Source organism: Pelmatolapia mariae, linkage group LG20 (genome assembly GCF_036321145.2).
Source record: "Pelmatolapia mariae isolate MD_Pm_ZW linkage group LG20, Pm_UMD_F_2, whole genome shotgun sequence".
In the NCBI taxonomy this organism is placed as follows: Eukaryota; Metazoa; Chordata; class Actinopteri; order Cichliformes; family Cichlidae; genus Pelmatolapia; species Pelmatolapia mariae.
In genome coordinates this window covers 16,208,853-16,497,210 of record NC_086244.1, presented here as the reverse complement: position 1 = coordinate 16,497,210, position 288,358 = coordinate 16,208,853, and the positions used below count along the sequence as shown (strand labels likewise).

General features: G+C 41.7%; 10 protein-coding genes, 4 non-coding genes and 1 pseudogene across 23 annotated transcripts in view; 9 read left to right on the top strand and 6 right to left on the bottom strand.

The window, feature by feature from the left end:
* The first annotated feature begins 33,321 nt into the window (after positions 1-33,321).
* LOC134619211 (protein asteroid homolog 1-like) lies at positions 33,322-35,173 on the top strand. Its single transcript, XM_065469660.1, has 4 exons — positions 33,322-34,015; positions 34,433-34,482; positions 34,589-34,787; positions 35,001-35,173. The coding sequence occupies exons 1-4, from the start codon at positions 33,322-33,324 to the stop codon at positions 35,171-35,173; spliced, it is 1,116 nt and encodes a 371-aa protein (XP_065325732.1).
* A 38,556-nt stretch (positions 35,174-73,729) lies between these two features.
* On the top strand, positions 73,730-78,779 carry LOC134619210 (protein asteroid homolog 1-like; annotated as a pseudogene).
* Positions 78,780-79,433: 654 nt separating this feature from the next.
* LOC134619209 (uncharacterized) lies at positions 79,434-82,514 on the bottom strand. The gene is made up of 7 exons (XM_063464981.1): positions 82,372-82,514; positions 81,885-82,031; positions 81,148-81,308; positions 80,378-80,514; positions 80,115-80,208; positions 79,585-79,767; positions 79,434-79,448 (listed from the first exon to the last, which is right to left on the bottom strand). The coding sequence occupies exons 1-7, from the start codon at positions 82,454-82,456 to the stop codon at positions 79,434-79,436; spliced, it is 822 nt and encodes a 273-aa protein (XP_063321051.1). The 5' UTR covers positions 82,457-82,514.
* Positions 82,515-94,104: 11,590 nt separating this feature from the next.
* slc25a46 (solute carrier family 25 member 46) lies at positions 94,105-99,749 on the bottom strand. Its single transcript, XM_063465191.1, has 8 exons — positions 99,160-99,749; positions 98,420-98,462; positions 97,918-97,975; positions 97,663-97,740; positions 96,955-97,055; positions 96,786-96,842; positions 95,673-95,730; positions 94,105-95,202 (listed from the first exon to the last, which is right to left on the bottom strand). The coding sequence occupies exons 1-8, from the start codon at positions 99,422-99,424 to the stop codon at positions 94,606-94,608; spliced, it is 1,257 nt and encodes a 418-aa protein (XP_063321261.1). The 5' UTR covers positions 99,425-99,749; the 3' UTR covers positions 94,105-94,605.
* A 27,168-nt stretch (positions 99,750-126,917) lies between these two features.
* LOC134619622 (U6 spliceosomal RNA) lies at positions 126,918-127,023 on the top strand. The gene has a single exon (XR_010092027.1). It is a non-coding gene; the product is annotated as a U6 spliceosomal RNA (small nuclear RNA).
* A 2,468-nt stretch (positions 127,024-129,491) lies between these two features.
* Positions 129,492-129,597, top strand: LOC134619620 (U6 spliceosomal RNA). Its single transcript, XR_010092026.1, has one exon. It is a non-coding gene; the product is annotated as a U6 spliceosomal RNA (small nuclear RNA).
* A 2,680-nt stretch (positions 129,598-132,277) lies between these two features.
* LOC134619619 (U6 spliceosomal RNA) lies at positions 132,278-132,383 on the top strand. The gene has a single exon (XR_010092025.1). It is a non-coding gene; the product is annotated as a U6 spliceosomal RNA (small nuclear RNA).
* A 1,687-nt stretch (positions 132,384-134,070) lies between these two features.
* On the top strand, positions 134,071-134,176 carry LOC134619618 (U6 spliceosomal RNA). Its single transcript, XR_010092024.1, has one exon. It is a non-coding gene; the product is annotated as a U6 spliceosomal RNA (small nuclear RNA).
* Positions 134,177-143,576: 9,400 nt separating this feature from the next.
* On the top strand, positions 143,577-150,137 carry smyd1a (SET and MYND domain containing 1a). Of its 2 annotated transcripts, XM_063464532.1 has the most exons (10): positions 143,577-143,713; positions 145,098-145,274; positions 146,057-146,270; positions 146,363-146,493; positions 146,774-146,812; positions 148,082-148,268; positions 148,345-148,437; positions 148,548-148,711; positions 149,713-149,881; positions 149,962-150,137. In XM_063464532.1, the coding sequence occupies exons 1-10, from the start codon at positions 143,577-143,579 to the stop codon at positions 150,052-150,054; spliced, it is 1,404 nt and encodes a 467-aa protein (XP_063320602.1). In that variant the 3' UTR covers positions 150,055-150,137. The 2 variants fall into 2 exon arrangements, with proteins under 2 accessions (XP_063320602.1, XP_063320603.1); XM_063464533.1 differs by lacking the exon at positions 146,774-146,812.
* Positions 150,138-150,497: 360 nt separating this feature from the next.
* On the bottom strand, positions 150,498-161,183 carry dqx1 (DEAQ box RNA-dependent ATPase 1). The gene is made up of 12 exons (XM_063464838.1): positions 160,703-161,183; positions 158,467-158,832; positions 156,785-156,978; positions 155,486-155,939; positions 153,843-154,118; positions 153,618-153,717; positions 152,902-153,060; positions 152,534-152,725; positions 152,303-152,428; positions 151,829-152,019; positions 151,548-151,738; positions 150,498-151,279 (listed from the first exon to the last, which is right to left on the bottom strand). Exons 2-12 carry the CDS (start codon positions 158,800-158,802, stop codon positions 151,069-151,071), a joined length of 2,430 nt encoding a protein of 809 aa, XP_063320908.1. The 5' UTR covers positions 158,803-158,832; positions 160,703-161,183; the 3' UTR covers positions 150,498-151,068.
* A 2,004-nt stretch (positions 161,184-163,187) lies between these two features.
* Positions 163,188-168,652, bottom strand: thnsl2 (threonine synthase-like 2). The gene is made up of 9 exons (XM_063464170.1): positions 168,428-168,652; positions 166,510-166,741; positions 166,233-166,427; positions 165,997-166,149; positions 165,679-165,918; positions 164,479-164,627; positions 164,074-164,199; positions 163,843-163,997; positions 163,188-163,627 (listed from the first exon to the last, which is right to left on the bottom strand). The coding sequence occupies exons 2-9, from the start codon at positions 166,730-166,732 to the stop codon at positions 163,402-163,404; spliced, it is 1,467 nt and encodes a 488-aa protein (XP_063320240.1). The 5' UTR covers positions 166,733-166,741; positions 168,428-168,652; the 3' UTR covers positions 163,188-163,401.
* Positions 168,653-169,698: 1,046 nt separating this feature from the next.
* On the bottom strand, positions 169,699-183,641 carry tbc1d13 (TBC1 domain family, member 13). 2 transcript variants are annotated; one of them, XR_010091997.1, is made up of 13 exons: positions 183,535-183,641; positions 181,818-181,891; positions 181,684-181,724; positions 181,050-181,111; positions 180,032-180,131; positions 179,056-179,138; positions 178,819-178,978; positions 177,299-177,509; positions 177,017-177,180; positions 175,496-175,656; positions 174,870-174,927; positions 174,311-174,786; positions 169,699-172,848 (listed from the first exon to the last, which is right to left on the bottom strand). XR_010091997.1 is itself a non-coding variant. In XM_063465369.1 (12 exons), the coding sequence occupies exons 1-12, from the start codon at positions 183,555-183,557 to the stop codon at positions 174,721-174,723; spliced, it is 1,203 nt and encodes a 400-aa protein (XP_063321439.1). In that variant the 5' UTR covers positions 183,558-183,641; the 3' UTR covers positions 169,699-174,720. The 2 variants fall into 2 exon arrangements, 1 of the variants encoding a protein (XP_063321439.1); XM_063465369.1 differs by having other exon boundaries at positions 169,699-174,786.
* Positions 183,642-185,291: 1,650 nt separating this feature from the next.
* On the top strand, positions 185,292-205,544 carry zer1 (zyg-11 related, cell cycle regulator). The gene is made up of 16 exons (XM_063464171.1): positions 185,292-185,413; positions 187,241-187,457; positions 187,543-187,693; positions 189,500-189,954; positions 193,119-193,292; positions 193,381-193,495; positions 193,620-193,766; positions 193,862-194,035; positions 194,395-194,610; positions 195,190-195,231; positions 195,892-196,011; positions 196,606-196,721; positions 196,834-197,022; positions 197,118-197,215; positions 200,037-200,139; positions 200,659-205,544. Exons 2-16 carry the CDS (start codon positions 187,291-187,293, stop codon positions 200,744-200,746), a joined length of 2,355 nt encoding a protein of 784 aa, XP_063320241.1. The 5' UTR covers positions 185,292-185,413; positions 187,241-187,290; the 3' UTR covers positions 200,747-205,544.
* Positions 205,545-206,738: 1,194 nt separating this feature from the next.
* On the top strand, positions 206,739-243,616 carry LOC134618215 (endophilin-B2-like). Of its 8 annotated transcripts, XM_063463488.1 has the most exons (13): positions 206,740-206,955; positions 210,483-210,624; positions 211,394-211,405; positions 212,993-213,121; positions 213,398-213,531; positions 215,578-215,670; positions 217,466-217,528; positions 220,348-220,410; positions 223,117-223,140; positions 223,237-223,326; positions 224,823-224,923; positions 227,667-227,916; positions 243,444-243,616. In XM_063463488.1, exons 1-13 carry the CDS (start codon positions 206,893-206,895, stop codon positions 243,549-243,551), a joined length of 1,272 nt encoding a protein of 423 aa, XP_063319558.1. In that variant the 5' UTR covers positions 206,740-206,892; the 3' UTR covers positions 243,552-243,616. The 8 variants fall into 8 exon arrangements, with proteins under 8 accessions (XP_063319559.1, XP_063319558.1, XP_063319560.1 ...); XM_063463489.1 differs by lacking the exon at positions 211,394-211,405 and having other exon boundaries at positions 206,739-206,955; XM_063463482.1 differs by lacking the exon at positions 220,348-220,410 and having other exon boundaries at positions 206,758-206,955.
* A 43,322-nt stretch (positions 243,617-286,938) lies between these two features.
* The window catches only part of LOC134618831 (uncharacterized), a 3,237-nt gene continuing 1,817 nt past the window's right edge, over positions 286,939-288,358 (bottom strand). The window contains exon 4 of the mRNA XM_063464412.1: positions 286,939-288,332. Within this exon, the coding sequence (XP_063320482.1) occupies positions 287,947-288,332 (386 nt within the window). The 3' untranslated portion in view covers positions 286,939-287,946. The remainder of the gene's footprint in view (positions 288,333-288,358) is intronic.

Below are 288,358 nucleotides of genomic sequence, written 5' to 3'. Positions count from 1 at the left end.
CCACCAAGTGTGGTACATTTTTTTAACCTAAAACCCCCCAAATTATTGTCTAAAATATACAGAACGCTTTCTAAAATAGATGAATCAATATCCCTTCCTATTGCAAAATGGGAAGCAGATTTATCAATCAGCTTAGACCAAAACCTTTGGTCTCAGATATGCTTAAAAACCTTTCAATGGATCAGAAATCCCAGTTTGCAATTAATACAATACAAAATATTACATAGAGTGCACTATACTGGTCATAGGATGTTCAAGATGGGCTTTACATCTTCCAACAACTGCTCACACTGTCAAGGCAATACACCAGACAATTACATCCACGCTCTTTGGTTCTGTCCACCAGTGCAGAAGTTTTGGCGTGAGATATGTGAAGACTTATCAAAGTGTCTGAAATGTAACATTCCAGCCTCCCCTTCAGTATGCTTGCTGAGCAACTTGGATGAGGTCACTGCAGAAATAAACACAGCCCACATTGTTTTTACAGCCCTATGCATTGCCAAGAAAAAGGTCCTCCTTAACTGGAAAAATAAAAATAATCTTAATTCTAACAATATAAAAACCATCTAATAGATCACATTAGTCTTGATACAGCCTCTTCCACCACATTTGATCAATCCCTTTGGGCTCCTTTGATCGGCTTCATCACCTAGTGGGGGTGGGGGGTCATGGTTTGGTCCTGCCTTCGCTATTGTGGTTGATATGGGGGTAGGGACGGCCTTAGGGCATCTGGGGAGTCCCTAGGGACGTTTTCCCTGGAGGGCCTAACCCGGGGGATGTGGCCATGACCTGGTTAGGGGCTCTGATGGCTCCTAGATGGTGTTTTCCTTGTGGCTGCGTACAGCGGAGATGGGGGAGGGTCTGTACTGGTGGACGTTGGTTACTGGCCTGGTGGCCTGGTTGCCCCCGGGTGGGTCCGGGACGGGCGTGGAGGCTTGGGGGTCTGGGGGTGCTCCGCCCCCGGTCTGGGGTGCTGGCAGGGCCTTGGGGGCTTGGGTCCTAGCTGTTGTGTCGCCAGGGCTGTGGGCGGGTGGGTGCAGGGGGGCTCAGCCCCAGTGCAGGGGACCTCTGGTGCATCAGCCCAACTAGGGGGCTCTCTAACTGGTGGGGAGGCTGTTATATCTTTGCAGGCGGTCTCCTCTCTACAGGAGCTCACTTTGCAGGTGGGGTAGAGATATAGGAGAGGTAGAGAATGAACTCAACCTGGGTGTCTATTGTCTTGTGTAGTTTGGGAGATGAGTGGATGATGGGGTGGGTGCAGTTTTCTCTGCGGTGGAGTCGGGTGGGCTGCCCCGGACTCTGTAGGGCTGGGCAGTGCTGCTGCTGTGGGCCCCGGTCCGGATGGGCCTGGGCCCCCTTGCCCTGGTGGGTTCCAGAGTTGGGGGTGCCTACTGGGGTCAGCGGGGGAGCTGGCCCCAGGGAGGGGCCGCTTGACCCTCCCTTTCTTCCCTCCCCATCCTCAGCTGCCTCCCTCTTCCCGCTCTACCACACCCACCCACACACGCAGGGCTTGGGGTGCAGATATGTCACCAGGGTGCAGGGGAGGCACTCCCCCTCTGTCCCCTTCTGGCCACCTGTGCCTCAATTTTATTCTGCAACCTAGACATCCACATTACTCACACTCTCACATAACACATACATATAGGGCCTTGGGGGTGGGCACGTTTTACAGCATCCAGAGGATGGTCGGTGTATTCCAACCCACCTCTGGCGCTGGTGCCCTACCCTCAATTTTAATGCATATAGACACTGAGGGTTTTCGGGAGGAGCCGTGCTGCTCTCTGGCAGGATGCACCATGCCCTCCTGTGTTTTAAATGCACTTTAGAACAGCACACAGCAACACTACATATGAGCGGGCGGAGGGAGGTTTGGGGTCTTCACTCACCCCGGTTCTATTAGCCGTCAGGGCTGGGGGGCTGGGAGGAGGTGCTGGCCGTCAGATTGGGGTCTGTGATGCGGGGCCTCCCTACTACTGCAGATAAGGAGGCGGTCCGCTTGCCTCCACCCCAGAGAGAAGGGTTACACCTCCTGGGTCTAGGTGCGGCTTGCCCCTCTGGGGGCGGGGGTACCTGGACCTGGGATATAGAGTACGTTTGGGGAGTGTGATTGTCTGTGCAGTGTCTATTTGTGTCTGTCTACACGTTGGGTAAGTGCCGAGTATTTGGTTGTGTATATGGGGGTGGGAATACACGTTTGAGTCTGCGTGCGCCTGTTCGTCTGTGTCTATATGTCAGGTTGGGTCTTAGACTCCACCTCTCTGGGAACATCTCAGGCCCTCCAAAGTACGGAGGCCTATCTCCCCTCACCACACTCCCTGCCGGTGGCTGATGCCCTCAGACGCTGGTGTGCTGGTGGTTCTTGTCGACTGGGGCTGGGCACTCATGTATGTACCGGCTCACTCCTGGTGGCCGATTGGCGGGGCCTGGCGCCTGTGGCCCAGCTGGGCCCCTTCCGGGGGGTGGGGTGTCCTCAGGCCTCTGGGCCTGAAGCTCGGTCTTCTCTGGCGCAGCTGGCTGCCGGCAGAGCCCGCGGGCACGCCACTGCAACCCCCTCTGGCCTCTGCTCTGTGGCTGCTGGGTGACCTCTCGTTTGGGGCTCTACTCAGCTCTTCCCAGGAAGGTGGCACGGTTCCCCCCCTTTGGTGGTCCTCCTTGGGTCCTCGTACTCTGGGGCCTCTGGATGTCTGGGGCCTGGATCTCCTCCATACCTGATTCATGCCCTGGGGGACGGGGCTATGGCTCCCCACACTCCCTAGCAGATCGTTACATGGAGAAACCTTTGGAATACAAGCATGCTTATCCACACAGGTGTACACACGGGTGTTCACAGACACAAACTACACCTTTCTTGGCTGCTACCTCAAAGCACATTGTGCGCTGTCTATCTTGCGTGCTTCACAATAACATTTATTTAATATTTAGTATCTACTGTTATCTACTGCTAGCTAGTTTATTGTGATGGTGCTGTATTTATTATGTTGCTGTTTTTTGTTTGTTTGTTTTCTCTTCTGTTTTTTTTTCTCCATACAGGTGATCCAGGTGTTTTGTTTGTTTTCTCTTTCTTTCTTCTCCCCTTTCTCACCATCTCTTCTCCCCTCTATTTTTCTTTCTCTCCCTCTTTCTTTCATTCTTTCTCCCTGTCCTATCCCCCAGTCATGTCTGTCCCGACTGTAACAACCGAAAATAAAATAAATACATAATTATAATAAAGGTCAATCAAATGGACCAATATGGCAAGGCCATGATGATCCACTTGGTAAAGTAAATCCGCTTGGCATCTCTCTTGGCCTTAAGACAACAGTTCTGATGGCTAAAGATCCAAACGGGACAGGGGGAAAAAAAAAAAAAATATATATATATATATATATATATATATATATATATATATATATATATATATATATATATCAATACCAGATTCGCCTCTCTATTTTGAAGTCAAATATCCAAAAAAAAAAAAAAAAGAAGAAGAAAAATAAATAAATAAATAAATAAAGGTGACACTGGCGACCCGAGTGTTGAAACAAATGGTTTGCACAAGACAGACAAGAAGCGATCACTGAGTGATCAGAGCTTATTTACCACACATAAAAAATCAAGGCAGAGTAGAAGCAGATGGATAGATTTTTAATGAATTTTAAAATCATGCATTTGTTTTCCCTTTTTATATACTACTTATGTGCTTTTTTTCTTATTTATGTCTATATTGTTTTGTTAAACGGATGAGGGTTTTTTGGGTTTTTTTTATTTACTACTTTGAATTGTGTTTTTTTACTTATGTGTATATTGTTAAATGGATGACAGTTTCCTTTTTTACTTATGTGTATATTGTTAAATTGATGACAGTTTCCCTTTTTTTATTTACTACTTTGAATTGTGTTTTTTACTTGTGCGTATATTGTTAAACAGATGCCAGTTTACCATTTTTTACTAGTTTTTAAACTCTATGCTGATGTTTAAAGATTGTATTACTAAATAATGTTTTTTAACAATTACGTGAAAATAAATATCAGACGAAACGAATATTCTCTTCTGTTATCTTTTATTATTTGTTACTTGAATCAGTATCCACACTGCACACAGTCAAAGTTATTTTTAAAACATACAGAAACAGGTCTTATTTTGTTAACAAAATGACATACCATTGCATCGTTACAAACAAGGTTATCACTGTACATATTAATTAGTCTTGAATAAGACACCCCTTTTTGGACATGATATAGAAAAAGCACACAGTGTTGTCCGCAGGTTACCGAAAAGTCATTCTGAACCTGTCTCCCAGAATACAATATCCGAGCGGTGTTTTTTAAAAGAAAAAGTTTTATCTCGGGTGAAAACTTATCAGGTGAGTTGCCGAAGCTGTCAAAAAAGTACCCTTGCTTGTCTTTTGTGATATAGAATGCCAACCAGTGCTTCCCAGGTAAGTCTGATGGATCTGTATTCACAATGCCCATGCATGGATATCTGATGGTCTTTGTCGGCAGCTGGTCACATGCTAAGACTCCTAGAAGATGAGCCCTGTTACTAATCCTTTTAACAATGCTGGTTAGTTCTATTGTATTCATCTTGAATCTTTAGTAGTAGTCCAGCAGCACTTGTCTCATATTAGATATTTCGATGACTGAATCAAATACAGAGTAACACACCAGGTTCATTGTTCGGGGTAGCGGATTTCTGAAACGGGTTTCCAGCCTCACGTTCCCTGTTTTAACTAACAATACATTCCCTGAATTTCCTTCATCAGCTTCCAGATTGAAACAGAATAATGTGTAGCCATTACCAAAGTCCTCACGATTTATTGCCAACGCTCTATCCTTTAAATGTCTTCCAGTGGTTTGTATCAGCTGATAGAATTCTCTGGTATAGTGTTTTCTCTGAAAATTTGGTTGGAATGGTTTGGCCGGATACGACTGCCCATCAGCGTATAAACACATGAATTCTATATCACAGTTCTCGAAATTAAACGGATTACGTGTGAATGAGCCAGTATAAGCTTCATTATCGACGAATGCAATGATGACAAATTTAGGCAACCTGCCCATAAATAAATTGTCATTAGTTGATATTCTTGCCCCGGCGGGTATGGAGAAGGTCTTTAAAGAAACTCTGTCTACAGCGTATTTTGCATTTGCATGATGCAGTGCCTTGCCATGTGCCAGCCTGACACTTGGTGAGATACTCACCTTTTTTACAAACAAACTAGCAGATACAATTTTAACTTTATACGCTGTGTTACCTCCAGTCATGAGAGCAAATTCGTCTTTAGACCGCACAAATTTCAGCGACAGATCAATTCCATTAAGTAATAATTTTTCTTAAAAAAAAACAGGTCTGCGTGTACCGGAGCAATCAATTCAACAATACTGCTATTCGCTGTGTAACTACCTCTGGTGACCAGGCCTTGGTTCTCCCCTTCTATAGATGTATCATTCATGTGCGAGGCTGTGTCTTTGCAGAATAAAGCGGTCCTGAACTGTGTATCCAAAGTCTCCTTATTATAATTGATAAGACAGTCTATTATGCCTCTGTACGGATACGTGTTGGATGATTGGCTAATCAAGCGATCCCCCAAATTTACATCTACCTGACTAAATAAGGTGCAACCTGGATAATTAATAAATCCCACGTTTGCATCTCTGCCTAAGTTTGTGCGATCGGCATTTGTGATTCTTACTCGCGTGTAGATATAGGAATCGTTTAGATCCAGGTAATCCTCTCCGGAAGATGAGATGTAAAACTCGATCGGACCTCCGTCTGTGATTGCAGAAACTGGCGGAATTTCAATAAACATTGTTTTCTCTATGGACGTTTGTGTGTATGGGACGGTAAAAAGATCGAGCTCTGTTTTTAGACATTCTCCTGATTGGTTGTGTAACAGAGCCATTTAGAATATGTCAAATGCTGTAGTTTTTGAGCGACTGGTTCTGGGTCTTTTCACTCCGCGCGGTTGTCTCCGTTTGGTAGCTTTCCTGGCAGACTTTGTCGTTTTACGCTTTTTAGACGGCGGTGTATCACACATGCGTGCAGTGGGAGGGGTCTTAGAAGGTTTGGGTGTATACGCATACAAGCCGTTGCCATCCTGCTTAGTAGATGCTGGCTTGGTTATGTTGGATATGACATCCAATCTATGCCTGATGCTGCTGTTTTTAGGTGGGGTTTGACTATGCTGACTCCTTTTTTAAACAAGGGTACAGCAAATCTAAACATGCTGCGGAACAAACCCCCCAGACCTGCGCCATATTGTGTGCTAGTCCCGATATAACCATTCAATTCGCCACCAGCCTAATTTAAATAGTATCTTACATATTTTGTTTCATCTGTGTTGTAGCCAGACATCCTTATTTTTAAAAATGGTGTCTTATGGGTCGGAAGTGGAGCTTGACAAACACCTTCCCGTATAAAAAGGGTATGTGTCGATTTTGGTCGTCTTTCAAATCAATTTATATGTCATCGATTAAGGATTTTGAGACAGGTGTGTAGTGTGGGCTGTCAAATTGAAGAATGGCTACCCGACGGTCATCGTCTGTTATATTTATTGCTCTTAATAGCCGCGCATGGGCGTCGCCCACAAGCTGGTAATCAACCAAATCTGCATAAATAAAAATGTTATATTTTCCGCCGTATATGTCTGCAGGATTTGGTGCGTATGTGTTTTTATAATGAAGTACAAATGGTTCTTCTGATTTGAATCCTAAGATTTCTGCCAGTCTCCCTCTAAATGTAAGAACTGTGCCCCTAGGGCCCATAACACTAATGTAGTTACTAACTTCGCTGTATTGTGTTTTAATGTCGCTAGTGGATTGATGTTGCTGACAGTTAAAATTTAATTCTTTTATTATCTGCGGCACAGATGTATAATGCCCCACAGACAGTTCAATCATGGTTATGGACAATGCTCCATCTTTGACTGGGTCATAAATTTCCACTCGCGAATCTGATTGTGGAAAAGACAACCATAGTCTTGGGTATTGAAATTCTATAACACCGACCTCATACGGTTCATTTAAAACAATAGGTTTTGCTAGCTTTGTTCTAAAATTAGATATCTTATTGCCTGGATAAACATGTGCTGAAGCATTCGAGAAGAGGCTCACATAAAAGCCTGCGTTGTTGTTGTTTGTTTTATCCATTCCCTCCTTCCTCAGTCTTTGACTAATGCAGAATGAAAGTATGCAGAGGTGTGGCGTCTCTGTTAATCACACTTCAATGATGTCTTCATGAATTAAATTGAGAAGGCCAACCGAGCCATTTGACCAGCGCTAACTTTTTCCAGCCCTCTTTTCTTTGCACACCTCGGAGGGGGTCATTTTGATAGAGCTGTGATAAGACATGTTATAGGCGTGCACAAGATCTTGGATCACATTAACATATCTTTGCGAGTTAACTGATGTTAAGTATTTCCACATTTTCCCCTTTAAGGTGCGGTTAAAACGCTCTACCACACATGATTTCATTTCACTAAAGGTTGAAAAATGTGTGATGTTATACTGCTCCATTAGTTTTTTTAAAATGTTTATTATAAAATTCCTTCCCTAAATCTGTTTGGAGTTTTTCAGGCACATGGCCCTCTCTCAGAATATCACCAAAAGCCTCAGCAACAGCCTGTCCTGTCTTGGTTTCAAGGCACCTAACCCATGCATACTTAGAAAACACATCTATGCATGTCAATAAGTACCTAACATTATCATTGTCAGCAGAATATTCACGCATGTCAACCAAATCAGCTTGAAACTGTTTGTCAATCCCGTTAACCAAAACTCTATTTCTGGGGAAATGTATCCTTGCAGGTTTATGAAGAGTATATGTATCATCTCCTTTTAAAAAACGCTCCACATCAGGTAATGATGGCTTTAAGCCTGTTGCCTCACTGACAGCAATACGGAGCTTCTTTACACTTCCTAAACCCCCTGGGTGTGCAGGGTTGTGATATATTTTTCTCAGCGTGTTTTCCATAATCACTCTGACCAAACACAAATACAAATGACCAGAAAAAGTGTTAACATACGTTTTTATTTAATTTTCTGTGTAGTGCACAGTAAGGTTTTTTATAACAGATGTACATTAAATCTTGTGTCTCCCAGACCAGTAGTTTCCAATCATGTGGAGCAGCGCTGATTTAACACCGCGGGTGTGATGATTGGTGTTTAGCAGGTATCCGACATTCTCATCAATGGTGCATACAATGTGCGGCACTGATCTCAGTTCACACAGAAGACGCTCTGCAGTGCTGATAATTTGTTCTTTAGTCTCGCAGACGCTGTATGAGGATACAAACAGACGGATGGCTGGGATGAATCGGGGTGTCCGGAGCTTTTCCATCACTTCATCATAGTAGGTCTCGAAGAAAAACACAGGCAATTCAAACAAGCAACTGTGCTGTAGCTGGCTGAGGTGACCGGATTGGCATCCATAACATATCTCCTGCACATACTCATTCAGGGCCATCGACAGCAGGTGGAAGGTCACGAGTTTAATGTTGATTTCCGTTTCCTCAAACGGGTGTGATCCTGCAGAGTCCTGTGAGCATCCTGGAGAGGGGGGAGGAGTCAGAGGGGTCTGGATTAACAGTGCTGGAGGGGGAGACTCTGAGCGGTCCACAATACGGCATATGTTGTCTGTAAAAGAGATCCATACATTGCATTTTTTTAAAATATCGGGTATAATACCAATGGCTCTCACACATAGACGACCTGCAATTTGTTTTTTTGTTTTTTTTTGTTTTTTCTTTTTTTCAGTCCTCAGGGTTTTTGATGATTTTTGGCCTGAACATGGCAGAAGGTAAACCAATCTTCGGGCCATGTGCGAGCTGATCGTATACAAGACGCTTCCTAATATTCTCATAAGAAGAGTTGACCTTGTCTCTCTTGATAGTCTTATCGACCTCATTAAACACCCGCTGCAGTGCTCTCCAGTCTGACCACTGAATAAAAAACAAATCCTTAAACCATGATAAACGTTCTTCAAGGGTGAGGGGGTATGGGTTCAACCTCCAGTTTTCAAGGCCCCGGTCCGCAATTACACCCTCCCTGTCTTCACACACACTAAGAAAAATGAAGTCGTCGCCAGGACGATTGAAACGGTCCGCTTCTACACGGTAGAGTTCAGTACCTGTTGGACTGACCCATTGTGAAACATAAAGCATCTCCGGGAACCCCGGCTGATCCAGGTCTGGGCAGACAACTGAGCGAAACAGTTTCCAGTTTTTGATAGACATAGAGTGTGTCCCGCTAACTCCCCAAATCTCCCCCTCACCAGAATCTACACACAGGGTCACTTTTCCATCACTATATTTAATTGAATAAACATACCGGCACACACCTCTAAACGCAAAATTAAAATCAGTCTCTGTAGACCAGGGGTGTCCAAACTTTTTTCGCTGAGGGCCACATACATAAAAATATAGGAGGGTCTGGGCCACTTACTAGAAATTAGGTATATAACCTTAACTTTACTGTATTTAAAATCACTTAAAAGTGGTCAAATGTGTTATATTGTTGAATATAATTAAAGACAAAACTGCCTTCATCACAGCTTTCCATCAATGGATCTTTATTGATTTATTCAAAAAAAGCTTTGGTGGCTCATTCTCAGAACAGCAGCCTCAGATTTCTTCTTAGACAGAAGATTTACAGCACAGAGAAAAACAATAAAGGGGAAAATAGGACGGGTACATTTCAAGTTTGTTATTTACGTTATTAGGCTTAGCAACACACCTATTAACGTTCGTTTGAAACGATTATCAACATTAACAGACTGAACTGGACTTAATAACAGGAGTCCATATAATTTTAGTAAATTATTCTAAAATTAGTATCAGCTGCGCTGGGTATGTAAATCGGGCCATCCAGCCGCGGTGCTGATCGTACGCCACTCGTGCCAAAAATTCAGTCAAATGTCACTTGATCAAGGAGCAGATCTGCATCAGAGGAGATCAGCTGACTTTGCGTGTGCGTGCGCTGTGCACAGCGGTGTGTACTCTGTGTGTTAACAAGAAAAACGCATATAAGAAAGTGGTGCGCAAAAGCAGGGTAGTGACAGAATTGATGCGCATCATTGATATTTGAAGCATGTGTACCTGCACATTAACACACGGGTACTGTGGAATACATTTTTTTACTCACCTAAAGTGCTCGTGCTCTCGTCCACTCCCCGCAAAAAAAATAGCAGCTGTGCGGTGTCTGTGGCATCGGTGCTCTCATCGCATGCGATGGAGTAAAAATCAAATCACAGCTTTATCAGACAGTTGCAGTTTAATGTTGGCTGACGAGTCTTCAATGCGTCGCACAACTGTATTTCTGGACATGCTGACGTTGTTGAAGTCCTGCACTGTTTCCGGGCACATTATTTCGGTGACTTTAACGAGGCCGTGTTTTATGAGGTCTCCATCTGAAAAAGGCTTGCCATGTCTTGCGATGAGTTGGGCGACCTAGCTGCTATTGGAGCCTTTTCCTGGACAATTTGAGCACGAAAAAAATACTGTTGCTGACCCCGCAGGAGAGCTAGCATTTTTCTGCTCTCGCTCAGCACCAGTGTAGGATGCATAGGCCTGATGTTTGGTTTCATAATGACGTCGTACATTATACTCTTTCATAACTGCCACAGTTTCAGTGCAGATCAAACAGACACACTTCCCCTTGAATTCTTTGAAGAAATATTCACTCTCCCACCGTGTCTGAAATTTTCTGCACTCACTTTCTACCTTTCGCTTCTTTGGTTCTGCCATGTTTGGTAACTTGGGGTAAATTTCTTCTGTGATTGTCCTTTTTGGTGGAGCAACTGCCTTGATCAACAGCAGCTCCCCCTGGTGTTAAAACTAAAAAGTGCAATAAACTCAAGCAAAAGTTGAAGTGCGGGCCATTTTCTATTCTATTTATAAAATTACTTGCGGGCCAATTAAAACTGGCGGCCCACGGGCCAGACTTTGGACATGCCTGCTGTAGACTCTTGATGGAGTGCTGAAGATCGGATATCTGCAGACATACCTAGAGGGTCAGAGGCAGCTCGGATGTCTGATGTGAAGGCCATAGTTGGAGGTGGAAATTCTTGCTGAAAGTGCGGAGGGTATCCCATGAAAAACACTATAAAACCCTAACCCTTTTTGCTCCAATATATAGCTATTTTCTTTAAAACACGCCCAGTAGGAGGAGACAGAGCATGCGCAGTGGACCACAGGAAGTGCCCCTTTTCAGAAGAGTGAAAGCGCGAGCATGAGAGTGCATGCGCGCGTGCTCGTACGTGCACAAGATGTCAGTTTTTTAAGCTCGGCAAAGGGGGTGTGGGGGGCAATCCCCCCAGGCAAAACCCCCACCCCTCCCCTGACCCCCTGACCCCTCACCCCCCCCCCCCCCCCCCCCCACCCCTCATTGACCTTCTGTGTTGTAAGTTATAATGGCTGCACAGCCATTAAGGATCAAATCAGCTTCTAAATAATTTTCTGTTTTTTCTCCCTCTGCTTGCTTCTTCTTCTGGTTTATGGCTTTGGACTCACAACAAAACTTGTTTTTAAAAACATTTTTTAACAAAACAAATACTATTGTTATTATTATTATTCAAAATGTAATTAAACAGAAAAGTCTGTAAATATAAAAGCAGTTTGCTTATGTTGTTAAAGAAAGGCTAGATTTGTCATTAGTAGATGCCACAGATGTTCAAAAGCTGCCACAAAGCATTAAAATAAATACAGGAGTTAAGAATTACAGTTCATATGTTATAAAGGTTCATATGGATTGAAAGCAAGCCCCCTTAACCCCAAAAGCTGTGGGGTTAATTTTAAGTAACATCCATGTGCAGAGCAGGGCGGCCATTTTGTGCGTGTAGGGGATAAGTTGTGAGATCATTTGTGTACTCCAGTTTCCAGGGAGAGCTGAGACATTGCTGTGAAATGTAAGTGTTTATAAAATAATGCATGTAACATTTCAGCAGGTTTTATTTCTCTGGTGCATTTTTGTTTTATTTATTTTTTTCTGTTAATTTGCCACATTTCATCTTTTGCTGCCAACGTCCATATTCTTGTTTTTAGACAGAAGTAAAAGTGACACTTTTGTATTTTCAGGCTTACTTGCAATAAAAGACTTCACATTAAGAACCCCAGAAATTGTGTCCTGGGAGGTGACGGATTTCCCAGGCTACATTAATACTCTTATCAACCCCAAAATCAACTGTTCAAATTCCAATAACAACTCCAGCATCTGGCATTCAATAGAAATAATAAACCAATATGTGAACTCTTAGGACTTGGCAATAATTATAAGAATAAATAATTCCACATCTATGGCATTATGACTTTATATAATTTTCATGACCATCAAATTACTTCATGTACCATTTCAATCCCCACACATACTGCACTGTGTATTGTTAATGCAATGGACTCATTTTAATCATATTTTATTTCTCTGTTCATCTCTCCTTACAGGTCTTGTTTACCTCACAATAAAACAAAAGAAGCATGGAGAGGTGTGTAAAGAGAATCAAAATGTAGGACAACAATGCAACAATGTGAAGTATCTTTATTTGGCGAAAGAAAAACATCCAAACCCAAAGTACAAAAGGAAACAAAAGCTGGAGACCAGAAACACACAGAAATACACACCAGGAGCTGAATTTCAACTGGAAAAAACTCAAGAGCAGAAAAACTGGACAACACTACTGGGGAACTAAACAGACATAAAGACAGGAAGGTGCTGAGAGCTATAGAGCTATACAGAGGACTGATTGAAGATGAGATGGAAGTGAGAACATTCAACAACAGATAAAAATAATTAACAGCAGAATAAAGTAATGAGGCCAGGGCAGACGCTCACGCAGGCTGAAGTAAAACCACACACAGAAAAAAGAAAAGCAGCTGCTAACATAAACATTAAGTGAAACAAGAAGACAATAAAACATAAAAAAAACAAATAGTAAACACAGAAGAACTGCAGAGGGAAACCAAACAGTGAAACTCTGAGAAGACAAATGATAATGGCTGAAGACTGGAGCAAAAAACAGAAAATCATCACAAAAGTGGAAGTCATCATAAAAATGATCAAGTTAAACAAGAACCAAAAACTAAAAATGCTCAAAACACAACAAGTGTGTGATTAAATCTGTGAGAATTCAGCTTTCCCCACCAGCACTGATCTGCAATATTTTATATTTATGTTTGTTCATAAATAATATTCATGAGCCTGAACTTTGCTTCACTCGGTGATCTGAGTCAGATGCAGCAGTAAGAAACAGAAATGATCTGCGATCATTCATTTTCTTAAATTTGCTCCCTGGTTAAAGGTCACCAAGCCGCAGTGTGTCACACCTCAGTTAAACTCAGTTTTATTTAAATAACACCAAATCACAACAACAGTCTCAAGGCTTTTTATATTAAAAGATGAAGACTACAGTAATTGTCAAGCTGTTTGTTGTGTTTTCCTTCACTTTCTGTCTCAGTGGCAGTTGTTGTGAAATGTGCCACAAAAAATGTGATTGGTGAATTTTCCATCTATGAAAAAACTGATTTACTGAGTATGTGAGGTGGAGTAAATGTAACTGTATTCAAAGCAGCATTATTTCAGATTCAGCATTGTTTGAGTCTTGAGTAAAAAATGTTTGGATCAGGGTTCGCCAGTCCCATCCTGCTTCTCTACATCAGTTTCCTGCTCATTTCATTTATATGATCCATGACTCAGATCCTCAGCTGAGAGTTGTAAAATCTGGCCTTTACCATCAAGACCCTTCGACTTTATCATATGATATCATGTTGAACACTGAACGTGGAAATGCTAACATGATGGCAGAGAGTTAGTGGATGTTTTGCATCACACAGTATCCACTGGAAGTAACATGTTGTACAACAGCAGGTTAGCAAGTTGTCTTTAATGACAACAATTTTCTGTGAAGCAGTACTATACTACTACAATATAAATAAAGTTACTAAGTTAGTTTATAATCATTATCATTATTAATATTATTATTATTGTTGTTGTTGTTGTTGTTGGAAAACATCATGCAGCATGAATGAGTGAAAGAAAAGAGCCCTTGCATACTTCTCTTCATCATGAGTTTATGACTCTTATAAATGTATCCTGAACTCAGATCATGTTGCCTGCTCCTGCTTCAAGACTGCAGTGTCTAAGGCCATCCACAAGAGGGCAAAGCACCGCTACACCTGATCTTAGGGTTCCTCCACCTACCAAATCCCACTTTAACCCCTGCTGATAAATTATCTCAAGTTATTATGTCCATACAAAATCAAGAATTTAAGAACCTGAGTGCAGAAACAAAGTAAAGAATAATATGATGTGTACTATATGATGTATATGTTTTATTTACAAAATCAGCCACTATGTTAGTCCATTATGTTCCTTGCTCACTGTGTATTAATGAAAGGTAGTGGACACTTGAAGACACTATGCAGATGTTGTAGACAAATGCAGTACAATTACAGAAACACGTGTCAAACAAGTAATTATTAAAGTAATTAATGATGCCAAATGAAAGGAAAAAATAAGTTAACCAAACAGGAAGTGATGTGGTTGTGAAGACAGATGTCATTAGATAGAAAGAGACCAGAATGATGACTGATCTTCATCTAATGATGGATTTCATATTGAACTGTAGCAGCAACCAATAATGTTGGTCTGCAGTTGGTATCAAATAGTGACCATTGGTGACTGGTTAGCTTTAACAGCATAAAAATAATTTGCTTTCTCTCCAGTCTGATGTTTATCAGTTTGCTTAAATACAGTACTGTACAGAATTTTTGAGTCACCCCTCATTTCTTTATAGTTCACTTCAAGCAATTCAAAGGTCAAAGTTCTTCTGTGGACATCGGCTGCTTTTTCACTCATTTTCAATCCAGTCCTTTTCGCTCACCATTTTCGTAAAACACTGACCTGTGAATAATTCAAGCATAAAAAAGCTCCAAACACAAGGAATGAACCAATGTTGTGTTAGGCTCCATGGTTCTGTGTTAGAAGTAAAAGTGTTGTACCGACCGATAATAATCTTTTTTATTATTGATGCATTTATGTGTCCACAGCACCACTCAGCTAAATTGAAAGTGGGCTATGTCAGGCTGCATTTGTATTTGCATTATGGATCAATAATTGATCTGATTTTATTTTTTTGCAAGATTTTTTCAGAATGTTTGATGTTGGTTTGTTGTTTTTTCTCATCTGTCCTGACAGAAATGGTAAATGTAGTGGTGCAGTTTTTTCCTTATTTGTGCACTCAAAGAATTTTATTACTGCAAGCCTTATTCATCATCATCAGGATGTGTTCAGTCTGTTTGCTGCATTAGCTGATTTTCTCTGAGAAACATAGAAGGATTATTGAGATGGGTGGGGGAGGAGGTGAGGCTTTGTGTCATGTGATTTCACAGAAACTTTGGCACTGACCGTGAAACTGGTACAAGTAATTTCATCTTTTCATATTTGAATTCTCAAAGGCTTCCACAGATCAGGGTGAACAGGTTGAAGCTGGTTGACCAGGATATGTCCTTCAATGCACAAATTAAACCAATTTGCTTTCTACCATTTGTGCAATCTCTCTAAAATTAGAAACATCCTGTCCTAGAGTGTAAAAACAAACAGAAAAGCCTTCAGTTAATCCAAAATGCTGCAGCAAGAGTACTGACAGGGACTAGAAAGAGAGAGCATATTTCTCCTGTTTTGGCTTCCCTTCATTGGCTCCCTGTTAAATCCAGAATTCAAAATCTTGCTCCTCACATACAAGGTCTTAAATAATCAGGCCCCATCTTATCTTAATGACCTTGTAGTACCATATCACCCTATTAGAGCACTTTGCTCTCACACTGCAGGCTTACTTGTTGTTCTTAGAGTATTTAAAGTAGAATGGGAAGGAGAGCCTTCAGTTTTCAGGCCCCTCTTCTGTGGAACCAGCTTCCAGTTTGGATTCGGGAGACAGACACCATGTCTACTTTTAAGATTAGGCTAAAAAAGTTCCTTTTGCTAAAGCAAATACCGTATTTTTCTGAACATAAGGTGCACCAGATTATAAGATGCATTAAGCAAAACAAAACAGTCAGATAAGTCAAACTTTACTCAACTCATTCTTCTTGCTTCCTCCACTTCTCTACCATCGATTCATTACTGTTGAATTCTCTCACAGCTGCTCTTTTCCCATGTTGTTGCAGTATATTAATGACTAACCTCTATTGTGGATGGATTATCTCAGTTGTTCTCCTGACTGAAGTTCGGTCCGTTTACAGCATCCTGCCAGGCGATTACATTTGTCCCCAACCATCGGGAACCCTCACCTTAACTTTTATCGAATGGAAAAAAGCCTTCATCCTCCAGCTTCACTGTGTTTATGTTATGCTAACATAGCTGTGTCACGTAGCACATCATTATATACCAGCTAGTCCAATTTCAGTAACCCTACAGAGGTCATTGCCGTTTAGTTTTCTGTCTTCATTTATGTTGGAAGTGATAGCAGAGTTGTACCAGGCACCAGGCTGCTACTCACTCACAGACACCCACACAAAGCCGATGTTGCACTGGAATATTTTTGAATCTCACTTGTTTTTGTACTTTCTTTTTCATTTTTTCAGAAATCTCTCAGTCAGAATCTCTCAGTCAGAAATCTCTCAGTCAGAACATGGCATATTATGTTTAGGTGGAAACTAGCGAGCTAACTTCCTTCTAACTTCTAACTCTGTTAAATGTAATAAATTCTGTTTGCAAGGATGCCTGGACATCCTAATTGTTACACCTGGTAAAGCAGCAACGCTGATCATTTTATTAAAGATGAAAGAATTTAGACAGTTTTTAACTTTCAGTGATTCATACATAAGGCGCACTGTCGATTTTTGAGAAAATTAAAGGATTTAAGTGCACCTTATAGCCCAAAAAATACATTAGTTAGGGCTGGATCAGGTGAACCTGAATCCTCTCTTAGTTATGCTGCAATACGGTCTTTAAGTGATGACGTATGAACCCTGCTCCCAGGCCCAAACTCTCCTGTGTTTAATATGGCGCAATGCTGTGTTCCTCGTTGTTTTAACCGATCTGGTTCAAAACAACACTCTAATCTGTCATTTTACCAGTTTCCTTGTGAAAAGAAAGAAAAGGAGGTGGGTGCAGTTGATAAGGTACCTTACAATGAATAAATGAATGAATAAACTTGTAAGATAAGAGCAAGTGGGTTCTTACTTTAGTTAGCTAATATAGCTAGCGATAAACAACTAAAACCCGCTAGTAAAAGACACACCGACTTTTACAAGTAATTTTACTTATATAGACTATGGATTTTATTGTATTTTCGCACTGAAAGACATCGCCGCATGTTTGATGGCATTTTTATTTCTCCAAGCAAAGATTGAAAGCTAAGGGTCACTTTGCTATATATAAACCTTAGCTAGCTTTCAACACTCAGAGGAATAAAAATTACATCCAAAAAGCGTTGTCTATGTAAGAAAATACATTAAAATCCATAGCTTGTGAGTTAATGACCAAAACACATCTAACCAACAAATAGCTTGCAAAATTTGCCAGTACTCATCTTTTTGTTAAGATTAAAAACCAAATAGTACAACGATGTGTAAGATTTGAATAATTATGGTCACTGTCTGTGAAGGTTCTCAGTCATCCAGGTCATTGTAATCTAAGGAGCATGGAAAGAAAACCGTCTGGACTTCTTTAAGTTTCTTGAAGACATTTCACCTCTCATCCGGATGAGAGAAGCTTCAAGAAACTTAAAGAAGTCCAGACGGTTTTCTTTCCATGCTCCTTAGATTACTGTCACTATTAAACATAACTAATGGAGGGCTACTGTAGGATCAGAAATTTCTCTCTCCCTTTTTAAACACGTCCACAGATGTGAAAACTTCACCCCAAACTGCAACTCAAGAGTCTGCAGTTGGCACTTCCCTCAAGGAAACAAGATTTGCATGGAACGACGGGAAGTCTTTCCAGTTCCCAGATGACCACAAACCTGTTAGAAAAAAGAAAAAAAGAAGAGGACCCAGCTAGACCCACACTAAAGACTCTAATTGGTGTGGCTCCTAATGGTGTAATAACCTTTGTAAGCAACTTGTATGGTGGAAGTGCCTCAGATAACGCCATAACAGCTGACTGTGGAGCACTGCAACATTTACAACCAGGTGACATGGTCATTGCAGATAAGGGCTTTACAATTTGAGACATCCTTCTAGAGGGGGTCACGCTGAACATTCCGTCTTTCTTTACCAACGGACAGTTCATGCAGGAGGAAGTGAACAACAACAACAGGAAGATTTCCTGCACAAGAATACATGTAGAGCGTTCCGTTCAAAGACTGAAACTTTTCTCAATTTTGTATCACATCCTACATCACTTCAGAAAAAATATTAATAAGATCTTGAAAGCATGTGTATGTCTTACAAATTTATGAAAACCTATTCTGTCAGGGCTCTGTGCGCAGGCAGGCGGAGATGAGGATCCAAACGCAGGACTCGGACACTGAATTGCAACTCAAAAAACCTCAGCTTTATTGCTGGCCAAAAAAACAAAATATTAACTGAGCAATGATACTGAACACAGAAACACACAGGCAAGTCTGAGGGTACAACGCGACACTGAGCAAGGGCAAACGCAGGGCTAATATACACAGGGAGGTAATCAGGAAATGGAAGACAGGAGGGAGACAGCTGGGAGAGATTAGGGCTAACGAGACAGGGGGGAGTGAAGCTGGACGCACTGACATAAGACACAACCTTTCAAAATAAAACAGGAAACAATACACAAAGACGCAGACTAAGAAACAGACTTTACACGAGCAGAACTAAACCTAAACCAGAATGAGCTGGAACATACTAAATAATACTAATAATCATCATCATCATCATACAATAGATCAAGAAAATAACCAAAAATACAAAATACAACCAGAACATTAACCTCCTAGGACCTGGCGTCCACATATGTGGACACCACATTTTTGGTTATTTAGACCCAAATACTCAATTTTGCTCTACAAGGGCCTGATATCCACTTACGAGGACATTATACTGCAACTGTTCTATCGAAATTTTAAAGGAATATCCTCATTTGTGGCTCTCATTTTTCTTAGAATCAAAAACTGGGTAAAAAAAAAAAAAAAAAATCTGGTAATTCTTTGTTTTTACATTCATCGGGCCCCAATCAGAGAAATTAAAAATGCATGCTCTGGAAGAGTTCGGGTCTTAGGAGGTTAATCATAATACAGAAATATACCAGAATAACTGAAACATAGATTTATCATAATAATCAACAAAGCACCAGTGAAACAGAAAACAATCAATCATTCAAAAATAAACCAAAACATAAGAATTTCAAAATGCTGGATCAAAATGACCCAGAACCGTGACATATTCTCCGTGAAATTGAATGAATTATACCAGTGAGAGTGCAGAGGTAAAAGTACATGGTGTCATTAACAGCCCAAGTTTGTTCTCTATTGACAGGCAAGATTACAAAGTCACATGGAGTCCAAATAATAAAGTGAGAGCTTTTCGCCCCCATGAGATATAGGTTGCCCTGGATCTGATGACAGTAGTTGTGATTCTTTTTTAATACCAGGGAACCACTTGTCTCGTCCAGCTGTAAGAAAAAGTCCTTACTTTCTGCTGCCTGCAAAACAGTTTTGGTTCTGGCTGACTATGGTGCATTTCACCTCAATGATGCATTCATTAGAGACTGTCCCATCTGGAGAACCACCAAGCAGGCCACTGTTGGATAAAAACAGTCCCCTCTCCTTGATAGCTGCACCAGTACAGTCAGTGTACAGCTGCTTGGCCTTTGGCTCATGAAGGATCCCCCAATCACATGCCTTTGGGGATGAAAATACCACTTAGTCATAAATGAATTCTTAGATGCACAGACCCTTTTCACTAACAACTTACTTTAGATCCTTCTGTCAGGTTGTACTGGCCAAGCAGAGTCTTAAATAAGGAAGGAGGGTATGAGCGCCGCTGGACTGCACCCAGGAACAAACCAAAGTTGCTGGCTGTGATTCTCTTCTTGCGATATGCTGACCTTTTATAAATAAATAAAAATTAAGAGACACAGTTCACTAAAATTTCTTGCTTAACACCTAACAGATTTAATTTCAAACCAATTTCTTACCACAATGCATTCTTTGTTTGCCCAACTGCTGCTTCCTCGATCTGTGTCTTCTCTTCCTCAGACACAGCCAGTGATGCCAGTAGATAACTAACCTTGTCTTCTGCTTGGGCATAACCCAGGTTACTCAGCACTCCATTAAATGTCTTGGATGGTAGAGTCTAGATTTAAAGCAAAAGGATTTTAAAGGTTTTACTGGGACCAAGCAATTTTGACCACAGAGTAGACAAAGTCATAAAATTAAAGTTGGGACAGTGGAGGCAAACAATCTGATGTCTCTAGTTTACAAGAGTTTACATGTATAATTTATACCACGTGTTAAAGTAAAATTACCTGAGGGCATTCTGGACTCTAAATCCACCCCATCCCAGTAAAATGCTGAAATTTCAATAGAGATGCCAGTACCCATTCTTTGTCCTCCTGGGTGACAGGTCTTTTGACTCCAGCTGCAAAATAAAAAAATGAAAATAAAACAAAACATACTTTTAGTGCTCTAAATAAATAATAATTTTAAGCTCAGATACCATCAAGCATTTTATATAGGACTATTCACTTAAAGCACATTTAAAATATTTTGATGTATGCTACGTGTGTGTCTCAATATAAAACACAATGCTTTTTAAAAAGTTAAGAGAATCATTAATACAAAGAGCAAATTTTAAATAACTGACCTTGTGTTGTTGATGGTGTCATCTCAGACACACTCTTGGCAGCAATTTCTTCTGTTTTGGATGATTTCACCCTCTTCCACACACATTCCACGTCAGTGCGAGACACATTCTTCTCCACCAAAATCAACAATGCAGCCATATGATGGCACTTATCTTTGCCAATCGGGCACTCACAGGGGCTGAACCTCACTGACTGTCCCTCAACATGCACCTACATTGAAAGAAAGGTAATGCTTACCCCAAACACTTGCAGTGCTGCTGTATGTACTGGTACCAATATAGCTAGCCACCCGGCAGGTAGATAATGTCAACTAGGCTAACATAACTAACTCTCCAAAACGTCCCTGTTATGTAGATTTGCACCTTCATTTACTTCCACTGTTATAGCAGTGCTGTACATGTGTGTGCTTTATGAAATACATGAGCCAGTACAGAATACCTCATGTTTAATCGTCAGCCAGCTAGATTACTCCTAACTCAACTCAACCTTGTATCTTCTTTTTTATGGATGCCTGGACACCACCCTTTATAATGCCTCCTGGGAGAACGGTTACACTGACCACTTTACTAGAGTTGAAGGAATTAAGACCCTTTTTAACCCTAATTGGTACTTCGCTGAAGAAGGAGGCTGCTTTAGGATTCCCACGATGCATTGAATATTTCTTCTTTTCTCACCTCTCTCCATTTAATCAGTAGTTATTATTAATCTCTGGCTCTCTTCCACAGCATGTCTTACCGAGATGGTCCCCAACCGGCCAACTGTTGTTGTAATTTGGTGCTATGTGAATGTATGTGTAGTGAGTAAAAGCCACCGAGTATTCGCTAAGGGCCTCTATACTACTCGGGCAAACTTTCAGGCCCAAAGCTCTTACAGGAACGAGCCCAGAATAAATGGGACAAGAGGGTCAATATCAGTCAGATACGTTAAAATTTATTATTTTAAAAGAAAACACAAAGGGTTTGCAATTGGCCTAAAACATCAAAATAGAAAAAGTCACTAACGACCACAATATAGTTTTATTGGTGCAACCTGCCAGCAATGCAACTATCACCTGAGGGCTTGCTCTACCCCGGTGGTCCCAGATGCTCGTTACTTTAAAAGAAACAAATCCACCCCAAATAAATACGAGCCCAACAGAACACTTATCGCATGCACTAAGTGTTTTAGTCCAGGCAATAATTGGTGGCACTAAAATCACTCTTAATAAAACTTGTTCACTGCAAATCCACACGGAGCACCTCTAAAAGACCTAATTCCCCTAAGGTAAGAGCCCAACTCAGGGATTGCACGTTGCCCAACTAATATTGCACCAGCCCGTTGAAAATAAAAACAAACCCAGCATAAAAAAAACAAGCAGTTTTAAAAGGTGACCCTACTCTAAAACCAACTTGGGAGAGAAACACAACGAAAAAGAAGGAGGAAAAACAGTGACAAATTCACATGTGCAGCCTGTCCTGCAGGAGGCAATACAATATAAATTAGATTGTAGTGCATAAATACACTTTTTTTAATGTCAAATATATTAAGTTAATACATACCTCCAGCAGACACTGTTTGCTGCACACCTGGCTTGTCTTCTAAAATCACTACTAAAAACATAAAATACAATAAACATCAAATACGTCTTGATGCATTCTCAATCATCCAGGAAAGTAAATCTCCAAAAGTTGAATCTGTTCATCTGGACGTAGCGTTTTGTGGGAGAAACGTTTCGTCACTCATCCAAGTGACTTCTTCAGTCTCAGCTGACTGCAGGATTCCCCAAACCTTATAAACAGTACATTTGCATAATGACTGAAACCAGCCCACTGAAGGAACAATGGGCTGTGAGGTCAGTTCCTTAATCATAATTATGCAAATTCCCATGACCATTGATCAACAATCACTGACCAAAACCCACTGATCAAAGAACACTGATCAATGGCCATGAGTACCATTCAAAGAGAGTTGGGGAATGGCTGCAATCACAGCATTGTAAGATGGCGAAAGATGTACTCTTAGACCCCCTCCTCGATTCAGAGATGGTCTTTCCCTTTTCACGTAAATGGCCTCCTTGACTCCGCGCTCAAACCAGCGTTCTTCCCTGTCCAGGATGTGTACATCCTCATCATTGAAAGAGTGTCCACTGGCCTGTAGGTGTGAATAGACTGCAGAGTCCTGGCCTGACGAGGTGGCTCTTCTGTGTTGTGCCATCCGCTTCGCTAGAGGTTGTTTGGTTTCCCCGATGTATAAATCCTGGCAATCCTCCTGGCACTTAACAGCGTACACTATGTTACTCTGTTTGTGTCGGGGGACCCGATCCTTGGGGTGGACCAGTTTTTGGCGAGCGTATTTTGGGGTTTAAAAGCCACAGAGACCCGATGTTTAGAAAAAATGCGTCTCAACTGCTCCGATACTCCTGACTGTTTTTAAGGTTTGGGGAATCCTGCAGTCAGCTGAGACTGAAGAAGTCACTTGGATGAGTGACGAAACGTTTCTCCCACAAAACGCTACGTCCAGATGAACAGATTCAACTTTTGGAAACATCAAATACATTTCAACGAATTAAAAAAAAAAAAAAAAAAAAAGCACTAAAAGAAAAACAGCCTGTACCTCGAACCTCTGCTGTAGAGGTTTAAAACAACCGTTTGTGTAGAAGACAATTAAAACTTCTTAGGCTCTTCACCTACTCACACAACCATTGTTCACAGCCGCTCGTCAGTGCAAATGAGAGAAGAAGAGCACCTGCTGCTACTTCCTCTTTTATACCCTCCCCTGGGTCCTAAAGCCTTCCCCATTACAATTGCCCCCGTTTTGAAAGGTCACCGTCCCGGTGACCACTTACTGCCAGGGCCTAAATACATTTTGGGGCAAAACATTATGGACAAGAGAGCTCTGTGAATTGCTAGTGAGAACAGCAGCAGTCTGATTTACTGACCGTGGGAGATTAAAGGGGTTAGAATGCTTTCCTGCTGTACTTCTTTTAGGCCGCCCCTGAACTCTTCCTGAGTCCTGCGCTAAAACATTCTCCCTATTATCAATCCCACTTTCCTCTGCCTGTTCTGGAACTATGGATACAGGGTTCAAGTTGCTCGAGCCTATGCTCCTAGTTTCACTAACAGGCTCTGGAACAGATACCGAGGGGGGCTGATCTTGGGGTGGGTTTGGAACAAGGGCGAGTACAACTCCATCAGCCTCACTGTCATCATCTGGTGTATCTGATGTTGACTGCCGGGGTGACTCAACTACCAGCCCTGGGTCAGAGAGAGGATATTCGTCTGGAGCAGGTGCTACAATACCTGAGGGTATTACTCTCAACTCTGCCCGATTTAAGTTCTTGTCTGGACCTGAACAATCTCTAGGGCGTATTTTGTAAACCCTGCCTTCTTTGTCCATACTCTGCACAACAACATATACCACAGGATCCCAGGCATCATGGATCTTATGGCGGCCTAAAGGATGACTTTTCCGATAAACCAGAGTACCTGGGGAGAGAAGGGAAGTAACTGTTGGCTGAAAATGTTTATTTCTCCTCTCTGCAGCTTGTTGGAGTTGTTCTTTCACATGCACATAAACTGAACTTAGACGTTCTTGATGCTCCTCAACCCATTCTTGTGCAGATCTAGACACAGGTTCCGACTGGGAGGCCCCCAATAAGAAGTCAACGGGCAACTGGGGCTTCTGACCAAACATAAGCTCGTAACGTGAAAAGCTGGTGGACTGATGTTCTGTGGTATTGTAAGCATACAATACCTACGGCAAGTATTGCGGCCACTTTCTTTTCTTATCAGGAGGGAGGGTGCGCAACAAATCATGGAGTGTTCTGTTAAATCTCTCGCATTGTCTATTGCCCTCAGGATGATATGGTGTGGTCCTGCTTTTGTCTATGCCATACAGATGGCACAGACGTTTCAGCAAGTCTCCCTCAAAGCTATTTCCCTGATCACTATGGATACGCTTAGGGACCCTATAGATATAAAACCATTTTTCAGTTAGTACCCGTGACACTGTACTTGCCCATTGATCTACTGTAGGGTATGCTTGAGAGAACTTTGAAAATATGTCGGTGACCACAAGTACATTCTCACGCCCATCACTAGACTTGTCCAAAACACTGAAATCAATAGCAATGACTTCCAGGGGTTTAGAAGCCACCAGTCCCCCACTGAATGTGCGAACTTTTGGTTTCACAGCCTTTGCCAAGACACAACAATCGCACTCCTGACAATATTTCTCAATGTCACGTGCCATAAAAGGCCAAAAACACCTTTCTCTCACCAGGCTGGTAGTGCGTCCAATGCCTTGATGCCCATGATCATCATGTAAACTTCCCAGGACCTCTGTTTGCAAGCACTGGGGTAGCAACAGTTGAAACAAAACTTGGCCATCACCAGGTGTCTGAACTTGACGATACAAGACACCTTCCTTCAACTTGATTCTGGGCCACTGTTGCACCAACTTTCTCACCCCCTTACTTACATTACCCATTTCCTGTGTGGTAGGCAGCCTCCCTCTTTCCCAATACTGTGAAAAAGGGCCAATTACCGGGTCAGCAGCTTGAAGGGATATTAGATCAGCTTTAGGTCGGGATGGAAATGCAGCTATGGCTCTACACGTAGCGGCAACAGCATTTCCCAGTTGACCTACATCTGTCTGATTTTGCACTTCCTGTGGAACCTTCAACCCTGGAAGCAGGCCAGATGGACTCTGTGGATGCAGTTGCTGTGACAATGCATCAGCGTTGCGATTGCTGGGACCTGGCCTATATTTAATCTCAAAGTTGAACACAGCTAGTTCTGAGGCCCATCGCTGCTCTACGGCTCCCAATTTAGCAGTCTGCAAATAGCTAAGGGGATTGTTGTCCGTGAACACAACAAACTTATTTCCCAACAAATATTCACGGAATTTTTGAGTGACAGCCCATTTTAGTGCCAAGAATTCCAACTTTCTAGAGCTATAATTGGACATATTCCTTTCACTAGGTCGCAGGCCCCGGCTAGCAAAAGCAACTGGCCGTCTCTTTCCTTCTTGCTCCTGAGATAAAACTGCCCCTAAACCTGCCTGGCTAGCATCTATCTCAAGGACAAAAGGTTTAGCAAAATCTGCATATGCCAATACTGGGGCACTTACCAGCAGCCTTTTTAGTGTTTGGAATGCATTCTCACATTCCTCACTCCAAAGGTGACACATTGCCCCACTGGCACCACTTCTACGTTTCTTCTTGGTACCTCCCAACTCGCCCACCAACCGGTGGAGCGGGGCAGCATACTTGGCAAAACCTTTAACAAAACGCCGATAGTATGAGGCAAATCCCAAAAATGACTGTAACTCTGTACAAGTAGTTGGTCGTGCCCACTCAGCCACTGCACTAATCTTAGAAGGGTCAGTCGCCACCCCAGAAGCAGATATCACATGCCTGAGGTATTGAACCTCCGGCTGGAAAAAGTGACATTTCTCCAGCTTCAACTTTAGATTGTGCTCTTTGAGCCGCATTAAGACCAAGTCAAGACGCTCCAGATGCTGCTCAAAGGAGGATGAAAACACAACAATATCATCCAGGTACAATAAAAGGGACTGGAAACTTTGATCCCCAAAAATCCGCTCCATTAGCCTCTGAAAGGTGCTAGGGGCATTACAGAGCCCAAATGGCATTCGATTGAATTCGAAAAGACCAAAAGGGGTACAGAAAGCAGTCTTGGCTTTGTCCTTCTCGTCCACTGGTACTTGATTATACCCACTTGCAAGGTCCAATGTAGAGAACCACTGTGCACCTGTCAAGGCATCCAATGACTCCTCAATACGGGGTAATGGATAAGCATCTTTCCTTGTCTTGGCATTAAGCAAACGGTAATCGACACACAGCCTAATCTCTCCATTTTTCTTGAAAACCACCACAATCAGAGAAGAATAAGGGCTACTGCTTGGACGCACTACCCCCCGATCCAACAAATGTTTAATATGGGCTTTCACTTGTTCATACTGAGAGGGTGGAAGTCGGCGATACCGCTGTCGCACTGGGGCATCATCCATTAAAGGGATTTCATGTTCCACCAACGTGGTACATCCTAAATCTCCCTCCCCATGGCTGAAAACTGAGCAATGCTTCCGCAAAAGTGACACTCCCTGTTGTGACTGTTCATTGGACAAGTTAGGCCATGAGAGCTCGGAAAAATCAAGGGGCGGATGCGCCTGTACAGTCACTTTGTGCATCATTATCTGCATCGTGGGATCATCAGACTCTTCAGTAATGACAGAGTCCCCAGATGATGGAGGGTCAACCACATGCAATTCACCTAGTTGTGTACAGGGCGGTAACCAAACATCCTCAATTCCCACATTAACCACCGGAATGTCAACAACACCCTGTTCAACAGAAAGGAGGGCTGGGGAAACCAAGATGCCCCCTGGAAGGGGATTACCTGTCGCTATGGGCTCCAGGAGCACTGATGGAAGGTTAATGTTAGCAGCAGAGAGGCAGCTAGTACGCATCCATTTCAATGAACCAGCAGGGACACAAACAGCTCGACCGTGGACTTTTGCTTTACCTAAATACCCGGATGTATTCAAAGCCTCAATGCGCTGACACTTATGAAGTGTCTCTTTCCACATCTTACTGGCATTTTCAAGGGCAGGAGATTCAAACAGACGAGGGCCAAACTGCTCAAAGAGTAGGTGGTAACAACGGCTAATGATATTCATCCCCAAGAGGCCAGGCACACTCTGTGGCTGCTGAACGCTCCCATCTGGAGGGTCCTCCACCAATAACACGCCCATTTTTGTCAGGGTGCCACCAAAAACAGTCACATCAAGCTCCATGTAGCCTATATAGGGGATTTTCAACCCATTAGCTGCCCTGAGGCGTAACCATTGGCATTTCTTTAAATGCCCCACCCCCTGTGACCTGAAGTGCTTCTCAAAGAAACTCTCTCGAATAGTGGTGACCATGGATCCAGTATCCAAAAGACAGGGAACTATAACACCCCCCATTTCTATTTCCACCACTGGACAATTCCCAATTAATCGAGAGGGATCTTCCATAACAACTTCAGTTGAGCCTGTAAACCCTGTTCCTGATGCCTGGCTCTCTGCACCAGAGGGACCTAGTTTCCCGATGGCTGAGACTCAGGGCCTTGTTCCACAACCTGACTTTGTACATGTGCATCAACATGAGACCCACCACTATTCTTTATAGCTGGATGTTTTACCCTACAGAACCTGGCAATATGACCAGCTTTACCACACCGATGGCAAATTGGCTTTCCATCTGCCTGGAAACAAAAAGGCCTAGTTGTGGGAGGGGTCCGGGTTAGTCCAGTCTGAGAGGGCTGTGAAAAATGGACAGACATTTGCTTCATGAGCATATCCAACTGAACCTGTTGTTTACGAAGGCAGTCTTTTATCTGTAGAATGTCATCATTAGGCCTAGCGGTGACTGCATGCATCTCTGCATTAACTCCTACTACCTGACAGTTCGTATCACAAGAATAGGCTCGGGACCTAGTTTTCCCTCCCTGCCTACCTACATCAGCCCACTTAAGGCCAATACTACGTAGGGCAAGAAAGGACATGTCTGGTGTTTGAAGGACCCGCTGTTTCAACTCTCTGCGCAGCATATCATCATGGACATGTTCAGTAAACTGGTCCCTTAGCAATATATCAGAATTTGGAATACCACCTGGTGTCTTACAGATTACAGTGTCCATTAAATATTTAAGGGCATGAGAGCAATCTCGCAGAGATTCCCCTTCTCGCTGGGTGCGCTGGAAGAACCGTAGCTGGGCAGCTACATATGACTGAGTGCAGCTATAGTTCTCGACTAAAATATCAAAAATCTTGTCAGGAGTGTCTCTACTGGTACTCGAGTGAAAACAGACCTCAGATTTGGCACTGCCATCAAGATGGTCCATCACAAACATCACTTGTGCTGCTCTTGACATAGGACGAAATCTCCAGGCATCTACGTACTTCTTCAACCCACTGGTCAACAGTTAACAAGTCCACTGACAATTTACCAGTAAACCTTGGGCATTTATGCTCCCGAGGTGCATAAAGGTAACACACATTTGTAGCTTCATTTATTGGGTTCATATTTGATGGCACAGTAGATGGACCCGGAACTGGATCTGGCACTGGACCAGTCACAGGAGAACGTTCCTGCAATTGGTCTCTCAACTGTTCATTTGCTGCTTTTAGCTGCTGCAGCTGCTCCAAGAGGGCCTGTACGTCATCCATAGGGTCGGCGAAGGAGGTTTATTATCCCAGCGGGCAGCCCAACCGTTGGCTTCCCCTCCGTAGAAGATGTCACTGCTTTTCCTCCTCTCCTCTAACACGCTTACTAAAATAAACAGGGCCACACTAAAATAAAAACAAAACACCGTAAGTGATATGACCTGGACCCTGTCGACAACGCCAAATAATGTAGTGAGTAAAAGCCACCGAGTATTCGCTAAGGGCCTCTATACTACTCGGGCAAACTTTCAGGCCCAAAGCTCTTACAGGAACGAGCCCAGAATAAACGGGACAAGAGGGTCAATATCAGTCAGATACGTTAAAATTTATTATTTTAAAAGAAAACACAAAGGGTTTGCAATTGGCCTAAAACATCAAAATAGAAAAAGTCACTAACGACCACAATATAGTTTTATTGGTGCAACCTGCCAGCAATGCAACTATCACCTGAGGGCTTGCTCTACCCCGGTGGTCCCAGATGCTCGTTACTTTAAAAGAAACAAATCCACCCCAAATAAATACGAGCCCAACAGAACACTTATCGCATGCACTAAGTGTTTTAGTCCAGGCAATAATTGGTGGCACTAAAATCACTCTTAATAAAACTTGTTCACTGCAAATCCACACGGAGCACCTCTAAAAGACCTAATTCCCCTAAGGTAAGAGCCCAACTCAGGGATTGCACGTTGCCCAACTAATATTGCACCAACCCGTTGAAAATAAAAACAAACCCAGCATAAAAAAAACAAGCAGTTTTAAAAGGTGACCCTACTCTAAAACCAACTTGGGAGAGTAACACAACGAAAAAGAAGGAGGAAAAACAGTGACAAATACACATGTGCAGCCTGTCCTGCAGGAGGCAATACAATATAAATTAGATTGTAGTGCATAAATACACTTTTTTTAATGTCAAATATATTAAGTTAATACATACCTCCAGCAGACACTGTTTGCTGCACACCTGGCTTGTCTTCTAAAATCACTACTAAAAACATAAAATACAATAAACATCAAATACGTCTTGATGCATTCTCAATCATCCAGGAAAGTAAATCTCCAAAAGTTGAATCTGTTCATCTGGACGTAGCGTTTTGTGGGAGAAACGTTTCGTCACTCATCCAAGTGACTTCTTCAGTCTCAGCTGACTGCAGGATTCCCCAAACCTTATAAACAGTACATTTGCATAATGACTGAAACCAGCCCACTGAAGGAACAATGGGCTGTGAGGTCAGTTCCTTAATCATAATTATGCAAATTCCCATGACCATTGATCAACAATCACTGACCAAAACCCACTGATCAAAGAACACTGATCAATGGCCATGAGTACCATTCAAAGAGAGTTGGGGAATGGCTGCAATCACAGCATTGTAAGATGGCGAAAGATGTACTCTTAGACCCCCTCCTCGATTCAGAGATGGTCTTTCCCTTTTCACGTAAATGGCCTCCTTGACTCCGCGCTCAAACCAGCGTTCTTCCCTGTCCAGGATGTGTACATCCTCATCATTGAAAGAGTGTCCACTGGCCTGTAGGTGTGAATAGACTGCAGAGTCCTGGCCTGACGAGGTGGCTCTTCTGTGTTGTGCCATCCGCTTCGCTAGAGGTTGTTTGGTTTCCCCGATGTATAAATCCTGGCAATCCTCCTGGCACTTAACAGCGTACACTATGTTACTCTGTTTGTGTCGGGGGACCCGATCCTTGGGGTGGACCAGTTTTTGGCGAGCGTATTTTGGGGTTTAAAAGCCACAGAGACCCGATGTTTAGAAAAAATGCGTCTCAACTGCTCCGATACTCCTGACTGTTTTTAAGGTTTGGGGAATCCTGCAGTCAGCTGAGACTGAAGAAGTCACTTGGATGAGTGACGAAACGTTTCTCCCACAAAACGCTACGTCCAGATGAACAGATTCAACTTTTGGAAACATCAAATACATTTCAACGAATTAAAAAAAAAAAAAAAAAAAAAAAGCACTAAAAGAAAAACAGCCTGTACCTCGAACCTCTGCTGTAGAGGTTTAAAACAACCGTTTGTGTAGAAGACAATTAAAACTTCTTAGGCTCTTCACCTACTCACACAACCATTGTTCACAGCCGCTCGTCAGTGCAAATGAGAGAAGAAGAGCACCTGCTGCTACTTCCTCTTTTATACCCTCCCCTGGGTCCCCTGGGTCCTAAAGCCTTCCCCATTACATATGTAACATAATTGAATTGAACTGATAAAATAGGACAACACACAACAGTGCACAATGGTTGAGAACAACCTGTTGGTTCTTTAACCTGTCCCCTTTTACTTCACTACTGTCACCATTTAATCTAAGTATTGGATAACATATCTCTGTGGATAGATTTTCTGTGTTTGGATGTTAACAGAGCTGTGGGGAAAATGAAATACATTTGGATTTGCTCTACAGTATGTGTAAAGATTACTATAGAGATGTAAAGATGGCAGACACAGCGATGCAAAATATGGCAACAATGAAGCAGGAATTTTAGTAATCATGATAATCTGTAGAGATAAAAAAAAAAATCAATATAGTTTCACCTGTCCCTGCTGGTTGGGGCTGAAACACTCTCTGCCTTGACTGTTCTAATACTATCATATGTCACTGTGATGAAGGTGGTAAAGATGGTAACTATAAAGAAGTACAATGATTTGACTGTTTTGGGTTTTGTTTTGTTGTTGTTGCTTTTTACAATTTTCCTTTTTGTTACGTCCCCACGAAGAAGGTCTAGGGGTGTGTGTGGGGAATGGTAACAAATGGGTCCAGAACAGAATGAAAGGAGAACAGACAGGTGTTTAGTAAATAAAATAGTTTTTATTATAGAGAACCTTAACATAAAGAGCCAGAACAAACAGGTTTCTTCCTGTTAAAAGGGAGTTTTTCCTTCCCACTGTTGCCAAAGTTCTTGCTCATAGGGGGTCATATGATTTTTGGGTTCTTTCCCTTGTATTATTTTAGGGTCTACCTTACAATATAAAGCGCCTTGAGGCGACTGTTTTGTGATTTGGTGCTATACGAATAAAATTGAATTGAATTGAACTGTGTGAGGAAGCATGTGTAACTGAACAAGACAGTGTCACAAATGAACTGATTGTGCAGGTTTGTGCTGTTGAAATAGTTTTGTTTTCATTTCTATCAGAGATGTGCTGTAAAAGAAACAAGAAGAAAAACAGAGGAATAGACACACAGGACAACAATACTACTTTTTGTTACTATAGAAAATATTATTGGAAGAAAATACCATTTTCATTTTTAAATATAAGCTGGCAAAGGACATATTTAGTTGTTACACAGCATCTTTGATTTGAGTAAAAATAAGACTGTATCTATGCATCCATCCTTTTATTGACAATTACACATTTCAGAGTCATTGGGGGGCTGTCATTGGGTGAGAGGTGGGGGTTAGGACAGGTCACCAGTCTGCCACTGATTAAAATAATTTTTTTTAGTTTTCACAGTTATCACTGGAGCTGTGAAAGCAAGAGATTAAAACAAAAGATGTTTAGCGCAGTGACAGGTAATTGACAAATTGACACTTCCATATCAGAGAGCATTACTTCTTTTACAGAATATTCTTTGTCATTTATTGCTTTTACTTTGGTTGTAAAATCTGAATTTAAAATGTTTCAAACACTTACAGCAAAAATGTAATCAGAAAAATCGAAATCTTTAGGAAAGATTTAGGAAAGCAAGTGGATTTATATTAGGTTGTATGCTTATTTGCATTATGTGTCGGTAATTAATGAGATTAATTTTTTTTTTTTTTGGTTTAATTGTTTCTTTGTTTGTTCTTTGTGCTGCTTTGACCACTCCAAAAATAGTTTCATGTGTGTGTTTTGTCCTATTTAAACACTCAGTTGTATCATCTGCTCAAACTTAAACTTTTCTCCAAAACACATTTCGCTCATCCATGTGAGCAGCTGCAAATTTCAGTCGAGCTTCAAGAAGTCGATTATGGAGCAGTTGCTTCTTCCTTAGTCAGCACGCTCTCAGTCCATGGTTATATAACACTGTCTTCACTGTGGACGGTGACACTGGTGTTGCAGCAGTTTCCAGTTCATGGCAGGGTTGAGCCTTTGTGATGGACACTAAGTACCTTTGCTTCACACAGAGCTGGAAAGCTAATGAAACCCATTTGATTTTGCTCCACGGAGTGAAATGAAACAGAAAATCGCAACATGAAGATGAAAGAAATGAAACCAAAGAGTAACATAGGTATGCTAGATTAGTCAGAAAAGTTGTGACTGGTTCTGTCAGTGTGGGTGTGTACCTGTACGATGTTCTAGGAGGTGTATAAATATCTGCATACACAGAGGCATTAGCACAATAATCATCGCTCACCTTCATCTACACTTTAAGGAATCATGGAGGTTTCAAAGTTAAAGAAAATGATAGATGATTTGTGTCTCTGTGAAGAGGTTAACATAGAAAAAACAGGTCTCATCATTGATGGTGCAGCTCTGTACTACTCTTTGTATTATAACTCTGATCCAAAGCTGGACCAGCGCTGTGGAGGAGATTATCCTGGATTCAAAGATGAGGTCTGTAACTTCTTTAAGACTCTGCAGGTCTGTGAAGTCACTCCGTATGTCTTCCTGGATGGAGGCTCAGATCCTGACAAGCACAAAACACTTGTGTATCGTCGAAAAGACACAGAGGAAAAAGCAAAGACAATAGCGACAACAAAGCCTGAGGATGCTGTACCAAAACGATGTAACGTCTTACCACCTCTGGTCAAAGATGTCTTCATAGAAATCTTGAAGGAGAAAGGCATAGAGTTTAAACAGTGTTTAGGAGAGGCAGACCCTGTAATTGTTTCTGCTGCAAATCAGAAACAATGTCCTGTGCTGTCCATTGACAAGGATTTTTACATCTTTGATGTGCACAAAGGTTTCCTTCATCTTGACAATTTTGAGTGGAAAAGCAAAAAGGATGACAAAATTCCTGCTAAGCTCTACACACGTTCAAAGTTTTATCAGCATTTCAAATTAGACCCTGCTCTCATGCCAGTCTTTGCTTCAATAGCAGGAAATGATTATTCAAGATTACAAGATAAAGGTAGGTTTGCAAGAGAATCATCTTCACCTGGTGAGTACAGCATTAAAAGACTGGATGGTATGCTCAGCTTTTTAAGTAAAGTGAATCTGGATGGTTTGAACAACTCACAGAAGAGAGAACGTGCTCTGACTAAAGCTTTAAATCATGTTGGTAAAAAAGAGAACAAAACATTCAAACTCTCCATTCAAAAATATGTTGAACCAGAAAAAACAAGTTCTAAGTTGCCATCATGGGTGCGTAAAAAAGTTGAGACTGGAAAACTCACCACTTTCGTCATAAGTGTCGTGGATCAGAAGTCAATGATGCTGCCTGTACTTGTGGAGGACTTTTCACAGCGCAGTAGTTACACAGCTGCTAACCCCATATCACAGTACTTCTATGGACTGTTAACTAAAGATGTACAAGCTCTCCTGCCAGATTTGAGCAGTGATGAACAGAAGAAGCTGCAACTACAGTGTCTGCATAAGGTACTGATGTTAATCATGAAATATGTGTTTAATTACTCTGACAGGCCATAAACGTGTTTCTGTGGTACATGTGAGCATCTTGTCTGTGTGGTACCTCTCTGTGCAGGCGCCTGAAGATTTGCGTCGCAGGGTGTTTCAAGAAGCTCTGCAGGTTCAGACTTTAGACTTAGAAAACATCCCCGACCAGCTGAAGCTGCCAGTCTGTGTGACTGTTTTCTGGTTTAACAACTTAAAGCTTGGCCAAAAAGCTGAAACTGTCCTCCACGCCCTCCTGCTGTGGTTTGTGTGTGACCCCAATAGCCCAGGTTGGTCTCAACTTCTACAGTTTCAGAATAAATCTGATTATTCTGTTTATTATTCACAGTCACCTTTCAGCAGGTTAGTCTCTCTGAAAGCAGTAGACAGACTTTGTGCGACAGCAGCAGCACTGATGCTTCCACATCAGCCTGAACAAGAAGACAAACTGCTGCTGGTCTCTGGTTCTGTGTCACTGAAACTTTGTCTTATCTTGTCTGTAGAGGACGAGTTTGAGAGGAAGACGAAAACTTTAAAGGATGAAGGTGTAAATAACTGGCAGCCCCAGCCTCATGTTGCTAAAGCTTTCATCCAATGGCAGTGCTGCATGAGGCAGAGCCTCCACCTGAACCAGCTGCTGTGTTCCCCTCTACCAGAACCTCAGTGTGCCCGGTAAACACCAGACCAATGATGTGCTCCACAGATGTTTAACACACTTCATCAACTTTAACTGTGATTTTCTGCTTTGTCAGGCTTTACTGTGGACCTCTCCTTCATCGGCTGGCAGATGAAGACATGATTGAAGAACTACAGAAAACACTGACAGGAGAAAAGAAGGAATTATATGAGAACCTAACAACTGTTTGTAATCCATCTTCTGGAGAGGGATCCTCCCAGTCCTCTAGGGTTGAGGTTCCCTCTACTGAGATGGAGTCCTCTAGTGGGGAGTGGGAGACAAAAAAGAGAAAAAAAAAGAGGGGGGGAAGAAGAACAAATCGCAGAAAAAGAAGTGATTATTGAAATTGAAGGATGTTGCTACTCCTGGCAGGAACAAAAGAGCTGCTGGTCGAAGGAGGACACAGTTCTTATTCTTTGCTTTGTCTTTATGATTAAACTCAATTTTTCAGGTAGAGGGTTGGTCAAATGTGATTCATTCTTCATGTAGGTAAAAATGTTTAGCAGTATGGGCTAAATATGTTTGATCCAGTTCAATAAACCCGGAAAATGATTTATAATTTTTTTGTTTGGGACTTCAGTAACCTGATTATCATTGTGTTGTTCACCGTTTGTAACAAATAGTCATAAGTGGCAAAAGTACAGACATTCTTTACATAAGTAGAAGTACAGATACCTGTATATAAACAAAATATATACAGGTAAAAGCTGAATTGCTGAAGCAACTTCTTTACTCAAGTAAAAGTGAAAAAGTAGCACTGCAATATACTCAGAGTAATGAAGTAAAAAGTAGCCTATTGAAGGACATTCTACTAGGATTTTTGTACAAAGGTAATTAAAGCTTGTATTATATTAATATAATAATAAAAATATTATTACATGACAATAAAATGTTGTTCCAGTCTAAGTTTGAATTCTAATGAATGTACTCAGCTTTATTCTGTTATGTAGGACACAAGCATTGCTATAGAATTTAAATAAATAACACCTACCTCTTGGTGAGGTGTTGTTTGGGAGAGGATGACTTTGCCTCCAAACCTACACACTAAAATGAGAACAGTCAAGGGTTACAGTTGGATTCAGCAGCTGGGGGAACACAAATATCTGTGTAGTGGCTCAGCAATGGGAAAAAAATACAATTCACAATATTTTTTCCTACACAAGCACAAGTGAGCTTCAGTAGATTTTCTTTGTGTGTATGATGTGATCAGCTGACCTGCTCCTCTTTGTGGATTTACATAACTGAATTCAACAAGATGTACACAGTTTGAAACTATCATGTCTGATGTCCCCTACACTGACAGTATACTGTTTATACTGTCTTTGTATTAGACGGTATAAAGTTGGAATTCAGTGAATGAATCTAAACATCAGCTTGAATGCAAATTCACCTCTCTTACACTCAGAAAAATAAAGGTGCCAACTGGAACCAAAACTGGTTCTTTAGACTGATGCCATAGAAGAACCTTTTTAGTGCCACAAAGAACCTTTCAAACAATGGTTCTTTGAAGAACTATTTATTTCAGTGGTTCATTAAAGAACCTTTAAGAAATGGTTCTTTGGGGCACCTTAAATGGTTCTTCAAAGAAACTTCTTTGAAGAACCATTGTAAAAAAAGGTCTTTAAAGAACCATTTTAAAGAACCTTTTTTGAGTGGTTCTTTAAAGAACCACTATAAATCTTTCAAAATACAATGTATCATAAATTTAATTTGAGTAGGGTAAAATAAATACAGGCACATAGACATATGTTAATGGTTTATTGCCATTTCGTAGTATACCAAAAAAAAAACAAAAAGGCATTTTAACCCTCAGCACAACATCACTACTAATACATGTCACATATTAGTCATTTCAACAGTAATAATTAAATATTTCTACTACACTATAAATAAATACATATTAAACTATACTAGAATAACACAACAATCAATACATGTATTGTTTAATTAATAAAACATCAGAAAGTGATAAAAACACATTAGAAATAGCAATAGATTCATAACAGACCAATAAATCAACACATTTTCATTAGCAGATGTTTGCATGTTCAGTAAAAATATTTCAACAACTATTTTTTGATTAAAATTATCAACGAACTTCAGCCTTACGTTATGTAAGGTAAGTTTCATGTTGGACTCATGGTCCTTTGTTAGTCCAGTTTAGGACAATGTCTCTGACATATGTGTCATATCAAAACAACCCCACAAGGAGCTGAGAGAGAGAAAAGAGTCAATTAAAAAGAAGAGAGAAAAGTGAAACCCTCCTCAGAAGGTCTGACTGGCATACCTGCAGTCGACCTGTGATGGACTCCAGTTTGGCGTTCATCTCATCCCAGCGGCTGCCGCACTCCCTCCCTGCCATCAGTCGAGCCTGCATGGTGCCCTGGAAGAGCCGAGTTAATGTCCCGGTTGATCGCTTGATAACGTGGAGGTATTTGGAAAACTTTTTTGGCCACCTGCCTGCGATTGTTGTCTTCCAGAAAGAAGGACTGGAACCCAAGTCAAATCTATGCGAAATACATTCAATTCACAAGAACACATTATAAAACAAAGTCCCGTTCTTGCCTGACTTGAAATTAATTCTGCATCAAAACAGGGTGACAGAATTACAACGAGAGTTTGCAGCAAATGTGAGCACAATCCTCACTTCTTACAAGCCTGCTATAAAAGTTCTCCTGTATGCAGACGACTTTCCTGTTTTCAGGGCACAACTTGGATCAATGGCTGACATGGGTTTTATCACAAGGGTGATAAATATATAACATAAGGTCTTAAGACTAAAACTATAATACAGATCTTAGTCTGTCTTAGAGATTTGATGCAGATGCACTATACGTTCTTGCTCTGTGGTTTTCCCCTCTGTCAGTGCGCCCCAGGGCAGCTGTGGCTACAATGTAGCTTACCATCACCAGTGTGTGAATGTGTGTGTGAATGGGTGAATGACTGAATGTAGTGTAAAGCGCTTTGGGGTCCTTAGGGACTAAGTAAAGCATTATACAAATGCAGGCCATTTACCATTTACCATTTTTCCACATCACTATTTAATACAGGAAGTAGGTGAACTAGGTCATCTTTTTTGTGAGAAGACCATATTAATGAAAGAAAACCTCAATGACATCATAGAGATCCCTAAAGACGCTCCTGCTGCTTCTCTTCCTCCTCATTCTAAGCTTCCTTCTCCTTGTCCTCGACTTCCATCCAATTCTAATTCAATCTAATTGTGTTTTTCCCCCTCCTCTTCCCCATTTTGTTGGAGCTGTGAACAGAATTAGTGTGAACCTGAATTAATTTGTGCAAAAAAGAAAAATCTACAGCTTTTCAGTCAGAGGTAGTCTTGTGATTTAACCCGGCAGCACGAATAGATTTATGTGTTGATGCTGCCTGCTTCAGCTCTACGACTCTTCTTAGCTTAATGTATTATGGTGGATTAATGAAATATACAAAGAAAATTTAACTATATTACAAAAGGACATCTATCTTGGTAACTTCAAATTCAAATTTGTCAACTAGTCTGAAAATAAGTTATACAGCAACAGTCAAAGACACACCTTCTCACATGTCACATTTTTAACAATAGTATAAATTTTAATATCTGTCTAGCTGACATTAGTTTATGTACTCAGCACACACTTGAACCACATATTTTAGAAGCCTAAGGTTCAAATTAGTAGGGAGTACCTTCACTTAATTATAACAGTGGTTTTGTTAGGAAAACAGTTCTGTATACCGATACTAAATTGCGTTAACGTCAGCGGCTAACGTACCTAGCATAGCTAATCATTATTGTTAGCACAACATTAAAGCTACAATGCCAAGTAACAAAAACAAAACCGTAAAAATGTTGTAATGAAAATGTTTTACCTTTTCCAACAGTCCCAGAATCCAGAGCTTCGCTGTCACCGTCCGTGAGAAACTGTTTTTTTCCCTTAGAAAGTTCAAGGCCCGCCGCTCGCACATTCTAACGTCACTCCCTCTCTCTCCCTGTCATTTGGCTCGAAACACATATTAACAAATTGCTCAGTGACGAACAAGTATTCAGATCATTTACCTAAGCAGTGTGCTTTGTCAAAACTAAACATTCTACATACAAAATGTTACATTATTATAAGTATTGAATGAACATATGCATAAGTGTGTTCATTACATTGACATTTTGCAATTGTTATTTACTTATTTTATTTTATAATTTGACTTTACATACTGCTGGGTGGTTTGTAAAGTTCACAATAACTAGTATTATCATTATGCTATATTTTCTAATATATGTATATAATATTTTCAAAAGTAATGCCTTGAAGCAGAAAATAGTAATAATTAATTAAAATTGAAAACTTTGAATGTGTCTAATTTCCCCTGAATGGTTGTTAATTTAAAATGGCCTGTATTTGTATTGCACTTTTGTCACAGTCCTGGGTCGTATGACCCAGCGCCTTGTGCTTTCTTGTATTTTGATATTCATTGTTTATAGTTAGTCCTTTTGGCATTAGGTCCTAGGTTCCTTAGTTGTAGTTATTATTCATTGTTTAGTAGGCCTCCTTTGGGTCATCTTCCCATGTCTTAAAGTTCCCATTGTTGTTTATTGTGTCTTATGTGTCATGTTTCTGGTCTGCCTGGTTAATGCTGTCATGCCTGTCTTGTCAAGTCCAGTTTTCATGTCGTTGTGTTTTAGTTTACATTTCCTGTGCATCATTATGTTCATCTTAGTCAGCTGTTTCCTCATGTGTCTCCACTTCCCCTGATCGCCTCATGTGTGTATGACATCATTGTCAGGACGTCTGCCAATTTTCCTCATGCCATCTAGTCACAGTCATAGTTCCTGTCACAGTCATAGTTTCGCATAGTTATGCTTGGTGTTTCATATTTTCAGCCGAAATAAAGGCTTGACTTCTGTTTGCAAACCAGCTCCTTGCCTCCAGTGTCTGCTTTTGGGGCCGCTCTAACAAACACACCGGCACCGTGACAACTTTACTTAGTCCCTATGGACCCCAAAGCGCTTTACACTACATTCAGTCATCCACCCATTCACACACTGGTGATGGCAAGCTACATTGTAGCCACAGCTGCCCTGGGGCGCACTGACAGAGGCGAGGCTGCCGGACACTGGCGCCACCACCAGTAGGCAAAGGGTGAAGTGTCTTGCCCAAGAACACAACGACCGAGACTGTCGGAGCCGGGGCTTCCGATTACAAGACGAACTGCCAACTCTTGAGCCACGAATTTATTCACTTACCATATTCATAAACGTCTCAATAATAAATTCAATATTCTATTACCATATCATTTGTGATCAGTGGGTTTGCAGGGTTGGGGTTTGTTTGTGTGTGTGTGTGTGTGGGGGGGTGTCTTTAGAACTTAGATAGCTAAGGATAAGGAACCTTTTATTCTTTAAAGAACCATTTGTAATAGCTGAAGAACCAGCCACAAAATAAAAAGGTCCTTTGACACATGATGGTTGTTTTAAGAATGATAAAGACATCTGAAGAACCATTTAAGAACCATGATTTTTCTGAGAGTACACTTGATGAATAATTGCAAGGTTGGTGGTTCGATCCCCCATCTGCCCAGGTCTGCATGCCAGATATACTTGGGTAAAATATTAACCCCATATTGCTCGTTGATGCATCCATCAGAGTATGAATGTTTGTGAACGTCAGTTAGAGTCACGGGTAGGGAGAGGACTCAGATAGCCATGGAGTAATCATCTGAGCAATTAGAGCCAGGTGCGTGTGCCAAAGGCAGGAGCTCGCAGTGAGCTCCGCTCAGGCAGAGTGACAAGGGGGAGAGAAAACAACCATAACAAATGTAGCCTCGGTGAGCCAGCTGGGCAGACACAGGGACCATGACAGTTAGAAAGCACTTACATAGGATGAAAAAGTGCTTGTATGAATGAATCCATTTACCATGTAACCTAAATCTGACCACGAGTACAGCAGCTGGACCTTTATCTAGTAGCACACTGTGCGACAAACTGCACACAAACAGTTTGTGTGTTTGCCTGCACTATTTCAGATACCTGGAAATTCTACTTAACTGCAGTAACAAAGTATTTGTTTCTTCCCACCACTTTAAATAGTTTCCTGTTCCTAGAACCTAAATGTTTTGTTAGCAAAACATTCATGTTCAGAGTGATGATGTGACCTTTTTATTATTTACACAGTACCATAAATATTGAATGTGGTAATAAAGAAGCAGTAAAAGATGAAGTGGCCATGTCTGTGATATAGGTCCTCATCAGTTACTGAGACCAGTCACCCTGCAAGGTCTCAATTTTCCTCACAAGCACTGATCTACGATGTTTTATATTCATATTTTTTTTCGTTATAAAAATTGTTAAAATGAGCTTAAGCTTTATTCACTGACTGATGGTGCTCTTAGTCAGATACAGCAGTAAGAAACAGAACAGGGAAAGTCAAATAGACTTTGTTCATATTCATGAATTTGACCATGTAAGCATCAGCATATTTTCACAAAGGGTCTTCTTATGGCCTCTGACAGCGGAGTTATCTCTGTGTTTGTGAGGTCCTGCTAGACCCTAACGCAGCCTTTGATACTGTTAAGGGGTGACTGTAGCTGAGGAGGTAGAATAGGTCATCAGAAGGTTGGTGGTTGCTCGGGTCTGCATGCCAAATATCCTTGGGCAAGATACTAAACCCAAGTTGCTTGTCGATGCATCAATCAGAATAGGAATCTGTGTGAATGTCTGTGAAGGTTCTGAGCCTTCCAGGTCATGGTAGTCTAAGAAGCTTTGAAAGAAAAAGCATCTGGACTTCTTTAAGATTCTTGAAGACATTTTACCTCTCATCCGAGAAGCTTCTTCAGTGCTTCGGGACTGTTCTTCATGGTGGAGAGTCCCACATTTTTAAGTCTGGGACCAATTTTTAAAACTCCCAAACACAAACTAAACAACATAGTGTATGCTGTGCAGTGCAGCAAGGAATCGTCAGACCTCTAGATTAGAGAGACCAAACATACCATACCAACATAGAAGAGCCACCTCGACACGACAAGACTAAGCTGTGCATCTACATCTAAAGGACACTCATTAGATCCTGCAGAAGTTCTCTGATGACTCTGCTATAGTCGGCCTCATCACTGATGGGGACGACAAGGAGTACAGAGGACTGATTCAGGACTTTGTGGACTGGTGCCAGCTGAACTACCTCCAGATCAATGCCAGTAAAACCAAGGAGCTGGTGGTAGACTTCCGCAGGCACAAACATCCTCCACTGCAACCACTGAACATCCAAGGTATGGACATTGAGGCTGTGGACAGCTACAGGTACCTTGGTGTTCATCTGAACAGCAAACTGGACTGGACTCATAACTCAGACGCCCTCTACAGTTCTGTACTGTATTTATTCTTATTTTATTTTATTCTAATTTTTGCTTCATAACTTTTGCACTGTCCACTTCCTGCTGTGACAAAACAAATTTCCCACGTGTGGGACTAATAAAGGTTATCTTATCTTATCTTATCTTATCTTATCTTATCTTATTAGATGTAGATTGAGGACCGAAGCGATGAAGCTTGCACCTTTGTTTTATTTTTATAAACTCAGATATCATTTTATTGTCAGTAATTGATCTTTTTATTATGTTCTCTGTCACACAATAGACACAGGAATTGACATGTTGTACAACAGCCAGTTAGACTCCAGAATTCAGTATGTCTGCATGCCCACAGAACTGGTCTCACTATAAAGTTCAGGATGAGGCTGATCATCACTTTATTAGTGTGGATGCTGATTAAGCATCCACACTAATAAAGTGTTGCAACTTTTCATCTTCCGTACATTTTTTGCCGTCTATCTCCTTCAACACCGTTCAACTTAGAAAAACCATTCAACCACAATAACCCACATAGCAAGGAGGTCTGGCCCGGATCTGGTATCAAGTCGGCACTGCTGGCTGACTTCTGGCATGATAAGACGTATGTCATCCAGATAGGGGCCAGGCATGGCATAGATGGCACTGTCTATGTGATGGCATGCCACATCTGGCAAACCAGATCTGGGCCACCAAAGGGCCATGATTCTTTGTGGTTTGTGGGCCATGTGTAAGCACATTGTGTGGGCCAGATCCGGGCCATACCAATTTTGCTATGTGGGAAGATTCCTCTTCTTTTGGAGATGACTGCTTGTATTTTTCTAATTTTTAACTTTTATATTTTTTAAATTATTCAACTTTATTCGACAAAAATTTACAATGTATTTTAATGGGAGAATCTTCAAATTCTCATTCAACTTACTCCTCTTTCAACTCTAACTACTTCCACATACGTTGACATACAGCCACCATTCAAACTTTAAAATGAAGCCAAGACATTGAACTATTCAGCTCATATTTATCTTTTCAATATCTTTTATACTTTTTCTTCAGTTCCTGTTAAAGTTTCATGCTTTTTTTCACTCGTTTCATAGTTTACAATGGGTGTCTATGGGACGGAATGTTGACGGTTAGAGTGAGAAAAGTCAACTGCTAGAGTGGGAGCAAGCAAAATATTCATCTTAAAATCTTCTCTTTCAACTGCTACTGTGTCCACAGCATTTGGTCTACAGCCATCATTTCACCCTCAAAACGTAGCCGTCATTGCCCTCTTTCATCTAATGCTAGCAGCAGGGCTGGACTGGGACAAAAAATCGGCCCGGGCATTTTGACTAGAGACCGGCCCACCAGGTATTATAGGAAAAGCTATAAAGCCTTTGAATGAAAACGAAGGCTGCTGTAACAGTGATGTACACTGTCTTGTTGGTATATGTATGATGTCTATAGATTTTATATCAGATAAAAACTTTGGTTGTAAGATTCAGATAATTACTTATTAAAAGCTAGACATTTTAAATGAGAATAAGAAAGAAAAGTATTTCTTTGTGCCCCCCTTTCCCTGTTAATGCCCTACCTGGCCTCCTGGCAAAACTTTGCTAGACCCGCCCCTGCACAGTTACCATCTGTAAGCTACGTAGAAAAGGATCCTGGTGTTATTTGTCTCTCAGAAACAGTTCATAACTTCCCTTCAACTCATTCATGTCACCTAAAAGGTAAACCTGTTTCTCCATCACCTGTTCAGCTCTGATGATTCAGTAAGGACATCTCCTGGTTTCATCTTCATGTTTCCCTCTCACCACATATCCAAACCAATATCATGACCAGCAGCTTTTACAGCTGTGGCTCCAGCAAACATCAGCTGATACTAGAAATTAATATTAAATAAATTCTAACAACAGCTGATCAAGCTTAAACGTGCTGCTGTTGTTTAGCGCGACCTCCGCTGGTTTCTTCTTTCTGGCGCAAAGTGGGAGATAAACAAACAAGAGAGACGGGACTTGCGACAGAAAAGCCGATCAGCTGATCATTGATCAGTTTCATGATTGAAGTAGCAACAGGAGAGGGAGGGGGAGAGAATGAGAGGAGAAGAGGCAGCTGTGCAGCTTAACGACAGAATAACTCCAGCTTTGTGTCTTTTTCCATTCTAGCTGAAGTCTGGGACAAACTGTGTTCTTTTACAGCTCAATACGAAACGCGTAATATTTTCTCTGAATGCGGGACAATTCCGTTTTTTACGGGACGGTTGGCAACTCTACTAACTAACCTTATGAATAAAATAAAGTTCTCTATCAGTAACATCATAGCACCCACCCAGCTGTATAGAAACTTCGTCATGCTAGCTAGCACGCAGTACGAGTTATTGTAACTGACTGTAAAAAGTCAGCACAACGAAAATAAACTCCACCTAAACTTGGTTTATATCTGACCCAGATAGACTGCAGGTCATAACTTCTTACCTGAAGTTCAGTTCACCTGACACTCGGACCGGCGGCCGCCTCGGGTCTCTCCTCCTCTCTCCTTGCCGTCATCCACCTGCTGGCCTCTGTGAAAGCTCCGCCATAGAAACCACCACCAAACAACTGAGTTATTTTTACACATAGCCAATCCACCAGCTTTCATTGTTTATACCTTTACAACAAAACAAAAACAAAAAAAAAGACCCATCGGCCCATAAAAACGAAAAATCACCATCGGCCCACCGGGCAAATGCCCGGTATGCCCGATGGCCAGTCCAGCTCTGGCTAGCAGTATTGTAATATATAGCTGTGTCCCAAAACGTAGGCTGCATCCTTCGGAGGACCCGGCCCACGTAGACCGTGAAGGCCGGGTTCTTCAAAGACCGAGAAGGCCGGAAGTGCGAGGCTTGTGAAATGGGACGGTCTAGCCTTCACATTTGCATCACCAACCGTTCCCACCCTTTTCCACTTCTCCCCGCCCTTAGTGCTTTCTCCCCCTCGGTGAAATGATGGATGCTGTTGAAACTCTCGCTATTTTTATCTGCTTTTTGTTAATTGAAGAGTTACAACAAATCATGTCTTCAGTTTTTTCCCCCATCGTTGATGTCTGTATTTGAAATCTGTTTACTAGGTAAATAAAACTCTGATGTAGACGGGATTTTAGTCGCTCTTTTACAGTGAACCAGTGCATTTTACTTAAGTATAATAATCAAAATAATGTTTTGACACATAAAACGTTTTTTTTTAAAGAAGAACAACAGCAATTCATTCATAATAATGACATGAATAAAACAATTTCTGTTGTTTTCCATATTTTTCTTCACCAGACGAGACCACAGTACTGCAGGATTAACCTGAGTGTCCCAGTCCTGGACAGGTTTTTTAAAATGAGGACACTAGGCCTGATTTCCATCTGAGCAGGGAGTTTCTGAAAGTGCTACTGAATCTCCTTAACCAGGATCGGACACGTGGTTGGGGCGCCTCAATTGAGGTCCTTGTGTTTCTTTTCTGGCTGGCAAGTGAAGCATCCTACAGAGTCGTTTCCAGGGTGTTTGCAATATCTCGTTCCACTGTTCACTGCATCGTCCACAGGGTCACAGAGGCGGTGGTGGCTATTCACCATTAGGTCATCCACCTCCCTCGGACTCCTGAAGACCTAGATGTCATGTCTCGCTTGCAAGGCTGGCAAGACACAGAGCCTTTTTAAAGGCTGCTGGTGAAATTTTAAAGGCTGCTGGAGGCATCAAGCCTCCCAGCAGCCCTGATGGTCAGTGCTACAGGAACAGGAAATTGTTCCTGTCCATAATCCTGCAGGAGGTTTCTGACCATCAGGGCCATTTCATCGACACATATGTGGGCTGGCCTGGGTCAGTGCATCACTCCTGGGTGCTACACAACACAGATGGAAAGTATCCATGTCTCCAACATCCACTCCCCCTCATCACTCCATACAAGAGGCCAGTTCAAGGTGTGGGAGCCCAGCGCTTCAACTCTCATCATTCCAGGGTAGGGCTGCCGCAAACGATTATTTTGATAGTCGACTAGAATTTGGACACAGCTACGTTACCGGACACTACTTCTTCTTCTTCAAGGTTTAACGGCAGCTGGCATCCTTGTACGTGCAGTGCTGCCATCTTCTGTTTCAGTCCGTTATTACACTCTTAAATCCTACTACCTGCGTCTTGTGGGATCTTACAAAGCTTCAAACGACGCATCGACTATTAAATTAGTCGTCAACGATTTTAATAGTCGACGTAATCGTAACTAGTCGACTAATCGTGGCAACCCTATTCCAGGGCACGTTATATTTGGAGGCAGTCAGTGGTGCTCTCTGGCGGGACCAGCTATCTGCTGAAGTGTCTGCCCTGGAGGAGCTACCCCAGGACCACGATTACTTTTAACAGGCAAGTATTCTGTTAGTAGTGCATTTTTAAATATTACTTTTTATATCTTTATTAACAGGATTGTTTGCACCACTTTGTTTTGCATCTTTCTGAATACATTTTAGTGACATGGCAGCCGTCAGTTACATCAGCTATGCAAACCCAAGTGACAGATGATGCGGTGGACAGTGGAAGCGAGAATCCCTAGACCTTCTGGAGATCACCCTGTATGATGCTCCACTTACTAGCTGGAAATACAAATCAAGGTCTCACTTGTGGCACCTCCTTCATCTCTCTGGTCCTGGTCCAGCACATTCAGCAGCAATGCCCGAGACTTCCTGCTCAGCCAAAGATCAGGCCTGGTTAAAAGTACCTGTGCTTATTGGGACATTCAGGTTAATCCTGGACTGTAATAATAATTCTTAAGAATTCCATTTTTCTGTTGTTTTTTCTATTGCTACTGTAGAATTAAAGAAATTAGTTTACTGCTGAACTGTATATAACCACCATCCTTATCATTACATTAATTATCATTTTATCAAAGCATTTATTGAAGCTGTTGGCATTATGTTATAATTTGTATTACAGGGGTTATCATAATCAAATATTAACATGTTTATGACAGGTGCAGTTATAACCACTTTGAATCGTTGAGGTAAATCTATCATCTTAAAAGCTTATAGTTACAGGTGACACAAGGAGGACAAGTCCATGGAGACCTCAAAGGCCTGAGATCATCACCATATTTTGATGGATGCCAGAAAAGGGGAACTTCTGTGTCTGCAGTTATCTCTTAAAATACATGAATGTTCTGTACATGCAAATTATGTGCTTGTAAACGCATGAGGGGGCGTCATAATACCCTGATGTTATAAAAGCAATCTAGAGTGTATTTTGGGTAGAGATGTACAACTGATGTTTTGCAGTTTACACCTCTCCACGCTGCGTGCATTCATTAAAATCAATTGTTTGACCGACCTCTTCTGGACCATCATTGTTTTACTCTCGTCCTCAATTTTGAACCCGTAACATTTGGTGCATTGGCCGAGGGTTGAGGGGGAGAAAGTTGGAGATTGAGACCGAGAGGGTCTGAGGTGCTCAAACGGGCAGACACGAGTCAGTGGTCGAAGTGAGTGGACATAAGCCGGCTTATCTAAAGGTAAGGCACTACCTGTTGAATTATTTCCAAACTGTGCCAGATTGACGATTACAAAATTGAAAGTCTACTCACTGACATTACTGGTAAAGGTCTGTTTTGATTTTGGTGAAAATCTCATGAGAATTGAAGTTGAACTAATGATAATGTAAGGTTAAGTGACAGTACTGATTAAAGGAAAAGCAGTTGGACTGCTACAAGGATTTAAATGCAGTTGGACTGCTAAGGAAAGAGAATTTAAAGTAGTTGGACTACTGAATTTAGGATTATAGGTAATTTGGAAACTGTGTATGATAATACAGTCATAATTGAATATAAAGCTGGGCTTGGACATCAATAAAGTCGGTTTGGTGGTTTCATAGGATGTCTTTAAAAACATAATTAAATTTATGTAGAACGGAACTGTGGGATGTTCTAAGAAGCGCATAGCCCGGACGTTGCGATCCCTCCTCGATGTGGACGCACATTGTTGACCTATCGGCGAATAGGGTTAGCTCGGTTTGGCTTGACCGTGGGGTACAGGGCATCCTGAGATAAGCTAGTGGTTGGACCACTTTACCGTTTGGAACGGTACTTGCGCTTTTTTGGGTAGCAAAGGTTGGACCTTGGGCGTTGGACGCTTTTAAATTGACTTAGGAACTTTAGCAATTAGACCAGACACAGGTTGGACCTGATACTGGGTTATTGACAATAAAAAACTTGGAGTTTGTCCCTTGGAGGGTTAATTTAAAATTTTGTTTAAATTCTGTAGGATATTTAGGGATTAGAGCAGATACAGTTTGGAACTGAGACTGTCATTGACGATCAAAAACTTGGAGTTTATCCCTTGGAGGGTTAATCTAAATTTTGTCTAAATTCTGTAGGTTGTGCAATCTAAGGCCTTGTAAATATTTGATGTATGAGACGTCTCTGTATTATAATTTGACTGTTTGTATATAGATTGTGTCTGCCACGGTTGCCACGGGCACTGCAGCAGGCTGGTTATTTTGAGAGTGTGTCTGTGTCTATGTAAATGAGATGCCTGTGACTTATTTAGAGTGACATTTCCTGTTTACTAATGAGTGGCTAATGACTGACTGCAGAGCCTGGGTTAAGGACGACTTATTGGTGTTTTAAGGGAAGAATTGCTTTTATTTCTACTTTGTTGGCATTACGGTTGTTAAATACGAGGACTACTTTACGATACATGTAGAATTGGAGTATGGGTTTTGCTTTACACGTGCTTGAACGACGTAATACTTGTTGAAAGTAACAGGACTTGTGTTTTATTGACTCTTTGTACTGACACCGTGTTTTTTGACTAACATTTTATAACAGTTTGTGTAAATACACATGTTGGATTCAGGGTATTGTGTAGTTGAATATACATGGACAGGAGATGTTTATGATGTAACCTGTCAATGTCACGCTGTGGTTTCAGATACTCATTACGGCTTTTTAGTAACTTCAGTAATAAGGCGATCAGAAGAAGCATTATTAGATTTTGCATGTAGTAGTATTGTTATATTTCGGGCCCTGGAATTATACTGTAGGCAGGATAGAAATCTAAATCCCACTGACGCTGATTGAAAACACATAAGTATATGCACTTAGTACACCCACTCAAGAAATGATTGTGTGACTGATGCTACAAAACTGACCTAAAGAATGGTGATGTGTGTGGAGAAGTGTTAGTTGTCCTGATGTGTGAAAGAGCGCTATTAAAATGTGTGTGAGTGAAATGAAGGCATATTGCTTTTAAATAAAGATTTAGTAGAATTACTGATTATTTGTAGACTGTGAAATCAAAAAGAAGTCTCTGCAGAAGCTGTAGAAACAGGAAACCGTGTGTGTGTCTGGGACAGGAAATGCATGCCCATAAAAGGGAAGCTCACGGTGACAAGTGTGCACCCAGAGTCGAGAGAGAGAGTTAACTGTGGGCAGATGAAGCAAAAGGGAGGTTTTAAGATAAACAATGAATATGATACTAATTATATGCTTTAGTGTGTTAATACAGGTGAATGTCTCTAAACCTGGAACCCTTGAGCACAGCAGCAAAAGCATAGATTAAAAGATTGGGAAAAACAGGCCACTCTTTGGCTTAAAATTATAGCTTAACCTGGCACTTTGTCTTTGACTCTGAGAAGAAGCTCAAAGGCCAGCTAATCTCCTGATGAAGACCGACAGAACATCGTGGATCAACAGCAGACAAAAGGAACCGAACTATTAACACTGACGACGCCAGCAGCAGCATGTATGCAACATGTACTGTGAATTACAGGCTGGGCAGTTGAACAGTGGGATAAAGAACTGTGGAAAAGCATTGGGCACTGAGTTTCATGTTTGCCATGCTTGAAAGAGAAGACTGAAAGATGGCTGGAGAAGAACAAGAGAGTAAATGAAAATAAGATTGACTGACGACTCCAGAAGCAGAATGGAGGAAACCCCATGATAAAATATGCAGGGGGAACTGGAGGCTGGTCAAGAACAGTGTCAAATGACTGGGGGGCACTGAGGCGAAGGAACTGAATGTGGTATTTTGCCAGACTGGAACTTAACGTAAAAGAAGAAGACGGAAAGATCAAGACAGAGAAGAAACAGACTGTGTTTGCTTTGAAGGCCGAACAGGACAGTGGGAAGAGAGGGACCAAGGTCAGGTGAACCAGGACAAGTTTGACTGCGAGCATATAGGATATGATTGGGTTGAAGTTGAACGCTGGACTCTTGAGGTTTTAGGGATATCCACCACATCACAACAAAGAGGTAAACAATACAAAAGGTAAAGATAATCAAAATAACTGACAATTATATTAATGAATAGAAAACACACATATACAAACTGTTACATGTGAGATTATTTTCGAAACGAATCAGAAGTGAGATAGTTTGAATGTAGAGCTCAGTGAAAAGATGCATAAATTAAATATGAATACATAAGGATGCAATGAAGAAGCAGCTTACACTCATGCAATGAAGAAACTGCTTACACTTAATTAAGATGACCACCTGGCATGCAATGAAGAAAACAGCTTACAAAATTTGGGTTAGTGATTGGGGGATGGACAAAACTGACTCTTTAACTGGAGAATGGGAAAGTGTCTGTGAGACTGTGAAGCCATATATGCAAAATAGCACACACAAACATACGCAATGAAGATCGGCTTGCTACTTGTATGAGTGATAGAATGGTGTGAATGTTTAATAAAGTGCTTGAAGTAGTTTAAAAAGGGTGACTTAGGAGCGCTGTTGCACTGATTGATAAAAATAAGTGATTAGTATAGAAAGAAAATGAAAATAATTGAATAATGTGATAAGGTTTAAACATGTATTTATGTTGTGACTGAGTATGAAAATTAGTTGGAGAGCTAATGTGAGTGATGACAGAGGAGCTTGCTGTGTGTGTGTGATTGAGGCCTTGAGGAAAGGAAGCAATGTAGACAGTTGAGAGGTGTAAAGTTGATTAAGAGGTTTATAAATTAGTGTTGACAAATTGTTATAACGTGTTTATATGTTAGGTTGAATGTGAGTTTGGTAAAGTGCTTAAAGGGGGATATTGTGTACGAAACGGTGTAGCTTTTTACGTTTTGGGTGTGTTCTATGGCTGAAATTTAAGATTGTCGAAGATTTTGGAGGTTGTTGTTTTATTTTTAAAGAGGGAGTTTTAATAAACATGGACATGTTTAAGGGGTTTTGTAACAGTGCACTTATAAAGAAAAAACCTGTCAGGTGATTTTGTTTTGTACTTTGATGAGCTAATACTCAGCTCTCTTTTTTTTCTCATTTTTGTTCTAAGCAGGCCTGCAAAAGACAACAATGAATAACGGCGCCGACAATAGTCTCAGGAAAATAAAAAGTAAGGTGACCTTTTCCGAATTACAATGGGTCAGATTGTGGGTCCCTGTCTAAGAGGATTGCAGCGAGCCAATCCAGTCCAAAAGTATAAAGAACTATTTTCCTAGAAACGAGTAAAAAGAAAATAAATGATTATATAAATAAACTGAGTTTGCTGAAGGTGGTAAATCTGATTATTTGTGTGGAAGTCTACCAACACCCGATGTTAATGCGTGTGAGTGAATGTGTGGGAATGGACAGGTGGATGGACGACCAGGCAGACCATAGGTTGGACCGACTGGACACTGACAAAAGACTGGACTAAGGTTGGACACATGACTGATAACTGTTCTGTTTTAAGTTTTGTTTTATAACACAGGTTGGATCATAAGTGGGAGAAACTGAGTATGAAATGTGAAGTTTTGGTTAACACACAGGTTTTTGTTTCTAGGACGTTTCAAGGATGCAGGCTGTGGATGGAGCCAAGAAAAGATTTGACATGGTGATTAATTTGATTTCATTCCTTAAACACAGGTTTGAAGGCCCGGAGCATCTATACCTAATATGATATGATTAACCTTTTCTTTTAATTCCCTAACCTGAGTGAAGGATTTTGAGTTTGTAACACATGAGATGTGTCACAAAAAAGGGGGGTGTTAATATATGCAATTAGCTACATGAAATGTGCTCTTTTAGGGTTACTAAGCAAATGTCTATGTGACCTTTACCTAACAACCTTTGTGATGATAAACTTGTTTACCGACTTGCTCTCTTGTAGAACATACAGACTTAGGAAAGGGGAACCTCAGCTCTGAGTTTTGAGAATAACTCTGTTAAGTTGACAGGAAACACGTCGGAATAGCCATATAGGGCAAATGTATTAGAGCTTGTAATTAAATGTGGGACTTGAAAAGAGGAAGCAAATTTGGTACAGGACGTACTTGAGATGATCAGATGAGAGAAGGAGAAGGTCAGGAATAGTTTAAAGTAAGATTGAGAAATTAAATGGGGTAAAAGGGGGTGTAGCTTCAGGGCAGTTCACAGCCCGGCGTAAACGCAAGGTGCTGTCACACAGCTTAAGTTATTTGGTTGATTTATTTTATGACAAAATAATAAGGAAATATTAAAAATATACAACACGTTGAGAAGATCTCTTTTGTTATATTTTAGTGTTTAACATGAAAGATGCCTCTCTGGAGCTTCTCTCCTGATGCTACTCTCGCCAAAGACCCTTATCCATAGAGACCATGTCAGCTCCCAAACAGACAACAACAAACCAAGACTAGCAATAAACAATCTAAACATAAATAATAACAAATAAAGAACAATACAGAATAAAAATTTGAACCGAAGAATAAAATAGTGAAATGTGGATTATTAAATATTAGGTCTCTCTGTTAAAAGAAGTCTCTGTTAGCTGACGCCAAGCGGTCGCAGCAGATGGCTGCCCGTACCTGAGCATGGTTCGGCCGGAGGTTTCTTCCTGTTAAAAGGGAGTTTTTCCTTCACACTGTTCTCAAAGTGCTTGCTCAATAGGGGGTCACAAGATTGGTGGGTTTTTCTCTGTATATATGAAGCACCTTGAGGCAATTTTTGTTGTGATTTGGCGCTATATAAATAAAATTAAATGGGAATGTATTGAAGTAAACTTAAATGTCATAAACTAGGAATTAGTTCATTTCTCAGGGGAGAAATGAAAAAACGGGGACTGGTGTTAGGAATAAAAGCTATATTTTTAATATGAATCTGCTCATTATCTTGTTTTATGTACTTTAATAATGAAGGCTGGCTTGTAGAGCAAGGCCACCTTTTACTCACAAACAAGTGCTCAGCCAGACTAAAAAACAGGAAGTTTTAGTGCACAAGGCATATTAATAAATATAGACACAAAAAGAGGAACTCCCCATATAAACAACATTCAAAATGTGTGAAGTATAAAGCACCGAAATAACACTATATAAGTCACAGCTGATGATTCTAATGTTAGAGAGCTCTTGCAACTGGCGTCTGTGCAGAGGTCGCTCTTAAGACAGGTACTTATGTAGGTTAACATAAGGTTGAGTCCAACAGAAGCAAGGCACCCTAAATGCGCACAGCATGCAGCAGGGGTTGCCAAAATAATATAGGAAACAGCACATGTAGGGAGAGAACACTCACTAAAAGTTCTGACTACACATAGTGTGGTGGCTTATGTGAACTTGCAGGCGTTCACTATGACATCATTAGCACAACAGAGACTGAGTAAAGTTTTAGATGCTCGAAATCTGACACTTACACATGAAGGAATCAATATGGCAGATTTAATGGGATTAGGAGGACCTAATTATTGTACTAAGACAGCAGAACTTGAAGGGAGAGCCAGGGAAGATTTAAAAGCAGGACCTGTTGGGATTGGGGATTTAGAGATTTTTTATTGCTACCATATAATCTGCCTTATGATGACTGCATTAATAACATGTTGTATAGTATTATTTTAATAGTATTGAATATGTTTGTGATAACAGTGATGTCTCTATTTACAGGTTGAGTTAATTTCAGACACAATCCATAACTGTGCTTGTTTAGAGTTGATGTTCCGTCCAAAAGGGTTTTAAGCTTCACTGGTGAGAGTGTCCAGGTGATACATGTTGAGGGAAGATGAGAACATAGCAGGTTAATTGCATGCACGCTTACAAACACACATGATTTAAATATAGGCCAGGCCGAAGGCCTGGACTTTATGTAGCTTTTAAATTTACAGCTCCTAACTTGCAGGAATGGCGTGGAGTGTAATGAATGAATGGAAAACATGCTTACAGACACAAACATGAAATGGATTTATTTTACAGGGTAAAGGTGGAACACATGTTGCTTTGTTTCTGCTTAGCAACTGCTGAGGTAAAAGGTGTTAAAGATAAATATGCAATAAGTGAACAGGAAATGTGTGAGGGTGAGCCGGGTGAAACAAAATGTTGTAGATAATAGAAACTTGTCTAACTGGTATGAACAGTAACTTTTGCATGTTATGTATATGCTTGAAGCAAAAAGAGGCGTAAATGATGATAGAAAATTTTGAAGTGTGTTTTCTAGCGGAGATTTAGGCTGACATAGGGATGGTGTATATTTTACCCGGGGTGTTTTTAATAGAACTAAAAGCGTTGCTCACACACATAAAGAGTATTGAGATTAAGTAAAGTTAATATAATGGATAGAGCCCAGAACATGATATTGTCAACCAACTTTGAATAATTCAAGGAACCTTAGATGAACAAAGTAGGTTAGTAAGGTGTAGCAGAGAAAGGCTGTTTGTTTTTTATCCCTTACAGGAGAAGATTTTCACTAGAGAGGGACCCAGAAAAGGAGCAGAGACCACTTAAGCATGAAGTGTTTTCAAGTGGGAGCTGGTGTTTTATTACTGGACCACCTAGAGGACATGAGGTGGTTGTCTGATTTGCTGAGTCAGAGCACGGCTAGAGAGGGTCAGAGCGAAGGCAGTGGACCTGGGAATGGTGGTTTCGGGGCCCATGATGCCATTAATGGATGTAGAGGTGACAGAGTGGGTCGAGGAGTGACACAAGGAAATGGTGTGGTGATGTCTCTGGAGAGACATCAAGAGAGGGAATTGTAGAATTAAAGAAATTAGTTTACTGCTGAACTGTATATAACCACCATCCTTATCATTACATTAATTATCATTTTATCAAAGCATTTATTGAAGCTGTTGGCATTATGTTATAATTTGTATTACAGGGGTTATCATAATCAAATATTAACATGTTTATGACAGGTGCAGTTATAACCACTTTGAATCGTTGAGGTAAATCTATCATCTTAAAAGCTTATAGTTACAGGTGACACAAGGAGGACAAGTCCATGGAGACCTCAAAGGCCTGAGATCATCACCATATTTTGATGGATGCCAGAAAAGGGGAACTTCTGTGTCTGCAGTTATCTCTTAAAATACATGAATGTTCTGTACATGCAAATTAGGTGCTTGTAAACGCATGAGGGGGCGTCATAATACCCTGATGTTATAAAAGCAATCTAGAGTGTATTTTGGGTAGAGATGTACAACTGATGTTTTGCAGTTTACACCTCTCCACGCTGCGTGCATTCATTAAAATCAATTGTTTGACCGACCTCTTCTGGACCATCATTGTTTTACTCTCGTCCTCAATTTCGAACCCGTAACACTACTCTTTTCAGACATAAATTTTCTTAACACAATTAATTAATGTTGTACATAGTTTGGTAAAAAAAAGAAAAACAAAGAAAAACCCAATGCAAACTAGAAAAATTTGCATTTCCTGCGAAAATGCAGTGTGGATGCTTTAAAGCTGAAGCTGTCTGCTGAAACTAGCTGAAAAAGCTGAAAAGTTGCAGAAATTTGTAATAACTTTGTAGAAGCATAAGAACCTAGCAAAAATGTAATTACTTAGCAGAACTGCAATAACATAAAGAAAACATAATACTTGGCAGAAATACAATAACATAGTAGAACTTAGCAGAAATATTGTAACTTAGCAGAAACATGATAACTTCTCAGAAATACAGGAATTTAGCAAACATGGTACAAGATTACAGAGATACTTTATTTAACCAAAAATACCTAAACTTTGCAGAAATACTGTGATTTAGGACAAATACTACAACATAGCAGAAAAGCTGTGATTCAGCAAAATACTATGCTATGGCACAAATAGAATGAATATGCTCAAACACTATGATTTGTTCAAATACTTTGATTTAGCAATAATACTAAGATTTGGCAGAAATACTATGCTTTGGCACAAATACTATACTTAATTACAAGTATAATAACATAGCAGAACGATCAAGATTTGGCAGAAATACTATGTTTTAGCAGTAATACTATGATTTGGTAGAAATACTATAATTACGCAGAAATACTATATTTACCACAAATCCTATAAAACAGTAGAAATAGTGTGATTTAGCAGAAATACTGTATTTGAGCACAAATACCGAAAAGTAGCAGAAATACTATATTTACCACAAATCCTATAAAACAGTAGAAATAGTGTGATTTAGCAGAAATACTGTATTTGAGCACAAATACCGAAAAGTAGCAGAAATACTATAATTTAGCAGAATAGTAAAAACGTACAAATATGGACATATATTGAAACACAAATGCACAGAGGGACACACACACACACACAGGATCTAATCCAGTCAACCAGTCTAACTATATTCAATTTAAATCCTACAATGATATGCTGCCAAAAAAGGGTAGGATTCTCTCCCTGTCACTAAACACACACACACACACACACACACACACACACACACATGCAGCAGCAGCAGCAAGTGAACAAACAGGGGCTGTACATACAGTGTTTCCTGTATGTTTCTAGGTCGGTCAAAAAGCCTGGAGCTGCTAAATTTGAATCCACCAATAAGAGAGGCTGTGTATTTTTCCCGCCAAAACAGGTGCACCCTTACACACACACAGGAACAGAGAGAGAGAGACCGGTTTTTGCTTTCTATTTCTCATATTGAGGATAAATACTATATTTACCTCAAATCCTATAAAATAGCAGAAATAGTATGATTTAGCAGAAATACTGTATTTAGCACAAGTACCGAAAAGTAGCAGAAATACTATGATTTAGCAGAATAGTAATAACTTACAAAATTACAAATATGGACGCATATTGAAACACAAATGCACAGAGGGACACACAAACACAGGCTCTAATCCAGTCAACCAGTCTAACTATATCTCTCACTAAATATACACACACACACACACACACACACACACAGAGGGAGAGAGAGGAAACTTTCTAGGTTAGTCAAGCAGCCTGGGAGCTGCTAAATTTGAATCCACCAATCAGAGAGGCTGTGTACTTTTTCCCGCCAAAACAGGTGCAGCCGTTTTTACACACATGCAGCAGAGAGACAGGATTTTTGCAGTCTATTTCTCATAGTGAGGATTCCCCTCGAACAAATGACCATAATTTCCTAACCGTAGGGGCTAGAACGGTCATTCTTACACCGTTTTGTTCAGAAGAGATGGGGGAATCTTCAAGTGTTGACAATTTATCATTCAAATATGAATTAATAAAGATATTTGACTTCTAATGCACCATAACTAAGTAGAGGCAAGCGAAAACTGCCTTGACTTGCCCTCAAACAACGCTTTCTAACTCTAAATCTATTTGGAGTATCGATATCATTCTTTCACCGTAAGAGACAGCAGGCTTTGGTGAACAGTCATGGAAATTTTCAGGTCTCTGTGGAAATCCATCAAAAAGATATGACGAGAGAAAAAAGTGGTTCATTTCCAGAGTTTGAAATCTGAAGAAATCTGAGCGAAGGACGAATTTCCTACCCTCAAAGAAGTGTAACTCATCTCAGAACGGTAATAGGTGAGAAAGAAATTCTTGAATTGTGAGCGTCAGGAGTGTCTGAAGATATATTGGGACAAGCCTTATGTCTTAACTTCACTTCGTTAAGGAGATATGGCGATTCGAAAATGCCTCTCATTACAGAAATCAAGCGGTGATTTTGAACAAACTCTCCATTGACTTTCTATGGAGAGTTTTCAGACTTTGTGTTGGTCTGAGGAGATTTGCCAAAATTCTATAAATTCCACAACAATGATAGTGACATTTTCTGAAAGCCAGCAAAAATACCTACGTTTTGATGTATAATTTGTGGAAGTTGAGTGAAAATTGAGCAAGTAGCAAGAAGTTGTTCGGACATGAAGAGAAGACTGCGAAAGTTACAGTGGCACACTGAAAGCCAAGTGCATAGCAACCAAAACAACGCATGTATTTTCTGAAAAATCACAAAGCTGCAACTAAAAACTTAAAGAGGGATAAGATGAAAACGGTAACAGATATGAAAAAGCTGAATCATACATGAATAGCTCAATAATTTGTGAACATTTTAAAGTTTGAATGGAGTTTCTACGTGAAAGTATGAGGAAGTAGTTAAGTTTCAAAAACAAGCAAGTTTTAGCAGAATTTTTGAAGTTTTCCATTCATTTCAATGGGACAAAAAATTGCATAAAAAGCTTAATATTTTAAAAAGTATAATAGTAATAAATACCAAAAGTCATAGCCGGAATTAGCAGAAATAGCAGAATAGTTTAAAATTTGAACAGTGAAAATCGGACAAAAATTGTGGAAGTAGTTAAGGTGCAAAACGTACGGAAGCAACTTGAAGAATAAAGAATAAAGAATAAAAAGAAACAGGAACTCAATAGTGTGGATGCCTTAAAGCATCCACACAATAAAGGTGAAGCATTTACAAACGTCAGAGCACTTTTTTTAAATATGCGATGTCTTGATAAACCAAGTAGATATTTGAAGTTTACACAGCCACATTCTCACCTGAAAATATGTTAAAAGTTTATTTTGTGACCCAGAAAGAGTAATATTAACTAACCCTTATGTAAAAAAAGAGCGGGACTGTACATCTACGTGACTGATGTTCATGAATTTATGTCGTAAGTTTAACAACTCTAAAAATTACTTCCATTTAACTGCCTTATTAACTTTACCTTAACATCTTTAACATCTTAACATTTGTATCGGTACTTCAAAAACAACTTACATTTAAAAATGTAGGTGTCCTCGGCCGCCTTTTCTACCGCCTCTGTAGCTGCCGCCATTGCTGGAAACTGGAATAGGCTGAGCCGCGCTATGAATTCTGGGATATGGTGGGCCACGAAGGATACACCCGGCCCATCCTTAAAATGTGGGGAAAAGGAGGACGCATTTGTCGGCCGGATTCGGAGGAGTCTACGAATAGAGATCGACAGACCACATGACGCGCATTGCATTGTGGGTACGAGTGGCAACAAAATCAAAACACTTCATCAAGCGCTGGCATTTCCAGCACCGATAATCATTAATTCTGCAGTTTTAATCCCTACTTGCATTTTATTTGCCCCAAAAACAGTTATGTACAAAATGAAGGAGAACACGGCAGGTCCGTACAAAGACAGACTTGACGAAAAGGCAAAAATAAGGTATGAGGAAAAAATCAAAGGATCTATACGAGCATACAGAGTGGACTAAAGACGTTAGCGTGGCCCAACTTTCATCACGCTAGTATTTATAATTATATGCTCCTAAGTGTGAGTGCATACACTCACGAAATGTTTAGTAACTTCAGATCACTGCAACAAGCCCTGGTCCAGTTTACTTTGGTGTATCTATTTTCTGATTTGGACTGTTTCATTTCACAGCTGTCGTTAAATTTTTTTCTTTATCTCCTGTACAGGCCAACACAATCTATTTGTCTTTTCAGGTTGTAGCATTACGCAACATTTCCAGTTCCAATAGAAATAAAATACGTGTTTCATAATTCATTCAATGTATTGTCTTTTATTATGACTGGCATTATTGTTTCATGTTATACAAAAAAGAGGCAAAATTGTATTCCATTGTGCTTTATTAGCTGCTTCGGTGAAAAACAAATTAACACTGCAAAAAAAAAAAACCCATTTCAAAACAACATACTGGAAAACAGTTATTCATCACTTGATTGCTTCAATACAAACACTTGGGCACATATGTGTAGGCCTTTTCGTTAGTGATGTGTCGGTCGCGAACGAAACAGCTCTTAGAGCCGGATCTTTGACATGAACGACGCGAGCTGTCTCCTTATTGGGAGTGGTGGGGTTTTTTTTTTTTCTTTCTCTCACCCTTTCTCTCGCACTTTTTTTCGCTTCACTCCGCACGCGAGCCTTGTGCTTTGCGCTGGGAAGAGGGGGGAGGGGCGGTAGTTACACTCGCAGTAGCTCAGGAACAGAGCGGGAGGGAGAGAGAGAGAAAGAGAGCCAGGGACAACAACGTCACATTAGAAAGGTATAGTAATCATCCACAACTATTTTCAGTTGCGGATGATAAAGGATTCAGAAAGTTTTTTCATGCAGGCCCGTATGACAGAGAATGTGCATGTTCTTTTTGTTTTCATATTTTAATTTATATTTTATTGTGTTGTGGTTTGCAGTGTTTTGTGTTGTTTCACTTTAAATTTGTTTAAAAGGAAAAAGCTGAAAATTTAAATAGTTAAAAGTTGAAATGTGAATAGTTGGTTTTTGTATTATATGATTTATTTATTACATTTTATGTGGAGTGAATAAATAAAAGTATATTTACAGTGGCCCCTAGAGACAAAGCACGTACAAACTCCAAAACACGTAAAAACTCCAAAACACGTACAAAACACAACAGAAGTGCTCCAGGATGCTAGGCGCAGTGTTGAGCTTTTGTTACCTAGTGGCTACACAAGCCAGGAAGTACCAACGACCGGATTTGGTGTGTGGTAGTAACAGGTAAATGAACATTTTTTTTTTAATTATTTGAATATATATGAGTGTCTGTGTATAAATACACAAACAATACACATATGCTTTCAATTGTGTAATTTAAGTGATCTAGGTAGCTCTGTTTTGGAAGTTCAGTTAACGCTAGAAATGTGTTTTGGAGTTTGTACGTGCTTTGTCTCAAGGGGCCACCGCATATATTTATATATAAACATATATAAATAAAACCATGTTTTTTTTACATTAGTAATTCCTTTTGTGGATAATTTTATATTATTGTTAATAATAAATTAATTAAAGCAACAAAACAACCTGAAGAGGCGGTTGGGAGCTGAAAGAGCCGGCTCTTTTTAGTGAGCCGAGCCGAAAGAGCCCGTTCTCTAAAAAGAGCCAGAAATCCCATCACTACTTTTCTTGGCTGTTTTGATCTCGCTCTCCCTCTTAACCAATCAAATCCTGCTGTGGTAGCAGCTTTAAACTCGGTATGACCAGAGATAACGCGTTACTGTAATCTGATTACTATTGCAAAAAAAGGTAATTAGCACGCTGCGTTACTGCGTTACTAAAACCGTGATTTTTTTGCGAGAGTGTCTCATGACAGTGACGTAAGCGAGTGCGATGTTCGTGGCAACAGCTGTGTGCAGATCAACAATGGATAATATATCGAGTGTGGGAGAGAGTATGAGCGTGCAGCGTTTAAAGCGTGGAAGACCTGACCTTACTTTGAGTTTGATTCCGTAAAAAGTGACAAAAACATTAGCGTCACTGTTCACTGCGTGGGAAGAAAACTTCTTTTTACAGCAAAAAAACCCCGTAACTTACGAGCAAGCACCGAGTATGCTGCCGCTGGAATGGAAAATTCACAGACAAACTCGCGGATTCTTCAACTGACCGCTGCGGCACACCTGCACCAGGGCAACTTGACCAACACTGGGTATGACCCAGGTTGATAGAGGGTGCCCAGTCTGGATCGCATTCCAGCATTTTGTAGGCTGCTTTGCCTACAAAAAACAACAAATATTAGCCCGCAAAGCCACAGTAAACAAAGCAGCATAGCACAACGAATTCAGTTCAAATCAATATAAGACTTATTTGTAACCTACATCAACAATTACCGTTGCTTGCAAAAGTATTCGGCCCCCTTGAACTTTCCCACATTTTGTCACATTACAGCCACAAACATGAATCAGTTTTATTGGAATTCCACGTGAAAGACCAATACAAAGTGGTGTACACTTGAGAAGTGGAACGAAAATCATACATGATTCCAAACATTTTTTACAAATAAATAACTGCAAAGTGGGGTGTGCGTAATTATTCAGCCCTCTTTGGTCTGAGTGCAGTCAGTTGCCCAAGGATAAAAAACAATCTCTTTACCCGTCGGCTTCCCGTGTCTGTCATGCGACCGGTTAATACCACAGCTTCTGGCCATTATTTGTGTCTCTGTTTATCTCTGTGTGACTGTTGTCTTGTAATAGCCCATGCGCGCTAGTACCACTTGCACCTACAATCCCGGAAATGACGTCACATTTTCGATCTCTATTGGGACAGCTTTTGTCGCATCGCTGTGACGTAATCGGTCTACAAATGAGGCCTCCAAAGGATGCAGCCTACGTTTTGGGACACAGCTTATTTTATGGTTCTTTCATTAATGTCACCAATCCACAGCCACCTGCCTGCATCTCCTCCATAGAGTAGGGTGACCAACCATCCTCTTTTTCCCGGACATGTCCTCTTTTCACGTTCTGTCCGGGGTGTCTGGGGGATTTTCGTGATTGAAAAAAGTGTCCAGGTTTTCCTATATTCCGACAGAGGACCCACATGTGTGACGTCATCCCCGAACTGCTGCTTTGTGAGCACTTGTTCTGCGCTCACAGATGGGACAGACAGCGTGCAGCAACGCACCTAATGATGTTTAAAAGATCCTGAAGCACGAGTCCATTTTCAGACGAACTGCAAAAGAAATTTCCCTCGTACCAACCCAGTGCTGGTAATTTTTCTTACCCATATGGAAAAGAAATAGAAAAAACTTATAAAAGAAGCTGGGGGAGGACTATCCTCCACCTGTGAGCGCTTTGGCACGGGTGAGGTGCCCACAGCAGCACCCGCTTCTTGTTGAGAGTAAGAGAGATACGCGTTTTCACGACAAAAAGTCATCATAAATTAGTCTCCAATAACACCAGAAAAAGTCGCCAGATTTGTCGCTAGTTGCTTTTTAGAAAAAAAGTCGCTAAGGTGGTCTGAAAACTCGCTAAATATAGCGACAAAGTCGCTAAGTTGGCAACACTGCCCCTGAGTATGTCAGGAGTATGTCAGTAGTTAGACATCCAACTGGATTGAGCATTCTGATTAGCCCATGAAAGTCAGGCTTCCATTCGATTGGTGGATTTTTCTTCAGCACACAAGTGGTTCAGATCTGGGCGTTTGGAGTCAGTTGATGACTTTTAGAATCATCTTTTCTGACTCTATGATTAAAACTTAAAGCATTTACCTGTCTGTAATGGATTCTCCCACATTTCAGTGATTTGTGATTAAAAGAATATAAACGTAATATTCATTCAGATGTTTTGTGATTCAAAATTTTCTTTTGTCATTACTCAGCTTTTGTACATTTTAAGGATGTTCAGCTACTTTTCAACCTTTCAACTTCTTCTGTGTGAACTTTAGATTTCATCAGTTCTACACTTCAGGTGAATGATTCGGCGTATTTCAGCTCATTCAACATTCTTAACTTAACATTTAGCAATTATTTCATTTCAGCTCAAAACATTCAGCTATCAGCATTCACACTGCATTTTCTTCAGAAAATGCATTTTCTAGTTTATATTATAATCTGTATAGCATTTTAGCAGCACACCTTTTACTTTATTAAAAGTACGTTATCTTGCACTTTATTTAGCATCGCACTTTAAGCAAGGATTTGCATATGAAGAACATTTGCACACAAGATGTTTAATTATTTATTGAATATTTATTGTGTATCTAAAAATCAGTTGGAATGTGGTTGCTGTCTGAGTGGAATAATTGTTTAGTCTTTGACAGCTGAAGGTATTTAAGGCTGCCAGATGTCATTAGGCAATGATTGTTGTGCTGTGAAGAAGCTTGACGAGTGAATTATTTGTGAGAAGAGTTGCATAAAAAAAATACTTGTTGTTGCACTATGATTGTCTTGGTCTGCCTCACTGTAAATCTAGCCGCTAAGGGCCGCCCTGTTACAAGCTTCAATGCTTTCTTTGTTTCCTGCTTTAGGAAGTCCCAGGAAGCCCGATGGGTGTGATGCCTCTGTAATGAAACCACACCTTTTATTCTTGTTTCTTAAAAGGGGAACAAACACATCAGTTGAGTACGTGTGGCAGGTTCCTGTCAGCGTGTGCCTGTATGTTATTTTAGTACGTGTATAGATTACCATAGAGAGATAGAGATGCCAGAGACAGCAATGCACAATATGGCAACAATGACGCAGGAGCTGTCCTCTTCATGACGATCTTCAGGGGTACACAAGGCTAAGGAAGATATTACTCACCTGTATGACTAACTATGCTGTCCTTGGTGTTCTGGAGTCAAAAGAGCACCCTGTCCCTGCCGGGGGCTGGGGCTGAAACAGTGCCTACCCTCACTGATCTATCATATATAATCATGATGGAGGTGCTGGTGTAACTATAACTATATGATATAATGATATCATATAATGATTTGATTGTTTTTAAATCATTTTCCTTTTCTTAGTCTATCCTTCATTGGTAAGATACTGTGGGACAGGTAGGTGTACACATACACACAGTAAACAAACTCTTTCTGACAGGGTTTTTCCACAGAGCAGAAAAGCATCCACAGCAGTGTAATCCCCAGCTCCCCGATGCAACATTCCAAATACAAAAACACTCCATCCACAGCTTCTCCCAAACTATTTACAAAGAGCCTCTCCTTTACAAAAAGGAAAGCACAGGTAGGTAGCCTTCACACAAGAAGACTGTCTTAACTTATGAGTCAGAGTTACACTCACTGTTTGTCATACAATGATCCAGCATCAACTGAAGTTCTAATGCCGCACAAAGATGAGAACAACAGAATACACTGGTAATGCAAAGAAAGCCTGACTTTGTTGAACTCACTTTATAGTTTACCCCTCAGGGCAGCAGCATTTGTTTAAATTCAGCATTAAAAATAGCTTAATACAGTCGAAAAAGCATTTCTCCAGATCTTGCAAAACTATTGTGGGATCTGACAAAAGTACATTGTTTTGTTTTTTTTTATTTTCTCCAGTGTTCCTTCCAACCAGGTTTAAAGTCAGTGAAAGCAGCTGTCTGCTCCACAGGAGACGAACACAAACCACAGACACAAATGAAGCCGAGTGAAAAAACCACCTGAACCACAAACTGACCTTCATGAAAATATTACAAACCAAGCTCCGAGCGCACTCACATAAAAGGAGGTGTTTCATTTGACTTCTTCAGGAACAGGTGACAGAGATCAATAAAGCAGACATGGAAATCAATTTGGTTCGTCACCAGACCAAATTTATTTATTTTTTTATTTTTTTATTTTTTTCCTTTCACCTGTCCCGTTTCGTTCTTTTGCCATCAGAATTATTGTCTAAAGGCGAAGAAAGATGCCCAACGGATTTACATTACCAAATGGACCATCCCAGCCTTGCCGTAATGGTCCATTTGATTCACCTTTTATTGTTTATTTTATTTTCACTTGCTGAATACGGGACAGACTTGACTGGTGGAAAGAAAGGGGAGAAAGAAAGAGGGAAAGAAAAAAAACTGAGAAGAGGGACGGGGAAAAAGGGCAAAAAACAAAAACCAACAGAATAAGCAGACAAAAAATACATATATCGATCACCTGGATCACCTGTTGAGAAAGAAAAAAGAAAGCAAGCAGAAGAAAACGAGTAATAAACAACATCACAATGATATATGAGAATATGACAGTAAATACTAAATATTAAACATTATTGTGCAGCACGTGAGATCGACAGCGCACAGTGTGCTTTGAGGTAGGAGCCAAAAAGGGTGTAGTTTGTTTGTGTGATCACCTGTGTGTACACCTGTGAGCATGGACGCGCTTGTTTTTTTTTTTAAAAGGTTCCTTCATGTAATGACCTGCTAGAGGGTGTGGGGGGCCACTGCCCCGTCCTCCAGGGCATGAAGCAGGTATGGAGGAGATCAAAAACTCCAGACATCCAGAGGCCCCCAGAACACAAGAGACCAAGGAAGACCAACAGAGGGGCAGCCGCGCCACTATCCCAGAAAGAGCTGAGGAGAGTCCCAGATGAGGGGTCACTCAGCAGTCGCGGAGCAGAAGCCAGGGGGGGTTGCAGTGACGTGCCTGTGAGCTCCGCCGGCAGCCAGCTGCGCCTGAGTGACTGAGCCCCGGGCCGAGAGGCCGAGGGCAACCCATCTCCGAAGTGGCCCGAGCGAGCCCCAGGCTCCAGGCCCCGATAAACAGCCGCCAAGGAGTGAGCCGGTGGGTACCTGGGCGCCCACCCCCGGACACAAAGAACCACCAACGCACCGATGTCTGAGGGCGTCCGCCACCGGCAGGGGAAGTGGTGGGGGGAGATAGGCCTCCAAACCTTGGAGGGCCTGAGATGTCCCCAGAGAGGTGGCGTCTGATACCCAACCTGACATATGGACACAGACATACAGGCACACACAAATACAAACATCCATTCCCACCCTCATGCTCTCATATACAATTACTCAACACTCACCCAACGTGGAGACAGACATAGAGAGACACTGTACACACAATCACACTCCCCAAGCGTACTCTAAGCCCCGGGTCTAGGTACCCTTGCCCCTGGAGGGGGAAACTGCGCCCAGACCCAGGTGGTGTTACCCTTTTCCCTGCGGTGGGGAGAAGCAGACCGCCCCCACTCCTGCATGTGTGGGTGATTGTGGTGGAGCGGGAAGAGGGAGGCGGCTGGAGATGGGGAGGGAAGGAAGGGAGGGGCAAGTGACCCCTCCCTGGGGCCAGCTCCCCCGCTGACCCCAGTAGGCACCCCCATACTCTGCGACCTGCCAGGGAAAGGGGGCCCAGGCCCGTCCGGACCGGGGCCCAGTGCAGCAGTGCCGCCCGGCCCCACAGAGCCCGGGACAGTCCACCCGACCCCACCACGGAGAAAACTGCACCCACCCCATCATCCACTCATCTTCCAGACTACACAAGACAATAGACGCCCAGGCTGAGATCTTCCTCCACCTCTCCTGTATCTCCCCCTCCTGCAGAGAGAGTTCCTGAAGAGAGGAAAGCTCCTGCAAGATGTGACAACCTCCCCCACCAGTTGAAGAGCCCCCCAAGTGGCTCGATGCACCGGCGGCACCCTGCGCCAGGGCCGGGCCCCCATACACCCACCCGCCCACAACCTCGGCAACACACCAACCAGGAGCCAAGCCCCTGAGGCCCGGCCAGGGCCCCAGCCCAGAGACGGAGCGCCCCCAGAACCTCACGCCCGTCCCGGACCCACCCAGGGGCAGCCAGGCTACCAGGTCAGTAACCCACGTCCGTCAGCACAGACCCTCCCCTAGCCCCGCTGCACGCAGCCACGAGGAAACCGTCACCTAAGAGCCAACAGAGCCCCTAATTGGCCATGACCGCTACCCCGGGTTGAGCCCCCCAAGGAAGATGCTCCTGGGGAACCCCCCGACGCCCTAAGCCTGTCCCTACCACCACACCAATCACAACAGTGAAGGTGGGACCAAACTATGACCCCCCACCCCCACTAGGTGATGGAGCTGATCAAAGGAGCCCAGAGCAATTGATCTGATGTGGTGGCAGAGGCTGTATCAAGACTAATGTAATCTAATAGATAATTTCTATATTGGTTAGAATTGAGATTATTTTTATTTTTCCAGTTCATGAGGACTGTTTTCTTGGCTATGCATAGGGCAGTGAAAACCATATGGGCTATATTCTTTTCCGTAGTGACATTATCTAAGCTGCCCAACAAACATACTAAAGGCGAAGTTGGAATGTTACATTTCAGACACTTTGATAAGTCTTCACATATCTCACGCCAAAACTTCTGAACTGGTGGACAGAACCAAAGAGCGTGGATATAATTGTCCGGTGAATTGGTTTGGCAGTGTGAGCAGTTGTTGGTAGACGTAAAGCCCATCTTGAACATCCGATGACCTGTATAGTGCACTCTATGTAATATTTTGTATTGAATTAATTGAAGACTGGGATTTCTAATTAGATGAAAGGTTTTTAAGCAAATCTGAGACCAGAAGTTTTGGTCTAAGTTAACTGATAAATCCGCTTCCCATTTTGCAATAGGAAGTGATATTGATTCATCTGTTTTAGAAAGCATTCTGTATATTTTGGATAGTAATTTGGGGGTTTTAAGAGTAAGAAATTGAACCACACTTGGTGGTGTTTGTAGTTCAACTTGACCCGGTTTAAATCTCTTTTTTACTATGGATTTAATTTGTTGATATTCTAAAAATCTTTTCTTGTTGATCCCATATTGTGTAACTAGTCTGTCAAATGAAATAAATTCTGTTCCTTCTAGTATATGTTCTAAATATTTGATTCCTTTACCACTCCAATCTGAAAAGTTTATCATATTATTGTTTTGTAATATGTCAGGGTTGTTCCAGATAGGTGTACGTTTGCATGGGATTAATGAAGACTCTGTCAACTTCAGAAACTCCCACCATGCTGTCAGAGAGGAGCTGATGTTGATGCTTTTGAAGCATTCATGTCGTTGGATGTTTGAGCTGATAAATGGTAGATCTGAAATCTCTAGATTATTGCAAAGTGCTTGTTCTACATCTAGCCAAGGTTCATCTAAGAGGGTATGTTTTTGCCATCCTGAGATAAACTGAAGCCTGTTGGCTAAGAAGTTGGCTAAGAAGTAGTGCTGAAAGTTAGGTAGTTCTAATCCTCCTTTATCCTTTATCCGTGGGGGCTTATTTTTCCAAAGGAATTTGGACATATATGAATCTAGAGATCTGAACCAATCTTGCGGCGGTTTAGTTGGGATCATTGAGAATAAATAATTTATTTTTGGTAATACCATCATTTTTATAGCGGCAACCCTTCCCATGAGTGATATGGGTAGACATTTCCACCTAGTCAGATCACCTTCTACTTTCTTTAAAAGTGGAATATGGTTTAATTTAGTTAGATCTGCAAGCCTGGGAGAAACATTAATACCTAAATATTTTATATTTCCCGATTGCAGTGGAGTAGAAGAGGAATTATGGAAGGAGCAATTAATCGGAAGGACTGTAGATTTTGACTAGTTAATTGAGTAATCTGATATTCTTGCAAAAGATTTTATCAGTTCAATCACCCCAGAGATATTGGTTTGTGAATTTTGGAGAAAGAGTAACACATCATCCGCATAAAGGCTGATTTTATGTTCCACGTTCTTGCATTTTATGCCCTTAATTACTGAATTCTGTCTAATTGCTGCTGCTAGTGGTTCGATAAATATTGCAAACAGTGAAGGGGAGAGTGGGCATCCCTGCCTGGTGCCCCTCAGGAGACAGAAGCTGGAGGATGTCTGGTCATTTGTTCTGACAGAAGCTGTTGGGGAATTATATAATATTTTTAACCAGTTGATGAAAGAAGATCCAAAACCAAATTTGTGTAAAGTTGCAAATAGAAATTTCCAGTTAACCCTGTCAAACGCTTTTTCTGCATCTAAAGAAAATATTGTAGTTTCAAGGTTTTTACTGTATGAGTAGTCTATCAAATTAAGTAATCTACGTGTATTAGTTGATGAGTGCCTACCTTTTATGAAACCAGTTTGGTCAGGATGAATTAAGAGGGGGGTTATTTTCTCTAGTCTCTTTGAGAGAGCTTTGCAGATTATTTTGAGGTCTACATTTATAAGGGATATTGGACGATAGCTTGAGGGATATACAGGGTCTTTGCCTGGTTTTAGCAGGAGATTAATGTTTGCAGAATTCATATTTGATGGGAGTCTGCCCTTTTCTTTGATTTCCAACAACGTTCTGTAAAAAACCGGTGCTAGAATCGTCCAGAATTCTTTGTAGAATTCTGCAGGAAAGCCGTCTGGACCTGGAGCCTTATTATTGGGCATACTTATCAGCGCTTCCTGGAGTTCACCTGATGTCAGTGGCGAATCCAGTGCCATTGCTTGAGTGTCTAATAATTTTGGGAGAGTTATGTTGTCTAAAAACCGATCAATTTCCTTTTTAGATGGGTTTATTTGTGGTGAATACAACGTTTTATAGAAATCCCTGAAAATGTTGTTTATTTGTTTCAGTTCATATATTGTGTTCCCAGATGAATCTTGAACAGCCCATATAGTTGTTTTTTCTTTATTTATTTTTAGCTGGTTTGCTAGAAATTGACCGGATTTATTACTATGTTCATAATTTTGTAAGCGTAGTCTTTGTACTAAGAATTTTGTTTTTTTATCAATTATCTCATTTAATTCTAGTCTTGTTTTGCGTATTTTGTTCAATGTTTCCTGATCTTGGTGGGACGCGTAGGCTTCTTCTAGTGATTTGATGTTTTTTTCTAATTCCTGAATATTTTTGTTTTCTTTTTTCTTTTTATGTGATGAGAAAGAAATGATTTTACCTCTCATCACAGCTTTCCCTGCTTCCCATAAAACAGAAGCTGATGTTCCGGGAGTGTCATTAAAGTCTAAATATGAAGTCCACTCTTTTTTAAAATATTTAATAAAGTCTTCATCTTTAAGCAGTGATGTATTAAATCTCCAGTTTTTACTTGGCGTAGTATTATTCTTGTGCATTAGTGTTAAAGATACAGGAGCATGATCGCTGACAGCTATAGGGTGAATCTCAGTGTCTGAAATGTCCCTCAGCAGTGAGCTGCTGACCAAAAAATAATCCAGACGAGAGTAGGAGTGATGAACATGTGAGAAAAAAGTATATTCCTTACTGGTGGGGTGAAGGGAGCGCCATGCATCACAAAGACCAAAGTCGCTCATATACTGTTTGATTATATTTGTGGACTGCCAATTACGCTGAGTTCCTGCTGTATTGAGCCTATCCATTTCTTCATTTAGTCCAAGGTTGAGGTCGCCTCCAAGAACAAGTGTGCCATCTAAGTGTTCAGAGAGTGCACTGAAAAAACTGTGAAAGAATGAGGGATCATCAACATTTGGACCATATACACTTACAATACATAGCTTTTTATCAAGTATCGATAGTTTAATGATTAAGAATCTACCCTCTGGATCTATAACTGTATCGAGTACTGTGAAATTAATATTTTTATGTATTAAAATTGCTACTCCCCTTTGTCTAGAATTATAACAAGCTGAGAACACATTAGGAAACTCAGGTGTTTTAAGTTCATTCGAACCTCTAAGAGGTCTGTGGGTCTCTTGTAAAAGGACAACATCTGCCTGTAGTTTTTTGAGTTGGTTAAATATTTTTAACCTCTTTTCTCTGGAGCCAGCTCCATTTACATTCCATGTAACGAATCTTAGTGCACCCATAGATGTCTGTGTATAACTAGGGGTGTGCGCTGTGTGTGTTGCTTAGGCAGGTGGAGAGAGTACATCACTTGTTCATAAATAAAGAGAGGGAGAGAGAGAAAAAATGTGTGGCGAGATGCTCCCTGAGTCTGACTATGTGTGTGCATATTTACTAATATGAGTACGCTTGGCTTAAGTGTGTGTATCCTATACGAAGATCAAATTTATTGACTGAACATCCCAAATGATGAATGTCCTACAAACTGATCAGTGTTCTGTTAGCTGTAATTAAACAGTGTAAAATAAACTTTAGGACCAAACATCACAAAAATGATGTGAATGTACCCGCATTAATGTGACAATGCAATGCACAGTAACTTCACAGCTGGGCTTCATCTGGTGGTTCTACTAAGTTACAGTTTGACATGTGTTAAAAACTCCTTCAGCAGAGACTCTCACACTGAAAACAGACTTTAAATGTATGAAAGAAAGCAGTGAAAATGTGGAGCTTCCAGCTGATTTTAAACTGTATTTATTTTAAACCAGGTGTTCCAGCTGGTCTGTCATGTATAGACATGAGGTTTTCAGATCTTTCAGGTTGAAGCTGTTCTATGGAGTACAGAGTCACCTGGATTCCTGACCTAACTGTTTATTTGTTTATTTTTGTTTTGTTTTTTTTATATTTTAAATCATCTTGCAAAACAAGCTAACTATACTCATTTAATTATACCAACTGTATACAGTCTGGTATAAAGACAATACATGTCTTTATACTATATATAAAGGTGAAGACTGCAATAAGTGTGGGCTCTTGGGGGATTCCCATGATGCATTGAATATTTCTTCTTCAGTCACCTTCCTCACTCAACATGTGTTAACAGACCTCTCTGCACTGAATCATACTTGTTATTAATCTCTGGCTCTCTTCCACAGCATGTCTTTTCTCCTTTCTTCCTTTTTTCACCCCTACCGGTTGCCACAAATGGCCGCCCCTTCCTGAGTCTGGTTCTCCTGGAGGTTTCTTCCTGTTAAAAGGGAGTTTTTCCTTCCCACTGTTGCCAAAGATTTAAGCCCTATGGGAGTGTCACCAGGAGGGTCATGGACCCCGTATTGATCCTCTACCTTATCACACGAGCTAAGGTCTGAAAACAGGTGTAGCTCACAATCAGCCAAGGTTTCGGGTGAACTCAGGGTGGGGCTAGGTTTCACAATATCATGTGATTTCCTGAGGTCAAATGGCCCAGGATGTGAATGGGCTTTAAGGCTTCTGGGAGAGATCTCAAAACTGGATTAAAGATGGCAGACAGTTGGTGTCGGAAGCCACCGCCTCTGTTAAAAGATGGTCATTCACAGTGTACATAGATGGCTTCTTCCAAACTCCCAAACACAAACTTAACAACACAGTGTGTGCTGTGGAGTGCAGCAAGGAGTGCTCAGACCTCTACATTGGAGAGACCAAACAGCCACTTCACAAACGCATGGCACAGCATAGAAGAGCCACCTCGACGGGACAAGACTCGGCTGTTCATCTGCATCTAAAGGATAACGGTCACTCCTTTGAGGATGCCAGTGTTCACATTTTGGACAGAGAAGACAGATGGTTTAAAAGAAGAGCGAAAGAAGCCATCTATGTCCACTGTCTGACCCCCTTTGAACAGAGGGGGTGGCTTACGTCCAGATACTTTTCTTTCCATGCTTCTGTGACAACAGATCTTAGTGTTCTCCCACTTGGCGAATCTCACTTTAACCCCCGTGTTGGGCTCTCCTCAGCTTTTTTCTAGGTAGGTGGTGCGATTGCCCCTGGGGTGGTCCTCCTTGGGCCCTTCTAAATACAAGCATGTTCACGCACAGAGGTGTACAAACAGGTTTGCACACGGGTGTTCACAGACACACATCTTCCTTGGCTGCTGCCTCTAAACATATTGTGCATTGTTGATCTTGTGTGCTGCTCAGTAGCATTCAACATTTATTATGTACTGTTACTTATGCTTATTTAGGTTGTTGCTGTGGTTTTAACCACACAATAAAATAGAAATAAAACCAACAGAGTAACAGAGGTATGTTAGATGCATCAGAGCAGGTGTGACAGCTTCTGTCAGTGTGGGTGTGTACCTGTATGTTATTTTAATAGGTATATAAATATCTACAGAGACAGAGGCAAAACCACGATAACCACGGCTCACCTTCATGCTCTTCAAGGAATCATGGGGATTTCAAAGTTACAGAGAATGATAGATGATTTGTGTCTCTGTGAAGAGGTTAAAGTAGAAAAAACGAGTCTCATCATTGATGGTGCAGCACTTTACTATTTTTTGTATTATAATTCTTATCCAAAGCTGGACCAGCGCTGTGGAGGAGATTATCCTGGATTTCAAGACGATGTCTGTAAGTTCTTTAAAGCTTTGCAGGACTGTGAAGTCACTCCATACGTCATCTTGGATGGAGCTTCAGGATCAGAGAAGCAGAAAATTCTTCATTCGCGTCTAAAGCGTAGACTAAAAAATGCAAAGACAATAGCAGAGACTGGATCTGACGGCGTACAAAAAACATGTAACGTCTTACCACCTCTGGTCAAAGATGTCTTCATAGAAATCTTGAAGGAGAAAGGCATAGAGTTTAAACAGTGTTTAGGAGAGGCAGACCCTGAAGTTGTTTCTGATGCAAATCAGAAACAATGTTCTGTGCTGTCTATTGACGCAGATTTCTGCATCTATGATGTGCACAAAGGTTTCCTTCATGTCAAAGACTTTGAGTGGAAAAGAAAGAAGGATGACAAAATTCCTGCTAAGCTCTACACACGTTCAAAGTTTTGTGAGCATTTCAAATTGGACCCTGCTCTCATGCCAGTCTTTGCTTCAATAGCAGGAAATGATTATTCAAGATTAGGTAAGGAAATATTTACAAATGACTCTTATACACTTTTAATGACTCACAGATTCTCCGACTGCACAATATGCTTAACTTTTTAAGTAAAGTGAATCTGGACGGCTTGAATGACTCACAGAAGAGAGAACGTGCTTTGAGTGAAGCTTTAAGTCATGTTGGTAAAGAAGAGGATGAAACTTTCAAACTCTCCATTCAAAAATATGTTCAACCAGAAAAACCAAGTTCTACGTTGCCATCATGGGTGCGTAATAAAGTTGAGCGTGGAGAACTCACCACTTTTGTCATAAGTGTTGTGGATCAGAAGACTATGATGCTGCCTGCTCTTGTGGAGGACTTTTCACAGCGCAGTAGTTACACAGCAGCTTACTGCATCAGACAGTACTTCTATGGAATGTTAATTGGAGATAAGATGTGCACTGAATATGACAGGGATGGAGAAGAAATCAAAGACAAGCGAGTCCCATCAATACTTCTCAGCAGTGATGAACTGAAACAACTGGAACTACAGCATCTGCATGAGGTACTGAGGTTAATCAATAAATATGTGTTTAATTACTCTGACAGGTCATAAACGTGTCTCTGTGGTACATGTGAGCATCTTGTCTGTGTGGTACCTCTCTGTTCAGGCTCCTGAGGGTTTGCGTCACAGGGTGTTTGAAGAAGCTCTGCAGGTTCAGACTTCAGACTTAGAAAACATCCCCGACCAGCTGAAGCTGCCAGTCTGTGTGACTGTTTTCTGGTTCAAGAGGCTACAACACCACCCAAAACCTGAAACTGTCCACTGCCTCCACGCCCTCCTGCTGGGGTTTGTGTATCACTATGACGGTCCAGGTAAGTCTCTGAGCTCACTGAGCAACATGGCTGATATTTTACTAGCAAATACATGGCAAATATGTGTAAATCAGTATTTTCACTCATTACTTTATTAGTAACACTTGTGATACCCCTGCTATTGTTTTCACTCCTAATTACTGTTGTTGTTTATTTTGTTCTCTTTGTGTCTGTCATTGAAGTGGACTAATTATTAGGAACATTTAAATGTGATTCAGCCCAAAAAGCATCAAAAATAATATAAAAGTGTGAAATAAGATGAGGTGCATGTTTCAGTTTAAGTGAGACACAGTTTAAGTTTCAGTTTAATCATAATTATGATTAAGGAACTGACCTCACAGCCCTTTGTTCCTTCAGTGGGCTGGTTTCAGTCATTATGCAAATGTACTGTTTATAAGATTGGGGAAACCTGCAGTCAGCTGAGACTGAAGAAGTCACTTGGATGATTGACGAAATGTTTCTCCCACAAAACGCTACGTCCAGATGAACAGATTCAACATTTGGAGCAATGTGCCCTCTAATTTTTCATGTGTCTGAGTGAACACACAAACTCCCTGAGCGAACCCTTGGACCACTGTGAGCGACATCAGACGTGTGCACTGTGGTCACGCCAGCATCGAATCCATCCAAGTTACATGGTTTATTAAAATAATAAAATTACAGCATTTACATTTATGTTAGACTACTTTTAATTAACTGCTTTAGCCCACTTATAAATGAAAATTTAAAAAATCTTGTTCATGACCTGTGTAGTATGTTAACACTATTGGAAGTAAAAATAACTTGAACTCCGATTTTGAAAACACAACTTTCTTTTTTTCTTTTTTTTATAAAGCTCTGACTTGTATTATGAGTCTGTGGTCTGGGAGAGAGTCCTGTAACTCTCTATCTGAAAAATACAGTATATAATGACCAATGTTGGGCAATTAATTATATAGTTACTTCTTCAAAAACGTTACTGAGTTTTGCAAACAACAAAGTTTTTTGCAGCTATTTTTTTAATGCAGCCAAGGCGTTTTTAAATAAACATATCATTATCATCATCATCATCATCATCGTTTATTTATATAGCACTTTAAAAACACACAAGGCTGACCAAAGTGCTGAACAATAGAAACATAATAGATACCATAAGAATAATAAATACGATAAAATAATAAACATAGCTAAATCAATAAAATATAAGTAAATACAAGTCAGTCAACCACTGAGTCAAAAGCTAGTGAATAAAAATGCGTTTCAAACTATTTCAAACTATTTACAGAACAATCAGCTGTTCTGCATCAAATCTGATGCCACACAAATTATTTGTGCCACTCCAAAAAATAATTTCTGTCCACTATGAGATAAAGGAGAACAACAGCCTGATACCTGCAGGCCTGACAGCAGGAGATGTATCACCCCTGTAACACATGTAACATTCAGCAGTCGCCTCATTGTTCTGACACACACAACAAAACTATTGACTACACTACACACTAACTACACAAGATTTGTGCTAAACGTCGCAAATCTCTCACATCTCAAAACACCGCTGTCACTCCTAAAACTTCCCCCCGTTTCTTAACAACTAGATGCCACATTGCCATATCATTTTTTGATTGGTCGACATGGTACTTTTTTCGACCAATAGGAAAGGGTCGGGGGGGGGGGGTGTTTTTGCTCACAGGCGGAGAGTGCTTTCCTTATAAAACGCCGTTTTTACCGTTTCTTCCCGCAGTAAATATAAACAACGACAGTATTCAGGAAGAAAACCAAACATTGTATATATTTTTATCATAACTCTGGTTTTACGTGGCCTATCAACACAATTTAAAAACTGGTATAAAGTCCACACGTTTCCCTTTTTCAATTGTTCCATCTGACCTGCTCACCTCTCCAATGGTTGTACACGTTGTCATTAACGTGGCTTCACTCCACATCAGCCACACCGCTTTGCCAGCTAAAACACCGGTGTCGGCACATAAGGACGCTGTCATAGCCTGTCAACGACGTTGATTGGCTGCGTATATACGAATGTGAATCGCATCATTGGCTGGACTATGGGATAAGGTGGCATCGTTCTAATCCCATACGGGAGCAGCCGGTCACTTACTGACTAACACTGCAAAACAGAAGTGTTAAAGTTTTAATTTTAATTTCAATTCAGGTTAGATTTTTTTTTTGTGCGCAACACAGATTTTCTTTGCGCAGAGACCGTGCCAGCAGTGCGCAATTGCGCACGTGCGCAGCTTAGAGGGAACATTGATTTGGAGATTTACTTTCCTGGATGATTGAGAATGCATCAAGACATATAAGGCAAAACACAGAGCCTGTATCTTTGAAATGGGAAAATCAAGAGATATCAACCAAAACACCAGGAAAAGAATTGTGGCTCAATTTTGAATACAATTTTTGCCATTTACAATTAAGAAATACAGATAGTTTCTCTCTTTACTCTTAAATTTAACAAATATGTTTTTTATATTTATCAACCTAAAAAATTAAACATTTAGTCTGATTTGATGTTTCAATTAGAAAAGTGTTTGTGTTTTTATCTGAAGAGTATGTAAATATCTGGTTTACACTGTGCATTTGATGATGTTGGTGTTTGGCTTAATTGTCAGTACAAAGAGGCAGAGAGAAGAACAGAGAGAGGAGATGGAGAATGAGGACAGAACAGAGATGGAACAAGAGCCAGGTGAGACACACATGTTAGTCAAATGGTTGTTTACCAAAAGTATCACCGTATCATACACAGCAAAATTGTAAGTGTAAATTTAACTCTCTTAGTGTTAATTTTAACACTATCCCGGTGTTTATATAATCCTCACCGGTCCAGTGTTAAAATTACTCTTTCAATAGTGTTAATATTTTAACTCTTTTGTAGTGTTAATTGTCTAACACTCACAGTGTTATTTTGTTACACTTTATAGTGTAACAAAATAACTTTTGTAGTGTTAATTGTCTAACACTCACAGTGTTATTTTGTTACACTTTATAGTGTAACAAAATAACTTTTGTAGTGTTAATTGTCTAACACTCACAGTGTTATTTTGTTACACTTTTAAGTGTAAAACAAAACACTGTGAGTGTTAACGTGGTTAAACAAAATAACACTGTGAGTGTTTTTTTTGTTACACTTAAAAGTGTAACAAAATAACACTGAGTGTTTTATATATATCATTTCAACAGAAAAATAAATGTAATTAATCTCTACCAAGCTTGAATGTGCTTGATTTAAAGGCTCAAGAAAAAAGATGCATAAACAAATTAAACAATAAACATTTTATTCCAAAGGAAGTGTTCCAAGCACCAATACAAACTGGCCACCAATTTGCTGCCTTAATACAACTACAAATAAAATAAAGGAACAACATATAAACAGTCAACACCAGTATGTGCATGTTGCAGGTCAAAGGGTTTGTAAATGATAAGATTGTCTGCTTTTATAACATCCTTTTCATCAGTCTCAAACACTCTGTAGGCATGAAAATGCTCATTGAAGTTATCAACCAGAAGTTTGTCCACAAGGAAGAACGTAGTACTGTCAGCTAAGAGGATCGTTGTTATTCTACCAAATACAGGCATTTCATTTTCAACATTAATGCAAATGATTAGTCCTTTTCTGTACTCTGTTCCAGAAAATTTGATCCAGCTAGAAGAAAATAAGTCTCTCGGTGCAGCGTGCAGTGCTCTTGCAAACATCTGTGTATTGTCCTCACGGTCCAAATTAAATGATTTTAAGGGTCCATATTCGATGTGGTTTAAAGGTGACAAATGAAGGAGGAGCAGCAGAGAAGCCATATCACTGTCCCAGTCTTTAGGCAGGGAAAGACAAGGAAAAAACAAGACATATGGACTATTACAATTCAAAAATAAAAAAGCTTTAGCTGGCTGGAATACAAACCAAGAGAGAGAGTAGCCTTACTGGTTTCATCATTTGTTGCAAGTTTCTCAGCAGCTTTCAGAAGTTGGTGCACCTCAGCTGATCGAGTCAGATGTCGGGCCTCATCAATAATCTTGGGTTTAAACGCTATTTCCCACTTCTCAAGGAGCTTAGATGCGGTTTCAGCCCCAAACAACAGTTGGAAGTCTTGGTTTAGCTATTAATCATAAATACATAAAAATACTTTAAGTAAAATGCCATTGTAAATTGCCAACATTTGGCCCGATAAGAAAAAACAGCAGTAAAAATAAAAACACCACTCACTAGTCCCTTGATGTCTAAAAATCGTGGGAAGGTTTTGAGGACATCTGTCGTTCTCTGTGGATCATGCACGAGGTTCTGCCGATGTTGAAAGGTCATCTTCATCTTTTCAAAGATGACTGTCTCATCATTACAGTGAAGAAGAAACGATACAGCCTCCCTGCAGGCATCTCCATCAAGCTGTTGAGGCACTGTCACTGTTGATCTTCTGCGGTTTGGTCCTTGCGCTTGAGGAGATGTGGCTACCTTCTCTGGCCTCCGATCTCTACTCCTGGACATGGTTTTGAGGCGCCATGCTAAATATCCTGTGCCTTTTTCTCCATCATAGAAGTGCTCCTGTCAATGTATTTTCAAAAATGTGGAAAAATAAGTAAATCACTAAGTGATCTTAGAATTGCAGTTGTAATTTTATAACCTAAAAAATTACATTTTTATCTATAGGGTTGTAGTTTGATAGATAGATGTTTTCAACAATTGTTATGCATTTTATGATAAATTCCTACTGTCAGCAAAGATTTTAATAATCAATTACATTTTTAGATAAGCAACTAAGAAAAAAATGTACTAAAAGTTTTTGTTTTTCAATTTTTTAACTGATGAATTATATGTCAAACAAACATTGAAAAGTTACAGTCTATAAAGCTAAATTCTCTTCAGGTATGAAGTTTGTTTTTTTTACTTACATAGCCTTTTGGAGAAAAAGGATCCTTCAGCGAAGGAAAAAGTGTAATGATTCCCAAGGCATACTTCTCTTTCTGCTTACGTGAAGGAATCCTCCTTTACAGCAAAGAAAACAAATACAAACAGAAAAATCAAAATAAACCCTGCCACTTTAATAATAATGTGGTTTCCTAAACATAATTCAGTGTTACACGTCTTGAAAACAAAGCAGTCCTAGATCACCTCTTTTGATCTGAATTAGTTTTGTTTCTTCAAAACCACTTACCCATGCATCTCAGTCATGTGACTAGCTAGTATGTTAACAAGCTGCCTGCGCGTGCGATGCTGCAGTGATTTCTCAGACTTGTACTCCTCCAAGACATCCTCACCTCCAGGTTTTATGCGCAATGCATTTTCTACCATCTTCAACAAAAGAATTGTCAATTACCACATGTATGTTATTAAATAAATCTAACCCACCATTACAGATTCATACAAAAAACTAACATTAATAGGGTACAGAGCAACCCCACTCCCACACACCGAAATCCCATCAGCAATGCATTAAGTTATCTTCCATCCAATTCATTCGCTTCCACTTATCCTTTCCAGGGTTGCGGCTGGAGCCTATCCCAGCTGTCATAGGGTGAGAGGCGGGGTACACCCTGGACAGGTCGCCAGTCTGTCACAGGGCTAACACACAGGGACAGACATCCATTCGCACTCACATTCACTCCCACGGGCAATTTGGATTTTTCAATTAACCTAACCGGGTACACCGGCTTCCTCACCACAGGGAGGAAGCCGGTGTACCCGGAGAGAACCTACGCAAACACGGGGAGAACATGCAAACTCCACACAGAAAGACCCGGCCTGATGGTGGAATTGAACTCAGGACCTTCTTGCTGTGCGGCAGCAGTGCTAACCACCGTGCCACCGTGCTTATCTTACCTTGCAAAAATTTTATAAGTTTAAATGAAACCATATTTATATTGTGACAAGCTAAACTTACAATAATAATTAGCTAATTACATTTTTAAAATGCATCTAAAGTACCTCTTTTGCAGCCTCTGACTCTGAAACTTCTGTGGTAGGCTTGTTCTTGGCCCCAGTGCTCAGTCTACTTCCAGTAACGGGGATCCCCAAATCTCTGTGAAGATCACTGTCACTTGAGGACAGAGACATGGTATCCGTGAGGGACGATGATGTTGAATGAGCTATAGAAAAAAAAAAACAAGCTTAAAAACATGAAAAAGAAAGACAAAACTAATGGATGACTGACCTAGAAGAGGGGTGCAACTCTGGGGTATCATACTACCATATAACATAACTACATACAACTTAAAATAATCAGAATGACAATATGGCAGAGTCATTTAAGTTCTTTATTTTTATTTATATTCCAAATTCAACTAAAAAGAAAATAGCTTTTTTGCAGGAAGGGGGATGGAGTGTATAAATGAGTGTGATAAGGGTATAAGTGTTTCTGAGTGCATGTGTACCATAGCTTTTATTCATGTATTTTGGATCAATTAACATGTGTAAAGTTTTTTCATCAGTTTTAATTATGTAAAGCAATTTGTTTTTATGCTTTCATGAAAAGAGTGTGCTTAATATGTAAAATACAATAATGTATCAATTGTAGTTTGAAATGTTTGCTAATTGTATGCTCAGTTTTGTCTTAATACATTTTAATATCCAAATTGCCACAGCCAAATAGTGTAAAAAAATGTGCAGCTGCAAATCCCTGAACACTCGTTAAAACAAGACTTAACAATGAAATGAAACCTTACCATCTCCTGCTGCACTGTCACATACAGTCAGGCATATGTCAGGATTGGCCTCTATAAGTTCAAGAAAGATGTCTTCCTCCACCGCTGTGTCAGTCTCATCAAAAATGTGCAGTTCAGTAACATCAGGAAGTCCAAACTTGTTTTTCACTAAAGGAAGATGATAACATGTGACGTAAACATATCTGAAACAGAATTGAATTCGAATGGAACAAAGGCTGTATCTCCAAAGCTAATGTGAAATTCCACATTGCTTTTATTTAAAAGCAGTTTAGCAATGTGACATTTCAGTCACTAACTTGTGTGTTTGCAAAACCAATTTGAGTAATTTATGTGTGCTAACTCAACACTGTTAGTCCCACAAGCAGTCAATCTGGCCAGTTCACACTGTGCATTTTTCGGCTATCTCCAAGGTCTGCTTCATGCCAAAATATCAAAAATATTTTTTCTTGTCCTGCTTGTTATAAAGATTTACAAGATTGCAACCCACCTTCACTGATGAACTCCAAGTATGTGAAACCTGGCTGTAACCGTATGTACTTCTTGGAACTTTGGTACTTGACTTTCAGCAACATGATGACATCTTAGAAGAAATCCAAAAAGAGGAAAAGTAGGTGTTAGGGCTTGACGTGTGTAAAATGTATGTAAATATTGCAAAAATAATAAAAAGTCATATCAGATAACTCAACCAAGCCTATTAAAATATACATCTTCAAAGGAATGGTTAAATTCTTTGGTGAGCGCACAGGAGAAGGCAGATTAATGTAGCGTTATGTTAATTAGCTCCCAAAGCAATAAACGGGTTCCGCGTTGGGTTCGTAGCCAGTAACTAGCTTTACTGTCAGCAAACACAGTGTACAGTCGAGTCTTAACAGCTTACTTACCGCTGGGCTCATCAACCACTCTTTTTGGCTGCAGTGGTTATTATTATATTTACATGCTTTCATTTAGCGTTTCTCGAGGGTAGCAACTCCTAAGTTTCTCCCTCCCACACAGAACGGGAGGGGGAGTCCCACACGTTCTCCCTGCAGCACCGACTACACTGCCTACAAGGGCCTGTAGCACTCTGCACATATTGCCTTCACATTAAATCATTTATGAATAATGAAAAAAATCACTTCAAGGGCTAAATCGCATTTTGTTTCTTCACCTAAATATACAGGCTGCATGTAGGAGTGACGTGGATTGCAAGTGGCCCCGCCTGACCTAAGGCTTTGGCAAGTTTGATTCGAAATTAAATAAAGGGCGTTTAATAAACACTGAGATATATATTAACAAGTTGTAGTTGTTATATTCTCCCAACAGCCAGAATATGCTAAATGAATATTAGGAAAGTAAGTGGTACTTTGGTGGAGTTCTAGCTAGCAGTAGACCAGCTTAATAAAAAAAACAGTTAAAATTCAAATATGACACTTAAAGATCATGCATTTTGATAGAAATGCTATTTTCTTACTAGTTATCGTGTTACTTGTACTAATATCAATCTAAAACTTAATATTTAACCGAATAAAACTTACCGCAGCAGCAAGAAAAGATGGCGACCGAAGAAGATTCTGAAATGCACTGCTCCACAGGAAATGAGGGTGTGGTCTAATTTAAAACTCATAGTGTTAAAATGCAGTAACAACTAAAATCCACACTAACACTTTTCAGGAATCCACTCCCGATGTGGTATTTTAACTCGATTAAGTGTTGATCAGACTCCGAACTCTGTTGAATTCAACTAACACTGAAAAATCAACACTGGCATTTTTGCTGTGTAGGTACTCATGTATCTCGTCTAGTGTTTCTTTTTACGTTTGTTATTTTTCAAATTCTATATTTATGAAGTTATGCAGGGTTGTTTGCACAACAAGGCTAAATAATTATATAAACTTTTCTGAATCTAAATAGTGTACTTTGGTAGAATTAAGATAAGATAAGATGACCTTTATTAGTCCCACACGTGGGAAATTTGTTTTGTCACAGCAGGAAGTGGACAGTGCAAAAGTTATGAAGCAAAAATTAGAATAAAATAAAATAAGAATAAATACAGTATACAACTGTACAGAATAGAATAAAATAAAATACTATATACAGTAGAATAAAATAGAATAAAATATGCAATAAGATAAAAATAGAATACAAGTGCTATATACAACTCAGTAAAAATACAACGATGCCAAAAAAGATTATTGCACATTAGTGTTATTGCACATGTGTGAATGTGTGTGTTGATCAGTTGGAGTCTTTGTTGTGCAGTCTGACAGCAGTGGGGAGGAAAGACCTGCGAAATCTCTCCGTCCCACACCGTGGGTGCCGCAGTCTCCCACTGAAGGAGCTGCTCAGTGCTGTCACAGTCTCATGCATGGGGTGGGAGATGTTGTCCAACAGGGATGACAGCTTAGCCACCATTCTCCTGTCACTCACCACCTCCACTGGGTCCAGAGGGCATCCTAGAACAGAGCTGGCCCTGCGGATCAGCCTGTTCAGTCTCTTCCTGTCCCCAGAAGAGATGCTGCCGCCCCAGCAGACCACACCATAAAAGATGGCTGAGGCCACCACAGAGTCATAGAAGGTCTTCAGGAGTGGGCCCTCCACTCCAAACGACCTGAGTCTCCGCAGCAGGTACAGCCTGCTCTGCCCTTTCCTGTAGAGGGCGTCTGAGTTATGAGTCCAGTCCAGTTTGTTGTTCAGATGAACACCAAGGTACCTGTAGCTGTCCACAGCCTCAATGTCCATACCTTGGATGTTCAGTGGTTGCAGTGGAGGATGTTTGTGCCTGCGGAAGTCTACCACCAGCTCCTTTGTTTTACTGGCATTGATCTGGAGGTAGTTCAGCTGGCACCAGTCCACAAAGTCCTGAGTCAGTCCTCTGTACTCCTTGTCGTCCCCATCAGTGATGAGGCCGACTATAGCAGAGTCATCAGAGAACTTCTGCAGGAAGCACTGGGTGGAGTTGTGGGAGAAGTCTGCAGTGTAGATGGTGAAGAGGAACGGAGCCAGAACCGTTCCCTGTGGGGCCCCCGTACTGCAGACGACCCTGTCCGACACACAGCCCTGAGTCCTCACATACTGTGGTCGGTCGGTGAGGTAGTCCAAAATCCAGGTAGTGAGGTGATGGTCCACTCCAGAGTTCTCCAGCTTGTCCTTCAGAACCGAGGGAAGAATAGTGTTGAAAGCACTGGAGAAATCAAAGAACATGATTCTCACAGTGCTTCCAGTGGTCTCCAGGTGAGTGAGGGAACGATGTAGGAGGTGAATGACGGCATCATCCGCTCCAATGCCAGGCTGGTAGGCAAACTGAAGTGGATCCAGTGATGAGCTCACAAGGCGCCGAAGCTGAGCCAGGACCAGCCGCTCCAGGGTCTTCATCAGGTGGGATGTCAGAGCCACCGGCCTGTAGCTGTTGAGGTCCTTGGGGCGTGAAGTCTTTGGCACTGGTACAACGCAGGAGGTTTTCCAGAGCTGTGGGACTCTTCCCAGCCTCAGGCTCAGGTTGAAGAGGTGCTCCATCACACCACACAGTTGGTCCGCGCAGGACCTGACGACCCTCGAGCTGATGCCATCTGGACCCGCTGCCTTCTTGGCTTTAATCCTCCTCAGTTCCCTCCTAACCTGGGTGGTTGAGAGAGACAGGCTGGAGCCTTGTGTTGAGTGTGTATTGGATGCTGTTGTTGGGGGTGGGGAGGAGTGAGCAGGGTGAATAGAGGAGGTGTGAAGTGTCTGAGGTGTCAGAGGTGGAACAGCAGCAGTGGGGGTGGGTGAGTCTGCAGCCGATGTTGAAGACTGCCTCATGGCTGAATCAAATCTGTTGAAGAAATGATTCAGTTCATTTGCCCACCTCACATCCCTCCCAGGCAGAGAGTTCTGATGTTTGTGGCCTGAGATGGTTCTGAGGCCTCTCCAGACTTCACCAACGTTATTTTGCTGAAGCTGGTTCTCCATCTTCTGCCTGTAGCTGTCCTTCCCATTCCTTATCAGTCCCCTCAGCTCTCTCTGCACCCTTTTCAACTCCTCTTTGTCTTTGGATTTGAAGGCCCTCCTCTTCTGCTTCAGGACGGCTTTAATTTCTGGGGTAATCCAAGGTTTGTTGTTGGAGAAACACCGTACAGTCCTGGTAGGTACGGTGTTATCCACACAGAAATTAATATAGTCAGTAATACATGTAGTAAGGCTGTCGATGTCCTCTCCGTGGTCGTCACAGATCACCTCCCACACAGTCGACTCAAAACAGTCCTTAAGAGCCTCCTCGCTCTCCTCCGACCATCTCTGCACTGTGCGGGTGGCTGGTGGCTCCCTGCGCACTAAGGGCTCATACACAGGGACAAGGTGCACCAGGTTGTGATCAGATCTGCCCAGGGGAGGGAGAGGTGATGAACTGTATGCCTCTTCAGCATTGGCATACAGTAAGTCCAGTGTTTTATTGTCTCTGGTTGGGCAGGTCACATACTGGGTGAAGGTGGGCAGTGTGGAGTCCAGTGAGGCATGATTGAAGTCCCCTGATATTATGAGGAGGGCTCTCGGAGATTGTGTTTGCAGTCTGCTGACCACTGAGTGGAAAGTGTCACAGGCTGCATCCGCGTTGGCCGAGGGGGGGACATACGCTGTTATCGCGATAACATGCGAGAATTCCCGGGGCAGGTAGTACGGACGCATGCTAACGGCTAACAGCTCAATGTCTCTGCTACAGAGTTGTTCTTTCACAGTGATGTGCCCAGGGTTACACCATCTGTCATTCACAAACACTGCCAGTCCCCCTCCTTTCCTCTTACCGCTCTCTCTCGTCCTGTCCGCTCGCAGCATCTGGAATCCCGGTAGTGTCACGCTCGTGTCCGGAGTTAGCGGTGTTAGCCACGACTCCGTTAGCATCATGATGCTACATTGCCGGTACTCCCTCTGTGACCAGGTTAGCGACGTGAGCTCATCCAATTTATTGTGCAAAGAACGTACATTTCCAATAATTACAGAAGGAAGAGATGGTCGATAACGTCTCCTTCTCGGGCGACGGCGCTCCTTCCCAGCACGACACCCCCGTCTTTTCCTCCTCAGCTCGCTGGGAATGTCAGGTCTGTCCGCCGGCAGTACCGCTGCGGGACGCAGCGCTAACAGCTGATCCTTACTGTAAACAAAGGATCCCTGCTCTGGGTCCCCAGACACGGGTGAAAAAAGTAGAAAAAAACTAAGAAAAACGACCAGAACTAGCACAAAACGGTAGAACATGGTTGCAGAGTCTAATTACTAATACGTTAGTTATAAAAAATTACGAGAGAAAAGATAAGAAAGAAATAAACTCAGAATGAGCAGAGCTGCTGTAACAGGCTGCCGCACACGGGGGGCGCCGGAAGTAGAACATTAGTAAGTGTAGTGCAGGTCTATGATGATTTTCAGTGCTACTATCATCTAGTTCTGATTCTGGTTCTGTCTTGGTTAAGTCCTAAGTAGTCCTGATTTTGAACTGTTGTAGTCCTGTTTTAATTCCGGATCAGTTCTGGGTCTGGTTGAATTGGGGTTTAGTCCTCGTGTCTTGATACAGTCCTGATTTTGTTCTGCCTTGCTGCTTAATTAAAAAACTAGTCTAAGGTGTCCTGCATATGTTATATATATTTTTCCCTATATGAAGTCATTCTTTTTTGATGAAGTCATTCTTTTTAATAGGCTCTCAAAACAGAGCCTATTAATCTTTCAGTCATTTCTAACCCCGCCCCCCACCATCCCACATGCATACTACCCTTTAGGGCTAAGCCCCGGGTGTATCAAATGTCTGCCTCTGCCTCTGATCCCATAGTGGGGAAATTTGTGCATTACCTCAGCTCAGGTACGGATAGCAGAAGAAAAGTAGAAAAAAATACAAATAAAATATAAACAAATACAAAATAAATAAGATAATACGCTATATACAACGTTTGCATACGCAGTATGTGATTATGGATAGAGGGTTTTGGAAATATGCAAGTTTATGCTAATTTAACTATTCTACCACTACTATTACTATGTAAGTAATAGTATCATCGAATGAGGAGGAAAATACATTATATTTATACATTATATTTCATAGATGTTGCTAATAAAGTAGACATCTACATCACATCATAACCTGAGCAGAGTTAGATTAGGCTTAGTTTGTCTCTCAGACTGGAGAGATGGTTTTAGAGACAGCTGAATGAAGGTCAGAGGTCTGCAAGCATCACAGTGTTTTCAAGCCAACATTTCCCACTGCTGATTAAAAGAAAAAAAAGGAAATCAGCGTTCATTATTTGAAGTTTGATCTGAAGGATGCATGGAGACTGATGCTGCTGTAACTCTGTGAAACATCATTTATTTTATTAGCTTTATTTCTTGTAAATTGGCATTTTGTTACAGTTTCACAAACACCATTAGGTCTGAACATTTAAATTTTCACAGTTATCTACATAATTACATTCTTTATGGTTAAGGAAGTGGGTCCACATAGACTGTTTATACAGAGGATATTTCCCTGCATGTTACAGCAGGTCATAGTCTCTTTGAAAGCAGTCAGCAGATGGACTGTAGTCAGAGTTCCTGTAGTCAGAGTTCCTGATGCTTCCACATCAGCCTAAACAAGAAGAAAAACTGCTGCTGTTCTCTGTTTGTGTAATCAGAGTTCCAGTAATCAGATTTCCTGTAGTCAGAGTTCCTGATGCTTCCACATCAGCCTAAACAAGAAGACAAACTGCTGCTGTTCTCTGTTTGTGTAATCAGAGTTCCAGTAATCAGATTTCCTGTAGTCAGAGTTCCTGTAGTCAGAGTTTGTGTGACAGCAGCAGCACTGATGCTTCCGCATCAGCTTGAACAAGAAGACAAACTGCTGCTGGTCTCTGGTTCTGTGTCACGGAAACTTATTTTGTTTGTAGAGGACGAGCTTGAGAGGAAGATGAAAGCTTTAAAGGATGAAGGTGTGAGTAACTGGCAGCCCCGTGTGGCTCATGCTTTCAGCCAATGGCAGTGCTGCATGAGGCAGAGCCTCCACCTGAACCAGCTGCTGTGCTCTCCTCTACCAGAACCTCAGTGTGCCCGGTAAACACCAGACCAATGATGTGCTCCACAGATGTTTAACACACTTCGTCAACTTTAACTGAGATTTTCTGCTTTGTCAGGCTTTACTGTGGACCTCTCCTTCATCACCTGGCAGATGAAGACACGATTGAAGAACTACAGAAAACACTGAGAGGAGAAAAGAAGGAATTATATCAGGATTTAAAGAGCATTTTTCATCTACTCGTACGGAAAAAAAATCTGGTTATCGGCGACTCTGTTCTTAAAGATGTGGACCCAGAGGTTCCAGCAACTACACTCACATACAGATCAGGGGCCACAGCAGGCGACATTGAGGCTAAACTGAAACTCCTGGCTCAGGATGAACATAGATTTGATAAAATTGTAATTCATGTCAGCAATAACGACATCCAGATTAATCAACTGGAGGTCATAAAACCTAAAATTGAGTCAGTGTGTAACTTTGCAAAAACGATGTCGGACTCTGTAGGTTTCTCTGGTCCCCTCCCTAATCGAACCAATGCTCACATCATTAGAAGCCTGTCATCGTTTAACTGCTGGCTGTCTGAGTGGTGTCCAGAAAACGATGTGGGCTTCATAAATAACTCAAAAACGTTCAGGTTAAAACCTGGTCTCATTGAGAGCAGCCACATCTATCCTACTCGCAAGGGTGCAGATCTCATTTCTAGAAACCCGGCCAAATTTATTCTGAGTTAAAAACAGAAAGCTGAGGTGTTTTCAGTGTTATATTATTATATTAGATAGTCGACTCACCTGGTGACGTTCTCAGTGTAATGAACGCTTTAAAGAAACAGCAGATGTTTTCCATTCAACGCAGATGCTCTTTGACAGTGAAAGTTAAGAACACAGAGAAATGCAGTGACGCAGGTTTGGGACCGACGGCTTCCTCACCTCCTCCCTGCTTTTGTCTTTTGGATAAACATGATGACATTTTAAAAACTGAAAGTAATGCATGAATAAAACATGATCCTACCTCTAAATTAAATACAGGAAGTAGAAAAGAAAAAGTAAACTAGTGCAATATAGACGCAGGCTATCAGTTTGGTTTGTTTTATAACTGAACTGAATGAAAGTGGGCTGATGAAGAGGAGTCTTTGAGCAGCCGGAAGCTGTAGAAAGCAGGACGATGTGTTTAGAGGAAGCGGAGGAACACATCAATGTTTTATCAGAGTCTGTATATTATTTGTTCTTATTTAGCAGGTATTGTCTAACAACACATGATTAGCACAGGAAGTTAATTCAATGCAGTTTCATTTATATAGCCCCAAATCACAACAGTCAGCTCAAGGAGCTTATTTTAAGATAAAGGAAACACTTCGATGTTCACAAAAGGATGAAGATATTTAATGTGTTTGTTATAACAGCTTTATTATCATTTGTGCCTACAGTCTGACCATGCAGTGATCCACAAATCTGGAATAATTTTCAAATCACTTCAAAAACATTAACATCTTTCTCTTCAAATGCAACACAACAGTTGCAACAATTTTTTTTAAATATAATTGTATATATATGTGTGTGTGTGTGTGTGTAAATATTATATTTTCTTATATAATGCAAATTATGAATACTTTAAAATATGTTTGATTTTGAAAGGATTTTTCTTGTGATAGACTACTATTATTTCTGTCTAAATATATTGGATTTTTATCATTATTGTGTTTTTCTGGTGCATTTAATCAGAATCAGAATACTTTATTAATCCCGAAGGAAATTAGGGTTACAGCAGGCAGCACGCTAATGGTGCATGCGCACTTAAAAAGGAACCCTCTGACCAAACTTACACAAACAACACATTGGGAAGACATGTCAGAGAGGTAGGCTGATAGGAAAATAACAACAAAAATACATAACATGAGGTGAAAGGAGGAGAAAAAACTCCACTCAGACTGAGCTCCTACTGGGAGAACAGTTTGAGAACAGAAAAAAACACCTCAGCACAAAAAGCACGTGACTATCAATACACCATAGAAACACAAGACAAGCAACAGGGGTGGGTAAAGGGTAAGAGAGAGCCGGTGTAGACAGCGCATCTGGTCCTGCAGCATGTCTGCGCTGGTCCAGTCGACCGCCATCTTCCCCGGGAGGGGACAAGCATCGAAGGCATTTGGAAAGGGAGGGGGGATGAGTGTGTATCAGTGTATGTGTGTGTGTGTGTCCAGAGTTCAGCTGAGACAGTGTCCTTCGCCCTGCTAGGCTAAGTAAACAGTCTTCCAGCCAACCCAGGTGGCCTTGCGTAGGATAGGAAGAACAGTCTAAACACAGTCTGTTATCAGGGTGTTTTTGTTCAGCTCCAGCCTTGAGATCACAGCTGGCGCCAAAGTGGTAGCCGCATGAAGTGATGGTGGTTTTTACTTTAGTGCGAACAACCCATGTGAATTTCAAAGCTGTTCTAACAGTCCGACACTGGTCTCTCAATCTCCTGTTGGAGAGCCGTGAGCTTCTCCATGATGTTATCAAACTTACGCTCCGTGATGTTGTCCTTCTTGTGCTCAAAGAGCAGATTCTGAGAACTCACGACCGCAGTTTTCGCTCAGAGGTCTTATTCTGAGTGTTCACGGCAGCCGTAAGCTTCTCCAAGATCTTATCCGTGCTGCGCTCAATGAGCCCATTTTGAGAACTCAACACTCGTCCCATCGATTCAATCCCAGCGGGCAGCCTTGTTTAGTGATTTAGCTTAGTGTTATAATTTACATATTTAAAAATATAGATTTATTTTTCTGTATATTATCTGAAATTTTGGGCCAAATAACTATTACAACCAAATAACTCTACAAATAACTATCTTATATGTTATGATCTTGGAATTCGTATTTTATTTGTGAATAAACAGAAACTGTTTCTCAGAGACTTTTCCTTGAATCTTTGAATTTATTGTTAGGTTTTTGCTCGTATGTCGCAGCACTCTGTAAATTACTTTTGAATAAAGTTACACAGATCAATAATGAGTTTGTTCCTGTTCCATGTGAACTATCCAGATAAAGCTGGAGGTTAAGAATAAAGCAGTGTGTGATGATGTTTCCTCTCATCTCCTTTGTCCTGTTTAGAAATAAAGAGAATCTCAGACAGACGCTCATTTTCACCCCAGTTAAAGTCTCTGTATTAAAAGTTAATCCACATGTTTTCTCTATATTACTGTAAAGTCTTTACACTTTAATATAAAGCGCTTTTAGGAGACTTATATAAATATAATCACATTGAACTAAGGACTCTACAGGGAAATGTTTTATCTAGTGATGTGCGATACCACTGATTTCCTTTCCGATCTGATACCAAGTAATATTCAGGGTGGTATTGACGATACTGATCCGATACCGATACTTTGTACAAAAACTTATTTTATTTATTGTATCTCAAATTATAGCGTCATAATGATTACAGGACATCATGTTACTTGTTCTTATCACTTAATAATGCAGAGTTCATCATATAGAAATAAAAAAACTGAAGTTGTGCGCTATTTGAACACCTTGCCTGCCTGCAGCACTAAAGGACTCCGTGAGAGACGTCTGTCTCGCCCTAGCAGCACCTGTCCCTGTCCTCCTCTTCAGTTCGTCTCAACATACGCTCGTCATATTCTGTGATATGATTTACTCTGAGGTGTTTGACAAGATTAGTGATGTTGCCACAACCATACATGCCAACCCTCCCGGAGCCACCATTCTCCCGAATTTCTCCCAATTTTCCACCCGGACAACAAAATTGAAAAACCATATCGCAGAATTCATAGTGCGGCCCAGCCAATTCCAGTTTCCAACAATGGCGGCAGCTACTTAGTTTTAATATTACTTTTATTTCTCTTTCTGGGTCGCAAAAATTCTTTTAACATATTTTCAGGTGAGAATGTAGCTGTGTAAACTTCAAATATCTGAGCTGATCGATCGTTTTCAAACCCCCGCAGTCTTTCGCTACTCAGGTTAAACATGATATATAAGTCACTTTGATCACTGAAAAATGTTATTGTTTGGCCTTTTCAGTGTTTTATTTGTTCGCGAGTAAATCGGTTTGGCTGAAATTAAAGTTATTAGATTAGATTAAATTAAATTTAACTTTATTAATCCCTCGGGAGGATTCCTCCGGGGTTTTCACACAGCTGAATAAACATCAAACAGAAAACTAATTAAAGAAAGTGTGAGACGGTCGAGAGTTTACGCCAGCGCCCGGTTATATTTTATATAGCAAGGAGCAGACGGCAGAGTTTCACTCCACCGAGGGAGCCTGTGACGTACTACCCGGCTTTCTTTAGACCGCGAAGGCCGGGTCCTCAGGTGGAAGCAGCCTCTGAATTTGGACACCCCCGCTGTTTCCGGGCCGGCCAATAATAATAACGGTGACATTTAACGTATTTTATCAGATAAATAAACACTGTAAAATGTATTTATCATCACCCCCCAACAGCCCTTTTGAATGTCTCCCTAATTCTAAGGTCTCAAGGTTGGCAAGTATGGCCACAACACCTCACTTTTTTGCCACATGTATCGCAAACCACGTCTCAGCTGTTTGTGGAGGTAAAATACGTCGGCACAATTACGCTCAGCCATTGTTGTGAGTGCGCACGCCAAGGGGCTGCGAGACATTTATACAGCCGTATTTCGCACAGGACTATGAAAGAGGAAGTAGTTCCTTTGAATGTAGACAATCCGAATGTTATAGTTTCTTTCCACTGTGTTCCTGTTAATGATAAACTGCAAATTTACCCTAAATTACTAAAATATCGATATTTTAATGTGAGAATCGATTCTAAAACATAAATGACTGGTATCGGAGGAATCGATATTTCAGGATCGATCTGCACATCACTAGTTTTATCTTTACTGTAAACAGCTTCACCTTGTGGAAGAACACAGTTATTACAACCAGTAAGAGACGCAGTCTCCACCAGTCAGGTTATTATCTGCAGCTGAAGGCTTTAGCAAGTCCTCCTGCTATCTGTGACACGTACAGGATCCTCTGTGATGGTTTTTCTCACATCTCTAATGTCTGAGCAAGAAACCATTGTCATGCTGAGGGAGATCTCTGCTCCTGACATAAGGAGAGAGGAGGCTGCAGGACTTTTTACCTTCACAGTGCTGTGACACAGATGCGGTCACATTTAAAAAACTTTCAAAATAAGTCAGAAAAGTTTGAAAGTTTGAAACTTAAAAAGCTGAATTTCAAAATAATCCAAATTAATCAATTTAAAAAAGTTTCAGAAAAAAGAAAAATGTCAAATTAACATTGATTTATTTCACATTTAAACATTTACAGACACCATTACACCTTACACCAGCTTAAACAGACACTTATTTTGAAAAGCCAGGCTCATCTCATCTCATCCAAGTATCGATTTAGAGATGAATCGATCAGAAATAATTTAGTCTAAATCTACACTGAACTTTTTTTATTTTTTACAACTTTATACAAAAACATCTGTTTACATGTTTGTTTGTATATCAGTAGTGGGCGACCAATCAGCTGTCAGAGCTGAACAAAAACACAGGAAGTGATGCTCAGTTTACGTGAAGGCAAACAACTGCCACCACAGCTTGTCCAAACATAAGCAGGAAGTGACATCATTGGGGAGGAGGTGACACAATCTGGTGATTCTTAGTGGTTGCTAGGTAACAGGACTCAAGTGCTGATGTCATCACATGAGCAGGTCTTTTTTGTCTCATTTACAAGATGAGAAATGTCCTGTTGTCATGACAACAGTCTCTGTAGTAACAACCTAGCTGGCCTTGGTATCCAGCAGCAGCACCCTCATCAGCGTCCTGGCGGCGGCCAGCAGCGCTCCGTGCAAAGCATACTGGGCCACCAACACGCCGAAGCCTCGGTAGAAGCCAGCCCCGCCTTCCTTGCGGCTGATGGCGTGCAGGCAGTCGGAGAAGCCATCATACTGCGTGTTTACGGGCACTACCAGCGGGCTCCCGCCATTTCCCACCGCGACCACTCCATCGGTGGCATCGATGATGGTGCGCGTACCCTGCAGAGCCAGGCGATGTAGCACCGTCTCAAGAGGAAACAACACCACGTCAGCCACCAGAGAACCCGCCCAAGATGCCGCCAGCTCGGGGAAGTAGGCATCCAGTGGATTGGATGGTTCTGCCCGCTGCTTCTTGCTACGCTGGTGCAGCCACAGCACCACCCGCTGGATGGAGGTGGCCACGGCATAGCGCAGGATGGCATGCAGCGCAGCGGGAAGCAGCAGGCATCTGAGAGGAAGCAGGCGACGACTGTGAGGTGCGCCGACACCCAGCAGTCGAGCGACACCCTCACGGACGCAGTCCAGCAGGCCAGAGGACGACTCATCCCGCACAATCTCGCTCTGAAGATGGAGAGAGGAACACACGTCCGATCACATGATCAATTTTAAAAAAAAAAAAGAACCACATCCAGCTAATCACTGCTCTAAATGACTGAACAGCAGGTCATCTAACAGCTGCTCATCAGTTTCCTGTTTGTGTGACATCATCATGCCCTCGCTGTTTCAAACAGGAACCACGTGGCTGATAGCGTCATCAATCTCACACAACTCTGGTAAGGTGATGGAGAGATTATGCACCACCTTATATGACCTCATGGCAGTGAAGGCATAAATCAACATCAATAGGCCGCAACAACACCTCACTCTCATTGGTTGCTCTGTGTGTGATGTCATGAACAGAGAAAGAGGTTCTGATCTAGAGCAGTAGTTAGTAAACCTCGTCATGTGATAAAAGGAAAGCTACTGAGCTGCTGCTAACTGACTGCTGTCATAAGAGAGGCATCGCTAATCAATAAACAATAATCAGTTACCTGCACGGTCTCGATGAGGCTGGCACAGTAAAATGGAAGAGCGACGACTGCCGTTAATCTGCAGGAGAGAGAGAGAGAGAGAGAGAGAGAGAGAGGAGGCGGCGGGGTAAGTTTGTATCCCTCTCTGTTTAACCCTTTAAAACCGGTTGGAGTGGGCACGCTCCGTTTTGCGTAACTATTTTTAAATCCCTGTAGAACCGGAACCACGTAAGCTAGCGCAATAATTTTTTTTGCATATGAAACCGGAGGAGTTGTACTTACATGTTATGCCATCAGCTTGTCCTAGGTCACGGTTTCCTTCCACATATAGCTTTGCAAAAATTGCATAAAAACCACTTGCAGCAACAAAAACATAATATTCCAGAAACAGGCTTTGCTGATCCGATCCGCTGTTCGTAACACTTCCTACGTTGGAATACACGTCGACGCGAACTATCGCCATTACCTGCCCGAAACCGGAAGTGACGTCACTTTCGCGGAAAATGTAGTTTTTTACTTATAGGCCTTATAAGCCTATACTGGTGTTTTTAAAAGTCATGTTTGTCTTCATGCTTTTCTGTATAGTTTCTGGGATGCTTAGAACTCAAATTGCACTGCTTTAAATAGTTTATTTTGATGCACATGCTGTTTTCTTTGCAAATTTGCATTATAGGATTTATTTTCGTTTTTTCTGCAGTATATAAAAATTTGTGTATCTCAAAAATAAAACTATGAAGACACTCAAAATAAATTTCCTGTTGTTGTAAACTATTTTTTGCAACTTTTTTGTATTTAAAGTTTTGAGGAATAAACCTCTTAAATTTCTCTAACTAGAAATATATGTAAAAAAAACAAAAACGATTTTCAATTTTTTTTGTAGTTTATTGCACTTTTTTGCAATTTATGTAGTTACTATGGACTTAATGCATACATATTATTCAAATTTGGGCTATAACAGTTGTATTGATGTATAGCAACTTGGAATGCTCCCAAAAATGGCACTACAGCATGTAAAATAAGAAAGTAAGCTCTGGCGGACTTGGTTCTATGGTAGGTCTTAAAGGGTTAACAGCAAAAAAAAAAGAACTGACAGATAAAAGAAATAGAAGAAGAAGAAGAGGAGGAAAAACTGACCCTTTAAGCAGCAAATGCCCAGCCACCTGTTTCCAGCTGCACCTGTGAGGAAGCTCCCTTCACACACACACACACACACACACACACACACACACACACACACACACAAAGATGTCAGAGTGACGTTGTACAGTACTGTATCCATGTGCTAGTGGGAGCAGGTGGTTACCGTGGCAGTGGCGTGAACTCGCTGATGATGCCCTCGGCTCCAAGCGTAACACCATGAACGATGAATGTGCTGCCCATCCCCTTCCACAGAGCCTTCATACCCTGATTAACACAACATATTAATCACCGACAACATAATAACACAATTTATATCCTGAAGTATAAATGCGTGTGGACAGGCCGACTCAGGGTAGTCGGAGGAAGCCGGAGTAGATCAGTAGTAGTCCTCCTTCCTGTGAGGCGACATCACAGTGCCCCCTCCATCATCAATAATTAAGTCTCTATTTTTATTCTTTTAATATTTATCAACGAGTTTTCATATTGTATTTATAATAAATACATTATACTGTATTATTATTTATTTAGATTATTTCTGATAAGTTGTTAAACCTCCATATTGTATCTGCATTTACTATTTTGCAATATTTAAATTTTTTAAACTTATTTGTAAATAATGTTAAAATACTTTCATTTTCCATTTTAATTTTTTCAATATATTTAACTTTGTATTAATAAAAGAAATATTCTAAATGTCATTATGTCCAAATACATTCATATTTTCATATTTGATTAATATTTGATTAATATTTTTAAACTGCTTTTTATACAAATATAATTATCATAATTTATAAGAAACAATCAAACATATTTAAAATGATCTTTAAACAAATATTTTTATTCATCTTTGGGTTTTAGTGTGTCCCGTTACCTGAGCTTTGGTGATGCTGTACATGACAGCGACAGCGCTGAATGGAGTCAGGTGATAACACCGGGCGTGGTAGTTCACCTGATGTAAACAGCCAATCAGAGTGCAGCAACAGAAAGAGGAAAAAAAAAACATTTAATGTCTCAAAACGCACAAAAATAAAATAATTTTTTTTCTCCCACAGTGTTAATAAAAGTATTTTAATCCATAGCCATCATTAGTTATTGATCATTTATTGATAAGAAGGTTAGGTCATACCTGGCACTGTCTGCGGAACACGATGCAGGGGTGAGAGAGGACGTTCTCTGTGAACAGACTGAGTGCGCACACACAGACACACACACACACACACACACACACGTTTTAGTTAGAAACCCCCTGACTTCTCCAAACTCTCACTTCAGCCTGTTTTCGGGATGAAAGTGTCAAAAAGTAAAACATCTCGCTTTTTGGTTCTCACTAATGGCGAGCACTGACTCAGTCTCGTCCTTTTTTTGCTCTCATTTTTCCCTGTGATTAGAACCAAAATCACCACCAGCATCTTTGACTCGACAGTGGAGACTTTTGTTGCAGTGAGTCGCTGAAACTAAATGAAGCTTCAGTGGAAACACTGAGAACAGAAAGATGTGTGATTGTTTCCAACCATGGAGTCCAAACAGTTCAGACTGAATAAACTCATTCAAACTGAATATTGGTCCACACGCAGTGACTCGGTCCGAGCCTCTGCTCATCTTGAAACCATGAGAAACGATTTCCTCACCTGACGAATCCAACCCCGAAGCCGGCGAATCGATTCAGCTGCTCTGCAACAAAAAAAGCAAACACGATAAGCTCGCACAGAGCAGGACGTCCATAAATAAAATCAATAACGGTGATCAGAGAGCTTTATTCACATAAGCTACCAAACAGTCTGCTGTCTAGTTCATTCATCACTGATGATGATTCCACTATTTTAATAACTTTTAACTCAAATAAAGTTAGTTAATAAGTAGTAAACTAAACATAACACAACAAACACAAATTACAGAAAGCTGCCTTTGAGAGTTCAGGCCGTGCTGCAGAATAAAGCTGCTCATACCAAATAATTACTGTCAAGCTCGTTGGAGTTAGACTCTGTTTTGCGTTACTGACTGTATTTCCAGGTATGTTTGCATGTTTTAAAACATCTTTGCATTTTGCGTTTCCCATTTTTCTTGCAAAATTTGAGGAAATGATGGGCGAGTCGAGATTTTACTATATTACTGTATTTACTATTTGTGCATTTTTTTTTAGCTTACTGGTTAATATAATTAGCCTTCTGGTTAACTAGCCGCTAGCACAGTCCGTTTATTACATAATTACTGTGAGCTTGATTAGCTTGTGCGCTAGCTTCCGGTTAGCATGCATGCTGACAGGTCATCAGCGCCTATCAGACCATTATCTCTGTAGTTGGCCAGCTCTGGCTCCATCCTGTCATTAGCCAGCTAGGCTAGGTGACTCCGAACCTGCACAACGACCTACCAGCGGGGGGCATGCCGGGATTTGGAGCTTCCCAGCCGCTTGCAGAACCTGCGATCTCTCCCGGGGCGTCATCGAACAGAGGTGTCCGCTCTCCGGGGTGCAGGTTGCGGCTGCCGGGGATGTCCGGCGGCGTGGTGACCCAGTGGTGGAGCTGCGGTTCGGCGGGGGCTCCGGCGCTCCGAACCGGGTAGCCCGCTCCGTACAGCGGGTCATCCCGGCCACGGTACCCGAGCCCGTCGAAGCTGTCCGGCCGCCTGGAGGCCATGTCAGGGTCGGAGCGAGTGAGGGGGGGCGACACTGATATCCGGCTAGCAGAGCTCAGGGGAGCGCATCAAAGTGTGCACGGACAGAAGACACGGTTTAATGGAGAACCTGTAACGACCTAATCAACCTGACCCACACCAAAACATCCACCTGCCACCCGGAAACACTTCTTTTTCTATACTTCCGGCTGACTGCTCGTGCTGCCTCCTACAGGCCATCAGAGAGTGGTGAACCCTAGCTGGGTTATGTCTTTATGCATGCTCAAACGTTTGTGCTGGTCTGTGCTGCAAAAACTTTCGTTTGTGCTGCTATCATGTAAAAATATTAATAAAAGAATGACTTGATGCGTGTTCAATCATCCAGGTAAGGAAATCCCTAAAAGTTGAGTCTGTTCATCGAAACGTGGCATTTTCAGTGGGAGAAACATTTCATCACTCATTCAAGTGACTTCTTTAGTCTCAGCTGACTGCAGGTTTCCACAACCTTATGGAACTGACCTCACAGCCCATTGTTCATTTAGTAGGCTAGTTTCACTAATTGTGCAAAGGTACTGTATCATGGAAATTATTTCACTTGTAGCGCATAAGCACAGTGTGTATAAGGATGGTGAATAGATGGTGCACAAAGCTGCATCTGGTCGGAAGAAAAAAAACGCAAACACACAACAAGAGTTGAGCAGATTTGTGCAAATGTGAAATACCTGCAATGGTGTCAAAATAGAACCTGAAGTTTTCCCTTTTGAAAAAAAATTATTTAATCCTCAGAGAGCTGCAGGAGCTGTACCGTTGCTGCTGGCATGTCTCATATCTCAGGCTGACATATTGTCATATCCAGGTAAAATAGTTTGATTAATCTATAAGTTTTTAGCTATTTTTATGGTTAATTTCAGGAACTGAATCATTGGTGATCAAATATACACATTTATTATAGCAATAAAAACTAAATATATCTTTCAAATTTAAAATAGAGCATTTTCTAAATATTCAGTTGATCTTCTTGTCTGCGTGGAAAAATGTCACAAAGCTGAAAACAGACTCTTTAATGTTTGAGTTCACAACAAACCTGATTTGCACAGGTAAGGCGTACAACAGTGGAGTCTTTTTTTGTGCATTAGTATGTTTAATTAAGTGTAAAAATCTGAATGCTTTGATCTCTGAAGATAGCCCATATCGTACCTTAATAGTAAAACTGTTAAGTTGTTCTTTAGCTTTTCCTTAACCAGAGCAGACCTCTGTACTGCAGTGTCCCAGTGCTGGACAGTGTCTTTAACCAGGAGGACACCAAGCCTGTTTTTCAGCTGAGCTGGTAGTTTCTGGCAGTGCTGCTTAATCCACTGAACCAGAATCGGAAACATGGATGGGGTGCCCCAATTGAGACTTTTTCTTTGCTAGTTGGCAAGTGAAGCATCCCACAGGCTGCTCTCAGGCGTTAGGGATGCCTCATTCTACAGTCTTCTACAGTCCACAGACTCACCGAGTAGGTTGTGGACACCAGGTCTTCCAGCTCCCCAAGACCCTCAAAGACATGGAGGTAGTGTCCCGTAGGTTTGCAGGGCCAGTATGCCTCAGAGTTTTTCTGAAAGCAGCTGGTGCAATCGATTGCTGCCACATCTACATCAAGCCTCTGCGGGCCCATCATCTTAGAGGCAGCTTGTGACCATCAGGGCTTTATTGACATGTACGTGACCAGTCTCAGGTCGGTGTACGAGTCCAGACTGCTCCACCACAGCCCACTGTGCCCTCCTCAAGGGCATTTTATCTTGGCAGATGGAGTGTACCCATGACTCCAATGTCCATTACCCCTCATCACTCCCTACAAAAGGCAAGTACAAGCTGTGGGAGCCCAGTGCTTCAACAGCCAATATTCCAGGGCACATTCTGTTATGAAGACCAGATTCTGAGCCATCTTCCTGCAAGCGCTGGAGGTCATAACAGCATATGCTTCTTCTGCTTCCGTGCTGGTGACATCATGGCCCCGCAGAATGAGCCTGAGAAATATGCAGGAGTGGTTGAGAGGACGACCGGTTTGGAGGCAGTCAGGGGTTCTCTCTGTCAGAGCAAACTCTCTGCTGTCCTGGAGGAGGTACCACCAGAACACGACTACTTTTAACAGGCAAGTTAAAAATTTTAAGTCTAGGTTCCTGTTATGGGTTTTTTTTTTTTGTTTGTTTGTTTTTTAGTGCTTTGTTAACCTGTTTTGTCTGTTGAAGAGTGACTAGTATCCACAATTTTCTTTTTTCATCTTTCTGAATACATCTTAGTGGCAGCCACCGATGGACAATGGAAGGAAGCATCCAAAGCACTCTCTACAGACCACCCGACCAGAAAAGACAAGCTACGGGTCTCAGGAGTAGTACACCATCCCTCTCTGATCTTGCTTCAGCAGAGACTTCCTGTCCAGGCAAACATCAGGCCTGCTGTGCTATTAAAGTTCAAAGAAACAATCCAGGTACAGGTCAGTCAGATTAATCCTGTGGTCTGCACTATAAATACCTGTACATAGCTGTTTTCTTCTCCTGCAAATACTCTTGATTTCTTGTATATATTCTTGTTTTGTTATTACCTTTTCATTTTCCTCTCATTTATTAATCAGCCATTTAAAATGTTCCAAATTATCTTTATGTTATAGATGTACAAAAAAATCATTAAAAAATATGCTGATGACAATTATCTATGCATCCATCCAAATCCATATTATTGATAACACATATATATGTTTTGTATTTGATTTTTAAATTGTGCCACTTCTTTTTGGCATGTAAGGGGTGACCTACCCCCATAGGCCCATCTTATTATTATTATTCCAGAATAATAGATAATTTGTTTACAGCCTCATAGAAAGAGAAACAATACCGTCCCGTATACGGGCTCTCTTGATATCATAAGTTCTGTACAGGATGAAAGTTCATAAAATTGTACAAGATATTTAAATGGAAAGATTTATTCTTGTTTATAGATAAAAGTAAATCCATGATTTTATCATTTCATCTGAAAGAGGGCTTCTATTAAGGATAGAGTGGTCAGGCTCAGGATATTGTGCTATAATTTTGTCCAAAGTCTCCACACGTGTATCAAATGTGTTTTGAATCTACAGTCACTTTCATATTTATATAATTTAAGAGTTAAATATCTCCAACTGTACTCTGCAAATGTGTGAAATTTTGTCAAATTTTCCATTTTGTCAGTTTACTCGTTCAATTAACCGTAAAGATATGTGTAATATTGTTTTATTTTATTTAGTTAGTTAAATTTAAGAAACAGCGGAAACAGCATAGAGAGACGAGAAACAGTGGAGAGGACATAAGTTACTAATACAAAAATAAGAATACTAATAGTAAGACGGTTAATATGAAGAAAAGTTCCTACGTCTATTAAATAAAAATGTAAAAAATGTAATGTGTAACTATAAAGCTTTTGATAACATTATTAATTTCACGAAGTAACATTCTTTTAACTGCATCAACTGATTTTTACAACTGTTTTTCTATTTTAACTGTAATGGAGACGTCTATGTTGTCTTTTGGATTTGGCGTCAAACGCATACATGTAACTTTTAAATTAGATAAAGATTTTAAGATAGGTTAATATTTTCCTAATTTTACATTGGTCGTACCACCTGATGTGGAAGGTGTCATGGTCCTAGGTCTTTGACCCAGTGTTTTTGAGTTTGTTGTGGACTCAGGATTTGTTCCCTTGGATTTAGCTAATGGTTTATATTCAAATTCTTTGTCTTTAGAATAGATTATCTATTCCTAGTGCTCCTGAGATTATCTTCCAGTATGTTTTAGTCCTTAGTTCCTTGTTTCATTATGTTAGTTCCCTTTCGCGCCTGTCCTGGTCTCATTTTTGTTTTTGTCTCCTGTATGAAGTCATTCGTCTCTCTGTGCTTTTTGTCTCTTTCTGTCATTGTGTAAAAGTCCGCATGCCCATATTCTGGTATTTCCTCCTCTATTTTCATGGTCTCTTGTCTTGTTTGTGTTATGTTCAGTTGTCTCTTTAGTTAGATTCAGTTCAGCTATCTACTGCTCTCTGGCAGGTAGCTCCATGCCCTCCTGGGTTTTAAATGCACCTTAGAACGCACATCCATCAACACTACATATGAGCGGGCGGAGGGAGGTTTGGAGTCTTCACCCCCCCCCCCCGTTCTCTGTTGCCTGTTCGGACGGAGGGGCTGGGAGGAGGAGTTGGCCGGGGTCTGGAATGTGGGGCCTCACTGCTGCTGCGGAGTCGGGGCGGTCTGCTTGTCTCCACCTCACGGAAAAGGGTAACACCTCCTGGGTCTGGGTGCAGTTTCCCCCTCCAGGGGCAAGGGTACCTAGACCTGGGGTACAGACTACATTTGGGGAGTGTGATTGTGTGTACAGTGTCTATTTATGTCTGTCTCCACGTTGGGTGAGTGTTGAGTAATTGCATATGAGAGCATGAGGGTGGGAATGGATGTTTGTATCTGTGTGTGCCTGTTTGTCTGCGTCTATATGTCAGGTCGGGTATCAGACGCCACCTCTCTAGGGACATCTCAGGCCCTCCAAGGTATGGAGGCCTATCTCCCCCCACCACTCCACCTGCTGGTGGCTGACGCCCTCAGATATCGGTGCATTGGTGGTTCTTGGTGTCCAGGGCTGGGCACTCAGGTACACACCGGCTCACTAGGCTGCTTGTCGGGGCTGGCACCTGTTGCTCAGTCGGGCCCCTTCGGTGGGTGGGGTGCCCTCAGCCCCTGGGCCTGGGGCTCGGTCACTCTGGCACAGCTGGCTGCTGGCGGGGCTCACGGGCACGCCACTGCAACCCCCTCTGACTTCTGCTCCGTGGCTGCTGGGTGACCACTCATCTGGGACTCTCCTCAGCTCTTTCCAGGAGAGTGGCTTGGTTGCCCCTCCGTTGGTCTTCCTTGGACTCTTGCGCTCTGGATGTCTGGAGCCTGGATCTCCTCCATACCTGCTTCATGCCCTGGAGGACGGGGCTATGGCTCCCCACACCCTCTAGCAGATCATTACATGAAGGAACGTTTTGAATACAAGCGCGCTCATGCTCACAGGTGTGCACACGGGTGTTCACAGACACAAACTACACCCTTTTTGGCTCCTACCTCAAAGCACACTGTGCGTTGTCGATCCTACATGCTGCACAATAATATCCAATATTTAGTATTTACTGTTATATACACATAGATTATCGCGATGATGTTGTTTATTATATCGCTCTCTTTTTTGCTTGTTTTCTCTTCTTGATTTCTTTTTTCTCTCTCAACAGGTGATATATATATATATCCTCTTCCCCGCTGTTTTTCTTTCCCTCCCTCTCTTTCTTTCTCCCTTTCCCTTCCCCCAGTCATGTCTGTCCCGTATGTAACAACTGAAAATAAAAAAAATAGACAATAAAAACAAAGGTCAATCAAATGGACCGATACGGCAAGGCTGGGATGGTCCATTTGGTAAAGTAAATCTGTTGGGCATCTTTCTTGGCCTTTAGACAATAATTCTGATGCAAAAGAACCAAACGGGATAGGCAAAAAAAAAAAAGAAAAAAGATTCAGTTCAGCTGTGTGATTTTTCCTCATGTGTTTCGAGCTCTCCTAATCACCAGCCTTTGTATATATTGTCTCAGGCTCCCATTATCAGTGTTGGTCATCTTCCTTTCTGTGGCCCAAGACTAGTGTTTAGTCCCAGTTTGGGCTCCAGGGTCCAACTTAAAGTTTACAGTCCTGCTTTGTATCTAATGTTTCACGTGTTGTTTTGGATCTTGGGCCTTTGTGTCTGCATTTCAGTCCTCACTCTGCTCTCCACTAAATAACTCATTAACCCATTTTTAACGAAGAGCTATAACATTTTTCAACCAGCCATTCCGACCTCATGGGGCCGTCTGGATGATGAAATATATCTTCACTATTATTAATTTTTTAGTTTTATTTTACTTTTTTTTTCTTTTTTCTTTTTTTTTTTACCTCATAATGGTATCCTATCAACATCAATTTCTTAACAAAATGCCTACTAATTTTAGTTATTGCAATAATTGATACTTATTGGTATTTGTACATTGTTTTTAATATAAATTATTTATTATACAATGATACTATAAACACATACCTTGTTTTTAATGCTCACAGCTTTGCTCCATATTTAGAGTATGTGGCGCTGTATACTTGACTCACTCTGCAAACAAAACAAAATGTTGGGGCAGCATCGTGGTAAATCCTCTATTGAGCTGCCATGCAACACTAATGTAAAAATGTAAAATCCAGCTGCAGCAACATTTAGTTTCAAAAAAGAAAATCACATTTGTTAAAAAACCTTTTGATAATTTTGGTTTCTAACATCAGTCTTACATTAGCAAAACAATATATTGTTTTACTATTTTCCTTTTCTTCTTTGTCCAGTCTTCGTTAATGCCTGATTTTGTTCACCTGATCCTTATTAACTTGGTTCTCTCTGAGCATTTGCTGTCCGTAAACTTGGTCTTTCTCTAATTGTTACATACCCTGAATCTTTTTTTTTTAATCAAAAGGCTGTCAAAATCCCCCTTTTTTCCTTTTTTATATTTGCTTTGCTTTGTCTTCAACTACTTCTGAGATATTTAAATTTATTTACAATTGTTCTCTGAAGAACTCTGTTGAAAACATCTTAAATAAATCCAACCAGCACAAACCCATCTTTTGGTATTAAAATTTTTTTTTTTTTGCTAAAAAAAAAAAAAAAGTCCAGGGTCAATATTTCCAAATAAAAGGTGTGGTTACACTCATTTTTTACGTTATTGGATATGTAGGTGTTTTCCTCAAAATGCAAATGTTTTGTTATATTAGAGTATTTAAATTGCACCACATTTAATGCTCATGAACAGTATGTCTTTTTGTGTACCCCATGAATAAATGTAAATTTAGTGTAAATTTGTCTTAATTTATTTGAAATACCACAGGAGATGTTACCAGAAAATGCTGGAAACATGTTCACAAAGCTTTGGTTCTTTGCTGTCCTCAACCTGAGATATTTTTGATACTAGAGCTCTGTAACATGTACTGATAACATTAGCCGAAAACCTCAGTGCAACACGCTTTTTTTTCCCCTTATCTTTTTTTTTTTTACTCTACACAGGAACTGCATTGTCCTAACTAAAATATAAATGATTGCTGATGCCTGCCTATATAGGAAAATATTAATTTTGTACATACAGACACAAATCAGTGTATTGAGATGACCGTGTCACAAACTGCCATGATCCTGTGTTAGATGGATTCTCACACCAGTGGGGCAAAATTTCTGCTGCTGCTTGAGTAATTTTATCATTTCTGTGTGTTTGGACTTTTAAAAAGTTTCACCTTAATATCTTTCTTATTGTCGTATTTATTTGGGTGTGCTGAGTGCATTTTGAGCCTTCACAGGAGAGCACGGTCCTTTACAAGAAGCTGTTAAGCAAAGTAACAGGTGGTTTCTGGCTGTATGTTGACTTTTTTAAAGCAGACACGTCTGGATTGTGTGTGTGATTGTGAGGAAAAACACTCTCTCTAGAGGTTTGCTTTAACGACATTAACTCTTGCTGCAGCACGAGCCCGTGAAGGTGTACAACTGATAGAAGTCTGTTAGGAGGCGAGGAAGAGAGGGACAAAAGTTTGTGCTGTGTTTTATTTTATTCAAAGCACAGATTAAAAAATTGGCCGGTCTGGAAATAAAGACCATGATAATGTGCATGCAACTTTTTTCCAGGGTGTGTGTGTGTGTCTGAATAATGTTATTTCACAATTATTTATTCAAATCAGTTTTGACACTTATTTTTACTACATTTTTAACAGTGAAAACATGTATGCGTATTCGCTCTCCAGCAGTTCATTATCCTGGGATGTTGCTCCTGCTCCTTTTCATCCTCCTCTGGTTGACCTACTGCTGAATTTGGCCCAGGAGAGACTTTATGTATGGAGGCAATTACAGCAGAAGGCCTATTGAAATGTCTTTGCCCCTACACCTAATCCATGAAGCCAAAGAAGTCACAGGAGCCCAGAGGCCAGGACATGGACCCAAACACAGATTCGATCATAGGAACCGCCAAGCCACAGTCGCTGGATTCTTGGCTCCCGTGAAGAGATGTTCATTTTCACATCGGAGTTTATTGAAGATTAATGTTGTTGTTGTTGTTGTTTTTTAAGTTTTTAGGTTTTTTAAGTTTGATTCTGTCAGTTATGCCGTACTGTGATTAAATTAGAACTGGCCTGGTGTATAAAGTATGCCATGAACACTTTTATGCCTGAGATCACTAAAAGCGATTGAATGATTTATAAAAATATTTTTGTTCCAGCTGTTGCTTCAATTTGTCCTTAACACTTATCCTCACATCTGTGATGGGACACGAGGAGAGGATGTGAGAACTGATAAATTGTAAAAATGTGTGCATATAAATGAAGCTCGCTGACTAAGCTAGCTAACATTAGCTGATCTGATGACTCCACTAAATATAGTTAATTTTAAAAAAAATGAATAAATACATAAACTAAATGGCTTTTCAGGTGCTAATGTCATAGACTGCAAACTGCAGTCTAGAAGTTATCACTTGGTTGGTTTAGATTTTACTCAGGTTCAATGATGATTTCTTTGCTTTGAACTGATTCCAGCTCTGTTTAATTACAACTATTTAAATGTTGAAGATGCATTTTAACTTTTACAGCCAAGGACAACAAAAGACTAGACTGACTTACAAAAAGTGATGCAGACATTTATTAGCAGTACACAAACTCACATTTAAAAAAACAAAAACCAACACAACATAAAGCAACATCATCTGCACAGCTCTTGATATGCTTCACAATCTGCAGTGAGAGTACCAACAGGAAGAGGCGTGGACTCCCCCATCTGAAACTGGAGGTCATTCAGCTGTAATCAACCAGTAGGTCCTGCACCATTAAACAGCTTAGTAACAACTGTTGGTTTTTAATCTGCAGTAATACACAGTGTATTTGTTGTCAGTCAGCTCAGTGTCTGTAAGATCTAACGTAGATTAGTTTGAAGAAAAAACAACATTTACAGAGTCACAACAATAAATCTATCTTCGTTATTATTCTGCTAACATGCATTTAATGGAAATTGAATTGCTGTACTTTCAGCGCTATAAGGTGCTCTTAAAATCCTGTAATTTTCAAAAAAAAATCGGCAGTGCACCTTATGTATGCATTCTGGTTGTGCTTACTGACCTTGAACAGATTTTATGTGGTACACAGCGCTCAAATCTGTCAAAAAATGTTTTAGTACGACTTTGGTAAGCAACAAAGCTGCACCGCTTGATGGATTGTCGGAGCATTACGGCTACCGTAGTCAGGAGCCTCGCAGAGTAATCTGGGTCCAAAACTCCATCCACTCAGGTCCCAAAGTCAAACGAAAAACTGTCTAAATTCTTTCATCTTTAATAAAAATGATCAGCATTGCTGCTTTACCAAGTGTAGCAATTAAGTTTAACATCCAGGCATCCAAGAAAACGGAATTTATTCAATTTAATGGAATTAGAAGTTAGCAGGAAGTTAGCACCTATCATGTTTAGGTGCTATATCACCTAAACATGATTTAGCATGTTCTGTCTGAGAGATTTCTGAAAAAATTAAAACATACAGCTCTGCTATCACTTCCACTATAAATGAAGACAGAAAATTAAACAGCAGTGACGTTTGTAGGGTTACTGAAGTTGGACTAGCTGGTATATAATGATGTGCTACATGATCGCTAGCGAGACAGCTATGTTAGCATAACATAAACACAGTGAAGCTGGAGGATGAACACTAACTTTTTTCGACTCGATAAAAGATAACATGAGGGTTCCCGATGGTTAGGGAAAAATGCAATCGCATGGCAGGATGCTATAAACAGACCAAACTTCAGTCAAGAGAACAACTGAGATAATCCATCCACAATATGAGGTTAGTCATTAACATACTGCAACAACATGGGAATAGAGCAGCTGCGAGAGAATTCAACATTAATGAAACAATGGTACGGAAGTGAAGGAAGCAAGAAAAATGACATGAATAAAGTTTGACTTATCTGACTGTTTTCTTTTGCTTATTGCGCCTTATAATCCGGTGCGCCTTATGGTCCAAAAAATACAGTAATGAAAACCCAATGAAAGTACTGCAGGTGTATAAACACTGAGGATAATAAGAGAAATGTAAAAATCAAACCAAATACTGAGGGTTCAGTCACGTCATCAGTCTTCAATGTCAACACTGGAAACGGCACCAGGAGGCTTGCACTTCATCCTGTTGTTGCTGCAGAGTCGTGATTTTGTTGCTTTTTACGTTTTCTGTAAATCAATAGACCACTGACAACAACCACCGCTGTAGAAGAAACTAGCACACCAACTATCAGTCCAACAGATCCATCTTCCTCCCATCTGTCCTCTCTGCGTCCTCCTGGTGGATCTGTAGGTGAGAAACAGGTGTGAGGGACAGGAAGGTGATCACTGAAGCACAGACCAGAATCAATTTCCTCTTCAAACTGCACACACTGAACTCAAACTCACCTGAAGGAACAACACTCAGGTTGATGATATTTATGGGGTCAGTCATCAGCCAAGTTCTCTTCATTCGAGTTGTTCCTGTCCTCTGGATGATGCGACACTCATATGTTCCAGCATCACTAATCGTCACATCCTTCAGCACCAATGAGACGTCTCCATCTTTCATCTGGCTATCGTGCAGGTCCACCCGGCCCTTAAAGGATGGATCCTGGTAATCTGGATGAAGTTGGTTGTCCCGGTATAAGATCACATACTCGTCTCTCTTCAGGTCAGGCCTGCTCCACTCTACAACTGAGATCAGGATGTTACTGTTTGGAGCTCGACATGGCAGAGTGACATTCTGTCCAGACTCAGCTGTGATGTTTTTCTGCTCTAAAAGAGGAAACAACACAAAGTAGAGGGGTTAGAGCAATCATTGTACAACTGCTAGCTTCTACAAACAGCCAATCACAGTGAGGATCAGAGAGACCACTGTTGGGTCAGTGTACCGTGCCTCTGAGACTGTGCTGAGCAAACTATGTGGCAGTGGCACATAATGATGAGACATTCCGGACGAGTTGGTTACAATGGGGTCCAGGTATCGCCTCATGCTACAGGTAATGACAATGACACTAGCCAAAAGCAAAACAAATATTCCATATTTATAGTACAGAAAAGTGATTTGTAGTCAGCTAAACGAGGGCTTTTCAGAGAAGTAGTGTTCAGTTAATGTTTGAAGAGATTTTACAAAAGAGTATGGGTGAGATAATGAAGTTCAGGTTTTTAAATGTCACGGGGATTTTCTTAAGAAAATATCCAGGCCTTAAAACCGTCACGGTCCACACTCCAGCCCAGCAGGTGGCGGTAAAGCGTCTTTAAATTAGCGGCAAAGCGTCTTTAAATTAGCGGCAGAAGAAGAAGCAGCAGCTAAACGCGGGATGTCAATAAACGTCTAGAAACTAACTCCTCACAGCACTTCGTTACATTTATTACCCTGACGGTGCTCGCTGCACTACATAGATAAATGGAAAATGTTTTGCCCGTTTTGTGGCGTTAGCTTCAGCCTCTGTACAACTGAGTACACTAAGGGTATGGTACCACATTGTGTTCCAACACTACATTTACAACCCCCTGCCCCCAGCAGACAGAGCAGTTTGTAAGTAATCAAGAAAAATTGGGACACCTGTAGGAATTGGTAGCATCGACTTTGAAGGCTTGATCAATCTCTACTGTTGCAGAACAGCTTTAAGTTCTTAAAAAATTTCTTGTTCCCTGAAAAAGGCTTTTTTTGTAGGATTCTGAAATAAAAAATTTAAAAAAGAAGAATCGGTGTGTTCTAAAACATTTTACCAGTAGTGTAAATCAGTGCACACAGATTACAGAACAAAACCATGCCATGGTACAATTAAATATGCAGTCCCCTCATTATAAGTTACTGTGTCTCTTCAGTGCAGCCACTGTTGGCCTTTATTCATTGAACAAAAAGCTTTATTCATTGGTGACTCATTCTGAAAACTACAGATGCTGCAGGCAGTAAAGTTCTTTGGTCTCTGTGGTCAGACATGGATTGGAGTCAAAACGTTACAAGGCCACAGACACCACCCAGCCTGGTGTTGCCTTAGCATAGCGTTGCCTTGCGTGTATCACAACCACCACCACCGCTCAGCCTCGTGTCAACACACAAAGAAACTCAGTCATTATGAAAATAATTCTTCAAGAAACAGTATTTATATGTAAAATGGGCGGATACTACTACTTCTATAAACCAAATGTGAATGTTGTTTAAGAAATAACGCTCACCTGCAGAGACAAGCATGACAATGCTGAAAAACCACAAGAACCAGCGGAACAACGCAAATGACTCGGCAGCCATTCTCATGCTTTCTAGATTGGCTGACTGTATGTTGTTTTATGAGTATGTTATTGTTTCTGTAAATGCCACAGGCTACTTTAAAATCTCACTAAAGGAATGCCAAAGTCACAAACCACGTTTCCAGCAGTGCGCCGCCATTACTGTTCAGGAAGAAATTTAGCTGAAAACGTCATCACATGCAATTTTTTTTTATAGACAGCACAACTTTAGAACTGATGTATTTCACGTGGAAGAGTGTTTTGGGTGAGAGAAATAGCAGTCCTGAGACCTAAACTATTTCAGATGCTTTATTAATTTTCTCCTAACTATTTGTAATGAGCTTATATTCCTGTCTGGCCCAACTAAGCTTCCTTTATTAACTGGAAGATGTAACATAGATGTTACTTACTTAAAAAAATAAAAATCCTGGGTTTCAGAAGGTTAAATATTATTCACAACTCACCTACTTTTCCATCCAGTTTTCAGAAACTGCATTCTAAATTAGTCTTGCATGTCTTCATATTTCTTGGTGGATGCTAATAAGTTAAATAAAAAACAACCTGGCAGAGAAAAAGCTGCTGATAACAATTTGAACCTCTGTAAATGTGAATTCTTACCTTTTTTTAAAATGTGTATTGTGTTAGTTTGTTCTTTCTCTGAAGCTCAGGTGGTCACAGCAGGAAAGTGTTATCCTGATTAAGCTGGAGTCATGTTAATATATTCATTTAGTGATGGTCACAGAGCGGTCAGTTTACTAAATATATTGTTTACAGAGATACAGAAGGTTGTTTCAAAACACTAACTGTTGCTCTGAAGAGATATCTTAACTCCTCAAAAACCCTTCTAAATGTCACGATGGAAAAAAACATGGAGAAAACCAAAAATCTACAAGAGAATTAATCATTTGGTCATAAAATAAAGCTTTCGGTGTGGCATTCATCAGCTTCACTTTCCAGACTCAAACACATGGAGAGAGTTTGCTTTTTAAAACTCCTCGTATACTTCATGCTCCTGCCTCTGACCTCAAATTAGTCTCTGTGCTCGGTGATGAAGGAGATGCCAGCTCCAAAAATCAGTCCGAAAGACACAAACTGAATTTTTACTCCATTGTGTTTCAGTATGTGTGATTATTGACATTTATAGTGTATTGGGAATTCCAGGTTCCTGGGGGAATCAGCAGTATTGAGAGTAGTGGGTGTATTAGTGGGTGGTGCTTAGGTAACAAAAGGACATGCACCAAGTGGTACACCTGCGTTTTGCTCAGTGAACGGGGTTGTTTCAACAGAGTCCTCTAAGCCAGGAGTCTCAAACTCCAGTCCTCGAAGGCCGGTGTCCTTCAACTTTTCCATGTGTCCCTGTTGCAACACACCTGAATACAATTAGTAAACAGGTGTCGAACTCCAGGCCTCGAGGGCCAGTGTCCTGCAGGTTTTAGATGTGTACTTGATCCAACACAGCTGATTTAAAAGACTAAATGACTTCCTCAACATGTCTTGAAGTTCTCCAGAGGCTGGTAATGAGCTAATCATTTGATTCAGGTGTGTTGACCCAGGGTGAGATCTAAAATCTACAGGACATGGGCCCTTGAGGCCTGGAGTTTGACATCCCTGAATTAGTAGGTCATTAGCAAGACTCTATAGAACAGGGGTGGGCAATCTCAGTCCACGAGGGCCGGTGTCCCTGCAGGTTTTAGATCTCACCTTGGGTCAACACACCTGAATCACATGATTAGTTCGTTACCAGGCCTCTGGAGAACTTCAGGACATGTTGAGGAGCTAATTTAGCCATTTAAATCAGCTGGTTGGTTCGAGGACACATCTAAAACCTGCAGGGACAGGATGGAGCAGTCTCAAATGGAGTTCAGTCCACTGCTGCCACCTGTGGCCAGGTGCCATAGCCTACAACCAGATTAACTTGTGACACACAGCTGTGCCTGGTTCTATCACCACATTGAGTAGAGGCTGAGTGGCTGCACTTAAATCTGGTGCATTCAAATCTACCCACAAGCATGTTGAAAGATGCAATGCCAGCAATGTGGATTGTCAAAAATTAAACCAATCATTAAGCAAAGACAACAGCGATCATTTCTTTTCTGTTTATTTAGCATGCATAACATTTGTAGTAGCCTTCTGTACAGTCCACGCGCACTGTGTGGTACCACTTTCCATAGCAGTTGCATTCAATCTAAAAGAAAAATTAGATTGTTAGAGTCATTCGTCTAAAGTCAGGCTGTTGAGTGAAGCAACTAAACATATCTGAATGTGCAGGTACTGCACATTTCTGTGCAAAAGTCTTATCTGTGGATTGCTCGATGTTTTCATGCGTCCTTTAGGTGCTCCAGTGTATTTAAGGTGCAAAGGCAGGTTACCTGAACTATAAGTTTTCTGTTGATGCATCAAAGCAACATATCACCCAGTGATGTTGAAGTAAACCATTTAAGGTGCTTCAGTCTTAGGTATTGATTTGGTTATCTTTCACACTGATCAGTTTCTGCACCAGAGCTTCTCTCACCACAGGCATGACAGCTGGGAACGGTCATTTGAAAATATATGCCACAATGAGGATATACATATAAATATTTTAAATGAAGACCCAAATGCATTTTCTTGGGTATACCTGAGTTTTTGAACAGAGAGAGCGCCATGTCCAGTCTGAGCCTGGCAACCCCCTCCTTGTCAACAGTGTATCGTTGTCCCCGATAGAATTTGTTCTGCAAGCTGACCATTTTCTATTCATTAGAATCTGTTTATTCAAGTACAATACACCATGAGCATTTTACCTACCTTGCATACAAAGACACCACAGGATGTAATTTCCTGCTGTTTAGGATGGGCGACAGTTGACCATGTCCATTTGCCAATGGCTGGACATTTCCTCCTAACCAGACCTTTGTACAAAAACGGGTACTATTGTTACTGAACTTCACTCATTGCAAGAGCCTCATGTAATTCACATGTACAAGTTAATAGAAATGACTACTGTGGTTAACATTAACTCTTTTTGCTCACCTTGTTACATCCTTGGACTGTAGTGTCTGTTGTTGCAGACTGCCCCAACTGCCACATCATACTTCAGCAGATTCAGCTACAAAGTGAAAATCTTGAAATTAAATTATGAATAGTCTTAAATTAGAAAGTTTAAGTTTCAAAGCCAACTCATCTTTCTGAGACCTTTTGTGGACCCCTGCCAAACTGATGTCATTAAACATGAGTCCATAATTAATGCAGCATTTTTTCGCTCCACCATCGTCAAATAGGCACAAACATTACACCATCATTCCCTTCCAATAAGGTGATCACTAATTTGGAAAAAGTTTACATACCTCACTTTCCAACTCTTTCCCTGGGGCCAAGTCAACATTTTCAGAAAATAACTTCACCGTCTCCTTAGTCATCATTTTCTGGGTGATAGCAAGACTGCACCGGTGATTTCCCCTAACAGGAAGGTGGTGACACTGGTGGTGCTGATGGCCCCTCACAAGGAGCAAACACTTCCTTCAGTTTTGCTTGGACCCTCTCTTCAGGCTGGAAGTAGTGTGTCAATTGGTCTGTGTTAATCTTGAGAGTTCTCTTTCCCTTCTCTGACACCAAGTAAGCCCTTTTGCCCTCCGGCTTCATAATTTTAAAGGGTCCCAGCAAATCCAAATCGCCACATTTCCTCTCTTCTTGCCTTATATTTTTCCGCAAAACAAGGTCTCCCACCTGAAAACTATCCTCCTCTCCCTTTTTTGCTTTTCTCCTGCGGATATTTTCTTGGCTGCTTTTGGCATTTTTGGTCACTTCAGCGTACACCACCTCCTGGGATTTTAGGCCCTCACAAACTTCATTGGAAATGATGGTACAGACCCTTTCTTCTGTTATCTGCCAAAATAGAGTGACACCGAGTAACTGGATTAAAACATTTTCCCTCGAGTGCATTATAGCATTTTACATGTATTCCTTTGGGATCTCCAATGGATACCTTGCCTCCCTGCTGAACATGAGGAAAAAGGGGCTTTATTTTGTAGTCACCTGCTTTTTTGTTCTGAGCCCGAACATAGTCAACTGCAGAAATTTGTCCCAGCTCTTTGACTGGTCAGTCACCAGTTTATTGAGGGATCTGAAATTTGGTAGCATGAAAAAGAAAAATATACTCAATATGCAGTTATGTGACGTAGTTATTCACTAAATACACTAAATATAAATGGCAGTAATGTACCTCTGGATTGTGCCATTTAATTTTTCCACAAGGCCATTTGTTTGGGGATGACATGGTGAGCAGAGGCTTCTTTTGATGCCCAGTTTCACACAGGCCATAGTTGACCTTGAAAAGTTGATCACATTAGTCATCACAGCTGAAATTACATATTTGCATCATTTATTAATGTTGTACCTTGTGGGAAAACTCCGAGCCCTGGTCTGTTAGCAGTTTTTTAGGTGCACCAGATTTGTAAAAGAAATCAAGAATACATTGGTGACCTCATCTGCTGTTTTACTTTTTAGTGGGTAGGCCTCTGTCCATTTGGTGAAATAATCAACCATGACACAAATATATTGATTACCGCCATTTGTTAAATCAAATCAAATTAAATCAAAATTTATTTATATAGCACATTTAAAAACAACAGTTTTGATCAAAGTGCTTCACAAATTAAAAAATAAAATAAAATAAGACAGATAAAAATAAGATAAGACAGATACAACGCAGGAGGAGACAACCATAAAAACCAACCAAATGATAATCAAACTATCTTACATCAAAGCCAGAGAAAACAGATGGGTCTTTAAACGAGATTTAAAAGACTGAACAGTCTCAGAAGAGCGAATGGCAATAGGGAGGTTGTTCCACAGTCTAGGAGCTACAATGGCAAAGGCACGGTCACCTCTGGTTTTCAACCTAGACTTAGGTTGCATTAAGAGCATCTGGTTAGAAGATCTTAGTGCTTTTATAGGATTATACAAATGAAGAAGTTCTGTTAAATAGCTAGGGGCCGTGTTATTTAAGATTTTATAAGTGAATAAAAGAATTTTAAAATCAATGCGAAATTTCACAGGAAGCCAGTGTAACTTGGCTAAAACTAGCGTCATATGATCATGCATTCTCGCACCCGATAAAAGGCGTGCAGCAGAGTTCTGTACTAATTGCAACCGGTGAAGAGAGGAGTGAGGGAGGCCTAAATAGAGGGAGTTACAATAGTCCAGTCTAGAGGTAATGAATGCATGAATAAGCTTTTCAAGGTCCTTGTGGGAGAGAAAAGGCTTAGCTTTAGCAATTTGACGTAGCTGATAGAAGCTGGATTTAACCACAGTAGATACTTGTTTCTCTAATTTTAAAGAGCTATCCAGGAGTACCCCAAGGTCTCTTACAACGTTGGAGAGGTAGCTAGCAAGTGGGCCAAGGGTAACAGTTAGCTGGTTCAATGGAATATGGCTGTCAAAGACAATAACTTCTGTTTTACTGTCATTCAAGGATAGAGAGTTTTGCGATAGCCAGGTTCTCGCATCATGAAGACAGTTAAACAATTTGTTAAGGTTAGTTTAGCCACAAGATCCATCCCAACGAGCTCAAAGGGCTCTGTGAACTATGAGGGCAAAAAGACAAGTGTATTATATTACGTTTGAAGTATTTGAATAGTATCAACTATTCTGTCTGTGTTACTGTAACTCTATTGGAATGTATCATTTTTCCCTTAGTATTGCCCTGGTTACATTGGCATTGTGGACACTGAGCAACCTATTCACAAATAGAGTAACATTAAATTCTTAAAAAATATTTCTTTTCATAATAATCAGCACAATGACTTATAGCTGTAGAGAATGTGTTAGACAAAAGCAACATAGTACAAACAAAGAAAAGCACAGTAAAACCACACACATGCTCATTTTGAAGAAATGTACTCACACATTTTTGAATGTCCCCTTCCATGCCAGGCCAGTAATAGTGTGCCATGATAGCCTGAGTCTTCTTCCATCCACAGTGTCCACCAAAGTGACTGTAATGAAATATCCTTAAACATTTCTCTTGCCTCTTTGGCAGAGCAGACCACTTTCACCAAGTGCTCATTTTTAGTTTTCCTTCCGCCTGCATATGTAATACAGGTCTCCATCTAGATCAGTGGTTCTTAACCTGGGTTCGATCGAACCCTAGGGGTTCGGTGAGCCGGTCTCAGGGGTTCGGCAGAGCCTCCACCGCAGAGGTCACAGAGGTCCAGACACACCCGAATTATCGTGTAAATTTGTGATGACACGCCCCCTTCTGGCCATCACTGGCTGCAGACTGTCATGCTACACTGCTTGGCCAATCAGGGCTGCGGGGAATGTAGCGCGCGCAGTAGTCAACAGGTGAATGTAGTGGTAGTACTTCGTGTGATTTATTTTAACATTTTAATCCATACTAACTATGTCGGGCAAAAGAAGAAAGTGGTCGGACGAATATGTACAGTATGGATTCACATGTATCACGGAACGTGATGGGAGTGAGCGTCCTATCTGCATGATTTGCAACGCCAAGTTGAGCAACTGTAGTCTCGCACCGGCAAAACTAAAGGAACACTTCTTGAAGCTGCATGGAGACGGGGAATACAAGAACACAACACTTGCTGAGTTCAGGGTGAAGAGAGCCAGATTCGGTGAAAGGCCCACTCTGCCTGCTCTTGGATTTGTAGCCGTTAACAAACCGATCCTCACAGCATCGTACGAAGTTGCTTACCTGATCGCAAAGCAGGGCAAGCCACACACCATTGGTGAAACACTCGTGAAACCAGCTGCGTTAAAGATGGCAAATCTGATTCTCGGAACAGCGGCCGAAGGTAAATTATCCCAAATTCCTCTTTCAAATGACACCGTCAGCGACAGAATAGAAGACATGAGTAAAGACATCTTGGCTCAAGTAGTCGCTGATCTGATTTCAAGCCCGGCAAAATTCAGCCTTCAGCTCGATGAGAGCACAGACGTTGCTAATCTAAGCCAGCTTACTGTTTTTGTGGACTATGTGAAAGATGACATGATAAAAGAAGATTTTTTATTTTGTAAGCCTCTTACAACAACAACTAAGGCAGCCGATGTGAAGAAGCTTGTGGATGACTTCTTCAGAGACAACAATCTTTCATGGGACATGGTTTCTGCAGTTTGTACGGACGGAGCTCCAGTCATGCTAGGAAGAAACTCTGGCTTTGGTGCGCTAGTAAAAGCCGATGCACCACACATCATTGTGACTCATTGTATTTTGCACAGGCATGCATTGGCAACAAAAAACTTTCCTCCAACAATGGCAGAAGTATTAAAAACTGTGGTGGAATGTGTGAACTATGTGCGAAATAGTGCTCTGAGGCACCGCATTTTCAGCGCATTTCAGCTAAGAAAGCCCTGGATTTTTTTATACCATTTGTTACAACATATCTTTGCGAGCAATCCTTTTCGACGATGCTGGACATAAAAACGAAGAAAAGGAACAGACTTTTCTGTGAAAATGACATGAGACTGGCACTTGCCAAGGTGAAGCCACGCATATCTGAACTGGTCTCTCAAAGGCAACAGCAGAAGTCACACTGATTTGCAGGTATGTAATTTCTTGTAAGTTCATGCATTGTGTTGGTTTTGTTCTTTGAACAAGGTGATGTTCATGCACGGATCATTTTGTGCACCAGTAAAAAAACATATCTATGTCTTGAATTTGAAAAAAAAAAAATTTCACTAAAGAGGGGTTCGGTGAATGCGCATATGAAACTGGTGGGGTTCGGTGTCTCCAACAAGGTTAAGAACCACTGATCTAGATTAAGCATGTAAAGGCGAAACACCCCCCCCCCCCCCCCCCCAAAAAAAAACCCAAATGATCACATGAAATCAGAATAGTACACTTTGATAGTTTACATCCATTGTACTCACCATTTATCCTGAAGGTCTCAGCTCTTCTCTTGATTGTAAGTCTTTCTCTGCTTCTTGACCCTTCAGGATAGCGATTGTGGAGTTTGAACTCCAGAAGCTCCCTCACAAGTTTGGGCTCCATTTCCCCCACCTACACCTGTCCACTTATCTATCACATCTGATAACTTACCTACTCCGCTGTACCACAAACACACAGACTCACAAAAAAAGGAAGCAAACCAACTGACACACACTTTCTTAAATCCACTCACTCTCACAAGCGCTTCTCAATCACCCTGGCTATAATTGCTTTCTAACCACTGTAAATTCACTGTAACTACTATCTCCTCATAAACCCCCAAAGGTTTGTTTTACTCACCAACCTTATACAGACTGTGTATAACTACCAATTCTCTCCAGCTGTGCTTATCAATTACCTATATTGGCTCCATTTGAGACTGCTCTGGCTGCTATGTGATACACCAATAGATCAGCTACAGACTGAAGATCATATGCAAGTTTTGAAAATTAAACTATGAATATTCTTAACTTAGCTTTAAAACAAAAAAAATTCTAACTGTCCTCAAAACTCAAAACCACAAAACAAACCAACTGACACACCTGAGTCACCCACTTTGTTAAATCCACTCAAGCTCCACTCACTCTAACTGGCTCTGTTTATTACTAATCACTGTGTAACTGCTGTAAATTCCCAGTAACTACCATCTCCCTACAAATGTTTGTTAAATTAACCAAACTTATACAGACTGTATATAACTATAAACTCTCTCCAGCCATGTTGATGAATTACCTATATTGGATCAAAATGTTCATTTCCAGAGAAAAGAAACAGACTATGCTAACAAGATGTGATGTTACAGCACCAGTGAAATATTAATGTGTAATATATTTATTAGATACATATTTGTTTGTTGTGAAATAACATCAAAAAAAAGAGTGGTGATTTCTAAAACTTCAAGTGTATGATAAGCTGAAAATAAATACACAATTGTATTTCATGTAGTTGAATGGTTTATTGGAAAGAACAGAAAACACTGAAAGTTACAAAAGTACTCCATTTGAGACTGGAGCTGCTATGTGATACGTCAGTAGATTAGCTACAAATTTAAGATCATATGCAGGTTTTGGAAATTAAACACATGACAAACCAACTGACAGACCTGAGTCACTCACTTTCTTAAATCCACTCACTCTCACAAACTCGACTCAATCACACTGGCTCTGTTTAGGTTTAGACCCTGCACTCTTTACACACACAAAGATTTACTGAGCAAGAACAAAGGGGAGGGAAGATAGAAGGGTATTTAGATTAAGTGCTTAAGCTCTCAACTCTGTTAAGGGTCAGACACATCAAACATGACCATTCTCACTCGAAGATGAACTTCAGTAAAAGTGCAGCTGGTGATGACCAGCCAGCCAGCCAGTCAAAACACCATAATGACATAACAGTGACACACACAGTAAGACTGTTGCTGAATGCAGACACACACACACACACACATACACATATGACACCACCTCCTGACCATCCCCAGATCCTGCCTGATCCAAACTGAACCCGTCTGTTTTCTGGAGCATGCCAGGCTCGAGACATCTTCAGATGCTGAACTTTGGCAGCCTGAGCCCTGATAAAGCCCATTCCACACAAAGAAGTTCAGATGTGCCCAGAGTTGCTCTAAAAACAAGAAAGGCAAAACAATATAAGTGCCTTATGGAAGAACAAACCTGCTCAGCTGGACATTCAGCTCATTGATTTAGTTTCTTTTAATATGTAAATATTGAAATTTGTTTCAATTGGAAGCTTATTTTGAATGTAGTTAAGAGCTTCTTAGAACTGAAGAAGCTTCTCGGATGAGAGGTGAAATGTCTTCAAGCAACTTTAAGAAGTCCAGACGCTTTTCTTTGCTAACTCCTTTGACTACGATGACCTGGATGACTGAGAACCTTCACAGACTTAAGAGTGGGCCCAGATATAAAATATGAGCAGTGTTACACCAGAGGTCATAAATACAGCAAACAAGCATTTTCATGATACTACAACAAAACAGCAACTTCAATTCATTTATTTACACAGCACTGAATCACAACAACAGTTGCCTCAAGATGCTTTATATTGTACGGTAAAGACCCTACAGTAATACAAAGAAAACACAGAAAACCCCAACAATTGTATGACCCCCTATCTGGTCTTTAAGTCTGATGTCATTAGCCGTTTCCAGGCCCAAACTCTGCTTCAGGTCTCAAAGTCAAACGAACACTGCAGCATCACTGAGAATTACAAACTGTCTAAATTCGTTCATCTGTAATAAAATGAGTCAGTGTGGCGGGTCTACCAGGTGTAACAATTAAGTTTAACATCCAGGCATCCATGAAAACAGAATTTATGAAATGTAATGGAGTTAGAAGTTAGCAGGGAGTTAGCGCGCTAGTTTCCACCTAAACATGATTTAGCATGTTCTGTCTGAGATATTTCTGAAAAAAATCAAACATGTAAACATGCTCTGCTATCGGCTCCGACATAAATGAAGACAGAAAACTAAACAGCAGTGACTTTTGTAGGGTTACTGAAGTTGGGCTAGCCAGTATATAATGATGTGCTATGTGATCGCTAGCGACACAGCTATGTTAGCATAATATAAACAGCTGGAGGATGAACACTAACTTTTATCCACTCTCCCCTCGGTGGTAACTAGGTTCTGCATTAAATCTTTGCTTTTTCCATGTGAGGTTTTGGATTCCGTTTAATTTTGTGTTTGTGCAACTAGTGATCAGCGTTCGGCGAGGAAGTCTGTTGCCTGCCTGTCCTCCTGCCTGATTGCCTCCCTCCCTTGGATTCCCTCCACGGACACCTCTCCCCTCCAAGCTCCACGGTCCAGCTCTGCCTGTAAGCCTCGGCAATTAATGCAGTCTAGCTGTCTCGCTCCGGGTAACCTGCGTGCTATTAATTGTGTCTCCCCTTTCTCTTGCAGTTTCCCCACGGCGCTCCTGGGCGCCGCACTCCTTGTTTTCCCCCACAGCGTGAGCCTTAGTTTTTCATTTCCCCGACTTCGTTAAAGATTCCTGAGTTAATAAATCTGTACATAGTTCTGAGTTTTGGTGTTTTGAGTCTGCTTTTTGGGGTGCACTTACCTGTACACTCTGTGATCCGTGACATAGTCATTAATATACTGCTGCATGAGCTGGGCTGTAGTTGCATCATGAGGTTTTAAAAACTAAGCTTTAAAATGAATAGCGGTAATAAAAACAGAGAGAGGCCGACAGAGGTCACTGCCTTTTTTTAGGGGTTTGTTCAGATTAAATAGCGCAAGATACAAAGAATTAAAAAATGTTAAAAACACAACACCCTTAATAAACACAGAGTAGTTTCAACCCGGAAGCAGGTATGTCATCACTTAAAGACCAGATGAGCGAAGAGCTTTGGCGACAGTGGGAAGGAAAAACTCCCTTTTAGCAGGAAGAAACCTCCAAAAGAAACAGGCCCAAGAAGGGGTGGCCATCTGCCGAAGCAGGGGTTTGAATTCGATTTTGAATTTAACAGGATGCCAGTGAAGGGAAGTCAGTATTGGAGAAACGTGATCTGGCTTTCTAGTCCCTGTCAGTACTCTTGCTGCAACATTTTGGATTAACTGAAGGCTTTTCAAGGAGTTTTTAGGACATCCTGATAATAATGAATTACAGTAGTCCAGCCTGGAAGTAATAAATGCATGAACTAGTTTTTCAGCTTCACTCTGAGACAGGATATTTCTAATTTCAGTGATATCATCATCATCATCATCATCATCATCATCTTCTTCTTCTTCTTCTTCTTCTTCTTCTTCTTCTTCTTCTTCTTCTTCTTTATTTATAAAGCACTTTAAAACAACCACAGCTGATTCAAAGTGCTGTACATTGGAATATAATAATAAAATTACATAAGATATAAATAAAAGCCAAATAAAGATTTAAAAAAAAGTAAAATAAATAATTAGTTAGTTTTTCTTGTATTTAAATTAGTTATTAACTAAGTCTCACTGAGGTCAGAAGCCAAAGAATAAAAATGGGTTTTAACACGTGTTTTAAAAGCAGACAGTGAAGGGGCCTCTCTAACGTGCAAGGGCAAGTTATTCCATAATTTAGGAGCAAGGATAGAACAGGCCCTGTCTCCTCTGAGCTTCCTCCTGGATCTTGGGACTTCTAGGAGCAACTGGTCAGCTGACCTACGAGACCGACAGGGTGTGTAGGGATGAAGAAGTTCAGAGAGGTAAGGCCGGGGCAAGATTGTTAAAGCATTTAAAAACAAAGATAAGAATTTTAAAATGATCTCTAAAGGACACTGGCACCCAATCCAGTGAGGCCAGCACAGGGGTTATATGCTCTCTCTTATGCTCTTTTTTATATTGTGCAATGGAGGAAAGCAGTCCTACATATTTATTTAATATGTGCATTGAAGGACATATCCTGGTCAGAAATTACTCCAAGGTTCCTCACAGTGTTACTGGAGGCCAAGGTAATGCCATCCAGAGTAAGAGTCTGATTAGATACCATATTTCTGAGATTTTCAGGGCCGAGTACAATAACCTCAGTTTGATCTAAGTTAAGAAGCAGAAAGTTAGAGGTATAAGAGGTTTAAGGCATTCCTGTAGTTTAACTAATTGGTGTGTGTTATCTGGCTTCATGGATAGATAAAGTTGAGTGTCATCTGCACAGCAGGGAAAATGTACCATTTGCCTTCTAATGATACTGCCTAAGGGAAGCATGTGTAATGTAACAAAACAAACAAACACAACGCCAAAGAGAAACACTGACTTGCACTTACTGATGCAAGTCAGTGTACTTTTACATGCAGACTTGTCAGGGATCTATGTTACAGATCATTCTCTTGAAAACTGAATCTACTGATTTGATCCAAGGATCTTATTCTTGTGATGGAATTATAGGAATGACCAGAGGAGGGGAGCGGTATGTCTTGGTATGCATCCATTTAAAAAGTCAGAACTGCAAAAAGACATAAGAGCCGTCTTCAACTCACATTAGTGTAGAGACGTTACTTCCTGCCAGCCATGGCTGGATGGTATATAAATATATTCTTCTCTATTTGCTGTCACTCAAAAACACAGTTGTTTTGTTTTGTTTTTTTACATTCTACTCTGCAACACAGCAGTTAAACCTGCCCTTTAGCAGGTTGTTGGAACTGCAGCTGTTATTTCTTGTAACACATACACTCAATATTCAGAGGCAGAATTAAGTACGAAACTCTATGTTGAGACATGCCCAATCATCCAGTTTAAGACATCCCCAAATGTTGATTATGTTCATCTGGATGTAGTAAACGTGGTTATCCCAGCTGGGCATTTATCAAAGCCGGGAAGGCACCTAAAGAGAGCTCCAGGTGATCCAGGAGAGAAGGACAACTGCTGCCTAAGCAAAAACCCGTAGTGATCCCTTATGTGTCAGGAGTATCAGAACAGTTGAGACCCAGGGCAGCAGGGTGAAGAGTGTGTGTGAGGGGTGTGTGGGGCCCTCCACAATGCTGGTGGCTTTGTGGATGGAGCAGGTGCTATAAGTGTCCGTGATGGAGGGGAGAGGGGCTCCAATTATCTTCTTAGCTGCTCTCACTATCTGTTGTAGGGTATTGCGATCCAATACGGTACAGTTAGCATACCAGACAGTGATGCAGCTGCTCTTGATAGTCCCTCTGTAGAAGGTGGTAAGAATGGATGATGAGAGATGGGCTTTCCTCAGCTTCCACAGGAAGTAGAGACGCTGCTGAGCCTTCCTGGTTATGGAGGTGGTGTTGAGGGAGGTGGCGATGGCATCGTCTGTTGACCGGTCGGGCCGATAGGTGAACTGCAGTAGGTCCAGTGTGGGTGGCAGCAGGGTCTTAATGTGCCTCATGAGGAACCTCTCGAAGCACTTCATAATGATGGGTGTGACTGCAACGGGACGGTAGTTGTTGAGGCGGGACACTGGGGACTTCTTTGGCTCAGGAATGATAGTGGTGGCCTTGAGGCACGTTGGGACAACAGCAGTGCTCAGGGAGAGTTTGAAGATGTCACTGAGGACATCTGTCAGCTGGTCTGCACATTCCCTGAGCACTCTTCCAGGAATGTTATTTGGACCAGCAGCTTTCCGTGGGTTAACTCTGAGAAAAGTTTTCCTCACATCAGCAGAGGTCAGACACAGAACCTGGTTGTTGTGAGGGGGGTGGACTTCCTCACCAACACATCATTCTGAGCGTCAAACCGTGCATAGAAGTTGTTCAGCGCATCTGGTAGGGAGGCATCACCATCACGGGCAGGTGTTTTCTTCCTGTAGTTGTTAATGGCCTGGATGCTCTGCAACATGCGCCGCGTGTCACTGCTGTCCTGGAAGTGGCTGTGGATTCTTCTGGCATGTGCGCGCTTCGCTGCTTTAATGGCACGAGACAGTTTAGCCCTCGCTGTTCCCAGGGCCGCCTTGTCGCCTGCTCTGAAGGCGGAGTCTCGAATCCTTAGCAGCTCACACACTTATGCAGTCATCCAGGGTTTCTGGTTGCAGGGAGGTCGCCATTTGTTGCGGCCTCCCTGAACATGTCCCAGTCAGTGTGCTCAAAAAAGTCCTGAAGAGCAAAGAGAGCTCCTGCAGGCCAAGTTCTCACCTGTCTCAGAACCGGTATGCAGCGTCTGACGAGCGGTCTGTATGCCAGAATTAGCATAACAGACAAGCGGTCTGAGTGTCTGAGGTGGGGGCGGGGCTTTGCTCTCTATGCACTGGGAATGTTTGTGTAAACAAGATCCAGCGCTTTTCTCCCCTTGTCGCAAAGTCCACATGTGTCAGCAGCAGAATGAGTCCAGGTCCTGCTGGGATTCAGAAAAACCTCTGGATCTGAGTCCTGATGCAAGATCCAGACCCTGTGGAGGTCTTTCTGTTTGAGTGCAGCAGGGCCCGGTTTCTCTCTCCTCCCCCCTCCTGATTGCATCTCTCTCCTGGCCAGTAGGGCGGGTGAAGGTCAGTCGGGGGTGGCAGGAGGGTTGTTGAGTCGGCTTTTGTTCTGCTGCCTTCAGCCGTCCAATCAGCAGCGTGTGAGTACAACTGATCTATGTAAATTACCCACAATGCCTCCGTGTGTCTCACAGGCTCAAAGTGAAAGCAGAGAATGATGAACAGACTCAGACTGGCGCTCTCTGAGCCTCTGTGTCTTCTTACAGATGTATAACTGACCCAGCAGCACCCAGGCATGTTTCTGCTGCTGTTTCCCATCAGTTTAAACGCACTTTAAGCCTCTTCCCCCTTTAACCGTGACTCACACAGCTTCCAGGACGGAGGGCTTTAAATTGCTCACGGGTCCTTGGAGCTGTCGTGTTACTTCGGTAGCACATATACTAAAATTGGAACGATACAGAGAAGATTAGCATGGCCCCTGCGCAAGGATGACACGCAAATTCGTGAAGCGTTCCTCATTTTCCCTTTTAAAAACACGCACAAAATCGGTTTTTGATCATTCTTTAGCTGACTGACTGTAGTGTTAAATCAAGAAGGAAGTGCCTCTGACTCCGCCCCCTGGTGGTCGAGAGTTTAATTTGTGTGTGCTATCTGGCTTCATGGATGGATAAAGTTGGGTGTCATCTGCAGATCAGTGAAAATGTGTTCTGTACCTTCTAATGATACTGCCTAAGGGAAGTTTGTGTAAGGCAAAAAAAAAACCCCATCACAGGAGGCGCAGCTGGAGGTCACACTTTAGCTGGACCAACCTGGAGAGTCAGCACTTGCTCCTTTTGTCTGACCTTTTAAGCTCATAATTGATGTCATATTGACAATTGGAGGCCATTTTGAGAGTTCACGTGGTTAATGAGATTTTTCACATTAATGGCTGTAGCGGGACAAACACGTGTTGGTGCTTCGGAGTCAGACACAATATTAAAATATGTCATTCTTTATGTTAAATTTGATACAAGTATATAAATTTATTCTTCTGTATTTACTGTCATTAAAACACAAAGTTGATCTGAGTTGTACTTCCACTTGAGCAGGACTTTCATTTTGAAGGAAATCCCCTCCATCACCACCACCACCCTATCTGTGGATGGACAGAGATCATGACCAGAAATACTGTGAGTGTTACCCGAACAGAGAAAATCTGATTTTAATACACAAGACTCGCTGAATCCGAATATAGGCAGAGATGAAGTTTGTTTCCTCTGCTGTCTGAGTCAAAATGAATGACATGAGTGTTGAGCCGAATTCCTCAGCAGGCTGCAGTGGCCCTGAGGACTAAAACTGGGGGGTGTTTTTCCACGACCATCTATGGATTACCTTATATTTACTACCTTTCAAAGTAAATTCCATAGAAGAAAATAAGGATAAAAAAAAGAGAAGTGGCTCCTGTGTGCGCCAGACTCCGTTCAATATTTAGCTAAATTACTGTGTCCTTGGTTTGTAACTAAGAAAGTGAGTTTTATAGCAACTCCAAAGTTGTGCATGAATCATGCAGGGAGGTTTTAATGAATTCAGCAATGGATGTTGGTTACAGAGAATTTCTCCTCTGCAGAGATGTGCAGCCCTCATGTAGCATCCCAACCGAAAAACTCAAATAAAAAAAAAACATAAAGGTCAAGTAATCCCCACAGTGTGAGCCGATTTTCTCAGCAGGATGTGTACCTCTGCTTGGAATAATATTTGAAGCCGTATTTTACAAATGTACAAGTTTGTCTTTTGTGAATTAAGCACGTTAATTTGCAATAATAAATGTGTTTTTTCTGACCTACATTTCAAACTTAAAACCATAATTTTTAACCGTTCAGTTCTCCAAACTTTAGTGAAGCTGGGCTAAAGCCTTTCACCGTCACCTGTCCTCCTTAAGATGGGAGATTGTGGGAAGAAAACCGACATAAGCCTGAAAATCTCACAAATATTTTATTCTGGATTTGTAAGCTGACCGACTGGTTTACTCCGTGGTGTCATGAGTCATCTTTGTGACCTTGTTAATGATTTGATCAAAGTAATTTATACTTTTAATGGACATCGGTGATGTGGCTGATTTCCTCCTTTTGCACTCCCACTACGCAGCTTGCAGTCAGACAGCGATGTCCTGAGACTGCTAAATTTTACAATTCTTATATGGAGTCTGGTGAGGTCTGTCGTCTTAAATCAGAGACTCTTATATCTCAGCCCTTGTGGCGGGTTGGTGGAACTGCAGCTTTTATTTTTGTCATTTAAACAAAAGCAGACTTCCTCCTTCAGTTTAACGCAGGAAAATAAAGACAGCAAAGCAGTTTTTAGTCCACACATACACTTAATGTTCAGAGGCAGCATTCAGTATAACAATAATTAAGAGAGGTTTTAAAATAGAGGCCAGATCAGGAGCTGTTTCGGAGGCAGTCAGCAGCAGAATGATGAGCAGAATGAGTCCAGGTCCTGCTGGGATTCAGAAGAACCTCCAGATCTGAGTCCTGATTCAGGATCCAGACCCTGTGGAGGTCTTTCTGTTTGAGTGCAGCAGGGCCGAGTGTCTCTCTCCTCCCCCCTCCTGATTGTGTCTCTCTCCCAGCCAATCATTGCTCCCAGCCTGCAGGGACGGTGGAGGTCAGTCGGGGGTGGCAGGAGGGTTGTTGAGTCGGCTTTTGTTCTGCTGCCTTCAGCCGTCCAATCAGCAGCGTGTGAGTACAACTGATCTGTGTAAATTACCCACAATGCCTCCGTGTGTCTCACAGGCTCAAAGTGAAAGCAGAGAATGATGAACAGACTCAGACTGGCGCTCTCTGAGCCTCTGTGTCTTCTTACAGATGTATAACTGACCCAGCAGCACCCAGACATGTTTCTGCTGCTGTTTCCCATCAGTTTAAACGCACTTTAAGCCTCTTCCCCCTGTAACCGTGACTCACACAGCTTCCAGGACGGAGGGCTTTAAATTGCTCACGGGTCCTTGGAGCTGTCGTGTTACTTCGGTAGCACATATACTAAAATTGGAACGATACAGAGAAGATTAGCATGGCCCCTGCGCAAGGATGACACGCAAATTCGTGAAGCGTTCCTCATTTTCCCTTTTAAACACACGCACAAAATCGGTTTTTGATCATTCTTTAGCTGACTGACTGTAGTGTTAAATCAAGAAGGAAGTGCCTCTGACTCCGCCCCCTGGTGGTCGAGAGTTTAATTTAAGATAAGATAAGATAACCTTTATTAGTCCCACACGTGGGAAATTTGTTTTGTCACAGCAGGAAGTGGACAGTGCAAAAGTTATGAAGCAAAAATTTGAATAAAATAAGAATAAATACAGTACACAACTGTACAGAATAGAATAAAATACTATATACAATAAGATAAAAATAGAATACAAATGCTATATACAACTGAGTAAAAATACAACGATGTGTGTGCTATCTGGCTTCATGGATGGATAAAGTTGGGTGTCATCTGCAGATCAGTGAAAATGTGTTCTGTACCTTCTAATGATACTGCCTAAGGGAAGTTTGTGTAAGGCAAAAAAAAACCCCATCACAGGAGGCGCAGCTGGAGGTCACACTTTAGCTGGACCAACCTGGAGAGTCAGCACTTGCTCCTTTTGTCTGACCTTTTAAGTTCATAATGGATGTCATATTGACAATTGGAGGCCATTTTGAGAGTTCACGTGGTTAATGAGATTTTTCACATTAATGGCTGTAGCGGGACAAACACGTGTTGGTGCTTCGGAGTCAGACACAATATTAAAATATGTCATTCTTTATGTTAAATTTGATACAAGTATATAAATTTATTCTTCTGTATTTACTGTCATTAAAACACAAAGTTGATCTGAGTTGTACTTCCACTTGAGCAGGACTTTCATTTTGAAGGAAATCCCCTCCATCACCACCACCACCCTATCTGTGGATGGACAGAGATCATGACCAGAAATACTGTGAGTGTTACCCGAACAGAGAAAATCTGATTTTAATACACAAGACTCGCTGAATCCGAATATAGGCAGAGATGAAGTTTGTTTCCTCTGCTGTCTGAGTCAAAATGAATGACATGAGTGTTGAGCCGAATTCCTCAGCAGGCTGCAGTGGCCCTGAGGACTAAAACTGGGGGGTGTTTTTCCACGACCATCTATGGATTACCTTATATTTACTACCTTTCAAAGTAAATTCCATAGAAGAAAATAAGGATAAAAAAAAGAGAAGTGGCTCCTGTGTGCGCCAGACTCCGTTCAATATTTAGCTAAATTACTGTGTCCTTGGTTTGTAACTAAGAAAGTGAGTTTTATAGCAACTCCAAAGTTGTGCATGAATCATGCAGGGAGGTTTTAATGAATTCAGCAATGGATGTTGGTTACAGAGAATTTCTCCTCTGCAGAGATGTGCAGCCCTCATGTAGCATCCCAACCGAAAAACTCAAATAAAAAAAAAACATAAAGGTCAAGTAATCCCCACAGTGTGAGCCGATTTTCTCAGCAGGATGTGTACCTCTGCTTGGAATAATATTTGAAGCCGTATTTTACAAATGTACAAGTTTGTCTTTTGTGAATTAAGCACGTTAATTTGCAATAATAAATGTGTTTTTTCTGACCTACATTTCAAACTTAAAACCATAATTTTTAACCGTTCAGTTCTCCAAACTTTAGTGAAGCTGGGCTAAAGCCTTTCACCGTCACCTGTCCTCCTTAAGATGGGAGATTGTGGGAAGAAAACCGACATAAGCCTGAAAATCTCACAAATATTTTATTCTGGATTTGTAAGCTGACCGACTGGTTTACTCCGTGGTGTCATGAGTCATCTTTGTGACCTTGTTAATGATTTGATCAAAGTAATTTATACTTTTAATGGACATCGGTGATGTGGCTGATTTCCTCCTTTTGCACTCCCACTACGCAGCTTGCAGTCAGACAGCGATGCCCTGAGACTGCTAAATATTACAATTCTTATACGGAGTCTGGTGAGGTCTGTCGTCTTAAATCAGAGACTCTTATATCTCAGCCCTTGTGGCGGGTTGGTGGAACTGCAGCTTTTATTTTTGTCATTTAAACAAAAGCAGACTTCCTCCTTCAGTTTAACGCAGGAAAATAAAGACAGCAAAGCAGTTTTTAGTCCACACATACACTTAATGTTCAGAGGCAGCATTCAGTATAACAATAATTAAGAGAGGTTTTAAAATAGAGGCCAGATCAGGAGCTGTTTCGGAGGCAGTCAGCAGCAGAATGATGAGCAGAATGAGTCCAGGTCCTGCTGGGATTCAGAAGAACCTCCAGATCTGAGTCCTGATTCAGGATCCGGACCCTGTGGAGGTCTTTCTGTTTGAGTGCAGCAGGGCCGAGTGTCTCTCTCCTCCCCCCTCCTGATTGTGTCTCTCTCCCAGCCAATCATTGCTCCCAGCCTGCAGGGACGGTGGAGGTCAGTCGGGGGTGGCAGGAGGGTTGTTGAGTCGGCTTTTGTTCTGCTGCCTTCAGCCGTCCAATCAGCAGCGTGTGAGTACAACTGATCTGTGTAAATTACCCACAATGCCTCCGTGTGTCTCACAGGCTCAAAGTGAAAGCAGAGAATGATGAACAGACTCAGACTGGCGCTCTCTGAGCCTCTGTGTCTTCTTACAGATGTATAACCGACCCAGCAGCACCCAGACATGTTTCTGCTGCTGTTTCCCATCAGTTTAAACGCACTTTAAGCCTCTTCCCCCTGTAACCGTGACTCACACAGCTTCCAGGACGGAGGGCTTTAAATTGCTCACGGGTCCTTGGAGCTGTCGTGTTACTTCGGTAGCACATATACTAAAATTGGAACGATACAGAGAAGATTAGCATGGCCCCTGCGCAAGGATGACACGCAAATTCGTGAAGCGTTCCTCATTTTCCCTTTTAAACACACGCACAAAATCGGTTTTTAATCATCCTTTAGCTGCCTGACTGTAGCTTCTGTGCGCGCCAGACTTCGTTCAATATTTAGATAAATGACTGTGTCCTCGGTTTGTAACCAATAAAGCGAGTTTTATATCAACCCCAACGTTGTACATGAATTATGCAGAGGGGGTTTAATAAATTCGGCGATGGTTGTTGGTTACAGAGAGTTTCTGCTCTGCAGAGCTTTGCAGCCCTCGTGTAGCTTCCCAGCCGAAAGTCTGAAATAAAAAACATGAAGTTCAAATATTTCCCACAGTGTGAGCCGATTTCCTCAGGAGGTTGTGGAGCTAGAATAATATTTGAAGCCGTATTTTGCAAATGTACGAGTTTGTCTTTTGTGAATTAATACAGAGCATGTTAATTTGCAGTAATAAATGTGTTTTTTCAGACCTACATTTCAAAATTAAAAGCACAATTTTTAACTGTCCAGTTCTTCAAACGTTAGTGAAGCTGGGCTAAAGTATTTCACCGTCACCTGTCCTCCTTCAGGCGGGGGATTGTGGGAAGGAAACCGACGTCTATTGAGCTTGGAAAGAAAAGAGTCTGGACTTCTTTAAGTTGCTTGAAGACGTTTCACCTCTCATCCGAGAAGCTTCGTCAGTTCTAGGGTCACATGGTGGAGAGTCCAGAAGAAAACCGACATAAACCTGAAAATCTCACAAATATTTTACGCCGGATTCGTAACCTGGCCCAACTAGTTTAGTGCAGGCTGTCAGGAGTCATCTTTGTGACGTTGTTAATGTTTTGATCAGAAGTAACTGATAATTTTAATGAGATTGGTGATGTGGCTGATTTCCTCCTCTTGCAGTCACACTCCTCAGCTTCGCGTCCACACAGCGACGCCCTGAGGCAGCCACTGGAACTGCGGCTGGTGTTTTAAGAGATAAGGGATAACGCTTTATTGTCATTGCACAGTCATACCTAGTACAATAGTACAACGAAATTGCAAAACTGTCCCACGTTGGCAGTACGCACAACACAACACAAACAAGACAGCACAACACAGTAACTTAATAAACAAAAAGAAATAAAAAGAATGAGTGTATATTTTTATTGCGCATTGTTAGTATTATTATTATTGTCCCTAAGGCAGCCAATCAGGTCAGCGGTTAGCATTGATTAGGGCTATTGCGCTGTTGTACAAGCTGTCCTGGAGTCTGTTTGTACGCGACCTCCGCAACCTGAATTTCCTGCCAGACAGCAGGAGCTGATCAGTGTTTTTGCCCACAATAAGCTGAGATTCTGAAGTATACTATGTGCCGAATTTCCCACCAAGTGGTAATGAGTAATGTTTGTTATTATGGATCACATTAAGAACACTATTACTTTTGTTCTGCTGCCTTCAGCCGTCCAATCAGCAGCGTGTGAGTAAAACCGGTCTGTGTAAATTACCCACAATGCCTCCGTGTGTCTCACAGGCTCAAAGTGAAAGCAGAGAATGATGAACAGACTCAGACTGGCGCTCTCTGAGCCTCTGTGTCTTCTTACAGATGTATAACCGACCCAGCAGCACCCAGACATGTTTCTGCTGCTGTTTCCCATCAGTTTAAACGCACTTTAAGCCTCTTCCCCCTGTAACCGTGACTCATACAGCTTCCAGGACGGAGGGCTTTAAATTGCTCACGGGTCCTTGGAGCTGTCGTGTTACTTCGGTAGCACATATACTAAAATTGGAACGATACAGAGAAGATTAGCATGGCCCCTGCGCAAGGATGACACGCAAATTCGTGAAGCGTTCCTCATTTTCCCTTTTAAAAACACGCACAAAATCGGTTTTTAATCATCCTTTAGCTGCCTGACTGTAGCGTTAAATCATGCAGGAAGTGCATCTGACTCCGCCCCCTGGTGGTATACAAGCAGTGCCGAAACATTTAAATTTTAAGATTTAGGATTTCTGTCCACATGCTAAGTTCAGCTTCTCCTGCACGACAGCAGAGAGCTGCCTTTTACTGAGATCACAGAAGGATTGTAAAGGCAACATGAGATCAGTGTGAAGTTTACAGCTGCACATTATGCTGTAAATGTTCCAGATCAGAGGCTGGTTCGGTGCATGGTGCGCTTGTAAACGTGTTTAACAGCAGTTAAGTAATATTTTTATGTTATTTAAATATTTATACAATTAATGAGTGTGTTAAAAGAGAGAGAGGGGACACTTAAACACTCTCAATTGAAATGTAAACTTTGATCAGAGTTTTTAATGAAGGGTTAGTGTGGATAATGCTTCAGTCCTGTGCCAGGACCAGACGTACACAAATACTTAGATACTCAGAAGTACAGAAAAGCCTCAGGGAGAAGCTGAAGTACTGGTTTATCTTTAAAAAAATGGAGAAGTTGAGTCTCTGAAATATACTTAAAGGTTAAAACGGCTCTTTGAAGGACTTTTCTAGCAGCTGGTTCTGAGTGCTAAGCATAGCTAAGTGATATTAACATCACGTTAATATAATAAATTGATGATGACAACAGGAACTTTATTTCAACTTATTTGTGTTGAAATGTATGAAGTAACTAGAGGTGTGAATCAGACTGATCAAAGTTCAGATATCTGAATATTCTGCTCTTTGTTGTCGGGTAGTTTTCTCCACATCACTCTTTGTTATGAGACTAACTTTGATATTTCATGACTTAAAGATCAGATATATTTTTCTTTCATTAACATAAAGCAGATTTCTGTAACATTTGTTATGTTTAGTTCTTTATGGACTCGTTCACGCTCGGCCTGACTCTCCTCAGAGGCCTGAGCTAACCTGTAGAAAATGTCCTTCTCATTCTGCAGTGTTTCCTCCTGACATGGAGGCCACGGACCGACTCCTCAGTGTGACTGAATATCTGAAATGTGTGGTGGAGTGTAAAGACCTCCATCACTGACACTGATGTTTCTAATTGAACTCCATCATATGACTGTGAACATCTTTAAAATCTGTCTGAGCTGAAATCACACAGTAGTGAACTCTGTTATCAAATCAGGTGTAATTGTAATGAAATCATGTTTGCACTGTTTGACCTGTTGAGCTTGTCTTGTTGTTTACATGCATGTCTAAATATTTCTTCTACCCTGTATATTTTATATTTTCTTCTGTTTTTGCATTATTGTTATTATTCTTCTTAGGTATGCCGCATCTATTGATTTATTCCTTCCCTTTCTACTTTGCTGCTGTAACAAAGTGAATTTCTGGGACTAATAAATTCTTTCTTATCACCGTGATGGAAATAACTGTAAACAAAGATGCCAAATAGTTATTTCTTTTTTAAAAAAGGAGTCTGGAGACATGTCACTGTGCTGGTGATATCCATGTCAATGATTTGATTTGATTTGATGAAGCCTTTATTTGTGACTTGCAGTTGCCTGCAGCAAAATTGGACCCCTTCCAACCATACATACATTACACAAACTTCACATTGGGGAGACGGGTCAGAACAGGTAGCGTGAAGAAGAACAATGAAATGTACAACACAAAAGGGCAGTGGAGGAGAAAAAAGAGAACTCTGCTCAGACTGAGCTCCTGATTGGGGATCAGTATGAGAACAGAAAACAAAAACTCCTCAGCACAAAAGCACACGAATCTTCACACCATAACACCATGGAAACACGTGACAAGCAGCAGGGGTGGGTGAGTAGGGTTAGAGTAAGCCAATGCAGACGGCAGCATCAGGTCATCTCTGCGCGTTCCAGCTGACCCACCGTCTGCATCGGAAGGGGGGGAAGAATTGGAGGTGATGACGGTGGCTCGGTCCCCTCGTCCAGAACGTCAGCTGACATCCTTGAGCTTGATGCCTGCTGCTGCTACAGCTACTCCACCCCGATCAGTTCTCTGTAACTCATCACACGTAGATCTCAAAGTATGAATGTCATTTATACTGTGAGGACAGAGCAGCTTAAAGGTGAAAATTTCATTATATCCTCGACCTGTGTACGCAGCAGGCTTGATCAAACCCACGTGAAGACTAAACACCTTTGGCTCACCTCATCTGGTCTGGCAGTGGAAACCAGGGCTCAGGTTGGACGAGGCCAGGAACTGCTCGGTTATGGTGGAGGAGCCACCAAAGATGGAGGGGGAGCCTTGTGAGGAGTAGCAGCAGGAGATGGCACCTCCGCAAGCTGATCCAGGCCTTGTGAGACCTCCAGCAGCTCCTCCTGTGACAACGTGGTAGGAGCTGGATGTGGTTGTAGTGAGAGGCTGAATGAAAGAGAAGTAAATGTTTTAGTTCATGAAGAGCTTGATGTTTGAATTAAAGAGAGTGGAAGCTGATCAGACTGCAGAAAGAAACCATTTCTTTTTGGTTGGTGTAGCTGGTGTAACAAACCCTCTGAGGCATCCACCTCCTCTGGGCTCTGCAGCCCTGGGGACCGATGACCTGGACCTCTTTGGAGGCTTCTAGGAGAGGGTCCCAATGGGGGCCCTCCCAGTGGGGGCCCTCCCAGATGTTAAATGCTCCTTCTAAAATTAGGCATGAGTATGAGATAGATTCTTTAATCACTGCATTTACTAACTCAATATGTTTGTTTTTAAAGCAGTGAGAGAATGTGACAGTCAGTTTTTAGTAATCTGCTTACTCTTTCATCAAAGTCTTCATTTGTTGAATCAGGTGTTTTATACAGTGTGATGGCATGCAGCGAGCACAGATGTTATGATGATGAGCTGGATCATCCTCTTGTCTCATTTAAGTAATTTCGGCTCGAAACTGTTAAACTCACAGTGGAATAAGTCACCGGATGTACAGCGTGAACGATGCTCGGTTAACGCAACACCGACCAACACTGTGTACCGACTTTAAATCCTCCGCCCGGGTGTTAGCTAAACTTTGTGAAATCACTGATTCACACAGTCACAGAAAGAAAATACATGGGTTAGCTCAGAGAGCCTCGTGTGAGTCTGAAATAATATAATTTAACTGTTTTTCACCATTATTTCATGAAAATAAAGCAAAGAAAGACTGAATAAATCGGTACTCACAAGATTCTCCGGAGCTCTGCCGATGGGAGGGTCAATGAAGAAACTGGAACAAATCCTCAAACTGTGTTGCTAACAGGGATGTTGAAGAGTGCCCTTTGGTGGATAAACTCTGCACAATGATACTCACAGCACAGATGAATGGTGTTTCTCTCGTCTCTTCTTTACTTATTTAGATTTACAAACCATTTAATCAGGTCAGATCAGGTTGTTCAGGCTATACCACATATTAGTATTGTTTTAAGGACCTTAATCACAGCCTGTAACCAATGTACATTTACTGGAAATATCATTTATTGTCAGGGCTCTGTGTGCTGGTGGATGAAGAGGTGGATCCAAATGCAGGACTCATACACTGACTTGAAACTCAAAAACCTCAGCTTTATTCGCTGGCAGAAAACAAAACATAAACTGAGCAGTGGTACTAACATGAAACTAGTGAAACACTGACACGGAAACACACAGGCAACATCTGAGGGTACGACGCGACACCGGGTTGAGGAAAACACAGGGCTTAAATACACAGGGCAGTAATGAGGGAATGGGCAACAGAAGGGAGACACAGCTGGGAGAGATCAGGGCTAACGAGGACGGGGGAGCGAAGCTAGACACACTAACATAAGACAAAGACTTTCACAATAAAACAGGAAACAAGAAACACAACTCAAAGACACGGACTCAACACAGAGAGGCGGACAGAAAGTAATACATGAACCCCAAACAATAAGTGAGACCACAATTCCTAAAAACAATGATAAACAGAAACATGAAACTCTAATACTAGACATCATCATAATCATCAACACCAGCACAACAAGAAAACAATCCATCATTCAAATATAAACCCAAACATACTAAACTCAAAATACTGGGTCCAACGGACCCAGAACCGTGACAGTACCCCCCCTCTAAGGGCTGGCTCCCGACAGCCATAAACAAAAAAAAAAAAAAAAAAAAAAAACCAGAACGAAACATGAGCACCAAACCAGGGCGGGCGGAGGGGGTCCAGGAAGGAGGGACAGAAACCAAACAAAAAACAAGGAGCACAAGAGTCCAAACAACACAGGAAAACACATCAAAACCAAAAACCAAACAAGAGCTCAACAAGAGTCCACAAACAGTTCAGGGGGTCGACCCGGAGGTCGGCCATACAGGAACCAAAACAGGTCAGGGGGTCGGCCATGCACACGGCAACGGGCAAACAGTTCTGGTGGCCGACCGTGCACACGGCAACGGCGGCGAGGGGCAAACAGTTCTGGTGGCCGACCGTGCACACGGCAACGGCGGCGACGGGCAAACAGTTCTGGGGGCCGGCCACGTGGAAGGCAGTGGCGGCCACTGAGCAGATCCGGAGGTCGGCTGCGATGCCAGCAGCGGCGACGATCCCTCCCAGGAGGCCGACCGCGATGGCCATGACGCCCAATTAGAGGCCTGGAAAGCGGCCGGCAGAGGCGAAGCGGAACAGGACGGACCGGGTCCCATGACGGCGCGGACGAAGACACAGAGGGCGGGGCGGCCGCGGAACCAGAGGGCAGCGCTGCGGCCGCTGCAGGCGTGGATGAAGCCGCGGCCGCTGCAGGCGTGGATGAAGCCGCGGCCGCTGCAGGCGTGGATGAAGCCGCGGCCGCTGCAGGCGTGGATGAAGCCGCGGCCGCTGCAGGCGTGGATGAAGCCGCGGCCGCTGCAGGCGTGGATGAAGCCGCGGCCGCTGCAGGCGTGGATGAAGCCGCGGCCGCTGCAGGCGTGGATGAAGCCGCGGCCGCTGCAGGCGTGGATGAAGCCGCGGCCGCTGCAGGCGTGGATGAAGCCGCGGCCGCTGCAGGCGTGGATGAAGCCGCGGCCGCTGCAGGCGTGGATGAAGCCGCGGCCGCTGCAGGCGTGGATGAAGCCGCGGCCGCTGCAGGCGTGGATGAAGCCGCGGCCGCTGCAGGCGTGGATGAAGCCGCGGCCGCTGCAGGCGGCGATGATGATGATGATGCTGCAGGCGGCGATGATGATGATGATGATGCTGCAGGCGGCGATGATGATGATGATGATGCTGCAGGCGGCGATGATGATGATGATGATGCTGCAGGCGGCGATGATGATGATGATGATGCTGCAGGCGGCGATGATGATGATGATGATGCTGCAGGCGGCGATGATGATGATGATGATGCTGCAGGCGGCGATGATGATGATGATGATGCTGCAGGCGGCGATGATGATGATGATGCTGCAGGCGGCGATGATGATGATGATGCTGCAGGCGGCGATGATGATGATGATGCTGCAGGCGGCGATGATGATGATGATGCTGCAGGCGGCGATGATGATGATGATGCTGCAGGCGGCGATGATGATGATGATGCTGCAGGCGGCGATGATGATGATGATGCTGCAGGCGGCGATGATGATGATGATGCTGCAGGCGGCGATGATGATGATGATGCTGCAGGCGGCGATGATGATGATGATGCTGCAGGCGGCGATGATGATGATGATGCTGCAGGCGGCGATGATGATGATGATGCTGCAGGCGGCGATGATGATGATGATGCTGCAGGCGGCGATGATGATGATGATGATGCAGGCGGCGATGATGATGATGATGCTGCAGGCGGCGATGATGATGATGATGCTGCAGGCGGCGATGATGATGATGATGCTGCAGGCGGCGATGATGATGATGATGCTGCAGGCGGCGATGATGATGATGCTGCAGGCGGCGATGATGATGATGCTGCAGGCGGCGATGATGATGATGCTGCAGGCGGCGATGATGATGATGCTGCAGGCGGCGATGATGATGATGATGTGGGTGACGGCTGAACAGCCCTCCCCAGACCGCCAGCAGACGGGAGGATGTGCTGTCTGGGTCCTCCAGGACCCTCAGCTAAAGAGGTGTGGTGCTGGGTGGGCTCCTCGGACCCACCAGCAGATGTGGCATAAGGCTGGCTGGGCGACTCCGGCCCTCCAGCCGACGAGGCAGGATGCTGGCTGGGTTCTCCCGAACCCCCAGCTGACGACACTTGAGGCTGGACGGGCTCCTCGGGCCCTCCAGCTAGAGCAGATGCAGGGCCAGAGGCAATTGGGACCCCTGGCTGAGGGTGAAGATGAGTGGCTGACCGAGCAGTTGACAAAGCTAATGATTCCTCCACTAACTGAGCTACTGACTGGGTTATGGACTGAGCTATGGGTAGCGGAGCTGAATGTGGTGGAGGTGGAGACCGAGCAACCGGTGGCTGCTGAGCAGGGAACACTGGACACCGAGCTACCGGTGGCTGCTGAGCAGGGAACACTGGACACCGAGCTACCGGTGGCTGCTGAGCAGGGAACACTGGACACCGAGCTACCGGTGGCTGCTGAGCAGGGAACACTGGACACCGAGCTACCGGTGGCTGCTGAGCAGGGAACACTGGACACCGAGCTACCGGTGGCTGCTGAGCAGGGAACACTGGACACCGAGCTACCGGTGGCTGCTGAGCAGGGAACACTGGACACCGAGCTACCGGTGGCTGCTGAGCAGGGAACACTGGACACCGAGCTACCGGTGGCTGCTGAGCAGGGAACACTGGACACCGAGCTACCGGTGGCTGCTGAGCAGGGAACACTGGACACCGAGCTACCGGTGGCTGCTGAGCAGGGAACACTGGACACCGAGCTACCGGTGGCTGCTGAGCAGGGAACACTGGACACCGAGCTACCGGTGGCTGCTGAGCAGGGAACACTGGACACCGAGCTACCGGTGGCTGCTGAGCAGGGAACACTGGACACCGAGCTACCGGTGGCTGCTGAGCAGGGAACACTGGACACCGAGCTACCGGTGGCTGCTGAGCAGGGAACACTGGACACCGAGCTACCGGTGGCTGCTGAGCAGGGAACACTGGACACCGAGCTACCGGTGGCTGCTGAGCAGGGAACACTGGACACCGAGCTACCGGTGGCTGCTGAGCAGGGAACACTGGACACCGAGCTACCGGTGGCTGCTGAGCAGGGAACACTGGACACCGAGCTACAGGTGGCTGCTGAGCAGGGAACACTGGACACCGAGCTACAGGTGGCTGCTGAGCAGGGAACACTGGACACCGAGCTACAGGTGGCTGCTGAGCAGGGAACACTGGACACCGAGCTACAGGTGGCTGCTGAGCAGGGAACACTGGACACCGAGCTACAGGTGGCTGCTGAGCAGGGAACACTGGACACCGAGCTACAGGTGGCTGCTGAGCAGGGAACACTGGACACTGAGCTACAGGTGGCTGCTGAGCAGGGAGCACTGGACACTGAGCTACAGGTGGCTGCTGAGCAGGGAACACTGGACACTGAGCTACAGGTGGCTGCTGAGCTGAAGGTGTGGAAATGAAAGCTACACCAGTCCGTACTACAGGAGAAAAGGGAAGTGTGGTTGGGTGGTGATGGCTAGGGTTGCATTTCTTCTTTAATGGTGGATCAAACGATTTGGCGATAAATCTTGGCAAAAACTGCCGCTGACGTTGAGAACTCCACGTGGTGAGGGCCTCCAGGAGGGTAGCTGAATCGTCCATTCCTGGACCGCCCATGCCAAACAGTTCGAAGGCTAGCCTCGCTTTTAGAGCTGTTATTATTTGCTTAAGTCCATTTATGTTCAGAAAACTGACGGTGGAGGCAGTGGACGACAAAAAATTATCAAAAAACACTACCTCCAGCTGCCTCTTGTAGGGGCTCGCGGCGTGGATTATCCTCCAACAGTAATCCCATAGCTGCGCGAGTTTCTCTCCCTCAGAGGTGAAGCGTGAGTCTGCTGGATCCATACTGGTCGCGTCATTCTGTCAGGGCTCTGTGTGCTGGTGGATGAAGAGGTGGATCCAAATGCAGCACTCATACACTGACTTGAAACTCAAAAACCTCAGCTTTATTCGCTGGCAGAAAACAAAACATAAACTGAGCAGTGGTACTAACATGAAACTAGTGAAACACTGACACGGAAACACACAGGCAACATCTGAGGGTACGACGCGACACCGGGTTGAGGAAAACACAGGGCTTAAATACACAGGGCAGTAATGAGGGAATGGGCAACAGAAGGGAGACACAGCTGGGAGAGATCAGGGCTAACGAGGACGGGGGAGCGAAGCTAGACACACTAACATAAGACAAAGACTTTCACAATAAAACAGGAAACAAGAAACACAACTCAAAGACACGGACTCAACACAGAGAGGCGGACAGAAAGTAATACATGAACCCCAAACAATAAGTGAGACCACAATTCCTAAAAACAATGATAAACAGAAACATGAAACTCTAATACTAGACATCATCATAATCATCAACACCAGCACAACAAGAAAACAATCCATCATTCAAATATAAACCCAAACATACTAAACTCAAAATACTGGGTCCAACGGACCCAGAACCGTGACATTTATACAGGTTTTCCTCATACTGGTGCTGAGCGTGTAGGATCCACAGCATGAAACACCTCACACCTGTCCACACTAACGAGGGCTGCGTTCTTTTATTTTACCTGGATTCACTTTCTCATTGGCTCTGCCTCTTCGCTACTTGTCCTGAATCTTTTAATTCTTTTATTTGCACATGTTACCAGTCAGCATGACTGATATACACTTTATTGGTTATTGGGCCAGCAGTTATTTCAGACTCATCACTTTGTGGATGGTGTGACTTTAAAACAGGAATTTTGTAGTCAGGAACTCACCTATTTATTGTTTCAAATATGAAGCATGGCTTTGTATTTCTGTCTTTTTTCCAATGAAAATTAACACTAAAGTGACTTTATTTCTATTTATGAGACTTTTAAAATCTTCTTTTATGTGTTAATGGGTGTAAACTGAATGCGGTCACCTCCACTCTACTGTAAAAAGCAAAGATAAAGTCACTGAATCTGTTTCCTGTCATGTGCCTCTGACAGACAGCCACAGCTGCCCCGGACCAAAATACCACCGGGGGAACCGACCCAAACAAGGGGACGACACCTACCTCGGTACCCACATGCACCACCTCATACCTCCGTCACCTCCCTCCCTCTCTTACCGCTCTGCTGAGGTGGTTCAACCCCTTCAGGGTTATTTTTGGCCTTTGCAGGGGTCGGCCTAAGAGGAGAGAGAGAGAGGGCACCCGAATGTTAGTGAGAGTCCTGCACTCCCTCAGCCTGTCCCGCCCTCGACTGCTTTCTCCTTCCTCACTGTCTCCTCTGTGTTTTGTTTGCCCAGCACAATGACTGTAGGGAACATGGAACGAGCCGAGCTGTTTGATGCCGGGAGCAAAGGTCGAGGCTTGAGGGCCGCCAAAGAGCTCAACACGGGGGAAGTGATCTTCTCCGAGCCCAGCTTTGCAGCTGTGGTCTTCGACAGGTACGGGTCTCCTGGTCGTTCTGGGTTTTGCATGAACACGTCTCAGGTGTACTCAGACTGTGGGCGTTGGTCACCATCTCAGGGTCGTGACCTTCCTTCTAGACCTCTGAATTCTATGACATCAGCAACACGAAGGCCATTGAGGTGTCATGTGAACCTGAGCGTGACATAGTTCTGGATCCAATGTGAGGAGGCTCCAGCAGAAAGGATTATGACACCTTTACAAGGTTTAACGTTCAGGTTTTATTAATATAAGATCAGATTTAAGAGTGTAACGCCTTTTAGCGTCACATATGGAACAAAAAAAAGCACATTTTGTGGTGGTTGGTTTCAGGTATGCAGTGATCTGCAGGTTGATTCTCACTGTTTAGTTTGGCCTCTGGAGACAGAAAACAGACCTGTCCCCGAAAATCTGAGAGGGATGGATGTTTGACAACGCAGCAAAAGTCAAACTGGGACACACAGGAGGCCAGTGCGACGTCATTAGGAACTGGATTGATGTGGTCTGCTTTGCTGGTTTCAGTGGTTTGAATAAGCTGCAGCCATCTGAGTTTAAAGTCGTTCAAGCTTGGTTTTGTTTTTTTGGCGCCAGAGTTGACAGTTGACCTTTTGACATAGAAAATGAGTCTTGTGTCCAAATGTAGGTAAAAAAGAAAACATTTCATTGTTTTGAAGATTTATCCAGCAAATTATTGGAAAACAAACATCCAGAGAACCAGTTTGTTTTTTCTGTTCCTCTATGAGGACATGAAATCTTTGATCTTTATTGAAACTATGATATATTATGATGAGGGCCTGTAACTGTAATTTCATACAAGAAGGTAAAAATTTTTATGCCTTCGTTAAATGAACTGAAGTTATTGGATCTCAGGATCAGGCGGGAGCTGATTCCTGATTTTTTTGAGCTTTCTACATGTTTGCTTTGGTTAGTAATGATTTGCTGATGGCTAAAATCAGCTGGTATTAAAGGAAACACTGGTTTGTTGATGTGCTAGAATACCAGACACAGATCTGGTAGCAGTGTTAGTGTTACAGCCTTATAAGAGCTCGTATCTGCAAGACAGCAGCTCACCGAAGCAGGCATGCACTGAGTGTTTCTGCACAGTGTAAGGCGGGAGCTGTCCAAAACTACAAAGAGACTAAGGACGCTGTAAGTGGTGAGAGGCATTAACAAGGCTGCTTGGTGTTGTTTTGGACCGGCACAGAGGGCTGAATAAACAGTTTACACACAGACCTGCAAACTTCTGTGAGGTTTAAAGAATGATAAAGAAATGAGAATCAGGGAAACTAGAAAAACAGCTACATACTTTCATTATTCTCTGAGCATAGGAGCACTCCTCATCTCTGTGATTTTACCTATAACCTGTCTGTGTTTCTCTTTCAGTTTGGCCACCCAGGTGTGCCACAGCTGCTTCCGCTATCAGGCCAATCTGCACCGCTGCGCTCAGTGCAAGTTTGCCCACTACTGCGACCGAACCTGCCAGACCGCGTGCTGGAACGAGCACAAGCAGGAGTGTGGCGCCATCAAGAAGCTTGGCAGCGCTCCCAGTGAGAATATTCGGTAAGAAAATGTGCATGACAGAGACCTCTGGGTTTTCCCACCATCGAAAAATGTGCTGACATCTGAAACGTTTTTGCTTCCTGGATAAATAAAGTTTGTAGAAGAGAAGGGAAATAAACTTTGTATGAAAAGACAGATTTTCACCCCCCGTGAACGCTTGCAGACTTCACACATTCCCGGCAGTTAAGAGCTGTTTACAGGCCGCAAAGTACCAGAGAGCGCGCTTAAACTAAGATTTATTAATACCAGAAGTGATGTTAAATGTGATAGTGCAAGGTTTGTCCAAATGTGCTCAATCTTGTTTTGTATTTGGTTACTACCAGCAATCCCATTTATCTGTTATCCCCAAATTACCTGTGACTCATCTAAAGCTAAGATTGGCATTGGATTTTGTTTTAGCCACGTGCTAAATAGGTAAAGTTTCTTTTGGGGTGAGGTTCAATTGGGGTGTTCCAAATTAGGTGGACCAACCAAACTAAAAAGCTTAACCAAAGGCTAAATGGGTCATTGGGGACCTGGTTAAAGCCTTTGCTGCTGTCATGATCAGTGGGTTGAACTTCCAGGCTCTGAGGCTAATAAATCAGCCAGGCTGGGGGTTTGTGTCACATGATTGTTTTAGAATTGTGTATCGACAACAAAATCCTAGTTATACCTGAAACCATTGCACTACATCATGCGTTTCCTGCCAGGTTTATTGTCCTGGACTATAATCTGGCTGATATTCCCAGGAATCTTGGACATGGATGAATGAACCTTCAATTTCCTGTTTCTTCCTGCGACAGCTTGGCAGCTCGTGTGCTGTGGCGTATGCACAAGGACACGGGCATCGCTTCTGACAGTCAGCTGATCTCCGTTGACCAACTGCAGGAGCATGTGGCCGACCTGGCCGCCGAAGACTTTAAGCAGCTCCGGGCTGACGTGCACAAGTTCCTTCAGTACTGGTCTTACGGGACGAGGCAGCACTCTGTCGACTATATCTCACACATCTTTGGCATTGTTAGTGTTTCATCATTAATCACCAAATCCAACATCCTAGCCCTGCCTCTGCCTCTTCTTACCCTCCCTGCCATCTGTGTCTGTTCTTGCAGATCAAGTGTAATGGATTCACCCTGAGTGACCAAAGAGGGCTGCAGGCTGTGGGTGTGGGTCTTTTTCCCAACCTGTGCCTGGTCAACCATGACTGCTGGCCTAACTGCACCGTCATCCTCAACCACGGGAAGTACGTGAACCTCTCAGGGTCATTTCATAAAAAAACACTTCAATTTGAAAAAATCTTAATGAAAGCACGCAGAATTTTATCCTCCTAACACTAAGAAGTTGTAGATTATGTGTCTTTTGTGCTTGTGACGACTTAATTTACAGATATATATGGAGGCATATATTAGGGAAGTAAAGTACAGTAATAAAGCCAGAGTCTGGCAGATTTAGTGGACCACACCGATGCTTTACTTTAAACAGAGTGCAGCGTATAAACGTCTGACTCTCTCTTTTCTTTGCAGCCAGTCAGCTGTGAGCTCTGCTCTCCACTCTCAGAGGAGGTATGTTTTCCAGACGTTCACCACTCGTTCCGACATATGACTGGCTTTAGTGAGAACACACAGACACACACACCAGTGTTTATTCCAGCTATAACGCAGAGTGCTACATACACAGTTTTATTATCTTTCTGTTTCTCCTGTGAGGCTGGGGAAAAAAACACAAATATTAGACTTAAAAACACCCAAAGTTGAGGTTAGAGTTGCAGTTCCTGTGGTGTCCACTGGAGGCTCCCTCGAGAAGTGCACAAGTCCCCATAGACCCCTAATGTTAAAATATACAACTTCACAGCAGAAATAAACATGTTTACAGCCTGGTAGAAAATCAGTTTTGATCTCTGTGGATAGTTTCCTCTTCATAGCATCTGTGCAGGTTTGGTTGCACTAAAAGAGGTTCTTAGACGTGAACTGCTTTTCCACAAGAACTTTTGCATTTTTTAAGTTTTCAGTTTAATAACACAGTAACTACAGGATCTACCTAAGGCTGTTAACCACTAAGGTTGCATATAGCTAAATATCCACTTTAGTTCAAATATAGTGTATCCAAACAGTAGCCAAAACATCACCAGTCTCAGGGCTGCATTAGGTTTTTACCTTACAATTCTAAGCACCTTGAGGCTGTTGTTGTAATCTGGCACTATCTAAATAAAATTCAATTGAACTGCTAAACCTGCAAGTTATCCTGTGATGTGTCAAAGCATCAAAACCAAGAGATAAAGCAGTAAATGGCAACAAATCACCCAATAGGTTGGTCATTCATGTAAGCTTAAGAGGAAGAAAATGCTCGTAGACGCTTGTTAGATATAAAAAAGTACACTTCTGAGAGACACTCATAGCTGGTTTTGGTCTTTTCCTGGGTGACGATAGTACCTCTCTTATCATAATGATTATAAACAAGAGATCAACCTGCCCCATATCTCTAAAAGTACACTTGTATGCAGAGATCATAGTGAACATGGACTAATCGACTTCCAGGATTCAAGATATTTAGATAGGTAACAAAGTCCAGTTTCCTCCACTGTAAAACAATTTACATGCATCGTGATGTCCTCAGAGTTTCCCTTAAGATGGTTGATAACCATCGTAAACCCTCACTGGGGTTTACTGAGACTCTACACCATGTGGTTTTAGAACTGGAGAAGCCTTTTGAATGAGAGGTGAAATGTCTTCACCAAACTTAAAGAAGTCCAGTCACTTTCTTTCCAAGCACCTTAGACTACCATGACCTGGATGACTGAGAAACCTACACCATCCGGTCCTTCTCTGTCCCAGGATTGAGCTACGGGCTCTGGGGAAAATCCCTGAGGGGGAAGAGCTGACCGTGAGCTACGTGGACTTCCTGAACCTTTCGGCTGACCGCCAGAAGAAGCTGAAGGAGCGTTTCCACTTTGACTGCACCTGTGAGCACTGCAGCAAGCACATCAAGGATGACCTGATGACAGCAGTTGCAGACAGCAAAGTGCGAGGGCAAACATTAGACTGTTTTTAAAGTGTATTTTCAGTTTATTACCTCGACTTTTCTCTCTTTCTCTCAGCCATCTGCGGATAAGGTAAAGGAGGTAACAGTCTTCAGTAAGGAGTCTTTGGAGAAGATTGAGAAGTCACGCATTGAGGGAGATTACAGTGAGGTACACCACGCCCTTGTCAGCTTCTTTCCACCTAACCCTCTCTTGATGACTGTTGCCATGCTTTCGTTAACTCCTTCAGTCTAGTCAGCATCTCTCCTTTCCTCTTTCAGGTGCTGAAGTTGTGTTATGAGTGTCTGCAGAAGCAGGAGAATGTCCTGGCAGACACTAACCTGTACAAGCTGCGAGTGCTCAGCATCGCCAGCGAGGTCCTGTCATACCAGCGGTCCTTCGCCAAGGCAGCAGACTACGCCCACAGTATGGTGGAGGGATACAGGTTAGTGCTGATAATAGACTCCGTATCAGATCAACATAGCCGCCAGGTTTGAGAAGTGAGGCCAGTATGGAAGCGCTTCCATGAGGCAGACCAGAACAGCACATTTAGGAGTCCTGATGTCTGCTTAACTCTCTGCAGACCTCCATAATTAAACTTTGGTAGGTCATGCATGGGAGCTAGGGTCTAAAACCATGTGTGAAATGGAAGAAGTTTGGAACCACCAGGACTCTTCATAGAGAAAGTGACTATCTGAGGTCTTGATTGGGGAGCAAAGATGAACTGGTTATTCCAACAAAGCTTCCTCTGAAGAGATTAGGGATAGCCATCTCAGTAATACTTCATTAATAGGGCCCTTCTGTTAGAACAGCTGGAAAGACCCAGACTATTAGACCTGATGAGGCAAAAAATACAGTTTTGAGGTAAAAAATCAGTTCCTGCCTGTAATCTGGTAAAACTGTCCCTATAGTAAAGCATGGTGGTGGTAGCATCATGCTGTGTGGTTGCTATGTTAGTAACTTGAACATGGAGGCTGGTGTAGACTGAGGAAAAAGTAAATAATATCTCTGGTGTATACTGGGTTTGCCCCAGGACCTTATCCTGGTAGGATGTGTCCTACACTTCACTTAGATTGCGTCCAGGTGGCATACTAGTCAGATACCAAAACTGCCTCAACTGCCTCTTTCGATGTGGAGAAGTACAACTCAAATGGTTGCAAACAAAGGCTAGGTTCTAACGCTTTTTATCTGCTGCTTCTGAGCTTTGAAACAGTCCATCACTTCATAACAGATCTGCCTAAACATCAGCGCCTTTTAAATTAATGCTTGAGACACACTACTTCAACCTGGCCTGTAATCCTGCTGGAGCTGAGAGTTAATATAAAATAAATCTACAAATAATGAATAAATAATTTATAATATATACTCATTGCTTTAGAGTGTGTATGTAAAGCATCTAAAATGTCGATTTTGGATGACTTTCACCCCCTTTGCTTTTGGAAACAGGAACTTGTACCACCCCAATAACGCCCAGCTGGGTATGGCCATTATGCGGGCAGGTGTCACCCACTGGCATGCAGGGCAGATCGAGGAGGGCCACAGCCTGATCTGTCAGGCCTACCGCATCCTGATGGTCACCCATGGACCCAACCACGCCATCACCAAAGACCTGGAGGTCACACTGCACTCACATGTTTGGTCTTTAAGTTCTATAGTAAATTGTAAATTCATTGATTTCACTTTTTTGTGCTTTAGGGGATGCGCACACAGACCGAGCTGGAGCTGAAGATGTTTAAGCAGAACAAGGCTGCGTACCAAACCATGAGGGACGCTGCACTGAAGCACTGAACACCAGAAACCTTCACCGCTGATGCTCCCATCTTAACTGTCCACTGACATGTACATACCGAGTCCCCTAAAGCTCTGCAAACAGCCCCTGAGCAGAGATCTGATTGCAAAGCTGCAGCTTGTAATGCAATATGCTGCATGTATGTACAATAAAAGTGGAGATACATGTGCTGTAACTACAGGCATCATTATTGTTTATCATTCAGTGTAAATTTTATCTGCCTGAGTAATGCATCTACACAGCTCGCTGAGCAAGTACAAAGTTGACACTCCTGCTTCTTGTTGAAATACAGTCTTACAGTCTTCCCCGATGCCCAAAGATCTAAAACCAGTGGCTGAACTCACGGTTGCTACATCCTTTTTTTACTTACAGTCTGTGGTTTAGCCTCATAATTTATGTGTAATCTCACTGACAGACCAACAGACTCTTTGGAGGAGGAAATTCTCTTTAATAACTGACAGTTTTAAATCTTACAGTAAAGCGACTTTAAAAGTTAAAACTCAGGTAGCTACAAAGTGCAAAATCACTCAGCTGAAATCCTGAAAACATGAAAAACTTCACTTTATTCAAAGCAGTTTTTGCACCGACACAAATTCTATTAAAAAGGGAAAAGACTGAGCAAGAAAACTGTATCAAAACAGCTGGAAAGCATCAGGACAGATCACAGTGAGCCCTGAGAAGCACCTCTTCATGGGCGTCTGCATAGAGGTCAAAGGCCGTACACTAACAGGGAGTATTGCTTCCAGTATTTCACCCTCATCGCTCCTTCCTTTTTTGTATTTAATTTAAAACTCTAAATTCATAGAAACATAGAAATCTCTTTAAATAAAAGCAAATGTTTGAGATTCATTTTTAAATAAAGTCAACAAAAAAAAAAAAGAGGAAATGAGGAGGTGTAAATGTTCATAGCCGCCACACAGGACTGTACATTAGTGTTGCACGTGTAAAGTCACATCAAGAAGACCGCCGGTCTTCAGAATCCTCTCCTAAGAAGCTCCGCCCCTTCTCCCTTCTCATTGGATGACACAGAGCTCAGTGCTGGACTGATTGTGAGGCTCCTGCCCCCCCTCAGCGTCTCTAGGACTCCGGCCGTGCTCCTGCGCCGCCCCCTCCTGATCGTACAGCCCTGGCGGCTCTAGGCTCTGCCGCAGCTCCATCAGCAGCTCTTTCCCGTCACTCGAAGGCAGGTTTCCAAGGAAGTACTGTGGCGCCAGCTCCACAAACCTATGAGGAATCACGACAGGCGTCAACAGAGATGCTTAAAGGTGATAATAATCAGCACTAAGTGACAACAGCGTCTCAAAACACGACTCTTTTACGCCCTCATCCTTCACAGGCTGCTCAAGGCAGCTGAGAGAGTTGTGGAGGGTCTGATTTTTAAGTTAGATTATAATCTGCTCAGACACTGGAATTAAAAATGTTTTTCACTTTAATAAAGTTGCATGAAGCCACTTTTTTACTACATTGCAGCCAATTCGCAGCTTTAACTCACATCTGTGGGTGGACGTCAGAGGCGATGCGAATGCAGTTGTCGCGGGAGATGGTGAACTCGTGATAGAGGACCCAGCTGGGGGGGTCGGGCCGCGGCTGTCGACACAGGTAAGAGGAGAAGGGGTGAAGGTGAGCCACGTGGCGGTGAGTTAGCAGGAGGTAGTTACCGGAGCCGTCCACATCGTGAGCCACCTGAGGAGGAGGAGGAGTCAGTGTTACACTAATTCACCAAGTTGAAGAGCAGAACTATGGGTAAAAATATTTTTAAAATGAGGAGTTTACTTTGAGGAAGAAGCCTGAGATGAGAGCCCGCTTGATGTTCGTGCAGTTGTCTTGGCATCCGAAAGTGGGAGGAGAAACGGGAAGCTCTATCCGCTGCATCACCTCCAGCAGCTGCGCCCTGATCACCACAGCCAATCGCAGGGCGGCGTGACAGAGGAAGTTCGTCGTGCACCAGGCCTCATCCTGATTGTCTGCAGTGATCACACACAGGCAGGCCAGCAATCAGAGAGGGACCAGCAAAAGCAGTTATTGAATTTCAGGACTTGTACCCAGAAAACAGTGAAAATGTTTTGGGGGTTTTTTTCCCTATAGGCTTCAACTTTATTAATGTCAAATACAGCAAGGAAATGAGTCCACAGGCTGTTCTGTTAAATTTCTCTGTTTAATGGAAAAAAGTTGCCTAAAGCTTCTGAAAAATATTGCACCATCACTGCTGAGCACAGTACATCTGTGATGAAGGTTAAGTGTACGTACGCTCCAAGAAGGCATTATATATATTGATGAGAGTCATGTGATCTCCCTCTGTGTGCATCAGAGGCCTCCAGTGTGTGACGGCAGCCTCCTCTCTGCTGGGCTCTGCAGTGACGAAGCAGGAAGGAGCTGCAACAAGAAAACACAAAGATCAGATCAAATGTTCTTTATTAAAAGAGTCAATGTAGAACGAATGTCTCTCATTGGGCTTCACTTCCTGTAATGCTTGCTTACCCGTGAGCATCGCGGCTATTGTGAGCAGCTCGTCGACACAGTCGTACTCGCAGGCGGCGATCAGGGCTTTCGCCAGCGACGGCTCCAAGGGCAGCTCTGACATTATGATGCCGACCTCCGACAGATTTCCGTCGTCGTCCAGCGCTGCCAGATAGTCCAGGTCCTCCAGGGCCTGCATCAGGGCCTCAGGGGCTGGGGGGAGGGGGCAGAGAGAGGAGGGTATGAGGGTAAATCCAAACTACTACCACTCCACGAAGCAGCAGACTAATGTTAGAGAGCTAAAGAAGACTGTCTCCTTAGCATGGGTACAAACGTGTACCTCCTTCACTGTGTGCTCTGTGGCACAGAGGAGGTTTGCAAAAAGTCACCTGGTCTGTCCAGGAACTTGCACTGCCCCATGTCGGCAATATCCAGCCTCTTCAGCAGAAGCACCAGGTGGCTGAGGTTCTCCTCCATCACACCTGGACAGTGAGCCTCCGCCATCCCCTCTTCATACAGGGACTGGGAGTACAGACGGAGGCACAGGCCTAAAGGGTGAGAGAGAGGTCACAGTTAACAGCCATGGTGAAACACTGCAGGTCGATTTAAGCGACATATTAAAGGTATTTTCTGTAAACTCCTGTTTAAAAATAGTTCAAATCCTCCCAGAATTATCCAAAGCAGCCAGCAGACTGTGAAGAAAGATACAGAGCTAGGCCTCTCCCTGTCCATGTAATACCAAACTTTACCATAAGATGGCAGCATGCAGTCTGCCCAGAGGAACTGCACTATAACTACATGGAAACTTTTATTGACGATCCTGTTTTACACCTCACAGTCACCTAAAGTTAAAACCATTTAATCCCCGCTGTATTCTGCTCATGTTTAATGGTCTTCTTTTACTTCTGTAGAACCAATCACTGATACATTTATGCTATCATCTACTGAAAGGTTTTGGAAGTTACTGTTTGTCCCTAAATCCTGCACTGAGCTTATTTTGGGGGGAAAAAAAAGTTAGAATTTGTCGCTCCCTTTGCCTCTAATCAGTTGGTAAAATTACATCTAAACTAAATCTGTGGGAGTGAAACCTGAACAGATGGCGTACCTGGAAGGTGGCTGTTCACCCTCTGAGTGCGCATGTCCGCCTGGTGTTTGCTGATCGTCCTCAGAACCTGAGAGTTCGCTCTTATTTGTGGATTATAAACCTGCCACAGAACATCAATTAAATTCAAGCTCAAAAACAGGCCTGAATATGCGTAAAGTTTATTAAGTGATAATAAAAAGAGTACTTTTACATGAAATATTGCTGTTAATACAAAAACAAACTCACATTTTTTAGTTGGAGCCCCATGTCGATGACGTAGCGAATTCCAGGCAGTGAGAAGGACGCCTCTGCGAGTGCATCGGAGAGGATGACTTTCCTTTTAATGCCCACACCTCCAGAGCCGCCGTCCTCCCTCAGAGTGGACGCATCAGGGTCGGACTCGTAGATCCGCTGGGTAAGCCCACCCAGTCCAGCATGGAGGGGGAGGAGTCGCAGAGCGCCGAGCTGAGGACTCAAAGCTACACACTCCTTCTCCAGCAGGGCGGCGCACTCTTCTATTTCCTGTTTAACAGAGAGGAGACAGGACACGATCAAATCCACTGTGAGGGTGTGATTCAGGGGACACGTTTTCATCACCAGGCTGAAAAAAGCACTAACAGCTGCAGTTCCCCTGATGTCCACTGGAGCTGCAGCAGTGAGTCAGTCCCCATACACTCCCATGTTAAAGTGCCTGACATTAAAGCAGAAATAAACATTTACAACCTGATACATAACCGGTTTTGTCTCCATTGCCGATTTCCTCTTGTTTGTGCTGTTGGTTCCTTTTGGGGCATTTCTCTAAAAATAAAACAGCTTCCACAAACAAACAAGCACAAAAAAACCTCACCTAGCTTGTGCTCTGTGAGGTTAAATGATGCTCCTGCCAAAGTTTGATGGTTTTAGCTCTCTGATAGAAGACAAAGAAGTAAAAATATTCTAAATAAAGAGCACACTTAACAGAGTGAATGTTTTTAGGTGGCCTGCTGTCACCTGCAGCTGTCCTTCTCTTCTAGCGTTGCTTCTCCAAACTGAGGACGAGCTGATTGTCACTTAGTGGCAATTTAAAAAGAACTTGACACTGTTCCAGTCCAGGTAATCCTAACTAAACCACCCTCGAGGGAGACCAGGCCTCAACAGTGAGTGAAGGAGCAGGAGGTGTGGTGATGTTGACACAAAGGGAGTTTAAATGAGAGTCTAAAGTGAAGGTCAATATGTACAGAAAGCACATGAGGGATTTCTGCATATTTGTAGTTTCATTTGAGCTGGGACATCAGACACCTGCAAAGCCCCAGACACCTCTCAGGCAGAGCTGACCTTATTTCACTGCTCTGCAGGACAAAGGTGGTGAAACTCTACAGCTCAGAATAAAGAATGAAGATCGGTTTGGGTAATTTGCTTTGTGTTAAAGTGTAAAAACTAAACACTGTGTTAAAGGAATAAGATCAGGTGTCATTGTACCAACAGGCCCAGGTGTTGTTTACTTTGTTTGAAACAGAGATAGCTCAGTAGGTGGTGTGTTCGCCCCATGATTGGAAGGTCGGGGGATCGAATCCACCGAACCCTGAGGTACCCCTGAGCAAGGTACCGTCTCCGCACACTGCTCCCCAAGTGCTGGACTGGTGGCTGCCCACTGCTTCACTGAGTGAATGGGTTAAATGCAGAGGACTAATTTCCTACAGACTAATTTCCTATGGGATTAATATAGTCTACATTATTATTAAATCAGTCTTTGGTTTAGTTTTTGTTAAATGATTCATGCTTTCCTTCATCTGAGGTTGTATTTAAATTATTTTCATGCCTGCTGATGTGCAGATTAATTTTTAAAGATATTCTGTTACAAAAAACCTCGGAGGATCTACTTTCTTCTCCGTGGCTGTTTACTCGTGTACCTGTGCACTGGCCAGAAACACCATCACGTCTCCTTCCTCTCCTCTCCGGTGCAGATCCAGCACCATGTGACAGGCGACGGCGGTGGGTTCCTTCCCCGCCGAAAGCTCCCTGTACAGTGTCTCCACCTCCGCGTTCACAGCCTTCCTTTCCACTGCTCCACCCTCTTCCTCCTCCTCCTGGTCTCCATTAGCAGGCTCTGAGGGGAGGTTGTCCAAGGAGAGGTGAGGGACAGAGGGTCCCAGGAAGGTGGCAAGCCGAGGGGCGAGAGTGGAGTGAGTGAGGAGGACCACTCGGAAGTTGTCGGGCCTTTGGCGGCAGACGTCGCACAGCAGGCCAAGCAGCACGTCTGTGGGCACTGTGCGCTCCTGGAGCTCGTCCAAGACCACGACGCCGTACTGATGCAGCAGGGGGTCTGACATCATTTCCTCCAGCAGCAGCGTGTCGCTGACAAACCTGCAGAGAGGGCATCAAAACAGGACACGTGGATCAATCTCAGAGGAAACTAAAGGTGTACAGAGAATAAGAATTGAAGGTGAGGCTGTGAGCTGAAGAAAGGCCGAGGAATATTCTCATCCAGAACCAAAGAAATCCAGAGATGCAGAAGTTTAGACTTTAACATGGATCAAATTTTTCATGCAGGTTCGTTTCAGAGTCTTTTCAAAGAATAACAAAAGGAATAATTTGATACTCGCTTCCTTGTTGTGAGTTAAATGAGAACAGGGAACGAGCTGCAGTAGCTCCGTTCAAAACAATCCTTATTTATCTTTTATCGAGCCTTTATGTAACCACTCGGTTCATCTAACTGAAACGAGCCATTTCAGCTCCCGTCTTTTTAAGACCCCCCTGACTGATCACCTTCTGGAAGCCTGCAGAGGGGCATCATCCAATGCTTATAAGATATACTGCCTGTACCTGCTGGATTAGAGTATAAACGTGTTATGAAGTGATGGCAGCTGATCTTGAAAGCAGAAGAAAGACAATATCTAGTGTAAATGTTGAAGCAAAGATTCAGAGCAGTCTAAGGTTTACCGCAGATTAATTACTTTTACTTACGATTACCTAATTGTTTGAAACTGACAACAAGAAGCAGTGCTGCTCTGTTCTATGCACTGTGTGGCTCATTTTTTAAATAACATTATAATTCACAATAAAAAGCATTTATCTTAAAAATATATTGTATTTAAAGATACAAGAGACAAACTAAAGGAGAAATTTCAGAGTAATCTGAATACTTTTTATTTGCCACTACAGAAATGAAATTACTTTGAAGACAGCATAAGATTTTTAGACGATCTAACCTGAGCATGGTGTCAGGTGTGCAGCCGTCATCGTTGGGCACTCTGTAGCCGACCTCCAGACCCAGGCTGAGGTCCATCTCGTCGGCCACGCGCAGGGCCAGACTCACCGCCGCCACCGAGTGAGGCTGCGAGCAGCACACGAGGCCATGAGAGAACTCGTAGGAGAGCGCATACTCCACGCACCACTGAGGAACCTGCAGTGAGCACATGGGGAGGACAGAGGTCACACAATGTTTTTAGACTTAATAAAGTTCTTCAAAGCCAATAATTCACACTATACTTATGCAACATCGTGAGGTTTTGGATGGACTGCTGTCATTTGGCTGTAAGCATTCAAATTCTGAGTGCTGCTTGTGATTGGTTCTCTTGTTTGAATTTGCCCTCATCTGCTAGTCAAGTCTGCTCACTGAGCCTGCCATGCCTGCGACCAGCCAACCACTGCCATGCTGCATGACCTCAGACACCACAAGAAACCAGTGCACAAGTCCCAAAACCTGCACCTGACCTACCTTTAGTCGTCTTCAAAAGGTGCAGAAACCAGTGGGTGACATCACCATGGCTACATCCATCCCTTATTAACAGCAATAAATAAACCACCAACAAGTGTCATCTACGCATTACCAAAGAGAACAAGCTGGGCCTTAAATGGAGCTTAAATCCATATTTAATCAAAGCTTTCATTTGATCTTAAGAGGGGGAGGGGGAAGCTGATGTGGACCCAAACTAAGAATAAAGAATTAAATACAAAATAAGCAAAATATTCAGACCCAGAATATACAAAAATGTACCCTTATGACACGTTTTTGTTCTTCTAAATTAAACCTTGAAGAGGAAATCAGGACTCATCAACACCGAGTAAAAACAGAAGAAATTACTGACATACAGCGAGCGCACTGAGGGGCAAAGGTCAAAGTGATAACAGCTATGTGACCCAGAATCAGGTTAATAAACAGTCAGCGCAGATAAAGGCTGTAACACAAAAAGAAAGACAAAGTGATGGTATCACAGAAAACAGCCGATCAACAGAGACCGAAGCAACGAGCTCATAAAGACTCACAGAGAGGAGGAGAAGGAGGAGGAGGTGCTAGAAATGAGATCTGTGGGTGTTTCAGGACGGAATGAGCGTTCAGGTTACAGCACAGCACTGTGAATCTATCACATTGGTTTAATGGTGTCATTCATTAGCCTGTGGGTGGATGTAACTATGGAGCAGGTATATAGATAACCAGATCATCCCTGAGAAACAGACCAGGCACAGAAACCACCTCTAGGCCTGCAGTTCCTCTAGTCCACTCGAGGCTGGTTCCAAACATGAGTCATGTTAAAAGGCGGGGTGTCAGACTGGACACATACAGCTCAGTCTGATCTTAAATGAGTGAGACCAGTAAAACCACCATAAAGCACACAGGCTTCTAAACCAGCAAAACTCAAAACACAGTTTGAATTTACAAAGAAAAGACCAAAAATCAGGCCTCGTTTTTGATGCCAAACGTAGCTGTGCAAAGTGTAAGATAGAGAGGGATTATTTTGATGCGAGTCATGCAAAGTGTCTCTAGTAGAGTCCAAGAATAAAAATATGGATTAGGAAATTCTCTAAATGGGAGCAACTGGGAGGCAGTCACAGATCTGACTGGCTTTGTTACATTTTCGAAAAAAAAAGAAGTTTTCCTGCCTGTGGTTACCTGCGTGCTTTTCCCAGACCCACTGGGCGCGCTCAGTAAGACCATGTTGTGGCTCTCGAGGTGCTCCAGCAGACTCTGCCTGAGTCGCCACACTGGAAAGCGCTGCCTCTCCTCCAGCAGGGCATAGTATCGCGAAGAAAAAGGCAAACCATCATACGGGTTCACCTCCAGGTCTCCCAGTCCTTCATCCTCACCGCCTCGACTTCCTCCGTCTTCTTCATCGTCCAGATCCCCGCTTAAGAGGGAAGACACGGACAGTGAGTCCAGAGCTGTGGAGGGCCGAAGTTGGGAGGCAGAGGCAGTGGATGGCTTTGCTGCCATCGGTGATGACATCATCAGCAGGTTATCTGAGATTCCTTAGATTACCTGCAGAGAGCAAAAAAACAACAACTAAAGGTCACAACGAGCAAAGTTCACCACTTCCTGCAAAACCAGAGAGGAAGAGTCTGAGGGCCCAGACTACTTCCTGAGACTTCACAGGAACCTGCAGCATGTTTGGTATGTAGCTGAGGAATGTGCATCTCCGCCCAAACGCCACCGTGGTCATCAGACAGCTGCAGCACACACCCGCTGCCTGCTGCTCGGCTCACTTATTAATGTGTGAGGAAGACAGAGAAGCAGATAAAAGCACAAGAAGAGGGAAAACACTGAGGTAGGGATGTGCAGCGAGAGTTCAATTTTTGATCTATTTTTAGATCATGATCACGCCTAATTTGTCCTCAGGGTTTGACTCAGTTCAGTGGGAACTGTGAGGTGTCTTTATGTAAACAGCAAAAAGTGCTCTGTATGGCCAAAAACATCCAAACACACACAAAGCAAAACCAAAACCAGCAGGTGGAAGTTAAACAGATGACAGAGGCCGTCTACAGATTTTGCTTCATGTGCCACACCCTCCTCACCTCCCTTTCCCTCCTGCTGAAATGCGCCCCTCCCTGAGTGTCTCCTTTTTGTGTTTGTGTGGTTTCAGGTGTGCCGGAGTCAGACCAGAAGCACACCGGATGAGAGCAGCTCCATAATCAAATACTCAGTCCTGCCAAATGTGCCGGCGCCAAGCCAAATTTATCCACCTGTGCTGCTTTTCAGCACTCGGCCTTTGTTGCTGGTTTCCCAGCATTCATCCTTTTCTATGTCTTCTTTACAGTCTCCAGATATGCTGCTAATAAGCCTCCCTTCCCACTCCACACTAACCCCCCCTAATCCTGCTCCCATCTATCCAGACAGTACATCAATATATTTTATTTTATTTAAGCCTCTCTGCAGCTTGAAGACATGTTTTTCGATATGTACTGGATTATTAATTATCATTAAAAACTCCTCGATTATGTTAAGGTGAGAAAAACTACTCAGACCGCCTGGATACTCCTGCTCAGTAGCCCACCCACTTCTGTTTACGAGGAGCAACCAATCAGAAGAGAACTTTATAAGATGAAGGAGGATTATTTTTTAATTTGAAGCATGCTAAGCTACTCATATGCTCAATACATAGCTTGAAATGAGCAGAATGGATCTGTTGTTAATGAAAGATGAGAAACAGAAGCAGGTCATTCATGTCGATGTCTGCTTCCTTGCTCTACTCTGCTACTGAAAACTGTTCGGTTAGATGTGGCTGGTCTGAACCCATCATATCAGCCTCTGGCAGAGGGGATATTCCTAACATGCCATCTCAGTCACACAGAAGCTCCACCTACTTCTGTTTATGAGGGGCAGCCAATAATTTAAAAGCACTGTCAAAGAGAGAATAGCTAAATAAGACCATTATATAATAAAGAAGGTTTATTTTGAAGTGTGACTCATGCAAAGCTATTCAGTTCAGTCTAGAAATAAAAAATTTGGAGCAGAATAAGTGGAGGGGATTATCTAATATGAATCACTCATGGGTGGAGCCACCACCAGGTTCAGGTGTTAATGAAAACCACTGATTAGATTTGGATGACAAACAAAAGACCTTCTCTTGTGACTCTACAGCAGAGACAGTGGAGTCTCTGTTTAGGAGAAACTCGGGTTTAAAAACAGCCTCTGAGAAATAAGCCTGTATCAGGGTGATGTGGCACCTTTCTGACCTTTAACCTTAATAAGCCTGACGAGTCTATTTAAACAGACTAATGTCACAGCAGTCAGCCGCCCGCTCCTCTTTTCTTATCTCTGAGAGCCATTTTAATGCCAACGGGTCACCTGACTTGGCCGAGAGGGAGGAAAGCCAGCACAGCAACGAGCCGTCACAGGTACGCCTTCTTACCTGAGAGACATACCGGTCGACAGGTGAAGAAGCCCCGCTGAACCAGCCCGCCCTCCGCTCCTCCTGTTGTTGTTGTTGTCGGTTCAGAAAAAAAGCCGGCTTCACGTACCGGACAGCAGCGAGACAGAGACCGGGACAGACATCCGCTCACCGGCCCTCTCCGTGAATCCTCCCCGGGCCCGCTGATCTCTTCACTGCTGACAAAGATAACGATAAAGGCGGAGGAGGTGTCTGCGTTAGCTGCCAGCCGCCATGTTGGCATGTCGAGCTGTCAAAGCTCGTGTTGCTTTGAGGAAACCTCGGAGAGTTCAGAGCGTGACGGAGAGGCGTTCACGGAATAAGCTCGACATTTTTACTTGAGTAAAGACAGCCCAGTTAATATTTTCTTCCATTTCCCCTCCCACATCCCTTTATTTGTTTGTTTGTTTTTTACTTATGAAGAAATTAAAATTATGTGTATTATTTGGACATCAAGGTCAGCAGTTAACTACGTCTCTCTGAGATCTGTGGCGCGACCCCGAGACAACCACGGTAATACAAGAAGAATTAAGATTGTTAAAAACAAATGAATAAAATAAAATACAAAAAGTGTACAATGTCACACAAAAAATGAATAAATATTTAAATAAATAAAAACTTCTTTTTTTGCCTACCCCGTTTGGATCTTTAGCCATCAGAATTGTTGTCTGAAGGCCAAGAAAGATGCCTAGCGGATTTACTTTACCAATTGGATCATCATGGCCTTGCCATATTGGTCCATTTGATTGACCTTTATTATAATTATGTATTTATTTGATTTGATTTTTGGTTGTTACAGACATGACTGGGGGATAGGACAGGGAGAAAGAATGAAAGAAAGAGAGGGAGAGAAAGAAAAATAGAGGGGAGAAGAGATGGTGAGAAAGGGGGGAAGAAAAAAAAGAAAAACAAACAAAACACCTGGATCACCTGTATGGAGATAAAAAAAAAAAAAAACAGAAGAGAAAACAAACAAAAAAGAGCAACATAATAAATACAACACCATCACAATAAACTAGCTAACAGTAGATACTAAATATTACATGTTATTGTGCAGTACGCAAGATCGAGAGAGCACAATGTGCTTTGAGGTAGCAGCCAAGAAAGGTGTAGTTTGTGTCTGTGAACACCCGTGTGTACACCTGTGTGGATCAGCACGCTTGTATTCAAAAGGTTTCTCCATGTAACGATCTACTAGGGAGTGTGGGGAGCCATAGCCCCGTCCCCCAGGGCATGAAGCAGGTATGGAGGAGATCCAGTCCCGAGGCCCCAGAATACGAATGAATGTTAGTTTTGATGTTTGATGAGTAAGCTTTAAAAAAAATTCTTTATGTAATTTTATATTCATGTGTCTGTATTTCATATATTTCTGTATTTTCATAATTAACAGTTTAGATTGATTTATTTCAGTATGTATACACTGAATGTTATCTGTTTTAAATGTATTTTAACAATAATTTGTTTAATTCTGTATTTTTTTATGTTGATTATTTATGAAGATTTATTTTTAAATATTTATTTCTACATTTATTATGGCATGATGCAAGTATTTATTTCTGTATCTGTATTTTAAAATTTGCTGTACTACACTGATATTTATCTAATATAAAGTATATCTATAGCCACATCCACTGGATAAGCAGTTTAATTAACTAATTTATTTATATTTTTGCACATATGTATTCCTGTATTTTTATATTTATTTCTAAATCTTTATATTTCATTAATGAAATTTATAACTCTATATTTCTAATTTTTATAAATATATTTGGATATTTATGTATGTCTACATTTATTTAGGTTCCTCCACCTTCCGTTCTGTATTCATATATTAGTATTTACTTTAAACCACGTTTTTTCAGTCATTTGGTCACAGGGCAGCTTTAAGGAGCCAAAAAGAGTATATTTTATCAAAATAAATGTGCAATCTTACCATAATTTTTGACAAAAGTGATAGTGACAGGAATATTTATCTGTTGGTGTGTGTGTGTGTGTTCTTTCCCCCTCCCTCAAATCTGGAAAACTTTAACATTTAAAGTAGTGTTTGTAATTACCATCTGGAAATTTTAATTGATACATTCCCCAGCAGAGGGCAGTGTTTTACCAGTGGCTGTGTTTAAAGGTTTAATATTTCTTCAGCTGATTCCTCTTCAACATGACACACAAAAACAGAAGTTTTAAAATGATTTCAGGCCCCAAAAGTACAAAAAGTACTTGATACTGATATGTAGGTGCCAAAATATGATGAAGAATGACATGCCAAAAATGTATTTGTACAAAAATATGTTTGACATTTCAGGGTGAGCTGTCATGAAAGCTAGACTGTTTTTATCTGTTGACCAACTCATAACTTAAAAATACATAAAGGCCTCAAACATCCTTTTAGTGTTTCCATGACTGCATGACTAGAGTGATAAATTTAGTAAAACAGCAGCTGAGACGGTTAAAGTTATAAAAATTAGCTTCATTTTATTTGTCACATACAGTTTGAAGCTGTGGAGAGACGGCTTCGTTTCAGGTGTGAAAACACAAAAGTCATATGACACAACAGGCCAAAGTCCACCTGAGGACTCACATGATTCCTTTGCCATCAATATCATTCACTAAATCCTGATAAGCAGGTTCAGAGATCAGCGACGTGCTGCCACAGTCACCTGACCTGAAAACTGTTTAATGTCCACTCAGGTGTAGTAAGTCATGCCATTCTTCCTCGCCGCGCTCACAGACTGGATTGTCTCTCTCAGTCTGTCCTCCCAGTCTTCGCACCAGTTCTGGCTCCGCTCCAGCTCCTGATAACGGGTCGGCAGCTTTTCCAAAGCCAGCACCGCCTCTGGAAGGTCAAAGGTCAAAGCTGCCTTCTCCACTGCTGCCTGAAACTTGGCCGGAGAAGCAGTTGCAATGTAACATCTGTAACGAGAGAAAAGTGGACTTAACACTCAGATGTCACATGCCTCCCAGCAGGCTATTACTACTGCTAACTAAGTTTATTAGAGGGATGAGAGACTCAGTGAACTATCAGCTGATTATTATCTGTCACAGAATAAAGTATCTGCAGAGGAGAGCCTCAAGAACAGCGTGAGCACAGGTGATATGACTGAATATTTAAACTTGGCATGTCTGACCTGTTGAGCTGGGCACTGTGAGGACAGTGGTAGTGATGCCAAACTGCCACAGCTGTGTGAGGACACAGCACATACTGGTTCTCCTCCCAGCAGCTCCTCATGGTCTCCAGGATCCCCTCGTCCGTCACTGTCCCCGTCGACAGAACCTGTGAAAGCTGAAAAGGAAAAAATCAGATTAGACCCTCAGAGGAGAAGCACTGGAATGAACCAGCTAGGCTAGGTGACGGGTACCAGTCTGCGGTGGTTCTCAGGCAGCGAGTGTCGGTGCGAGCGCTGAAACTCCTCCATCATTGTCTTCACTTTGGCGCCGTCTCTGCCCAGCAGCAGCCAGAACACTCGCTCCATGTTGTATGGGTCCTGCAGGAGACAAATAAACCAGAGACATGTCACCTGTGTCGCCACCCACCTGTCAGTCAAAGAGGCCACGCCTCTAATAATGGAAACTTTAAGCCTTTATACAATTTAAACAGGTGAGACCAGGTGAGATTTACCCCTGTGCAGCTGATATAAAGGAGGAAATCTTCAAGTGAACATCAGAGGAACTGCACTGTAATAAAATGCTTAAGCCATCAGGCTGTCTGAGGACTGAAGGAAATAGATACACTCTGCACACATGAGCAGGTGTAGTGTCTCTACCTGGATGTCTATAGCCGGGGCCAATGTCTGTGTGACATTAGCCGCCATGGAAAAGTCACCGCTGGTTACCATCCTGTGCACGATGTCATTGGAATTCACCATGGCAACCAGTTTCAAGGGGAGTCCCATCTGCTTTACGATGAGGCCGGCTGACCAAAAAGAAAAGAGACAGGAACAGCTTTTATAAGGAGGCACTAGTGTAAGGACAGAGAGACAGACACACAGAAAAAAAGAGGACCAAAACGACAAGATTATTACTGCTGTTCATAGATATCTAAGAGTATATGATTTAACTTTAATACAGAAAAAGAAAGAAAAAGAAAAGCAGGGTCTGGAGAGAACTGAGCAAAATCACAGAACTACGTGTTAGAAAAAGACTTTTCAGAGTCTTACTGGCAGCTGTGGTGACACTTTTCTTCTTAAGACTCCACAAAATATATGTGCTGCAGACAGGAAACATACTGACTAATGGAAACCATCAGTTTCAAAATAAGAGAGAAAGGTTTTTTGGTGTCTGCAGTGATCAGGACATTGCAAAGGTCTGCTGCACTGAAGAGAGCTGAGCTTCTGTTTTGATAGAAAAGTTGATCCATGAAGTTCAAGCTCAAACATCACTAAGCTCCTCCTCCTTTTCTGACTGATGGTAGTGTTAGGAGAATCCACGGTCTGTGATATAGTCTCTGCAGATAAATCCATTTCTTTCTGCATCAATAGGTAAATCTGCATCAATTTACCTCATTTCATGGGTACGAAATCAAACTGTGGAAAAACTTCACACTTTGAGAGACAGGGCGAGGAGCTTAGAGAGGAGTCGATGCTCCTCCACATCAAAAGAGTCAGTGAAGGTGGTTCAGCATCCGACCAGGATGCCTCCTGAACACCTTCTAGATGTGGTGCTGTGGGAATGTGCGACTGGGAGGAGCTCGGGATGGATTGTAACGATAAAGAAAAACATTATTTGTTTCATATTTGGAAAATTCTTGATGTTTCCTGGATGCTGAGGACGCTGATCTGCAGCCAGGACCCAGATAAGCGGATGTTATTTTTGACAATATAATAAATAAAACTGAGTAACTGAAACCTCCCTTTTTAAATAAAAATGGTTTTTAAAAAAGTAATGCTGGTGATTTTACTTTGGCTCTCAGATCAGTCTGACCAAGATTTCTCACATGGATGAGAAATCTTACATTATCAACCCACCTGTGATGTTTCCTGCCCCTCCCGTGGGAACCACCACCTCTAGCTCCGGCAGCGCTGCGCCCACATCATCCTGCTTCACCCCACTGAGCTCCAAGTAGACGTAGACGAAGTGGGCGAGCTGGACCATGACCCTGGACCAGTTCACTGAGTTGAGGCTCATGAGGCCGTGAGACTTAACAAGCTCCTGGTCGGCAAACAGGCGGCGCAGTGGTTGGTCTATGTCATCAGAGCTGCCGTCGGCTACAGACGGAGTGAGATTGATTCAGAGAAACTTTATACGAATAAAACACGCAGCTGTTTGAGCTTCTCTGAGTGTACCTGCAAAAACATGGACGTTATCCTTCATGCAAGAGATCATGTGTTTCTCTTGCACTGGAGTGATGCGTCCACGGGGGTAAACCACCACCACATCCAGCCCAGGGAGACCTTTGGCACTCTGGATGGCCGAGCCGCCGGTATCCCCAGACGTACCTGAGGATGACATTTATGCCAGTTTTTCACCTGCATCTAGTTATTTGGTTTTATCACATAATAAAAACATGTTTCCCTCTCACCTACGAGAACAGTCGCCCTGCGGTTCTCTTTTTGCAGGAAGTAGTTTAGGAAGCGTACAGTGCAGGTCATAGCCAGGTCCTTAAAGGCCAGGGTGTCTCCATGGAAGAGCTCCAGGACGGACAGACCCCCCTTCAGCCGGGCAATTCGAACTACCTCCGGCACAGAGAAGCCAGACAGGGCTTCACCCACGAGGACTGGGAGAGAGAAACACAGGACTCACCGATTATCTGATCAGTTCTACCTGCATGCAACGGTGAATTTTTCCCCCCAGCTCACCTTCCAGGTCGTCTCTGGGGATCAGCTGAGAAGGGATGAACAGTGAAGCGACCTCCACCACCACTTTGGTGTAGGACAGCCCCTTCCAGCTCCTCAGGGTGTCGGGGCTCAGCAGAGGCAAACTCTCGGGCATGAACATCCCTCCATCTGGGGCATAGCCCGAAAACAGCACATCCCGGAAGTCCCAGCCCCTGACCCCCCCACGAGTACTGCAGTACTGCATCCTACACGCCTGTGAAGGAAGGTAACAGTCATCATATCCTGATCTGAGTTCTGTGACATCATTCTGCATCATCTGCCAGGGTGCACTTCTCTGAAACTATGTGTGTGTGTGTTTTTCTGTAAAGCAAAAGTTTATAAGAAAAGCTTGAATTAAAGCCACACTTTATGCTGTTATTGGTACAGGTTCATCAGCAGTCTTGACACAGACAATACCAACATGTGAATGAGTGAAAGTTTTGACTGCCATTGTACACATCCTTGGACAGCAGGACTAAAACACTAAGAGTAAATAAACATATTATTTCTTTCACAATTTTTTTTTTAAACGATTATGGAAACTTAGTTCTGTGTGTGATTTTTGTGTGTGTGACTTTTATTGTGAAAGGGACCAGGAAAAGGCTGTTTTCATGCATGTGTAAAAAAAATCAGCTTTGTCTGTGGTGACACAGAGTAAACAGATTTTAGAGTAAACATAAACATGTTGTGACCTTTATGAGTTATATTAAGCAGTAAATGAGCACTTTAAATTTTACTTGTTATTATTTTGTGGCAGATATTGTTCCTACAAAGAAAGCACATTTCACACTGCCAACTATAAAACACACACTTACTACTCTGCACTGAGCAGAACTGCTGCAGTCCTTTTTTCATAATTCAGAAGAACTAACTCACAGAGTTGCTTTTTAACCAAAGCTTTCTAAACTTCGAGGCACGGCTCTACTAACCAGGAAGAAAAAACCTGGACTTTGGAACAACCGTCCCGAAACGAGGACACACTTACTTAATATAAAGTCAGTCTAACTAAGATTTTCCCAGGTTTTCACACACATCCATGTCAGCGATATTTTCTGATTTCACTGAAAATAAAACACAGTGAATAACCGTCACATAATTCTAACATAAGCTTTGGTTCTCATTATTTTGATTGTGTTACATAAAATCTAACTGTTCTATCAAGTGCACAGTGTGAAGCACCAAAACACCCACCTGTTAATCGTGCACTAACAGTGATTTTAATAAAATGCGGTAAATAAATCAAAGCCATCAGACACCGACACATGAAATTAATCTGGTACTATAACTATTATCAATCTTGAAGCTCAAGTTAACCTTCTTCTGAAAGTCTGCCGTTTGAAATTTGTTTTAAAACTATTTTTTTTTTACCACTAATTTGAGTTTTTTTTTTTAAGGTAAATTATTCTGAATCAGTGTTGGTGATGCAACTGTTTTTAAATGAACCCTTTCGGCTGCAGCAGGTTTAAGTGAACCTCTACAAGAGTTTAGGTGATTTTTGAACAGGGCAGCCTCCTGTGATCAGGTAAGAACACAGCTGCGGGTAACACCACACCTCCTGAGGCCAAAGAAATGAGATTAAATGAATATTTCTAAACAAAAGCGGTAACTTCATGTCAGCTAACATTTGTTTATCCTCTGCAGGGTTTTCTAATCTGTTTATACCTATATTAATATGCTGAGTGGGGTGCTCCTAAAGCAGTTTTCACATGACTAAGGTTGCAATCATCACAACAAGCCACAATAGAAAAAACAATCAGGATTTCATGAATAAAAATCAGTTTAACATAGTGAATTCTCATCAAACATACAGTGTGTGCGGTTCTGTGTTCGCTAAAATAGGCAGTCATTAATTTTAAGCGTTAGTTTTTGCTTTTAAAGCCGCTAAAACTAGCCACGCTACCTTCAGTCTCCAGGGTTCCGAAGAAACGACGGGAGAAGTGAGAAGTGGCCGTTAGCTTAACGTTTTTTACGGAGCGGGGGGGGGAACAGGCGCGTGTAGGCAAAGACATCATCTTACTCTTCTTTCTTAGTGTCCCTCTTTTGCTAAACTGAAAAAACCCTACTTTAAACACATCTAATAGTGAAGAAATGTGAACTTTGTGTGAAGCTTATTTATCCATAAGCGGCATTTTCATCAGCGAACTGGGCTCATTATTGCCCCCTGCGGTGGGAGGATGGAACAGCACCCGCTGGTGTTCAGTATGGGGAGAGCAGCAGCAGGCCCTTTATGTATCGGAGTTATTTATGCATGTAATAAACCACCTGTAGTAAAAGCAATGCGCTGTTGTCACCTTATCTGAAGAGTAATGCGTTTCCTGTTATTTAGGACCATACGATACACAAAAATGCCCACAACGCTTGAGTAAAACTAATTAAATTATGCAAAAAAATAAATATTTATTTTTTATTGTTGAATTGTCTACACTTTGTGTGCAATAAAAAAAACAAACAAACAAACAAACCAGTAATGTGGGTAGAGGATGTCTAATTAATTAGTCTTTTTTTTTGTTTACCCTTACCCTGCAAGTGTGTGTGTGTGTGTGTGTGTGTGTGTGTGTGTGTGTGTGTGTACATAGCTACTGTGATACCACCCACTGCTTTCAGAACTCATTTTAGAGCTTCAGTGTTTGTTGTGGCTGTTACACCATGTTAGATAATTCTATTAATGCTTCAAAAGGCATCAACAAAACAAACATGGTCTTTAGGTCCAATTCAGGCACTCCAGGTCATTCCCCTAATATACTACTAACTTTAAGCTTAAGTATAGTTTGAAGGAGTGAGAACCAGCCTCAAGATAACATTAGAGCAACTGCAGCTTTTATACTTCAGTGCTGGAGGCTGGTGCTTGTTTCGATCTGTGATAAGCAAAACATGTGGTTTATCAATAATGATGTGTGAAACTGTCTGCTGTAAAACATGACTTAATCTCAGGGTAGGCCCAATCTAAGGCATACGTTGCTTTACATTACTTTTACTGTAAATGAGATCATGATTGTAAATAAAACATGGTGATTATTTGACCAAAGACTTGAAACTAGCAGCTGAGATCATAAACTCATCATGAAAGTATTTACAGAGGCCACAGGAGAAGTAGGGTCCTCATAGACAGAATTTTACAGAATCCGACTTATTCTGAAACCAGAAAGAAAGAGGCATGTGATTTATCCCATTGTTCATTTTAATATTTTAATGCACGTCTGCAAACATGTAAAAACGTATTTACAAGTCTTAACACTGGAGACGTTTTACAAAAATCATCTTACAAAATCCATTCCATGCATATAACTGATATAAGACATTTGAGAGTATAGAGAACATCACCCCCTCCCTTCAACACACACACACACACACGCACACACACACACACGCGCACACACACACAGGGGAAATAAATACACATTAAAAGAGGAGCATGTGGATCTAACTAGTAACAGTCCCTCAAAATAAAAAAATAAAAAAATCCCAACATGGTAAAAATACAGAATAATTTTGGTCTTCGTAAACTTGCTCTTTCACACTGAACAGAATATTCCAGATGTTCAGAAGTGGTTTAATGAGACTAAAATACACTTCAATACTTTAATTTTCATGCCGGCTTTTTCTTGAGATGCAAAAAAACCAAAAACAGCAGATTTTACTTCAGCTGCAGGTTGTCAGGAAACAAAGATTAGTGTAGTTGTGCGTTTGTTCCTCGCGGAGTCAGAAACATGAAAGATCGATTTAACAGTGTCAGCAGAAATATGAACAACCTGTGTAGCTGTGGCAGGGCTATTTATGGTAAAAATCATAATTGTGATTATTTGGGGGAAAAACTAATCTCAGATTTTTAACGTGATTACTGATCTTTAACCTCATATCAGTCACAGTGATGTTGCATTTTAAGCATGTTAACAAACATGGTTTCAGCACGTGGGCCTCTCAAGTCAACTCTCTTAAAGCAATTTTGGCCTCAACGTTCGTCTGTTATAAGATAAAACAGAAAAGGAAGATCTGACCGAACCCTTAACTACTCAATGGACAGTAAGACGTTAGAAAGTACAACAAGAAGTGAGGAAGATTTGTTGTGTAAAATCAGCAAAATATGAGAAAAGTTCCAAGCAGACCTCCTCAGAATCAGTGCATTTTTGTTTGTACAATAACGCCAGTGCATTTATTGAAGCTACTTATAATTTTATCTTAACACCATGGCTGTTTGTACAGTAACAGGACATTAACTGGGATGAAATTTGGTGCTTTTTTATTTATTTAATCTTTCCAGGATTTCTGAGATCTAAATATTTTTGTGGTTGAAAAACACATTTAAACAGCTGGAGTCACAGCTGGAGGACAACCCTGGTATCAAAGTGCAGGTAGAAAGGAGGCCGGTTATATGTTATCACTTGTTTTAAGCAGCCATATATCTCACATGGTCTCATATGAGCCTTGAAAGTTTTACCCAAACTGCACTTTTTGAAGTTTTCTGTAGTTTATTGTCAGGAAAGATTAGAAAAAAAAATCTTGCTGACTAAATATCTGATTGTGGCTTCACATTATGAAACCTGGGTCTAATACTGATTTGGTTGCAGTTTTTAAAACAGAGCTCAAATGTGTTTTTCCAGCCTAATATTTTGCACAGCTTCATTAAATAAACTGAAATTATTGTACAGAAAAAAATGATTCCAGTTTTCCTTAACCTCCTAGGACCTGGCGTCCACATATGTGGACATCACATTTTGGGTTATTTAGACTAAAATACTCAATTTTGCTCTATATGGGCCTGATATCCACTTACGAGGACATTATACTGCTACTGTTCTATCAAAATTTTAAACGAATATCCTCATATGTGGCTCTTATTTTTCTTAAAAACAAAAATAAGGTTGGGAAAAAAAAAAATCTGGTAATTCTTTGTTTTTACATTCATCGGGCCCCAATATGCCCAAATATCAAAGAGAAATTAAAAATGCATGTCGTGGAAGAGTTCGTGTCTTAGGAGGTTAATAAAAAAAACAAAAACAGCTCAGATTACTTGAGACAATCTGAAAATACAGATTTTGGGAGATCTGTCATTTCATTTAAAGTGCGACGTATCATCTCCAGCTTGACTAAATATTGATTTCTATTGTTAGTTTAGGGGATTTTACACCTATTGTTCGTTTAATCTGGTCTAAATAAGTGATGAGTTTGTAAACTTGTAGCTTTTCCCTGTGCTTTGGTCTGTTTTCACACAGAGATGAATACAAGTGAACTGTTCGGTCCACTCAGCGACCAGATGTGTCTGTACTGTGACTCCAACCATATGTTACTCTTGGACGTTTTTTAGCTCAGACTTGTAGCGTAGACCTGGTAGTTGGTTTAGATCGGGGTTGGATCACGCTCCCACCATAAACGAACCACTCTGGAATTCATTTGGAACCGCACCGTGACCACCACCTCCAAAGGGTCTCGGTGTGGTTGATTTGCTGTGATCACCATGTTCACACATCCTCGATTTAAACAGACTAAACAGCGTTGGTGTGAAAACACCCTTAGATCACTTTTACAGCAGAATTTATGGGTCATTGCAGGTTTAAAGAAGGTAAGAAGAGTGATATTTAAAGAAAAAAAAAGTTCAGCATTAATGAAGTTTTTTTTAAAGCCAAAATGACGTTTTAAAGTCATAATTTTGCAAGAAAATTTGTGTTTTTTTTCCATCAGAAAAAACTTTATATCTGGATTCACCTCATCACCTTTTTCTCACAAATGTTGACTTTATCTCAAAGTGTTAAAGCAGTTTATGTGTAATTCATTAATTTTTACCTACATATTCCCATATGAAGCTATTGTTAGATTAACAGTTAGTGTTATATTAAGTCTGACAGTTAAAAGCGATCACTAAAACTAAAACAAAACAGCCATTTCTCAGGTTCTGAGATTTACTGGTTTTAGATTTAAGTGGATGCATTGTTCTAAATTCCAGCTCCAGTTTTTTCCTGAACTCTACAAGAGGAGCTTTACATAATTCACAGTTCAAAATAATACTTCTTTATTTTACACGGAGCCTTGGAGCAGACCTTTAGATCTCAAGCTAGCCATTTTAGCTCCTCCCCCTTTAAGCCAACTTTCTTCTGACTGCCTGCCCCTTGTCAACTGAAGTGTGTGGGTCGTCTGTGCTTAACATCACTGTATTAGGGACGTCCCTTCTCTGTGACTTCATGCAAGTCCAAAAGTAGAAAAAAATGAGTGTCTGGAGCATTTTGCAGCCTGAGCTTTGGTGTCAGAGGGACTAACTGTACAAACACTGACCTCGTTATTTGAAACTTTGGCCGTGTTTAATATGAACATCCACCACTGGAGCAGGAACTATGAGACAGGAAACAGGAAAAGAAGAACAGGTCCACTTTGATTCATTATGATAAGTTGAGCAAGAATAATCTTTTCAGTTTAAGTGAAAGAGCAACTTAACACTTCCTCAAAGTTCAGCACTGTTACAGACTGTAGGTAAAAGTAAATGAAGAAAAGTAATGTTTCTATAGTGTGTAAGATTAGGTTTAATTTTAAGAAGCAGAAAATAAAAAGCAGACAGGGAAAGCTTAGATTATTTAATGCCCAAACCAACTTCTGAGAAGTGTTTGTAAAGATGATAAACACTGCGCTTGAATGGCCCTGGTGCCTGCTAGGCCTGTGCATGTAGGGCTACATTACAAATTCTTAGAGTTAGAATGACCTCTTTTCATCCGTGTTCAGATCAAATATCCACACAGAGTGCCTTCATATGAGCGTTATCACTCAATAAGCTTCAACAGATCGCTTCTTTTCTGATTCTGCATCGATTCTCCTCACTGACGTGTTACAAGCTCAAGGCTGGACACAGACGTGCACATCAGAAGAGAAAAGTGCAATGAGCCACGATGCCGTTTTCACACTGAACATCATCAGTCTAAACCAAAAGTGATTAACTTAAATTTAGCAAGGCTTTTATTTTGGTATAAACAGCCAAGCCTCCTTTCTGACTGAACAACTGCACTCTGTAGCAAAGAAGAGTAGAAAAGAAGTGTTTCATGCCAACTTTGAGAAAATGTCTTCAAATTTCAAATTTGAAGTTTGCCTAAAAGGCAGCTGTTTGGTTGATGCATTGCAATGTAAAGATAATTCCTTACTATCCAAAAACATCAAACAAACAAAAAAAACGCCCTCTTTTCATTTTAAGTTACTTGAGCAACTGTGCATGATTCATAGATAAGAATAATCCTTCTTTATCTTACACTGGGCTTTGATAAAGCCCCTCGGTTAATCCTTCTGTCTCAAACGAGCTGTTTTAGCTCCTCACACATTTCCTCCGATTGGTCGATGACACTAAATTGGCAATTTCCAGAAGCTGGACTGATTGCTGATCAGAAATTAAGAACATCACTAACCCATACTGTTAATATTTCATTACTATTAAAATTAAGTGCACATTGGTCCCAATGTAGTTGTGAGACTTGCTTCTTTGGGCTAGAGGAAAAAAAAAACTGCTGTGAAAATAATGTTCAGTGTGAAAAAACAACACCGTTCTTTCAACAGCAGTTTCCTTCTGCTGTGATTCTCCAAAAGGTTAGAAAGCATTGCTGAGATGATAACAGGCGGAACCTATCGCTTCATGTTTCTGATGTCAGAGTGAAAATATACACAGAAATGCCATCTCCCATTTCACATCCTTCAAAAGATAAGGCATACATGTTTCTTATCATCAGCAAAAATAATTGAAAATTAACTTTTTTTTTTTAGAAGAACAAACATGCACATACTGCTCAACACAGTTAAACTCAATCGGACTACATACGTGATCGCAGTGGGAGTTTCCTTTGAATTCTTGGCTCCTTCGTTGAACACATCTGGTTACGATTGGTAGTGTAGGATTACTGTGGCCCCGCCTCCCTACAGACGTTCATTTGTCTCCACGGGAGAGATGGCTGAGAAAGCAGGACAGGCACGTACCAAGGGAGCCTTTTCCCATAATGCATTATGACACATGGCACCCCTCCATCCTCCACTCATTTCGAGGAAGTTTCAGCATGTCCTCCCAAGTTTTGCACGCGGTCCCAAACATCTGTGCAGACTCTTCATTGGTCAGGTCCATCCACAACACATTTGACATGACAAATGTTTTTTTGTTGTTTTTTTTTTTTCCTTTTTGTTTTTGACTCGCACCTACCACACGTGACCAGAGAAGGCGGGAGGACGAGGACCAGGTTAGGACGTATCCTGCAGCTCTTTGGCTTTGGTCAGGATGGTGTGGACGTCTGAGATGGGGTAATCCTGAAAGACATATCCAGCCCAATTAATCCCTGTAGCATCAGCTACATGTCTGAACATGAACACTGTGTGCTTTAGAGTTGTACCTGCAGTAATCTCATGTTCACTGTGAAATCACCAGCCAATAAGTTATCCCGGATGAGTCTGTGAGAAGGAGGAGTTGACGCAGTGTGAATGCTTCCCTTAGGAAATGTTATTTAAAAAACAAACAAAAAAGAAACAGTGCATACACTTCTATGCAGATGACACCCACTTATATCCATCTATGAAGCAAGACAACTAATGCCTACTTCTAAATTCACACAAAACTCAAGTACTTCTGCAAAGAATGTCGAGTCATTTTTCCTCTTTGCAAAAAAACACTGTAATGCTAAATAGCACCCTGACTCGGACTTTGAAAACCTAGTCTGCCCATAATCTTTTAGAATAATTAACATTTCATGCTCTGTGCGCTTTTAGGTAATATCATTAGAAAATAACACCGTTTCTATTGTATGCAGATGATACCCAATTATATTTATAAAGATGACAGATCAATTAATAAAACTAGAGGCATGTCTTAAAGACAAAGACCTGGATTGCTTGCATGTTTGTATTTATAAATTTAAACTAAAGTTATTGTATTTGGCTCTAAAAATCTCAGGAGAATGATGTCCAATTGATGACATATAAAAATAACTGAAATAAATTCAATCCAGTCTGAAAGACTTACATGAGCATGGCGCAGCAGACCAGGATGAGGAAATGGAATCTGTCCTGGTCAGAAAAAAGTGTGTCCCAGATGCGGATGACATCTGGCAGGAGGAACTCCTGAGATAACAACAGGGTGAGCCAGCGGAAGGTGAAATATTGTGGTTTGATGTTCTGCTCTTCCTGTGGGGGGGGAGAGACACACAGGAAGTCAATGCAACAATTTTTAATAAGAATTTAATCTGCATTTTACTTTTTTTAAATTTTATTGCAGGGAGAACGTGAAGCTGTTCCATAAATGAAAGAAAACACAGCAGTACTGGTTTGTTTTGATTGTGTTTGTTTATAATTATGAGTAAGTATGAATTTATGAATAATCAAAGTAGATATCTTGGTAATTCCAAGGGCTGTTTATTTTTTCCTTGCACCTGCAGCTGATCAAGAAAAAAAAGTATTATTTTGACAGTGAATTAGAAGTGTGCCCGATGGGTGCTGCTTTGGGAGCACTAGGTGTATTGGCCAGAAACGGCTTAGTTTGGGTTGTTGAAAGTAACTCAGAATACTTCCCAGTGGGCTCACACCCAGGCAGCCATTGTCACCAGAGCTATTTGGAGTTGGAAGGTTTATTAGTATCCATTTGGATTTCGCTCAGGTCTACAGTTTCAGGCTTGGCTACAGTGTTTACCTGTCTGCTAGGCCTATCCTCAGCAAATTGGCCCAGAAGATGCAAACACCATACAGTCCAGAGGTCCAGTTCTGAAACTCCAATTAGCTGAGGTGAAACCTAATAGACAGCTAGCAGCTACAGATGAATGTGTCACCATCCACCTGTCAGTCACATTCTAGAAGGCTGTAAAGGCGTTTATTTTTGCTGAAAAGTTGGACATTTTAACCCAAGAGTCTATGGGGACTAACTCGCTTTTAGAGCCAGCCTCAAGAGACCACGAGAGAAATTAGCTTGTGGTGCTGCAGCACTGGCTTTGATTTTCATCCCCAGAGGTTGATTCTTGCCAAAACATAAATGAATAATAATAATAATAATTTTTAAAAAATCATCATCTTTTACATACAATCTAACATGAAAATTACAAGTTGCTTTGATTGTGAGAGCTCATGTTGAGTAATTCAGAGTCAGTAGGCTTTAAAGGTATCTGGTCAGCCCAGTTTAACCTGTGGGAGTTTGTTTTGCTGCTTTGTAGGAAATAAATTCCTGATGAGTGAGAAGAAAGTCTGTCAAACAGCCAAGAATCACAGCAGTTGCAGGCGATTAGCTTGAAAAGAAACATCATGAAAAGTGCTGACTGTCCGACAAAAGTTATTTAAATCCTACAAGAGGAAGGACTCTTGTAGGAAGGACAGGAGAGATCTTTTCTACTTTTTTAAAGTATCTTATCAATAAGAGAAACTGGAAAAGAGCTGACTGGAAGCAGCTCTGTTACAAAGCATTTTCAAGTTAATTTGGTAATTGATTTATTGAAGAAAATACTTGTTTGTGTCTGTGTTTAGTGGAAGGAACAAGAAATGTGTTAAAGGTGAACCTTACCAGCTTAAGATATAGCTCCATGTCTTTGTCTTTGAGCATGGAGTACACGCTCTCCATCTTGTAGGTAATGCCACACTGAGAGTCGTCCAGGCTCTTGATGAAGTTATCTCTGTTCTCCGACATCAGATTGGTGAAACAGAAGAAGGTGTCTGCCTCAGCGTGCTCTGTGAGATGCCGCAGTAAACAAGCAAACAAACAAACAAACAAAAAAAAAAAAAAAATCACCAAAGGAAAACATATAGAGTTTATGTAAGCTTTTTTCCCCTTTTAAACGTTACAAACCTTTCCACTCGCTGTTGGGATCTGTGGCAAACGTGTAGTAAATTGGCCCCACAATCTCATTCATGCCCTGGACGTAGGCGATGCCAGGGTTCAGTTTGGCATAAATGAAGAGGATCCGCTCTACCACCTCCCAGTGGGCCTCACTGCCATTGGGCAGCACCTCATACTCATTAGACGGATACAGGTTCAGCGCCTTTCCAGGTGAACTCACCTGAGAAAACGAGACACAGCTGATCCGAAACAGATTTGAAGTAACATACACTCAATGACCACTTTGTTAGGCACACCTGTACAACTGCACAGTAACGGTAATATCTAATCAGCCAATCACATGGAAGCAAAGATTAACGCAGCTTCTAGTTTTTGGGGTTTTTTTGCATTTTTTTATGCTAACAGACAAAACTGTAATGCAAATATGCCAAATGCACATATAATGTACTCTTATTATCACCAAACATGTGCTATTAATGACAATTAGACATGTGCCCATGTTATTATTGTTTACTGGCGAAGGAAACACCTGATTTATGCCAGTTATGTCTGTAAATGTTACCAAATATCAAATATATGTGAAACAAATGGAGAAATGGTGCTCATGCTGATTAGTCATAGCCACATGAGCAGGGTTTCTCCACTACATAAATAATCTTGCTGCCCTCTGAATAAAACTGCTGTTTCTTTGTACACACAAACTGTGTGACCAAGGCTGCTTTGTGAACACACACTTTTTCTGCACATAACTCAAACTTAACGTTTACACATTATGTGCACGTTTTAGCAGTCACCAGGGGGTTTAAGTTTTAACAACTGTCAAGTTTTTATTTCCTGCCTGGTACAGGACATCATCTACACTTTTCACCATTAACTGAGGTTGAAAGACGGTCACGGCAGAGAGAGAGGAATCTGTCTAGATATTATCCAAAGAACCACGATCATTCCTTTGAGGTAAAGTATTGCCCTTTCAGTCATTTACATCTAAATTTCTAGGTTAATTAAAAACCCCTATCACAGATATTAATCTGAGGGTTAAAATGCCTGACCTGTAGAAAAATGCTGAACCATTTCCTCTTTAAGTGACTGTGTAAACATGTAGTTTTAAAAACTTTATGTAGTGTTGCAGTAATTAAGCAGTAATTTAGGTTTGTGATTTATAGGTGGATAAATGTTTACAGAAAAGTCATGTACAACAAACGAATGTAAATAGCTGACGATGGCCATCATCATTCCATCATAAGTTATACATTCCTATTACATTTCTAATGGGTCCAAATTCTTAGTCATTAACTGTTTTCTTTTCTCAGCTGTACCTGTGTCAGCTTTGATGTAGGCCTTGTGAGTAACTTCAACCCTTCCTGCTGTTAATACCGGGATGATGGTTTTGTTTCAGCACGTCACCGTACCTGAACTAACCTGTTTGTACTGTAAGCGGGGCAGAAAAGTCAAAACTCGACAGATGGGCCTGAATCAGCCAAACTGAGCTGGACCCCACAATCGCATTCATGCCCTGGATGTAGGCTTACATTAGTGACCCCGCTGCGGTTGCAGTTCACCGTTTGTGCCTTCAGCGTCGTCTGCTCCACTCGGCGACGCAGCGTCTCGTAGTCGTTCTGAGGGTCCAGGATCAGCTGACAGGGGTACTCTGTGGGGCGCTGGAAGAACGCCATGTCCGGGTACAGCCGCCTGCAGGTGAACACTCACATTCACATTACTGTTATTTAACAGGAGGAAGTAACAGAACAGCTGGTAAAGGTGTTTACCTCACGTCTTTGTCGATCTGCAGCAGAATTTCATTATCTTTAAAGTAGGTGTTCCACCTGCTGTCAGGGTTTGGATTCAGAGGCTGAAAAGAATCAGATCAGATAAAAACTATTCAATCAAACTCGTCAAGACAAGTGGCTCATGACAAAGAGCCACAGAAGAAGGTGATCTATATTTCTGTGATCTGTAGGGACGTGCTGTACATCTCTTTAGCGTTTATCTGACAGCAGAGCAAATTTGACTTTAAGGTGACTTCAAAATATAAATCTGACAGTTTCAGAATCACACTGCTGTGTGTGTGCACTGTGTGCATGGAGATAACTTGGCTTCTTATCACTTCAGACTCTGACTCCCATGTTTTTAGAGTCAAACAGATGAAGCACAGCCATGTGCATATGAGTGATTAATTTTGTAGGCACTCATTGTGATGGATTTGGTTGTTTAAAAAGCCTCTGTAACTGCTCTAGTTTATGCTACACTGTGTGCTGTCGTGCAAATATAAATTACTGCACACAGTTGGTGCCCAGTTCGGGCAGCAGTCACAAAGTGAAAGGTATTATTCAGTACTTACACGGTTAAAGGTTCACTCAAGCACAACCTTATGAAGCCAAGCCATAAAATTTAATGCTGCGAGTCCAGTAAAATCTTTATTATGCAGACCTCAACTAAAGATCTGTAACAGAATCAGACCCAGACCAAACTCCTGCTTGCTGAGTGCTCGAGTTGAAAACGGCAGCAGTTTGCGTGAGTGTTTTATGACTTTATTAGACCTCACTGTGTAATTATATTCACCTGACACAGTTTAATGGCACTTAGCAGGAGAATCTGCACTGTTTATCTCAATCTGACACTCGTATAACTGTTGGGAGGTGATGCTAATTTGCATTTCGATTTATCACTTATAGCACAGTTTGGTTTCATTATTTCTTTCAGCTTGTCACTGCAGCGAAGAGAGAACGACAGAGGATGACTCACGTGATCCTCCATCGTCACGTCTTCTCTGGAAAGGCCCAGGTTGGCGTTGGCAATGCCGGGCTGGATGATCATCTCCTTCAGGAACTGGGAGTACACCTCCCTGTGAGACCCATGGAAGAAAAGGAAAGAATACATTAATTGATTAATAATCAATGAATTTGATTAGTCACATCAGATTCTCATATATTAGTGAATCACATGGAAGGATTCACGTCCTGTTTTTGAAGTTAAATAAAGTTTCTTTTTAGATTTTCTATTCTTTGACAAGTTTGGCTGATTAAATACTTTAAACTCTAAAAGAAAAGAAAAATGACTCTACAGTTTTTCCTCTTGTAAATTTGTCAGCGTTTCCCTTCTGAGTTTGCTTGTTTTCCCCCTGTGTATGTGTCACCTTTTTTAAGTTTTAAGATTACTTTGGGTCCTTGTATTTGGATTGCTGATGACTGATAAAACTTGTGTGTCCTTTTCCAGCTACTGAAGCGAAGCAAAAAGTTTAAGAACTACTCGACTGAGCCGCAGCATTTAAAATTAGGTTGACTCATCTTTTCAAAGTAAGCACCATGCACAAAACAAAGCAAAAGAGCCACAGTGTAGTGTGGCCACGCGTGAGTTCGGCACATTTAAAGTGAATGAGAGTCGAGAAGCCTCCAGCTTTCCATATATGCACATGGAACATCGGGAAGCTCACAGAGCAGACTTACTGCTAAATCTAAATAATCAGAGATGGAAAAGACAATCTTCTTTAGGCTGCATATTCATTTACTAAAAATGTCCTTTTTCAACACTCTTAGATTTCACTCATTTCCCCAGTCGAAGGAAAGAGTGGTTAAGACCAAACTGGGTCTCAGTGCTCTCATGTGAAACGGAGGAAACCACAACAGAGCTGCGACTTCAACCATAATGCATCATAATAAGCAGCATCAGGTTTTGTGAGTCAGACTCAGAGCAGCTGACACAAAACAAGGGTTCTCCTAAATAAAATCAAAGCACCAGCTCTTTGATCCACTGATCCACTGACCTTTGCTTTTTCAGGAAAGACTCCCACTGGGTCTGATCAGCAGGTAGGTAATTAAGAAGGATCTGAGAAGGAGGTAAATAAAACAAGAAGAACGACGCACTGTGTTAAAAACATAATTAAAGATGTTTCACTCCTACAAACAGATCAAAGCTCCTTGCACACTCCAAAACCACTGGGTGACATCACTGAGGCTATGTCCAGCTTTTATATACAGTCTGTAGTTTGGTCTCATGTGGCGGGAGTGTTGGAAGTGTTAGGTGTCAGCAGGGATGTAGACATACAAGCTGTAGTATTAAAAAGAAAGTGCAGACAACAGATCAGCAGCTATTAGTGAAACTCTTAGACAGCATTTTTTCCGTGTTTCCTGGAGTTTGGATATTTCACTGAGAGAAAATCAGTTCCCTGATATTGTTAGTTGTCTTAGACACAAACAGCCCAGTAAACTGTAAAGTGTTCAGCCGTAAAAGGGAAGCACATCTTCCTTTCACAATATGAGGTAATAAAGTATTGGAGGCATTTCCTCAAAGTACACCAGAGATTCTGCTGGTATGTTTTTGTCTGTAAAGTGAGACGCCAGTTTATACAATTACAACCAGTTAAAGCTAAAATGGTCCCATGAGGCAGGGCGACTCACCTTCCAGCAGAGCGCTCGTATGCCTCCTTCAAAAGGGATTCCTGCATTATATAAAGAAAGGTTCCATCAGTAAAGCTTAACAGAATATTGTACTATTACATTACCAGCCCCACCCCTTCAAAAAATCCAGTTACCATTGAAGCACAGCTCCCTCAGTGTCTTCAAGTTGATTTTTTCTTCAGCCAAGGCAACTTTGAACTCTTGTATCCTGAAAAAAAGGAGGCGAGATTAGAGCCAGTTTCATTTCTGACCCAAATGCCTACTGTTAACTCACCAGAGTTAGAGAGACAACAGGAGAGAGTGAGTTTTAGAAGACGATTGATGACAGCCTCTTGTCTCTGAGTCAAGTATGAAGATGGGGAAATGGCATCGCTCACTATTAACACTTTTCAATCGGGGACATGACGGCAGTTCCCCAAAGAGGTTTGAGCCGATCTCTCACAGGAAAAATTAAACCCAGAATTAAGATGTAAATACTTGAGCCATTTTTAAAGCACAGAAAACATATCTGTTCATCAGATGTAAATAAATGTAATTTCGTACACTTTCCATTTATTCTCATTACATTACTAGGTCTTGTATAATTGCCCATTTCGTCCACACAAATTTGCCTCTGTTCCTCCCTCTCACAGATCTGGTTTTTTCTCTCTCCATACGTTTGCTATTTTTCCTCCCTAAGTTGATTATTTCCATCTTCCATTATTTCCAAAATCTGCCATTTTCTTCTCACTTGGGTGTTTTTTTGACTCAGAAATGTGCCCTTTATTTAAACAAAACTGATGCCGCCCCCCGCAAATGTGTCACTTTTCCCTCAAAAATGTTCCCCCTCAAGAATTTGACTGTTATTTCCTTATTAATTTTGTTTTATTTCCTCAGTATTTTCACAGAAATTTGCTATTGTTCCCTCAGAAATTAAACATTTCTTCCTTGTAGACCTATTATTCTTCCTATTATTTCCATGTAATGTTCCCATTTGTCCCTCCAAAATGTGCTATTTTCTTCTAACAAATTTGGGGGTTTTCTCAGTAACTATTTTTCCTACTACATTCGCCACATTGGCCCTTTTCCCTGAAATCTAAAGGAAACTTTAAACAGAAAACACCCTGCTTTTCCTATTATAATAATCTGCCATTTGTGTAACCGTCCTTCCTCTATCTGTCAAATTTTCAGCTTGTGTTTACATCGCTTTCGACTCTTTTTACTTGGCTCTATTTACTCTGAGATTTGATTATTACATTGACAGCAAAGACATGGTAATATTGTCAGCTTCTGTAAAATATGTACTGTTGTCGAAAAAGATTTGCTCAATAAAGAAAAAGCAAAAGAGAAAAAACAAAAAGAGGCATTACTAAGGTCTTTTTGTCGAGCAGTTATCAGGTCAGAGGGCCTGGTTCGTTTGTAGTAAGCACATGTGTTGTAATTTCCGTTCAGGTCTAGTGTTTATGTGTGAACAGCTGATTTATTGTCAATCTTTCGGTGACACAAACACAAAGTCAGCACATACCGTTAGCCGGACAGTGGCTAATTGTTAGCCTTTTGGGGGTGGAGGAAGTTGTGTCACCTGATGTGCTAACACGGAGGTAGCATAACACCTGAATACTTGAGTTTACAAAGCACCCTGCGCGCTTTCCATCTCCGATACTAACGGTGACCCTTTTTAGCTGAAAAACCCATATTAGCGTTCACGGTGCGCGTGTTCCAGCGGCTGTAACTGGGCTCGTGTCTGGTCAGCGCGGCTGCTGCTGCTAATGCTAATTCTACGCTTTGGAGGCTAGCTGCTGAAATAAACAGCTTCTATATGTGCGCGCGCCCTACATCCCTCACGAGGGCAGAGATTTGGATGTCTCTCACCTGTTTCTGTACGCTGTAGACATGTCGATACAGGAGACGGTGTTTTCCTTTAACTGTTTCCAAAGAGGAATGAATTATTGGCCACAGGGAAGTCTTCCTACTTCTCTTCTTCTTTTACCAAGGAAATCCGACAGGCAATGCACTGTCGGCTGCAATGCTGCCTCCTGCAGGCCAGTTAGTAATACATTTTTAAACGGAAGAATTCGAGAAGATTTACTCCAGAGAATACATTCTGAGTAAAGCTTTTGAACTCCGAGTTGAGCTTTTAATTAATAAATGAAAAGACAGTTAATTACCGCCCAAACCTTTCTTTGTAAATGTTGGCATAGATCTGACATAAATACACTCCCGCTGACAGTCCTCCCCCCCCCCCCCCCAACAGCTGCAGGGTTTCTGCATGCCAAGCTGCCTGAATACACGTAGTTATGGATTCACAAATATGTGACACCAACTGTAATATGACTGTTTGATCTTTCTGTTTTTGCAGCGCAGTGAGTGAGAGATAAGATGTAGGTAGTTGATTGCAGGAATTTGCTTTACAGACACAAAACATACATCACATACATCAGGAAACAAATCAAAATAATCCTACACTGTCTCCATGAATCATGGTGAAAATTTTTTGTATTTTTTGTGAATAATAAACAACAGACTATTGTAAAAAACGACAGTCTGATTCTGAACTATTAAGCATGCTGAATGTCTGAAATGATTATCCTTTCCAAAGGCCAGTTAGAGGAGGTTGTCATGCAATCAGTAATATTTATTCATTTTATTATTATGTAAAACATACAGATTTCATACAGACGATGAAAGTCACTCAGGCTGGCATCACTAATCTCACCAAACAAGTAAACAATAAACAATAAAAAATAAGATAGACGTAAACAGGAAATTCAAGTATCATGTCATGTTTACATTAATACTCAATCTTTCACCATGGTTCCCGCTTCTTTTTTTTAAAAGAAGAAGCTTTTTTGTAGTGTTCTTATTATTATATAATTGCACTACAGCATCCTTTAATTACCCAAAACCTTTGCGCTATTCTTTTGCACAATCTCAGTCTTGTTTTTAATTTTCCTGTAGGAAGGGAAATTAATTATTTAACTGAGTAATACCTGTACTTTCTCTCTTTTTTCATTTTTTTTCTATTTAATAGCATTTGTTCATAGTTCTGATTTTTATTTTTTAAACATGTGGCAGTTTAGGTCTTCCACATACAAAGGTAAGTCAGTTTTTCTAATTTTTGTGCAAATGACAAATAAAATTTAAAACAAGGTTTTGTTTTGTTTTTGTTTTTTAAAAATTCACCAGATTTCGTCCTCCATACAAGGGAATATAGATACATTTACCTTTTTCCTGTATGTTTTTAATATCTTGGTTTGTCTAATTTTGATTTTTGATCCATTACTCAAAAGAACTGCTGGGATGACCAAGATGGCTGCTGAGAGGCAAGAAAATAAAGGACTAATCTGCGAACGATCTTGGGTTTAACAGAATTTAAATAGGTGTTCACGTCAAATAGTATGTGTGACTATAAACATCTTTTTATTTGTGGCGATTTACGTAAACTTTACAGGTGAATAATGAACCGTTACTGGTATTGTTTAATGTATTACTTTGTTGGATATCCATATTTATAGGAGTATTTCTGCAGATTTGGAATCAGCCTCACTCCACTGGCGGAAGTACACCTGGCTGCTGGATGCCACCGACCTCGGAGAAGAAAAAGAAGAAGAAGAAGAAGAGTTGTAGAAGTAGCAGGAGGCGGAGCCTGTTTGTTGACATCGGGCGAAATCGAAAATCAGATGAGTGAAGGCTGCTGATAATTATCAGTTTGTCGCTACTACCGGAACGCGAAGCCTTGGCGAGAGCTAAGGTAGGACCCCAGCGGGGGAACCTGGCACTCAGATGCCGCTGCCCTGCGCTCGGATCCCGGCTTCACACACGCACAGCTCTGCGCTAGCTCCTCCGGCTAAGTCTGCTAGCGTCGTAGCACAGGGGGAAAGTCATCGTTAGCTTTGAGCTAATGCAGACGCTGAAATCCACTGCTGACCCGAGTTATAACTAAACTCTGAATAACAAGTGCTCATCCACGGTGTTTGAGCCTGTTGAGACTCACTCATGACTGTTGTGTGTTTTCTCGCAGCGTTAATGATGTTAAAGGGAATTATTTTGCAGTGTAGGTAGCTAGCTAAGCTAGCTTGCTAACTTGGTAACAGTCAGAATTCATTGCTGTGTGAGTGTTTGGCTAACTCAACAGAAAAAAAACAGTGAAAGCTGGACCTCTGGCTTCAGTCCAACAGGAGTAGTGATCACCTTTTGGTATTAACACGAAAAATGTGTTTATAGAAAATGTTAGGAGGTACAGAGCAGTTAGAAGTAAAATGCTAACATGTATGCAAAGATGCAAATAAGTGTAAACACGCTGTGTGACAGCAGTTAGGCCCTTTAACAGAAACATGTTCATTTAACTGACAGGACAAAAACTCAGCGAGTTTGTAGGCAGACAGCTCACTTTAGCTCCCAGCTTATGCCACAGAAAAGTTTTGCATTTAAAGTATTTTATCAACTTGCAGAATTAAGTGTTTGAACCTTCAGTGGAGTTTACAAAAAATAATTTGGTTATATATTCAGTTTCAGGCAGCAGTTAATGCTAAGTGGCAGGTATTATCTTATTTTAACATTTGTAATAGCAGTGATCAGAGCAGTCACAATGTGAGGTTATGGTGGTAAAAAAAATCCTGATGTTAATTTAAAAAGTACAGAAAATTTGTGTGTGTTTGAGGGGGATAATAGCAGTTTCACGATCAAAGTACTTCTGTTTATTGTGATTTTCACCAATTAAACTCAAAATAAAAGTGTCAGCATCTATAAAAATATGATTATAAGTGTTTAAATAATTATTGTGTCATGAATGAGACAGGGACCGAGTTTTGAGTGGAGTTAACTCAAAACTGCAGGCGCAGTCTGCTTGTCTATTTGATTAGAAATAAGAAATGTTTTTGCATATGCACATAGCTCTGATGATAATCATTTCACCACAAGAGGAAGGCTTAAAAGGTTGTAAGCACACCACTCGAATTGCTCTAAAAATAACATAGGGCTTCTAGAATAAACAATGTTATGATCTGTAAAACCGTATAGTTACCTGATATATCAAATATAGTACCAAGGTTGCTAACGCATAGAAGCGCTTTGGCCTTCCGCCTAAAGAAAGTCACCAATTTTCTTAATCAAATGGCCAAAATTAACAGGAAAATGCTCATGTGATCCCCCACAATCATTGTCTAAAGTACTTGTGGGCCAGTTGTTTTTCTGAGCAAAGTCATTCCTCAAAGGTCCATTCTGAGCAGTATAAAAACCCTGACTGTAACTTAAAAATGCTAAATTTACTTGCTAAATATACCTAATTGTCCGAGTAAAGTGTATGTGGTGGGATCATTATGGTCATACTTTGGAAGGAAGTAGTTCTTCTATTGCCTGAATATTTATGGGTTGAAATAGCCCAGAAATCTCCAGTGAATGTATTTGCACGAGCGATCCGAGGCTAAACTGATCTGTCTCTTACAGCTGTTACTGAGCAAATTTGGGTGCTGTTTAGTTGGGAAAATCAAACATGTTCTCTGGTTTAAAGGCTTAGAAAAGGGAACTATTTTTTTTCTTCTGTTTCATTAGAAATGCTTCACTCGTTTTATTCTCACAGGTCCCCTGCACTGCCCCGTCTTGATCTGAGCCAGAGAAGAAGAGGCGAACATGGCAGCCAAAGCAGGAGACAACCCCGACAGCCTCATGACTCTGGCGACTGTCTTCTGCCTGAGGAACCTGAAGAAGACGATGTGCTACCAGGGCTTCAGGAACAAGCTGTGCCTGCGCTCAGACATCTTCCTCCCCAGCGAGATCTGCGACAAGCTGGTCAACACGTGAGTAATAGTCTAAAGGGTTCAGCCTGTCATGTCAGTAGCCATGGACTTTTAATTGTTTTTTGTTGTTGTTGTTTTTTTACAGATACATGGAACTGGTCCACACAGACAGTAACTTTGAACCAGAGGAGAGCTTCTTCCAGCTCTTCTCAGACCCCCGGAGCACCAGACTGACCCGGGTGCAGCTCAGAGAGGACTTTGTCCGTGACAGAGACCTGGAAGCCATCAAAAAACAGGTGGGAGGCAACAAGGTGGTAAGAGTAACCACACCAGTTTAAGCTTTTGGCAGGAGATATGACCATCGAAACCCACCAAAAATTAAGAAAATTTGTTTTTGTTCAGCCAGTGCTGCTTCTAACTTCTGGTTGGTACTTATTCTAAAAAACAAAATCTCTGTTTTGAGATAAATTATCCATAAAGTATCAGAAATCATGGAAGAAAAACTGCATTGAAGGTGGATGGTGTAGCTGACAGAACATATGACGGAGTGTTAACATTTAAACACTGGATAGTTTAAAATGCTTGAGTTTAAGGCAGCTCGGCTTCCTGTGGGTTCTTGAAGATGTCTCGCCTGTGATCCAAAAGGTTTCTTCAGTTCTAAAAGTTGATGGGGAGTCTCAGGTATTACACCTGCAGTGGGTTTCTCACAAAACTGAACAAATCAGATTTAAATAAAATTATAAGGGACAAGGGAATTCTCCTAAAATGTCTCTAAGCAGAAAAAAATTGTATAATTTAGATAAGATGAAGTTATATAAACTGTATTTATCCATAAATTCCTGCGTTACAGCAGCAAAACATTAAACACAACCTTGGGCACTGAGATAGACGAGCTTGAGGGAGCACAGTGAGCAGAGTTTCATGTGTCCCATGGAGATGTGGCTGCTCGTTCCCCTCCTGGATCACAGTGTTACTGTGTGTGGATTCTGGACTGTTTGTCCTAAATAGTGATAACACTACATATAAAAGACTAACAACAGCAAAAACTATTTTCAGCTCCCGCTGTAGTGTTGTGTCCTCTGATGTGAACTGCCCTGGTTTTAAAAAACAAGTCTGATTGTGTATAAATCTGTTTGTCACTTGACCTTTGACCTCAGTAGAGACTTTCCTGATGAGTTTATGATCTCAGACTCTAATGGGACCATAATTCAGAAAAGTAGAGTCAAAAAGGGCATCAAAGCAGGGAGTATTTAGGGTGGGGCTAACTTGTGATTGGTGGGTTGCTATTGTGTGATCACACAGTGTCCCTGTGTTTCAGATCTGCCATGAGGTTTCATCCACAGGTTATTAATAAACTAAAAAGCTGAAAAAAACAATGTCGAACATGCAGCTATAAAATCAGTATTCCTCATGTCTCTCATTCTGTTGTTGAACAGACTCCAGCTTTACCTTCTTGACTGTAGTTGGTGGTGGGTCACTTTAAGGAGAACCTGCAGCAGGTGGAGAAGTGGTCTATGTGCTTCTAATCTAAACAAGCCGAGGCTGCAGAGCAAGCACTAGCAGCTGCAGTCCAAGATGGAGGAGCTGGAGTCTATCTGACTGCTGGATGACATCCTCTCTGAGGATTTATATCGAGGACTGGCACAGCAGCAACGTTCCCAGAGAGCCAGCCAGTGGAGACATGAAGTGCTAGAGCTGACAGCAACTGAATTTTCAAAATATGAGTGAGGGAAATGTTTGCTAGTAAATTAAGTGTGACTGGCATTGTCCTCACTGGTGGCCCGCACAAATAAAACCTGTGTGAAGGAAACATGAGCTCAGAACAAGGCTTTGCATGGCAGTAAGCACGGTTAGAGTGTAAAGTCAAGTGAATGAATGCCTTGTTTAACTGAAATCTGATGTATTTTTCTGACCTTGTTATCATCAAAAATGCTAATTATTTGAAGTAAATGCACAAAACTGGAGGAAGGAGAGAATTCTCCTAACATGTCTCAAGCCTGGGAAAACCCCGTCTGACAGGAATTTCATGATATAGAGACAGTGAGAAGTTAATGTCAGTGGTTTCTTCTCTTGGCCTCACTAATCACTGCCTTTGTGTGCAGGACCTGATCGAGCTCCACCTCACCTACTGCAACAACCTGTCGTCTCGCAGCTTGAAAGCGCTGTCCTGCTTCCGCGACACTTTGGTGTCTCTCTGTCTCTTCGGCTGCAGCAACATCTTCTACAGGAAGTGCGGCGCCCCGCTCGCCTGCAACGAGGACACAGACGAGGACGAGGAGGAGAGCCCCGCCTCTCGGCATGCTTTAGAAACAGACTTTAACTTCCAGGGATTCAACCGGCTCAGGCTGCTCAACCTGGGTGGCATGCCGAAGGAGCTGGACCCCGAGACACTGCTCAAACCCCTGAAGTCGCTCACCTCGCTAGATCTGTCCAATGTACAGTTACTGGGGACATCTTTTCTCACCCAGTGGAGGGACAGACTGGCCTCTCTTGTTCTCTACAACGTGGACCTATCTGAGGAGTTGATCAGCACAGTTTTGGAGCTCGTTAATCTCAGGTAAGCTCTGTGGGATGGGGGATGAGGGGTTAACGTTCATTTAACACATCAAATAAAAAGTATTAATGTCTGGTTCAAGACTGGGAGGAGACCTAAATCCACAGAAGGGTCAAAGAGGGCAACCAGTGTGAAAATCAGTGCCAAATCAAAAATTCAGATCTATCTGCTGTGGTCATCTCTTGTAGGTAAAAGGAGACCTTTCATCAGACACTGAAGTTTCCATAAACTAATCATGGGCATGAATGATGGGGAATCTTGGGCTTTTAATGATATCTTTAAACTGTTCTGTGAAATGACTGTACCGCATACATCTGTAAGGACTGTAAAAAAGCCAAACAAACAAACAAGAACTGAGTGCACAAGTTTGATTTTATTTTGGATTTTCTATAATCCACACATGGTTAAAAGCATATATCTCCACTAATATTTGGTTAAATGTCCCTTAGCAAATTGCTGAGGAGTCCTCAGCAACCAGATGCTTTGGTAGCCATCAACAAGCTTCCCTGATAATTCTGGCTGGATATTTGATCACATTTAAATTGTTTGGTGTCCTGGCACGAACTCCGGCATTTAAGCAGGAAGGGTATTCCAGAAGCTTTTTTTTTTTTTTTTTTTTTTAAACCTGTCCCGTTTGGTTCTTTTGCCATCAGAATTATTGTCTAAAGGCGAAGAAAGATGCCCAACGGATTTACTTTACCAAATGGACCATCCCAGCCTTGCCGTAATGGTCCATTTGATTTACCTTTTATTGTTTATTTTATTTTATTATTTTTTTTTTTTACTTGCTAGATACGGGACAGGGGAAAAGAAAAGGGAGAAAGAAAGAGGGGGGGAAAAAAAAAAACAGCGGAGAAGAGGGACGGGGATAAAGGGCAAAAAACAAAAACCAACAAAATAAGCAGACAAAAAATACATATATCGATCACCTGGATCACCTGTTGAGAAAGAAAAAAGAAAACAAGCAGAAGAAAACGAGAGTAATAGAATAAACAACATCACAATGATATATGGGAATATAACACTAAATACTTAATATTAAACATTATTGTGCAGCACGTAAGATCGACAGCGCACAGTGTGCTTTGAGGTAGGAGCCAAAAAGGGTGTAGTTTGTGTGTGTGATCACCTGTGTGTACACCTGTGAGCATGAGCGCGCTTGTATTTAAAAGGTTCCTTAATGTAATGATCTGCTAGAGGGTGTGGGGGGCCACAGTCCCATCCTCCAGGGCATGAAGCAGGTATGGAGGAGATCAAAACTCCAGACATCCAGAGGCCCCCAGAACACAAGAGACCAAGGAAGACCAACAGAGGGGCAGCTGCGCCACTGTCCCAGAAAGAGCTGAGGAGAATCCCAGATGAGGGATCACTCAGCAGCCGCGGAGCAGAAGCCAGGGGGGGTTGCAGTGACGTGCCCGTGAGCTCCGCCGGCAGCCAGCTGCGCCTGAGTGACCGAGCCCCAGGCCGAGAGGCCGAGGGCACCCCACCCCCGAAGTGGCCCGAGCGAGCCCCAGGTTCCAGGCCCCGATAAGCAGCCACCAAGGAGTGAGCCGGTGTGTACCCGGACGCCCACCCCCGGACACAAAGAACCACCAACGCACCGATGTCTGAGGGCGTCTGCCACCGGCAGGGGAAGTGGTGGGGGGAGATAGGCCTCCAAACCTTGGAGGGCCTGAGATGTCCCCAGAGAGGTGGCGTCTGATACCCAACCTGACATATAGACACAGACATACAGGCACACTCAAATACAAACATCCATTCCCACCCTCATGCTCTCATAGGCAATTACTCCACACTCAACCAACGTGGAGACAGACATAAAGAGACGCTGTACACACAATCACACTCCCCAAGCGTACTCTAAGAACCGGGTCTAGGTACCCTTGCCCCTGGAGGGGGAAACTGCACCCAGACCCAGGTGGTGTTACCCTTTTCCCTGCAGTGGGGAGAAGCAGACTGCCCCGACTCCGCAGCAGCAGGGAGGCCCCACACACCAGACCCCAGTCGGACGGCCAACTCCTCCTCCTAGCCCCCCCGCTCCAGCAGGCCGCAGAGACCGGGGGTGTGAGAAGACTCCAAACCTCCCTCTACCCGCTCATATGTAGTGTTGATGTATGTGTGTTCTAAGGTGCAATTAAAACCCAGGAGGGCATGGACTCCTGGGTTAACATTAAGCTTCCAGAAGCTTAATGTTTGCCTGCTTTATTTATTCTAAGACCAGCTTTGATGTGTTTGGGATCACTGTCCTGTTGGAACATCAAACTATGTCTAAGTTTAAGCCGTCTAGATGTTGATTTGAAGTTGAAGAATTGAAGAATGGAGGTAGTCGGTTTTCATTGTAGCAGTACCACTGGCAGCAAAACAGCCATGCAGCATCATGCTACCACTGCTGTGCTTCACACCTGATGCAGTGTTCTTAGATTTTAAAGCGTCATCTTTATTTGTCAAAACAGACTCCCTGTCATTTTGGCTAAACGGCTCAATCTTCAATGAAAGACTTGGTAAAGATTTTATATTCAGTGATCAAGAAGAAGCACAAAATTTCGTGGTACTGGACTGTAAAATGTCATTAAGCTTGTTTATAGATTGGGGAGCAAATGCACATAAATCTGTGGCCAGTAGGCAAAGTAATGCATTTATAGTGTCCCCATACATATTTTGCTGTTAAACTTTAGGTTGACGTTTATTAGAATCCATCCATTCACTTCCGCTTATCCTTTCCAGGGTCGCGGGGGGCGCTGGAGCCTATCCCAGCTGTCATAGGGCGAGAGGCGGGGTACACCCTGGACAGGTCGCCAGTCTGTCGCAGGGCGTTTATTAGAATATTTTTATATATTTTACTGAAGTCCAAGTTAAAAGTAACTTTTCTGCTCAGTTTCAGCGCCTGGTTTTATTTTTCAAGCGCAAACAACCTGCTTCAGCTCCTCCCCATTTAAGCCAACCCTCTTCTGATTAGCTGCCCCTCGTAAACACAAGTGGGTGGACCTTAGAAGACCATATTTGGGAAATCCCTCCTTGGTGACATCATCCTGAGCTAAGAGAAGGAAAAAAACTGTGATAAACTGAGAGCAGTTTGCATTTTGTCATTTTAATACATGTGTAGCTCCCCTTGTATGCCCACTGATCACTTGAAAAATAGTCACTGATGACACTCCCTCCTCCTTCAGGCACCTCGACATCTCCCAGGAGAGCAGGCGGATCTCAAAGTTTAAGATGACCAAGAAAATCCTGACGGCCATCGTCCAGCGTCTGGTACACCTGATGTCCCTGGACATCTCGGGTCACATCATGCTAGACAACTGCACAGTTCCACACTTTGAAGAAGCGATGGGGCGTCCAAGGTGGGTAACGATGAGGCTGGAATCTCCCTTTATTGACCCTCAGATGATAAATGAGGTTCTTAACAAGCTGCGTTTTTCTCTCCATTAGCACTGAACCGTGCAAGAGCAGCATCTACCCTTTCCAGGAGCTGAAGAGGCCCCTGCAGTTTCTGGGCTTGTACGACACCACCCTCTGTAATGTGACGCACATCCCTGCCTATAAGGTACCTGAACCTGGGTTTCTTTCAGCTGATCACACCAGGCTGAACTGCAGATTAATACCATCTATAGTGCTTTATTCAAGGTTTGTTTTGTTGGTTAAATCTTTGTGTTTCTGGACTTTTTCAGGTGACTGGATCAAAGAATGAAGACCAGGTCCTGAACGCCATCGAGGCTTACACAGAGTTTCGCCCTGAGCTCGCCCACAGAGCCATCAATCAGCTTTTTGACATCGCCAGGATACAACATTGCAGCCAGCTGCTCCGCGCTCTGCAGGTAGGACTTAAAGTTCTCCTTCAATGACTTCCTGTGATCATCTCTCCTGACTGCTTCTCATTCCTTCCCTGAAACCTTTGTTTCCTTGTTTGCAGCTTGTCATCGCAGCACTGAAGTGCCATAAATACGATAAGAGCATCCAGGTGACGGGCAGCGCCGCTCTTTTCTACCTGACCAACACCGAGTACCGCAGCGATCAGAGTGTGCGGTTACGGCGGGAGGTCATTCAGGTGGTGCTGAATGGGATGGAGCACTACCAGGAGGTCACTGTAAGTCTGATATCATCCCCATGAACCAGCTGCTGCATAAATAAGCTGAGCAGAGTGTTATGGTCAGTGGCCACACTAACAGAATTAAAGCAGAAGGGCAGATTTTGTGTTATGTGAAGCTCTAAAACCTTCAGTTGCGTTTTTATTGTAGGACTGAAGTATGTATAAAACGGCGTCTGGGGGCAGGATTGGGAGATCAGAAAGGGCTCAGAAATTGTTCAGGACCACTATTTGATAGGAAACCTTGACTATGCATCTTAGCCATCAGTTGATTATTAACAAAGGCCATCATATATTTAGAATCACGCTCTTCGATTACATTTGATTTGTGAATCTGTGAGTTCCTGTTTCCTCACCAGGTCCAGAGGAACTGCTGCCTGACTCTGTGCAACTTCAGCATCCCAGAGGAGCTCGAGTTCCAGTACAGCCGCGTCAACCAGCTGCTGCTGAAGATCCTGGAGCCGGCCCGGCAGGATGAGTCCATCCAGAGAATCGCCGTGCACCTCTGCAATGCTTTGGTCTGCCAGGTGGACAACCACCATAAGGAGGCTGTGGGCAAGATGGGATTTGTGAGGGTAAATAAACCTTGGAAAGTCTTGGATAAATTTCCTCCTTAGTGTAGAAGTCGGTGATCCACTTCAGATCTCAGGCCTGTTACTTACAGCCAGTCAAGGTCAGCAGCAGGAGTTCCTATTATCTAACAAGCTTATTTTTGGTGTGGCAGGAAACCAGAGCACCCAGAGGAAAGCTGTGTGAACACACTGAGAGCACGTGATGACAGCAGTGCAGATATTTCAGATCAAATCTCAGCGCTTTAGCCATGTTTGGAAAAAGAACGTGCTCTGTAATTTGAATTTTATACCAACATGCCATCGCACTCACCATAGGCTAACATGCTAAAATTGTACTGCATCTATGGTGTGATATATGGCTGTAGCAGCATTATTTAGTCTGATTTACGATAACTTAAAGCAAACGTTATAGTAAAGGTAGCCTTCAGGAGTCTGTTGCTGGTGTCTTACCTTCAAAGTGGATTCAGGATTGTTTCTCTGTAGCAACGCTGCATTTTCTCATGTTTGTGTTGCATTTTGACTGAAATCAGCTGCTGATTATACAGGTGATAAATTCATTCCTGACTCTTTTCTCATTCTCAGACAATGCTGAATTTAATTCAGAAGAAGTTACAGGACAGAATGGTGAGTTTAAGTGCTTTACAGATTTATATGTGGGTTTTAGAAACTGAAAGAGTGCTCACAAAGGCCGATGCACTCTCTCTCACTGAGAGCGCCCCGGATTGACACCAAAGTTTAATCATCTCTTCACGGCCTACAGGCTAGTGGCACTGGCTCATTTTAGAGAAATATTCATGCTTATTTTTAATATTACTGTATACATCAAAATGAGCCCTGCTTTACTATTAAAACCATGATTACTAAACTCAGCTCAGTAACCATGTGACTAAACTGATATGCCAGAGTGTTTGTAGTATTTTATGCCTTGAATGTAGTTTAGGGATATCTCCCTCTTAGTGAAACAAATGTGGAGGTATTTAATTTTGAAAATTCCCAGACATTTATAATGACTGAGAAGGTGTTACAGTGTTACAGCGTCTCTTCTTTTGTCTGTGCTCCACCAAATCTCCTGAAGTCCAGTTTTTGTTGTTTTTATTTATTCTTGGTGAGAAGCAGGCAAACAAGCAGCACTGAAAACATAACACTTCCACCTGCTGGAAGCAGGAAACAGATCCTCCTCCTCCTCATCATCATTGTTTAAATGAAAACTAACCTTTATTCAGTTATACTTTATTTTGTTTTGTTGTTTAAAGCAGATGTTTTGTGTTTGCGTGTGTGTCTCAGTGTGACCAGGTGATGGAGTTTTCCTGGAGCGCCCTGTGGAACATCACAGACGAGACGCCCGACAACTGTCAGATGTTCCTGAACTGTCGGGGCATGAGCCTGTTCCTGGAGTGTCTGCAGGTGAGTCCACGCTGCACCCGTCTGTGTCTTGAAAACAAAACTATGATGATGAAGATGAGCCAGGCTGCTCGTTATTCTTCAGAACTGAAATAGAAAGATGCTCGATTCACAAGAAATGACTCGAGAACAACGATCGCTTTTTTTTATTAAAGCCAAAACCATGAAAGGAGCTGTTAGGAGTATAAAATAAAGTGCAGCCCTTCTTTCACTACTCGTGTGCAGCTCGTGTACACACACTGTTAAGGTGATGATAAGTGTAATAATTGAAAAATACTAAAATAAATATTTCTGTCAAAATTAATTTTGTGTCAGAGGAAACAGTTTAAAAAAAAGTTCACCATTATCCTTAAACTTAGTGAGTACCTTTATTTTGCTGTTATGTTCCTTTCAAAGAGTAGTTACATTTTCGCTTTTTATGGGGTTTTTTTCTGTTGTAAGTTTGGTCTGAAATTTGTCTTCACCTGTAAACACTGAGTGGATTTGAGGGAATACAATTATCACTTGACTATACAGTTCTGCAATCGTCATGGAGAATTTCGCTGTGCCATCATTTCTAAAATTTTTCATCTCATGTTGTATGATTTCTGTCTGCAGGAGTTTCCAGACAAGCAGGAGCTTCATCGCAACATGTTGGGTCTTCTGGGAAACGTGGCTGAGGTCAAAGCTCTGAGGCCACAGCTGCTCACCCCACAGTTCATCACAGTGTTCAGGTACCAGAGGCAGAAACACCTGGACTGAGACTCTGTTGGTGATTACTATTGGTCCGCACAGTCTCTCCTCTCAGCCTCTTCATGTCCTCTTCTCTGTCTGTTTTCTTTGCAGTAACCTGCTGGACAGTAAGGCCGATGGGATTGAGGTGTCGTACAACGCCTGTGGAGTGCTCTCGCACATCATGTTTGACGGGCCTGAGGTTTGGAAGATGGAGGAGCCGCGGAGAGACATGGTGATGGAGAAGATGTGGGAAGCCATCCAGAGCTGGGACGTCAGCTCGCGGCGCAACATCAACTACAGGTGATCGATTACGTTTCCCCTCTACAGTGAACTTCCACAGCCGCTGGTGGCTTGTCCTGTCTGAATGTATTAACAAAGCGATGGTCCTCTCTCAGGTCATTCGAGCCCATCCTGCGACTGCTGCCTCAGAGCATCTCCCCTGTCAGTCAGCACTGGGCCACATGGGCTCTTTACAACCTGGTGTCAGTTTACCGTGAGTATCAAGAGGCTTTGAGAGCGCAGCGTGTGTCGTTTACCCCTAAAGCTGTCCTGAAGGGTTTATATGTCACCTGACTTGCCTAACAGACCAGAATAACTTGGTATATGTGAAACATTGGGGTTGTCCAAATTCATGGGCTGCATCCTCCTAAGGCTGCATTTGTAGGCTGATTACGTCACAGCACAACGAAGAAACACAACTAAGGCTGTCCAAATTCGTAGACTCCTCCAAATGCAGCCGTCAAATGCGTCCTCCTTTTCCCCAGATTTGAAGGATGGGTCGGGTGTATCCTTCGTGGCCCACCATATCCCAGAATTCATAGCGCGGCCCAGCCAATTCCAGTTTCCAACAATGCGGCTGCCACTCTTATTACTCTTTCTGGGTCACAAAATAAACTTTTCAGATATTTTCAGGCGAGAATGTAGCTGTGTAAACTTCAAGTATCTGCTCGATTTATCAAGACGTCACGTATTTGAAAAAGTGTTCAGACATTTTCTGAGACGTCTGTTACCCACCAGCTCGATAGCTAACCGGGCGGATAACAGCGAACTTCCCACACATTGTTTTCCAACCCCTCACGGTCTTTCTCTGCTCAGGTTAAACATGATATACAGGGTGGGCCATTTATATGGATACACCGTAATAACATGGGAATGGTTGGTGATATTAAAGTCCTGTTTGTGGCACATTAGTATATGTGAGGGGGCAAACTCCTCAAGATGGGTGGTGACCATGGTGGCCATTTAGAAGTCGGCCATCATGGATGCAACTTTTGTTTTTTCAATAGGAAGAGGGCCATGTGACACATCAAACTTATTGGTAATGTCACAAGAAAAACAATGGTGTGCTTGGTTTCAACGTAACTTTATTCTTTCATGAGTTATTTACAAGTTTCTGACCACTTATAAAATGTGTTCAATGTGCTGCCCATTGTGTTGGATTGTCAATGCAACCCTCTTCTCCCACTCTTCACACACTGATAGCAACACCGCAGGAGAAATGCCAGCACAGGCATCCAGTATCCGTAGTTTCAGGTGCTGCACATCTCGTATCTTCACACCATAGACAATTGCCTTCAGATGACCCCAAAGATAAAAGTCTAAGGGGGTCAGATCGGGAGACCTTGGGGGCCATTCAACTGGCCCACGACGACCAATCCACTTTCCAGGAAACTGTTCATCTAGGAATGCTCGGACCTGGCACCCATAATGTGGTGGTGCACCATCTTGCTGGAAAAACTCAGGGAAAGTGCCAGCTTCAGTGCATAAAGAGGGAAACACATCATCATGTAGCAATTTCAAATATCCAGTGGCCTTGAGGTTTCCATTGGTGAAGAATGGACCCACTATCGTTGTACCCCATATACCACACCAAACCATCACTTTTGTTGTTCCAACAGTCTTGGAGGGATCCATCCAATGTGGGTTAGTGTCAGACCAATAGCGGTGGTTTTGTTTGTTAACTTCACCATTCACATAAAAGTTTGCCTCATCACTGAACAAAATCTTCTGTGTGAACTGAGGGTCCTGTTCCAATTTTTGTTTTGCCCATTCTGCAAATTCTGTGCGCCGATCTGGGTCATCCTCATTGAGATGCTGCAGTAGCTGGAATTTGTAAGGGTGCCATTTGTGAGTAGCTAATATCCGCCGAAGGGATGTTCGACTAATGCCACTCTCCAGTGACATGCGGCGAGTGCTACGCTGTGGGCTCTTGCTGAATGAAGCTAGGACAGCCACTGATGTTTCTTCATTAGTGACAGTTTTCTTGCGTCCTCATTTTGGCAAATCCAACACTGAACCAGTTTTACAAAACTTAGCAAGCAGTTTGCTAACTGTAGCATGGGAGATGGGTGGTCTCGTAGGGTGTCTTGCATTGAAATCTGCTGCAATGACCCGGTTACTGCGTTCACCAGATATCAACACAATTTCGATCCGCTCCTCACGTGTTAACCTCTTCGACATGTCAATGGCTGTGAACAAAGAGAAACTTGTAAATAACTCATGAAAGAATAAAGTTACGTTGAAACCAAGCACACCATTGTTTTTCTTGTGACATTACCAATAAGTTTGATGGCCCTCTTCCTATTGAAAAAACAAAAGTTGTATCCAAGATGGCCGACTTCTAAATGGCCACCATGGTCACCACCCATCTTGAGGAGTTTGCCCCCTCACATATACTAATGTGCCACAAACAGGACTTTAATATCACCAACCATTCCCATTTTATTAAGGTGTATCCATATAAATGGCCCACCCTGTATAAGTCACTTAGATAATTTAAAAATATTATTGTTTGGCTTTTTTTCAGTGTTTTATTTGTTCGTGAGTAAATCGGTTTGGCTGAGATTAAAGTTATAGTTTTCACATAGCTGAATAAGCATCAAACAGAAAACTGATTAAACAGAAGTGTGAGATGATTGAAAATTTACATCAGTGTCCTGTTATATTTTAGATAGAAAGGAGCAGACGGCCAAGTTTATTAAACTCCACTGACACAGCGATGACGCAAATCTGAAGGCTAGACCGTCCAATTTCACAGCCACTCACTTCCGGCCTACCCGACCTTCTGAGGACCCGGCCCACGTAGAACGCGAAGGCCGGGTCCTCAGAAGGTCGGGTAGGCGGGTAGGAGGATGCAGCCTATGAATTTGGACGTGGCTATTATCTTTACTTGTTTACTTGTCTCCAAACTGCTTTGTTTGTTTTGTTTTGTTTTTTTTATTTTCTTTACCTGCTTCTTTTGGGCCTAATGTTCTATCCAGTCCACTCTCTGGGAATCTCACACTTGTTCCATTTGCATTTTTCCTACTCTGCAGCAAGCAAGTATTGTCCTCTGCTGATAAAAGAAGGAGGAATGACTCTTCTGGAGAAAGTTCTGGAGCTGGAGAGCTCACATCCGGACACAAAGGACATGGCCCGGTGAGACTGACGGCTCTGTGAACAAACTGTGTGGTGATGTGGTAACTGAGTCAGAGGCTGGGCAGCAGCCAGAAAGCCTCATTTTCCTGCTTTTAGAAGCCCTCTGTTGCATTCAGCAGAGAGGATGATAAGAGTTGTTGGGGCTGATCACCGAGTGTTTGAGGCTGAATCACATATTTCTGTATTTTTTTCTTACAAACACAGCAGGTCAGATATCACAAGCACTTTTTTTTAAAACATGTATCAGGTGACATTTTTCTACTGTTAGGTGCTTTAATGCCATTACCTTAATAGATGGTAATTCAATTTTTTAAAAATGGGATCTTTCCTGACTCAAACTAACGCTAGCTGAGAAATAAAGCCCACCAGTCACGACCGGCTCCCAGCACAGCAAAGAAACTAACACTGATGTGGCTTCACAGATGATTTCCATGGAAATAAATTAGATAAATATATATTTTTTACAAATTAAGAACGTCTTGGTCAAAATTCCAACCTGTGACTGTTGTCTTCTTGCAGAAAAGTAATGGAGCACTGTGAAAACTTCAAAGAAGACCCGATGGAAACAAATCCCGGACAGGATGCAAACTTTGGACAGAGAGGGTGACGCCAAGGGAGCTGAAATTCCCAGTAAATATCCAGAAAACCAACCTGAGGCCCCTCCCACCATCATCACCACAAGGGTCAATTGTGTGCATTATTCTTATAATTCTTCTTCTTTTGTAGAGTTAGAACAGTGTCTCTGACCCTCCTCACAGCAGTTTGATATTTGACACATAGAACTTAAGACGTGGTGCATGGTATTTTGTCGTGAGGGTGCTTACCTCTGCTGCACATCTCTTCTGTTGGGGACAGGTTTGTGGGGTTGGGTGACTGTTATTTCTCAGTGTGAGTGTGAGTGTGTTTGCGTGTCAAAGGTTTAAACCAGAACAAAACAGCCGTAGTGATGCTCGGTTCTCAGCAGACGGCAGCGCCAGCCGCCCCCAGCTCGCTGTCGGTAACCGAACAAAAAAAAGGCCGCGTGGCGAGTCGGAGGCCTCAGCTCACACTCGCTCATGCTAGCGAAGGCCGCGGAGCCGTGGGACACATGTACAGTGAATATTAGCCATTAAGTGTGCGGGCTGCAGACCTCACGGCTCTATGATGGACTTCTTTGTTTATATATGTAAATATTATGTGTGGGTCTCATCCTTTTACTGTGTGTATGTTTTATAATATAACTGTAAACACTCATGACTTTACGCTGTATTTAAATCTCTTTAGGTCTGGCTGTTTGCGGTCAGTGCTAAGAAACTATACACAGAATCATTCATAGCAGTCCTGTAAACTCTTTAAAGGACCATTCACATGTAATTCAGCCTCCCGTCTTAAAGGTACTCAAACTGCAGATTCCAGCTTTTAAAATGAGTTTAAAGTTAACTCAAGGTATCAACAGACTGTAAAGAAACAGCAGCTCTGACATTATGTCCAACGTGTCTGTGTGCTGAGCTACAGAGATATCAGCTGAGGTTTTAATGGGGACAGGCTGTACTGTTGTGCAATACTTTGAACCAAAAAGTGCAGTCGGCCAGTGTAGCATCCATTTTTTCTAACATTATAAAACCTACATTCTTTCTAGTGACCAGCAGGGGGCAGCTTCTTGGGTTGGGGGAAAAAGGCTTCTGGTTGTATAGAAGTCAAACTTGAGTTGATATCTCTGCAGGTCCATACATAACAACGTAGTAATTTCTTCTCATTCTGTTGGTGTTTTTGATTTTTGTTTAGGTTTTAAACTCTTTTTAAACAAAGACTTAAAACAAAAAAGTACCTTTAACCTATCTGGTAACTCTTACTGGAAGCAGCGGTGAGCTTTAAACTAAGAGGGAGGTGAAATTAATCAAAGCAAATACACTTCATGGACAAATGTATGTGGACATTAAGGCTTCCAGATACAAAGTGATAAAGCCTCTATACAAACAAAGAGCTACTGATGACAGACCGTAAGAAATGATCCCTGCACAGGCTCTGGGTGAATTGACTTGGACATATACTGTATATCAAAAGATTCACATAGCCTTTTGGGCAGACATGTGTTACTTCTAATGTCCAGCAGGGGGTGACTCCTGTGAAGTCAGATTATAGAAGTCTAATGGAAAAAAGACCCAGACATGCAGACCTCGACTCTCATGCTTTGTTTTACAGCACTAAACATGGACTGTGCAATGCCAGACCTCCGTGGTGTCACATTCAGCGGTTCTACATGATGAGAATCTCCATCAGTGTCAGTACAGCTCTCTACTCAACTCAGTAAAATATTCAGCAATTTTCATTTCATTATTAACAGAGTTGAGTCTTCTGGAAGCGCAACACTAAATTAAATGAAACAACAATAATCCAGTACAGCTGGACACCTAAACACCTGGAAACACAGGCTCATGGAAAGCCTTTGGAGTTCCTCTACAGGTCTACTCACGTGTCCACATACTTGGCCTTTATTAGAGCTTTGATGCTTCGTACTGCTCTCTCTGTGGTGTTATAAGCCCAGAACCCGGGATTTCCCCCTCTGAACTCCCTGGTGCTTCCAGTGGTCCAGATGATACTAAAAGAGAGGAGGTTGGAAGATAAACGGTTATCCTTTGAGGACACCTGACGGCCCATCATGTTTATTGGTCGTTCAGCTTGCTGCTAAAATAACTCCTTCACTTAAATCAAACAGTTTTATTTTGAAACGCTAAGGGGAGGAAAATAAAACTGTGTGTTCACTTGTATGTTCGACACTGGTGATGGGATCTTTAAAAAAAAAAAAAAAATCACATCTGACTTGTTTCAAATTAAGGTTTAGTGATCGAGAAGGAGGGGAGGTTAAGTTTCATGTTTCATCCCCACCCCTGCTGACCAGATTAAGGTTAAACTTAACACTTTAACACATTTAAACACATTAACAACAACCAGACTCTGAATTTCTCCTCTCTGTTTGCTGTGGTGTCCCTGAAGATGCCCTGTGGAGATCCCGAGGTCAACTTGTTTGTTTCACAATAAACATTCAAAAGCTGAATATCTTGAACACCTGAATCAGAAATCCAGGAAAAGAGTTCTTTCTTAGCTCAACAGCACCCCTAGTGGTGGAAAAAAGAAAGGAAAAACCTCCACAGGGCACCTTGAAGATGTCTTTGAGTTTAAAAAGTTCCTTCACTGGCATTTTTCATCTTGTAGCTTTAAAGATGACTTCAGGAATTTCCTCTTTTAAACGGCATTCTTAATTTATTAAGTAACTCAAACTTTACTTTATTAAAAAAATTTAAAAAAAATATGTCAATCTCAATTCTGAAAAGTTGCTTTTAGCTTAGTAGGTAGAAACTTCCAAATGCAGATAATTCTAAAGAATTTTAGTGTTTTTACAGACTTATTGTAATTATTTATTTCTAAACTGCAGTTTCAGGTTGTTGGTTTTTTTTTGTTTTGTTTTTTTTTCTGAGGAAAAACTCTGAACCTTCAAAAATATCTGTTAAACTGCAAGAACAAACAGTACAGGATGGAGGACTGTGGCTCTTTAATCGAAAATAAATAAATAAGTTCTAAATATATAATTTTCTATCATAAACTAACCAGTTTAATGTCAGAGGATATTACAGTTTTTTTTTTATTATTTTCTCTCCTTTAGTCTTTAAATCAAGTTTTTAAAGCAAAATTGGTTCCTACCTCAGTTTAACATTGGTCAGTGTGACTTTAATAACCTGAAGCTCAACACGGAGACAAATATAGTCCATAGTTTATTTGTTAATTTCCAAAAATGTAAAACTTTGAAAGGAAAATTTCAAAGGTTTTTACAACCGTAATCTTTGTTTCATAATGTTTCTTGCAAATTTAAGACTTTTGAGTTTTATAACCTCAACGAATACTTCAGTGCTTTCTTAGAAGTGTACTGAGAGACTTTGTTTTTAACCGTCAAAGAATATTAGTTTTTCCATCTCAAATTTAGAAATTCAAACTTTATGACCTAAATACATATTAGTTTATTTTCTTTTAATTTAAATTTGATTTTATTGTATCAAAATAATTTTTTTACTAATTTATATTAAAGTTTTGTCCTTCCTATGATTGATATTCTGTGAGAATATAAAATGTAGTTTTTTTTTGTTTGCAAATAAACAGCAAACCTAGGAAACAATATTAGATTTTCATTTTTTTTTCTTTTTTTGACTTTTTGTCTCAGAGATCAGTCGTATCCAGTGAATTAACAGCTTTAATCTCAGAGCATTTTTGATATTTTTACAAGTTTGATTTCAATAAAATTGCAGTTTTTCTCACATTTTTTTCAACCATCTCAGAAATGTTTGTTTTCCTTAACATTAAAATCTATAATTTCATAATACCTCAGAATATAAGAGTAGTCCTTACAGATTATGCCTCTCGTTTTAAGAATATTACCGTTTGTTCCCACAAAGTTGCGACTTTAGCTTCAGACTTTTCCTCTGAGGATAATCGCCCTTCCTCGGCTCCTCTTTTTAAACCTTATGTAATGCCCCCAAACACTCATTTATTCTTTGAATGCAGTTTTACGTCAGTGATTCGTTAATTCTCAGAATTGATTTGGTGCCACTTTAATAAATTGCCTGAGCGGGGCTGGAGGAACAGGGATTAAGTACTGTCTTCACTTCATGGGGTGAAAGCGGCGCTGATGCTGTTAACAGGATTTAGTTGGAGTGCAGTTTGATTCACCAGGCTTCTGATGCTGGGCTTCCCTCCCAGATGACGCCAGTGAAGGAACACATCACCAGCTGTCCTGTTTCCTGTGGTTTAATGTTACAGTCCTCATGCTCATGAGCGGTGCCTGACTGATGGATTTAAGCTACTTCATATCAGTCGCGTCGGTTTTCCCACCAAACGCGCTTCCTGGTTCTCGTGTACAGTTTTTCTTTGTGTGATTTCAGGGATCAGATTGGTGCAGGTCTCTGTTGCTTTCTCACGGTCACCATGATGATCATGATGATTCAGTGTGTGTGGAAGTTGAATATGAGGAGGACTTGATGTATGATCAAAGCTCTTTAGAGTCGCACAGATCTTCTTTCTCAGTCGCCTGTTCTGTTCATTGAATGTCTCCATTTATGCTTTCTGGACACATTATTTTTTTGGGTTTGACTGTTCTTTATTTATGAAGATGTATGTACTGATAATAATAAAAAAAAAAAACCGAGAGAGAGAACTGCTGTGTCGCAAAGCCTTTCAGATTTCATCCACTAGGTTTCCTGTTTGTCCACACTCTGTTCTCAGTTTGTTTTGTAACTGCTGATAAGTTTAGTCCAAACTGGAGTGAAGAACTTTGGATCTGGACAGTTTGGAGTTCCACGTTTTCCTGATCTCAGTAGTTCCAGGACATCGGTGTAAAAATATGAAAAAGCAATAAAGATGGAGTGGTTTAAAAATAATGTGTTTTTTTTTGTTTTTGTTTGCTTGTTTGTTTGTGTGTTTTAAATCCTCAAACATTTAGACCAGCGGTCCTCAACCTTTTTTGCGCCACGGACCCTGCCATGTCTGACAATATTTTCACGGACTGGCCTTTAAGGTGTCACGGATAAATACAACAAAATAAAATCAGTACTGGTACCAAAAAAAAGAATTTCTTCTAACACACGGGAAAAGAGCCAGGGAAACAGAGTTAACGATAAAAACCCTTAAAACCATGAATTTCATACCCAGTACCAAACGACTCACGGACTGGTTTTTTGGGGACCACTGATTTAGCAAAGTCCAAATTCGAGGGCCTTTCCTCATGTAGATAACAAACTGCAATTCAGTAATAGGGGCATTTTGTGTGCCCAAGAAAAAGAAGCTTGCCTTATATGTGACATTAGCAGCTCCTTACAAATCTATTATAACAAGTTAGTTTTTTATTTTAAAAAATAATAAAAATAATAAATCAGCATTAAATCACCTTTATCAGAGGACTGAAATTCAACCAAACAAAAATACTTTACACAGTCAAAAACTGCTGTGATTGTACCACTTTCAAATACAGTAATGTAAAGTTCGTCTGTCTGTACCTTCAGATTTAAATAATGATCACTGGCTAAAACTTGCTGTATTCCTGATGCTGCCCTCCCCATTTCTCCAGGCTTGGGATCCAGTGCTAAGAGTATACTGGCTATATGTGCACACTTCTTAAATATTTACCTTTTGCAAGTTAAAAAACTCTGCATTTTATATGTATTTAATCTCAACCTGAAATATACAGGCAGACATTTCAGTCTTCACCTGCTTTCAACTAAATAATGATATATCCGTAAACATATTTATTTGGATTCTTTAACATGGGGACACGAGAGGAACTGCAGGTTTTGGTGTTTTGTCTGCAGCCACCCCATCAAAAAAACCGTAGAAACGCCCCTGAATGATGGATGTGACTGGAGAAGACATGAAAAGCAGACAGGTCCGCTTTGAAGGCGTTTTTTATGCAGGGTTGTGATATTTCCGCAGTGCTTTTGTACACAGCTGCCGGTAAAGATGTCAGAGGAGGTCATGTGGAGATTCAGTACCGCTGCAGGGGGACCGTAGGAGTCGTGACTTGCAGCCCGGTGCGGTGTCTCTTTAAGCGCAGGGCGGTGAGCAGATTTCCGATCGTGCACGAAGCGGATTACAGCGCCTGACATCAGTCCTCCTCATCCTCCTCCTCTTCCTCCTGCTCCTGTTCCTGCTGCTCAGCTGATCCGGAGGATTCCCTCTGCGGGGACACTCAGCACAGCCCCGCCTGTATGCTCGCCTCCGCTCGCCTCCATCATGGACTTCAACGTGAAAAAACTGGCTTCTGATGCGGGGGTCTTCTTCACCCGGGCCGTGCAGGTAAGACCGGACCTCCCTCCAGCTGCAGGCGGTGATGTGTGGACCGATTTACTGCTAGGCTCTCACTGCATCCCGTTGGGCCTGGAGCTCGATTAAAGCAGCTGAAGCCTTGCGTTTTCTTCGTGAGGTCTGTGGGTATAACGGAGTGTATTTGTGTGGCGTGTTTTCCATGCAGACCGAGCAGCCCGCTGCGTGTAAGCCGATAAAGGTTTGTCTAGCCTCGATCCATTATTGATGGCTGTGATCGGGTGCATCACCCATGTGACTCCAGCAGACTCTGTCCTGCTCCCCTCCAACTCCCCAACATAGAGATTAATTAATTTATCTGGCTCACCAGCAGTAAACAGCATTAAATCATTCACTCTCGACAACTTGTACACCAAACCTCATTCGAAAAATTAGAAATTCATTGATAAAGTCTGTGCTACAAGTCAGGTAATGAGCAGAACAATACTGGATCTTTATGCTTCAGTAAGAAATTCGGCAGCCATATGATACACTTTTCATTAAAGGCTTAAAAAGGTCTCCCATCTCACTCAACAAAGAAAGAGAAGACATCACAACTGTATTTAAAACGTTATAATCACGATGCATTGAATTGTTACAGTAAGAAGCAAATATAAGATTAAAGTAAAAAAAAATGAGGGCACTTCAAAGAGTCAAGCTTTTAAGCCCTGTTTCAAACTAACTGACCATATTTTCAGGATGTTTGTTCCACAGCTGGAGAGCATGAAAACTGAAAGCTACTTCACTTTGTTTAGTTCCCATTTGTCGCAAGTAAATTCACATGCATCTATACCCAAGTTCATTTAGTGCTGCGTAGACTAAGAACTGGGTTCTTGGGATCCCCTTTGGGCATTAGTGGGTGAGTTGCAGTTGTCTGTCACCTGTAAAGACAATAGTCTACAGTGCAGGAGGTCAAACTGACTTTCATTAAAGGCTGAAGTCGGTTTGGGATCACATCAAGGGCCACATAAAAAAAGGGTCTTCTGTATAATATTGTTGAACATTGTGGATAGAATTTAATCTGCATAAAAGCCTCAATGACGCAACAAAAATTCAACAAGTTGCCTCACTGTTTCCGAGCAAGTCGAGCACAACAGCTGCTTATTTTCACTGTTTCTGTTAAAATCCTGAACATGGATCCACATCACACCAACGCTGCAGTTAGAGCTGGATGTTGTCTATGAGCTTGAAACATGTGGTCTGACCAATGCATGAACAATGCATGAATGCATTTTTTCTGTTTTTTTTTTCTAGTCAGAAATCATTGAATTTATTGCTAAGTTATTATGCTGTTAAAGATTTCTTTATTTGAAGAGTGACACTTCATCCTATCCAGACAGAGGCTCTTCTGACTTCACCAAATATGAACTTTCACAGTATACGATTTTAATTCAAACATTAAAATAATGTATTCTAAATCATTTAAGAATAATATTAATCAATAAAAGGAGAAAAGCCCAGTGAAGCATATTAACTGGTTTATTCTGCACACTGCTGCTCCTATTGGAAAAAATGAACTCATGAATGCAACAAGGTCAGACTGCTTTCCTGGAGGTTGTCCAAGTGCATTGTGGGAAAACACAGGAAACCAATGAAGGCAGGAAGCGGGATAAAAAAAACAACAAAAAACAGCTCTGCACAACACCAGAAAACCATTAACTGTTTCTGTATTTTACATGTCTACACGTGTCATATATGACTCACGGACTGGGAGTGAACGGGTTCCTGCACACTGACTTTAAAAGTCTGACCAACCATTAGTGAGACACTAAGAGAGAAAGGGAGAGAAAGAGACTCAGTCTTTGTGTGTGTGTGTCTCTTTGTGGTGAATTTACATCTTTGTAGTTATTCTGTGTCTCTTTGTGGTTGGTGCTGCTTCTAGGTGCAGATTTTGACACAATGCAACTACAGTACTGGATGTTGTGTTTTAGTGGTGCCAGTGACCAAGCAAAAAACTTAATAAGCAAATTTAAAGACCTTTAGATTAAATTTTGTATTTGGATAAACACTCAAATTTATCCCAGTTTGACTCTTCAAGATTCAAGAGCTTTATTGTCAATACAGCAGTATACACAGTATACAGTGTACTGAAATTCTGTGTCACCCCAAGCCAGACATGGTGCATAAAAGATATAACTCCAAGAGATATAAAACTAGAAATTGCAAAGTGCTGAGTTAATGTATTTTGCATAGTCCTTAAATTGCTCTGCTGTAAAGGATGGGAACGGTTAATTAAATACCCACAAATTAATTAAAACTTGGTGGACCTACGGCTTTTACAGTCCCTAAGGCCCTAAGTGGAGTCCAGTAATCCAGCCCTGAATAAGAGACTGTCCATCGTAGAGCTCCTGAATACCTGCCAGTACTTTTGCCTTTTAAAGAAGCGATCTCGCCCATGAAGCTGCTGTCAGTCAGAGCTTCTCCCTGCTGCTTGGTGACAGTGACGGTGAATTCCTCGGTCTGCCTTTGAAGTCCAGCTGGCCGCCGTCGCTGTATGTCAGTCAGATTTGAATGAAAGAAATCATCTGACAGCCCGGCCTGATACCACAGATGGTGATCTTTGGCCTCAGTTATTAGAGAGCAGAACTGGGCCTTCTCATCTTTGATTGCATAAGACATGCTTCAAAGTTCCAGTTAGTGAGAATAAAAACTTATGTGTAAGTTAGAAACTGAGGTTTAAGATAATTTGTCTGGGTCTTGAAATATGATGGGTTTGTTCTGATTATTATAGAATTGCGATCATAAAGATTGAGTAAACGGTGGAAGAAAAGCATGAGGACAAGTTTAAAAATTAAGATATTTTCACATTGGTTTGTAAAACCTTTGAGATTTTCTGTAATTTCTGTATAAATAAAAACTAAAATGCCATGTGATCCTTTTTTAATGAACATCCTTTTGAAGTAGATGAAGAGAACCTTTGGACTCAGTCAAGGATTACCTTTTAATCTTGGGAATGCCAACCGAACAGTGACAAACTCTATTGATTTGGTGGTTTGTTGGTAGATAATTCATTCTGTTAAGTAAGCAATTCAATCTGTGACTTGTTGATTATGTCGCACTTCTTCTAATATGATCACAGATTAAGCATTATTAGAGATATTATGGTATAGTATTCCATAGAAATCTATGCAAAAAATGTTGAGATGTTCACTCTAAGCTCCAAACATCAGCCCCATGCAGTCCCTCTCCACCGACGTGGCCCAAACGAGAATGGATTCCACCAAAAAAACAATTGGTGCCAGCAAAGTTGGAATGATGTTGAAGTGGCTATTGGAATCCTACAAAGCTTTTGGCAGATCAGAATATTCCCCATGAAGTTACCCCAACTTCTGTAAAAATGCTATGTGATGATCAACTCTCAAAACTGTCAAAATATCAGCTGGTTTTCATAATCCAAACCAGCACTAGAACTGTGTGGTGATGGGCAGTGGATGACCTGGTTTAGATTCATACAGTCGTTGTTCTTCTAGAGCTTGTTTGCCTGTTATCAGTGTCATCTACCTGTGACTTTTCACTCTTAGTTCACAGAAGAGAAGCTTGGCCAGGCTGAGAAGACTGAGTTGGATCCACACTTGGAGAACCTGATCACTCGTGCCGACTGCACCAAGAATTGGACTGAAAAGATCTTAAAACAAACAGAGGTGCTACTGCAGCCCAATCCAAGTAAGTTCTATACATCGCGGAAGTTCCCCTACATATATAAAGTCGCATCTTCAACTCTGCGCACTGGGTTTAAAGAAGATGTAGTTCTTTAACTTGTTGACAAAAGATCTGTTCATACTTGTTTTGCTAATTGTTGCTCAGTAACATTAAGCTTTGAAACTAAAAGTTAAGGTTTCTACTAAAGAAATTTCCCTGGGAAGCAGAAACCTGTTGAGCTCTATCATTTCCACCAGAAGTTCCCGAATTCCAGCGATAGATTGTTTTCCCCTTTCCCCTTTTGTTGAACTGTATATGTAATAAGTCTTTGCTCAGGAGCTAGTATTTTCCAAAGATTGACAACCTTCCCGTGTTAACAACTAATGCTAAGTGGTCATGTATAAAAGCTTTTTAATCTTGCAATTTTTTTAATGCTCTACATTTCTGAGAAACCACTACTAAAAGCAGGATTTGTTTTTAGTGTCTGACAATAATTGAAAATAATTAGCCAGGGGGATTTTGTGTTTGGACTAACAAGAAAGTCGAAGCTTCTGAGGTTGTTAGGTCAGAATTTGAGACAATTTCCCGAATTAATTTTAGTCTAATCAGTTTAACTTGCTGGAGGAACTTTTACCCTGGGGAAAGTCCCTGGACGTTAGTTCCTGGGTGTTTTGGGAACTTTCTCTGGAAATGTGCCTTTTAGAAGCTTTTATAGTTAAATGTGAACATGATTGGGTTTTTGGGAGTAATGCCTAACCTTTGACCTGTGTATTTTGTACCCTCCATGCTTCAGTTGACCACACTGGTAAGTCTTGGCCTTGATAACGTGTTTTACAGTATTTCCCAGAGTGCTTTGTGTAAAAAGCCTACTCAGTATTGTGATGTGACTACAGATTATACATACATAGCTGTGGTCAAAAGTTTCCATAAACTCATCATGGGCAGGAATGTCAAAGTAATCTTGGGCTTGAGAGGTGGTGTAGTGGTAGTAGGTTTGAAAGCCTCACCTTTACTCCTCCAAACACACATATTGTCATTGTGGCCAAATAGCGGTGTTCATTTTAGAGCAGGGGCTTCGTTGTGGGTTGGTACCCTCTCAATCCAAGGTGAAGTAAAGCTCTGGATAGTTTATTAAAAGCCCAAAATTACTCTGGTTTTTCATGCACATAAACTTCTGACGACATCTGTAGTCTAGCACATACCACAGACCTACAGTACGGCCCCACATTTTAAGCTTCAGGCACCATCTGCTGTGCTGTTTAAGGTCTGAACTGGAGCGTGTAGATACAAACAGGTGTTGAATTACTAATGACCTTCTATTCAGGAAGACACCTGCCAACTTTTGATGGGATACAGTCACTGATACCTTCGTGGGGCCTGGTTGATTCAAATACCATACTCGGGTACAATTGTATGTACTTGTATTTTTATTTCCCATCACGCATTATACCAATCAGACCCATCAGATGGTTTGAAGTCATCCTGGAAACTATTTGGAGAAGGGCTGGTTCTTTGATATAATGATTAGCGGGCGATTGAACCATCTGTCTGTCACTGCTTTTCATGGGCCACTTCAACCAATCATGTCACGACAGATATGATGCCACCCACAACATTTATCTGCTGTTATATGCTGTCGTTAAAAACAGGTTGAAGTCTAGATTATAGATCCATTTGTGATCCAGCTGCCATGGAAAGCAAAGGCTATACTTTCATTAGCTGAACGGAACACTAGGCTGCAGCTTTGATCTTGCTGCCAATATTTAATGATCAAAGACGCCGATCCACTCCTACCCCAGGATAGCCCTGTTGGTGGGATTGGTCAGTTGCAATTCTGGCCCCAGAGAAACATAAATGTGATACCATAGGAAGACCACTTATGTGGCGATGTCAGATAAAATATCAGATAGAAGATTATGACACTAGTGGGTTCCCACTAAAAAACGCTTCAAGAGCTGTACACGCCCACCACCGACCCCAACCACCTCCTGCCAGCTCTGATGCAGCTTGAATTATTCATAACCAAGGTTACATCTGTGCATAAGCGAATGTTTTTCAGAACCGCCAACATATCTGCACTTACTGAAGATTGACTGAAGATTAAGCATCTGCAGTGAACTGGTGTTTACACATAGCGTATCAGAGGAATTTGGAGGAATGTTTCCCCATTAAAAAAAAACTTATTTTAGAAGCAAAGATAACCTTTGGTATTAGGAGTAAACTATGAATAAATTCAAGACAAAAATGACAGCTAATTACCTTTTGTTCAACTCCCTTTGTTCAGAGAGATTAATAACACCTTTCGTACAATTGGACTCTTAAATGTAGGATAATAAACAGTGTGGGATTTAATGTGTTGGTCACAGTTGTCTTTTTATCACCTTGTATCCAGGTGCTCGGATCGAGGAGTTCATCTATGACAAGCTGGACAAGAAGCTTCCCTCCAGGACGACCAACGCGGAGCTTCTGGGTCAGTACATGCTGGACGCTGCCATCGAATTCGGTTCAGACACGCCATACGGTGAGTGGAGCTGCAGCTGAAACTGATACTGCTGCAGCTAATGACTCATGAAGCTCTAAATGCTCCTCTGAAGCAGCTCTCTTTCTGTTAGCAGTTAAAGAGCAAACCATTTTACAACATTTTCGAGAAAACAAAAAAAAATGTGGATGTGGATGCTGCTTAAACAGCTAAAACACACTTTAGTCCAAATTGTATTTAAAAACCGATTTGATTGTTTTGTCTCCATCAAACCTGTGGTTTGAACCTGAGTGTGCTGCTGTGCTGTTGTAACTGTAGGCAAAACCCTGATCACAGTAGCGGAATACCAGAAGAGGCTCGGAGGAGCCGAGCGCGAGTTCCTCCACACTTCGGCCGTCACTTTCCTCTCACCTCTGCGCAACTTCCTGGAGGGAGACTGGAGGACCATATCAGTGAGTCTGAGTGTGTCGTATGAAAATATGGTAGTATATGTAAATGCAGACGTGCTGATACAAAATAGGAATGAAGTCTTTGCAGCTGTAAGCATCCTTATTACATCCTTTAGGAAAGCAAAAGAGAAAGTGCCGTCCCAGAATTCATAGTATCATTAAAAACAATAGTGATGTGTCGGTCGCGAACGAAACGGCTCTTAGAGCCGACTCTTTGAAGTGAACGACGCGAGTCGTGGGTTGTTTTGTTTTTTTTTTCTTTCTCTCACCCTCTCTCTCGCACTTTTTTTCCCGCTTCACTCCGCACGCGAGCCTTGTGCTTTGCGCTGGGAAGAGGGGGGAGGGGTGGTAGTTACACTCACAGTAGCACAGGAGCAGAGCGGGAGGGAGAGACAGAGAAAGAGAGCCAGGGACAACAACGTCTCATTAGAAAGGTATAGTAATCATCCACAACTATTTTCAGTTGCGGATGATAAAGGATTCAGAAAGTTTATTCATGCAGGCCCATATGACAGAGAAAGTGCATCTTCTTTTTGTTTTGCATATTTTAATTTATATTTAATTGTGTTGTGGTTTACAGTGTTTTGTGTTGTTTCACTTTAAATTTGTTTAAAAGGAAAAAGCTGAAAATTTAAATAGTTAAAAGTTGAAATGTAAATAGTTGGTTTTTGTATTATATGATTTATTACATTTTATGTGGAGTGAATAAATAAAAGTATATTTATGGTGGCCCCTAGAGACAAAGCACGTACAAACTTCAAAACACGTACGAACTCTGAAGCACATAAAAACTCAGAAGCACGTACAAACTCCAAAACACGTACAAAACACAACAGAAGTGCTCCAGGATGCTAAGCGCGGTGTTGAGCTTTTGTTACCTAGTGGCTACACAAGCCAGGAATTACAAACGACCGGATTTGGTGTGTGGTAGTAACAGGTAAATGAACATTTTTTTAAATTATTTGAATATATATGAGTGCTTGTGTATAAATACACAAACAATACACATATGCTTTCAACTGTGTAATTTAAGTGATCTAGGTAGCTCTGTTTTGGAAGTTCAGTTAACGCTAGAAATGTGTTTTGGAGTTTGTACGTGCTTTGTCTCTAGGGGCCACTGCATATATTTATATATAAACATATATAAATAAAACCACTTTTTTTAAGATTAGTAATTCCTTTTGTGCATAATTTTATATTGTTGTTAATAATAAATTAATTAAAGCAACACAACAACCTGAAGAGCTGGCTGGGAGCCGGCTGGGAGCCGAAAGAGCCGGTTCTCTAAAAAGAGCCGGAAATCCCATCACTAAAAAACAAACAGTCAGCATGGCTGTGTGGTGAATATCATGAAAATGTTCATTAATAGTGTGTTTTTCATTCAATGCCATAACCTGCTGATATGGTTGAACCTTTAAAACCGCAGCTGAACTCTGACCTTTACACAGCTGCAATAACAGATGAGTAGGTTTCAGTGACAGCGTTGTCATGCTTGATGATCTCAAGCATACCTGAAGTGAGAATTTGGACTTACAGATAGACATACTGACAAGTTTTACTTGTAATTTGCACTTATTGGAAATCTCAGCAAGTCTCAAAATGTTAAAAATCGCAGTAATATCATATTGTGATTTGTGATAATATCATATCGTTGGATGTCTATGAGAGCAGTCGGACTCTCCGAGCAGCAAACCTCTCCTTTGCTCTGTCCTGACCAGTTCTCCTTCACATTTTTCCCTAACCTCATGACTTTTTCCACACAAAAAAAGAGTGACTGGGAAAGGGAAAGCGGGAAAGGAAAGCAATACATAGGAAAAAGTGCTTACCAAAATAAAGCGGGAAGTTGAAACAAAGAAGAAAATGTACCTAACGCAAAGATAAAGAAGGGAAAGAATATCAGTAAAAATTAAAATGGTGATCAAAACACAAATCCTGAACTCAGAGTCAGAGTGATGTACTCGCTGCTGGAGGTCTTCAGGGTGATGACGTGTTGCACAGGTTTGCTCCTCGCGGTTGATCCTGAATGAATCATTTTTCTTCCTCGTGCAGAAAGAGAGGCGGCTGCTGGAGAATCGCCGGCTGGATCTGGACATCTGTAAGGCACGCCTGAAAAAAGCCAAGCTGGCAGAAGCCAAAGCAGCGGTGAGATCAAATTTCAACAGTTCTTCTTCTACCCTAAGATCAGAAACCATCAGAGCACAGCCAGACTCAGACAGCTTTAAGTGAAGTCAGTCAGGTGCTCATTTTGTTCTTGTTTTGGTCACATGTTCAGAGTGCATGTGAGCAGATTCACCTTTGACATGTTGGAAAGCTTACTGGCTGGCTGCGCTGCTTGTCGCATGTTTGTCAGATTCATGAAGGAAAACACTTCATGAACGCTTCTTTATGCACCAACTCTGCATGTAAATATTACAAACAGTCTTTTGTTTTAGTCTTTAAAAACTCCAATAGATGCAGTGGACGCCTCGTTAGCAGACGGGTTGATGGCTGCTCTGGTAACACTCTCAGAGCAGCAGATGTCTCAGCCATGACCGGATTATCAGAACTAAAGTCCAGTTCAGTGATCACTGGGAGCCTTCAGAGTTCATCTGTTCACCATCGCATTGATTTTAAAATGATTTAATCTAACACAGCTACCTCAGATTATCCTATGCATGCAGGAATGTAAGAAAACAAACATGGTAAACCTGGTATTTGATGATGCTGACGCCTGTGGTACCAAAAACTCTGAATCAGGAACAGCAGGGGGCGCCCATGTCACAAAACAAAACATCAGTACTGGTTTCAAATGAGCCCTTCAGTAGTAGATTTATGACAGGGATTAGTAATTTTTTACATCACAAGAGACATTTTATGGGAATTTTTGATCCTCAAAAATCTTAATGGGGCCACAAAACATATTTGAGCTTAAAAATGGAAGGTCCAATCAATCCAATCAATGTCATTGATAGGTGTTAGTAATTCAGATATTTTAACACAAGTTACTTTAAGTTCAATTTTATTTCTACAGCATATTTAAAAGCAACAAAGTTGATGGAAGTTCTTTACAAGTTAGTTTAAAACATACAAGAAAAGACCATAGACCAATAAATAAATATTATAGAGTAAGTTGTGAAAACAAACAATAAATTTAACTTACAACAAGCTAAAAAAAAAGACACTACAAGATAAAAAAGCCCGATGGGACTCAGTGTGAAATTTAATTTAAAGCAAAGGTAAACGAAGTGAGTTTGAAGACAGGATTTAAAAGAATCTCCAGCACAAATATGAAATTTCAGGTTATTCCAGAGTCTCAGGGCTTCAACTCGAGACCTCAGCAGTCAGAGGAACTTTAGCTGCTTTATATCTAAAAACCTGAACAGAGGTAGAGTCGGTGTAAACCTGCTAAAACCGCAGTGATGTGATCATGTTTCTAACACCTGTTAAAAGATGAGCAGCAGCATTTTGGACAAACTACAGATGAGTTTTCAAGACACACCTGTAGAGAATTACAGGCATGAATGAGATTTTTCATGGAGGACGATAGGATTTATAAAATTATAGAAGCTGAAAAACAAAAAAAAAAATTTTTTTTTATGTTTATTTCCAATAAAACACAAAATTTTTAAAGTGGAAGAAAAATCTACCAGCATGATCAGACCTTCCTCTGTTTGTGCAAGCAAATCAAATCAAAAGTGTCCTTTTAGTAAAATTTAATAAATAAAACCACACAGCAGCTTTAAAAGCAGGCGATAAATTATTCACTGTGACGTCTCTTCGGGGTCAGCAGGGGTCACGGGTTAAATGCTGTGGATGCTTCCAGCTTCAGGCTCAATGATCCGCTCTCGTTGTGGTTGCTTTGTGCTTCCTGCTAACATGTTTTTATTTGTCTGCTCACGGTTTGTAACTGCATGACAACCTGTGTTTGTTTCCTCCTCCTTGCTCTCCTTTGCTGTAGGCTACACCTGATTTTCAGGAGACTCGGCCTCGAAATTATGTTCTTTCTGCCAGTGCATCAGCGGTAAGAGAAACGAGCAGCACCGCAGAACTCATGGCTCACATGACAATCAAGAAACTGCATTTTTTTAACATCTCATATGCAAAACCCCCCAAAAGAAACTAACAGCAGCATCTTTAAGTCTGACCGGCAGCTGAAGCTGTTAACACAGGCTTGTTTAACAATCGGGTCTCCATTTACCATCAACCTGTTCATGTATTTTCTTTGGTTTTACTTATTATCAAAAATGTAGTTTTTCTTTCTTTTTATATTAAAATGTAGTATTTTTCATGGCAATCACAAATGAACAAAGTGAACCGGAAGTGAGGACAGTGGAGGAAAAAACAGCCGTATGATTTTCTAAAAAAAACCCCCAAAATGCAACAATTTCTGCATATGTTGGAAATATATGAAAATGGATTTTTAATTGTATTTTTATTTATTTTCCTTTTGAGAAAGCAACCTCACTAGTCAAATAAACAAAAATAGCCTGAGGTGAGGAAAGTGAGCCATCATTAAAAAAAGAGCCAGGCTGTCACATTAAATATAAATTTATAGTTAATGACTTATCAGGTTACACAAAGGTTACATTGACAAACAAAAAATAGCCAAATGAAATCAATTGTATCCATAATGTAGGTGCAGAAACATAAAAGTCTGATTTACTCTCTTAATTTTAAATTATTATTATCATTATCATTATTGTTATTAATGATAATGATAATAACAACAATGAAACAAGCCTTGTTCTGATGGAGGTTTCTTCCTATTAAAAGGGAGTTTTTCCTTCCCACTCTCGCCAAAGTGTTGCTCATAGTGGGTGATCTGATCGTTGGGGTTTCTCCGTATTAATGTGTCTTTAATTTACAGTATAAAGAACGTCGAGGCCGCTGTTATTGTGGTGAAATAAAACGGAAATGAACTATTACTCCCCTGATACTAGTACTGCTACTGTTATTAGTGCTGCTACTGCTTCTGCTACCAGTCCTGCTATCAATATGATTCCAGCTACTGTAAAACAGAATTTCCCAATAATGGGCAGAAATCCTTTTTTTTTTTTTTACTTGTTTTTTCACTTTTATTTTCAGTCTTAATTAGGTGAAAACATATACAAACAAAGTTGCTAAACATGATAGTTATTCTTTTTATTTAAACAATATTTTTATTACTTTTTGCAACAGCATACAAAGGTTTGTTTTCCCAGTAATATGCTGCAGTAATAGGAACCCTTTCCCCCGCCCTCACCTCCCACCCTGCTCTCTTCCAAACCTACAACAAAAAATAAAAAAACCAAAACACATAGAATATATATACATTTGTACAATATGTGGCATTTATACATATTCAAGACATGGACAATAGAAATAGCTAGCACATACTACAGAAATACTATTTATTATTATTTTTTATTATTATTATTTATGTATTCATTTTTTTGCTTGCTTGAGAAAAGGAAACCCAATAAGCTAAAGGTTTTGTGATTCACTGCTTCAGTTTTTTTTAATGGTTCTCAGATGTATTAAAAAACTGTTCAAATCAAAATGTAGTTTTGCCACAGCCGTATTAGCGAACACTGCCAGGCTCCTGCTGTCACTAACAATTTGCTGCTTAAATGAAAGTTAAATAAACAGAAAAGGGGAAAAAAATCTTATTTCATAAACCAGGATCTCAGATTTTTAATCTGAGCAGCATTTTTCTGCAAATCACACTCAAAAAGTTTTTTTAGACTGAAACGCACATGTGACAGCTTTTTAACCCAGTGAGATCCTGACCTGTTGTTTTTAGAGCAAAACACAAGAGTTTATTTCTTTACTTCTGCTGGAACGTTTATAATTTCAAAGAAAGCTCAGGGATGAACAATAGAAAGGTATAAAAATGAAAACACAACACAGCATGTAATCTAAACCTGACCGTTTCTTCTCAGAAGAAAAGCTGTCTGTGAGCACAGATGAGGAACACAAAGATCTGAAAGTGAGATTTGTTTTATCTCAGCTGAACCCATCAGGGATCTGGAGTTTACACTTCACTGGCTCTTTTATTTTGTGCTAACATCTAGAAAATAAAAAGTTGTCAGATTGCAGATTTCACAGCATGAGTGATCTTTCAGGGCTGTGTTTTGAATGCTTAGTCAAGCATGTTGTGTTAGCCATGAGATAACCGTGTTTGTGCATGACGTGTTACTGATGACACAAGCATGTTTGAGCATGGTTATTATTGTTTAGTTTTGGCCCTGATGCTTTTTAAATGAGGCCTTGTTGAAGTTTATTGTACGTCCATGTGAAATAAAACAAAAACGGCAGCCTCAGCTCAAACAGAGACACCGCTCAGCAGAACCTGAAAAAAGCATGGACTTTTATTTTGAAAAATCACTGTAATTCATTGAAGTCATAAGTTCTTAATTATTTTTGTGATCAAATCACATTCTCTGATAAATACAGTCCCTGGGATCCTTGTCACTTTATATTCAATTATATTTTATTTGTAACCTTGTGCCTGATTTTTATGGCTTCATTTACATAAAATAAAAATATCCTTAAAGAGCCTCGGTGCAAAGCCTCAGTTCATGCTCAGTCTGAAGCAAGCCTTTTTAGCTCCTCCCCCTTTCAGAGGGCTTTCTTCTGATTTAAGCAGTTGGAGCTTCAAATACCTGGTTTAGAGTTGACTGAAACTTGAGGTTATACCTTCATGTTGTTATTTATTGTCCGTGTTTAATATTAGTGCTGGAAATGTATGTGACAGGAAATAATCCGTTATGTTATTTCGGACAGTTACAGTGTTTATGCAACGTATGATTTTTATTTATTTTTGATTTTTTGCCCCCCTCTGTGGTTTCATTAAACCAGCTGCAGAGCGGCTGGGCGAGCTGGGACGTGGAGCCCGACCCGGTCGTGTCAGAGCAGAGGAAGGTTGGACACGTGGAGAGACTAGAAGTCCCGTGTTTGTTTAGTAGTTTGGGTAGAAAAGACGTGTTTTTTTAGGGTGTTTCATGGTTATTCCCCCCCCCCCCCCCGTTTAGGCTTCACGGTTGTTTTGTTCCCTCCCTTATTTTTAGAGCACACAGAACACAGAGATAAACTAGGCATCGATTAGGACACTCCCAGAAGATCAGATTTTAGGAAATTCACTGATTACTTTTGCAGATTGAATCAGCAAACTAGACCAAAGAGATGTCACACAGTTTCCACTGGAGACTCTTCCGGTAAATCTGGGAAATAAATTAACTTTATAAAAATCTGTGAAGCTGGAGAAATGTAATAAATTGTATTCTTTGTGTGACACAAGATAGGAAGGACCGTACCTTTTATTCACAAAAAGAGCCTCAAGGTTACTTCTACCGTTTCATTCATCCCAAATGGACAGGGGAATTTTTATTTTAATGTTAATAACATTATAAAAGACGTGCAGTGTTTTAAAAAAAATATATCAAACCCTCTTTAAATTTTTCACATTCAGACCAACACATTGTTCAAAATGTTTTACAAGTAAAAATCTGTGTGGCCTGTGTATGTATTCAGCCCCCTTTACTCTAACAGCCCTAAATAAAAGAGGTCGTCTAATAAATAAACAGAGTCCACAGTATGTCCTTTAATCTCAGTCTAAATACAGAACATGGTTCTGTGACAACCTCAGAGGAACATTAGAGAACAAACCGCATCGTGAAGACCAAAGAACTCACAATTTTTCGCATAAACTAGTATAAACCTGCACACAGGGATACTACATTTAGGATGGTTAAACATGAAGTATCTGTCCATAAAGTCTTTTCAAAGCGAAAGATGCTCCCTCCCCGCTACAATACTGCATGTTTACCACCGGGGGGCGCAGCTCCACACCAGTTCCTCCAGTCTTCAGCATATGCGGAATCCAGAGTAAAGGTCGTGTGAAGTTCAGCAGCAGCTGCAAGAGGCGCGTCATCGCTGTGTTTACAGTGCATTTGAGGTCATGCTTTCCCTTTACTCAGCATCTCCTGTAACTCAGGTTCACTCAGTGAAATGATGCGTTTAAGTCTTAATTATAAACATTAGCACAGTTTATATCGCATGCTGTCGTCATAGCCAGGAATCTGCCGGGTAGAAGGGCATGAATTTGGGATCATTTCACAGGGAGACCAGATCCCAACGAACCAAAAAGTGTTTGTAAAGCAAAGTGTGTAAAGCTCACTAATGCAGGGTTTGGCATTACTAACACAAACAACAGACTGGTTTTATTTGATTTAAATGTTTCCTTTCTGTAGTGGAATTGTTTAGCAGCGGGGTTTCCCCTGTGATTTCTGCTTTCAATGCAAACAACAACAAAAAGCAATTTGTTGTTTCTCATTTGGAAGGTGACTCATACAATTTTATCCTTTCACTTTGTAATCCATCTCACTTCTCCCACAGCACAGGATAACCCCACCCACCCAGTCTTATTTACAAACAGAGATTCCTGCCTTGGCATCTTTTTATAGCTCTGTGTGCTGGAAGATGAAACTTGAGCATCATTTTCCAACATGGGAACATTTAAAACCTGCAAAAATCCTCATTAGAGTCCCGCTGCGTCTCGCTAAGTAACTGAAATAAGTTTTTGTTTTGGTCTTGCTCCGTTTTATATGTTGCTGTTAAAACTGCTGATGCCGGTTGTTCCAGCGGCTTCTCCTCTTGAGGTTACAGTAGAGATGTGTTCAAGGACTACGGCTGTTTTTGAGCCTCATGTTTTCTTATCATATTCACGATGAGTAAGACTGCATGACAGCAGACCACAGTGGTGGCTGCACTTTTAAAGGCATTTTCCAGTGTAAAAGGAGATTCCTTTAGTCGAGATTTTCGTTTTACCAGCATATTGCTGTGGAAAGATATTCTCCTTTATCAGGTGTCATTATCCGACGCGCACTGTCACACCATGTGGAGTCATTTTCCAGGGACACCGCTTTAGTGCAGGGATTCCCCAGAAACACACATTTCAATGTGAGAAACAAGAAAAACAAAAGCTTTTTTTTAATATAATATAAATAATATATATATATTAATACAATATATAATAGCTTCACACTGTTTAGCATTATTAAGTGCTTGATTCATCATTTCCATATCCGTACTGCCATTTATAAGCACAGACATGTTTATACAACTATTGTTACACCATGTACAGCTGCCACTGCTATCAGTCACAGTCATAATAATATATCTGTTTTTTTATAAATAGCATGCTAAGGAAGAGTAAGCTATATAAATGATGAATGAAGCACTTGCTAATACCTCAATACTCTGACGTCATTATAAAGTGCTGCCAAGTTGTTTATTCTGATGTGTGCATTAGTAGATTTGTTTAGGCACAGAGGGCCAAAGGGTTTGTGGGAATGTACTGCAGATTCGGCCCCAAGTAAAAAATGGGATGTTCTGAGAAGATAGAAGTTAAAGTTAAGTGGATTAAATAAACTTAATTAAAGTATGCTTTTCTTCCATAGTTTGTGCCTAAAAATTGCCAATAAAAATTACTTTAAATCCACCCTGATGGCTGCTTTCCCCCTAACCTGTGTGAAACTAAAGCCCTAATGTAGATTTAGCTGTGTCAACGAAGATAATCTGCTCTTCCTGACTTTTTCTTTCTTTCTGTCCTTGCCACACTCCTCTCAGCTGCTCAGTGAGGAAGTGGACAAAGTGAGTACCGTCACCAGCAGGAAGCGCTCTCTAGATTTAAAGCATGACTCGTGTTGTCAGCTTCCTTCCTTCCTCTTGTCTTGTTTTCACCTCCAGGCAGAACATGAGCTTCGCGTGGCCCAGACGGAGTTCGATCGCCAGGCTGAGGTCACCAGGCTGCTGCTTGAAGGCATCAGCAGCACACATGTGAGTCACCGCAGGCCGGTCACCCCTCTGGGCTCCTGTTAAAGGCCTGGCCGTGTGAATCACTTGAATGTTTTTGTCAAAATATTGCAGATGAACACATGGGAACCAAACCATGTTATTCTCATGCTGATTTTAAATTGGTTTTAAATAAGTTTTAAATGAAATGCATGAAGGCAGACAGCTTTTAGGTGCCAGATAAAGCTTTGTTAATGTTTACACATCAGCGAAGCTGCCAGGCTTTAGAAAACTTGTGAACTGTCTGGATTTTTATCCAGTCGATGGTGCTGAGAAACTTTTATGTGAGCCCACCCTTCAGGCGGAGAGGTTTGTTTGGGAGTTGGGGAACATTTCAGTGGCCTGACCTCATCTTTGTGTCTGTGTGTTTATATTGTAATATATGTGTTTATTTTTAATAAAAGTACTGGTGCAGATTTATTTTACACAGTGCTGTGCCAGAGCCTGCCCCCCCCCCCCCCCCCCCCCACACACACACACACACACATACACACACACTCGTTTTCATATCTTGGTGCGGACATCTAATTGTCCGCACCAAGTTAGGGTAAGTGCTTTCTCTAGCCACTTACCCTAACCCTTAGCATAAACCTGATCATAAACTAATTGTAACCCTGAAACTAAAACCACATTTTGAGCCTCAAAAATGCCTTCAAATTCATGGGGACGGGCATTTTGTCCCCATAAGTATTGTGGCATGCCAATTTTCTGTCCTCACAAAGACTTCTAAACCAGTACACACACAAACACACATACACACCCTCTTACTAACACAAACACACTCACACCTCATTGTTTCCAGATGACCAGCTTGTAGATATGTCTCAGTATTACAGTATGAGTGGAAACATATGAAACACATCAGTGGTAACAATGTTCAGTATCATCACAGCTTCATCTTTCAGGTGTGCGACACTCATTAAACATCATTTAAAATGCCGGCTGAGTGCTCGATAAGACACTCACTGAAAAAATAACTGTTGCACAGTTAACGTCTACAGGTTCACCGCTGTTTTGCACAGACGACAGGGAAAGGCAAGCGATATATTTCCCAGCATGCCCTTCCAATATAATCATTTTCCTTTTGAACCATTACCAGTTTATAAAGGAAAATGTATACTGCATAATCAAAAGTTTAAAAAAAAAAGAGAGCCGTGACTAAAACACATAGGGGAACTCTTTTAATGTGTCCATCCTACTGTAATGCTGTGAATATAAGCATCCTGTGGAATATTATCGGGCCGCCATGATTAAAGCATTTTTGTGCCTTTAATCATGGCACAAAGCTGGGCACTAAATGGTGACTGTACAGCTTTGATTCTACTGTTTGACTTTCAGTGGTCATTTCTAGAGCTAAATATTTCAGTCCCATCTTCATCCATGAGTGGGAAAACTGGCTGTAAAAGGTGCATGATGATTTATAAAGTCTTTGGTGTCCTTCACTCCTGTTGAGTAAATCCTCTCCTTTCTTTTCCCACCAGCTCAACCACCTGCGCTGTTTGCAGGACTTTGCTGAAGCTCAGGCCACATACTACGCTCAGTGTCATCACTACATGCAGGACCTTCAGCGGGAGCTCAACAGGTCGGGATTTATTTGCAGAGACTGCTAGGACTCCCACCGACCGTAATATTTCTTGAATCAGAAACATTTTCATCTTTTCTTGAATTGTTTAAGTTATGGGGAAAGATCAGAGTTAGTCACATCACAAAATACTGAAAATGACCACAGGGTTTAGTCTGGGTCTGGTTATGTGCAGCTGGGAGTTGGTGCAGTCTCTCAAGGGACCCATGATGGCTTTGTTTCCGATAATTAACTTGGATCCAATGTCTGACTTATGAGTAAGGCCTTCAACTAAGCAATCACAATGATCAATAGTTCATGACTATGATTTTCTCTGTGTTATTGGAGGGTTTTGACCTTACAATATAAATCACCTCCAAAGGGGAGAATATAGTCACAGAGGTTTTCACACCATCTACAAGCAGAAAACAGGTACACAGTCACTCTGCCTTAAACACTGAGATTTCTCCTGGGTACCTGAATAATGTTAGCAATAAAAAAAGCATCCAGAGAAACATCCAGACTCAAAGTGATACCCAAAACTAGTCCAGTCCTTACTGAGCTCAGGGTCATCCAAAATGCTGCTACTTACAGGAACTAAAGATATTAGAGTAGAAAGGGATGGTCCCCAAACTCTTCCCACAAAGCTGGGAGCATGAACTTCTCCAAGATATCTTGGTATGCTGAAGCATCACGAATTCCTTTCACTGAAACTAACCGACCCCCCACCATAATCCCCCCGTCCACCAAACTTTACACTTGGCACAGTAAAGTCAGACAAGTACTGTTCTCCTCTCAAACGTCAAACCCTGACTTGCCCATCGGATTGCCAGATGGAGACGTGTGATTCATCACTCCAGGGAACACATCTGCACGCAGAACAGTGAACACTTTGGTAATGTAAGGGTTGGATACAGCTGGTCACCATGGAAACCAATTCAATGAAGTTCTCTATGCACTGCCCTGGAGCTAATCTGAGGGCCACATGAAGTTTGGACGTGCACACTATGTGCCTCAGCACCCACTGACCCCACTCTGAGTTTACATGGCCTACCACTTCATGGCAGAGTTGCTGTCATTTCCACTTTGTTATAATACCACTAACAGCTGACTGTGGAATATTTAGTATTCAGGAAATTTCAAAGCTGGACTTGTTGCACAGGTGAGCTCCTATCATAGTACCACGCTGGAATTCACTGAGCTTCTGTGAGCGACCCATTCATTGACAAATGTTTGTAGAAGCAGTCTGCATGCCTTGATGCTTGATTTTATACACCTGTGGACATGGAAGTGATTGAAACACCTGAACTCAATCATTTGGATGACTGAGTAAAAACCTTTGGCAATACAGTGTAGCTTAAAGACCTCAAAATAGCTACTATTTAAACTAAGCACTTTACTCTTCACCTACTTGTAGTAACTTGAGCTAACCTGTATCATCCTTTAGTAATGCCACTCTTTGCCTGTTCAGTCTGATGTCAAAAAGAGTCAAAATGGTCCAAATTATTTCCACTGCAGTGAAATGACTTTGGCTGATGTCTCAGGTGTTGGAATAAAATCCTGGCATCCATGACAGGGAGGCTGATTTATGAAGCTGGAACCGTCATTGACCAGAATCTGGAGGCGTTTGTGTCAGTGAAGGTCAGAGGTCACTGAACACACTGCTCTCCGTTTGTTCCCACTGATGTGAAAATGTAAATAAAAGAGCCATGCAGTGTTTTGGAAATCATTAAATGCCAGTATCTGATTAAAAATAAGAGATCATCAAATGACATTAAAATGGAGTGTTTACATTTGTAAAATGTTTTGAAATATGCCATACTGAGCCAAAAAACAAGAAAGCTGTTCCCTCAAGACCAAGTTGGAAAGACTTGATTCATAGTAATCTTGAGATTTGGTTCAAATCTGAAAACTAATACTTGTTGGTTTCAGTATTCAGACAGCATGTGGACTCAAACATATCAGAAACCAGGATTGTGTCAAAACATCTACACGAGGTCCAGACACTGAGCTGCTGTCTTTTTCATAACCTCCGGTAACATAGTTTAAACTGGAAAAAACTCCTGTGACGAATCAAAACTGGGAATTCTTTTGATGTTGTCTTGTTATCCTTGTTTACATCATCATCAGTGACGCTTGCATTAATGCTGACCCTGGTCTATGAGTTTTAGAGCTCATGCCAAACCATGTAAACAAAACTGCTGCTTTCACTGGACCCTACGTTCATTTAAGCCATCGTGGGGAAAGTTGTAACTGTGGGGGGGTTACATCTCTCGGCCGGCTTGGGAACACCTCAGTCTCCCCAGAGGAACTGGAGGATGGAAGATATGAGGAGATTTTGGGGGAATGGCCATCAGCAAAATGTGGTTTTAACATTTTGTACGTATTTCAGCTGCATGACTCCACATCAGGACAGTCCAGCTTCTAAACAGGCCTGCCAGCAATCCTGAAGCGGTGGATCCTGGGGTCGTGTATGAGGTTATGAAGTGAGAGATGAAAGCTTTTTGCTTTTAAAACTGTCGCTAAAAGTCCAACTGTCCAACTGCCCCCCCCCCCCCCCCCCCCCAAAAAAAAACAAAACAAAAAATTACATACACTAGAAGAAAAAAACCCACCAATAAAGCCTTAAAGTTTTTGAGATTCTTTCAATAAAAAGAGGCTTTAAATTATTTTTTGTAAATAATGATTTTTATTTCTTCCTTTTTGGAAGGCATAAAATGTTTGTTTACAGTAAGTAAACCATACCTATCGTGTCTTCACACAGATGTGCTAATGCTGTCAGTGCACCCCACTCCACTGCCTCCGTCTGCCCCAACCCCGTGTCCCCCGCCTTTCTGTCTGGACCGGCATCCTCCGGAGCCGCTGTCCCTGCCTCCTCCTCCTCATCCAGCCAGAAGCCGGTCACGCTCGCCATGGAGCAGTCACAGCTGCCCGTCACGGGTGCCAGGAAGGCCAGGGTCCTGTATGATTATGATGCCCACGACACCAGTGAGCTGTCATTGTTGGCTGATGAGGTACAGCAGAGTCAAGCTGAGTCACCACACACACACACATACATACACATACTTCACTTGTAAGTGAAGTGTGGCTCTTCAAGTGCCTCATTGCTAAAGGTCGGCTTTTTTTGGAGTCTTTTTGCAGCTTTCAATGTTCCCACACAAAATACAGATATAAGCTGTCCAAAACAATGCAAGCTATTAGTGTTTGTTTCCATGGCATGTGAGACAAACCAGCGGGAAGTGTATGTATTCACCTGCCGTAGTCTCAGACACTCCTGAGCCTAAGGCTACAAGTATGAATGGAAAGAGCGCGTGGGCATGTGTAGCATTTTTTTTTCCCCTTTGAAAACTCATTGGCCTAAAATCCCAACGTCAGGTCGAGGCATGATTCTCAACTTTTAAAAAGATATCTACTGACAGGCTGTGAATCCCCCGATTGCAATAGTGCAGTCATTATTATCACGCAGGGTTTGCACTAAAGAGACGGCACTTGAAAGAGTGTTTAATGTCAGATCAGAAATTTGTAGTTTAACTTCTAAAGTTCAGGCCACACAAACCACAACCCTATATTTCTGAAAAAGTCCTAAAGAAAAAATGTTGTTGTTTCAAAGATTTGAGAGAACAACTTTCCAAAACCTAAAAACCCCTTGGACACGCCGTGACCTTGGACATATTTTTGGTCATTTTTCCAGCAGATGTCGTGGACTGAGCCATGTAGCACCATTTCTGTCTGTCTTCTCTGATTTGGGGTTGAGTATTTTTGATGTTCTGTTCTGGTCTAGGAAGAAAAATCTTTAATGTTTTGGGTGTGAGGAAATGATGAATAAAATAATGAAGTGAAAGGGACTTTATTTACACAAGGTGAAAAAATAACATGATGAATAAACGGGAACTTAAAGTGAGCACGCTAAACAACTGTCTCAGTTTCTAGCTCTTCTGAGGAAATTACGAAACCAAAGATTCACTCAGAAACTTAAATGATTACATAAAGATTCAGGCAAAACCTAGCACATGAACCCTTGACTCAAAATACAGAATTTCCTAAGCACAATAAACACTAACGTCTCTCACTATGGTTAACGTATGAACACAAATACAAACACTAAGAGAACGTCACATTTACTGTTTTTCATCATCTTTTGTTTTGAACTGGAAACACTGCTTACAGTAAAGAGTTTTTAGTAGCCCTAAACCACTCCATCTATATCATCCCATTTCCATTAATTATAACCGTAATTTACAGAATGAACTCTTTTTTTAATATTAAAGAAGTATTTGCACAGTGTTTACTGTGACCAACTGGTTATTGTATGAGCGTGCAAAACCACTTGATCAAAAAGTCTGCAAACTATCACGACTCAGACCGACTGCAGTCACTAATTTATAAACACAGACTGCCAAATGTTGCAGTCACTCTGAGTCATTCTAAACCGATGAGCTCGACTCGTCTTTGTCTTTCTGTAGTACAGGACTCGACTCAGCTGGTTGCCAGCAACCTGTGTTTTGGTTACATTGCTATATCAAACCAAAGTTGCTGAGCACTCATGTTTGCACTTAAATTGCTGTCCTGCAGCAACTAAGTCACTGTTTAAATTTCTGTTTCACATCTGAGGTTCTTGCTTGAAGTAGTTAATGTGTGTTTCTCTTTATGTAGACAGATTTGGGATTTTCACTGATTTATCGCTGATGGATTGCAAACCTGGCTCCATTCAGTCCAAACTAATCGCAGACTGAGTCCTTCTTATTCCCGTTTTACGATGATGAAGTCATTTTGAAGATGGTAACTAGCTATAAGTGGTCAAAGGCCTGGTTCCCATCCCCATTTCAGCATTCAACCAGGAGAGCTCATTGCACACACAATCACTTTTGCTATCATTTTGATTGTTCTGCAGTGAAGTCACTGTTTTCCTTATTGTGACTGTAGCATTAGACCAATAGCGTTATATTCTCATAGACTTTTATACAGTCTGAGTTCTTCTTGTACCCAGGGAGTCGCCCCCTGGTGGTCAACAGGCAGATTTAAGGCACTAATGCAACTCAACCTCAACACAACCAAAATAAATGATGCATCAGCTACTGACGTTTACCAGATTTAACTACTACCTATCAATTTTCTCAACCACTCAACCGCTCATTCAGTTCAGGGTTTGGAGCCAAGTTTGGCCAAAGAGCTGAGATCTGTTCCACAACAGGACAAGCTTAGTGCCTCTCAGCTCGTTTGGGAACATCTGAGCAGCATCTGGTGAAGGATGGAGCTGAGTGACCTTTAAGTCTGGAGAACAGCTGTAAACACATCAAAGCGCAGTGGCTAGATGAGTGAGAGCTGTGACCTTTTCATTTGTGGTTTTCTCTTTAGTTTTTTGTGACCCTGTGTCTGTGAGCCCACAGTGCTGGATGTTGTAACTGATCACTGGCACTAATTTTAAGTTGATGCCTTGGGAAAGATTTAAGCTGTAGCAACACACCATAACCTCCTATAATGGCATTAGTCATCAATAAACATACAGCACCAGCAACACATATATTAGAAAATATACAGATACTTACTGTGAGAGACGGTGTCACACACCCACAGATCGGGTGGGGTATTTTTGAAAAATGCAGCTTTTTCTATGCTATTGGGCTTTTCGCCCACACGTTTGGATCACTGAAATTGGAAATTTAAAAAAACTCAGTTTTTGTGTTTATGTGTGGTCGAGGAAAATGTAGAATTAGTCACGCAACATCAAAGGTGTGCGCCTTTTTTGACGTCACGCTGTGCACCACGTTACTGTTTACATGAGAGGAATTTCTACAGTGGCGGATATAGACAAAATACTGTTGCTGTTAATCTTATTTGCAGTTTTTACACACTTACATATACACACGCAGTTACTGTCTCTCCATTTAGAAAGACTGCTTCTATGTGCCATCTTTGTTTACTCTTTCCATCGCAGGCTTCTAGACTTCTGATTGGCCAACATGATTAGGATTATGTCACCACCTGTTGCTTTGGCATGTTCTTGACTTTGTTTTTTGTGTTTACACGTGGACAGAGATATTTTTTCAAAACTGCACGTGTGGACGGGATTTTTTTTTAAAAAAGAAAACAGCAAATGTCCATTTACAAAAATACCCATGTACGTGTGGACGTAGCCTAACACACTGCTTTGACTGCTGCCCCGCTGCATTTAAGTGTTTATACTCAGGTGCACATACCAACGCATGAAGACCTGAGGGTGTATTCAACTTACAGGCCACAACTCAAACAGCTGAACAACTTTCATGCAGTCACGTCCGTCCCGCTCACTCCGAATGAACATCAGAACGCCTCCAGCTTGGCCTCCTGTCTATGTTTCAGTGTCACCATCTCCAAACCATGACAGCAGGTCTCACTGCCATCTTTAAACATCTCTTTCACTCTTGCTGCTGTCCTTGTGTCGCAAATTAAACCTGACACTAGTTTCCACCCTCCACAGAGTACCTGGCTGAGGAATACAAATCACAGCAGATTTTTATAAGTGTTGGGAGTGGAAGGCACAAACTGATTCTTCTTGGAATGACTCCCTGCTTTGGGCTGCTCGGTTGCAAAATTCTTACAATAAATGTTTTCCTGCTGAAGCAGTCTGATTTCACTCTAATTGTTTTAGGAACTTGTCCAAGTGGACAGTTTCCATAGTGTGAAGCCCAACTTTTGCATGGCATTGTAAATATACTGATTTTACCGGACATAAAAAAGTAAGCTTATTCTGAGTTTGTACAGTTCTAACAAAAGTGGGAACCTTCCTCAGGCATTGTCAGTTCCTGCCAGTTGGCTGGAGTCGGGCAATATTTTTATGTTTGGATCTGTTTGAGCAGCTACAGGATGTGTAAACTTCCTCAGGGCTTTTTCTAAACCACAGTCTTTCCTCAGTATTACTACACTCGTGTGTGTGCTTGACCACAAGCAGGATGCAGCACATAAGCTCATAATCTCGATCTCTGTTTGCCAAACTTACACTTAACCTTTGGTGGCAGGAAGAGAGATTTTCAGTGACCACAGCAACAACTCATCGAGTACTTAGGACCTCCACCGCATCAGCTCTGCCGTTTGACAAAGACTAAATTTCACTAGCTGGGTCCTCATTTTATGTTTGACAGTCTTTTAGTAATGAAAGGTTAATAGCTTGGACATGAATTGAGCTGCGGTTTGGGGAAGACTCGGGCTTGGCGGATCCCCATGTGCCAAATAGAAGGGAAGAAGTTAAAGAATTGAAAAGGGGACGGAGGGTGGGGCACGTAAATGAACAGCTTGTAGGACTGGGGGAACCTATATAGATGAGAACCGGAAGGAGCATGTTTGGAGGCGTGGTCCCGCTCCTGAAATTCCGATATTTAATCTCCAATAACAAGAAGAATATGGTGAATATATAATTGACTATAGTATGTTTTAACATGCTGCGGTTTTGTATGGATATTTAAAACCGGTCACTCTTAGAAATGAGACCTTGTGTCTCGATAAGAAAGAATGAAATAAAAAATATATATGTGATTAAATGCAGCTTTTCTGTGTTTTTCAAGGTGGCGGCTTGAAGTAAGGTTGTAGCAGAGAGTGCTAGCACAGAAGTTTGCTGATTTTACACCTATAACCCGCAGTTAAAGCTACAACATGGATATTAACTATTTGTCAGTCTAGGATGAGCATCAGCAACTACTTTTCGAAACAGTCCGACATCATGCTGCGAAGGAAAGTCGAAGTGTCTGACACCACGGAGGGCCCCAACCTACAGAGCAGAGAAGCTAATGAGGAGACTAGTATGGGAGCCGATGTGGAGTTGGATATTAGATCGGAACCAGCGGTCTGCGAGGTGATCCGGGAAGTAACTGACTAAAGTCATTGAAGATAAACTCGGACCGGCCCCTCTGCTTTTACAAGTGCAAGGAAAGCAGCTGGAGGACCACGAGACACGGATAAAGGAAGCGGTTTTCATTCATTGCAACGTCAGGAATCTGGCCTGCCGGGAAAGACATTGGCATTTTGACCCTTCTATCCTGTACGATCTTGGATTCACAGGTTACCTCACAGAGGAATTTGTCTCCCAGAGTAGGCCTTTAGTGTCTGGGAGACACTAAAGGCCTACTCAAGAGGTCTCATTATTTCATATACTAAAGGTAAAAAGCGTAGACAAGCAGAGCAGAGGAAGGTTTTGGAATCCAAGCTAAAACACACAGAAGGAGATTATCTTAAAAAAACCTTCTAAGGCTAAACTCAGAGAAATTTATGCTCTATCTCTAGATGCAGAGACTAAAATTAGATTTGCTAGGCAAAGGCTTTATGAGCATGGTGACAAACCTGGGAAATACTTAGCATACCTGACTAAGAGGAAATCAGACTCTCAGAACATCACTTCAATCAAAGATGTAAATGGAAAACAGTTTTTGACAACACCAGTATTAATGATATATTTAGACATTTCTGTGAAGACCTTTATAAATCGCAAATTCAGATAAATACAGCAGACCTATTGGATGTATTTTTCACCCCTTTTAACCTTCCCAAGTTGTCTGAAGACCAGAACCTCAAACTGGACTCTCCCATATCGAAACAGGAGGTATTAGATGCCATTAAGTAGCTGAAGGTGGGCAAAGTAGCGGGACCAGACGGACTATGTGCCAAGTTTTTGTCTAAATTTTAGCTGGCCCGCTGTTGAACATGTACAATGACTCCTTTAAAAGGGATTTCTTGCCCAATTCTCTAAGGGAAGTCGATATATCCCTTTATCCCTTACTTAAAAAGGGTAAGCTGCCTGAAGATTGTGCCTCCTACAGGCCAATCTCTTTGTTGAATGTGGACCTGAAAATCCTCTCCAAGATATTAGCAAAACATCTAGAACTTTTACTCCCCTTGCTAATTAATGAGGACCACAGGGTTTCATTAAAGGGCGCAACTCATATAATAACATGCATAGGTTGTTGAATATGATCCAGTTCTTCCAACAAAAAATCCCTGCTCTGCAGTTCTCACAAATGGGTTGCGGACCTCCAAATTCCAGATACTGAAGGGAACCAGACAAGGCTGTCCCCTCTCCCCTTTGCTCTTTGCCTTAGGCATAGAGCCACTGGCAGAGGTGGTACAAGTTCAGGCAGACATACATGGTCTATCCATAGGATAAAGACAGCATAAGATTACTCTGTATGCTGATGATGTACTTGTTGTGTTGACTTGGCCGGAAACATCAATCCCCTCTCTGGTTGAAACTGTTTATTAGTTTTCCCAGTTTAGGATTTAGTTGTTCCCTGTTCCTTATTTCCTGTTTTGTACTTCACTTTCATTACAAATAAACACTCACTCGCACCCCAGCCAGTACCTGCGTTTTGGATCCTTTTCTCACTACATCACACGACTGCTGCCCCAGCCGTGACACTGTACCCCCCTATTTGAGCAGGTCAAATTAGATTTAGGGAGAGATGGAAGTCCTTGCCTCTATCCTGGTTCGGTCGTATCGCTCTTCTGAAAATGAACATTCTACCCAGGCTACTTTACCCAATACAGATGGTTCTGACCCTCTTCCCACACAAAACTATCCAAACTCTAAATGGCTGGTTTAGCTCTTTTGTTTGGGCAGGGAGGAAACCTCGTCTTAAAATATCCACGTTATGTCTTCCATCCTCAAAGGGGGGGCCTTGATTTCCCAGATATAAGGAAGTATCAGCTGAGCACCCATATGCGTATAGCTGCCGACTGGGTACAGCCTGCTCCCGTCTGGTTGGATATTGAGAGCTCTATGTCCAACTTCCCTTTGAAAAATTTGCTTTTTCGGGGAAAAACTTAAGACCTTAAGGATGTTCTGTAGCAACCCACTCACATTATCTACTGTTAGAGCTTGGCGAATGTTTCAAAAACTAGAAGGAAGGTCTCACTTAACATCTCTTTTCACTCCCTTATCCGATTATCCTCTCTTTTTGCCTGGGACCACCGACTTTTACTTATTTTTAAATACTTATCTAATAAATAAATGTGGCTTTTCAATGTGATTTTATATTTTCTGGAGGTGGGAAAAGTGGCGAGTGGGGGAGATTTGTGCTTTCCACCGCATGTCTGCTCTGTATTGACTTGATTTATGTGACACAAGGAGCCAAGAGAACATGACTCTACGATTGTAGATGATTAGAATCAGAGACAGAGCTTCTAAATCTAGATCTTCCAAGCATGTGTCTGGAAGAATTCTGTAAATATTTCATGCAGCTGTGGAAGACACCTGACTGTCTCGCTTTTGGAGACACACACATGCATCCTCTGAAGCTTAAAGTAGAACAGCTGGATAGCACCAACAAAGCTTCAGCTCCTGTGTTGAATCATTTTGTATGCTGCAAACAGCCTCATAGCTTTCCAAGAATTTGCTGTGCTTTGTTCAGTATTCAGACGTGTAGTGGGTTAGAGAAGCCACAGAGTGAGTATGGGAAGATAAAAAAATTTGAACCGCTAAGTGTTGGGTTTATGACGAGGTCAGTATTATGGGAAGGTAATGACAGGGTAGCAAGAGCGAAGACTGAATGCTTGTGCTTTTTTTTATGCTTTTGCATTGCCACCACTCATATCTGTGGAAAATGGGAAAGACGTGCAGTTACTGTGTTTGTTTTCCATTCAAACATGTACATACATAGCTTTGCTTTGATTCTATGTATTCTTTAATGATTGGGAATGATTTGCTGGAAGCACTGGCCTGCTTAAACTACTGCCCCTGCAACCCAAACCCTGGTAAGGATGATAGATGCAGGGCTCGCAAAATCGCTAGCCCGACGTCCCGGGGCTAGCGATTTTTCCAGTCGGGCTACCAGAATCTATCCCTGCCCTGCCCGTCGGGCTATCATAGGAAGGAAAAATATATGTCAATGCTTTTGCATTCTTTCGGAAATGTAGCTGGGTAAATATGTCTTTGGCATCGGTGAACCACTGTCAATATGTGACTAGGGCTGCTCAATTAATCGAATTTTAATCTAAATTACGATCTGGGCTTTCAACGATCATTAAAAATGACTGAGCCGATTATTAGCACCTCCCTCGTGCTTTACTCTCGCGCTGCTCCGTGTGGCAAATCGAGCGCACCTCTCTGCGTTTCGAACACGCGGCACAACAATTAAGAGGAGCTGACAGAGGGAAGCTCGGAAAGCTAAGCAGAAGTTATTTGGAGAGGAGAGTGACCTATGGGCAGAAATCTGTGCCATCAGAAACTGAATTTGAATAAGTTAAATTTGAATTTGAATTGCTCAGATTGAATCTGAATTGTAACTTGAATAAATGCTTTTGAAAACTGAATTTGAATTAATCTAATTTGAAATTGAATTTATGGTTTGAAAATGATCATCACTAAATTGAAATTGAATTTTATATATTGAAAATGAATTCATTTGCTTTGAAACTGCATTTTATCCTTTAAAAATTCAGCTCTCGAATAATTTCAGTTTCACTCTCACCATTCAGTTTCAGTTCTACAATTCAATTTCAGTTCCAAAATTCGGTTTTTTGGGACTTACATCCGGTTCCGGTTCAAGCGCAGATTAATAGAACTACGTTTTGCTAGCGGACTGAAAGTGTTACTGACGGGAATCTACAGCGTCTTGAGCTGAATTAAGACTTCAGAAGTCATTCGTCATGTCGAATGACCAGCGGATAAACTCTCAGGTTGGTAATAAATGTATTACATGTATAAGGACAAGCGTCATGTTAACAAATGATAGCTGTACAGTAACTTTTATGCTTATTGTAGCTGTTAGCTAAAAACGCTAATTTAGCCTAGTTTGCCCTGAATTCAGCTTTGACAAACAAATATGATCGACTGTTTCTAGTAGAATTCCAAATTTGTCATCTTGTACCCTGTCAGAGCCCTGTATGCTTGCAGAGACCCCTACAGTAGGGAAACATGCAAAACGGTGTCCAAACCTTTGTATTTGAGCTTTATTTATGTCTTACACAGCATCCCAACTCTTTAGCTAACTTAATAACTTTAGCTAAAGTGAATATTTAGTCTAATTCATTAGTGCAGCATTACTGGATCACCTGTTTAAAGTGATATAATATGATATACAACTATCACTGAAACAGCAAACTTTGTAAATAAACAACACTTCTCATTCTCTAAACGTTTGGCCACAGCTGTAGATTACACTATCAGTGCTTGTTCACTCTTGACAATAATTACATTTCTAAATTCTCTTTGTGCATTTACAGGTAAACAATATCTAATATTTTATCTAAATGACTGCTTTGTCTTTGAAAAGGTGAAGAGCCTGAGGCCGGTGACAGTCCAGTTCTACTCCAAGTACATCCTTACGGTGGCTCACAGGAAAAGGCCACATTCCTGTCCTGCCAGGAGAGAAGAGAAACTTCAGAGTCTTCATGCAGTTCAACCACACCGGTCATATGGAATATGACAGGGGTCTCAAACTCCAGTCCTCGAGGGCCGGTGTCATGCAACTTTTCCATTTGTCCCTGGTGCAACACACCTGAATACAATTAGTAGGTCATTAGCAAGAGTATAGAACTTGACTGCATGCTGAGGTGGCAGCCCCTAACCCTACCTACTCAAGTAAATTTAAGTAAATATATGTATTTGGAAACATATACTTCTAAAATACTTTTATTGCACCATGTTCATTCACTCATGAGCTGCTGTAACCTGAATCAAATGGCTGAATTGCCAACTCAGCATGCATTCAAGTTCTATACTCTTGCTAATGACCTACTAGGTGTGTTGCAACAGGGACACATGGAAAAGCTGCAGGACAGCGGCCCTCGAGGACTGGAGTTTGAGACCCCTGCCGTATGGTGTTCATGGAGTTTTCTACCCCACAGTTACAGCATGTCTGACTGCCTGTTCAGGATATGCAAAAATATGAGTTTAAGCATGTGATGACAAAGGCCTTCCATTATGGTGTTTGTCATCACATGTCACAGACATCTGGATGATCATTTGGAATAAACAACTAAAAACTAAAAACTTGTTACTTCATCTTTTATCTTTATTATTATTATTATTATTGTTCTTATTTTACATTTTTTCATTGTTAGGCATTAGGTTTATTTATAGTAGTCCTTTCCAACTTCCTCCCCTCTTCCATGTTACTCTGTCAGCATCTGTTTGGGGTTGGGAGTGGAACAGAAAGTAAGGAAATCCAAAGTGCCATTAAAACCAGGAGAGGTTCTTATATTTCAGAAGAAGGGATTAATTCAAAAGAAATGACCTCAATGCCATATTTTATTTAGGAACCCTAGAGAGCACTTTGCAAAATAACACATTCTTATAATTTCACCCTCAGATGAGCCAAGCTACGACTGTCAGAGAAGGTGATGTAGGTACAGAGCATGTGAGAGTGGTTAAGTTGATGTCTCTTGTCTAGATGAAGGCACAAGAGGGATCAATGGCAATGCGTAGAGATTCAGTATCTTCAGTCTTCAGTGGACACTCCATTTTTGTTTTTTGCTTTCACTTTGCAATCGCGCGAACTGTGTATAGAGAGCAACAGTACTGATTGGTGAGTGACGATAATTTGCGCACCAATTCCTCTGACATCGTCTTATCAATCGTTAGTTTACTATGCAAACATGACAAGTGAAATCTCCCGCAGCAAGCTTAAACATGTGAGAGGTTGATCGCGCAGAGAATCGCTGAGCGTTATGTGAGTGCGTGTGTAAAGGCAGCAGGATATATATTTTAGTTCTGCTGAGCCAAATAAGAGTGGTCAGGGTGAAGAAGTGACAGCCAAAGAAAAGCTTACCACAAAACGGAAAAGTTATGAAAAATCAGACTAAGGCAAAAAAGAAAGTGCAGCTTTATGGTTTCATGGACAAAAGAATTTCTGTGGCTGGAATATGACAAGCTAAATAACCAGGGGTGCACATAAGTGGTCCGCAGGTGCGCATTCGCTGTCAAAATAAAATATCGCACAAGATAAGAAGTTGCACACGTGTAAATAACATAATGTTCTGCCGGGTGTGTTGTTGGTTTCCCTCGATTTCTGAGTCGACGAGCGCCTTTGTTACTGGGACCAGTAATTTTAAGAAAGGCTAGATCTTGGTTCCACTTGCCTCTTACCCGTGACTTCAGTGGAAATTTCAAATTCAGGATCTGACACAGACTGATTCCTGTTGTACAGTTCTTACAAGTTCATAGAAATTTCTGTTCAATTACAACCAAGTATTTGAGTTGATGATTGTAATTTTTATACAATATTGTAATTTGTGTTTCAACAATTTTTTGATTAATGTTTTGTTTCTGTTACAATATTAAACATTAAAGTATAATATTGTAACGGAAACAAAACAGGAAACAAAACATAAAAAAAAATTGCCCCCTTTTTTATTCGGGCTACTTAAATTTATTTTGGGCTACCAAAAACTGAAGAGTCTCTGCCCGAAGGGCTACCAGGGATTTTGAAATTTTGCGAGCCCTGAGATGGATCAGCTGAAAGTCCAGATGTGCCTCTCCAGTCCTGATTCAGGTCTTTGCTGGATTTTTCCTGTTTCTTAAGGACATGGCTTTCAGATACTGTTCATCTGCTGTACATCTGCTGCTTTTTTTTTTTTTTAGGGCTGCCAGTTAACTTATTTTCCTCTGATCTATGATCCTCAGAATCCTCTATGTAGCTCAGGATGTAGGGCAGGTCATGTAGTAATCAGAAAGTTGTTTTTTTGATCTCTGGACAGGATACTAACCCCAAGTTACTCTCCGGTGAATCCATCCGAGTGTGAATGCTAAAAAGAAAGCACTTAATCGTAGAAAAAAACTGCGTCTGTGAATGTGCGAATGAGATATGTTGTATAAAAGGCTTTGAATGCTCAGGTAGCATAGAAAAGTGCTTTTGTCCTCCACTTTTCCAGTTTCCTCAAAATCTTTTTAAGGACACCCTGCACACCATGCTGAGAGATGCCAGGTTTTTAGCTGATAGCTGTTGATTAAAAAACATTTTTTAATCTCTGTAACTGTGTTTATTTGGCATTTTTCATGGTTTCAAATAAAGAAATGGAAGACATTTACTTATTTTTGTGACAGGCTGTGGGTAACAAAGGAAAGTGTGGGACTGTGGGGTGCATGAGCCCGATGTGTTTGTAGCGAGTTGCACGCCAAGTTGCAGCTTTAATTATGAAAGGGTTTTTGGTTTGGCATATTTATGGTGTAGATCTATGATGGAAGTCTAAAATGTCCAAAAAGATGAGAAAAAAGTTTGATTGTATCAAAGGGTTTAAAACTCCAGGGGCTAGGGGGCCGGTGTTTTCACGGGATTAAAGCTAAAAGACTAGCGAGTCTGTCAGTGTAGGAGCTGATCAAGCCTCATATTAAAAATCCAGTTTTAGGCATCCAGGTTAAAGTACTGGCTCTTTTTTTGTGTGTGGTGTGAGTGTGTTTGTGGAGAGAGTGAAGGTGAAAGCTTGTGTGAGATGCTGGAAGTGTTGGTAGTCCTGCTGATGCCTGCTCTGTTCTACTGTGAAGTCTCACTGATCGCCTCAACATCCAGGGAGGATCCGATCTAGTTACTAGTTAATATTCTGTCTGTTATGGCAGTTCTGTCTGAAGTATGAATAAAAACATTTCAGCTAGATTATAGTGTGGAAAAATGATTACAGGAGGATATATAAAATCTTTCTTGGCACTGGCCTGGGGCGTGTGTTGGTTGCTACATTGCTCCGTGTAGTGAGGAACACCTGAGCAAGTCTGTGGGATGAGCTGAGAACATCAGTAGCTGCTGAACATTACCCGAAACAGGACTGCAGCAGCTCTAATTAGATCTCACCAAGCATTTCCATGCACAGTCTAGTCATCATTTATGCTTTTTTTTTTTTTTTTTTTTTAAAGTGGCAACAACAACAATCATCATAAAATAAATAATTTAACCAAACTAAATGAGAAGAAGAGACAGTATTGACCATGAAGATGCAGGCTGGAGCTAATTACACTGGACGTTACTGCTTGGCATCTGGTAAATCAGGAGATTTTTACAAGAAGATTTTGTCAAAAACAAATGTTTTATTACCAGTTTTATGCTCATCACCTTCAACATTTTCATCTTTCAGCATTTTGCTGAATAAAATGATGCATTCCGATTACAGCCACCTCACTGCACCCAGTTTCACAGGACTGGCAGTCGATAAAGTCAAAACATCCTGACCTAAAAGTGAAGCAGCGGATTTTTAATCTCACTCTTGCTCTGGCTTGAGCATGACAACTTAAAAATATCAAGTGAAAGATCTTTGATGGAGGTCAATAATGGAGCTGCTCCATCTCCCTCCATCTGTCTGACTTCTAGCTTGAATGAAAATTCATTTCATGTTGCTTCTTGCCACATTTCAGTTCAGGGACTTTGTGAAGCTTCCGTTTACCGTCTGTGACTCAGTATCTCTGCTGAAATGTCAAATGTCACAATGATGGCAATAAGAACTTAAAACAAACAAAAAAACGGGGATCGTCTGTTTGCAAATGGATGTGCGGGCCTCTTGGTGCACCGTTACAAAATCGGCCTCAATCTTCCACCTTTGGCCAAAACATCACTGTTCACTGATGGGTTGCAGGTGCTGTAGAAGTACATCTGTTTTGTCATTTTTTGTTTAGTTGCTTCAGTTAAAAGTTGTTCCATTTTTTATTCAGTTTTGCTGGATTTCAGGGTTTTGGTTTCAGGGTCTGGTTATGCTAATGTCTAATGTTCTGAGTTTTGGTTCCAGTTCTTAGTTTCTTGATCTTGATTCAGGATGCTTGTCCAGTCTTTTCCCGTTAGTCACAGCTTTAGTTGCATTTATGTACACATAAATTAAATAAGGTAATGAATAACACTGGTATGTTTCTAAAGAAACTCAGCAGGGGAGAAATTTACCAGAAGGATAATGATGGAAAAACCACACGGAAGACCACACAAAGGAAAACTAAGTGAGGGACCATATCCATGTAACACTAAACTCCACCAAGTATTCTGACTTATTATTCATTTTCTTCTTATTGCCATCATTGTTACATTTGAATCCACATCTCAGCAGAGATACTGAGTCACAGATGGTAAACTGAAGCTGAGGTGAAACGTGGCAAGAAACATGAAACCTCCCTGAGCCTGGTTCTGGTTTTCTGGTTTTCCTTCCCACTGTTGCCAAAGCGCTTGCTCAAAGGGTGTCGTCTGAATTTTGGGGCTTTCTGTTTTCTTTGTATTATTGTAGGGTCTTTACCTTACAGTATAAAGTGCACTGAGGAAACTGTTCTTGTTATTTGGCGCTGTATAAATAAAATTGAATTGAACATTTTGACATGAATATTGGCTCGATCATGATAAGAAACAGACTTGTTTTGTAGTATGATTTGTTTTAACTAATCGGTTTTACTTGAAGTAGCACATCCTGTTATTACATCCCACACATTCACTTACTTGGTACACCTTGATAGTACCGGGTTTGGGCCCTTTGCTTGCACTATGCTTTTATTCTTTATGGAATAGATTACACAAGGTGCTGGAAACACATGAAACACATGTACCAAAGGGCCCAAACACTGTTACACCACCAGCAGCTGCCTGAACAGTTGACACGAGGCAGGATGGATCAATGCTTTCATGCTGTTTATGGTCATGTTTGGGTACGGTTGCCTCAGCTGACAGGAGTGGCACCGGTGTGGTTTTCTGCTGCTGTAGACCATCCGCTTCAAGGTTGGATGTGTTGTGCTCTTCTGCCTTGCTGTCAACTTAAAGACACTTGCTGGATATTTTCTCCTATGCAGACCTGTAAACAATAGAGATGGTTTTGTGGTAAAATCTCATCAGATCAGCAGATGTTCTCAGACCAGCCCGTCTGGCACCAGAATCCAAGCAAGTGAAAATAAATTTTCAGTGACTACAGACGCAACTCACGAAAAAATTATGAACACCTGCAATCATCTGAGCTGTTCTCAATGTAAGACTTTTAAAAAGTCAAATTAGGAAAATTTGATAATAAAACACACATAAACATAAAAGTGGCATCCTACTCGGTTTAGCTCGGCGCAGATTGGGTAATTTTTAAGGGTTTTACTCAGCCAGGTTTCCAAGCCATCCAGCAGACTGCATGCCACAGACTGGCCTCTCAGTGATGTCACTCGATGAGTCATGAGAGTGTCTTCTTCACAAAAATCAAAATCACAACTTTTAAAACCTGACAATGAGAAAAATGGCTTCACAAAAATCACCGTGGTCCCAGAGTCTGACAAAAAGCCAAATGCCCAGCAGCAGGTATGAAAAAGCACTGATGTCCTCCTTTGTTATGGTACAATAATTATGTAATGCTGTTTTCAGTTTGCCCCCTTTTGTTCACACATGGGTTTCCCTTAGCAGACCTTTAGAAATGCTGGCACAGGTGCTAATTGGAGGAAGTGTTTGAAGATGATAACACAGAGATGAAGTCAGGGAAATTCCTGATAATGGGCTGGCATGAAAAACGTGAGCACGAGCAGCGACGGGATGCAGTTATGCTACGTCACTAGAAATTATTTTCTTTCCTCTTAACGTGGCATTGCTCACTGTAACCTGTATGTGTGTGTGTTTTTAGTATTTTTTTTTGTCTTTCTCTCCCTCTTCAGCTCATTACCGTCTACACCGTACCAGGAATGGACCCCGACTGGCTGATCGGAGAACGAGGAAACGAAAAGGGCAAAGTACCCGTCACCTACCTAGAACTGCTGAGCTAATGGACCAAGCAACACACACACACACACACACACACACACACACACACACACACACACACACACCCCTGCAAAAACCTCTATCCACCGTCACACATGTGGACTGGGTAGACCTGCTGTTGGCCCCAGTTTGTGCTCCTTGTGTATCGGTTCAGCTCACAGAGGGAACCCCTGCACTGACTTCTATGCTATGCTGTGCAGGTATCTTCTAACCACCTGGATAAAACAATATGAAGATTTATTAAGTTGAGATAGTGGAGAACTTGGTTAGCAAGCTCTATCCATAGACTGTATCTGATAATTTGTGCCAATTACCAGGCTAATAAATTCCCCCAGATCTCAGATGTTCTTGGACGGTCTTTTGATACAATTAACTCTATAGAATGGCAATAATGCTACAGTTATTTTATGACATTTTTCAGTTTATTAAACTCAAAAAAGAAGAAAAAAGTTGAGTCATTTAAATTTGGACTTTTATGAAGGAGCACAAAGTAAAGAAAAGGAGTGCTGAAAGACTAAAATGAGCCTACATGTCGTTTTGACACAGATCAAAACGAACATCTGGTTTACATCTGGTGTAAACCAGATGTTCTCGTAGCTCCTTTGTTATGGTACAAAGGAGTTAGTGAATGCATTAATCTCCACACAGCATTTGTTGAGTATCAAAAGCCAGTCCTGGTAACTTTTGATTTCAGATGAAAGCAAAAGCCTCGTTGGTAGGCACCAGTGTTTTTAGCACACAGGAGAGGAACCTCGTCTGGCTTCGTGGAACAGCGTGCTTATGTCGACCGTGTGGATGGGAGTCTTAAGGTTTTCATGATGATCTCTGTAGGTGTCCTGCCATTTCAAGAGATTGAACCTAATTCTGGAAATACCTGCACAGCTACGGTATTTTTATTTTTATGACTCCAGAGAAATCAGTGTGACGGTCCCCTCTGTTATACGCAGAGTCCAAACTGCAGCTGGCTTCCCATCTCCTGATCTGTGGCTGTGTGAAAAAACTTATGCAAAACTGCCTGTTTTACTCATTTCTAGTAATACTGATGATTATCAGAAAGAAACCCGTGACTGTACGAGTCAGGTTATGTTGATGTGGCCTATTACTTAGATTTCCTCTTATTGCGTAATGTGTACACAGAGTGTAATGAAATGAAACTTCAAAAACCCAGACCTTGTTTGATCCATTAAAGAAAAATTCCATGCAATAATTATTACAATGTGAGTCATAATTTTTCAGATTTTATCAGCTCTAACTACATTTTTCCCCACAATTTTCTTTCAGCTGTTTCACAATAAAAACCCTTTTAGAAAATGAAGCATTTCAATCCACAGATTAGGGATTTTAATTTGAAACAAATATTGGAAAATCTTGAGTGTGTATAAACAAAAGTGCAGTAACTTTAATGAGGTGTGAGTGGACTGGAATTACTAAACAATACTGTACAACCAATTATAACTTCTCAAGCTGATGAAGTAGATAAAGGACAGTCACACATTTCTATATTTGTTTTAATTTTTTTCAGTTAATAAGAAAAGATTAATTCAGTGTCCAATTTAGGGCTAGCCCGCAGCCTGCAGCAATAACATTTAAGGTAACTTAAGTCACTGAGGCAACATTGACCAACATGTCAGTTTGTCTTTACGGGCCCTCCTGCTTTAAATAAAGCTGGATTACAGTAAATGCAGGTATATGGTGTCTGTACTTGCACTCTGGTAGTGTTACATCTACTTGATGTTGGGAAAGAAAAAAAGTTTCATAAAACAACTTCACAAACAAAATCAGGAGCTCAAATTTCCACTAAATTTACAGTTAAGCAAACAAAGCGAGTTTCCTATTAAGAATACAAGGTTTAATGGTGCAGAATGATGCTTTCCTGGATATTGTTGTGCTTGATGAATTACATCATCTACTATTTGCTCAGCAGGGCTTTCTAGTTTGCAGTAAAGCTGTGTCACACACGTGGAAGCTCAAAAGTTCCCATTTTCATGTTTGTCATGCAGAACTTCATGACGGCGATTCCACCTTCTAAAAAGAAAACAAGACCCTGATAAGAACCAGCTCATTATTTTTCTTCTGTTACTTCAGTTTATGTAATCATGTGATGCAACATTTTACATCCACGCTATGAGCATTTTCTGAGGTGTGTCGGAATTTTGGGCTGAATAACATATTAAGGCTCTGTTTAAACCTGCAACAAAGTCAGTTAATAAAATAAATGCTCTCCTGTAGAATCCATCTGATTTCACTCTGATCGCATCATCTTTATTTTCTTCAAGTGTTAGTGGCACAGCTGTACTCAGTGTGTGGGTTGGATGAATATAATGGAAATCTCCAAAAGTTGATTCTGTTCATCTGGACGTAGCGTTTTGTGGGAGAAATGTTTCTTCACTCATCCAAGTGACTTCTTCAGTCTCAGCTGACTGCAGGTTTCCCCAAACCTTATAAACAGTACATTTGCATAATGACTGAAACCAGCCCACTGAAGGAACAATGGGCTGGGAGGTCAGTTCTTTAATCATAATTATGCAAATTCTCATGACCATTGATCAACAACCACTGATCAAAGACCACTGATCAATGGCCATGAGTACCATTCACAGCACTGTAAGATGGTGAAAGATGTACCCTTAGGTCCCCTCCTCGATTCAGAGATGGTCTTTCCCTTTTCACGTAAACGGCCTCCTTGACTCCGCACTCAAACCAGCGTTCCTCCCTGTCCAGGATGTGTACATCCTCATCCTTGAAAGAGTGTCCACTGGCCTGTAGGTGTAAATAGACTGCAGAGTCCTGGCCTGACGAGGTGGCTCTTCTGTGTTGTGCCATCCGCTTCACCAGAGGTTGTTTGGTTTCCCCGATGTATAAATCCTGGCAATCCTCCTGGCACTTAACAGCGTACACTATGTTACTCTGTTTGTGTCGGGGGACCCGATCCTTGGGATGGACCGATTTTTGGCGCAGCGTGTTTTGGGGTTTAAAAGCCACAGAAACGCGGTGTTTAGAAAAAATGCGTCTCAACTGCTCCGATACTCCTGACACATATGGGATCACTACAGGTTTTCGCTTGGGCAGCGGTTGTCCTTCTCTCCTGGATCGGCTGGAGCTTTCTTTAGGTGCCTTTCCAGCTTTGACAAAAGTCCAGCTGGGATAACCACATTTACTCAGGGCCTTCTTGATGTGATGTTCTTCTGCCTCCCTGGTCGCTGTGTCAGTGGGGATGGTGTTCGCTCTGTGTTGTAGCGTCCCGATGACACCCAGTTTGTGCTCCAGTGGATGATTAGAGTCAAACCTTAGATACTGATCCGTATGCGTAGGTTTACGGTACACATCAGCTTTTAGATGTCCCCCATTACTGATGGATCAGAGATTCAGAGATTCCATCTCTGAATCGAGGAGGGGGCCTAAGGGTACATCTTTCGCCATCTTACAATGCTGTGATTGCAACCATTCCCCAACTCTCTGTGAATGGTACTCATGGCCATTGATCAGTGGGTTTTGGTCAGTGGTTGTTGATCAATGGTCATGAGAATTTGCATAATTTTGATTAAAGGACTGACCTCCCAGCCCATTGTTCCTTCAGTGGGCTGGTTTCAGTCATTATGCAGATGTACTGTTTATAGGATTGTGGAAACCTGCAGTCAGCTGAGACTGAAGAAGTCACTTGGATGAGTGACGAAACGTTTCTCCCACAAAACGCTACGTCCAGATGAACAGAATCAACTTTTGGAGATTTACTTTCCTGGATGATTGAGAATGCATCAAAATATAATGGAAACATACTGAGAGAGAACCTGCATTAAAGTGTTGTATCACTTGATTACTGAGGCTTAAATATAACAAATGACTTCCTTTTTTCTGTATCAAGAGGCAGACAGAGGCTGGAAGTCTTAGCATATTCCACTTTCACTAACTTCTTTCCACCAGTTCTGGAGAAACATTTGAGCAAACCACACCTCTAAAATACTAAGTGTGTATGAAATGTGCTAGTTTGAATTGTTATTTAAAAGAAACAAAGCAAAGCAAACAAAGGTGTAATATTTCACAACATTCATTGACTCGTGCTGTAGGCTGCGACTGTAACACCTAAGCATGTGCCGTTCCTAGAGCATTGGGTATCTGTCAGTCAGGTATTTGAGAGGGGATTCAGTCAAATTCAGAGACCTTCAAACAGGAAACCGAAATGCATGCATGCACTGTCTGATATGAGAGAAACTGTTAATGTACCTGTTGATCTACATTCCCACCCTCACCTGCACCTGTCAACTTCAGGAACTAGCTGAAAGAATAAGTTTCATGCATACAAGCAGCGGAAATGAGCTTCCTCAGAAGGGTGTCTGGCTTCAGGTGCACAGGCAGGATGCGGAGCTCGGTTGTTCAGGATCTCTCACATCTAAATGAGAAAGCAAGCAGGCCCAGGATACACTGAAGAGATCATGTGTCTTGGCGAGCTTGTGAACCCTCCAGAAAAGCTAGTGGAGGTAAAATTCTGCTTGAACCAACAGCGAAATGACTGAATGGATGAACACACATCAATAAAACATTCACCTTTTAGGGTTATCAGTCTGTTTAGTCAACTAATAAGCCTATTATTGAGATATTCTTTTAAACAATCTCACGGCAACTGAACTTTTTAACCACCAGTCACCAATCAAGTTTTTTGTGCTGGAATAGATTCCAGCTCAGCCACGACCCATAATTATTTGGGTGGAAGAATATGATAATCAAATATTATACTGAATTCTAGGAGACCTCTGATTCCTAGACATTTACATCCTGAAGATCTCTGAATAGTAGCAGAAATTTTGCTTCACAGATTAGCCAGAATCAGTTTACCCTACCAGTAAATTGAACTCAAAAGCAGCCCTACAGGTACAAAAACCAGTCAATCTGGCAACACTGCCCCAGCAGCTGTGACAGGGAGTTTCATATGCAAAGTTACTTGGTATGCAGTACATGTGTCAACAAAGCTTTACATAAAAAGGTAAAAGAGGTGACTCATCTTGTGAAACTGAAGTCTTGCACATCCCTTTGTTTGTAATCTGTAAGTCACAGTAAATGATGAAAAGTGTTTATGCATGGGTTGCATCAGCAGTGAAACATGCATACCAGACTTGTGTGTACTATCATGCGGGGAATCCCCAGAGAGCTTTCATGGCCGCCATAGAATAATAATAGAAACCTAATTTAAAGTCGCTCAATGAAACTGGCCCTGGCATATTTCTACGTGCCTGCTGTAGTTTCTGTGACACTTGAATATCAGGTCAAATATGCTTTAGTTCATAAGAAAAGAAACTTATTGACTGAGAATCCCCAGGAGTTTGGGCTCTGCACTCCAAACCATATGTTTAACCCCTCAGTAACAATCACCTGCAGTGTCTGGTGCTGCTAGCAATACTTATTAAGCTCTTAAGACTCTTATTAAGCTTTCCTTCAGCTGCACTGTTAAATAATACTTTTTATTCAGCTGGTCATATAACGTATTACATAGTACCGCGTTAAATTGCTACACCTTTGCCATATATTTTGCACCATAGTATCATACCCTCGCTACACTGTAGCTCCTACACCATAGTTACACCTTACAGCTACACAATAATTACATCATAGCGTTGATTTCCAAAATGTAATGTATGATTAGGTTTAGGCCAACTGATTAATTCATAATCAAAACGGATGGACGATTGAACAACTTGAGCCCCTACACCACAGCTCCTAAACTATAGCCCAAGTCCATGTCATCACTGGGTGGTTAACAACTATGACAGGTCTTTTTGGTGTGAACATTAGCACAAGGACAACACGTCTATGAAACTGAATGTAAAAGGCTCTAATTTTAGCTAGCCTTAAGTCTTCTCTTTTTCCCTCTTTCAGTAAAAATAACTGTTACGCAAGATTTTGGCTTCAGATCCAAGATGATAACTTTATTTAAGGAAAGATATGCAGATGCAAGTATAAATGAAAAATAACAACATTGCTGCTTCATGGTGTGAGGTCCAGCAGTATTCACCTTTAGAGGTATTTTCCTTCCCAAGTGAAAGAGTTGATTTCCAACATGAACGCCAACAAAATCACAAAAATTAGAGTTTGTGTTGTTTGGTTTATGTTATCTCGTAGTGTAAGGGATAAATTCACACTCAGAACTAATGTGGCAAATCTACCCCCAAAAACAGCCTCATTATCAGAAAAGGAAAAGAAAGTGAAGAGGCACAATAACAAGACAGTAAAACCTCAGATGGGGATTAATGTGATGGAGAGACATTCAGTTGGTGTTATCCTAACGATTCATAGGTACTAACAGATGTGTAACACAAACAGGTCACCAACAACCCAATCTAGGTTTGTGGTTTGGTTTAGGTTTACTCCCACAGAGTGTTGGCTGTTGGTAACACAATGTGAAGAAAACAAGTTATGACCAAAATGAGATGCAGCTGAAAGCTTCTTTGTTTTTTATGTGAAGTGCAAAACTTAGTCTGCCCAGTTTACCATATATGTGTGTAAATAGATTGAGGTCTTTTAGGAGGTGTGTTATTTGGTTGGTGATATTTCAAGTTGTCCTTCAAAAGTTTCTTTGATGTTTTTGTCCAGATATCGATGATTTCAGAGTGTTATCATCCTCCTGTAGGGGCCACCCGTTTGATGTGCAATAAACCTGCATGTGTGTTACCGTAAAGCGTGTCTGGTTCTTCATTATGACAAAACCCCACAGTTAAACTGCTGTCAGTAAGCTCTTGGCCTTCTTGGCTTTAAAGCGGAACAGGTGTCAGTCAGGGCATTTAGTTGCGTAGAGGAAAACTCAAAGATGTTGCCTTAAAAACAAACTAAATGTTTGGTGAAATTCCCAGAAAAAGGGTTCATTAATTTTTGTTCATTGTTAATAGGAAACCAGGGAGAAAACTGTGAAATTATATCTGAACATCACCGTAACTACTTCCCAAAAAATTAAAATCTTTGTGTAACGTGTCTATTTTTACGAATAATCTAGATTTATCTCACAAACAACATGTTTGGAGCTCATTTCCAATCTTCTGCTGTTAGTTTTCGTATCATTTAAACAGACTGAGAAAGATTGTCACATCAGAGTTTCATAAAACCATTATTTCCACCAGTGTTTCTGTGGATCTGTAATTTAAAAGATGATGTGCTTAAAAATGATTCAGTTTAGCGGAGGACACAATAACATCAAGTTTCAGAGACAAAGATGTTCAATTTTAATAAACTAAGAAACTGTGATCTCAGGGGGATTCTGAACACAGGGTTCGTACGGGTGCTTGAAATCCTTGAAAATGCTTGAATTTTAATATTGTCTTTTCAAGGTTTGAAAAGTGCTTGAATTTCAGATGTGGTGCTTAAAAGTGCTTGAAAGTGTAACTGTATTTCATTCACTCACAAATAACTATCTGACTGAATAGTTTTCTTATCAGATAGAGAAATAAAATGAGTCGCAAAATGTAAAAGCAAAATTTCTCCGCCTGGGCTGCCTTGCACCGCTGTCTGTTTTAATGTGTGACCCCGCCCCTCCCCCGGACAGTCGGGGATAAGTGCGCTAACATACCTGGAGGTTGCTGTTTTAATGAGTGTTTGACAGAAAACGACAATGGCGGAGTTTGCGTTCTCCAGTCGCATGATAGGTGAGTGCTAGTAAATAATTTTCCAGTACATGTACGTTACACATGCTATTTTTTAAAATTATGATTATTATTTCGCTAGCTATCAAACCCGCGGGATAAATGATTGAAATGCACTGAGTGTGATGCAATACGGCAGCGCTATTATAGCAGTTAGTTATGGCATGGAGATTTATGGAGCATGCTGTGAACTTAGCTAACATTACTTAGCAGTAGCAGTAATATGAGTTACTTTACTCAAGTGAAAGCTTTAAACATTAGCCCGATACATAGCTAGCCAACTTAAGGCTTTCGACGGACCCAGAGGCTCCATTTCAACTTTTGTCAAAAGTACTGACTCATAACTCTGTAAAACCAGAGTTATGATCAAAAGTACACGCGATGTTTTTTTCCTAAATAAAACAGAGGCGTTTACTAGGGGAAGAGACGGTAAAAACGGCGTTTTCTAAGGACAGCGCTAGCAAACACTCCGCTTGTGAGCAAAAAAGGAAAAAAAACACCCTTCCCTATTTGTGTCAAACAATCAAAAATATATATGGAAACGTGAGATTTGGTTGTTTAGGAAGAGGGGGACGTTTTAGGAGTGAGCGAGCGAAAGAAAGGGAGAAAGTGAGTTTTCACAGGTGAGAGACTTGTGACGTTTACCGTGTTTGGAGTCTCAAGTTAGTGTGTTGTCTTGTGTAGTTAGTGTGTAGTGTAGTCGTTGTTTTGTTTTGTGTGTCAGTTCTACTAGTGAATGTCACAGTTGCTGCAAAAAGCCACCAAAGGCAGATTTCAGTGTAAATGCTGTCTCCAGGTGGAAAACGTTAGGAGTGATACACCTGCTGTTGTCATACCTGCAGGGTCTATCCCTGTGCTGGGTGAAATAATGGTAATATGAGGGACCGATCCATATGGTCACAAAGAATAGTCACTTGTTTTTGTGCTACCAAGTTCCCCGGCTTTCATTCAAAATGTGTTTATCGTGAGCACCGACACATTAAACTACTTAAACATTATAAATGGCTTCAAGCTCACACTGAGGCCTGTGGGGCAGCATCAGCCACTGAGGCAGTAGACAAATATATGTCTTTTTGTATATGGATATTTCATACATTAAGGCTGCCTGTTCATTTAAGGGAGATGAAAAATACATTATAATTGTACCTAATAATATCACTGATGATAGATTAAATAAGTAGATTTTAGGTAAATGCTTGTGCATTCTTTAAGTTGTATATATTAAACTGAACTGAATATGTTATCTGTTCAAAGCCTCTCCCAGTCAGTGCTGTTCTTCATGCCTGTCTTATGATGTTATTAGCACAAACACTTTAAAGGTGATCATTTAGGACTTCAGCAATAATACAGACAGCAATGTAGTTAAACATCTTACAGTTAGTTTTATTGGGAATTAACTTAAAAAACAAACAAACATCTGTCTCCTATTTTTTGTGTCATACAGGAAAGAAGCAACAATATCTGATGAGAAGACTTAATAATTTCTTTTTTCATTTTTTCAACAGAAGATGAATGTCTCTAACAAGTTGATTTGTTCACATTTGCACATCTTAATTTTTTAAGTGAAATATGTTTTTCGAGTTTACTATATGTATCTAAGACAACCTTTTCCTTTTGCAGTATTTTTCTGTGGTCCGTTTTTCTATGTTATAACAAAAGGGGAACAAAGGTGTTTAAGTTCACCTAGGATGATTTGTTTTAATTTTCACATGGTCTTACTGAGGTGATGTGAATTGAAGGGGGGGGGGGGGGGGGGATGCGCTGGAAAAAGTTGAAAATGGACCTTGAAAGTGCTTAAAAAGTGCTTGAATTTGACCCTGAAAAAGGTGTACGAACCCTGTGAACAATAAATGCGTCATCAGTGCAAAAGCAACTGTTTACACAATCCTTCTCATGTTTCTCTTAAACTTAAACGTGCAGTGATTCAGTCTCTGTCTGGACTGAATCACTGCACTCTGACATGCAAGCCCTAACAATGGGACACCAAAGTACTTCTCAATACCCCAAAGTACATGTAGTGAAGCTGGATGTTTGATAGTAGTTTAAATACTGCACTGTGGGCTCATGGTTAGCGAGGATTAATTTGTTGCCGTGGATCGACCAATAGTTTGGTCAGCTTTAATGGTTCAGTTTCAGCTCATTCACAAACCAATTACAAAACAACGCCATTATAAACATAAATATGTAGTCATTTGTGAAAGGGAAGTCCAGAGCTTATAAACAGGCACTAGATATCAAATAAGATGCATGAAATACATATGTGATTTCCAAACTTCATCCTAATACTTGTTCTGTAAAAATCAAGGGATTTCAGACTTTCAGGCGCTGTCTTGTTTTTTTGCTCGCAACTTTTTCAGTTAGTTCTCTAAAATGTTTCCCAGACATCACTGATTTCACAATGTCCTAGACTGAGTATTTTTTGTAAGATAACAAAAAAACTGTGTTAGAATTCTGGAGAGAGACGAGGAGGTGGAGCAGAATTAGTCTATTGGTGTTTAAGAGTCAAATGATAGAAAAGCCAAAAGAAGAAAATGGAACAAAAATAAACCCAACCTTGACATGGTAATCCATCCCGGAACAAAAAGGCCATAAACAGCTAACAACATGAACGAAAACATTAGTTTTTCCTCACTGCGTCGAGCTGTGAGGCCCAATAACGCTGCAATAATACCAATAACAATTACTGCAAATAGCTTCAGTCTATGTATTTGAAAGTTTGTATGGCTGAGATATCGCAAAATGTTACTTTTAAAGGTCAAATTACTTCATGGGAAAATGTTATCTACACATTCCTCAACTAAAGGCATAATATATGCTCATAATTGGAAAAAATGACACGTTTATTACTCAGGAGCTTTCTCCTAAACTATGAAATCAGCGGCTCTGAGAATTCATCGTGTCTACGTGACTAAGTCACTGCATTCTTACACGAATGCTGTAACGGTAAGTTGCCACATTGCCTGTCTCCGGTAAATCATGTGTGAGCCTGCTCTGTAGCCCCAACTATGGAGAAATAATTCGTCACGTGGAGTACGGAGCATGAAGGATAGCCTAGAGGACCAGCAGAACAAATCACAGAGCTCCAATTAACACTGATAATGAATGAACAAAGTGCTGACTTACAATATTAACGTAAGTAGAAAGAATTTAAAAAAAGGAAGCAAATGATGTCGGTGTCTCCAAGACCAAAACAACAAAACCAGCCACTCTTATTAAAAAGAAACAGAACACTCCTGATATGGATATCATTAGAATGTGACAATATTTTAATGACAAGCATCATATTTTTGTTTAAGCTATATGTTAAAATAAAAATACGATGTACAAAACAGGAGGAGAACCAGGCAGGTTTAATGAAACAGTAGCACAGAGCAGGCCAGAACAGGCCCCACAGGTTTACCTGGGGTTGCCCACTGGTACCTTCAGTAGACTAGAAATTAATTCTTCTGTAGCCAGTACCATCAGTATGTTTTGCAACAATGAGGTTGTGAAGGTCTTCTTGCTTCTTGTGTGACACCTTGGTAATGAGACACCTTTTTACGGGTCATCAGTTAGACACAACCAGTGAGAAGTGGCAGGATTGTGCTCTAATTACTGATGTCAGCTGGTGTCATCACTGTCTAGTACTGTTTCCAGTTTCAGTTTAATGTCTCATTATTGCACTTAATTTATGGACATCTGAGGTTTGATTTCTTTGCACGTGTGGACTGGATGGTCGACAACTGGCGACATGTTCAATACTTATTTTACCTGCTGTATACTGTTCTGAGTCTTTCTGTGTCAAATCAACCAATTTTTAGAGCCTTATTTGCTTGACTAACTTTGGTGAGTTTTTACATAATCAGTGGTGTGACTTTTTAGCATCATATATCAAATACCTATTTTTTGGGAAACATTTAAATCTGAGTGCAATGTTTTAACATGAATGTCTCAAAAGAACATTAAAGATAGAAGCCTGAAATTTTCACTGATCGGGATCTGTAATTTGGGAAAGACAGCTCAAAAATATTTGGAGTATTTGAGGAATAATTTAGTGATGTTTTTGTTTTTGTGGTATAATTTGTCACGTTTGCTCACTCCAAAAAGAAAATAGTCAAAAGAAAATAGCATTTTCTATATTTTTATGACTGAGAATTTCATGTTAAAAATGATTATACATCTGCTATTTTAAAGTATTGTGAAATATACCTACATAACTGTATACTTTTTCTTTTTTGTTTCAATGTTTAATTGGCCATTTATCAAACATTTTTTTAAAGAACCTGTCCTACATTGCAGACCCTGATTCATTGTGATGCTAAGAAAAGACAGTGGAAATTTTAGGCTTTTTTCTTTATTATTTTTTGATGCCTTGAGATTTCAGTGTGCCAAAAAACCCAAAACAAAACACACAAAACAGCCTGAAAGTGGGTCCACAGACAATCTTTACTAAAATACATATGTATAGATGTTGGTTTTGGTTAGGTCATCCCATAAAATTTTCAGAGATGGCTAATTTGACATGAATTGAATTACTGCAGTAAGGGTCTGCACTGGAACCGACATAAGCCCAAAGTAAAGCAGTGAGAGGAGCATAGCCAAGGTTCTTTCTTCATAGAATAATTTAGCTGATGACATTTAAACCCAACTGAAAGGCAAAATTAATGGATTCTCATGTAATAGGATCTGGAAAGCATCTAATTAGGAATGACTTTATTTCTCAGCATGATGATGATCTCAATGCCAGTGAAACCACACAAAAAAACAAACAGTCACACATTTTAGGAACTGTTTCATGATCATTAAAAAGACCCAAATCATGTGACTGTTCACTTGTACCACTTTAATTTATGAAATTAAATATCGGACTATAATTATAGGCCAACAAGATGGATGTTAAGGTTAGAAGAGGAACAGATGTGGCATCTGACCACCATCTTGTAGTAGCTAACGTGCAGCTGAAGTTAAAAAAGAACTGGACAAAAACAACACTGTGTAGAGTGAAGTATGATGTCAGCCAACTAAAGATTACTGGCACGAGGGAGGAGATCTCAGTTAAAGAACAAGATCAAGGTGCTTAATGAGCTGCACCAGGGAGAGGAGAAAAGCAGTATACAGGCTGATAGGTTTGTAGCTTAACCTGATTCGCTGGAACGTTGAAGACAATGTAATTACACAGCAAAGCAAGACACGAGTAGGCAAAGTTCTTTATGTTTCCGTGCACGGGAGAGAACTGGACAAACGCCGTTCCTTCGCTTGACCCCAGTTGCTCTCGTCCGCTCTCCCGTAACACTGCTCTTTTATTGTGGTTATATGAATATGCATAGGTTCATTAACATATGATATCTTACATAGGTATACATGTGAACAAAGAATACCTTGTGTGTGTGTGTGTGTGTCTATGTGTGTATATGTGTGGGGTCAAGATGTGACCCCTTGAAGACTCCCCAAAGCTGGTGCCAGGAGTCTAGCGGTCCATCTAAACAAAAGGCTCTTATGCTTAACCAGATACAGAGAAGGTGTCCTCCTATACCATAAAACAATAAGACAAGGCACGGCCTCTCCCATGCTCCCAGAGTGCTCTGGAATGCACACAACGTGTCTCTGCAGACTACTAAGGATCAAACCTCCTATCACTACACAATCGATTATATACTTCTAAGCATATGGCATAAATATTTCTAAGCATAAATGACAATCAACATTACAGAAACCTAACATTCCCCCCTTTTTGGCAGTTATGCTAGAAAAGTCCCCAGTTATGATCACCTCATGTCTGACAGTGTCAATGAAAACATTTCTATACTCAGCATATGTCAAATCACCCTAAATTACTGTAAACACACACAGTTTGACAAATATATTAGCAGTTATCCAAGTTCTCATCCAATAGTAAACTGCATCCTACGAGCAAACAAATGAATTGTTAATGGTCAAAAGAGAAATTAACATTTTCAAAACACTCCAGCTTGGTGGTGCTCCTCCGCAAGACATGTAAATCACATGTCTCTCTGCAGAGTGGTTTAAGTTCTGCAGGGTGTCATAAATGTCTCTTCCAGTTGTTTCCATCACTGTCCATAGGACCAGAGTCCAAATGTATGTAGAATAGACATTCAAACATACCAGTTGATGTGGTTGTTTGTCAACATGGGTCTCAGCTATCTTGAAAGCTGCAGACCTCTTCAGCACTCTAGTTTTATGGCCTCTACCACCCTCCATCACCTCACTTCAGGCCTCCTTGTCCTGTGGGGGATACATATCCTCCATTGTCCATCCTCTGCAGGAAAACCCTCTGTGGAAAGGGTGCTGGATCCAGTTATCTTACTGCTGTTATGATCCCAGCAGTCTTCAGAGTGTCATCGTATGCATAGTACAGTGACACAGCATTAGTGATGTTCATAGGAAACTGCTGTCATCACCACCATAGCTTCTGGATCCTGTGCTTTTCACAGGATCATGATGTCATCCTTGGACTCCCCCTGCTCTGTCGGTGGAGCTTGGCACGCTCCCCTCATCCTTCAGGTGCCCGTCTGTCGTCCACAATCTCCTCTGTTGGCCTCTGGAAAGCCCCCTTGGCACAGCTCTCATTCCAACGCAGCTTCATGGGCCTTGCTGTGGCTGTGGAATCTGATCTCATGATGGGCCCCAAACAGCTCGACCTTTAACTTCAACCACTGTCAGCTATGCCTGGAATGGGTTTGCTTCTCACTGGGCCTCTGAAGATTTCTCAGGAGATTCTTTTCAGCAATACTCTGACTGCTGCACCTGTATTTCCTTGCTAGGAGGAAAAACTTCTATTTGGAAAGCATGTAAACCATCATCAACCCACATTCTTTAGTTCAGTGAGCTTCATTTATGGACCATCAAAGCCTTATCTGAACATGGATGCACCACTTTGCATAGGTTTAATACCTGTAAATGAACTGTTAATCACACAAATCACTGCAAAAATCATAAAAACATAGTTGTGTAATTCTGGACCCCTCCTCTTGATGCATGGACACTCCCATGAGTCAACTCATCAAAACCAGATTCCTGTCTAAAAGAAAAAAGGTTAGCTAGATCATGTCCCAGGCAACCTCAGAGTATCTCCACCGGAGCAGCTCCGTAACCCTGCAGTAAAAGATGTTAGTGTGTTTTGCATATTAAGTTTGCTTAAAACCTGGCTCTGCCTGGAGCCTGCATACACACCATCATGGCCTGGAAAACAAGATCTGGAAGTGAAATCAACCTTCACACTTATAAACAATTATATCATAAGAGTAATAAAGGGCTCAGCATCAACAGGACAAGTATCATGTGCAGGTTTTCTCAAATTAGAAAAATACAATTATTGCCATAATTTGCCCCAGACATGGATCATCCCATGTACTCAGTTAACATTAATGTAATCGGTGACTTCCCTTAAGCAAAGTCACTCCATGTATTTAACACTAATGAGCCCCGTATTAAACTATTCCATAAACACTGCATCTCTTATTTGCTTTCTCATGTTACTTGTCCGTCTCTGCTGAATTCTCTACATGCACTCTTAGAAAACCAACATTAGCAACACACATGGACAATCCTGGAGGTCAGGCACATATTGACAGGGTCCAGAGGTGCTATAAAAAGACCATAAAGTTAGCCATCCATAGCTGTGGAAAGAAGTGACACTAGTTTCAACACAGGGAATGTTTTACATGTTATTCACATTGTCAAAGTAACCTTCACATTTTCCCCAAAACACAGTGTAACAGCATCACCACTCATAACTTGTAAACACAGTTTTCTTCATACATGAACCCAGAAATCCTGTAGTAGAAAAACATCAACCAGCTGCCCTGGTATAAATCACATGATCAAATCACGTGAAGAACTGTAATGCTGTAGAAAAGAAAATGCAAATGTTAGCGCTGCGCAGGTGTATACACACTTTCTCACAGTGATCTCTGTGAGCAACACAAGCCTATGAATAACATCCCTGGTAGATGCACAGACACAGAAAGTGGCACTTAAAAGGTTAAATCGTCATGCAACCTCGAATGTTGCTGTCATCTTTCTGCTCCTGTAAAAAGGAATACACATAGATTCATCTGCACCTTTGTCAGGTGGGGGTTAACTTCGCACAGTCGTGTTACATCAGTAAAGTCTTGTCAGCTTTTGTCAGTCAGCCAGTTTTTTTTTCTCTTACTCATTTGTCATTCACTCATTCATGCATTCATTCATTCTTTGCTGTTAGTGGAACCCATCGTCGCCGTTAGCATCCACTCACAGCAAAATGACGTCATTTCAAAAAGAAAAGAATTTAGACTGGATTTTCTCGTTGAATCCTTTTGGACAGGGACCCTCTTTTCTAATTGTCCCAGATAAGTGACTTTCTCCTGAGCCCATTTTAATGTGGAAACTCACTTGTAACAATTTTCTCGACGACGTGTCGTATAGCGCTTCTGTTTTAATCGTGCAGATCTGCTCAAACAGAGATCATCAAACAAAACTTTCAGTGCACTATGAAAGTATCAAAATAAAAAGGCCTCGTTAAGTCATGACACATGCTCCTCATCTCAGGAGGGTAAATCATACCATTAGCATGGTTTATCATACCATCATACTAATTGGCAGGCTCAACTTCACAACAAAAGAAAAATCATCAGCTAGATTAACTCCAAACCATCCATCAGCCACACAACACACAACATAACCCTAATATGTTATTAGATATGAGTTTAATCCCCAGGTCTGTGCTTTTCACTCATTTAGGCCACAGACCCATCTTATTCAGTTTTTCATTTTCCCTGTCATCATGAAACGTGTGACATGTCGCCATGCACTTCACAAAAGACGTTTGTTCTTATATGTTCAGAGTTGTGTATCTGGGTGCAGGATTCACTCGCACATCAAAACAGGAAACTCAGTGTTTTAGAGTCTCCACTCTAACAAACTCCAACATTTCCCATTCACTCGTACTAGAATTCAATCACCTTTCATTAATCTAAGAACGATCAACTAATTTGCATATCGGCTATTAACCCACTAAGTTGACAGGACAACAGAAATGCATGTTCAAAATATTATCACAAAAATAGAATTCCCCTCATACAGTAAATTACTTGTGCTGCATCAATCAGGCAGAAAGCATCTCCCAATTTACTATATTAACAACTAAATTTATTGTCTGATCACTGGTTGGTCAAACCAGAATCTTTTTCCCTCAAAAGTTAAACTGTTGTCCTGCAACCTAGAGAGTTAACTGTCAGCATTGGATAAATTCAACATTTGATAACAAGTGTCTGTTAAATTCACACTATTTTAACACTGATGAGAGATAACAAGCTGATTTTCATTGCATGTGTGTTTGTGTTATCAGGCTTGTTTAATCAATGTCTGTGGAGCTGCATCTCCAGCAGGGCATGTTCTTAAAGCTGCCTTTCCTACACACTTCTCTGCTATTAATTGATCATTTTTTAACTGATGTGGTATGAGTCCACTGATCTTTGCATCACTTCTCATCACACTAAGTGACTTGGACAAGATGATAAACAGACTCACATGCTTAAGATGCTGCCTAATCTTCATGGGCTCTCTTGTGTTTGTGTTAGTAGGGTTAATGCATGTTCTGCTTGTGTGTGTGATTTTGTATATGTTTTTTTTTTGCAGTGTTTCAGATCCCTTCACAATTTTCCAACTTAAGCAGTCAGTTTTCTTTTCCCCAGGTTTGCTAACCCAATTTTGATTTCCCACATTAAACAACAGCGCTCTGTGTTCTTACCTCCTCTCACTCTGTTGTCCTCTCCCACTTCAACAGTCCAACAGCCGGCAGTTCTTCTTCAGCTTTTTCTTGTGTTCCACTGTCTCTTCTTGCCATTTTCTCCGAAAAGTGGCAAATGTCAAACTCCAACAGTCTCCTCAGTTCTCCTCAACCGTTCTTTTCACAAGCACAGTGAAGTTGCAGCTTGCTGGAAACACAGTGCCATTTATCCAATCAGTCAGGATGATGGGTTTGTTTTTCTTCTCCACTGCTGTTTGTCCACACTGCTGCTGCTTGCTGGGACTCTTTGCTCAGGACTTTACTGCTGTCTCTTTATCTGCCATGTTATTGCTCTTTGGAACTGCATTCCTTGTCTTCAGGGAGGAGTGAGAGCTCGCTTGTGAGGTTGAGGGACACATGGTGCTGTAAATAAGTTAGCCAGAAATTGGCCTGAACATTTCCAATGGTGTTAAACTATAACTTTCTTCCGACCGCTGCATGTGGAAAATTGATTCAGGTCTGCTTTTCATCTGAAAGTGACAAAACTATGCTCTCCCATGCTCCCAGAGTGCTCTGGAATGCACACAACGTGTCTCTGCAGACTACTAAGGATCAAACCTCCTATCACTACACAATCGATTATATACTTCTAAGCATATGGCATAAATATTTCTAAGCATAAATGACAATCAACATTACAGAAACCTAACACAGGCCAATTGGCAGACCATAAAAAATACCCTGAGAAAAATCTGTCAAGAAGTGGTCGGAATAAAGAAGCACCATCATAAAGAATGGATCACAGATGAGACCTTGGGCAAGATAGAAGAGAGAAAGCGCAAGAAGGCGGGAGTAAATAACAGCAGGAATAGAGGAGAAAAAGCCAAGGCCCAAGCAGAAAATGCAGAAGCCCACAGAGCAGTGAAGATGAGCATTAGAAATGACAAGAATGTCTATATAGATGGACTGGCAACTGAAGCAGAACAGGCAGCATACAATAGTAAATGGTAAATGGACTGGTTCTTATATAGCGCTTTTCTACTCTGTCTGAGCACTCAAAGCGCTTATACAACTAATTCATTCACCCAATCACACCCATTCACACAAGCACTTCTTCTAAGCTAAGTGCTAATTATCTAACATTCATACACATTCACACTCCGATGGATGCATCAAACGATCACTGCAGCATTACTGAGGGTTGAAAAACTGTCTAAATTATTTCATCTGTAATAAAATGATCTGTTTTGCTGCTTTACAAGGTGTAACAATTAAGTTTAACATCCAGGCATCCATGAAAACAGAATTTATTAAATTTAACGGAGTTAGAATTTAGCAGGGAGTTAGCTCGCTAGCTTCCACAATACACCATGTTCTGACTGAGGGATTGCTGAAACAAATTAAGACGTACAGCTCTGCTATCACTTCCGACATAAATGAAGACAGGAAAGTAAACAGCAGTGACGTTTGTAGGGTTACTGAAGTTGGTTTAGCTGGTATATAATGATATGCTACGAGATTGCTAGCGACACAGCTATGTTAGCATAATATAAACAGTACGGCTGGAGGGCGAACGCTGACAAACGGAGGACTTTTTTCCACTGGATAAAAGTTAATGTGAGGGTTCTCAATGGTTAGGGGCAAATGCACTCGGATGGCAGGATGCTGTAAACGGACCAAACTTCAGTCAGGAGAACCACCGAGATAATCCATCCACAATACGAGGTTAGTCATTAATATAGTGTTGCATGGGCTGGGCTGTAGTTACATCGTAAGTGTTTAAAAAAGGAGCTTTAAAATGATTAGTGGTAATAAAAAACCGAGAGAAGCCGACAGTAATCACTGACTGTCAGGGCTGGACTGGGACAAAAAATCGGCCCGGGCATTTTGACTAGAGACTGGCCCACCAGGTATTATAGGAAAAACCATAAAGCCTTTGAATGAAAACAAACGCTATTGTCACAGTGATGTACACTGTCCTGTTGGTATATATGTATCAATCTAATAAACTACACCATCCTCCCTATTCTGGTATTCTAAACAGTACTTAGCCGAAACCCAAAGACTGCTTGGTCGAGATAACCTCCTGAACTATCTACAACACATGGTGGAAACCTGAAATTAAGACAGAGAGGACTAGAGGTGAGACATGATCATTACTGAATATTAAAAATAATAAATGACAGATTTAGATATATTTTCAAAAACTATTCATTTACCACATCAATAAACAGCATGGCAGGGTAAAATATTTTTTCTAACATGGCAACCTTTAAAAAGTGAAAGGAGACAGAAAGACAGGTGAGGAGGAATAAAACTTAATTGACTTTTTGATGGCATTTTATAAACAGTACTGGTACAGTATCTAGAAAATGTGGGAAAATACTGGCATCATATACAGTACTTACTTCTGAAGAAATTATGATGGGACCCTGAAAAAAAATTACTATGTACAATAATGGATTTCTATACATTTTACATCAGATGAAAAAGTTTGTTGTAAGATTCAGATAATTATTTATTAAAAAGCTAGATATTTTAAATGAGAATAAGAAAGAAAAGTATTTCTTTGTGCCCCCCTTTCCCTGTTAATGCCCTACCTGGCCTCCTGGCAAAACTTTTCTAGACCCGCCCCTGCACAGTTACCAGCCGTCAGCTACGTAGAAAAGGATCCTGGTGTTATATAAAAAGATTGTCCTTTTTATACTGAAAAAGGACAATCTTGACAAGGCACAAATGAATAACTACAGGCCGATCTCAAACCTCCCATTTTTAAGTAAGATCATTGAAAAAGCAGTTTCTCAACAGCTCAATTACTTCTTAACACAGAATAACTGCTATGATGCCTTCCAGTCAGGTTTTAGACAGAACCACAGCACTGAAACCGCTCTGACCAAAGTGTTTAATGACATATGTCTGAATACAGACAGTGGAAAAATGTCAGTCTTAGTTTTACTGGATCTCAGTGCAGCATTTGATACAGTTGACCACAACATATTACTCAAACGACTGGAGAACTGGGCAGGTCTTTCAGGAACTGTACTAAACTGGTTCAAAACATACTTAGAAAACAGGAAATACTTTGTATCAATAGGTAACTTCACATCTGAGCAGACAAGTATCACATGTGGAGTTCCCCAAGGTTCCATCTTGGGACCCCTTCTGTTTAACATTTACATGCTCCCACTGGCACAGATTATAAAGAACAACAAAATAAACTATCATAGCTACGCAGATGACACACAAATATATATCACAATGTCACCAGGAGACCGAGGCCCTGTACAGGCTCTTGGTAAATGCATTGAGGAAATTAATGACTGGTTGTGCCACAATTTTCTGCAGCTAAACAAAAACAAAACTGAAGTAATAGTCTTTGGAGCCAAAGAAAAACGATTACAGGTCACCAGAGAACTTCAATCTATACACCTAAAAACCACCAACCAGGCGAGAAATTTGGGTGTAGTGATGGATGCAGACCTAAACTTAGAAAAACACATTAAGACAATAACAAAATCGGCTTACTATCACCTCAAGAATATTTCAAGGATAAAAGATCTGATGTCTCAACAGGACCTGGAAAAACTAGTCCATGCATTCATCTTTAGTAGGCTTGATTACTGTAACAGCATCTTTACAGGTCTACCTAAAAAATCAATCAGACAACTACAGCTCATTCAGAACTCTGCTGCTCGAGTCCTCACTAAGACCAAAAAAGTGGACCACATCAGTCCAGCTCTGAGGTCTTTACACTGGCTGCCTGTCCGTCAGAGGATAGACTTTAAAGTTCTGATGCTGGTTTATAAAGCTCTGAATGGTTTAGGACCAAAATACATCAGTGACCTCCTGACCCAGTATGAACCTTCCAGATCCCTCAGGTCATCTGGATCCGGTTTTTTATCAGTTCCCAGAGTCAGAACCAAACACGGAGAAGCTGCATTCAGCTTTTATGCTCCATATATCTGGAACAAACTCCCAGAAAGCCTCAGATCAGCTGAAACACTCAGTTTATTTAAATCCAGGTTGAAGACTCACCTGTTCTCAGCTGCTTTTGAATAAAGCACCAAATCCACACTTTTAAGCTTAAATTTCAAAACTTACATTTTAACTACTGACTTTATCTACTGTTCTGATTTTATCTACTGTTTTGATTTTTGATTTTAAATACTGTTTTGTTTGTTTGTTTGTTTGTTTGTTTGCTTGTCTTAATCAATTTTAAATCGTGCTTTTTATTTGTTTTTGTTTTTAATGTCTCTGTAAAGCACTTTGAATCACCTTGTTGTTGAATTGTGCTATATAAATAAACTTGCCTTGCCTTGCCTTGCCTTATTTGTCTCTCAGAAACAGTTCATAACTTCCCTTCAACTCATTCATGTCACCTAAAAGGTAAACATGTTTCTCCATCACCTGTTCAGCTCTGATGATTCAGTAAGGACATCTCCTGGTTTCATCTTCATGTTTCCCTCTCACCACATATCCAAACGAACATCATGAGCAGCAGCTTTTACAGCTGTGGCTCCAGCAAACATCAGCTGATACTAGAAATTAATATTAAATAAATTCTAACAACAGCTGATCAAGCTTAAACGTGCTGCTGTTGTTTAACGCGACATCCGCTGCTTTCTTCTTTCTGGCGCAAAGTGGCCGATAAAAAAACAAGAGAGAAAGGCCGATCAGCTGATCATTGATCAGTTTCATGATTGAAATAACAACAGGGGAGAGAGGGAGAGAGAATGAGAGAAGAAGAAACAGCTGCAGCATAAAGACACAGAATAAATCCAGCTTTGTGTCTTTTTCATTCTAGCTGAAGTATGGGACAAATCGCGTTCCTTTTCAGCTCAACACAAATATTTTCTCTGAATACTAGATGATTCTGTTTTTTCCGGACGGTTGGAAACTAATTAACCTTATGAATAAAATAAATTTCAACATCGGTAACATCATAGCACCCGCCCAACAGTATATAAAGTCCGTCATGCTAGCTAGTACACGTACGAGTTATTGTAACTGACTGTAAAAAGTCAGCATAACGAAAATAAACTACACCTAAACTTGGTTTATATCTGACCCAGATAGACTGCAGGTCATAAGTTCTCACCTGAAGTTCAGTTCCCCTGATCGACACCAGCGGCTGCCTGCCTCGGGTCTCTCCTCCTCCTGCCTCACCTTTCCGTCATCTACCTGCCAGCGTGTTGCATCTGCTGGCCTCCACCACTTGCTAATGTTACTGAATCTGTGGAAGCTCCGCAATAGCCACCACCAAACAATTGAGTTATCTTTACACATATCCCAGCATCTGGCCAATCCACCACCTTTCAGTGTTTATACTGTTACGAAAAAAAAGGGAAAAAAAAACAAACCCATCGGCCCATAAAAACGAAAAATCCCCATCGGCCCACCGGGCAAATGCCCGGTATGCCCGATGGCCAGTCCAGCTATGCTGACTGTTTTTAGGGGCTTGTTGAGATTAAACAGAACAAGATACAAAGCATTAAAACATTTTAAAAACACAACAGCCTTATTGCAATTTTATAGAAATGTATGGTTAAGGGTATAAAGAAGTACATTTAATGGGTTAATTTAAAAATGTAAAGTTGCCTGCAAATAGTAATATAAACAGAATTTTCAATATTTCTATTAACAGAAAATATATATGGGTAATGATACAGAAAATATACCATGAATAAACAGAATTTTCCGTTTTGAGGGAAATGTTGGTATATAATACAGAGTGTATACCGTAAAGCTACAGAATTTTCTATTTTAGAATTTACGGAAAAGTCTGTCAGCTTCTTTAAAGACATTTTCTGTTTTTCTACGGAATTCTTTTTTATATTGTGTCTTTCTCCATCTCTGAGTGAAGTTAGCTCTTTCTTTTCTCTCCCTGTGAAAACAGCAGCTCGACCTTTAGCTAGAGAAAGCTGATAGAAACGTTTGAAATGACCTGCTACAACATATTACATCTTGATGTTCACTTGTCTGCAGTAAGGCAGAGTACCTAACTTTCAGACACCTGCAGTAATTTGTTACTTCCCACCTCTGCACCTCCACCTCCTTTAAGCAAATTTTAGTGGAAGTGTATGTGTACTTTGACACTTGCTTTTTAAAGTCATTAAAGGTGTCATGGTCCTGGTTCGGTGACCCAAGGTTTTGTATTTTGAATTATTATACATTCTTTTGAGTTCATTATTTATAATTTCCAGTCTTTTGGTTTCAGCGTTATTTAAAGTTCTTAAGCTGGGCATACACTGTGTGATTTTTGGCCCATTTTGAGACGATTTTTCAGTCGTGCGACCGTTTTGGGGATCGGCCTGAGTTTCGCCTTAATCGTGTGTCGTGCATCGTGTAGTATACATGGGGTAATGAGAAGCGATTAACACCTCATGACCAGCTCCCAATCAGCAATCGCAAACCTATTTGAAATCCTATTGCCCCTTGTGAGGGTGTTAACGCAGCCTGTCACACCGCGCACGAACAAACACATAAATGTCGGTGAAAAAGACGGAGCAGCACGGCAGTGCAGCGTGTGATCTGGACACAAGTGATGGAGGCACAACCTGTAGAACTTTGGCAAGCTCATCCGAGCCTCTTTGATATGGCCTCACAAAATTATCACGACCACAACAACCGTGATGGACATTGCTGCTCAGTTGCAGCTGCCTGATCAGTGTTTTTCATTAGCAATTTAGTTTGAAGTTGATGGTGGTGGTGTGCGTGTCTGTGTGAGTGAAAGACAGAGAGGGAGAGCGAGAGACTGATTTTGTGTTATGAGCTTCATGTTATGGACACACAGTGTGAGCACTCAGGTTGCATCAGAGCATCAAGCCATATAGTGTAAGACCCTGCATCGTGACCGACTAACTTCAAACCCCTGTGATTCAATCGTACAGTTTGACCAGGAGCAAAATAACACAACTGAAAAAATCGCACAGTGTATGCTCAGCTTTAGTCTTCTGGTATCTGTCTGTGTTCCATGTGTTCTGTCTCCCCTGTCAGCCATGTCCCCTTGTTAAGTGTGCATCTCTGTGTTATGTTTCCTGTTTTCCTTTACAGTCTGCGTGCTATGTTAATGTTTTCAGTCTTGCTTCCCCTTGGTCTCGTCATGTTTAAAAACTCCCTGTGCTCTCCTCCTCTACCTCATTTCCCTCGTTATCCCTCTGTGTATTTAAGCCCTGTGTTGTTTTTTGCTGGTTCGTCTGCGTGCAATCTGCTGTGTCTCATCCCTGGTGTCTGTGTCTCAGGCTCATTGGTCCCGGTGTTCAGGTTTTTGTGACGATTACTACTTTCCTCGTGTTCTTTTGTTAGTTTATCCCAGTTTAGGTTTTGTTAGTCTAAAGTCTAAACTAAAGGTAGTTTAGTTTCACTAAATAAATTCATTCACAGCTACGCTGTCGTCAGTGCCTGCACTTGGGTCTGCTTTCTCTTCTGTCCATATGGTTGCTTCACTAACCGTGACAAAAGATGTACTGTATTTTCCACACTATAAGGCGCACTTAAAATCTCTATTCATCACCGATGAGTGTAACACAAACACATTACACAGTATTAAAAAACCTGCTTACCCTCTGCACAGATGTCTAAGAGACCATCCAGGAATGGTGACACTGTTTTCCAGAGAACTTATTATTCATTATGTTTGGAGCTTAATTTTGCATGCTGATGTACACTGGTAAGAAGTTAAAAACCTTCATAGTGGAGAAAACCCAGGGTTATTCATGAAGTTACCTGGATAAGACCAATCCTGCCTCGCGGTACAGGTCTTAAACTTTTATGGGAAGGAAATGATAAAATCTCATTATTCAGTTTCAATTTTTTCAATTTTATATACTGTATACAACGCCAAAATAACAACAGTTGCATCAAGGCGCTTTATTTTATTGAGGTAAAGGCCCAAAAATAATACAAAGAAAACAAACATTCATATGACCACTTATGAGAAGGCACTTTGACACTGATAGAATCCGCGTTTTCATTTTTCTTTTATGAAATTATGTTTTTAATGTAGCGTTTGCATTAGTTCTGCCTGTTTCAATTCCAGCCAACTCTTCCAAGCTTGTTTAGTTTAAAATTGAGTTTGATTCAAAAACAAAATTAATGCTGCAAATTCATCCAGCAAATTTCCAAAAAGAATAAGTTCAATACACTGCGAAAATATTTTGTTTCAGGGTATTTATATATTTTACAGCTAAGCTATGTTATATAGTATTTCTATCTTGTGCAATATAATACTTGTATAATCCATGTAATATAGTGGAGTATGTCTTGCACGTGCTAAAGTAATTTTGTTGTTGTGCTGCCTTACTTTACAATAACAAAATGTCCTTTTACTGCCAACACTGCGGCCAACTGAGTGAGAGGCAGTTGGATTGAATGCCTGGCAAATATCTGAGCTAAGGTAATGTAGCTACGACGGCCAAAACGTTTGTTCACTCTCACTTTTCTTTTTTAAATTCCAAAAATGTATTTATGGATTTGTTTTAACCATATATGGATATATACATACACACAAGGTGCCAAATAGACAGGTAAAATGCACTGAGGCAATATGTTTTAAAATCGTAACATCAGAGCAACAAATTTAGTCAAAACATTCAGAGTAGATGTCCATTAGAGAGGCATCAGCTAATTTGACTGCAGTAATAAACAGTCTCCTCGTCAATCTTGGGTAGTTTAACGTCATGAAGTCCATTTCTTACTTTTATTAAGCAATCATGTATATGGGGGTTCTCTAAGGAGCTTGGAGAAAAGCGTCTGGACTTCTTAAAGTTGCTTGAAGACGTTTCACCTCTCATCCGAGAAGCTTCTTCAGTTCTAAGGTCAAATGGCCGAGAGTCCCAGATTTAAACCCAGTGGGAGTATCCCCCCAAAGAGGGACAAAGGACCCCCTGGTGATCCTCTAATCACATGAGCCAAGGTGTGAAAGCGGGTGTGGGACCTAATCAGCCAGGGTTTCGGGTGAGCTCATTGTTAAACCTGGCCCCACCCTATCATGTGAATTCCTGAGGTCAGATGGCCCAGAATGTGAGTGGGCATTAAGGCGTCTGGGGAGGGAACTCAAAACTGGATTATAGATGGCAGACAATTGGTGTCGTAAACCACCGCCTCTGTTCAAAGATGGTCGCTCACAGTGGACATAGATGGCCTCTTTCACTCCTCTTTCAAACCATCTGTCCTCTCTGTCCAAAATGTGAACATTGGCATCCTCGAAAGAGTGACCTTTATCCTTAAGATGCAGATGGACTGCTGAGTCTTGTCCTGTGGAGGTGGCTCTTCTATGTTGTGCTATGCGCTTGTGAAGTGGCTGTTTGGTCTCTCCAATGTAGAGGTCTGGGCATTCCTCGCTGCACTGTACAGCATACACCACGTTGTTAAGTCTGTGTTTTGGAGTTTTGTCTTTCGGGTGAACCAGTTTCTGTCTGAGTGTGTTGCTGGGTCTGAAGTACACTGGGATGTCGTGCTTGGAGAAAACTCTCCTGAGTTTCTCTGATACACCGGCTACATAGGGGATGACAACGTTGTTGCGTCTGTCTTTCTTATCCTCCCTCGCTGGTGTCTGATCTTCTTTTCTGTGCCTCTTTGCTGACTTCATGAACGCCCAGTTGGGATAACTGCATGTTTTGAGTGCTTCCTTTACGTGTGTGTGTTCCTTCTTTTTCCCTTCAGGCTTAGAGGGAACATGTTCTGCCCGGTGGTGTAGGGTCCTGATTACTCCAAGTTTGTGTTCCAGAGGGTGATGGGAGTCAAAGAGGAGGTACTGGTCCGTGTGTGTGGGCTTCCGGTAAACTTCAATGTTGAGGTTGCCGTTTTCTTCAATGTGCACAGCGCAGTCTAGGAAAGGTAAACAGTTATCCTTTGTGTCTTCCCTGGTGAACTTGATGTTTTTATCCACGGCGTTAATGTGCGCAGTGAAGGATTCCACTTCTTGTGTTTTGATTTTGACCCAGGTGTCGTCTACATATCTGTACCAGTGGCTGGGTACTCTTCCTTTAAAAGAGCCAAGAGCCTTTCTTTCCACTTCCTCCATGTAAAGGTTGGCTACAATAGGTGACACGGGGGAGCCCATGGCACAGCCATGTTTTTGTCTGTAGAAGCCTTCGTTGTATTTGAAGTATGTTGTGGTGAGGCAGAGGTCTAACAGTGTGCAGATCTGATCGGGTGTGAAGTTGGTCCTGTCTTCCAAGGAGCTGTCTTCTTGTAGTCGTTTTCTGACAGTCTCCACTGCTTCCGTGGTGGGTATGCAAGTGAAGAGAGAGACTACATCAAAGGACACTGTAAAGAGGAAACTCAGGAGGCAAGAAAGACAGACTTAGACATGTAGATCTTACATGGGCAATGTCTCCGAAGAGACACGCGACGAGGCATCAGTTCTCTCTTTATTTATAGACAGCTCTTACGTAGCACATTTCAGGGCGCCACCCCTTGTGAGTATAAAACAACTCCTTACAAGGTGATAAGCATAAAACATATACGTTCAACTGTCACAACAGGAACTGGTCAAGCTTATCTCAGCAAACTCAGCAAGGGTGAGGTTTCCTGTGGCAACTTCCTTATGCAAGCATTGTCATGAAACACAGTGAAAATGAAGCTAAACAACTAGGGATTTTTAACTACAATAGAGCAGAATACATATAAAAATACTTTAACAGACACCATGGTTTCATCTGGATCCAGGGTAAGTTTCTCGACCTTGTCGGTGAAGTCGGTGGAGTTCTTGATGTGGTGTGGGGTGTTCCCCACCAGAGGTGCAAGGATGGTAGCAAGGTGTTTCGCAATGTTATAAGTGGCTGAGTTTATGCTACTGACTATGGGTCTGAGAGGGACACCTTCCTTGTGGATCTTAGGAAGTCCATAAATGCAGGGTATGGCATCCCCTGGATAAAGGCGGTGATATGTGAGGCGGTCGATGATTTTGTCCCTTTCAAGGTCTTGAAGGCAAGCTATAACTTTCTTTTTGTAGCTGCTTGTGGGGTCTCGCTTTAAGGCTTCGTAGGTGTTGTTGTCACTGAGGAGAGTAGTGATCTTTGTGTGGTAATCCGTTGTGTTTAGGACCACGGTGCACCTTCCCTTATCCGCTGGTAATATAGTGATGTTGTGGTCTTTGCTCAGGGAAGCGACGGCCTTCTTTTCTTGTAATGTGAGGTTAGACGGAGGGACTTTTGCACTGGAGAGGGTGGCTGAGACTTTCATCCTGATTTGCTCTGCTTCTGTCTGTGATAATTTGTTGATCCGTATGGCAGTTTCTGTGGCTGTGATGAGGTCCACTATGGGCAACTGTTGCGGAGCAATGGCAAAATTGAGTCCTTTGGCTAATACGTTCTTTTCAGGTTCAGTGAGCTTCCGGTCTGAAAAGTTCTTCACCCATTTTTCCTGACTGTCCTCAGGTGTATGTTCTTCTCTGAGTTGTGTAGATTCAGACTGAGGAGTGAGTGTTTTTGAAAGCAAGGTGTGGAATTTCCTGCATTGTCTTTCTTTTCCTTTAGAGTGTTGGGCCCGCTGAGCCTTGTCCACAAACTTGTAAACCTCTTCTAGGATTGGAGAGGGTAGAAGGGTTTCCAGTTCCTGCAGAGTCTGGCTGATCTTGATCTGGAGGGCATCTATAGTGAAATGGACCTGTCTTATCCTTTCACTTAAAAGGTGATTTTGTGCTCTCTGTAGAATCAAGTCTGCTCTGTGTCCCCTGACAGTGGATCCAAGGCGCAGGCTCTTAGGAACAACTCTGCTTTGTCTGCATCTCAGGTTGAAACGGAGATGGTTCCTATAATCCGCTAGTTTTCTTGATTCCCTTTCATACCTGATTAGGTCCCACACCCGCTTTCACACCTTGGCTCATGTGATTAGAGGATCACCAGGGGGTCCTTTGTCCCTCTTTGGGGGGATACTCCCACTGGGTTTAAATCTGGGACTCTCGGCCATTTGACCTTAGAACTGAAGAAGCTTCTCGGATGAGAGGTAAAACGTCTTCAAGCAACTTTAAGAAGTCCAGACGCTTTTCTCCAAGCTCCTTAGACTACGATGACCTGGATGACTGAGAAGCTTCACAGACATATATGGGGGTTCCTTGAGTTTTCTATAGAAATAACAAAAATACATCTCCCATATAAATGAAATGACTATAATTACATTTGTTCATCATTTCTTTACATTTCAAAAACAACAAAAGGTTTCCCCACATCCTTTCAAAGGCAGAGTACCCTTAATCATAAAAGTAAGGACAACATAGACAAACAGGCTTTCAGATGTGGTCTGGTAATGGATTTCCATGATTTGGCTATACTGTATTTTACCTGTAACGATCAATAGATTGTGTTGTATTGGTGAACTTTCTTAATTGATTTTATACACATTAGGATTCATGAATAAGTATTGTGTAAAGAGAAGGAGCCTGAAAACACCTGACTAGGCCGAGTGATTTCACTCACGTGTAGGTGTGTTTCTTGAATAAACACACTTACATGTGAGTGGATAATATTGTTTGAGTCTATTCATTACTCAATTTCCTCAGGCCTCTTACATTCCAGGAGATTAGTTCAAGATTGGAGTCACTGCTCATTCAGTTAATGCCCTTAGTAATGTAACCCTGACTGCTTTTTATCTTAACTCTAGGAGCTTGAAATTACAACTAGAAAAACACTGCACCTTGAAAACAATGAACTCTTATAAACAAAAAAACAATCCTAGGATTTGCAACATATGGAAATCTTATATTTCTTCCTCCCGTCCTCATTACAACTTGGTTACACTGCTGGTCTGTTACAAGGAGCAGAAAAAACATCCTGTTGTTGGCTTAAAGGTTTAAACTTCACTCCAATCATATTAACTGAAAACAGTGGCTAACTAATATTTATCAGAATAAAATTAGTTGAATGTAACGTGTCTAAGGCCGCCTGTATTATAACTGTACATCTACGGCCACAGCATATTGTTTGCTCTGAAGTGAGATCATTCATCAAAACTGCACCTTTCAGATGTTGCAATAACCTGGAGTCAATGTGAGTTTATCTGTCATTTTGTTGTCCGTTTCTCCATATAAATTCCACCTCCGCTGGTGTATGGAACAGATGCCTGTTGAGGGAAAATCCTCATCGTTCCTGAGAAGATCAGTCCAAATTTTATTTTTAGTTCAAGGAGCTGCTGTTTTACCTGGTTTCCGCTGTTTCTGAACCTCCCCCAACAGGTCAGGAAAAAACATCACATGTTGCAGTCTAGTTTACAGTCATTGTGTACCCCCAGGTACCGTAGTCCTCTGCAACGTCCACGTCAGCCCCTCTGATGGTGACAGGGGTAGAAGGAGGACATGCTTCCTAAAGTTCATGATCAGTTTCTTTGTCTTTGTGATGTTAAATTGTAAATGGTTTAACTCACCACTCAACAAAGCTGTCCACCACCATCCCTGATACAGCCCACAACGGCAGAGTCATCAGAGAATTTCTGTAGATGACATGACTGAGACTTGTACCTGAAATCAGACGTGTAGAGGGTGAAGAGGAAGGGTGATAGGGCAGTCCCCTGCGGTGCCCCCTTGCCACTCAGGATGTTGTCCGATGCTGTGGTCAATTTGTTAAATAGTCCGTAATCCAAGCTACCAGTGGGGCGTCCACCTGCATTTCCGTGAGCTTATTCCTCAGCAGTGATGATCTGAACGTGTTATAAGCACGAGAGAAGTCAAAGAACATGACCCTCACAGTGCTCCCAACAATGTCCAGGTGAGAATAAGCCTGGTTCAGCAGGTAGATGATGGCGTCTTCCACACCGATATGGGGTCGATAAGCAAACTGTAGGGGCAAGCCAAGGCTCCACCCCCAGATGCAGGTGTTTCAGGATGAGTCTCTTCACCGTCTTCATGACGTGTGAAGTCAGAGCCACTGGCCTGTAGTCACTGGGGATCGATGGGTTGATGTTTTTGGGGAAAGGAACCAGGCAGCATGTCTTCCAGAGTGATGGGGCCCTCTACAGTTTCACATTCAAGTTAAAGATCCGTAGAAATTCAGACAGCTGGGCAGCACAACACCTGAGGGCCCTTGGACTGACACCATCAGTGCCAGCAGCTTTACTAGAGTGGAGTCTGCACAGTTCCCTTTTGATGTCATCTGCTGAGAGGGACAGGGTGAGACAGGCTGAGGGGGCAGGAGACTTCCCCAACCAACCCAACACCTCTCTTTTGTCTCAGGCCAGTAATGGCCCGCATTCCATTCCACACCTTCCTGGTATTGTTTTCTTGCAGTTTGCTTTCCAGCTTCCTTCTGTAGGACTCTTTTCCCTCTGCAATCTTGGCATTTAGCTCCTTCTGCACCAGTTTCAACTGTTCTTTGATACTGTTTCTGAAAGCTCTCTTTTTCTTGGTGTATTGTGTATTGTTGTATTGTCTCTTGTTTTGCAGTCCACATATTGCTTGAACGTAGGAGAACAGTGAAGAGGGTTGTGTGGGGAGGTTTGTGTGGTAAAAATCGTCCGTTGCAGCCACAAACGTGGACGGGCTTCGATTCAGGAGGTCCACTGTTGCAGAGCTGATGATGTCATACGCCTGCGCCACATTAGCATCAGCGGCAACGTAAACAATGATGATTATGGAATCATTGTTTACGTTGCAGTAAATATTATAAATAATAATACTAACAGTTCAATGTGTTTATTACACACCTTAACCTGACTGGGGGAACACCAATGGTTGTAGACATAAAGCTGCCCTGCTGCCAGGGTCCCTGTCTGCTCTCACCCACATAAATCCGTTTAGATCCACCACCTGATCCGGGATGTTTTTATGCAGCCATGTCTCCTTGAAATACATAACACTGCATTCTCTGAAAACTTTCTCTATCCTTGTTAGCGTCGCAATCTTGTCCATCTTATTTACCAGCGATCTGATGTTACCAGTCACTACTGACGGGAGAGCAGGACGAAATCTTTTCATCTTCAGTCGTTCTGCTTTTCAGGCTCTGCAGCCACGGTAGTTCCTCTTGAACATCGTAGGGATCTTGTGTTGAACACCAGCGAGACTGTGCTGTCGGAGTCCCAGCAGCTGGTCTCGGCTATAGACAAAGGGGCAGTGTGGCGTCGCAGTCATCGCAGAGGAGTTTTAGTTTTAGGAGAATTGTGTGTCCAAATGGATAAAAAAATTAGTTGACTATGCAAGAAGTATAGACAGAAAAAACTAAGTAGAAAAACAAGAAATAAATAAGAGGAAAAAGAAAGAAAGAGGAAAGTAGATTAAAATGCAGAGAGCATGCCAGACAGGCTGCCATCTGAGATGGCACTGGAAGTGAATAGTAATTTGTGTCAAGGTAAGTACAAATGGAACGGTGATTTTAACTGTGGGGGTGATGCAGTTAAAGCATATGTAGGTTGGAGCACAGAGTTTTGCCGTTACTCAGACACCATAACTGAAAGTCCCTTCACTCTCGTTTGTTCCTGGACCTAATGAGAAATGAATGATTTCAACTGTCTGTGTTTATTTAGTCATTAATCATTGGGCCATTTTACAACTGCCCCCCCCCCCCCCCCCCCACTGAACAACTGTTTCATACATACTGTGTTTGCTTTGCACTCAAGTGTTGAGTCTGAACTCATGCGCAAGGCTGTCTCCACCCAATTATTTCAACATTACACAACACTGACCTCTACCCTTCCACTTGCTGTGTGCGTTTCGCAACGCAGTTGTTGCAAGAAGTTCAAGCAAACTCATGCATTCAGGACTTACAAAGGTGCATTTGGGCAGTTGCATGCGCTCATATGAGAACCTCAAATCACAGAACTGCGGTTTTAGGTAGTAAAAACCTACTTTTGTCTGTTCCCTTGTCCAGGAGAGGTCACCCAAGCAGGTAGCTCCACATGTTTGATTTGGCAGAGTTTTGCACCAAATACTCTTCCTGCTGTAACCCTGAAGGGATTTGTCTCATTGGCTGGACCCAAACTAGCCCAGTGAATGTGTATATCCCTACACTATGAAGCCACCTTGTAGCTGAGAGTAGTATAAAAATAATAATAAATACATAAGAGTTTGCAGCTCTCAGTATATTTGTGTCATGGTCCCTGTGTCTCCCCGGCCAGCCCTGCTCGGCTACATGTGTTTTTGTTTTGTTTTCATTTCCCCTCCCTCCTGCTCCTGCAGCACACGGCCGGGGCGGAGCTCTCTTCGAACTCCTGCCCTTGGCATGAACACCTGTAGCTTATCACCACTCTCAGACCCTACTAAAGTCAGCAGCTCAGAGTCTCTCGTCGCTGGAATATTGTATCACCACGTTAGTGAGAATCCCAGCTTGTAGATTAGTGAATTGTGTCACGCATCGTTAGTGATTGCTTTCCTTCCTGTCTCCAGATTCCCGGTCCCTTCCTGTTTCCCCGCAATCTGGGAATTGAACGTGAGTGAGCTGAGAGCGAGAGCAGAGTGTGAGGAGCGGCTGAGCATCCGTCCCTTTCCTCTTCTACCCGTGGACCCATGGAAGCCCTTCCCCCAATCCAATCACTTTTGTAAATAGCACCTGGTGTATAATAAAGCTACAAGTCTGAACGCAACCCACTGCCTGCGCTTGAGTCCAACCCGCTAGCCCTGACAGAATATTCCAGCCACGATGGACTCAGCAGGCTCAGACCCGCTGGCTCAGGCCTTTGCGGTATTGGAGGCGCGGCTGGCCCGTCATGAACAGCTGATCACGGCTACGCAAGGAGAGTTGGTTAAGGTAACCAAAGCACTGGCTCAGCAAACACCGCTACCTGCATCTCCACCATCTAGTGCACCCCCCCTGGAGGAATCTGCTCCGGCTGTAAGTGATCATCCGCCCACATCCACACCTGCTCCCATCGCTTTTGACAGGTCTCTCCCTATTCCTGTGCCCTTTACGGGCGAGTTGGATAAATGTGCAGGATTTCTTTTGCAATGCTCCCTCCAGGTTCGCCAGCAGCAACACTTGTATGCCAGTGACGGTGCAAAAATCGCCTACTTTGTTCAGCTATTACGTGACCGGGCGCTGCGGTGGTCACAAGTCGTGCTAAAATCTAATCCTGACATCTCTTATGCTGATTTTCTGCTTAAGTTTAGGAGCGTGTTTGACAAGGGCTCCAGCGCGGCAGCAGCAGGCCACCGGTTATTGAACCTGAAACAAGGTAAGCGGAGCATGGCGGATTATTCAATTGACTTTGGGATCCTGGCGGAGAGAGACTGGGCGGGGGCAGGAGGCTCTCAAGAGCGCACTGCTAAATAATGTTTGTGAAGCCTTGAAGAATGAATTAATGTTACGTGAGTTGCCTTCTTCCCTAGACGCCTTAATGACTCTTTGCATTCGTGTGGATGAACACCTGCGGGCACACCGGAGCGCACGGGACCCCCCTTTCGGGACCTCCCTGCCCGTGGAGCAGCGTCGAGGGAGCCCCGGACTCCTGATGAGCTCGGCCACGGCGGGGGAGAGGAAGAGCTGATGCAATTGGGGCGCTCACGGCTCTCAGCCGCGGAGCGCAATCGCCGACGGGCTGCTGGTGAGTGTTTGTATTGCGGCCGTAAAGGCCATTTTGTCGCCACCTGCCCGTCTTTGTCAAAAGAGCGTGTCCACCAGTAATTGAGAGGATACTGGTGGGCGACCTGTCCAGTAACAACTCTCCCCCACGCCTCATGCTACCTGTTAAGCTCACGATCGGTACCATCACACACACTCTGTCCGCTCTCATTGACTCCGGCGCCGAACAAAACTTTATTGATGCCTCTCTAGCTGCTAAGATTCATGTGCCCACTGAAGCTCTGTTAAAGCCTCTTTGTGCCTCTGCTCTGTCAGGTCAGCGTTTAGCGGATATAACACATGTAACCGGGCCGTTAACTCTCGTTCTCTCCGGTAACCACTCTGAGAGATCCCGTTTCTTTGTTTTCAAAGCTCCACTCACTCCACTCGTTCTGGGCTATCCTTGGCTGCAGCTACACAATCCGCAAATCAACTGGAAAAAGCGGAAGGTGTTGGGGTGGGGGCTGGACTGCCATATGAACTGCCTACTAGCGGCCTCACCTCCTGCGTCACCTGTAGAGCCCCGCCACGTGCCTGGGGATCCCGATCTATCTGCGGTACCCAGTTTATACCACGATCTCACTGCAGTTTTTTGTAAGGACCGAGCGCCTTCCCTTCCACCTCATAGGCCTTATGATTGCTCCATTGATCTCCTCCCCGGAGCTCCACTCCCGTCTAGCCGACTGTATAGCCTCTCTCAACCGGAGAGAGAGTCAATGGAGAAGTACATAACTGAATCGCTGGCAGCCGGCATCATCCGCCCGTCCTCCTCGCCAGTAGCTGCAGGATTCTTTTTCGTTGAGAAAAAGGACAAGTCTCTCCGACCCTGCATCGATTACCGCGGTCTCAATAAAATCACTATAAAGAATAAGTACCCGCTGCTGCTCCTCTCCTCCACTTTCGAGCTGCTCCAGGGCGCTACAGTATTCAGCAAATTAGACCTGCGCAACGCCTATCATTTGGTGCGGATTAGAGATGGAGATGAATGGAAAACGGCTTTTAACACGCCCATGGGGCACTTTGAGTACTTAGTAATGCCCTTCGGGCTCACTAACGCCCCTGCCGTTTTCCAGACATTGGTTAACGATGTCCTTCGGGATTTTATAAACCGCTGCGCATTTGTGTATTTGAACGACATCCTCATATTCTCGAAGACTCTTGCTGAGCACGAAACCCACGTCAGGCAAATACTCCAGCGTCTTTTGGAAAATAAGCTTTTCGTCAAGGGAGAGAAATGCGACTTTCACGTGGACTCTGTGGCCTTCCTGGGATACATTATTGAGAAGGGGGATCTAAAACCGGACCCAGCTAAAGTACGAACGGTGCTCGAGTGGCCAGTGCCCCCAAATCGCCGACAGCTCCAGCGCTTTTTGGGGTTTGCTAATTTTTACCGCCGGTTTATAAGAGACTTTAGTAAAATCGCTCTGCCTCTCACCAGGTTAACCTCTCCCAAAGTTCCCTTTCAGTGGGACCAGGCAGCTCAGGAGGCCTTCTCTCGTCTAAAGGACCGCTTTACCACCGCCCCCATTCTGCGACAACCATACCTCAGCCAACAGTTTGTGGTGGAGGTAGACGCATCAGACTCCGGGGTCGGGGCGGTCCTGTCACAACGGAGGGACGGCAAGCTCCACCCCTGTGCGTTTTACTCACATCGCCTCTCTCCGGCTGAACGCAATTACAACATCGGGGACCGAGAGCTGTTATCCGTGAAGTTGGCTCTGCAGGAGTGGAGACACTGGACGGTTCATTGTTTGGACCGACCATAAGAACTTAGAGTACATACGGTCGGCTAACGTGAAGCCAGATACCCTCTCCCGGCAGTTCGCTCCAGCGGACGAGGAATTGAACCCTGCTCCGGTGCTCCCCCCCTCCTGTGTCACTGGGGGGATAACCTGGGAAATAGAATCACTCATCCGTGAGGCGCAGCGAACGGTGCCTGACCCAGGTACTGGCCCACCTGGGCGGCTTTTTGTCCCAGTCTCTGTCAGATCATAAGTCCTGCAGTGGGCACACACCGCCCGTTTCTCCTGTCACCCTGGGGTCCACCGCACCACCTCGTTTGTCCGACGTTTTTTCTGGTGGCCCACACTAGCCAAGGACACCAGAGAGTATGTGACCGCCTGTACCACCTGCGCTCAAAACAAGCTCCCCCACCAGCCTCCATCAGGATTACTTCACCCGTTACCGCCGCCCGGCCGCCCGTGGTCTCATATCTCCCTCGACTTCGTCACTGGTCTGCCCCTCGCTGCAGGTAATACCACTATATTAACAATAACAGATCGATTCTCCAAAGCTGCCCATTTTGTTGCCCTCCCTAAACTCCCCACAGCTCTAGAAACGGCCCAGCTACTCACCACCCATGTGTTCCGGCTTCATGGCATCCCAGAAGATATTGTTTCAGACCGAAGGCCCCAATTTACGTCGCGGGTGCGGGGGGAGTTTTATCGGCCCTTGGTGCTAAGGTTAGTCTGTCTTCAGGATTCCACCCCCAGAGCAACGGGCAAACAGAACGGACTAACCAAGAGTTGGAGGCTGCTCTTCGCTGTGTCGCTTCGCTGAACCAAACCACCTGGAGTGATCAGCTCGCATGGGTTGAGTACGCGCACAACAGCCTCACCTCCTCAGCCACAGGACTGTCCCCATTTGAGGCCTCCTTGGGGTACCAGCCCCCACTCTTTCCGGCTATTGAAGGTGAGCACACGGTCCCCTTAGTTCAACATCACCTACGCAGATGCCGCAGAGCTTGGCGAGCCACGCGGGCCGCTCTGCTCCGCACCACAGATCGCAACAAAGCGCTCGCTGACCGCCACAGGACTCCTGCTCCGGAGTATTCGGTCGGCCAAAAGGTATGGCTCTCCACACGTTTTGTGCCTCTTCGAGCAGAATCAAAGAAGCTTGCTCCCAAGTTTATCGGACCTTTCGAAATCAGTGCAATACTCAACCCTGTCTCTGTCTGGTTGAAACTGCCGCGCAACATGCGCATTCATGACGCTTTCCATGTCGCTCAGGTCAAGCCGGTGCGCTCCAGCCCGCTGTGCCCTCCCTCCAGGCCCCCTCTGCCCGCCTGGCTTGTGGGTGGTCTGCCGGTGTATTCTGTCTCCCGTATTATGGATTCTCGGTGCCGGGGGCGGGGTTTCCAGTACTTGGTGGATTGGGAGGGCTAAGGGCCAGAGGAATGTTCCTGGGTGCCTCGGTCTGCTCTTCTGGATCGGCGTATGGTCCGGGAGTTTCATCGTCGGCACCCAGGTAAGCCTGGTGGGTCGCCGGGAGGCTCCCGTTGAGGGGGGGGCACTGTCATGGTCCCTGTGTCTCCCCGGCCAGCCCTGCTCGGCTACATGTGTTTTTGTTTTGTTTTCATTTCCCCTCCCTCCTGCTCCTGCAGCACTCGGCCAAGGCGGAGCTCTCTTCGAACTCCTGCCCTTGGCATGCACACCTGTAGCTTATCACCACTCTCAGACCCTACTAAAGGCAGCAGCTCAGAGTCTCTCGTCGCTGGAATATTGTATCACCACGTTAGTGAGAATCCCAGCTTGTAGATTAGTGAATTGTGTCACGCATCGTTAGTGATTGCTTTCCTTCCTGTCTCAAGATCCCCGGTCCCTCCCTGTTTCCCTGCAATCTGGGAATTGAGCGTGAGTGAGTTGAGAGCGAGAGCAGAGTGTGAGGAGCGGCTGAGACCCCGTGTGTTTGGAGCATCCGTCCCTTTCCTCTTCTACCCGTGGACCCGTGGAAGCCCTTCCCCCAATCCCTCACTTTTGTAAATAGCACCTGGTGTATAATAAAGCTACAAGCTTGAACGCAACTGCGCTTGAGTCCAACCCGCTAGCCCTGACAATTTTTGTAAATATGTGTGTTTTTGTGGGGGGGTTTTCCTACACACATTTATTCTACAAGTTTTGACATGGCATCTAGAAGCTTCTATTACCTTCTTACCTACCATCCTTTTTGGATCATCGGTGGCATCAGCTGATGAGTTTTCACAATCCAGTATGAAGCTGTAGCATTTGTTTACCCTTTCCCTTACCTCACTTCCTGCTCTGGCTTTCCCTATCACCCATTGGCTCCTGTGTTCCTTTGTTCCTTAACTGACCTCACCTCTTTTCATTTCTTCTATTCACTCTTTTCATTTCTGGAATAGGAAACCGTTAAAGTGTCTATTTTGTTGTCGTCCAGAGCTAATTTCAAATTTCAATGTGTAAAGTTTTCACTGCCAGACATCTGTAATTTTCAGATTGCAAAAGAACCACCCTTGAGTTGTGTTGGCTATCGGTACACTGTTTACCACAGCTGTCAATGCCGGATGAAAAACATCCAACTTTTATTCACCTGGAAGAGGCTATAAAACTTCGTGAAAGGAGTCTGATATGCAGTGGCGGTCCTAGCCTGTTTGGCGCCCCGGGCGAACACGCCCCGGGCGAACACGCCCTCTGGCGCCCCCCCCCCCCCCCCCACACACACACACGCACGCACGCACACACACATATATGACCCTATATATGAAGAGAGAGAGAGTATGCAAACGGCTACCAAACAGACATCATAATTCGTCATACAATGAGAACAGGACAAATCAACAATCAACAAACTGACTAATTAATATTATATTATTGTATATATTGTTTGGAGTTTAGTCTCTTACTGTTACTATTTTTACCATTTCTTCTTGGAGGAACTGTAACCCACATAATTTCCTTAGGAATTAAGAAAGTATTCTGATTCTTAATGTTTTAGGATACATGACCTGCCATTATCCAATGACACATCTGCTTACCTGTATCTTTTGCTCGTTTCTCCTTGTAGGAGCCATAATTAAATGTATTGAATTTTAATGATCACTGGGTTTTCATTTGTTTGGTTGCTATGGTGATGTGTAGTCACGTGGGTGCTAGCGGTGACATTAAGAGGGCGTTGTCAGTCTGTCTTTCACTGGTTTGATTTTGACAGAGAGGAGGGCTGGGTAGCCGTAGTTTTTGTTGACCGCAGCACAACGAGTTTCCCCTTGTTGCATTAGAGCTGTGATGTTTTAAGAGTTTGAATCGCGAGCCGATCACATTGCTCTGTAAACTTTTCAAGCACTTTAATAAACAAGCAAGCAATTCCACCTCTCGCATTATTGCGTGAAGTTGACAGCGCGTCAGGCAAATAGGCTCCATCCCCGGCCTCTAGCGACTGTGGAAGTCGCTACACTCCTCCTCTTCTTTTCTCTTTTTTTAAACTTTAAAAACGGGTTGTGTGTGAGACTTTAAATCAACAAAATATAAAATATACATTTTAAATTGTTATTGATCCCTTTACCCCTGGTCCTAAAGTGTATATTTATTTTCTTACTCTTCTTATATTTATTGTTTGTTTACTTGCACTGCTGTAACTGGAGCCTCGTCGTCTCGTCTCTCTATATACTGGACTGCAGCGGAGATGACAATAAAGTTTACTTTGACTTCAGCAGCGAGTAGGCGCACCGAGGGCTCTCGCGCTCACTTTTCGCGTATAGAATTTCGAAAAAACATCGGTGCAAATTATAAGTCTGTATCATAATGTCTGCTGTTTTCGTGTTTGTTGGTTTGTTTTTATTTTGTTTTATTTTGCAAGTTGGTTATTAGATGCTGCTCCAGCCACCCAGAGAATCCCCCGCCGCCCCGCCCTCTCCGCCCTGTGCCGCAAGCAGCAGGCGCACCTCGCAAACGGAGGGCGCCCTTACTCCCAGCAAATGGGCGATAGAAAACCGATCGGTGCCTATGCCATTCCCAATATGCGCTGGCATGATGTCGGGGCAGCATGAGTACGAGCATTTTTTTTTGCCGATGCCCGTGATGCCGCCCCCCACCACGATGCCGCCCCGGGCAACCGCCCGTGTCGCCCGTGTCTAAAACCGCTACTGCTGATATGGTTCAAAGTGTCAGTGAAGCTCATTTCTGGCCAATGACAGCCATACTGAGGTGAGTTGTTTAAATTTTCTGTCGGTAAGCACTTCTGTTTTTGCTGCCAATATCTGTGTTAGTTAAACTTTCTTTGAAGTGACATTGGATTTTGACGCTTGGTGAATAAACTCATGTGATGTGAGAATGCAATCAAAGGGTTTATCAGTGGGAAAGTGTGATTTTTAGGACACACACGCCTAAATTAGCTGGCTTCATGTTAGTTTTCTATTTAGATATCTCTTGTCAGATTTTCAGAGATAGGAGCTTTACATGTCTAATCTGTTCTTAATATGTAACTATGGCAATATTGGGATGAAATAAGAATGCTTATGCACATTGCTGTGTGTTAGAGTCCTGACTTAAGGTTTGGGAGATAAGATAATGACTAGCAAGAGGATGGCATTTTGTTAAGACATCAGTTGCAGTGTCTCTTTCTTTCACATTTTTGCTTCTTTGGAGAAGGGGACCCCTTCTCCAACAATAAACTATAGGGATAATCCATCATATCTTCAGTCTGAATGCACAAATTTTAATGTCCCTTGACAGTTTATGAAAATTGTTGTTGAAGATGTAATTACATGCTTATCTATGTATATTTATGACTGAAGTATCCTTACTGTTTAAATAACCTAGCAAAAAAAAATTACTGATTATGGAAAATTGATGATTCAAAGTCTAACCCTATTTTGTCCCTTTTGAGGGTTTCACAGTCCATGGGTGTCTTTCCGTTATTCATTTAAATTAATTTTGATCTAAAAGTCACATAAACCTGAAACACTGGCTGACCAGATGCCCATGCTGGTGACAATCCTTTTTTTTTTTTTTAACTCCGTAATTAACACGTGTGACCACAAAATAGGTAGGTTCTGTGGTAAATTCGGTACACATGTGGATCTATGCCATATTACCCTGCATATGGACCAAAACACCCCTGATCTTCCAGACAGTGCCTTCATACCAATAGCTCACTAAACCAAAAAAAAGGGGAAAGCATTTCTGCAAATCATCCTGACACAAACACAAAATCTGCTGAACTGCGTCTTGTCTCCATCCAGAAATTAATAACAGTAATACATGTGGTGTCTTGGACAGCAGGTTGTGGTTATATGTTTCCTCTGATAGAACATGGACTGAGCATGATTGCCAAACCCTACTTTCAGTGAAAAGTAAAAAGAGGAAGCTGTAAGAATGCCACAGCTACTCGAGCTGTTGGAACAGGACATGACTCAGCTTGGTGCACTTTTTAAGACATAGTTTAAAACTACTTTACAGTTTCAACTCAATTCAGTTCAGATTTATTTATTTAGCATCAAATCATAATATAACGCACCTTGAGGCCACTACTATTGTAAGGTAAAGACCCTACAATAATATGTAATGATTAAATGTATAATCACATAGTGATTGAAACCTGAAGGCTCTGCCTCCTGAGAGTGAAGTGCTCTTACAATAGTCACGACTGATAGCTACCACTCCCTGAGCGTGGTTCTGCAAGTTTTATTCCTGTTAAAGTGAGTTTTTCCATCCCAATGTTGCTAAGTGCTTGTTGAGCTTCCCTCTGTACTACTGTCAGTGTAAAGCTCCTTGAAGTGGCACTCTGTAGATTAATTTGAATAGAACTGAAAGGATCCAATGATCATACATGCATTTTTTTTCTTTTCAGGATGTTCAAAAATCTGATGGTCTCTGCCTTTTCTTGCAGCCTGAAGATGGCCTTATCCACTTTCCTTTAGGAAAATACTTGGAATTAATTCCAACCTTTTACCTGGCTGATTTTTTATAAAGAAATAACATTGATAATCCCTCTAAGCTGTATCTGTTCTTGTTGTTGGATGTGCGTTTCTATAAAAGACCAGGTTAAGGTAGTGTTGCCTTTTAAAGCTCTTACTCTGTTGTTCCTCAGGTCAGACAGGAAAGTTACTAATAAGAAATAGAGCTGCATCATTGCTGCCGTCAGTTATCACTGTAAAGTTCAAAACCACGCAACTGCAGAAACGTTGTGATGCAAGAGGGTGTGGATAAACGAATTACTCACACAGAGGAATTTCCTCAGCTTGAAGTGTAGCTTCATGTTTATGTGAGTGAATCGTGTCATTATCTCACGATTCAAAGGCTCGCCATGAAAAACATTTCATGTCATCAGCTCCCACACATCAGTTCATTATATTTATTGACTCAATATGTATTTTTAGCTCTTAAGCTGAGGTGACTAACCTCATTGCATTACACATGCCCCATCCTGTTGTTGTTATTCCTGCTTTCTCCAATTCCCTTTCCCCTCCTCCCACTTCCAAGTTTCATCAAGTTTACTATTACATAAGCAGATGAAAGTCAGTGAATAAATTCACAAATCTGACACAAGGATTAATACAGGCAGTCTACTACTAACAGTTATAATAAGAAAAAATCTTTGTAGTGTAGCCTGCCAGAAGCATCCAGATATTTAGCATCAGATTTAATATATTTCCTGCTGTGATCTGTAATACTTGTAGAAAGCACAAACAGTCATGTGGAAAAAAAGTTTCATTTTTAATCAAGAGGTTTTAATCAAGAAATATCTGGTTAAAGTCATTTAATCCAAACAAATGCAGTGTGAAAATCACCACCATGAGACTAACAATACAATATGAATAAAATAAGAAGCAAGAGACAAGCATCAGTAAGTTTTGTGCTTTTATTAGTATAGTTTCATTTTTTTCCCAAAGCGTCCCTGAGTACAAGCAATACAAAAACCTGTCTGTTCATATCTGGTGTGGTGGTTTCTTTAAACATTAACACATTTCTGTTAGGCTTTTGAACACACACACACACACACACACACACACACACACACACACACACACACACACACACACACACACACACACACACACACACACAAAGACTTACAAAAGTTATTAGGCATGTACGAAAAATCTAAGAGGTTTATTTGAAAGGCTGGTGCTAGGCTAACAAAATAACTAAACAACAGTAGCATCTCATGCTAAGATAGCTCTGGGATAACAAACTGGGATAACAAACTGGAACAGGATAAACATGTAAGATTGATAAATGAGTGGGTAATCTGAAAATAAATAATGGTCTTCAATTTTAACAGCAGAGGATATGGTTTCATTAAATATCTCAAAAATATTGGTATATGTCTGCATTTAATGTAATAGAAATTAATTCTCTTTAAATATTTTAAACCATTTTTCAGTGCAAATTTAAAACAAGAACCACACACACACATTTTGTATGCTCAGTCTTTAAAGCTGATGAAATGAAATTACCCTTATGTGGAGCACCTGCCTCTTGAACCACAAAGAAACACTGAAACCGCAAACTGGATGGTTCAGGAGAAACTGAGGGGCTTGCATAAGGGCACTTTAAGTTCCAGGATTAAAAATATAAAGCATACAACTGTTTAAATTTTAACCTTAACATTCACCAGGTTACCAGTGACCCATCTAGGGTTAGGATGCAATTAACATGCCCTTCAAATTACGGGGCCTCATTGAATATATGATAATACATCTGAAAGGCAAATTTGTCTTGTTTCTGGAAATTAGCCTATTTTGCATGTGGCTAAAACCAAACCAAACACAACCCTAACCCTATAGAACACCAAGTTATATTAACTTAAAAAGTAAATGCATTAAGAATGAGACCATGATCACGTACAATAATTATTGGAGAAAAGCGCCAAAAAAGGATGTCTTGATCAGGTTGTAGCCATCTATGACTTTCACGCTCAAAAATTCTCCATCTAACCGGTCAAAAAGCTGCCCCACAAACAAGGTCTGGTAGTCTTTTGCCTGACACTTGACACTCTCCCAGGCATCCTGTTCTGTAGTGACTTTACCGTATGCTTCACTCCAACGGTGCAGCTGTATATGGAATTTCTGGAATTCTGCATCTTCCACATCATCATCACAGCTTAAAGTAAACCTCAGGTAGATGAAGTAGATACCAGTCGTGGGAATCACAATGGCATTCTTCTCTTTGTTGTAGTTCATGTTTCCCAGTATAGGAGCCCACGTGATGTAAGATCCATTAGTCTTGCCTGTAGACTCTGCAAGAGAGGATATCAGCCTGTGA

What these genes read in the sequence shown, in the direction of transcription:
- thnsl2 (XM_063464170.1), bottom strand. Translation starts at nt 166,732, where the DNA reads ATGCAGTACTGCAGTACTCGTGGGGGGGTCAGGGGCTGGGACTTCCGG. An exon ending in CAGGGCGACTGTTCTCGTAG is followed by an intron (nt 166,150 to 166,232) that starts GTGAGAGGGAAA and finishes TGTCATCCTCAG; the next exon opens with GTACGTCTGGGGATACCGGC. An exon ending in AGGGGCAGGAAACATCACAG is followed by an intron (nt 164,628 to 165,678) that starts GTGGGTTGATAA and finishes CTTTTTGGTCAG; the next exon opens with CCGGCCTCATCGTAAAGCAG.
- zer1 (XM_063464171.1), top strand. Translation starts at nt 187,291, where the DNA reads ATGGCAGCCAAAGCAGGAGACAACCCCGACAGCCTCATGACTCTGGCG. An exon ending in TGGAAGCCATCAAAAAACAG is followed by an intron (nt 187,694 to 189,499) that starts GTGGGAGGCAAC and finishes CTTTGTGTGCAG; the next exon opens with GACCTGATCGAGCTCCACCT. An exon ending in GACACAAAGGACATGGCCCG is followed by an intron (nt 200,140 to 200,658) that starts GTGAGACTGACG and finishes GTCTTCTTGCAG; the next exon opens with AAAAGTAATGGAGCACTGTG.
- LOC134618215 (XM_063463488.1), top strand. Translation starts at nt 206,893, where the DNA reads ATGGACTTCAACGTGAAAAAACTGGCTTCTGATGCGGGGGTCTTCTTC. An exon ending in TGGCAGAAGCCAAAGCAGCG is followed by an intron (nt 215,671 to 217,465) that starts GTGAGATCAAAT and finishes CCTTTGCTGTAG; the next exon opens with GCTACACCTGATTTTCAGGA. An exon ending in TCAGTGAGGAAGTGGACAAA is followed by an intron (nt 223,141 to 223,236) that starts GTGAGTACCGTC and finishes TTTCACCTCCAG; the next exon opens with GCAGAACATGAGCTTCGCGT.
- LOC134619209 (XM_063464981.1), bottom strand. Translation starts at nt 82,456, where the DNA reads ATGTTGCTGAAAGTCAAGTACCAAAGTTCCAAGAAGTACATACGGTTA. An exon ending in CTTGGAGTTCATCAGTGAAG is followed by an intron (nt 82,032 to 82,371) that starts GTGGGTTGCAAT and finishes ATCTTCCTTTAG; the next exon opens with TGAAAAACAAGTTTGGACTT. An exon ending in CTTTTTCTCCAAAAGGCTAT is followed by an intron (nt 79,768 to 80,114) that starts GTAAGTAAAAAA and finishes ATACATTGACAG; the next exon opens with GAGCACTTCTATGATGGAGA.
- smyd1a (XM_063464532.1), top strand. Translation starts at nt 143,577, where the DNA reads ATGACTGTAGGGAACATGGAACGAGCCGAGCTGTTTGATGCCGGGAGC. An exon ending in GCTCCCAGTGAGAATATTCG is followed by an intron (nt 145,275 to 146,056) that starts GTAAGAAAATGT and finishes TTCCTGCGACAG; the next exon opens with CTTGGCAGCTCGTGTGCTGT. An exon ending in GTCATCCTCAACCACGGGAA is followed by an intron (nt 146,494 to 146,773) that starts GTACGTGAACCT and finishes TTTTCTTTGCAG; the next exon opens with CCAGTCAGCTGTGAGCTCTG.
- LOC134619211 (XM_065469660.1), top strand. Translation starts at nt 33,322, where the DNA reads ATGGAGGTTTCAAAGTTAAAGAAAATGATAGATGATTTGTGTCTCTGT. An exon ending in TTCAAGATTACAAGATAAAG is followed by an intron (nt 34,016 to 34,432) that starts GTAGGTTTGCAA and finishes CTCTCCTGCCAG; the next exon opens with ATTTGAGCAGTGATGAACAG. An exon ending in GTGTGACCCCAATAGCCCAG is followed by an intron (nt 34,788 to 35,000) that starts GTTGGTCTCAAC and finishes TCTTGTCTGTAG; the next exon opens with AGGACGAGTTTGAGAGGAAG.
- dqx1 (XM_063464838.1), bottom strand. Translation starts at nt 158,802, where the DNA reads ATGATGTCATCACCGATGGCAGCAAAGCCATCCACTGCCTCTGCCTCC. An exon ending in TGTTTCTGGCCAGTGCACAG is followed by an intron (nt 154,119 to 155,485) that starts GTACACGAGTAA and finishes TCTGTTAAACAG; the next exon opens with GAAATAGAAGAGTGCGCCGC. An exon ending in TCTGACGTCCACCCACAGAT is followed by an intron (nt 151,280 to 151,547) that starts GTGAGTTAAAGC and finishes GATTCCTCATAG; the next exon opens with GTTTGTGGAGCTGGCGCCAC.
- slc25a46 (XM_063465191.1), bottom strand. Translation starts at nt 99,424, where the DNA reads ATGGCCTCCAGGCGGCCGGACAGCTTCGACGGGCTCGGGTACCGTGGC. An exon ending in TTCGGGGTTGGATTCGTCAG is followed by an intron (nt 97,976 to 98,419) that starts GTGAGGAAATCG and finishes GTGCGCACTCAG; the next exon opens with TCTGTTCACAGAGAACGTCC. An exon ending in GGGCATTTGCTGCTTAAAGG is followed by an intron (nt 95,731 to 96,785) that starts GTCAGTTTTTCC and finishes TCTCTCCTGCAG; the next exon opens with ATTAACGGCAGTCGTCGCTC.
- tbc1d13 (XM_063465369.1), bottom strand. Translation starts at nt 183,557, where the DNA reads ATGTCTACAGCGTACAGAAACAG. An exon ending in TCTACAGCGTACAGAAACAG is followed by an intron (nt 181,892 to 183,534) that starts GTGAGAGACATC and finishes CCTTTTTTTCAG; the next exon opens with GATACAAGAGTTCAAAGTTG. An exon ending in TACGAGCGCTCTGCTGGAAG is followed by an intron (nt 181,112 to 181,683) that starts GTGAGTCGCCCT and finishes CCTCCTTCTCAG; the next exon opens with ATCCTTCTTAATTACCTACC.